The sequence below is a fragment of the Artemia franciscana genome, chromosome 5 (genome assembly GCF_032884065.1).
Source record: "Artemia franciscana chromosome 5, ASM3288406v1, whole genome shotgun sequence".
Classification (NCBI taxonomy): Eukaryota; Metazoa; Arthropoda; class Branchiopoda; order Anostraca; family Artemiidae; genus Artemia; species Artemia franciscana.
In genome coordinates, this window is record NC_088867.1 from 25,295,269 (window position 1) to 25,583,626 (window position 288,358).

Below are 288,358 nucleotides of genomic sequence, written 5' to 3' on the forward strand. Positions count from 1 at the left end.
TCAAAAAATTTGTTATTAGCTACCAAAAGATACATGCGATTTAATAATCAAGCTCAATCTGAAGTAAATATTTCTTAATTATAAGAAACCAAGGAACGTACAGCCAAACGTCTAATCTACCTTTGCTAAATACAACATTCGAATCTGGTTGCGTTATTCTGTAAAATAATTTCTGATGTTCTCTCTCGGAATCTGCAGTAATTTTCCAATAATTTCACAGCTTTTCATAGAAGAGCTCAGCCAGGCTTGTTTCATATTTTCCAAAGACCGTTGGATATACAGAAGTTTAATTTCCGAAAAAGCAGGATTCTTAAAAACAGTTTTTTGAAACTTGAATGAAACCTCGTGTTCTAAATATTATTGGTATTGTTTGAAACTGATCCAAACTTACACAGCCTCCTTGGTGCAAGCTATTAAATGTTAGTGTATTCTTCACCAAATGTATGAAAAGAAAAACTTCAAATTGTTTGCAGAAATAATTTGAATTCAAATTGTTGCAGAACATTTCAAATAACAAAGTAGTGAAAATTTAAAAAGGCGTTGCTGAATTTTGAAAGAGATTCAGAACGTGTTTCCAATTCTTTTATTTTCATTAATCTTTACTACTGATAATTTTCATTATTTTCTTTTCTAATAAATAAAAAAAATCATTAAATTTGATGCAGGAAAAATTAGCATTGTTTATGTTTATCTTAAAAGTAAAAGTTAATTACGAAATCAATTTTCCAGATATTTTGAAAAAGAACTTTAAACGCTGATATCTCCTTTTTTCTTTTTTATTTCTCTAGAACTAGAGGGGAACAGAAACATCGTTGAGAGCCGTTTAAGAGCTCACTGAGGAAGTTGATGTTTACATCTACAAGCTTTTTTTTAATTTTTCTTGAAAACGCCTTTTTTGTAAACCTGGCATGGAAAATGGGACTTTTTGTCAGGTTTATGGAGAGGAAAGGCTTGCAAGCACTAATAGTGCACCATTGAAATCTCCAAAGTCGAAAACCTTTAACCGAATGTTTACAGTCTGCCTCTTAAATAACCCCACTTCTAGTCCCCTTAGCAATGAAACATTTTGGAACGGGCTTTAAAGAAATTGTAGTGCATAAAAAAAAATTTAACTTAGCGCCTAAATGCTCTATCTAAAATAATACAATTACTTCCATTAGAGAGCTAATGCCTACATTTAGCCTAAGTGTTTTTTTTTACAAATTTATCTTGACAATGCCAACATAAAGCGCCACATGACACCACGAATGGGACTTATTGTGTCATCTCTGAAGCGAAAAGGTTGGGAAGCATAAATAAAGTTTTTCAGAAATCTCCGTAGTCAAAAACCCTTGATTCAATATTTAAAATCCTCCTCTAGAAGGCTCCCTCTCTCAGTTCCCATAAGCAAAAAAAAGTAGAAACGAGCTTTGAGAAAATTCGCTTTTAAAAACTTTTTGCAAGCGGACAATAGTCCATGTATTGCAGGTACCGATCTCCTGATCCTCTGCCTTCAGCCTGTTAGAGGAAAATCATCCAGCGCTCCCTGTGTTTTCCCCTCAGATTTTTCCAGGTAACCATTTGGAATTGGGTCAAAGAGTGGAATAGTTCCAGTTAAAACCCTTAGGGTACATTCCTCTATATCAGTTCAGCACAGCTTTGTTAACCTATGCGTATATATTTTTTGGTTTCTTAACTTTATCCAATTTGTTCTTCTTTATAGTTCGCTGAGCTTACATGCATAGAATATTACAATTTCAAGATGGTACCACATCATTTAAAATATCTTCCCATTCACGGACATAAAACAGACCGTATACAAGGTAGTACTATACCATAGGAAATTGTTAATTAATAATTATCCAAACCCATCAAGCAATAACCTCCAAAGCCTATTTAGCGGTTGTACTCGTAGTTGTCGAGAACTTAGTCAACGACCGATAAGACAGGATACCCCAATATGAATAATTACCGGTTAAAAAAATCTTCACTTGGAGTTATATTTAGAAGTCTTAAAAAGGAAGTCGGCCTAGTATCTGGGTGGTAGGCACACAGCGGGTAAAGCAATAAAAAACAGATAATTTGAATGTTTTTAATGGGCGTACTCGGAATTTCTATCGTAAACCTTATCAGCAGAGTCAATTTATCATATTTGAAAAACTAAATTAACAAAATATTCTAACGTTCAATATAAGTTGGAAACTACTTCAACAATTGTATTAACAAATCAAATTTAATTACAAAGCTAAAAAAAATATAGTTAAAAAAACAAGTTACGACAAACATAAACAGCAAGATATTATAAAGTAAAATTAACGACTCAGTGCAGCACGTAGCCATCTGAGGCAAACAGCTGCGCACCCTTCTTTTCCACCCAGTCTATTTAACACTTCAATCTTAACCCTCTCCCATGAAATTCCAATGTCCTTCAAATCCCTCGTTATGACCTCTTCCCACCCCACTCAGGATGCCCTATTTTTGCTTGTTCCGGGAAGGGCCGCATCCGGGATTCTTTTGCGGGAGGGGGGGCACAAAAACTTCAAAGAACGTACATAAAACTTGTTTCTATTCATTTTTGTGGCGTTTTTGCGAGTCGGGCAAAAATTTCGGGAGGGAGGTCAAATCCACTATGCCTCCCCCTGAATACCTTCTTGGGCCCCAGATGGTTGGCAAAAAGCATAAACTTTCGCAATATGTCTTCATTCAGCCGTAAAATGTGGCCTAGCCATCTTATAAATATGGAGGTTTTAGCGGGGGATAGTTCTTGCCCCTTTACACGTATTAAGAGAGGATGTCTGTTAGAACATAAAAGTGAATATTTAACAATATATTATCAAGAGTAAACATACACATAAATTTTATTTTCAGGCGTCTTAATGATAATGTTCGTCAAGAGTGACTTGAATGGAAAAAAAATAAAGCCAGAAAAATAACAATTCGATTTGATTTTTAAATAATTTTTGAACACCTTCGTGTGCAGGACCTTGTTTCTTGGGAAGGTACAATTTCAAAAATCGGTTGTTTGGACATCTGCTTTGTAGTGTTTTACTGTAGTAAATGACAACATCCCGTTGTTTGGCCAATTGTTTTTAAATTGATTATGGAAAGGCGGTGTAGCCAAGGCCGTATCCAGTATTTTTTTCGGGGGAGGGGGGGGGCGTACTACACAAGGATTTTTCGGACGGGGGGTACACATAAAACACGCATAAAAATTTGCTTATATCCATTTTACTACGTTTTTACGAGTCAGTTAACCCCTTTAATCCCCCTTCTTGGATAAGGCCTTGAGTGTAGCATCTAAAAGTACTTACGTTTTAAGATTTTAGTATCATGTACATAAAAGGAATACTTACATGGTTCCCTTTCTAAGTGTCATGTCAAGGGACTTGAGAACGTGACTTCTCTTCTTTCCAACTCCATAGCTTTTGACTGCATTTCGAACATATACAGCATCGACGATGGCCATATCCGAATCTGGCTCGGATACTGATGGATCTGACACAGAAACTTCGGAAACGGTTGAGCTTATCGCCTTGTCAGATAAGTCGTCAATGGACGGCAAAACAATCCCGTCGTAGTCTCCAGACTCAACTAAAACTGTTGGACTCCTGGAAAAATAAGAAATTTTGCGGTTTAGAGATAAGAATTTCCCATTTCCGACAAGGAAATACGGTGAGCTAAACACAAACTAAGTATATACAATTTGCATTGAATCTGTCTGCTTAATTGAAAGTAATTGTTAGATAAGATTGTATTCATGATGCACGAAATGTAAAATTTTGTGCAGGAGCTAAATCTACCAATTTAATTCAGAAATTGACCGTAGCTCTCAGCCAGTCATTAATTTTCATCTCTAAAAACAATCGCGTCGTTTCGGAGGGATCAAGGGGGCAGTTGTCCCTCCGATAATTTGGAAGAAATTATTATATGGCCCATGTCCATTGACTCTCTGGATGTAGACGCCTCTTGCCCCCAGATAAAAATGCTGGAACTACGACCCTGTATGTCATTACATCACGGGTACAAAATAAAGAGTTGAAATGAAAGCTCGTCACAGAAAGTACACCTTTCATTTTATCAGGTACTATTACATTACTATTAACCTTATTCTCATTCCTGTATTCACCTACCACTAGTAGCCAGAAATAAGTTGCATGGACACCCTCGGGAGAGGGGGTTAAAATCTGCCCCCTGCAAGGGCAAAAACATCCAAAAGCTCAATATTAGTAACATTCAGGAAATAAGGCACTTTTCTGCTGACAAATTCAAACCCACATACCCCACCATTTGTTCGCAGATTTACCCCCATAAAATATATGCAGCCACTCTTCTAGCCCAAAATTCGAAAAATTACGCACAAATACAAACTTTTGCTAAAGCTTCCTTATTCCAACCAATGGCCCTTTTTCATTCTTGTACCCCTGTCAAAACAGAGGCTTAAATAAGCCTTTGGAACACAAACCTGAATCCAGATCTATTAATCACCCTTTTCATCGCCATCACCAACGAATTACACCCTAAGCTGGCATGCGTTATTTCATAAGAAACAGATAGAAGCCAAAGCAGAGAAATAATAACCTATTTTGAGGGAGCAGAGAAAAATTTGACCAAAGACAAGGAACCTACAGGTTTAACGAAACTTATAGGGAATTATGAAAAGACGAAAAATTTGGGGGGGGGGAGCAAGGCTCACCTCCTATCAGGACGCATGCAAGCCCCAAGCCAATTAATTTCTTTCCAGAGGAAAAAACAAAAGCTTCTTGTCCCCCATAAAAATGGAAAGGCTATACGCCTTTTGTGGGTCCCCTTTTGCGTGTCTGGCTAAAAAGGAGATAATTTTACAGTAATAACTGCCAGGGGCGTAGCTCCAGCGTTTTTATTTGGGGATGGGGGGCACGAGGGGTCTACATCCGGAGAGTTAAGGGGAATGGGTTATATAACAATTTTTTCTCCAAATTATTGGGTGAGGGGACAGCTGCCCCACCCAACAACACCACTGAAAGCTGGCTACTTCGCACTGGTAGTTGTGAAATAAAGAAAAAGTATTCCTATTAAGTAGGCTGCCAATGAAACAGAATAGGCTGGAGTCCCACTAATGAGTGCATTAGCAATATAAAATTACTGTTTCCAGAAAAAAGTTGAAACTTAATTTGTAGCTAAAAAGAAAAAATAGCCCCTGACTAAACCAAGAAATATCATTGAAATAGCCTAAGCTAGTGAATCACTTAGCTAAATATCTGCCATCTAATATTTTCGTATTTTCGAAATTCATTGCTATATAAAAGAATCTACAATTGTTGCCTATTAAAAATGTAAATTTTTTACAGCTTTTTTTGCGAATATCAAAGCCTTTGTCAGAGCTTGGCCCTATTAGTGCTCCTACATATTAACCTAGTTTGCAAACTGTAACCAGAAGAAAACGAAGAAAAAGAAGCACTAAAGCAATTTGACATGATAAAAATAGGAGTCCTCATAACGTAATAATATGTTTTAGCATATACTAGCTGCAATGTTTCAATTTAATTTCTGTACGTCAGTAAATTATCAAATATACTTCTTTTCCCTCTAAAGCTGGATCCGAATAAAAAAATTAAATTGAGCATTTAGTGGCATCTATTTGCGGTCAAAATAATTCTTTTTAGATGACGCTGTTCAACAAAATTTTCAAACCTGATTTTTTCGCAGTTGTAAGGAAAAATGAGAGAACTCAGGGTCGCTTGGGGCCCCGAATACAAACTTCAATTTTTAAGGGAAAGAAAGATTTGTTACCCAAATCAAAATAGTATCTATAGAAATTGCGGGGGTATTTTAAATCGGAGTGTGCTGGCAAAATCGGGTAGAAGCTTTCTTGAACAAAGCACCCTGTCCGTAATTCTAAGCCCAAAGGGTGAAGGGATCTGGAAAGCATATTAATAATTTTGAAACATTATTCATTGATTTATTGCGGTAACAAGCTGAGGAAAAAATCTGGTTGTATTGGTTTGTAACGGTTGTACTGGTTGTATTGATTTTGTAGTTATCGAAATTTTACTACTTTTGTTGTATTGAAATGTAAAACGAAAAAATTAAAGGGTGCTCTAGAGGATGAATGAAAATTGATATGAATAACGGCTGAGTTCTAGGTGTTTACCCCCCCCCCATGGAAATACCCCAGTGGAAGATACTGCCTGACCCCCCCCCCTGTTTTTAGAAAATAGGGTTCTCTAATTTGAGAATTTTATTTGAGTTGTGTTTTATTTTATTTTTTAGTTTAGTTGAAAATATGTAAGGAAAATGAAAACGTGGAATTTACACACCATAGGTATCTTAAAAACTAGAAAATATAGTAAATCCATTTTTTTTGAAGGACTTCCATATGAACTTTTGCGATTTTTGGCAGTAGTGGGTGCCAAATTAAAAAAAAAAGAAGTACAAAAATATAGGCGAAAAATCATTTTGCACTTTATTGAAAAAAAATCATGGATTGTAGGTTTAATTAACATATTCCTGTATTTAGTCCTTAAAGTCTTAATATTACTTTTTTTTTATTTTAAGTAAAAAAAATTGAAAACATTTAAAAATGTATTTTGTTTCCAGTAAAGTGCAAACTATGTTCAGGTCTTGAGGTTTGAGGGTCATCAGCCATACTCATGATAATTTTTGGTTGTTTAAAGTTTAATCGGTTATTTATTAACGCACTTTTATTTGAAACAAATTTTAATTTCTCATTGTTTTAAAAATAATGCTGGTAATTCCCTCTTCCGTGGAGGTCTTCCAGCAAAGAGCAACCCCCCTCCATCCCCAGGATGAAAGTTGCTCCCGCAGAAACTTCCCTCTGGAAAGTATATCCCATGAAAAATCTCCGCCCCCTCCACATACAGAAAGACACTATGCAATTCAAACCTAGAAAAAACTTCCCTGGATGATTCCTCTCCACATCTCCACATCTAAAATTGATCGGTACGACAAATAAAAATAATTTCGTACAAGAATTCTAGCAAATTCCACGAGGTGTAAAATTTCCCCTAGAAAGTTCAGCCCCTATAAACCTCCCTCTCCACGAAGGATTCTTCGTATGGAAGATCCCCATAGCTAAAAGTTCACCCCCCCCCCCGTAAAAATGCCCATATACTTAACAATGCCCGTATACGTAAACAATGATCAAGCTTCATGACTTAAAAACCTTTCTCCAAGGGTTATGAGGGGTAATGTTTGCCCATTAACAACGATCCATCTGCCTATTCAGCAAAAAATTATGTTGCAACATTTTTGTTAATCATTTATTGTAAAAAAAAACTATTGTTGTTCGAAAAATTTGAATGTTCTAATTTTGTCCAAAATTTCAGTTACAAACCAACATCTTAATTATAAAAAGTGAAATCCACTTTAAAAGCACTCTTAATGTTAACCAATACTATAGCCAAGTGATACAAAATCGGATTCTAACTAACGAAAAAGCATTTTTAAAAACGTTACAGATCGTGTAAAATGGATTATGAAAAAAGGTGGCCGTCATTTGTTCCCCCCTTCCTCCAAGGAAAACTATCCCCCTCCCCAAGCAAAAGACCTCCCCAGAAAATAACCACTGTGGAAAATACCCCCCCTCCATGAAAAATACTCCCCATGTAAAATACAGCCCCGCGGTAAGTGCCCCCTCTCCCGTTGAAAATAAGGCTTTACAATTTGAGAATTTTATTTGAGTTTAGTTCTTTTTATTTTCCGTAGGGGGAAGGAATTTTGGTACTTGTGTATTATACGCCACTCACTCAAGTTTACGCTGCAGTGACAATTCTTACTTCATAATGTGCAGCATAATCGTACTTAACACATCTTGCATACAGACCCACTATACTTTACCCAACCCCCTAATGTGCAAATATATAGCCCAAATTTGTTTCTAAAGTAACGAACAAACTAACAAAGAAACCGGTTTGTTCTCGAGTTTTACATATCGTAAACTTGAGTGAGTGCCGTATAATACACAAGTACCGGAATTATTGATGGAAAGAAAGATGGATTTCCCGATACTATTTAAAAATAGCAGAAATTAAATATAAAAAAAATAAGTTATTTCAACTGAAAGTAAGGAGCGACTTCAAAACTTAAAACGAACAGAAATTATTACGTATATGAGGAGTGTCCCCTTCCACGAGACCTTGCTCTTTACGCTAAAGCTTTGACTTTTGTCCTGATTCTTTAGAAAGATTCCTGAAACACAGTGGCCGTTTAATTATATTGATAATATTTGTTTTTAAATTCTATAAAAAGACTTCAGCGTAAAGAGCGAGGTTCTCAAACATCTGGCAAATTACTCCTATTAGATAGGCGCTCTGAAATGATAGTGAAATTACCCCTGCTATACCGGTGATTTAGCAAGTGCTCATTTGAGCCAGTCATTGCTTCTCATGAAACCTTTCAACCAATAAAATAATTTTATGGAAAATCTGATTGGCTCAAATAAGCGCTAGCTAAATCTCGGTATCATTCAATTCCTATAGTAAATCAGCCTACACTCAGCCCTCCCATTTCATTTTGCATTTCACACATTTCCTTTTTGACTTTCAGTTTGAGTTGAAAATAGTGTTTACAGTTTTTACCTCTAGTGAATCGATTGGTAAAGCAGTTGAGGCAGTAGTTAAAGGCGGAATAATTACATCAGTATACTTTTGCTTGTGCCTCTAGTCAGGGGCGTAGATCAACCATTTTTATTGGGGGGTAAGAGGGGTCCATATCCGGATAGTCAAGGGGCATAGGCTATGTAATAGTTTTTTTCCGAAATTAATGGTGGCAAACTGCCCCTCTTGCCCCTCACAGTGAAAACGATGCCCCTGTCCCTAGTGTGGCATCAATGTCTTTGCACTCTAAAATGCTAAGAAAAAAATTCAGTGAGAATATAGATAAATTGTTAAAATCGAAACTGGTGTTTTGAAGAGAATGCTATACAAAATAGGAGATTCAATGTTGATAAAAAAAAAAGGAGTTGAAGAAAAAACAGGAATATTATCCAAGAAATGCGTTGTGAAATTTCAAAATAAGACCACTTACTCGCCAACTAGTGAAATATGAATCTCGTGGGAAATAGCTAAAATAGTTACAGCGAATTTGATGTTTTTTTTTTTTGGTAAAATTCTAGTTAATTGACTTCTTCCTATCTCGGAAAGGGTTTAGGTTAGGAAAATGAAACTTTCAGGGATGGGTCTACAGGATAAAGTATGTCCCGGCAAGGTATTTTAGAGTACCCACCACCACTCCTTCTCCCTCTAGAGGGCCCCTAAATTTGTCTACATGACAGGTCTATACCTATTGAAATTTTGACAAAACAACATTTTACCTTAATTTTCAGTTAATAGTTGCCTTTTCTCTGCCTTTAGTTCTGAAAATGCAATTCCTGTTATTTGAGTAGAATTTTGAGCCATATCCAAGTTTTTCTTTCAGAATTTGGGAAATGTATTTGCATATCTTTAAAACCTTATAAAATGGAATTGAGCAAAGTTATGAAGCTGAAAACAATTTTCTTGTACTTCAAATAAGCAGAATATCTATTTCGCAAGGTTTCACTTTTAGAACAAACATATTTTTAAAGGTCATCAAAGGTCAGGGCCCTCTAGAGGGAGAAGGAGTGGAGGTAGTTGCTTCAAAATACCTTTCTGGGACATACTTTAGTCTGTAGATTCATCCCTGAAAGTTTCATTTTCCTAACCTAAACCCTTTCTGAGATAGCAAGAAGTCAATGAACTAGAATTTACCTTTTTTTCTTATCAGAAAAATTTCCTTTTCACATTGAATTTAAAGTTGATGTAAGTTGCAAAGCAATGAAACACGGCTCTTAGTGTTCTAAACTCCAATTTTCTCTAAATTGCACAAATGTAGTAGTGCATTATCTTTTCATTTATAAGCTAAACATATAATTCTGTAGAGGTCGCTAAACGGGCTCGGAGCTAAGTTTTTTTTGAACACATTATTCATATGGAAGCTTTAGAATGCTTTACATTACACATCACTCACTCAATGCGTCTTTTTATTGATCCTGAATCAATACCCCACCCTCCTCTAATGGACAAACATATAACCAAAATTATATACATTCATTGTATTTTGAATAGCGCGACTCTTCTTCCCGGGGAGGCGCTTGCTTAGCGTCTGCCATTAAATTGATAAGAACATATACGCGCTACTGAAAGCACCATATGTGTTAATTTGAAACTACATATTTGTCTATTAGGGGTGGGGATGATTGCACCGGTAGCGATTAGTATATTCGAAAATGGCATGAAAAGTTTTATCAAATAGTGTGTTCTCCTTAATTCTAGCCAAGTAATGACGTAAAACTTTTAAAAAGTAGACATTCAACATAAAGTATGAATAAAGTTAAAACTGAATAAAAGCAACAGCTGTCTCATGAAAGTTTTACCACTTAATCTGTTTATCAGATAGATCTATCTGAGAGACGTAAAGTTGTCTGATAAATGTGACTACTTAATGATTTTGATTCAGAAAATGACAGTGCGCATGAATTATCAAATAATCAGATACATATTTAGCGAAAATAAACCTTAAATATTGCCTTAAATTAACGGCAACACTGATACTGCAAATGCAACCAATTAAACTGGAGACTTGTCCAGCTGAATCCTGATATTAAATGCAAAGCAATTTAATCGCTCAGAAATAAAGGTGGGAGATCAGAAAGAATTGAGACGCCATTTATGTTCGAATATATATGACCCCCAAGGTTTACACTCCTATGTCATGCACTTGGCCCTGCCCACCACCTCATACGCATATTTAAAATGCTCGGAACTGGGAACTGGCAATGAACCCTACCAGACGCCACCAATTTTTAGTTGCTAACTTCCCTAACATGCTCGTGAATGGGCGTTTTTTTTCAGGTCGGTAAAATCTTCTCAATGAAGACGGCCCCTAGAGCTAGATAGCCGGCTTAATTTACAATATTAAAAGGTTGATTGACTTGTCCAGATGGACCGGTATGTTCTACCCTGTGCCGATTAGATGTGTGTGCGATTAGATAAATATAAATTCAAAATAAAAATTTATGGTTCGAAGTTTTGAATTCTAGCTACCAGATTTGATTATCAACCCAGCCGTATCTAAAGATGACGTCTTAGAAACATGTGCCGTCATCTTCTATGCATCATAAACCTCAGATTCTAATTGCTTTATATTTATTTTGCACGCAGAAGCTAAATTTAGGCAGCAGTTAGAAGCTACTAGAAAACATTTTATAGTGATGTCAAAACGTGTTTACATAGTTAAACAATAAGATGAATGAGAACTGGCCACTGAATTTTGCAAGGATTTTTATTCGCAAGACAGGCTAAGATATTTCTTCGAAACAACTGTCTGAAGCAGCAAAAGTAATTTTGTATGCATTATTTAAGACGAAACCTAAGTTTAGTGCTATTTTTATTAACAATTAAAGGGAATAAGAAACTATTTTTAGTTGAAAAATAGCCAGCAATTTTTTTAACTCATCTGTTATCATTTAGAACATGAAAAAAACACATGTGAAAAGTGGCTCTAAGTAGATCAATCGATTCGACTGAAAATTTATATGTGGATAAGTCAAAGGCTTAATTTTACCAAACTAGACCTCTATTTTTAGTTGAAAATAACTATCAATTTTTTAATTAATCTGCTGTTATTTAGAACGCGAAAAAAACACATGTAAGAAGTGTCTCTAACTAGCCCGATCAATTCGACTGAAAATGTATACATGGATAATTCAAAGACTTAATTTTGCCAAACTAGACCTCAATGGTTCTTGCGTATTTGCTGGAAGAATTCCTAAGGTCTGCTGAAAAGATAGTCGAACTGAAACAAAGCTTAAAAAACATACACTGACTTCCTTTTAAGTGATGTATTCCTTTTGTGTATCCCAAACAATCACGACAAACCGGCAGACCTGGAACTAACTTAGTTTTGACGGTCGTGTACTAGAAGAAAAACTTATGTGCACGCGTTTCAACCCTGTTTCGATCTCCCGAGACTCGCACAAACCCATGCGAGACATTTCAACCCAAACGATGAATCTATTTCCGTCTTCACTTTCAGCTTATTCACTTTCAGCTTGTGGGAAAAGAAGCTACACATATACCTAAATAGTGATTTCTCCTTTGTTCCCATGAAATTTAGTGTCCAGGCACTTTAAACGAATTTCCCTTTCCCTCTTTCGGAGAGATATCAAATTTAGGGTATATTCCTAAAAGAAGCTTACGATATGTGGATTTCTCTGAATAGGCATTTGTGTTAATTTTATTCGCAGAATTATCTCCTCCCAAGGGCGTGTCCAGAAGTTGTGTTGGGGGGGGGGAATCGCTCTCAGAAGGTGTTTTGCAAAAAAAAAACTTTACAAACGCTGCACAATTTTTCTATATGCCCTTTTGTTACGTTTTTAAGAGTCGGACAAAATTCCATGGGGAAGGGTCAAATCCTGTACCTCCCTCCCAGATACGGCCTTATCTCTTCCCATAGTGCTCTGCTTCATGTTATTTCCAATCTCTCTAAAAGCATCGAAGGGTGGGGATTGTAGTTATCGCCTTCTTCATGGGCCAAGTATCGGTAAAGATCCGGCCGTCTAGTCTATTTACGCTAAATGGCTATTTTTTCCTGATTAACAAGACAAACCCTGGACCACAGACTTATTACGGGCTCGAAATATTTCAGAGCCCGGTCCGAATAATATTTTACTTGCCGTGTTTTCGCAAAAATATTATTTAAATGAAAGACAATAATACGATTATATTCTAATGTTGCACAGGAAATTAAAAAATTCCATTTTTCATACTGATTAAACGTGTTCCGTAATTAAATACGCTTAATGAAGTCAGCGATTTTAAATTTATAAACGGAGAGTATCACCACATTTTCATGCGTTATGTTACCATGTGTTGAGAGTTGGACTATTGGAATTGAAAAACACACGAATACTTAATTGTTCAAAAGGCGTTTTTAGAAGTGAGGAATAAGAAAGTGGAACTAATTGTTCTAATTACCGGTTACTTATGCCAAACTATGATGTACCAAGGATAAAGGATATTAATAACATAATTATATCGTTATGACACAAGTGAATAGTGATAAGATTTCAACTATTCATTTACTATAAAAAGTGAAGTCTGGCAAATTCCAATTATAAAAGTTTCAAGGTGTACATTATCCAGAACACACTCGAGAATTTGGATCTGCAGATCAGACAATAACCGGTTTATACCTGTCAGTATTCGAAAAAAATTAGTTTAGGCTCAGTTTAAATCTACGCTTTAGGTATTTTTTATCATATATTTAATATATTGAGATGGTATTTTGGTTGGGTTAGGTTGCCATAATTCTTTGTTGTAGTTTCCATAATTTTTTTATTAAAGTATTGTATTTTCATCATATTTTGGTATATTTCATTAGGATTAACATAGCTTCATTTCTGGAGTGCGTACTGGATAATACACAATTACCAGTTTCAAATATTCAACTAAACACAATACGTTTCATTAGCATTTTCCAATAATAGAATTTTTTCGATTTAAGCAAAAAACTTAAATCCCAAACGGTGTCTAATTTAGTATTACTATCTTAATAAAGCATTAATATGCAATAATGCCCTGAAAAGTTGCTTTGTCACAATGATTTTCATTCACAGAACAGAAAAGGGAATGTTTAATCATACTTGGCTGGTCGTCGGTATATTACCTTTCGGCATACAATTTAAACATTAACTGTCATCATATTTTAAAGTGTGTGAAAATGAATATAGAATCACCATTTTTGACAATTAGATAGACATGGTATATATTTTTATTTAATCTTGTATTATTGTTATTATTACCTGGTATTCCAGAACACACCTCAATTTGAAAATTGAAACACAAAAGATGGTTTCCTCAAATAGAATTTATGGCAATTTACCTCGAAAATTATGGTATTTAGCAAATACATAATTGTTAACAAGCTTTATTACTTCCATGAGGAACGAAGTCAGCAATTTATAGCGGCTTAAGGGGGTCCAATTTAAAACAAAACAATATTTATAGAAAAATATTAATTTTTTTAAGCGAAAAGCGTTTTATCTTAATTTTATGTTTCCAATAACAGCAGGCCCATAACAGCATTCATTTCAGGATCTTTAAGTCCGCCACTTGTGTGGATATTTGTCGGAGGACAAATTCAAAAGCAAAATGAAAAATAGACTGCCAAAATTGTTTACAAACTACAGTCTAATTTTTGGGGCAGGTTGTAAAAATCTCAAGCTTATTAGGGAACTCGATGTCAAAGCTGCCTTAAGATTGGATTTATCAAATTTCGATTTACATTTCACGGGAAAAAAAAAAAAATTAATAAATACATTTCCAGTCTTTAAACCTTTACTGGTGTGTTTTGTTCATAAGTAATTTTTTAAATAACTTGCGCGGCTTTGGGAATAAAAAAAAACTCATCGCCCCCTCCCGATACAATTCTCACACATGTGGTTGTGAAACTGTATTTTGGTTAAAATATAGTAATATGCAATTTCAAGAAATATGTTGCTTCGACATTCAAGTCCAAATAATAGGGGCTAAAGCAAGACTTGAACAAAGCTTCGTTCTTTGTTCATAGGTGGTTTTTAGTGTCATTCTTGGTTCCAAAAAAGGCTTGAATAGCGGAGCCGCAAAAGTATGCGATAGCATCTACAGGGTATAGACCCTTTCACTTTATTTATTACTTAATTTGGTAGCCTGCTTAAGAGGTAGCTATATATTAGCCTTTCTTTCATTTAATATGTAGATCTTTGGTAATCCAGAAATAATCTTATTCATCTGATTGACTGCAGGTTGTTTTTTTTTTCATTTCCATCTGATTCCATTTCTACATTGTCCAGCTCGACAGAATTTCAAAAAGACTAGATTTATACTTCAAAAGGAGATAGGAAGAGTTTGACTTAGCTATGTATTCGGAAGGGATCTCTCTAGTGGTGGATGGCGTTTACCCCCCCCCCCCCCTATGAGCAAATATATAGCCCAAACTATATATTTCCCATATATTCTGCCACTTGTCTTTGTCTTGCCTCACGCTAAGCTGAAATAAACTAAAAAAGAAACCGGTATGTTCTTGAGTTTTACACAGCGTAAACTTGAGTGAGTGGTGCATAATACACAAGTACCGAATTCCTTACCCCAACGGAAACTAAAAAAACGAAATTCTAGAATTCGAAAAGTCTCATTTTTCACGGGGAGTATTTTCTTCGGGGGGATATTTTCTGAGGCGGTATTTCCCAGGGGTTAGGGATGGTTGGTGGTATTTTTTTTTGGGGGGGGGTAAACTCCATGGGGAGTGGCACGCTTTCGTTCGGTAATTAGGGCCTTTACACGATATCAATATGCGTGTACAGCAAGGCTGTATCTAGGGGGAGATTGGGGGTTTGACCCCCTCGAATTGTTTGTCCGACTCGTAAAAACATAACAAAAACGAATATAATCAAATTTTTGAGGCCCTTTTTAAAGGCTTTTTGTATTCCCCTGAAAATGTTTTTGTATACCCCTTCCCCCCCTCTGCATAACAAAAACGATGTTTAAGAGTGATGAGTTTTGACATGCCTCTTAGTCTGCTACTGAAATCCCTGTTCTTGTCGCTTATTGGAAACATACCCAAGAAGTGAAGTTAGGTTAATCCTAATGAATTATATAAAAATAGGAGGATAAAATAATGCTTTAGAAACAAGATTATGAACACCTAAGGCACTATAACATAACCTAACCCCTCCCCCTCCCTAGTGTGCACATATATATCCTGCGCATTCTATCAAAGTCCAATGCACTGTATCAGCCGTCACTTGTTTCTGCAGCTATGAAGCCGATTTTCTGGGATGTAACCATAGCGTAATTCTTGAATGCATTTCCAATAACCGACAAGTACCGGAAGCCCTAGCATAAAATGTTTGTATCACTTATGTGCAGACAGGTGCAACATCAAGTTCATTCAGGCCCGTATTTTAACAACTTTCATAGGGAAATCTGTCTAACGAGTCTCATGGGAGGCGGGGTCTTTGTATCCACTGCATTAACGATATTATAAAAGGCTTAGTAACAGAAAAAAAACGTTCTGTACAGTTTTCCTAGTTTTATTTTTTCAGTAAGACTGTTGAGCAAATATGGATTTGTTCCACACAAATGCTGAAATGGCTATCATAGTCAACATATCAGATAAACCATCGAAAACTGCGTTTTTCAGGGTTAAGCATTCTTCCACTCCGGCCGTATAAGGTAAAAACCATTAACAAGCTGAAAATCAAAAGCCTACTGAAACCGAAAAGTATGCATTTTTTTTGAAAAGGAATCACACAAGTATTTTCGACCTATATTATACGAAGTTGTGAGTGGGTCGTGGCCCCTTCAACATCCCCTGCTTTTTTTTACAAAATATAATGTTCAGGTCCTATCCACTTCTAATAAATCTGAATTTGGTGTGATTTTATTTAATACAACATATAATCGACAGGCATTATTCTTTACACTACTTGTATAACTGAATGAATCAATAAAATGAATTATATGGATTAAATTGCCTCAATAATTTTATTCTACTTTGAACTAATTGAAATTACATTTTGTGATCAACATAGACAGTTTTGTTGTTATTTGTTATTTATAGAATTAGTCAAATTATTAGTGAAGATGACTCTGTGAATCAGATGAACCTAAAATATTTTTTATCTTTTTTATTCGCCGTGCTTTATTATCGCCCAAAAAAATAAAAGAAAAATGGGTCGATTTCAAGACCACAATAACACTTGAAGGATGTTTTATGTTACTTAGTAGCATAATTTTATCCCAATGGTGATTACAAAAGCCATTCGTCTATACGGTCAGTGATTTTAGTTTTGTCAGTGAAAAGAACTCGGATACAGTCTAAAAAACTAGTTCTAACATTTGTGAAAGTATAGAGAAAATCTTGTAACTATGCTGTACCCATTGCAACCCAAGTCACACAGCGTGTTTTCGTCTTGAGAAAGAACAGCCGTTCACTTATTGGCAGGAAATAGCCTATGTATATAGTTGGGAGAGCTAACCGGTTTGATGACTGAACTGACCCCTATTTGTGCATAAAAAAAATGAATGGAGTAAGGATGGGCATTTTAATCATCATAAAACAAATTGCCGGTTTTCAGCACTTTGCCCTCAAGCCGACAAGAAATTCTTTTGAATGAAATATGCATAATCACTAAATGTCTAAAACTGGTAGGATTTTGCATACTTGGAAGCAAATTTAAAAACATGGATTTTTTGACAGAAACTTGACTTGAAATGATAAAGCTTTGAAACGGGCTTGCCAATTTCATTTAATTTAAATGAAATTAGCAACGTACAGGCTTGATTATCACTGAATTCTAGTTGCATTTTTTTGCAGGCTGGAACCTAGAGGAAGCAAAATTCCCCACATCCCCCCTCTCTCTACTCGTGTGTGTCTGTCTATAAGTCAGGGATATAGTTTGTTGTTAGTTTATTAGTAAATTTAACAGCAGACCGAATCAAACAGTTTGTTCCTGGGGTTTTGAGATCGATTCAGATGAGGATTCTTAGGTATTAGTCTTCAATTAGGCCCAGTCAAAAGGAGACGCTATAAAATTTTGAAAACGACTTTTTAAAAATCCTGAAATACTGGCTTGTATCATTCTTAAAATCACTTCACTTTAATTTATCCCCTCCCCTAATGCGTAAATATATAGCACAAATTAAACATTTCCCATGTCTTTTTCCGTTTCTTGATTACGTCACTCTTTTGCCAAATAGATCTAACGTCAAAGAAGCAACGTCGACGAAACGAAGAACCGGAAAAATACATGGGAAATATGTTATTTGCAAATTAAGGGGAGTGGGGGTAAAGTATAAGGAAGCACTTTCAGGAATGACCCAACTAAGTATTTTAGTGATCCTTTAAGCTGTTTTCAAAAGTTTAGACTGTTTCCTTTTGTATGGGCCTAACTGTAGACTAACACCCTTTTGTATTCGTAACCTTTATCACAATTTTCGTTTCAAGTAGTCATGGACCCAATACTTGCAGTTTTTTCAAGAAGCCTACACCAAGCAAAGATGTGACTTAACTCAAACACTAGTCTTTGAGGATCATCCCTTAGCACCGAATGAAGATCGCAGTCGAATCTGATAACCCGCCAGATATTTTACCCTCCAAGTTTGGCACGCCATACTACTATTTCCTTCTATTGGTCTATAATTAGGGTTAACTATGGTGTGCCGAATTGACCATGTTTGAACAAACTTTAAAAGGCCAACTCTTTATCAAAAAGCAAATTCAGAAGCAAGTTCATACTCTTGATTGAGATTGCATCCATTAGGCTGGCATATCTGACACATGGCTTTAATGAAACTAAACTTAAGTGGAAAATAAGATGAAAATCCTACTGGCTACCGTGCCTTGAAGTCAGGATTAACTGTAACCCGTCAAATGAGCAATAACCCCAGATTCGACCACCTCAATTGCATCTTTTATAGCTTGTTTATCTAATATACCTTCTTCAAAGTAGTTCACAATAATATACATTACTAACCTAGATACATAAATGGTTGTAACAAAAGTTTTTCAATTTCATTGTCTCAATCCCTTCTTCCGTAAATAACGAGGCAAATTGATTTTATTAGTTTTATTGTACAATTAATTCTGTTATATTTAATTAATTTTATAATATTAGTTTTAGGCTCTTTCGAGAATTCTAGAAATGACATAAACAGAGAAATGACCACTGCACAAAGCTAAATGAATATTTAGGAAAGACTCAGGAGCGTTGTTCAGAGGGCCTACGCCGGTATTCCCTCCATCCAGGTCTAACAACCCAAAAAAACGTACACACGACGAGTTTCCGTAAAATCTTTTAATTTTTTATCTCCCCCCTCCTTCTGAGATTGTGGCTGTTGGTCTATGCCACCATAGGTAAATAGAAATGAATTAACTTTTCCTCTCCCCCCTCCTTCTGAGATTGAGGCAGTTGGTCTATTCCACTATAGGTAAACAGAAATGAAAGATCTGGATCGATACCAACAGAGAAAGATCCCAAGTGCGAAATTCGTCCTTTACTAGGTTGCATCTACAGCTGCAATCATGATTGTGATGTTGTTTTTCGAATACAATTTCTATTTCTTAGGCTCAATTCCCTTTTTTAATCAAAAGCTAATATGAGCAAGCAAAGCCATTCTGTGCGTTCTGTTTAATTTCAAAATTTATGTTTCATTTTTTTCCTGTTGATTAATTACAATTCAAAAGCAAGTCAATCTGATTGCCTTGAAAAGCGTTACAATAGCATCACGAGCTTATTTACAAAGTAAGGTCATCTTCTTTCTCGCCGATCCAGCCTGAATTAGCAAATGTATTGTTTGATGATGAAAATCATAGTCTTCCTGTTAATTGGAACTAATTAGTGTCAAAGCACAACAACCGGACGAAGTTTGATCCATCTTGTTAAGGTTTTCCTTGTATATGTGTATGCGTATTGCTTTGTTAAGTTAGCTAATGTTTATAGCATCCAGTAGTTAGAGCAGGGTATACCTTTCACGTTACACCTGCAAATAGGGCAGGAATAATGGGATATTTCTGGTTTAAGATAAATCTGAACGACTCCCAAAAACAGTTTGACATTTAGGAACAAAAATTTGCTTTTGGAAGATTTAGACCCAAGACTGTATCCAGGGGGAGAGGAGGTTACAGGGTTTGAACCCCCCTAAAAATGTTTGTCTGACTCGTAAAAATGTAACGAAAATAAATATAAACAAATTTTGATGCATTTTTAAGTTTTCTTTGTACCCCCCCCCCCCCGAAAAAATCCTTTTGTGAGCCCCTTACCCCCCCTCCCCCTCAAAAAACAATCCTCCCCCCTTACATCCATATCCAGATGGGTGAGGGGTAACGGGATTTCAATCCTCGTCCCAAAATTTTTGCCTAACTCGTAAAAACGTAACAAAAATGCATATAAACAAATTTTTGATATGGTCAACTTGAATTGAGAACTAGTCTTTTTTCTTCTTTTTCACAATTTAGTTCACAAATTGTTAGCATTATCTGTAAAATCAGCCGACCTCAAGTTAAGATTTATCCACGAGTTAGTAATATGAAAATGACAGTGAAAAATAAGAAATGAGCCGTATAGTAGCATAAAAACAAAGATAAAGGATACTAAAGAAAACTTATCTGTTTCTGTGGATGCTCGAATTATGTAGGCCTATCTTAGTTCGGACAAGATTTTGAAGACGCTAATATTGATCGGGGGGAATGGGGTCTAGGATCAGTTACCGCCCCCCCCCCCTGTCCCATAGCAGCTTACGCCCCTGCTTGAGACATAGATTTAAAATAGTTCTCTAATTTAAAACCTATGGGGTACATGAATTTTATCTTGACATTAATAGGTTATTAATAAATCTTTCAAAGTTTTGACTAATAGCTATATCATTTGGCTTAAGAGATAATGGCCTTAATAAGAAAAGAAGCAGCCTATTGAAGCAGTCCTTATAATTAGTGAGAATGAAAGTGGTTGCTTCATATTTCTAGGGCTAAAATTCTTGTTTGAAACAATGAGCACCAATGAGAGAAAAAGCCACGAAGCCTAACAAGGTTTCTATGCTAATCTTAAATAGCAGCTATCGAAAATTGGTCTATTTCCAGATGACTCTTTAGCTAAGAGGCATCAAAATATTAATTCAATGTCAAGATGGAGTCACTGAACGCTAAGCTGCAATTATATGGTATAGTTTATTTATGAGGTTTATTTCTGGTAATCAATAAGCCTACATAATTAGTTACTAGTATATTGATATTCTGAATATGTGGAAATTAATTGCAATCTGTAATTATCAATTGATATTCTGTTCGCAACATATTGACTTCAATAATTTTGGCAAAATCTTCTTCTATTTGTTAACACAAATCACTGAGAAACTTTTTTAATGCAAAAAAAAATATGAGACCTCATAGGCAAGACCGTACCATGTTTGACCTCCCACTGAAATTTTTGTAACCAAAATGAATAAAAAAAAATTACGCTTTTTAAAGCTTAGAAAAAATAAACAAAAATTCACCCTTTCCGAGCAAAAATCCTGGATACGGTCTTGCTCATAGGTTAATGAACTTTTAAGGAATACGGTAACAGTCTTACGTGTTAAGTATTTCAAGATCTGTAAATATTGTTTATATTAAAATTTGTGTAAGGTACTTGCACATGTCTCAGAGCTCTGGTTTTAATTTTCTAGATTACAAAACTTCAAGATTTGGAAAAAACATCCATATGCAGTAATTTACATTGAAATTTTATTCAGGGTATGTCAATTGGAAATATCGTTTATCAATAACTGAAATACTGAATCAATATTTATTTATCAAAGTTTGAGTTGGAAGAGGTTTGATAGATAAACCCTCTTTTCATAAGGTATGGTGCTATCTGGTGCACGCACCAGACTGCCTCTATTATTCATTTTTCATTTACTATTCGAGCACATACAGCGAAATGTTACGCCTGTTGATTTCATGAATTTTATTTTTTATGAGGCCAACATGCATATTTTTGTATTATGCAAAGTATATATTCAATTTATTATCTGATACTATAAAATATACAAGATGTGTAAGTTTTGAAGAAAAAGAAATCTACCTTAAGGTTTGTCTCATTTGCTGCCCCTTGGATAAGGATAAATTGCGCAATCTTATTTTATATCAGAAAATATTAATATGATTTAGAACGCTTTTCGGGTAATACACAAGCAGCTCGTAAACTCTGCTTTTTTCAACGTAATAATAAGAATTGATATATTTAGTGTATTTAGTAAAATTAAGGTGAAAATAAGTACCTGATTTCAGTTCTTGACAGAAAAATGATTACCGGGCTTGAAAAAATGTCAAGTGTCACCACATGCTAGATGCTTTGAACAGTTTTTTTGTTGATATTAGTGCCAATTCCTACGCTTAAAAGTAACCAATACTCTTTGGGTAAAACAACCAAAATAAAAAGAATGGACTCCTCACTTTAAAATAGTGGCCAGGAGTGAATGCTACGTAAAAATGTCACTTCTTAAGAAGAGACAGGAAATAAGTAATATAAATTTTAATTTAGATACTTATGCCAATTTTCATTACCATGTTCTTTTCTTAGCATATCATAATTTGCCATTTAAATTTGCTAGCCTGTATTTAGGTTTGAGTCAATCATGCAATGTTAAAGTCGCACGATACACCCACTGTCCACGGCCACAATGCGGTGAGAAATATAAAGAAGTGTTCGCCTGTCTTTAAACTTCCACGTTGAAATGAAAGATATTAGTTTGCATCTGTCAAAAGAAAAAGGTTTGAAAGAACTTCAGAGTGAAATTCTTTCAATCTTTTCTTTTCGTTTCTTTTTGCTATGCTTCTTAGAACTTGAAATACAGTCCAACTACAAAGTATTGCAAGGCTTCGGCAGGACCTTCGTTTTCAAATTACAAAAAAAAAAAAAACACTTAGAAAAGGCTTTTATATTGTCATGTAAAATGATGCCATCTATCTTATGAAAACTTTCTTACCCTATTTTTAATTATATTGTATCTTGTGTGTTTTGTTTTTAAATCTTTGAGTAACTGTGACGTCCAAACGTATATAATAGCCCTGTATTCCACCCACCTCATATCCAATAAGGAGCTGGTCCCGGGTTGTGCAGATTATCATTTTGAATACCCGTGTTCGGGTCTTTCAGAACCCGCGTTCCGCCATGTCATACTGGCTCACTTTGATTTTGAAGAACCCGTGCCCAGCACGCTTGGAACCCGTGAGACAAAATGCTTAAAATTATCGCTGGGTTGAACACAGAGAACCCGAAAATTTTTTTTTGTCGAACACACTTGAAACCAAAGTGCTTTAAAACGCGATAAATATTAAAATTTCTCTATTTTCGGTTCAGTTTGCATTTCGATAAGCAAAGGAAATGTATTCTATAAATATAAATTAGAAAGCATACTTACATTATGAGTTCCTTGAAATTTTCTTATCAGATGTAAATCACTAAAAACACACAAATGTCACACTGGTTTTTCACTGGGACAAAATGTCAAAAAAAGACAATAAATTCTTCGTATAAAAATCACTGGTACAATTTTCACCAAAACCCAAAACAGTTACTACTTCACCGGTTTGAGTGTCAACAGTTCTGAAACAGAAAATAAAACGTTATTTGGTGTTGATAGGGCTTACAATTCGTGACTTACGCTAGGAGCAATGTTCTATAAAGATAAAAATCAGAAACTGCTTTCGAACTATTTCTATCGATGAGAAAAATTATCATTAGAAAGAATAAGAAAATATAAGCTTTTAAAGGGGAAGGGTTGTATTTCCAAAGCCCTTCTCCCCAGCTTCCATTTAGCTTTATTCTCCCAAACATTTCAGGCCTAAATTGAAATTTGTCTGCATAAGCCACCATTGTTGTCATGCCAGTTAATTTCATACAAAGATTCCTGTAGAACAAAAGGACTTTTGGAAGTTTCGCCTTATATTTAGTATATAATTAAGTAAAAACAATCCCAACCATACGTACAAACATAAAGACTAGGAATGTCCTTTCATGACTGGTTAAAAGAAGATGACCGGATGCGCATATGGGACCATGGTCCTCCTTTTTCTTCCTAAAATGAGTCATGTTTTTCAGTAATCTACTGATAATGTAAGGTTTATCCTTATGTCCGATTCAGACTGCAATCGCACTTGTCAAAACATCAATTAAGCACTACTGCAATACCAATAATAAACATGCGCAGTTATGGTAAACTCGGTAAAATCCCATGCGCAGTTTGGTAAATTGGGCTACGTTCAAATTTCAAGCAAGATTTACGATTCAACGATCATTGTGAAGACTTGGCGCAGTTTCTTTTGAAATCAGAAAAGATGGAAGCTTGAAAGAACAGTTGTTTTCTTTGTATGTTAATCTGACAAAAGATAGAGACACAAGCCCCGTTTTTTTGCAAATGAATGTGCTAAGATCTTAAATCTTTCGACAGAAAACGATCTTAACGAAAATCTAAGGACCCTGATCTTACTTCATAAGCCGTTTTTTTTGCAAACGTATTTCTTCATTCTATAATCTGATCAGTAGTTTAAGGACTTTCAGATGAGGTTAGCAGCAGAGTCCTCTCTTCAATGGTCTATTTCGCAATGAGCTGGGAGATCTTAGCATTTTGATAATGCAATTTATGCAATGAACAATAATCTGATCAGAACATCTTAGCACTTTGATGAACCAAAAAATGAGTTTAGGCCTAGAGTGTCAGTAGAAAATGGTTGAGAAAAATGTGTATTAAAATAGGCTTTTCAGACCAAGTTCTTGCCATTCTAATTTGACACTTTTGTAGCCCAATTGTAACGCTAAAATGAACTAAGAACACAGATCATTCATGATTTTTTTTATCCTATAAACGGGCGCGACAATAATGTGGCTCGGATAATACCCTTTCCTTCAACTGGCGTCCCTGCAAGACACCATCTAGATTGGGTTTGTAATTCAATGCACAGAATAAAGGAAGCTGGACTTTTGATTTACTCTGGTGGTTTAATATGCCTCTAATAGAATTTAAACACACTAGTGCCGTAATACAAATAGAACTTTGGCGCTCAATTGAGTTCAATAAGAGGAAAAAGTTACGTACGCGCCTGCACTGCATTCACATATATCGTAGAAATCTAACATTTATAAGTGATCTATGGTCCTCGTTAATTTTAACGTCAAGCTAGTGCCACAGAAGCGGACAGTCTAAACTACAAAAACCGGGTTTGAGAAGCTTATGGGGACCGGCTTGCTAGTACTAATGCTACTACTAACAACTCACCGCAGCACCAAGCCACCTGAGGCCAACTCTGCTACGCACGCTCCTTCTCCATCCTAATCTATTCAAAGCCTCCGTCTTTACACCCTCCCAGGAAGCTCTCATTTCCCTTAAATCTTTCTTTACGACATTCTCCCACCCCAACGGCGGATGACCTGCTTTCCATTTAGCCCTAGACGGTTTGCCAAAAAGGACAATCTTCGGCAATTGAATCTCAATAGATAGGACCAGATTGGGTCTAAATTTGCCATTATCTTTTGTTCAACTCACCTAAAATAATACATATGTATTTTTATGGCACTTGGTATTAACCAAGTGACATATAGCAATCGCAAATTCTGTCGGTCTATCGGTCCCGGTTTTGCTACTTTACGCACTTCTAGGTAAGCTAGGACGATGAAATTTGGCAGGTGTATCAGTGACCGGACCAGATTAAATTAGAAATAGTCGTTTTCCAGATTTGACCATCTGCGGGGAGTGGGGGGCCCGTTAATTTGGAAGACATAGAAAAAATGAAGTATTTTTAACTTACGAACGGTTGATCAGATCTTAATGAAATTTGATGTTTGGAAAGATATCGTGTCTCAGAGCTGTTATTTTAAATCCCGACCGGATCTGGTGATATTGGGGGGGGGGGGGGGTTGGGGAACCTAAAATCTTGGAAAACATTTAGAGTGGAGGGATCGGGATGAAACTTAGTGGGAAAAATAAGCACAAGTCATAGATAGATATATGATTGACATAACCGGAACAGATCCGCTCTCTTTGGGGTAGTTAGGGGGGGGTTGTTTAATTCTGAAAAATAGAAAAAATGCGGTATTTTTAACTTACGAACGGGTGATCGGATCTCAATGAAATTTGTTATTTAGTAAGATATCGTTTCTCAGAGCTCTTACTTTAAATCCCGACAGGGATTTAATTCTTCATGAAACTTCATATTCAGAAGGACCTCGTAACTCAGATCTCTTATTTTAAATCTTAACCGGATCCAGCGTCATTGGGGGGGAGGGTAGTTGGCGGGGGGGGGGGCCGGAAATCTTAGATAATACTTAAAGCGGAGAGATCAGGATGAAACTGGATGGGAAGAATAAAAACCTGTCTAAGATACGTGACTGACATAACCGGACCGGATCTGCTCTCTTTGGTGGAGTTGGGGGGGGGGGGTAATGTACTTTAAAGCTCTAATTTTAAATTCCGACCAGATCCTGTGACATTGGGGGGAGTTGGAGGGGGAAACCGGAATTCTTGGAAAACGTGAAAATTGGGGTATTTTTATCTTACGAATAGTTGATTGGATCTTAATGAAATTTGGCATTTAGAAGGAATTCATGTCTCAGAGCGCTTCTTTCAAATCCCGACCAGATCTTTTGACATTGGGGGGAGTTGGAGGGGGAAATCTTGGAAAACACTTGGAGTGGAGGAACTGGGATGAAGCTTGGTGGATAGAATAAGCAAATGTCCTTGATACGTGATTGACGTAACCGTACCGGATTCGCTCTCTTTGGGGGAGCTGGGTTGAGGGGTTCAGTGATTTGACGAGTTTGGTGCTTCTGAACGTGCTAGGACGATGAAAATTGGTAGGCGTGTCAAGGAGCTGCACAAATTGACTTGATAAAGTCGTTTCTCCATATTCGACCATCTGGGGGGCTAAAGGGAGAGGAAAAATTAGAAAAAATTAGGTATTTATAACTTACGAGTGGGTGATCGGAGTTTAATGAATTTTGATATTTAGAAGGACATCGTGACTCAGAGCTCTTATTTTAAATCCTGACCGGCATTAAGTCTCTGATTTTCCATTTAAATCAATCTATTGATTCTTAGAATTTTGTTAGAGCTCATACCATATGAGCTCTTGGCTCTTCTTGCCTCGTCACAAGTGTCATATGAGCTCTTAGCTCTTGTTGTCTCTACCACGAAAAACATTTAGCTTTGCTGGATGAGATTTTCACCAAACCGTTTCAAAAAATTTCATCCTTAATACGATTCGCTTTTCAAAAAGTCTTAACTACAAAATCGGTGTTTTCCTACCTAGGCTAAACACAAAATCTATATTAGCAACAACAATAAAAAAAAATCATTCCACACTGATAAATTTACAGCTTTATCAACTATTCCTTCATCTTGACTAAATTAGGTCAATTTCTAATAGTTAATGACAAACTTGCAGATCATAAAAAAACTTGACAGTTCGAATAATTGTAAGAAACAGATTACAGATTTGAAATAACTAAAGCCCTCAAGACTTTTGACACAGATATACTTTCATAGGATGAAAGCGGTTTCTCTGTGCAATAAAACATTGTTGTTGATTTTAAAAAAAGAAATTAGGGTTTGGTTGATATTAATTCAAAGCTATTTAATTGCAAGCTCTATTTAATAATGGTTTAAAGCGAGGGATTAATCCTATTTTGGTAAAATCCTAATTTAGTTACTTTTCGCTATCTTAGAAAGGAGTTAGACAAATTTAATTTTAAAACTCTAGATCAGTTATAACATGATATTTTGTCTCCCATAACGGACGTTTCAAAGTATAGATCTTCCTTTCATAAATTTTGAAAAAAAAACATTGATATGGCTCAAAATTGTACTCAAAAAGCAGGAATTGCATTTTTAGAACTAAAGGCAGAGAAAAAGCAAATAGTAACTGAAAATTAAGGTAAAAGTAAAGGTAAGGTATGTCCCTTCCAGGGACATGCTTTAGTCTGTAGATTCATCACTGAAAGTTTCATTTTCCTAACCTAAACCATTTCCGAGATAGTAAGAAGTCAATTAACTAGAATTTTACCAGATCTTCTGTTTGGGGTAAAAATTCCATTTTCCCGCGTATCCTCGGAAAAATTTTCTCTCTCAACCTAAAATAGTTTTAAGCACCTAGTGTCCGTCAAAGTTAATTGAACAAGCCCGTCTTTACGCGCTAATCTGCAAGGTTAAATTCACACTATTGTAACTGCAAGTTTAAAGAGCCAGGGTTACAATTTTGTGTCTTATATTCATGACATCTGTTTCCGCTGAAAGAAAAATGCTGATATATGACATTGTCGAAAAACCTAATTTTAAGGGGGATCTCAGGAATATTTAAATTTAACTCGTATGAATACAAAATTAGGTTTGTGTTTCCTTTTAAATACGACTTGTTTAGTTCACTGAGTATATATAATGGGTTTATTTTAATATGGCAGTAGTGAAGAGAAAAGGAATTTATGACAGACAAATTTAACCTAGGGATTGTGACTGGGCCCATTTCTTTTGTAAAGTTATGTCTAGAAAATTGAACTCCATTCAAAATACGCTACTCAGCGCTTATGAAACGATTTTACGCTCAACTCGAACAACATCGCATTTTAGCTCAATTATAATGTTTTAATAGACCAAATAGATATTAGCCACTCTTGTACTTTACAAATCGATTTCAAGTCTACGTTTGATGGTTACTCGGGTCAAAACTATTGTTCTGCTATTTCAGAAATGGATTTAAAAATGGTAAGTCCAGAGATGAATTATTTCCAATCCCAGGCTAGCCCACATATCCCAACTTCTTACAAAATTTTCAAAAAGACCGTGTTTTTTTTTTACAAGGGTTCTTATAGCCTATTCCCCAGGTTTCTCTCCTAAGTATCTTCACAAATTATATTGAATCGTTTAAATGGCCTCATGAGAAATGCTAGATTCAAGTAGTCGTATAAATTGTAATTTAATACCTCAGTATGTCTTTTATTCCATTACTAAAAACTGTTCATCCAAGGTTTTTCTCTTGCGAGCAAAGAAAATATAAACAAGTGAGAAAAATTGCAACGTCTTTGTGGCACAATAGCTTTAACACTTGCTTCCTTGTTGAACACTTAGAACCTTTCCGCAACAAGTATGTAACAAGTCTGAAGAACTGATTAGACACGACATCATGGAAATGCAAACATGAATTCCTCGACTTCTGATTGGTGGGCTCCCTCGGGTATAGTAAAACAGACATACCCGGGTAATCAACTTTTTGGTTGAAGATGACATGTACCGCGTCATGTTGGATAACAAATTACCCAGAAAGCTCTTTCTATATATATTTACAAAATTACATGTTTGCATAGTTTTACTTGCAAAGTATCCAGAACATATCAATTGGGGGAAGGGGTACTTACCCTCACCTAGCTTTGAAAATAACCTCTTTTGGTATCTTCGTTGTAAAATGCCAGTTTATGTATTTTCATTAAAAAAAAATTGTCCCCTTCTCTCTAGACTTTGAAAAATCCTTTCGACTCCCTCTACATTTTAGTGCAGTGAGGCCACTGAAAGTACCAGAACGAAAAAAATATTTTAAATTATGTTTCATTACTGGCACGTAGAAAGGATTTTTCTCAGGGAGGAGGATGGGAAAATAAAAATAGGTAAACTACTGTAAAACATAATAGATTACGAGTAAAGCATGAGGTCCTTGAGACTGAGGGAAAGGAACGGAGCTGAAGGCCCCTCCAACCTTTTGTTGAAATGTCGTAAAAGATAGAACAAAATTTCGAAACATACTTTTACATAGTTTTTAAAAGGTTAAACCCCAAAAATGTGCAGTCAGCTGTCAAATTTGCCGCATAAAATTGAAAAACCGGCAATACACTTATATAGTTTTTCCATTCCGAAGTTTTCGAGCTGAGAAAAGGTTTGAGAAACTTTTCTTTTTCCAGAGAAGCGTAACATGTTTTTCTCAACATCGAAGATTTTTGCCATCATATGCTTTTTTTCTCGTTACTAGAAAGGTAAATTCCGGATGTGATCATCTCCCATTCCTATGGGCATCCATGCTTCAAGTTTACCCAAATCAAAGAAAAATTTCAAAGGCGCCATTTAGCAGCTTAAAACAGATTTTAAGAGGCAAATTAGCATTTTGGAATTCAGCTCATTATAAATAAAAAGTAGATATAGCCCCCTAGTCGAGGCTGAATTCAACAGAGAATCCAAAATCAAGCTTGAGAATTCAAATTTATGATTGCGACTAGTGGAATAGAAATGGTGGCAGACCTGACCTCTGGAAAATCGTCATAAATACAAACCATCGATGATCCCTTCCGAAAATTCCCCTGAAGCGAAAGACTATGTTGTCGAATGATGTAAAATGATGTCAAGTTCAAAATAATCTTTTAAAGACACATCAAAAATTAGTTTATATGCATTTTCGTTACAATTTTACGAGTCGAACAGAAATATGAGGAGGGGAGGTACAAACCAGATATCCCCTCCCTGGATATGACCTTGCATGGAACAAAATATCTAAGGTAAAATTTAACTCGCTAAAATAAGCAAAAAACTGTATATTACCTTTTTTTTGGGTTAACATTGTACAACGTTATACACATATAATGGAAAAGCAAGTAGAATCTGGCTCATCATCTTAAGGGTTTGAAGATAATACCAGGGAATAGGCCCTTCACATAGGGATGATAATACTAATTATCAGTTTACCTTTAACATTTGTCTCAAGGACAAGCTGTAGATATACTGGACCTTATAGCTAAGATTATATACGGATTGTATACCATTAAGTTGATCAACTGTCTGTGTTTATTTCGATTGCACTTCACAAGTATGAAAGTCTTGGCGTATTTTTCTTTTTTTTCGTCTTGAAAAGGTTGAATTGAATCTCTTTACAAAAACTAATTCCTTCAGATAAATACGCAGGAATTTTAATCCGGGAGGGGGATTTAAAAAATGTCAAAACTGCTAAAAACTTTTGAAAGGGATCCGAAAAGCCCCCGAAAACTTTTCTATCTCAGACATGAAAAACAAATCCACCATTATGAAAGTGGGAAGATTCTTTAAATTGGAACCTAATTTAGAGAAAACCAGGCACCAAAGTTGCTTTTTTTCTCATCGAATTCGCTGCCATGTGTGTTGCCTTGCACGAGCTTGGTCAGCAATGTGACCTTTATTATGTATATCCAATGATCAGACATGTGCAATTATAGCGGCATCGTAATGTTAACAATCAAATTAACGCTAAGGAAAGTAAAAAATTGAATGGCACCTTTGGAACAAGTATATCTTTCTTTTTATCTTCACAGGACAGTACATCTTGATTTTTGTCGATGGCAAAAATTTTCATATAATTCCGGAATTTCTTAATTTGAAATCATTTTATCAGAGGTGTTTGATTTATCTTGTTGAAAGTCTAAATTACCTTTTAAATTGTATCTCTTATTTTTTTTTCATTTAATTATTCTTTTACATAGAACAAATGTTGAACTAAATCTAATCGCCATTCAAATCTAGATGGCGCTAAACTGCAACTTTTGAAAACAGCAGATTATTCTGAAGTTTCTTTTAAATTGTTTAGATTTACATCTTTTTAGCTTTGTATTTTCGGCATTGTTCTACATTAAAGAAATTATATTGATATTGATTTGCTTAATTGAACTCATGTCTCATCCTTACAGCAGGGGATTGGTGGATTCCTATCGTCTTGGGAAGGGTGGTCAAAATAAGAAAAAACATGCATTTTATAACCATTTTTATTCCGTTTTCTGGTGCAGGAGATCCTTCAGACCATATTTTCAGCGCCACCCCAACAGCTAGTATTTTTATATTATTTTACTATATTTCATTAGGATTGAGCATCAGAGAAACATATTAGAAGAGTATTAAGTAAGGGGTGTATCATACAAGTACCAAAATAATTAATAAAAACTTCGAAAAACGGAATTTTAACTCTTATTTATCTGGTTTGACTCTAGTATTTCTGTATACCAGAAACTGCTGATAGTAGTTTCGGAAATGGGAAAGTTTTTTTTACGGAGGCATAAGGTACAAGAGGTCATAGTCTCTGTATGAATTTTGGTAGTTCAACAACCTTAGACATCACAATTGGCAAAATATTATATAAAGCCTTCATACGGAGATGAAAATGTAGAAATATGAAATGCAACCAATGTCACAAGGTGTATTCATGCTGGGAAGACACGGACCCTCGCTGCTGGATCTGAATCTACTAATGGCTTGTATCCTATCAACAACCTTTATATTTTGTTTTTTTTTCCAGGAAAAATAGTATCAAATCTGACATGTTTAATAAATACAGTTTCAATACCTATTCACTTGATTATGTGGCATATTGCAAGGCACGAAGAATAATAATTCAAAATCCCTGAGATTAAAACTTTGTTTTCTTATTCAATGATAGATTCTAAGATAGTTATTTCCTACAATATGCTTTTCTGTTGAAATAATATTTTTTCTTTTGTAAAAAAGCAATATTTTTAAGTCACTAAAATCTTTTTAGTGGTTCAAGAACTTCGGTGTAGACTTGAGAAGATATGTTGATCCCCGTCCCGCACTGGTATCTAGGATCATTGCTTTTCCCGAGGCCAAAGTAATTTCAATGGTTTAAAGAAAATGAAAATCGGACCATGGAATGTTGCGACGTTAAAAAATGACTATTCGTATCGAGATTTTGACTGACAAATTCAGATCATTCGGCATGAACTTATTAGGAGTTTCAAAAACTCATTTCCCGGGGGTAGGAAACATGAAATTAGGTGATATAGAATTTGTTTACTCAGGCAGGAAGGATGGCATAAATAGACTGGGAATAGGGCTCATGATGAATAAGGAAGCTACTAAGTTTTGTTTAGGCTGGGAAGGTATTAATAATAGAATACTAATTGCTCATTTTATAACTAAAAAGTTCAGGGTATCAGTTTTAGAAGTATATGCCCCTGTAGAGCCGACTGACGGATAAACTAGTGACTCAGATAAATTATACTTATAGTTACAAGAGCAAATAGACAGGGCCCCAGGTAGAAATATGACGTTTTTACTAGGAGATTTTAACTCCCCGGTCGGTAGAAATAGGGATAGACGGTATCCTAGCCTAGATAGATTTGTGTAGAAAAGAAAACAGTAATGGCTACAGATTTTTCAATTTTGTAGGTATAACAATCTACTTATAATCAATACAGCGTTTGGTTATAAAAAATGGCCCATAATATAAGATGGTATTCACATGATGGCAAGACAGCAAACCTTACTGATTGTGTTATAGTAAAGCGAAGATTGGCAGGATCAATACAAGATACTAGGGCATATAATAGGAGTGCTTTTATTGATGTTAAAAGTAAAGATCACCATCTAGTAGTGCCTGGGGTTAATTTAAAGCTGAAATATCGTAAGGATAATTATCTCCTTGGAAGTTATGATGTTGGTAGACACCAGGATGAGAATTTGACAGAAACTTTCCAGGAACAGTTGAATACTAAACTTGAGAATTTAAAATTTGACAATGTGGAAGATGGTTGGAATAACTTTTGAAAAACAATTTGTGAAGTTGCTTATGGTGTCTTGGAAAGAAAGTTAGGACTGCAGCTAGGAATATGAGTGAAAAAGATTTATGTTTAATAGAGAGGAGAAGGGCCTTGTACAAGAATTATTTGAGTGATAGATCATATGCAAAGAAAAGGAATATAAAGAAAGTGGAGAAAGCATTAAAATATGAACTAAAGAGGTGTGATGTGGGTGCCATGGATAAAATTGCCGAGGGCCTGGAAGGTGCAGCTAGACGGCATAATAGTAAAATATTGTACTGGCAGGTTAATAAATTGAGAGGGAGTAGTCAATCCAGACTTGTCACAGTTAAAGATAGGATCGGGACAACAATTAGCGATAAGGAAATAGCTAAAGAGAGACGGGCAGAACAGTTAGAATATGCTATTCCGAGATAGAGTTGCAGGAAAAGATATAGAGGAAATGAAAAAGATTGTGATACCTTTGATTTGAAGGAAGATTTGTTTTGTGAGGAAGAGTTAGTGACAGTACTAAAAGGATAAAAAAATAAAAAGGCTCCAGGTGCTGATAGTGAGGTAAGTGGGTTTCTTAAATATGGTGGCTCTTAGGTTAGAAATAAGCTACTGAAGATTATGAATATGATTTTTGAAAAAAAAGAAGTACCTAACGATTCTAGGAAAATTTTAATTAAACTACTTTATAAGAATGGAGATGAGAGTGAGTGTGGTAATTATCGAGGTATTAGTCTGGTCTCTGTAGATAGAAAATTACTTAGCAATGTGATACTTTTTACACTGAGAAATGATGTAGATAAAGTTTTAAGAGAAGAACAGTGCGGCTTTAGAAAAAGGTAGAGGATGTGTCGACCAAGTTTTCACTCTTAGATTAATAATTGAGAAGTACCTGAGTTGTCAAACACCTTTGGTCCTCAGTTTGTTAATTATGAGCAAGGGTCCGATTCCGTTGAAAGCAGAGCTTTAGCAAAGGTCTCATCCTTGTATGGTATATCAGACAAATACATCAAAGTTATGAACGTCCCTAAGAACCCACAATAGCCCGTGTTATAGGGGATGGGGAAAGCTAAGTTGGATTTTTCTCGGCTGCCAAGGGTGCAGTTGGGTGTCAAAGGTGCCAAGTCGGGGGGGGGGGAGGATTTGGAGGACAGGGGAAACAGCCTCCTCCACATTTGAAAGAATACCCTTTTTGGTACTTTTTAATAAGAAATCGAAAAGAACAAAATGCCCCCACCCCCTGGCGTTTGAAACAAGTAATTTTTTGTATCATCAAATAGAATATAAAATTGAGGAATATTCTTGCCCCTCCCTCAATATATTCATGAATTGGTGCCCCTGGAAAAAACAACATAAATCACTTACTTATTGATATAAAAGTAAACAGTTAGGATAGAGAAGATACAGAAAAAAAAAATTCCCCTACATACTTATTTATAACTCAGCACTATATCACCTAGGGAAGGAGACATTCTTACCAAAAGAAAACTATAATAAAAGAGGAAGAAATCAGATTGAAACAAAGAATATTTTGTTGCTATTTGTTTAAGGCACCAAATTACTGACATATTCAAGTGCAGGCTGACTGCAGGTTGCGGTTGCTCGAATTCACCAAAATGTTGGGGTGGGGAAAAAAGTATTTTTCAAAAAATCTAGGAGGGAAACAGTTTTTTGAAAAAAATGGCCTTCTTCGATGAAAATACCAAACAAGGTGCTTTTAGGAATCTAGAGGAGGGTTAAAAAATCTGATTCCCCCTTTAAATTAGTATGCTGACCGGCTGTTACAAAGAGGGCTAAATAATTATTTTGTTGTCTTTTCTATTATTCATGACTTATCCGTTTTTTTTTTCAAATAGATATAATTCATTCAACTATACATAATAAAGTAGCTTATTGATATAACCCCATTCAATCTTGATCTTCTTTATGAGGGTTCGCTGCTCCAACATAAAATAAATATATATCCTTCTGAAATATAGGCCAAAGGTCAATTCGTTGTACCTATGAATAGACGGATAATACCATACAAAATCAGAAAACACCCTCTTAAAAGGGTTGATGCTCTTGAATTGGATTCCGCAATCAAATCTAGTGAAAGTAATCTAGATCAAAGGGTTGAAGTCTGAATTTAGGTTCATTGACTTTAATGTTGCAAACAGGTATTGTATTTTTTATATAATACAATGTATACGTATAAAAAATTCGATAGTTAGGGCATTTGAACTTTTTGTCTGCACCACTGAGAAATATACGACTTTTATAGAACTAAACCTCACCTTCACGTGCTAAAAATGTTACCCTCCCTTCACAAAAAGCTCTTATTTACATACCAGGCGGATTCGATCAAAATTCAAAGTGAAGTATCAGAAGATTTTTAGAAGCGGGGGTGGTGTCTGAACCCATACAATTGTATATAATAATAGTGTGTATTAGTTTAATCCTCAAATTATCTGAATATAGCTGTGTTCATAGGGGAGGGGTATCAGAGGGGAAAGGAGGGGGAATTCGCCTGCATATACTTTGAATAATACCTTTTTTTGCATTTTCCTTGAATAACGCCGTTTTTGGTATTTTCATTGAAACACAACAAAATTATCCTCCCCCTAGAATTTAAAAGGCCTTTTGCCCCCTCTTACATTTTCATGAATTGACATCACAGTTTGGCCACCTAAACATAATAACATAAAAAAATACCCTTATTCATTTAAAAACATTCATAAAAAAAGGTCCCTCCTGGGATAGATCCTGACCAAGTGTACAAATAAGAGACAGTGTCCTTTAAATTCTGAGGCTACAGCTGATTACAGGAAAAACAAATATTCAAGTCAATAACAACAAGTATTAAGAGCTGTAATGCGTACATCTATACGACTCTGCGGGTCGTTGATCTTAAAAATATATAAATAGGCATTCAAACTGTAGAGTTTTTCACAGATCTATACTTTCAAACCCTTCCTGTAGACAAAGCAGTACTTACCTGTCCCAAAAATCTATGCGACCTTCTGGTGTAAAAAAAAAGCCTGATTTTCCAGTATCTTTTTGGTAGTGATTGGACCCAGAAAACGGCATCTAAGAATTTACGCCAATTCCTAATCCAAGAAGCATTAATACGCAAGGTCAACAGGAGATAAATTTTCGGGTGACGTATTATATGCGTAATAGTCAAGCGTGGAATGTTGCAAAAAAACGTCTTCATCAAGGGTTTTTCCTGGGAGGAGAAATAGCAAAAGTTCGTTCGGTATCATAATTCCAGCGGTGGCTGCAACCAAGTAAAGAGCGAACAACAGCCCATAGTAACCAAAATTTAAGAAACACGTTTAAAAAAAACTGCCTTGTAAAAAAAATTGTATCTGACAGTGATTCAAGAATGGTAATTATTATTTCGGTTCGTCTCAAAAGTAAAAGTCTATTTCGAAAAGAAATTTATGATGATTTTAAAAAAGCCTGGAATCCCTCGAAAACGCTGTCGGATCAAAAAGAAAAGAGTACCATTGGAATCAGCAGAGTCGAAAACCTTATACAGGGAAATTACAGCCCCCACCCTGAACAACAAGAAAAATTACTTTTTCGCATGGTTTACCAGAACATCATAGAGAGATACTTCAAAAGCTATTTTTCATAATCTACGTTTTTTTGTGAATTCCATCACCCGCAAGTGTCATGTGGCACAAAAAATGGCACTTTTATGCCATTTCTGAAGGGTTGGGGCTAACGGGCTACCAAAACATCGTAGACAGATGTTTAATAGCTCATATGAAAGCTATTTCTACAGTCTAAATTTTCCGTAAATTCCACCATTAGCAAGTGCCAAATGACACTAAAGATGGCACCGTTGGTTTCATGTCTCAAGTAGAAAATCTGGGACTAGTGGGCTACCAGAACTCTTAGAGAGACCTCTAATGGCTCATTTGAAAGCTTTTACTCATATCTACAGGCTTTTCATCAGTTCTACCATTCGTAAGTGCCATATAGCAATAAAAACAACACTTTTGGTGCCACTTCTTATCGGAAAAGCTTGGAAGTACAACACGGTAGAATTATAAAAATTATGGTCCAAAAATCTTAACCGGAGATTGACAAGAACCCATCCCGTATATTCCTCCTCCCCTTAGTAAGTCTTATTAGTCCGTTGGGAGAATTCACTATGAACTCTTTAACACGGTCAGCCGATGTTGAGGCTCGTAAAATGATTTTTAAGATATCGAATGTTCTTAAGAGGAAAAAATTCATAGAATAAAAAATAGTTGAATATCAAAATTTCAAATGACTATTCCTTGACGTAACTCCTCCCCTCCTCCTTTTCGCAAAAATTCTGCTTCGCCAAAAATAGTTTAATGCTCTCACCGTTTATAATAGAAACTTTAACTAACTCACTGTTTTGTAATAGCCAATTACCAATGTATTTTCTGAATAAGGTCCAATAACTATGCTTTTGGTGATGATACAACCCTCCATAGTCCCTGGGGAAAGGGCTGTAAGTTACACATATACTTATGTGTTATACCGCCAACATTCAAGAAGTAAAGTTAGGTTAATCCTAATGAAATATCCCTAAGTTCGATGAAAATATAATACTTTAGAAACAAATGTGGCTATATATTTGCTCATTAGGGGGGTTGGGGGTAAAGTACAGCGGGTCTGTACGCAAAATGAGTTAGGTACAATTATTCTTGATAGAGTATTTTGAAGCAAAAATTGTTTTCTAACTCCACAATGTCCAAATGCTTTACCCCCCCCCCTCATAGAAATATACTAGCCTTAATTATATGTTTCCCATCTATTCTGTCACTTGTTGATGTCTTGTCTCTCGCTAAACTGAAAGAAGAGAACAAAAGAAACCGGTTTCACAGTGCGTCAATGGATAAAGAACATGAGTGTTGGCGGTATAATACATAAGTACTGCTAAACAATTATGATCCTATTATAACCAATAGATTGTAATTTGGACATCAGCCGCCGTAGTTCAGTTACTAGCGCGTTAAACTTTGAATCAGATAAACAAGACATACCAACATTTTCCTTAGGTTTTGAAAACCTTTATTTCTTAAAAAAAAATAGTTACTTTCATAACTGCCGAGATTAACCACCTTCAAAAATCCTGTACACCATCATGTTGTAGCAGTAGCTACAATCTAGTAAAGAGCGAACCACAGCCCATTGTAACAAAAAGTTGAAAAATGCGTTTTAAAAAAAACTGCCTAGTAAAAAAAAGAAGAAAATTGCCATCTGACACTGAATCAGGAATTGTAACTATTGTTTTCGTTAACCGTGAAAATAAAAGTTTATTGTGGAAATTCATATCAAAATAATAAGTGCACCGCTGGAATCAGTATGGTCAAAAACTTTGGTAGAATCACTTTTTTTTGCATGGGTAGCATTTGTGTTTCTCCTTTTTTTTTTCATCAGGACTAGTGAATGACCAGAACATTACAGAGAGATGTTTCATAGCTCATTTGAACAGAAATTAAATTTGCTAGTGCATTTAATTTGCTAGTTTGCTAAGTGACCAAAAAGATGACCCCCCCCAAAGGCCGTCTCACCCAGAGCTATCCAATCAGAATTTTGAGATAGCCATTTTGTTGAACATAGTTCAAAGGTCCACTATCTATGGTATGGTAATAATATGACCCTCCATAGTCCCTGGGGAAAGGGCTGTATGCTGTATCGGCACTGAACGGATTGAGATTACGCGTATCAGTATGAGCGTATTATTACTTGGTGTATTGGTATCCCAGGTATCTTAGACAGATTTTAAATAGCTCATATAAAAGATATTGCTCATATCTACGTCCTTCCTGTAAATTCCACCATCAGCAAGTTGATATAGAGTAATGTATGCACAATAAGTAGGTAATATGTGACCTCCACACAAGAATTTTTGTTTTATGAAAATTCAGTCGGGAATAATGAAAGGCTGTCGCCAATTAGTTCGCGTGCTGCTATAACCTCGGGATTCTAAGATCGTTAAACTTAATTTAAATCACGCGTGTGCCATTTCAGTGTTTATATAGAAGTCTACGCCCCTGTTTGTTAATTAGTCATCCATAGTGTCAAAACAGAAATGAACAATTATTGACTTTTTCAAAAAGAAACAGTTGGTTGATAACAGACCTTAGTTGGTTGATACAAACCTAAGGTAAAATGGGAATCAATTTAAAATACTTAAGGGGACAAGGTTAAGATGAAGCTTCATCTATGAGCGTCCAGTTTCAAGATTGTGCTGCTACAGTCCGTGAAAGTTTTCCCCATACAGTCTATGTTCACTGTGCAAGTCATTCCTTAAACTTAACCCTTTATCATTCTTACAACATACCTGTTATAAGAAATTGTCTAGGAACTTTCGTATACTTTCTAAGACCGAAGTTAGAGACACGAGAGAGATGAGGGAAGCAATTTTTCATCCACTTTTTGACGAAGTAACTGAACTGTATGAAGATGCTGAAATCAGCGTTAAAGTGCCCAGGTGGACTCCAAAAAATATACAGGGACAATCACGCAACAGCTTAAGAGGATCCTGAAACGTATTACTGACTTCCTGTCTTTATCGCATTTATGAACTACTTACCGCAGCATTGTATCAGCAATTCCTTAGTTACAGGAAGCTGCTGGAGTCTCTGTAATGCCCACTTCCTTAGCACTGTATTTCCATCGACGAAGAAAAAACAAGGATACGTATACTCTGACTAATTTTTGGTATCTTGATGCAGACAGCTATAGGGGAAGCTCGCGAGCTGAGTTATCTCTGTGGACGAGAATGTGAATACAGTTGGGAAACGTGGCACCAAACTGTTTCATAATGTGCTTGAACGGATGCGATAAGAACATTTTCGCTACTCTCAGAGTGGGGAAACATATATCAAAAATCGATGGAGATTGGCATTCTACATCGATTTTTGATGATTGTTGCAACGATTCCCGTCACTACGGCTAAATACGAGCGTTCTTTCTCAACCCTGACAAGAGTAAAGTCTTATGCCAGGAGTGCGTCAGGTCATGAACAGCTTAATGGAATTTCCTTATTTACCATACACAAAGATGTTCCAGTCAATGCAGAAGACATTTTACAAAAAAGCTGCTTAAGTTTTATTTTATAATTGCATATTCACAGTTTTGTCTCATTAAAGAACATACCTTATATCCTAAAATCTTTATTTATCCTGTTTAACCAGTACCACTATCTCTCAGTCAATTTATCCATCCCCCCTCAAAAATTATCGCTGGGTTCGCCCCTGCCAATAATATATCAGGAACGGCTTAGGTTATTAGTGGAAGCTTTCAGAGCATGCTGGGGTAGATTTTGAACTAACCAAAAGGGACTGTGTGAATACCACTACTACTATGATTAGTGCAACTAGTGACGCTAATGGTATTCAAGTTTAACTTTCAGTGGATGGGTAGGGTTAGTTTCAACTAAATTAAAACCAACAATATGGATGCTGGTTTTCAAAAGGGCATAAAAGTAAATCTTAGGAACAGCTTAGGGTACTAAGTTGAAGCTTTCAGGGCATGTTGAGCGGGATGTCGAACTAAACAAAAGGCACTATATGCATGTTGCCACTGTTGCTACTATTAAGGACGCTATGGCTACTGCGCCTACTGAGGGTAACGGTAATAAGGTGAAACTTTTAAGGAATATTTAGGGGGACGTTGAACTAAACTGAAGGAACAAATAGGAACAGCTTAGAGCATTAAGTTGAAACTTTTAGGGCGTGTTGAGAGGGATGTTGAAATAACCAAAAGGCACTCTGTGCATACTAGTACTACTACTACTACTACTACTACTGCTACTTCCGCCACTATTACTATTATTACTACGACCGCTACAACTGATGCTAAGGGTAGGAAGGTTAAACTTACATGAAATGTTTTGGGGAAGTTAAACTAAACCAAAGCACACTCTGTACATACACGTTGTCAAAAGGGCTTATCAACAATATACCAGGAATGGTCTAGGATATTAAATTGAAACCTTCACGGCATGTTAAAGGGCATGCAAAATCTGCGTACTACTACTAAGACTGATGCAACTACTACTGCTGCTACTACAAGCTACTTCTACAACTGCTACTACCACTGCTACTACAACTATTTTTACTACAACTGCTGCTAAGACGACTGCTACTAGCACTAAACCTTCAATTGAAATATTAAATTATTAAATTGAAACCTTCAGGGCATGCAGAATCTGCGTACTACTACTAAGATTGATGCAACTACTACTGCTGCTACTACAAGCTACTTCTGTAACTGCTCTTACCACTGCTACTATAACTATTTTTACTACAACTGCTGCTAAGACGACTGCTACTAGCACTACTGAAGCTAATGGTTGTACGGTGAAACCTTCAGGGAATGTTGAAGAGGACAATGAACAATGCTAATTTGAGACACGCTTTGTGGAAACAGATTATCAAAAGGTGTAACAGCTGTATCTTAGGAACAGCTTAAAATATTAAGTCGAAACGTTCAGTGCATGTCGAGGGGTATGTTGAACAAACCAAAAGGTACGTTATACATACTACTGCTATTACTTCTATTACTACTACTAAGGTTAATGGTATTAAGGAGAAATTCTCAGGTGATGTTGAATTAAAGTGAAACATGCTGTGTGCATGCAGGCTGTCAAAAGTAAGTATCAGCAGTATCTCAAGAATGGCCTAGAGTTTTTAGTTGAAGCTCTCAGAGCATAATGAGGGATGTGATCTAGCAGTAAAAATACACTGTGCACATGCTACTACGGCTAATAGTAGTACTACTACTGCTGTTATCTATCTATATATATATATATATATATATATATATATATATATATATATATATATATATATATATATATATATATATATATATATATATATATATATATATATAAATAAGTTGTTTGTTTATGTGTCTGTCGACTGGCGTTATGTTTGTGCGTCGATTGACGTCATATTTGTCGACTGACATCATTATAAGGATTGAGCTGTATGTCGTCATGAAGTTGTTTGTCCAATGACGTCATGTTTGTCAACTGATGAAATTACAGACCGGGACACCGGGACACAAATGACGACCGGGACACAGAGAATATAAATGACGACCGGGACACTCAAAGAGAAATTACAGACTGGGACACCGGGACACAAATCACGACCGGGACACAGGGAATATAAATGACGACCGGGACACAGGGACACAACTACAACGGAGACGCCGGGGGCACAAGGAGGATATATAAATGACGACCGGGACACAGAGAATGTTCGAAGAGAAATTACAGACCGGGACACCGGGACACAAATGACGACCGGGACACCGGGACACAGGGAATATAAATGACGACCGGGACACTCAAAGAGAAATTACAGACTGGGACACCGGGACACAAATGACGACCGGACACAGGGAATGTAAATGACGACCGGGACACAGGGACACAACTACAACGGGGACGCCGGGGGGCACAGGGGGATATATAAATGACGATGGCGATACAGAGAATGTTCGATTAGCAATCACCATCAACAAAGCTCAAGGGCAATCATTTGAATAATGAGGTATAGATCTGAATACGGATTGTTTTTCCCATGGACAATTATATGTTGCATGTTCAAGAGTCAATAAACCTGACAATCTATTTATATGCACAGACAATGGGACAGCGAAGAATGCTGTATATTCGCAAGTTTTACGTAGTTAAAAACATATATATATCTATCTATATTCACAGGTGGGACACAGGGACACAACTACAATGGCGCGTAACTAATATGGCGCGTAACGACTTACGCGCGCGGGGAGGCTTGGGGGGGGGGGTTGCGAAGAGCCCCCAACATCTAGTTACTAATATTACTAAGGCTAATTGTATTAATGTGGAGCTTTCAAGGAATGTTAAGGGGAATGTCGGGCTAAATCAAAACACATTATGTGCATGGTAGTTATCAATGGGACATATCAGCAATATCTCAGAAACAGTTTAAAGTATTAAGTTGCAACTACCAGGACATGAGGGGGGGGGGGGTGAAACAGAGCAAAAAGGCACAATATGAAAGTAGTCACTGTTCTGGTCTCTCTTGCATCTGGAGAGAATCTTGGTTAGCATCCCCCTCCATATCTCCCCAAAAATATTGCCAGACCAAATTTGAACAAAATTTCATTTGTTTACCAAAATTTTCACTTATTAACGAAATTTTCATTTATTAACAAAATTTTCGATTTATTTGAATCTGATTTTTCTTAGTTTAGCCTCTGCAAAATTATTAATTATCTCATCCCATTTGGTTGCTTTTTCTTCTTTAATTAGGTCTAATTTCTCTAATTTTTCAAGGAATGGTGATTAAGGTATGGGAAAAACGAAAATTTTGGATTCCAATCGCGTATACTTACTGCCCACTGCACCCTATACTTCATTCTAATTAAAAATAAAAATTCGAAATTACAAAATGATGATAACTGTTAGATTAATTATTTGAAATTTTGCGCCCCTAAAATTTCTGTGCCTGGGGCAAGCACCCTCTCTGTCTCCCCCTTCCTGTGAAACTGTCACTGTGTGAATACTATTACTACTTGCGAGTAATACTACTACTGCTGTCACTAATGCTACTCCTGTTGCTCCTACTATTCTTCTGCTACTGTGTATACTACTATTACTAATGCTAAGGGAATTAGTCAAACTTTCAGAGAACGGCGAGGGCTTTGTTGTACTGAACTGCAACACACTATGTACATATGAGTTATCAACGGAACATTGTAACATTGTATTAGCAATATTTGAGTGGCAGCTTAAGGTATTAAGCTGAAACTCCCAGAGCTACTAATATTACCACAACTTCTGTTGCTACTTCTACTGCTACTACTGCTACTATTGAACGAAATTAAACAACTTAAAGTGCATCCAGGATGTCAAAGGTATCCATGTGTGGGTATAGAGTATAAACTTTCACAGAATGTTTATGTCGCTTTAAGACGTCTCAGCAATATTTCAAGTACGACTGACGATATAGAGTTGAAACTTTCAGGGCTGCTATCATTACTAGTTCTGCTCTTATAAATGAACTAAATCAAAAAAGAATAAGTGCATCCAGGTTGTCAAAATAGCATAGATACAATATTTTAAGAAGGGTATTAAGTTTTATTTTCCAGGGAAACTTGAGGAGGTGCAAAACTAAACCAAGGGACACTATGTGTGTCCAGTTTTGAAATCCGCGTATATTATTGAAAATTGTTGAACATTTTTTTCCAAAATATAAACAATATGCCGAAGTATGGTTCCTTATAGAAAAGACGAAAAGATTTTAAATATTATTTTCTTTACCAGTGAAAAAGACTCTATGAATCTAAAATGAACAGAAATTAATTTCAAAATTATTTTCCATAAAAGAAGTTCCTCAAAGAAAAGTAAAGAGCTCTGTTAAACCAAAAGTGAGTAGAAATAAAATCAAATAGCTTTCCAAGCGTAAAAATACCACAAACTACCATCAATAAATAAATGAATACCAAAACGAACAGATATTACAATAAATAGCCGAATCAAATGAGCAGAAACAAAGATGAGTAGGACTGACGCTCCCCCCATGCCTTCTAAAGACCAGAGAATTGAAATATTCAGTGAGGCAATGACATTCCACATACCAACAAGAAGGCTTAGCCTACATGCTTGTAATGCAGGACTCTATTTCATTCAAAAAATGATGGCCTACTTTTTTCATTAATCAACATAGCTAGAGCCGCACCTACATAATTGCCTTCGGAAGTTGAGTCTTTTGATGAATTAAGATTATTGAACTTTCAGAAAGATGAAATCTTTGCACTTAAATCTGATCTGACTACAAATTACTCTGTGAACAACAGGTGTCCTCGTTTTTTTTTTCTCTAAAATTAACCAAAGGCCTACTAATTCATAAAGATGACTTGTAGGTAATAAGATTTGGACTCATATTTATTGGAGTACTAATAAGATTATTAGGTTTTTTAAATTAGCTTTTCTAGGTTCCTTTTCAAGTTTTGTTTTTTCTTGTTCTCTCTTTAAATCTGGTTTCACCTGGTTGTTAAAATTTACCGTATTTGCCATAAGGATTTCAAACTCAATTACAAATTCCATAATGATGTAAAATAAATCTGTTCGTGTCGCTAAATAAAGATTATGTTAATATTATTGTATGTTTAGAAGAAAAAACATTATGCGTCATTGCAAAAATAAATCCAAACAGTTTTAGCAGAGGTCGAATAATTTGGCTCTTCTTTTTGACATACTTTCAAGGAGTAATGTCATTGGGCTAAGAATATGCGTCACAAAAGTAAATCAATGGAATTAAAGCACAATTTGAGAATTATAAGACAATAATTTCTCTTTTTGTCTTTGATTTTAGATAATGCGGCACAAGCGACCAAACAGTCCTTTTTTCAGTGGGCTGTCTAACTCGTCACAGCGCTTTCCTGGTCTACTTCTTTTGGATTAATACGAATAAATAGTTCATAAGAAATTTTTTTTGTAAAGAACAATGTTTTTTTTATAATAAACCTTAAATGCAGAAAGATTTCCAAATATTTTACACCAAATCTTCCACCAGTAGGTGCATAAAGGACAACGATGCCTCTTCACGATGGTCGTTTGAGAACTCAAAGCCATTTAAGAGATTATCTACTCAAAGCATCCAGGTATTATAAGATGCTGCGTCCTCCTGAAGAAGTGGTCAACTGTTGCCTTATAGTCTTTCATTCTGTCTTCTTATACAAGGCTAGGCCCGATATGATGCAAGGTTTGGTGGCCTATTGCCACTCAATCTCACCATGTAGTCCCAGCTTTCAAATATACAAGTTGCTACGGACACTCGAAAATAATTTTGTTTCTTCTCAAAGAATCTGATCAATACATAGCCTATTTAATAGGCATGCTTCTTGGAAATGCCAAGAATAATTATGAAGTGTATAAGTAATATTCTGAGCAAACATAAAACATATATGAACAAGCTTTGTCTCTCCTCACTCAGTCTATAAAGGCTCCCATGAGCTATGGTTCTTGGGTCGTAAAAGACGCAGTTCAGATAATTAGATTTTAAGTTACCTCTAATTAAATTATAAACTATGGGTGGTTACATTATGAAGGTCATCATAATTAAAACTTATCTGTCCTAGCACCCTCTCCCCTCTTATTTCAAGAATTTTTACGACTCTGCAGAAATCTCCGCACTAGGTCAATTATAGTACCGTCCAAGTTCAACAGGATATCTTGCCACAAAGTTAGCTATTATTATTTGTTTTGTACTATTAGTGACATAAATAAACACATTCGCGTGTTATCAGTGGAATTTACGACTTATAAGCATAACCAAACACTTATTCTAGTAATATTTCGAACAAACGATAATGAAATCAAAACAAATCTAGCTTATACTAGATTGGATAAACTAATCAAACCACTCAGTGTCAGCAATCAATCAAATATCAGGTATTTCTTGAATGTCGCAAAATCAACAAAACCAAGGTAAAGTAACGTGAAAAATCATTTCTCATTTTTCAACGCATTTTTTTTTACCAGGCCTTCAAATGCTTTGTAGGTCTTTGCACTGGGGTAACGACGTTATCTCGTCTAGGTCAAGGTTTTCCTTTCTTGAGCAAGAGAAATAGAACCACAAGTGTGAGGGAATTGGAGGAAATAGGCTGAGATTGAATTCCGATGTCTGGAGAACTTCATTGAAAAAGTTTGCAAATGTCTGGGGCTTAAAAAAACTTTAAAAAACGTTTCAAAAATTTGTTTATATTCAAAAAGTGCGGTTCAATCCTGCTTTCTAGGGCTATAACGAGAGAAAGGTTGAGATGGCTTGGGCACGTTCTGCAGATGACAGATTGCCGAAGATTGTCCTGTAAGGGCTAAACAGATAGCAGGTCGTACGCGGTTGGGATGGGATGATATTACAAAGAAAGATTTAAAGGAAAGGGGAACTTCCTGGGAGGGTGTAAAGAGGGAGGCTTTGAATAGACGGGTATGGAGGAGAAGCGTGCGTAGGTGTGTTGGCCTCAGGCGGCTTAGTGCTGCGGTGAGTGGTTAGTAGTAGCAGTAGTAGTTACTCTATGTACAAGTTTATCAGGGGGAAATGCAGAGATAATTTTAGTCCAATAAGGCGCAGGTAAATATAAGATGTTTTTGTTAGTTTCAAATTTGTTACGGGGCTTATAGTGTTGTTCACCCCCCAGACTTGGCTCTACTTCCTTCGGCCTTGTGATCAGGTATTAATAGGTAAGAGGTCTTAATTTAAATAATTAATTTTTTAATAATTAAAATATGAAATTCGGCGTAATAGCGGTTCTGGGGGAGGGCAGTGGGGGTACTTGTCCTACGTAGAGAAATTTTAGAGGATGTAAAATTTCAAATAAATAACATAACGATTATAATCATTTTGTAATTTTTAGAATTTTATTTTTATTAAAATAAAGCAGAGGGCTCAGTAGATAAATCAAAACAATTAATAAACCTTTGATTTATAACTTTGTTAATAAATAAATAAATTGTTAAAATTTGGCCTAAAATTTTTTGGGAGACGAGGGATGGGGGAAAGAGAGACTAAAACCGCTACTGGCAGGTGCAGCTATAGAATGCACGATAATATCCACTGAATAAACCTCCCTAGGCGCTGCAATATCATAGTATTGGCAGAAAGGGTTAATAAAGTAATATTTTGAGCCAGAAGGGGGGATAGATACAGATTTACCATTGATTGAAGACTACCTGCTTTAAAGGGCTCTAGAAAAATAACGATGACATATTTTCACCGAATTTTGAGTTTTTATGTTTAGCATGTGCAGTTTTTAGCGTAGCAAAATGAAGTTTTTTTTATGTTGAAATTGCCAACTTCATATAGTAAATTTATTGCTGGCAGCTTGTATTTGTCTTTTAAAACCATTATTGAGTATATCTTGATTGAACAAATCATTTGATTATAAAAGAAAATTAGGGTGTGTTCTATAATCAGCGCCAAGATGTCTAGCAAGATTCGTGAACTTTCCGAGCCCCGAAGCTTTTTTAATCAACATAGAATGCAACACAACCGGTAGAGCCACAGATAATCGAATTCAAAGTATGTTTGCTTTCAAGGGTCTGCTACTACTTCTTAACTAATTATGCTATGATATGCACATTGACTTCATGTTTCCTGGAAAATATGAGTGAATTATATCCGTTTTTCGGAGGGCTTCTCATATGGAAATTCGGATGGACTGTTCAATCAATCAAGAACAATAAGCATATGTAAGTTTAAATAAATATTTTGATCAACGGTGTCGGCAAAAAGTTTCCATTTGAGGACATACCTGAACACTAGTTTGATTTTTTTTAAAAATGTCAGCTTGTCCAAAAAAATAAACAGTTTTCTAGAGGGAAGGGGAGATCTAAATGCTTGTAGTTTGCTTATAAAAAATCCCCGAAAGGTGAAGAATTGTCTTCTTTTTATCTTTCTTATGAAGTAATACGGTTAATGGAATATATTTCGGTATTTTTATTGTTAAAAAATACGATCTTCCCTCAATTTAAATTTTCGTGAATGGTGTCGTTATAGGTAATAATGTAATATAACAATAATAATAATTTTAACATAAAGAGGATTTCAACTTGTTCGGATGGGAGAGTCAAACTCACCTTTTTGCCAATATGCTGCGAAAAACCATGGATTAAGTATAGTAAGCACAGAGTTTAATTTACAATGTAAATCATTTCGGCTCACCTCCTCCTAATACCTCGCTCTTTACGCTAAAGTATTCTTAGTAATTTCAGCTATTTATTCAACGGCTTTTGTGATTCAGGGGTCATTCTTAATAAATTGGGACAAAATTTAAGCTTTAGTGTAAAGAGCGAGGTACTGACGAGGGGTGAACCCCTCATATATGTAATAAAAACATGAGAATACAAAAGTTCGTTACGTAAGCTAATTTATAAGTTACGTATATCTTTTGCTAATAAGAACATTAGTAAAAAAATAAAAGTTCTAGTTGCCTTTTTAAGTAACCAAAAAATCGGAGGGCAACTAGGCTTCCTTTCCTGCTCCCTTTTTTCTCAAAATCATCCGATCAAAACTATGAGAAAGCCATTTAGCCAAAAAATGGATATGAAAATTTCGTTTTAATTATTCCTCTGCGGAGAGCCAAAATCAAAACATGCATTGATTCAAAAACGTTCAGAAATTAAATAAAATAAAAGTTTTTAACTGAAAGTAAGGAGCGACATTAAGACTTAAAACGAACAGAAATTACTTCGTATATGAAAGGGGCTGCTTCCTCATCAACACCCCGCTCTTTACACTAAAGTTTTTTATTGTTTTAAAAAGAAGAGTTGAGAGAAAGAGTCAAACTTTAGCGTAAAGAGCGGGGCGTCGATGAGGAAGCAGCCCCTTTCATTTAATAAGTAATTTCTGTTCGTTTTAAGTTTTAATGTCGCTCCTTACTTTCAGTTAAAAACCTTGTTTTTTAAATTTAATAATGCAAAAAAATTCTGCGTCCCTTAATGGATATTCTCTTGTTTCATGAAAAATTCCGCGATGGAAAGATCCACCCAGTAGCCCCCTTCCCCAAATCACCCCCATCCCAACGCGAAGAAGTCCCCCTGAAAACGTCTGTAATCTTCATAATAACCATTACTATATGCAAACAATGGTCAAAGTTCGTATCTTGCAGTCCCTCCCCCGGGGACGGGGGGTATTAACTCGTCCCCAAAGACATAGTTATTATGTTTTTGACTTTGATCCAGAGACTTTGTGGGAAAATGTGTGGAGGAGAGGCCTAGGTGTCCTCCATTTTTTGGTCACTTAAAAAGGGCACTAGGACTTTTAACTTCAGCTAGAATGAGCCCTCTCTCGTCATTCTAGGACCACTGGGTGGAAAAGATCACCCTTGGGAAAAAAAACAAACAAAAAACAAATAAATACGCATCCGTGATCTGTCTTCTGGGAAAAAATACAAAATTCCATATTTTTGTATATAGGAGCTTGAAATTTCTACAGTAGGGCTCGTTAAGATTCTATGACTTTTAGTGGGTGTTTGCCCCTATTTTCTAAAATAAGACAAATTTTCTCCGGCTAGTAACTTTTGATGGGTAAACTAAACTTGATGAAATTTATATACTTAAATCAGCATTACAATGCAATTCTTTTGATGTAACTATTGGCATCAAAATTCCATTTTTTAGAGTTTCGGTTACTTTTGAGCCGGGTCGCTCCTTACTACAGTTCGTTACCACGATCTGTTTGACTAAATATAGATTGTTTAAAAATTACCAATTGACGTCTTCAATTACCAATTGAAGTGAAGTTTCATTTTCCTGTCAATTTTCATGCTTCGGAAAAAAATTGGATTTCATTAAAAAATGAACAAATTTAAGTGTGTTTTAAAATAGTAAATCTTTTTGATTGTTACAAATGTCCTTAAGGAGTTCCAAATATGCACCGTTTTTGGTAAAGCATAAATGATAGTCTAGTTTTAGGGGATTGGGGGGGGGGGGGTACTTGCCAAACTTTTATTTATTGTGCTTTCTGTTCCATTTAAGAGTGACCTCATTATCAATTTTAGTTCTGGTTTGTTTTATGTTTCATTGATTTATTCATGATAGTTTTTGCTTGGTTCGAATTTTAGTGTCACTCTTTATTATTCTTTATACAGTTCTAGTTATTTTTTTTTTTTAATCGAACACGGCAAAATTGTGTAATTACCAGCGGTTGTAGCTGGAAGAGCCATAATTTATACAATTGTATAACTTCAGGGCATGTGCAGATAAATTCGATAGTTTGTCGTGTAACTCAAAAAACATTACTAGTTAACGGCGAAGAATCAACATGAGTGGCTCTTGCAGCACGTGAAATAATTAATGTCTCATCTATGCACAAAGCATGGCAATCAGCCGCATGTTTTGTGCTCACAAAACATGGTGATTAAGGATGAAGAGCTAAAATTATTGACAAGATTCTCTGATTTTTTTTATGTCTTCTGTTAAATTTTTCCAGGATCCAATCAAACATTCCAAAGTATCCCTTTCTCAGTGTTTGCTCTAAGGTTAGACTTTGTGTATAGGACTCAGGAGGCTTTTTTTTCTCTAAAATTCAAGCTCGTCAGAAAATCACTTAGAAATTGAGAGATTCGCATGCAGCGCATTGATTGACTGCTACTACTGCCAGCATCTTTCTCTTCTACGAATTCCAGATGTGTTGACGATTCGTAAATTATTAACTGAGAAAATAATCTCCAGATACATCGTATTGGGAACCAAGGGGAAAATGAAACTGGTCAGCGCGAAGCAGAATATAGTGTGTGAGTGAATGAATGAGGGAGAGATTAGAGAGCGAGTAAGATAGATGAAGAGAAAGAGAGAGAGAAAGACAAATACATGAGCAGCTGGGAGATAAAAGTTTGTCGAAAGGAAAATTGCTACAGCTGCTTGATTACTACGAGACTCACATTTTCCGTAAAAAACAATATTAAGAATGTGTAATCAGAACATAAGAAACAAATATAAGAAAGAAAACAGCTAATATCTCCTCCATATGTATTATGGATTGGCTAAAAAGGCATATTTGGTTAGTAACTAAAGAGCCGTTGAAAAAAAAACATAATCAATGAAAAATATGGCTGTTACGTGGCTCAGAGTATCATTTTCACTTTGAATATTTTACACCTATGATTCCAGAAAGCAGGTTTGACTTGATCTGCTTGAAGACATCTTTTTGAATCTCAGTTCTATCTTTTCAAGTGATACATCGAGAAAGTTTAAAACCAGACAAACAACTCAGCATTTTTCCCACAGCTGCGGCTTCAAAATAAAGGCGATTTTTATCTATGATTGTTTTTTGACTTTTTCGGGTCAGCCATGTATGTTTCAGTTTGCTATCTTACTGATTAACAGAGACAGCTGATGCCGATCCAAAAGATCCAAAAAGAGGATTTCCATCTAGCTCTAGTCAAAAAATTCAAATTTAATTACTAGGAACATTATCACTTTAGGCGAAAACAACAAAAAAGAAAGAAAAAAAGAACCCAGTTTCATCTGCAGCACAGCAAAAACTGATTAATCTGTACACAGCAAAATTCAGCAAAACTGTTTCTTGCATGAACTCATAAGCCCATGACATGTCAGTTCGGTTAAGCTCTAAGAAATAGCCTCTTGATTTTGGTGTACTGCATAAATCAAAGGAAATAGAAGGAATTATCTCACATATGTCAGTCATCCAAAACCAAAATGCTTTCTTTCTAATATGTTGGAATTGCGTAAAAATTTTGGACGGCCTCCTCGCCAAATGACTTGGACGCATGAACCTGCCAGATCCTTCCTCTAAAGACGTTTCTTTTTTATTAGAATCCTTCTCTGAGCCCTAGCTGAATCATCTAGATTCGATAAAATATAAAATCAAGATTGCTTATGTTGCATATCATACCAATCACATACAGACGAATTAGATGCAGTGAGTTTTGACAAATATCAAGCATAGGTGAACGAAACCAAATGTATAGTGGGATGTTATAAATAGTAAAACACTGAGATTTCTTGGGTCAACAAGAAGAGACCTAAGGTCCCTGAGTCATATCCAGTATTTTTCGGGGGGAGGGGTAGGTTACAAACAGATTTTTTCAGGAGGGGGGGTACAACAAATTAAAAAACACATAAAAATTTATTTCTGTTCATTTTTGTTACGTTTTTACAAATCGGCCAAATATTTCAGAGAGGGGAGTTAAACCCTCTACCCCCTCCCCTGGATACGGCCTTGTAAGGTCCCCTTCTGCGTACTTGCCTACATCAGAACCCCCCTGTCCATCGAACTATCTTTTACTTAATCTTTTTGCTGAGATTTATGATGAGGAAAAGTGGACAATATGCGATCACAATAAGACGACAGTGTACGGCAATAAGCATTTAACCACGGGTGCAGTCAGCACAGATTTTTAGAGGTATCAGTAATTTTGTTGATTACATAGAAAGTATCGTGATATTGCTAAATATCTAAAAGCTGCACTTACTTAAGACCATGCTAAAAAAGGTATACTCTGGGCTTTAGAGGATAGGGAGCACAGAGGGGGGAAGTCCCTAAATCAAAATTTTTTAGAATAGACTCCGGTAAAATACGAAATATTTGGCATTTGCAGGAAAAATGCAACATATTTTATCTTTAAAAGTAAGTAGCTTAAAAATTAGAAATTATTCAATAAAAAAAAAATGAAAGTTTAAAAGCGCCTGAAGGGTTTATTGCTCTTATTTTTACAGCCTTCCAAAGGCTTTTAAATTTCGAATGCAGTGTTTTTTCAAAAAAAGGAATTCTAAGACAAGCTACTCTTTTTCTTTAAATAAAACTTAAATATATATTTTTGTTTACAGGGATGCCCATCTGAAATTTTAGTGACTCCGATGCACCTTAGAGAGAGAACTAGTGGCCCTTTCAAATTTTTGTCCTAATTGAGCCCAAAGCTCAAATGGGATCTGAGAGAAACATTCTCTGTAAAATACATTGTTTTTAGATATTTAGCATTGTCCTGGTAGTTCCTATAGAAGCATTTGGGATTAATTGTATAGAGCATTTTAGAATTTGCGGGGTAATTTGAAAAAATTGCTTTATCAGGAGAGGGACACTTAGTGCACGCTTGAAAAAAAAACAAAACAAAAAACGAACAGTTTTATGCTTTAGCAATTTCAAAAATATTCTCTAAAAAAATGTGTTTCAAAGAAAAGAAGAGCTATATTTAAGCCTAGACAAAATAAGAAATAGCTTGACATAATAAGTCAAAATTAAAACGAACAGAAATTACTCTGAATAAATTTGAATAAATTAAACATCAAAGAATATAAAAAGAAAGACCGATCAACAGTGCTTTTGTGCAATAGTTTTATGAAAACATTTTTACTGGAAAATAAGGATGAAACAACGAGAGAGATATTTAACTATACAATATGTACTTTACATTTTTTTTTCCAGAGTCTACCATTCAAGGGCCTGAAGATATAAGGAACCAAAATAGCTGAAGTCAAAGAGAGAGAAGAAAGCAGAGTGGTAAGATAGGAAATGAAAAAAATGTATCAGGACATTAGGAGTGAAAGCCCCGGATAAATTCAGAAAACGAGAAGAGATCTTGCTTTGCATTCCGACATGAGAAAGGAGCTAGGAGCTACTTTATAATTTTTTTTCCAGAGTCTACCATTCAAGGGCCTGAAGATAGTTTCGTCTAGTTTCGTCTTGAATGCCCTTTCTTAGCTTCATACGTGCCCGGATGGACAGGCGGTCTCAAACAAAGATGATATGTCGTTGTTCCTGTCGCTGCATCTGCATTTATCTATTTAAATGAGCTGGGTATGGAAAACAAGACCGGTAAAATAGTATTGGCTCTCACTTTGAACGAAGCAATCGTCCAGAAGGGTCAGAACTAAACTATAGCTTACATCCAGAGTGGACCTCTAAGTAGTTCTTTCTATAGTATTCTTCGAAGATGGCTTTTGAGTCAATTGCATTCTTAATTATTTATGATGTGCTTCAGAAAACCAACACGTCTCTTGGCGTAATCGAAGCAATGATCTATATCCTTTGCCATGGTTATTATGACGGGGACTTTGAAATATCCGCAGCTCCAATTGGTTGGGCCAACCGAGTATGAAATTATTGAAATTTCTGAACTCATGTCAATGGATCATTGTATTACCTTCAGGACCTATTTCTAACTTTTTGATGACCAATATCAAAAAAGAAGAGGCAAGCTAATAGGCTTCAGAAGAAGAACCACTGACTGTGGCCTAAAAATGCTTGCAGACTACATCCCAAGACAGAAACTGCTCAGTAGACGAGCACATGATCCCGTTTGATGGACTTTCCTCATCGACGGAGAATATGCCTAACAAGTCTAGCCCTGTAGGTCTTAAAAAATTTAACTTTATCAGGTGGTTTAGGCCAATAATAGATTTCGAGATATATACTAGGGACAAAAAACCAACAACACCAAACTAAAAAACCTACAGTATTTAACCCTCGCCAGAGGCGCCATTTGGGCTAAATCTTGGGGTGGGCATGAACTCCATCTGCCCCCCCCCCCGATTCACTTTGTGTCGCGTAAGAAAAATCTGGGTTTTGGCAGCACATTGATCGAATATTCTAAGTAAAAATGCATTTTCAGCACCCGTGTGGTACTTGGAAATGTACTGTAACCAAATGTGGAACTCAGCCACACTGACCTCTAAGATTAATTATAACAACGAAGAATACAATCAATGAGGTTAAGTGATTAAACTGAAAGTGGAAAATTCAACCAGACTACAGGCTGGCATTCCTCAGCGAGAAACTTTCTTATTTAAGTAAACAATACGTCCGTGAAGGTGACCTTCATTGTTATGCAGAGGGTTATAACCAAAATCTCAGGGCCCCTTCAGCAGAAGTCTTCCAGATCAAATATATTTACAAAAAGGAAAAACATAACAAGAAAAAAAAAATATAACAACATTCAAGGTAACAAGGGGAACCGCCGAGCTTTCATCTTTGCAAAATCGTCAACAAGCTGGTTATAGTCCAAATTTTTTACTAAATTCTTCTCTGCAAATATCAAAAGGAGGTGACTGAGACGATAATCTCCTGTTGTAGACAGCAGGTAGTTTTTCACTATTTCTAGGCTAGAAAACAAACACTCATTGCTCGCTGTTGTCTCAGCAAGTGTGGCAGCAATACGAAGTACTTTAATTACTTCTGAGTAAGCCACTGGTAATGCCTGAAGATGGTCGACAATGTCTAGGAAGTTTTCCGAATTTTTATCCTCATTGAGCAAGAAACGCTTGGCAATACCAGCTTGAGATTCGAGAAGAATGCTGTCGATATCCAGCTCGCCGTAAAGAGAAGAGAAAAGCTTGAGCAGCTCTGTGTCCATAAACTTGGTTGAGCTCGGATCCAAGGCTTCGAGCGTACTCAGCACTGGCAAGTTATCTGTGAACCTTCTGTCAAATTCGGCATGTAGACGGTCAAAAATTTTGAAGTGTTCTTGCTTCATTTCATCCGCCAAAGTAGTAGTCCAATTTCCAGATTCGATTAAATTCTTTCCTAGCGTAAAAGTTGTCACAAATTGTTTCCGATGCTTGGTGATCTTTTGAATTCTTCAGGGTTGTCCTTTCTGACCAACAGAGGAGGGTCTAGTCGTAGGTCCATTCACAGCAGGTACTTCAATTTCGAGTTCTGTTGCAAACTCTTTAGCCTTCTTGAAGAGCGATACAAATGAAGCATCTGAACGCAGGTCGGTGAGTTTGATTCTTGTGGCCTGAATCAGGGTGCGCGATCGAGAAATAACCAAGTCGACGGCGACGACATGGAGTTGCTGAGACAGCGATTTCGTCGCTAGCGTAATTGCTTCTATGTAGTGCAATTGGAAGATAACAAGGAACGATTCCATCAAGAAATGATAGGCCAGGAACTGACCTATTTTAGTCTATCAACTTAGAGGAATTACTGCAAATATTCAGAATTTATAATATTTATATAATCATCTAGGAAACGGGAATTTGACAGAACTTGAGAATTAGATTATGTATCTAACCTGCTTTCAAAGTTTACAATGGTTAATAGCAAATAGTGTTATTATTATGGCCGGCAAAGGACTCTTTTTGGTGGAAGCTTGGGCCCCCTGGAAAATCTGGGGTGGGCATTTGACCACCCCTGCCCCCCCAAATGGCGCCTCTGACCCTCGCTGCCGCGAGGGTTAAATATTTGCTTCAATAAATTTTTCACATCGTTTACTTTGTTTGATTTGTTGATTGAGAAAGTGCTATAGGCCCTGTAACACGATAATGAAGACTACTCTTTCCATAAAAGAACTATCATACGGTTCCAAAAAGAAGAATTTTAAACACATGCCAGTGGCACTGTAACATAAAAAAGAGATTACAAAAAATAGCAGGCATAAAATAAACCATTATTGTTTGAATCTAATTGTAAAAGGGTAGAAGAAGGAACAATTTACCACGCTGGGAGAAGAACCAACAGACTTGCTTAGAAATCTAGTGTCCCGGATGCTACCCGTTTACAATCACTTAATTAGCGGGGTTTATATAAGGGATCAATTGGTCTTATATTATGGCTATATAGCCAGGCAAAAAAAAGATCAGGCATTCACTTACCTGAGTACGAGATTCTGGAAGTTCTTGCCAGGTGCTAAAATCCGGGTTGCAATAAGAGGACCCAGTGATATCGTGTACAATTCGAAGTGTTTACATTAGTGGCAGAAACTGCATTGAGCCGTTTCTTTGTAAACTTTGTTTAACTCATTGTTTTTATAAGTTTTTTCCTAATTAAGTGAGTTCTCTCAAGGATTGAGACCTGATGCTCCCCCACACCCCTGTATGTTCGCTACGGGGAAGGGAGGGCAGTTTTGGACACTAAATTTGAAATTCAAGAATATTTTCAATAAAAATCAGATTTTGATATTTCTGAGTCGCATAATCAAATATCGGATCTTAGCAGGATAAATAAGATTTTCAATAAGATTTATAAATAAGATTTTCAATAAGAAAATAAGGGAAATGCAGCTTCAATAATGGTAATCATGGCAAAATTTTCAAGCTCCTCGAAAGGGAGTAATCAGATTAATATTTATCCCGTAGGAGGCCCTACTCCTTCCATCAGAGTGCAGATAAGCACGTGAACTTACTTTTCACATTCAAAGTAAACAGTAATTCTTACTGGTTCATACAACCTGAATTGGCGGATATCTTTGTAAAATACCTACGTTTTCCCTAATTTATTTAAATGCAGAGAATTTCCAGAGCTTTTGCTCTATTTTATCGTTGTAGTTTCTAATATTTATGAATTCTTTAGCAAACGCAAGCCATATCCTACATACAATGTTTTGAATTTAATGAAGTTAAGGATATATTCAGTGTTTCGCTATGAAAATATTGTAAAATTAAGCCATTAAATTCAAATAAAATTTAAAAACAATGCTGTACAAATCACGACTAATAAATTGTAAAAATAAATACTAATCACGAAGTCTACGAGGCCCTGGTTCTGGGAGACTCGTGACTTCAGAACTAGAATTTCACTATTTACCTTACACTAGAACTTGATTTCTTAGGAAGTTTAAAGATTTTAACTATTTAACTTGTTCCCTTGAAATTAAAACATTTTGTACCCTGGCGATGTCTAACAATTTTGACGAAGTTCAAAGCTACGTGAGCCTGTGATTTCCCAAAACTTCTCATCCTGTTAAGATCAACAATATTACACAACACTCTAGTGCTATTGTCACACAGTTCGTGGTAACAAACTTACGGAGCGACCTGGCTCAATAGTAAACGAAACCCAAAAACAGAATTTTGATACCAATAGATATAGCAAAAGAATTGAATTTTTAAGCTGATTTTAAATATTGTTTACTTAAAGTATTTGTATAGTATTAATATTGTGGGAAGTATGCATGCATTTTTCAGTTAAGGAGGGGAGAACAAATTTTTGGTGGGGGGACTTCGCATTGGGAGAATTTTCCATGGACAAGGAATTTTCCAGGGGGTGAAACTTTTCAGAGGAAATTGCATACTGGGGGAAATGCCAGAGTTTCTATAGGAAATTTCTTTATATGTCTTGCTTTATCTTTACTGACTCAATTTTACGCATGGAGGTAGTAAGGGTAATTTTTCAAGGTAAATTTTCACCAGGATTGAATTGTCCAGAGAAAATTTCTGTGGGGAGGGGGATTTTTCCGCGGACGTGGGGCCAGATTTTCTGGCGTTTTTGAAAAACGACCAGAAATTAAATAGAAAAAAACCAGTTTTTTTAAGAGTAATAGTAAAACTTAAAACGAAAAGAAATGATTAGATATACGAGGGGGTTTCCCCCTCCTTAACACTTCGCTCTTTACGCTAAAGTTTAAATTTTGTCCCAATTCTTTAAAAACGACTCGTGAAACACGAGTCGTTTAATTAAAACAATAAGTGACTTTCTTTTAAATGCCGAAAAACTTTAGCGGGAAGAGCGAGGTGTTGAGGAGGGGGCAACCCCATTCGTTTACCTAATAATTTCTGTTCGTTTTAAGTTTTACTATTGCTCCTTACTTTCAGTTGAAAAAACTTGTTTTTTTTATTTAATCAAACAGTTCGTGGTAACGAACTGTTTGATTATGCGATTCAAAAGAATCGCATTTTAATGCTGGTTTCAAATATATAAGTTTCATCAAGTTTAGTCCTACCCATCAGAAGTTACGAGCCTGAGAAAATTTGCCCTATTTTAGAAAATAGGGGGAAACACCCCCTAAAAGTCATAGAATCTTAACTAATCACACCATCAGATTCAGCGTATCAGAGAACCCTCCTGTACAAGTTCCAAGCTCCTACCTACAAAATTGTGGAATTTTGTATTTTTTGCCAGAAGACAAATCACGGATACGTGTTTATTTGTTTGTTTGTTTTTTGTTTTTTTTTCCAGGGGTAATCGTATCGACCCAGTGGTCCTAGAATTTTGCGAGAGGGTTCATTCGAACGGAAATGAAAACTTCTAGTGCCCTTTTTAAGTGACCGAAAAAATTGGAGGGCACCTAGGCCCCCTCGCACGCTCATTTTTCATTGAACGCTCATTTTTCACGCTCATTTGGATCAAAATTCTGAGACAGCCATTTTATTCAGCATAGTCGAAAAACCTTAAATAGAAAAAAACCAGTTTTTTTAAGAGTAATAGTAAAACTTAAAACGAAAAGAAATGATTAGATATACGAGGGGGTTTCCCCCTCCTTAACACTTCGCTCTTTACGCTAAAGTTTAAATTTTGTCCCAATTCTTTAAAAACGACTCGTGAAACACGAGTCGTTTAATTAAAACAATAAGTGACTTTCTTTTAAATGCCGAAAAACTTTAGCGGGAAGAGCGAGGTGTTGAGGAGGGGGCAACCCCATTCGTTTACCTAATAATTTCTGTTCGTTTTAAGTTTTACTATTGCTCCTTACTTTCAGTTGAAAAAACTTGTTTTTTTTTTATTTAATCAAACAGTTCGTGGTAACGAACTGTTTGATTATGCGATTCAAAAGAATCGCATTTTAATGCTGGTTTCAAATATATAAGTTTCATCAAGTTTAGTCCTACCCATCAGAAGTTACGAGCCTGAGAAAATTTGCCCTATTTTAGAAAATAGGGGGAAACACCCCCTAAAAGTCATAGAATCTTAACTAATCACACCATCAGATTCAGCGTATCAGAGAACCCTCCTGTACAAGTTCCAAGCTCCTACCTACAAAATTGTGGAATTTTGTATTTTTTGCCAGAAGACAAATCACGGATACGTGTTTATTTGTTTGTTTGTTTTTTGTTTTTTTTTCCAGGGGTAATCGTATCGACCCAGTGGTCCTAGAATTTTGCGAGAGGGTTCATTCGAACGGAAATGAAAACTTCTAGTGCCCTTTTTAAGTGACCGAAAAAATTGGAGGGCACCTAGGCCCCCTCGCACGCTCATTTTTCATTGAACGCTCATTTTTCACGCTCATTTGGATCAAAATTCTGAGACAGCCATTTTATTCAGCATAGTCGAAAAACCTTATAACTATGTCTTTGGGGACGACTTACTCCCCCACAGTCCCCATAGGAGGGGCTGCAAGTTATAAATTTTGACCAGTGTTTGCATATAGTAATGGTTTTTGGGGAGTGTACAGACGTTTTCAGGGGTAGTTTTTGGTTGGGAGGGGGGTTGAGAAGAGTGGATATGTTGGGGGAGTTTTCCATGGAGGAATTTATCATGGGGAAAGAAGATTTCCATAAAGGGGTCGCAGTATTTTCTAGCATTATTAAAAAAAAACAATGAAAAAATAAATATGCAAAAGTATTTTCATAAAGGTTCACCTCCTCCTAATACCTCACTCTTTACGCTAAAGCATTTTTAGTAATTTCAACTATTTATTCTACGGCCTTTGTGATTCAGGGGACAGAATTTAAGTTTAGCGTAAAGAGCGAGGTATTGACGAGTGGGTGAACCCTCTCATATACATAATAAAAACGTACGAATATAGAAGTTTTTTACGTAAGCTAATTGGTAAGTTACATATATCTTTTACTAATGAAAACGTTCGTAAAAAAACTAAAAGTTCTAGTTGCCTTTTAAAGTACCCCAAAAATTGGAGGGCAACTGGGCCTCCTCCCCCTCATTTTTTCTCAAAATCATTCGATCAAAACTATGGGAAAGCCATTGAGCCAAATAAATAAATATGCAAATTTTGCCTTAGTTATTCATCTGCGGAGAGCCGAAATCAAAACATGGATTAACTAAAAAACGTTAAGAAATTAAATAAAAAAAATAAGTTTTTTTAACTGAAAGTAAGGAGCGACATTAAAACTTAAAACGAACAGAAATTACTTCGTATATGAAAGAGGCTGCTTCCTCATCAACGCCCCGCTCTTTACGCTAAAGTTCGACTCTTTCTCTCAACTCTTCTTTTTAAAACAGTAAAAAACCTTAGCGTAAAGAGCGGGGCGTTGATGAGGAAGCAGCCCCTTTCATATACGAAGCAATTTCTGTTCGTTTTAAGTTTTAATGTCGCTCCTTACTTTAAGTTAAAAAAAAATGTTTTTTTTTTTAAATTTAATTTAACCATAAAACAATGTGTTCTACACTTACTTGAGTTAATTGTACATCTAGCTGACATTGAGCTCATTGTGAGGTTCAAGATTGTCCAGCATGCAGCTTTCATGGTTTCAACTTCCTTCCTTCAAACAACTTCCTTCACATGACAGCACTGTGCCTCAGATTTCCCACTCTTTGGGCACTTCTGCTTATGCTTGCAGTCAGATTCTCAATTTTTCTTTGAGTTGTGATGTGATTGGACTCTGTCGAGAGGGACAAATTTATTACTCATTATGCAAGTAGTAGCAGGCTAAAAATACCAATGGATTATTTAATTGATGAGTCAGAAAGTATTGAGCCTCGTTTTTTGTATTTACTGATGTCATAGAGCAAGGGACCTTATATTGCGTTATTCCGTTGAATGCCTACTATAGCAATTTTCTACATCAGTTTAAATGCCTACTATAGCAAGTTGTCTTTTCATTGTCCGATTCATACAGCTATTTCTTTATGCTTCTGCTTAGTCATGATTGTTCAGTTAGGTGAACAAAAAATCTTTCATCTCCTTGCATGGCGCACAGAACGTAAATTAGCAGTAAAAACAAGCTACGACAGAAGGGTATTTTAGTAAAAAGATATAAGGAAAATAAGTAAAAGATATATAAAAAGAAACCGAAGGTTATTTGTCACTACTCGTTCAGAGGAGGTACATGATCATAAATCCGATTGATTGGATTTGCAAAAGAGGGGCATTCTTCTATTGACTGTAGTTGCATAATTACCCTATCCTTGTTCATGGTGACTCAGAAGGGAGGGTTGTATCTTTCATCTAGAAACTTGGTAGCGAGAATAGCGAGGGGGTGTTAAAGGGGTCTAGGGTCTTGTGCCGACATACATAGTGGAAATTACGTTACTCAGTTTCAAGCAAGATGCAACATGCTGGTCGGAGAGGAGGGTGGGAGGTCTGAGGGGCTACCGACCCGTTTTATTTTTGCAGTCCTATAAATTGACAATCCTGTCATTACTCTGGCTTAAACAAGATGTGACACCTATTTCTTGAGAAAGTAGGCAGTGGGATTGGCAGGATGGCATTGGAAGGCTTTTGGCTCTCGGTACTCCTTGAAAGTGGTGTCACTTTTCCAAACAGTCAAGCTGTAATAATTGTACTTCTCCGCTAGGAATTTGGAGATGGGAGAGTCGGAAGTAGCAATGGGTCTCTACGTACTAGCACAGACACAGTCACTATTATTTTCTTCCTTACTGGCTCAATGTCACGAAGAAGGCTTAACGGAGATTCCCTATGAGAGTGAAAATCCCTTCGCATCTAGGCTACACTTACCGTGATTCTATGTGTCTTTCTATTTCTACGACACTTATAGGGATCTATTCCGATGACACACATACCCCTCTTTTCTAATGACACACATACCCTTCTAGTCCCAGTGGCTATGTGTGTGCTAGTACGTAGAGACCCATTACCACTCTCGGAGAGATGTTGAAGGGGCCGCAAGCCTACTTTGAGTCTCGAACAGGCCCGCTTTTAATGAAAACTTTCGCTTGATTCCACTTCAAAAAAGATGCAACATGACTGCCTTTCTGCCCCCCTCCTCCCTAAAAATGGTGGGGAGAATTGGGACCCACTTCATGTCTTCAGTAACACCGACTGAGCGTAACTGTATGATTCAATTATAAAAAGGCACTGCAATTCTAATTTCTTAGTAAAAGGTTTCCAATACGGGGGGGGGGTTGAGCATTAGAAAAGCCATACACAAAAATTCGTCTTCCAGTCCAACAGGTCAAAAATGACCTTTGTGCAAACAAGGTGTAACATGTCTGCATTCTTGTTAAAAAATTTGAAGTTCGATGCGCACGGGGGGGGGGGAGGAAACTTTGAGGGGATACTAGCCCGTTTTGGTTCACTACTTATAGCGATCAAAATTCTTGGGAGATTTCGATTCAAACAAGCTGTATAATGTCTACGTTTCTACAAATATTGGTAGTGGGAGGGACAAAAGAGGATGGGAGGGCCTGGATTGTGGAAGGGGCTGTAGACCCATTTTATGTCTCCAACAGTATACACGGTAATGCTTGTGTTATTCAATTTTCAGCAAGGCTTAACATGCGTACTGGCTACGGGTAGGAGGGAGATACGGAGGGGTCTTTTGTCCACTATTGACTTCCTTCTGTCTTTTGCAACGGAACAGATCAGGTTTATGTCATTTTTGAACCTTATCATGAATTGGTTCGTTTTGCGCAAAAGTTGTTTTTTTCTTGTCGTGGGGAACTTTCTAATATGCCTACTACGCAAAGGATATGCCCGCATATCTTTAGCAATTAGCAACTCAAAGTAAGAAGCGACATCAAAACTTAGAATTCACAGAAATTATCCCGTATATGAGGGAGGCTGCTCCTTCTTCAATCCTTTCTCTTTAAGCCATGGGCGCCAACAAAGCACGCCTGACTTCAGGGGGGGGGGTCAACACCAGAATAGCAGCGGTGGGTGGGGGACAAGGGGATATATTTTAGGACACATTTTCTTAGGAATAAGTTTTTTTGAGATACATTTAGAAAAAAATCTCAAATAAAAATACTAACTAATTTTAAATGCTAAATGAAAAAAAAGTCAGCAAAATTTTAAACGATGAGGATACCAGGCAGAAGAATCAATCCATTTATTTCATTATACAATTAATTATTATGTATTGCTAGGTATTTAATCTTGATCCGTTATGTTCAAAACTCAAGCCGAAATTACGGGGATTTTTTGGTTTCCCAAGACTAAAACAGGCGTAGACTTGTCTTTATACAATTTCCTTAGTCTTAGAATAGGCTGCAAAAAATGTAGGGATGGAAAATCAAAAACGTCTTCCAAGGGGCTATTTTAGACTTCATTCCCTTGATTTCATCCCTGGAAGCTTCATTTATCTTTCCTAAATAAATAACTTTCCATGGTCTCATAAAGCCCCTAAAGTAGGGTTTTGCCAAGACCCTGACTTTTCTAAGGGCCCATGCTCAAAACTCCTCCTCCTTGCATAGATACCATCTTGATTTTATAATCGTTATGTAAAATATACCTTTATTCTAGCAGGAAATTTTTTCCCCTCGAAATGAAATCCCCTATATCTTCAGACATAAAAAAACGGAATTGAAAAAGAAAAAATAAATTTAAACTTACAATCCAGGTGTCAAATTGATCCTCTTTCTGTCAATTCTCAAATTCAAATGAACAAATTGAACACGTTCAAATCAAGCTATTTATCACAAGAAAATCTTATTAAATAATTCGTGGTAACAAACTGTGAGTAAGGAGTGACTAGGGTCAATATTCACCAAAACTCTAAAACCGAAATTTTGACATCAATTGATTCATTGAAAAATTTGACTTTCTATAAAAATTCTAAATATATAAAATTCTATAAGTTCATTGTTACCCACCAAATGCTACGAGCCTGATAAAATTTGCCACATTTTTGAAAAAAGGGGGAAACGCCTCAAAAAGGGCAAGAGATCTTAGCGAAAATTATATTATTAGATTAGTAATATTAGAGAACCGTGACGTAGAGGTTTCAACCTCTTATTTTATCTTCCCCCAAAAATGGGGGATTTTACATTGTTTCTTAGTAGAAATATACTTAATGAATGTTTATTTGATTTCGTTTTTTTTTTGTTCCCAAGGGTAACCGTATTAAATCATTGGTCTTAGTCAGGAGAGAGCTCACTTGAACGTAGATTAAAAGTTTTCGGGCCCTTTTTTAGGTGACCATAAGGATTGTGCAACGGGAAACTGTCGTCTACCGAGAAAGTTATATTCATGCTTAATTTAACTAAGTGGATGTAGTTGCTTTTTCATAAAAAAAAACTAGTTTTTTTTAAATGAAAGTAAAGAGCAACATTAAAACTTAAAACGAACAGAAATTACTCCATATATGAAAGGGCCTTAAAAAAGGCACTAGAACTTTTCATTTCCGTTAGAATGAGCCCTCTTGCGACATTCTAGGACCACTTCGTCGATACGATGACCCCTCGGAAAAAAACTACAAAAAAACAAATAAACACGCACCCGTGATCTGTCTTCTGGCAAAAAATACGAAATTCCACATTTTTGTAGATAGGAGCTTGAAATTTTTTCATTAAGGTTCTCTGATACGCTGAATGCGATGGTGTGATTTTCGTTAAGATCGTATGACTTTTAGGGGGTGTTTTCCCCTATTTTCTAAAATGATGCAAATTTTCTCAGGCTCGTAACTTTTGATGACAAAGACTAAATTTGATGAAACTTATATATTTAAAATCAGCATGAAAATCTAATTCTTTTGATGTATCTTTTAGTATCAAAATTCCGTTTTTTAGAGTTTCGTTTACTATTGAGCCGGGTCGCTCCTTACTACAGTTCGTTACCACGAACTGTTTGACAGTTCGTTAGCACGAACTGTTTGATTTTGTTTAGTGATATATAATTACGTATCAGCTATTATGAAGGAGGGGTGGTGAGTCATTGTGCAGACAAGGGGGTAGATGCCTAAAATATCACATTCAAATACCCAAACTGCTAACTCTCCCTGAGCCTTCAGATAAATATAGAAAGGAGTAGGTATGGGAATTAATCTCTAATCTTAGTTTCATTTAGACTAAACCTGAATACTTATTCTGTGGGTTGATATCTCGCTTCTTATTGATTCTTGGAATTTACCCCTCCTCCAGAAAAACACCCCAATCTCAAAAAATATTCCACCTAAAAATCCCCCGTGGAAAATATATCCCCGCGGCTGGTTGATCTCCAATCACTTTCGACTTGAACTCTCAATTTCTGATCAAATTAGTATCCTCCGAAGTTTTTACGACCATGAGGTGGAAGCGGAAATGCGGTTTAATGTTACTAATAAATCCCGCCCGTTTTGAGGTTTAATGTTACTCTTTACTTTCACAATAACAGCGTAGACCAGAAATATTCCCAGAAATTAAGAGGGATTAAAACGTCAATTTCAAATTTTTGATAAGTTTTAAAAAAATTTACTCCCCCCTTAAGAAAATACCCCCCCCCAAAAAAAAGTCCTTTATACGATACAGGGGATTATATATCAATTTCTACCTGGAGTTCTCGGATTTTTTTTTGTGGTTAGGGAGGGAGGGAGATACCTCAAAGGGTGCATTTTAACGCCAAAAAATCCCAACTTTCGTCAAACCTTAAGATAAATACAGAATTAGTTCTAAGGATGAAACGAGGGGGGAGTGGAGGTAGAAATTGATATATAATCCCGAGGGCCATATCCAGGAGTTAAAATCTGGGAATCAACTTCAAAGAACATATAAAAAATGTGAGATTAATATTTAATCACTATCTTTTATTTTTCACGTGAGACTATTTACCAGGGGGAGAGGTGGGGTAAACGCCGGCTCCCCTTCTTATTACAGGAAAATGTTACTGACACTTATTTCAAAGTTCCGTTTAGGTAAACTAATTTGCTTAGTATCTCAAAAAATTATGTAGAGGGATTTGTAAGAGCGCATCAGCTATTATGAAAGAGGCTCGATGCATCATTTTGTGCCAAGGGTAGTGAGGGGCCAGATGCTTCAAACAGTGCATTCCAATGCCAAATACCTTAACTCTCATTAAACTTCTAGATAGATCAGTTCGTTTTAAGATTTAAAGTTACTCATTATTTTCACTTGAAAAGCTTTTTTTATTAATTGCATTCCATGAAACGGTATAGTTTTATACGTGGCCGGCATTCCCCCATACCTTCCCCAGGAAATACCTCCCTGAAAAATACCCCCTGTGTAAAATACCCCCACAGAAAATACTCCGCGGAAATTAAAAGATATAATTTTTCTTTTATGAAAAAGACCATGCCAATAAAAAACGAAAAAAAAAATAATTTAAAAAACTTTTCCCACAAAACAAGTTTGTCAAGGGATAGTAAAAGAGCTCCATTAAGTCAAAAATGAGTAGAAATAAATCCAAATGATTCTCCAAGCGTAAAACTACCACAAATCACCATCAATAAATGAATTAAACCAAAAACGAACAGAAAGTACAATAAATAACCGAGTCAAACTCAAAACCAGCAAAAATTAACATGGGTAGGGCTGACAACCCTCACACCTTCTAAATACCAGAACATAATTTGCACTTTACTGAAAACGAAATTCATTTTAAATATTTTACTTTTTTGATTTTAATAAATATTATTAAATAAAGATTATAAGGAATAAATATCAGAATATATATGTATTAAATTGACAATAAAAGGTTATTACTAGTTTTTTTTAGTAAAGTGCAAATTATGTTCTGGTGTTGAGAAAACATGGGGGTTGTCAGCCCTACTGCTTTTAATTTTGGTTCGTTTTGAGTTTGATTAGGTTATCTATTGTAATTTCTGTTCGTTTTAGGTTTCATTTATTAGGTATTAATGGAAATTTGTGGTAATTTTACACTTGGATGATAAGAAAAACGAACTCGTAGAATTTGACAACACTTTCGCCCATAAAACAATACGAATTTGTTGGTTCCCAAAGCCAACTACCTATTCAAACAGTTCGTGGTAACGAACCGTAGATAGGAGCGACCCGGCTCGATAGTAAATGAAACTCTAAAAAACGGAATTTTGATACTAAAAGATACATCAAAAGAATCCGATTTTCATGCTGATTTTAAATATAAAAGTTTCATCAAATTTAGTCTTTGTCATCAAAAGTTACGAGCCAGAGAAAATTTGCCTTATTTTGGAAAATAGAGGAAAACACACCGTAAATGTAATAAAATCTTAACGAAAATCACACCATCGCATTCAGCGTATCAGAGAACCTTATAGCATTTCAAGCTCTTATCTACAAAAATGTGGAATTTCGCATTTTTTGCCAGAAGACAAATCACGCGTGCGTATTAATTTGTTTTTTTTTCCCTAGGTGTCATCGTATCGACCAAGTAGTCCTAAAATGTCGCAAGAGGGCTCATTCTAACGGAAATGAAAAGTTTTAGTGCCCTTTTTAAGTGACCAAAAAATTGGAGGGCACCTTGGCCCCCTCCCACACTAATTTTTTCCCAAAGTCAACGGATCAAAATTTTGAGATAGCCTTTTTGTTCAGCATAGTCAAAAACCCTAATAACTATGTCTATGGTGATGACATACTCCCCCACAGTCCCCAGGGGAGGGGCTGCAAGTTACAAACTTTGACCAGTGTTTACATACAGTAATGGTTATTAGGAAGTGTACAGACGTTTTCAGGGGGATTTTTTTTGGTTTGGAGGGGGGTTGAAGGGAGGGGGCTATGTGGGAGGATCTTTCCTTGGAGTAACATGTCATCGGGGAAGAGAAATTCAATGAAAAGGACGCAGAATTTTCTAGCATTACTATAAAAAAATTAAAAAATAAACATGAAAAAGTTTTTTCAATTGAAAGTAAGGAGTAGCATTCAATCTTAAAACGAACAGAGATTATTACGCATACGAGGGGTTCCTCGCCTTCTAAATACATCGCTCTTTATGCTAAAGTATTTTTAGTAATTTCAATTATTTATTCTACGGCCTTTCTGATTCAGAGGTCATTTTTAAAGAATTGGGACAAAACTTAAGCTTTAGTGTAAAGAACGAGGTATTAACGACGGGACAAACCCCCTCATATACATAATAAAAAAAATATTAGAATATAGAAGTTCGTTACGTAAGTTAATTCTCAAGTTACGTATATTTTTTACTAATAAAAATGTTCGTTATTAATTAAAAGTTCTAGTTGCCTTTTTAAGTAACCGAAAAACAGGAGGGCAAGTAGGCCTCCTTCCCCACCCCTTATTTCTCAGAATCGTGTGATCAAAACTAAGAGAAAGCCATTTAGCCAAAAAAAGGATTAATATGCAAATTTCATTTTAGGTATGTGCGGAGAGCCAAAATCTAACATGCATTAATTCAAAAACGTTCAGAAATTAAATATAAAAAAAACTAATTTTTTTATCTGAAAGTAAGGAGCGACATTAAAACTTAAAACGAACAGAAATTTTTACTGGAATTTTACAGTTTTTCACTGTTTAATAAAGTAGAATTGAGAGAAAGAGTCAAACTTTAGCGTAAAGAGCGGGGCGTTGAGAAGGGAACAGCCCCTTTAACACACGGATTAATTTCTGTTCGTTTTAAGTTTTAATGTCGCTCCTTACTTTCAGTAAAAAAAACTAGTTGTTTTTGTTTAATTTCAAAGGAAAACTAAACCATCTTAAACCTGTCGGTGCCATATGTTTTAGCTTAATATTGATGATTGTTCACCTATATTTTTTTTTCTTTTTTAATCTGGCACCCGCTACTGCCAAAACTGCAGAATTTCCTATGGAAGTGTTTTCTACAAAAATGGATTTGCGGTTTTTTTTTCTAAGTTTTTAAGATGATTATGGTGTGTAAATTCCTCTTTTTCCCTTTCCTTAGCACTTTTAAACGAAAAAAACTCAAATAAAATGCTCAAATTTGGAAACCTTATTTTCCCCGGGGGGGGGGTATTGTCTGGGAGGTTTTTTCCGGGTGGTATTTCCCGTGGGGTATTTTCTGTGGGGGATATAGGGTATTTTGTGTGGGGTGTTTTCTGCAGGGGTATTTTTCGGGGGGAGGGGGGTAATTTCCACGGGAGGGGAAGGGGGTACTTTCCGGGGGATTAAACACCTAGAACCGGTTTTAAGAACAGATACTTTGTTCAAACGCAGAAAAAACAGTGTATATTTAAACGCTCTCTGTCTGGTTTTTGATGGGTAGCAAGGCATTGAGGCAAAATCTTTTTGAAACATAATGAAAAAGATATTTCGATTAAAGTAAAAGAATATAAAAATGAAAAAGTAAAGTAACTCAGAAAAATACACATAGTGTATACACTAAAAATATACTAGCCTGCTTATGAACAATAACATAGGAACTCTTAGAGTTCAGTTTTATTGAGCATGCTGAATGTGATGGCGTGTTTTATCGGATTACCAGGTTATTTTCCTTCTTTGTCTATAACAATGCGAACTTCTTTATGTACTAATAGCTTTTGATGTTTAACTTCAAACACGAAAAAAATACATATTTGGAATCACCATAAAAAGCTTATTCTTTGATTTAATGTTATTAAAATTTTGGTTTTAATGCTTTCGTTCTTGATAAGGATCGCTCTTTACTTATAATTCACTACCATGAACAATTTTGATTTTTATTACTCTAACCGAATCATATAGAAAAAGTTTGTGGAAAACTGGAAAGAGGTCATTCAGTCACAAATTAGAACTTATATTGCCTCTATTAAGGGTCAAAACTTAATGATAGGCAGTCAACCATGGGCCCACACGCATTTTTCCTCTTTCAATCTACTGTTATGCTTCCATAGTTTTTCCCTACTCTGATCTCTTTTCTTTGGTTTCTTCATATTTAATTTACAATCCCCGATTTCCAGGGGGTTCACCCCCCCCCCTCTGTGCGTGTCGATGCTTTAGGTAAAGTATTGAAGTTTTTGTTAAAAATGGTCATGATTCAATTTCAACAACCCTTATGTCTGAGCAGTATTTCTTAAAGCCTTGTTACTAAAGGCCACACTTCAGCGACAAAAGCAAGAGTTGAGGAAGGAGCAGCCCTAACCCTCATATACGGAAAAATTCCTGTTCGTTTTAAGTTTTAACGTTGTTCCTTAATTTCGGTTGGAAAAATAAATTTTCATTCAATTTTTGGTCGTTTTTTAAATCATGCTAGGAAATTCCCCTCTCCCTCTGGGAAAAATCCTCCCATAAAAAATTCTTCCTGTGTAAAATTTCCCCGATATTTTTCCCCGAACAATCTCCCGATATATCAAATTTAGCTGCGAAAAAGAAGGTAAGACAAAGAAAAAGCATTTCTTACAAAAGAAGACTTTTGATTTCCTTTCGAATGGACCCTCTCCTGATCTTCTAGGACCATTGGTTCATTACGATCACCCCCGAGAAAAATAAATAAATTAAACACACATCTTTGATCTTTCTTATAGAAAAAAAATTCGACGTTTTTGTAGATAGGAGCTTGAAGCCTCTTCAGGAGGGCTCTCTGATGCGCTAAGTCTAATAGTCTGGTTTTCTTTAAGATGGCTGGACTCTTTAGGAGTGTTCCCCCTTTTCATCAATCATGAAAACTTTTTTCAGGCTCGTGGCTTTTGATGGGTGGCATTTGACTTAATGAATTTTATATAATTGAAACCAACATTAAAAGTTAATTCTTTTGATGCATTAATTTTTATCAAAATCTATCTATTTATAGTTGCCGTTACTGTTGGGGCAAGTCACTCCTCATTTGCAGTTCGATACCACGCACCGTTTTATGAGAGAACTATTGCCATCAGAGGATATGCAACACCATTCCTCTGCCTCGGTTCCAAGCGTAAAAAATAAAATAACAAACTCAACAAATGAAAAATATAAATTGCATGTACAGTTAGATGGCATCCCTTTCGGATCAGTGTAAACTTACTTCTTTTTTAGACACCTTAATTTTTCAGTTAATAATCAGGGAAAGTAGTACAGCAAAGAGGTCAGGGAACCGTCCCACATCTCAAACACTTGTAGATTTCAGTCTGGCTTCAGTCAGCCTACTTTAATGGAGGTTTCCTTTTGAAAGTAGGGACGACTGGGCTTGAAGAAACGAAGATTGGTAGAACAACTTCAAATACAAGAAAGAATAAGAATATTCGTAAAATATAAAACTTTCTAGAATCGGTGCAGGGCTAAAGGCCTTTCAGAATACATGCCTGCCTCCACCTAGTTTATGCGGTTTCACATAAAACCTCCGAAGGAAAACAAAATGAAGAGCATACATTTGAATCAATTAGACAATACGCACTAATCACTATTTTAAGTCGCCGGCTGGTGTCAAGTAAAGCGAACAGAATCCCCAGCTCATAAAAATCTTTACTAAGTTCCACAAAATCGATACAACACACTCACACTCCTCCACCTAGCGACTCGTCCAGCAAAGAAAATATGAAAACAGCAAGGTGAAGTTCGAATCTTTTTAATGGACCTTAGGTCACTTTTCAAAACTTGGCCCGAGGCTGTGCTACTCAAGGCCATTCCAAGGTTGGAATTTTTGGAAGTGACAGATTTTACCTCAGGCGATTTTTCAAAAATTTAATGGACTCGGCTGGTGGGCAACAAGCAGATGAGTGCATGAGGTTCAGGTGGAGCAATATCTATATATTGTGCTTTTTTTTTAAGAAGCCTATATTGCAATTTTAGCCTCCTAGTTGTAATCACTGACCTAAAAACACTTGAAAACCAACTTTGATGGAAATTAACCATTATTTGTAAAACATGTACTTACTGTGTTTTACTTGAGGTCAGTCTTACTGGAGTCTTGCCCAGAGATCTCAAAACAGTGAATATTGACTTTGGTTCAAATTCTATGATCTTCACAAATTTAAAATTGTGTTTGATGTTGAGCGAGAACCTTTTCACCTACCGAAATTCACATATAAACGCCATATTAGCTTATCTAACTCTTTCCAAAGAGAGTTTACGGACCTTATGCAAATACCTAGGATTCCGCAGGGCACTAGTTCAGTAAATCCAACTGAAGGAATTCGATTTAGTAGAGGAGAAATACGGTTTGACCTCGGGAAAATTGTCAGAAAATTTATTTGCGCCAAATTGCTCATAAAAATCAGCTTAATTACACATAAAAATCTACCCGAACACCCCCCTCCCTCTAGTACAAGAGTCTCAAATTTCCCCTTGAAGCAGGTAAATGAAGGAGAAAATTGATTTTTGTGTCTATAAATATTTTGGAGTTTAAATAGTCGTTTCCTATCAAATCAACCATGACGAACCGGAATCCAGTTTCCCGTACCCTAGTATCAATTTTCAGTGTTTTAAAACTGTTTAGTATCAATGTTTTTTTTTTACTGTTTTAAAAAGTGGAGTTGAGAGAAAGAGTCAAACTTTAGCGTAAAGAGCTTGGCGCTAGTGAGGGAGCAGCCCCTTTCATATACGAAGTAATTTCTGTTCGTTTTAAGTTTAATGTCGCTTCTTACGTTCAGTTAAAAAAAAAACTTGTTGTTTTTATTTAATTCTAAATAAAATTAGAAGTGCTATACATATTTTATCGGAGTTTCGAGCTATTTACCTTAGCCAAAATTATTAAACCCATTGGATTTATTGACCGACAAAACGCCGTCAAATCAGTAAACGAGCCTAAGATTCAATAACAGGCGAGTCAAATTAGCCTAATTATTCACATAGTGAGAGGGAGAGAGGTCAGCCCAGGCATTGTTTTTTTTACGTTTTAAAATTTCAGTGTAATCGTTCATCGTATATAAAAGTAGTCAAACCCAATGGGACTCGTAGTCCTTTTCTTTGGAGAGTGGTTATCATAAAAGGATGATAAATATTGTATTATAGGCAACTAGTTTTTAAATTCTCAGAGAGGAAAAAAGATTCTTTGTGCACACTGTTGGGGTAATTCCCCCTCTTCAGTTTTTCTGCCGGTATGTTTTAACACTTTCATAACTCCAGATTGTGAAAAAAAGCATCCAATTCAAAATTAGGACACTTCCTGGATTCACTTTTCTTATAGATTTTCTTCTATTTCGTTTTTCCTATATATTATTTGCAGATTGCAATGATTTGAAGCGTATATCGATGAAGCAACTAATTCGATTCTCGTTTATTCTCCTTGAAAAACCCGGGCAACTTATTGAGAATCAACGGTCAGTGCACTTAGCCAAGGTTCACATTAAAGAATCCGTTTGTGCTCTTCTTAGCCAACAACCCATGCCAGTCTGAGCAATTTATGCTCTAGTTTATAGGGCCTATATTAAGTTAACAAAACCAACAAGTTGCTCTACAGCATAGTTCAGCCTAAGGTCAGCTTTCAGTAATTGATTAGTATAGACTGAATGACCATCTCCCCCTTTTTTAATATTTTACGAGTCTACCTATCCTTGGGGAAATTCAAAGATTTAAGGGTTTCCAAGAAATTCTGACCCTAAATAAGCTTTTACTTGGCATTTATATTTGGCAAATATGCTTTTATGATTATTTATTTTAACTTCCGTCCTTTTTAGGGTTCAATTTATTCTTTGACAGTAGTTTTGTTGGTTGCGCATTCTAACTATTGATAAAAGGCTTCATTTCTGATCGTGTTAAGTTTTAATATAGCTCTTTACTTTTCTTTGAATAACTACTTTTGGAAATAACAAAAAACAATTAATTTTTATTCGTTGTTGATTGCCTAAGTTTAGTATCAATTAATATTATGGATATTCCTCCAATTCTTCTGGTTGTCTGCATAAGAATTTAAATATCAGAATTTAATTTAAATTCTCAAGTTGCAGAAGGGGATTTGAGGGTTGGCTTTGGTTGTATTTAATGTCCATTCTTGCGTAAATTCATTCAATTTCAATTCATTCAATTCCAATGCAAGGCTTGGAACGGTTCTTGAATCAAGATCTTGATTCAACAAAAATTTCTAGATGATATGCACGTTTTAACTATTAAAAGGCTTCATTTCTGTTTGTCTCAAGGTTTAATACAGCTCTTTACATTTCTTCGAAAAACTTTTCAAAAAAAATGTTCGCTGTTGATTGCCAAAGTTTCCCGTTGTCTGCTTAAGAATCAAAATATCAGAATTTAATTTGAATTCTCAAGTTGCATAAGGGGATCTGAGTTTAAGCTTTGATTGCATTTAATGTCCATTCTTGCATAAATTCGTTCAATTCGAATTTAAAGTTTGGAACGGTTCTTGAATTAAGATTTTGATTCAACAAAATTTTCTAGATAATCAACTTGACAGATTTTTCTTGAGGGTGTTCAAAAGATTACATATGAATGACAATAGAATAAGACAATAAATGTATATCAGAGGCATTGCTCAGCTCTGTTTATTCCTGAATCTTTAACCTCTTTCAATTTGACTTTGAGATGAGTGCATGGATAAGATGTAATTCTAGCAACGTAGATGCACACAATGCCTTTTGATTGACTTTGACAGCCCTGTAAAAATCCCCTGAAACTTCAAACTTAATACCCTAGCCATTCTTGAGATATTTCACATACGACCTTTTAATAGCCAAGATGCACATAATGTACATTAATTTATTTCAACATCCCCATTAACATTCCCTGAAGATCTCCATTTAATACTCCTACTGTTATTGAGATATTGCACGCCTGATTCCTGATATACTGTATATACGCCCTTTTGACAACAGGGATGCAAACAGTGCCTTTGATTAAGCCCAAAATTCCTCTCAAAATTCCCAACTCAATACCCTTAATTATTCCTGATATATTGCAGATATAGAAATTTTACAGAATGGATGCAAATGGTGTCTTTTGATTTAGTACAGCATCCCAATCGACATTTCCTAAAAGTTTGAACTGAATAACCTTAGCCGTTCCTGAGATATTACAGATGCGCACTTTTGGCAACCGGGATGCACATAGCATCCCCCTCAATATTCACTGAAAGTTTCAACTTGATACTCTTGGCTATTCTTGAGATATTGCAGATATGCAGTTTTGACAACCTGGACGCATATAGTGCCTTTTGAATCGGTATAACACCTCCTTTGGGGGAAATTTCAACTTTCAACTCAGCCATTTCTGAGATCAATACAGATGCATCTTTTTGACAAATTGGATGCAACCTAGTGTCTTTTGATTTAGTGCAACATCCACCTCACCATTTTCTGAAAGTTTCAAAGTAACACCATTAGTATTTTCTGAGATTTTGAAGATTGCAAGCACATCATTTTGAGCCGGATCCATATACTGTCTTTTGATTTAGTTCAACATCCCCTTAACGTTTCCTGAAAATTTCACCTCAATACCCTACCTATAAACAGTGGGCAACTTACATAACTTACATCTTTTGCCCCAGAGGTTGTTAGGGGGGTCATGTCATCCCCAGAGGAAAAGTGATTAGATCTTTAGGCTATTTTGAACAAAATAGCTAATTAGAAATTTCGATCGGATGTCTCTGGAGGGAGGGCAGTTACATAAGGCATGGTAGGGGGTTGTATACGCGCCAGTCACTTTTAATTCTTAAAAAGAACACTAAGACTTTCAATTTCTCCCTAAAACAGAATGAATTGGCCTAACAAAATGTCACAATTCGACCACCCCCATCTCTGATTAGTTGGAAGGTCGAGAGGATCATCTTGACAATTGAATTCACGAAAAATCAAACTAACGCCGTTTTACCGCGTATCATTCTAATAATAAACAAACAGTTCATAAAGTCTTATTGGTCAACATATTGTTCTTGACGTTACAAAAAAATGCAAATATTAGTTAAATTACTACGCAAAAAGAAGAATAAAACTAGACAGCTCATCTTATTTGCACGTAAGAAGGGTTCAGCAGTAAAATAAATCAGTCCAGAACAAAATTTCCGTGATATTAATTTCCCGGGCTGAGTGACTAAAGAGGAGCGCAAATCAACGGATATCCTTTTGTAAGAACAGATAGCAACTGTACTGGTACGCCCTGAGGGGGCTTGGTGCACCCCGAAATCCTAAATTTCCTTGAATTTATGGGGACTTACTACCCCAAACATCAAATAAAATTGGTTCTTTTTATATTAGTTCCCGCCCGTTTTATCCTTTTATCATTGGTAAAAAAAAAAAAAAAAAAAAAAAAAAAAAAAAAAAAAAAAAAATCCAGCATAGGTGCTCAACTGTGAGACCAACTTGATATGAAAAACAAAAAGAAGTGAATTTGATTCCCTGTAATTCTGGAAGGAAAATCAAATTTTTCAGCTCAGAAATCTTAGGTTCAAGCGTTAGCCAGAATATACTTTGGAGAATTAAGAGAAACAAGTTGGGTTTATCATTTACCCCAGGTAAAAAGCAAAGAAATAACTTAAAATCACTTATAGAAAAACACGAGGGACTTGGTCCACTTGAACTTTACCCTCCTTAACGTAGCTAAAAACAAGACAATAACTGTAGAAGAAAATCTTGTTTAAGTGAGCACAAAACTTAACCATATTTGAGCTAGCATTGAATACTTGAGCTATTGGTCTAATGTGTTAAGAATGTTCAGATCCTTTCTCAAGTTGAAAATATAAGTAGAACAATGTGAAGAATTTATTTAGCAAAAGCTGCTGCACCTATTATTAAAAATGTATCTCTCTAAAACAGAATGAATCGGCAAAACAAAATGTCAGAATTTCGGTCACCACCTTCACTATTTAGTTGGAAGGTCGAGAGGATCACTTTGACAAACGAATTCAACAAAAATCAAACTAACGCCCTGTTTTACCGCCCAATTATTCTAATAAAATGCGAAATTCATAAAATCCTATTGTTCAAAGTATTGATCTTGACAGTGCTAAAATATGCAAATGTCAGTCAAATTACTAAGCAAAAAATGCGAATAAAACAGGATAACTCATCTTTTTTGCATAAAAGGAGGTTTATTTAAATAAATCGGTCCAGAATATCACTTTTGTGATAAAAAATCCTAGAGCTCAGTGACTAGAGGAGCGCAATTTAGCGGATACGATTTTGTAAGAAATTAAAAAAAAAAAAAAGTTTTTTTTTAAATGAAAGTAAGGAGCGAGATTAAAACTTAAAACGAACAGAAATTACTCCGTATATGAAAGGGGCTTTTCCTCCTCAAAGCCCCGCTCTTTAAGCTAAAGTATCTCTTAACTCTACATTTTAAAACAGTAAAAAACTCTAGCGTAAAGAGCGGGGCGTTGAGGAGGAAAAGCCCCTTTCATATACGAAGTAATTTCTGTTCGTTTTAATTTTTAATCTCGCTCTTTACTTTCATTTAAATAAACTTGTTTTTTTGTTTAATTTCTGGACATTTTTGAATTAATGCATGTTTTGATCTTGGCTCTCTGCAAATAAATAATTGAAACGAAATTTGCACATTAATTTTTGGGGGCTAAATGGCTTTTTCATAGTTTTAATCGGAAGATTTTGAGAAAAAAGGAGCGAGGGAGGAGGCCTAGTTGTCCTCCAATTTTTGATTACTTAAAAAGGCAACTATAACTTTTAATTTTTTACGAACGTTTTCATAAGTAAAAAATACACGTAACTTACGTAACGAACTTCTATATTCGTATGTTTTTATTGCGTATATGAGGGGGCTCACCCCTCGTCGATACCTCGCTCTTTACACTAAAGCTTAAATTTTGTCCCAATTCCTTAAGAATGACCCCTTAATCACAAAGGCCGTAGAATAAATAGTTGAAATTACTAAAAATACTTTAGCGTAAAGAGCGAGGTATTACGAGGAGGTCAACGCCTCATATGCGTAATAGTTTCTGTTCGTTTTAAGTTTTAATACTGCTCCTCACTTTCAGTAGAAAAAAACTTTTCATATTTATTTTGCATTGTTTTTATAAAATAATGCTAGAAAATCCTGCGCCGCCTCCATTGAAAGTCTCTTCCCCCATGAGAAGTTCCTCCATAGAAAGATCCTCACACGTAACCCCCCTTCAACTCTCCCCCCAAACCAACAAAAATCCCCCTGAAAACGTCTGTACACTTCCCAGTAACCATTACTATATGTAAAAACAGGTCAAAGTTTGTAACTTGCAGCCCCTGCCACGGGGACTGAGAGGGAGTAAGTCGACCCCAAAGACATAGTTATTGGGTTTTTCGACTATGGTGAATAAAATGGCTATCTCAGAATTTTGATCCGGTGACTTTGGGATAAAAATGAGCGTGGGAGGGGGCGTAGGTGCCCTCCATTTTTTTGGTCACTTAAAAAGGGCACTAGAACTTTTAATTCCCGTTAGAATGAGCCCTTTCGCGAAATTCTAGGACCACTGAGTCGATACGATCACCCCTGGGAAAAAAAAACAAACAAAAAAACAAATAAACACGCATCCGTGATTTGTCTTCTGGGAAAAAATGCGAAATTCCACATTTTTGTAGATAGGGGCTGGAAACTTCTTCAAAAGGGTTCTCTGATACGCTGAATCTGATGGTGTGATTTTCGTTAAAATCGTATGACTTTTAGGTGGTGTTTTCCCCCTATTTTCTAAAATGATGCAAATCTTCTCAGGCTCGTAACTTTTGATGGGTATGACTAATCTTGATGAAACTTATATATTTAAAATCAGCATTAAAATGCGATTCTTTTGATGTAATTATCCAAATTATCAAACAGTTTATTGTTTATTTCTGGATCCACTAGATTTTTTTTTATTATTAACCCCTACAAAAAAAAAAAAAAAAAAAAAAAAAAAAAAAAAAAAAAAAAAAAAAAAAAAAAAAAATCTCGCGTACGTTCCTGAATTGTGAGGCCAATTCACTCTCAAAAACAAAAAACCAAGTGAATGTGGTTGCCTGTTACGCTGAAAGAAAGTCAAAGATTTTTATAGCACCACAGCTCCAATAGAAACTAAAAAATCTCTAGGTTTGAGCGTGAGTCTGAATATACTTTAATGCACTGAAACATGTTGGGTTTATTCTAAACCAAACATGTTGGTTAGGCTCAGGTAAAATGAAAAGGACCAACAACAAATGGCTAAGGAAAAACGAGAATGAACTAATACTGTACCTTCCCTAAACACCTTTTCTTTATTTTTGAGAAATACCTACATTTATTAATAGGTATCAAATTTCCAATGGGATATTTTTATACCATGTAACCAAGTTTTTGAATGGTCATTTATAGGTAATGATTTCGACTAACATGACTGGCTTATTTATCAGTAATGAGCTTTAGTTCAGGCTGAGGACTATTCACCCCCCTCTCTTGGCAGCATAAGGCACACATGGTTACACTATCAGACTTTCCAAATTCAGTTTCTTGTCTCTTGTTACAAAATCTACCTATACTGCTCTCAATGTACATTTTAATTTATCCACACTTTAAATAATGAACTCCCGAAGTGCAATGTCTCTAAGACGATTTCGAAATTTAGGGGGCACTATGGGAAAGAGGCACTTAGTACCTCTCAAAAGGATGAGGTGTATTTTACTTTCCTTATCTTATAGATTTTGAGAATTGGTGTTTACAAGAGCGTAACTTTGCTCAAGAAACTAAAAAGCTTGAGAATATTTGATATTAATTGTAGAATTGTAGGAAGGGAGTAGAATGTTCAAGTTAGGAGACCACTGCTTTAATGTATATTTTCCGATCCAGAAACGACAGCCACGGAAGCGACCAGTTTTTTTTTCGGACATAAAAAAACAGAACTGAACCAAAAGCTTGCCAAAGCATTGACTCTGGCAGTTGAGTGTCACTTAATCTGAACAGAGCTGGACTGCATAAGCTTTTAATATTTCTGTTAAAACCCTTTTTTATAGTTTTAACACAACTGAACACTTCTAATCCTTCATAAAGAATTGTCCAGTTAAGAAAATACCCTTAAATTTTCTATTTTTACATATAGTAATGGTTACTGGGAAGTGTACAGACGTTTTCAGGGGGATTTTTGTTGGTTTGGGGGGAGAGTTGAAGGGGGATTACGTGTGAGGATCTTTCTATGGAGGAACTTCTCATGGGGGAAGAGACTTTCAATGGAGGCGGCGCAGGATTTTCTAGCATTATTTTATAAAAACAATGCAAAATAAATATGAAAAGTTTTTTCTACTGAAAGTGAGGAGCAGTATTAAAACTTAAAACGAACAGAAACTATTACGCATATGAGGGGTTGACCTCCTCGTAATACCTCGCTCTTTACGCTAAAGTATTTTTTGTAATTTCAACTATTTATTCTACGGCCTTTGTGATATTAGAACTAGAATACAAATTGTCTCTAAGCCCAAAACTCATGGGTTGTTCATAAAATTGAATATCAAAAGTCTAATTTAAAATTTAATCAACACCAAGAATAAAATTTCAAGTAAGAATAATTATCTAAAAACAACGAAAATAAATGTCAAAAGAGTATCCAAATCGATTAGAAATTGAAGATTTAAACAAAGGTAAATAGTAGATTCGACAAATTTGTAAGCGATTCCTTGCTAGAAAAAAGAAGCCCACATACTAGTAGCACTCTTAGTAATAATAGCCTGCAAGAAGTATTGACAACAAGATTGCTGCTATAATATTTGGAGGTAATACAAAATTGAGAAGTCACTTTAACAATGTACAAAATTTTAAAATACAGAATTGAATATTTAAGTACATTGGAACATTTCGGGTTGGTAAATATGACTGAAGCATTGGGAAAAGACAATAACTTTACCACAAACAGGGATTTTAAAATCAGAATTTCTAGTCAATGAGGGACTGAATGTGATTCTTAGAAAATTTGGACAATTCTTAGGGTACCGTCTTTGGGTGTGGCAACCATGACAGAGTGGCTGCCAGGTGTGATTATCAGTGAATATTGATGCTGGTAGAGTTACGAAGATTCCTCAGGACAAGTATAAAGAAGCACACAGCGGTGTCAATTTCCCTTAATTTAGAAGAGGGACTCTAGATTTTTCAAAATCCAGAGGCTATGGGAAGAAAATTCGTCTTTTTTCCAATGTAAATATCAAAAAGGTACTTCCAATGAAAACACCCTCCTCCCAAAGGTTATTTTTCAAGATCTTGGGGATATATGCCCTCTCCCCACCCCAATCGAGACTGATGTAAATACAGAATAAGTATATTCCCCAGGCACGTTGAAAATCACAGGCGGATGTTTATGGGTTATTGGCTTATTTTTCCGTATACCCATTTATACTAATAAAACTCTCATTTATTTATTGTTTGTCGTAATTTTGTTTGTTGCCATGTCCTAGTGACTTCCTTTTTTTTACAAGAAATATCAAACCACAATAGCCATTGTAACCTGTTGCGCCCATTCACAAGAATGTTGGTAAGTGGGAGCACACAAAACAGTTTTCCAAATCTAAAGGGAGCAATTAAGTTTTTGATTTTTTTTTAAATGCCAAACACAACGCATTCCTTAGAGATCTAGGGAGAAGGGAGGAGATGTAGCGAATTTGACCCCCCCCCCAATTTTTGTGCAATTCGTATAAATGAATTATTTTTATATGTTTTATTATATGATGACATAATGAAACTCGGAGGTTGTATCCATTAGGGATGTCCCTTCTTTACCAACCAGGGATGAACTCATAAATAAGATTCTAAATAATGTAACATTTGATCTATTCTTTGATGCTTGACATCAAAGAATATTTGACAGAATGCTTGGCATATCCCGATGGTGCACGTATAACCTTTAGACTACCCTGTAGTTGAGCTATTTTTGTCATAACTAAAAACGTTATACATCGGCAAATACCGAAATGTCGTCTGTTATACAATGGGAACAATAGAAAAACAACAACAACATATTACTGGTTCAACCGAAAAAAATAAGAAACTGAAAAGAAACAATGTTCGAGGCTTCAAAATGGGTGGCACAGCAATTGAAAACTAATTGATCCGAAGAGAGTTAAGCGTTATTAAAGCAGAATTAAAGAAAAGAAGTAAAAAACGCCTGTAAAAGCAACAATGCTTAGGGAACGATAGTTGATACTGACACTATGGAGGAGAAAAGGATCTGACAGCTGACAAAGTACTTGACAAGGGTGGGAGGGATCAAATTAATTTTGGGGAGTGGAGGCAAAAAGCCTCTGAGGCCTGAGCCATGACCGCGATGTTTTAAGGGTTCATCCCGAAACAAAGGGCACTGATTCTTTTCGTTAGAAACGAAAATGACTCAACTCCTGCCACTTTCCCATATCCATTGCTATCAACCACAAATTGAGATAAACTTTCGATTAAAATTCCAAACTTCTGAGCCTTGTATCAATTCCAGGGTATTCACTGTAACTAAGGAATATTCACTACAAATTCTAGGGAATATATCAACTACAATTTCACTCTTGTTATAAGCTGTAAAACTTCTGCTTAAAGTGTTGATATACTAAACACAAAAAGTTATTTGCAGCTCTTTATTGATGGAATCTTGTTCTCCCGTATTTAAACAACTAAACTAAGAAGGTTGATATTTTCTTGCAGGAATCCTTGAGAGCTTCGAGAAAGGAGAGAGGAAATTGTTTCAACTAACACTAAAAGAGTTAAACATAAGTCTCCTTAAAAATGCCTTCCAAAATATGTAGTATTCTCTGTATCTAAGCCAGATATTTCATTAAAACCAAGACGACAATAAAACTCTATGGCCGGCAAGTCACTTTTTTTAAGCTCAACGTAACATCCAGAGGAGCCTGCAAATGTAAAACGTAGTATTATAATATGCTACATGATAACTCAAAATCAATCAAATAGACGACATAAAAATACTCTAGAGACTTTTAATCCCGTAATGTATATAAAAGAAGTAGCATTTACAATTGAAAGTGCCCATTTCTGGCTAAAGAAATCAAATATAAATAATTAGGCCAATTAGCAGAAAACTGTTTATATTGGCTGTGCACTGTTTGTACAGACAGCTCATTAGCCTGTGCTGAACAAATTTTTGCTTTTTCTTTGCAGGATGAGATCAAAATTACAGTCGAAAGCTAAAAAAACATTAGCACTGAGCCCTGAAACATGATTTCTTCAAATTTATTATTTTTCGGGGAAGGAAGCATTAATATGAATGGTTATGCTAAAGCTCAATTAATTTCTAAAATCTCAAAAGGGAATTAACCTTAAACTGGTTAAGCTGTACTGAGGTTGACAAACTCTTCAGTGCACGTTATACAGGATGGGCCAAAAGTCACAGACCCGTTTCAATTTCAAATAACTTTTTTATTTTAACAGTTATATGCATGAAATTTTAGTATCATAAAGTAAAGGCGATGGAAATTGATTTTCTATCAAGTACGTATACCTTACGCTGTACGTATACCGTACGTATACGTGTATAAACCTATAGGAAACTATTTACCAACGCTATAAAATGGTTCAAAATACAGGTAAAAAGTCGTAAAACCACAATTTCATGATGAAATTACGATGATGATGACGGTGTGAAACCAGATTTGATAAGAAACATTTACCTTGAAAACAGGGGTGTATCTAAGGTATCCTTTGGGGGTTTGAATCCTATACATTTTTGGGCGGGGAGGTATTTAATAGCTACTGTTACCTTTACAATATGACAATGTACATATTCAGCTTTCCATTTTTAAATTACGTAAGATGAAGTCCCCAGGTCGACTAATAATGTTTTGACGTTTCAATGAATGACAATGATCGAACCCATAATACGGTTTCTCAATTTGTTTCTATAAAATTTCTAGAGCAATATTTTTTCAACATTGCAGTGCAGTAAAATTATTTCAAAGAATGCAACCTTCTTTCTCAGCGGGTAGCAACTAGTAACTTCAATTCAGTGGCGTCCATTCCCAAAAAGCTGGGGGAGGGAGAGGGGGAGGCAGTTTAGAAAACTGTGTTTTCAGAACCTGGCAGGGGGGTTGAAATTTGTCGTTTGTTTCAATTGTTGAGCGACAATACAAAAAAAGCCACTTTTTAATGAAAATATGGCAAATAGGGGATTTTTTCAAAACCCAGAGGGAGGGGGGGAATCAGGAGATGAGAACATTACACCTTTCGAGTTGACGCTACCGCTTCTATTTTTTATAGCATACGATGCTTTCTTATTTCACACTGAAACTCAGAATTGCATATGCATGTATCCTCACGCAATTTAGTTTCCCGCTAAAGTAAAAACATTTTTTTTGACATATTGATTTTTTTCAGTATTTTTCTTGACAGATTAATTAAATAGTAAAGACAAATAATTTGTTTTTCGTTTGTGTGTTACACAAAGGGTGTTACTGTCAAACGAAGATAAAAACGAATACAGAACACACATGATGTTCTATGCTTCAACTGCATCCCTTTTATAAAAATAAAAACAAAGTAAATATATTTACTTTCCATACTGGTTTGTAGATTTTATTGTTGTACAAGGCCGTATCCTAGTAGGATGGTTGCAGGGTTTAGCCCCCCCCCCCAATGTCTGTCTGACTCGTAAAAACGTGCCAAAAACAAATAAACAAATTTTGATGCATTTTTTAAGTTGATTGTACCCTCCCCCCAACACACACACACAAATTCCGAATGCAGCCTAGTTGTGGCCCCTATTCTTCTTTCACTCAGGTACCATTTGTTTACACTATAACTTTTGACAGATGTAGAATACTAAGCTTTAAAAATTTTCTTTCTTTGGTCTTTCACTAGGTAGAAAGCTAATTGCCTAATACACATGAACCAGGAACTGAAAAAATAGATATAACAAAGCAATTAGAGAAATCAAATGTAGAATAAAAATCATTTTCGGGATCGATTTTTCCTAATACAATAGTTTAAATAAAGTAGTAGAGCCAGGTAAACAGAACTTCCAGGAATCAGTTCAGATATCAATTCCTGAGAATCTCTGGGAGAAATGGGAATTTGGTGGGTGTAGAGAGGGAGGCTTTGGATTGATTGTGACGAAGGAGGAGCGAACGTAGCTGGATTAGTCTCAGACGACTTGGTGATGGAGTTAAGATAGACTTAAAGAGTCTTTCGGCAGAATTTAAGGTTAATAAAGGAAAGAAAATAAAGTATTGGCTATTCATTACATAAATACGTCTGATAACACAAAGGATGTTCAGAAAATAACAAGAGTTTTAGAATAAAATAAAAACTAGTTAAATGAAGCGTTTTCCATATATGGGTGGCTGACGTTTACCCCCGGAAAAATACTCCACCCCCACGGAAATTGCCCCCCCTGGAAAATAAGACTTTCCAAATTAGTGAATTTTATCGAGTTTTTTTTTCCGTAGGGGGAAGGAATTTTAGTACTTTTAAACAATGCACCTCTCACTCAAGTTCACGCCGTGTAAAACTCAAGAACAAATTGGGTTATTCGTTAGTTTTTTCGTTACTTTAGAAACAAATTTGGGCTATAGATTTGCACATTAGGGGGTGATGGGGGGGGAGGGGTTTGTAAAGCACAGCGGGTCTGGATGCAAAATGTGTTTGGTACAATTATTGTGAATATTATGAAGTAAGAAATGTTTTCTGACTTCAAACTGTCCAAATACTTTGCACACACCCATTATGTGTAAATATATAGCCCAAATTATATATTTCCCATATATGCTGTCACTTGTCTTTGTCTTGTCTCGCGCTAATCTGAAAGAAGCTGACGAAGAAACCGGTTTATTATCGAGTTTTACACAGCGTAAACTTGAGTGAGTGGCGCATAATACATAAGTACCAAAATTCCTTCCCCTATAGAAATTAAAAAAAAAAGAAAAAACTCAAATGGAATTCTCAAATTTGGAAAGCCTTATTTTCCACGGGGAGGGGGGGGGGGTAATTACCGCGGGATAAACGCCTAGAATCATATATATGACAGCATTGGTCTTAATCTGCAATGCATAATATTCCCTGACAGCGTTAAACCATGTACGTGACACCTACTTCATAGTTTTCTTTTTACCACCTGAGATTTGAATTACTTTGCTCTGGCATGGAGGCGGGGTGCCTGGGATTCTCTCTGCGTTTTAGTGTTAGGCACTCCCTCTAAATGGGCATCCAGTTGGGGTAGTAACACGTTCATTTTGTTCATCATTTATATAAGAACATAAAACAGTCTATCGAATGGTGGAATAAAATACTACCTAAAATTTAGTTTTGTATACAACTTGGTTGTTTTACAAATTTTTTTTAGGATGAAATTGACCTTTTTGAGGAAATTCTTAAAAATCACGAGGCAAGAGTTAAGATGGACAGGATTTTATTCGTATTTCTTCCTGTTGTTCAGTGGTTTGACTTTGACTGGCTCAAATTCTTATGAGTTGAATCGGTGGAATAATGCTTTTTTTTTTACTGTTGGGCTGCGAATTAGGCCAAATATTTACTCTCTTTATCTACTTATAATTACATATCTATCTCTTAAATTATTTGTCACGTTTTCAAATATACATTTATGTCTTAACTCATACTAAAATAGAATCGCCCATCGATCGTTCGAACTATGAAAATAAAAAAGATATTGCACATACCGTGACCTCTAAGAGCTGCTATTACACAGGTAACAAGTCTTTTGGGCACAGATTGATCACAAACGCTATTTAATAAGCTAACGTGAATTGGAGAAGAAAAAGAACCTCTCATCTCAACGGGACTTGTTTGTTGTGGCTGGTGCATTTCCTTGATAATATCCTAGAATTAAAAAAAGTGCTTTCTTAAGATATTGACTTTTAATCACACACTTCCCAAGCATCCAAATCATAACATATTCACAGAAAAAAAAAATTTTGGGCAATCCTAAAACATTGTTTTTACCAAAACAAACAGAAAGGGAAACATCTAATTACTTCTACGACATACTCAATCTATACAGAAGGAGCAGTAGCCACATATTGTGCATATAACCAGGAATTGTGAAGTCTAAACGTACTGTCTTTGAGTTTGAATAAAATATTCCTGGACTAGATTAAGGAAAAAACGAAAGCTCGTTTCAGGACTGATAACATCTTTAAGGATAAAAACACAAGCTAAATCAACATGCATTTCCTATTTTTGTTTGTGCGCTAGAAAACAAGCATTGCATGTTTATATAATGCTACTGAATGTCGGATACTGTGGGTAGAAACGCTCAAAACCAACAATACTTCCGTGGGAAACACGCACAAAAATGCGTACGATAGATAAAACCACGATTATGAAGAACAACATTCCACGATTCTTGCATCACACTTCTTTTTTAAACAAGTGCAGTATCTTCCATGACAAAAGACAAATGCTTGGTGTTCTTAGTACTTATTCAGATTTTAAACAAATAAAGAACAGATACACATTTTTGAACTGTTCAGAAACGAAATTGATTAAGTCCATAAAAAAACACAACAGAAACATTTGAAATATAAGAGACATTCCCGATTTCGACTTCAACGGATCGAACACTAAATGTGAAAAAATCCTTGTATTTGGTCGTTAAAAACAGTCCCTATTTCTTAAATATAAAGGTTGTCACATAAGAACCTCATCCACTTCTACCCCTTCCCCTGTTGTACAACAAAAATTGGCTGTCCGTGCTAACAGCTTCAGGTGTCAGTTCAAAAAAAAAATTAGCTTGATTTTGTCTCAATTCGCCCATTTTTCAATACAACATTGCACTGACTGGATTTGAATATAAGTGATATCACTTTGCAAAAAAAGAGAAATTAAAACCTCTGATATTAGGTAACTAAACGTCTGAAATGTCTGTGACAAGGCAACAGGTCTAAACAAAGACACACTCAGATGGTTGCAGCGAAAGCTGTAGGCTATTAAAAAGCAAGACCTACAGTGACCGAAAGTTTAAAAAAGTATTTTATAAAAAAAAGTGTCAAGTTAGAAAAATTGTCATTCGACGACGATTCAGGAAAAGTAACTATTATTTTGGTTAATCTTAATAGGAAGTTTATTGTGAAAACAAAGTCACTGGGAATTCTAAAACAGAATTTGAAACCAATCAAAAATGGCTGTGGATCGAGACAAAAAATGTATCCTTGGAATCACCAAAGTCGCAGACCCTATGAGGAGAATTATAATCCACCACCTTGAACAACAAGAAAACCCAATTTCATGCATGGGTAGCATCGACGTGTCTCCTTTTTTTTTCTTTTCTACCAAGACTAGTAAGCTACTGCAACGTCGCAGAGTGGTTTTTAGTTGCTTATTTCAAAGCTACTATCCATATCTAGGTGATTTTTATAACTTCCATTTAAAAAAGCCATCTGTAAGCGCAATATGTCACTAAGAATGCATTTTTGGCACCCTTTCTCGACCAAAAAGGCTGGTAAGCGTAACAAAGGGTACCAACATAATCTCGTAACTTTTTGCGAGACAGGGGGGAGACTCTACTGAAGATTTTTCCCCAGACGCAAGAGTCCAGAACCGCCACTGATTTTAATTAACTTAAAATCAAACAGTTCGTGATAACGAACTGTAGTAAGGAGCGACCCGGCTTAATAGTAACCAAAACTCTAAAAAATGGAATTTTGATACCAATAGTTACATCAAAAGAATCGCATTTTTATCCTAATTTTAAATATATAAGTTTCTTCAAGTTTAGTCTTACTCATCAAAAGCTATGAGCCAAAGAAAGTTCGCCTTAAATAGGGGGAAACACCCCCTAAAAGTCATAGAATCTTAACGAAAATCACCAAAGTCAGATTCAGTGTATCCTGTTGATGAAGTTTCATGCTCCTATCTACAAAATATGAAATTTTGTAATTTTCATGGATTCGTGTTTATTTATTTATCATTTTTTTCCCAGGGGTGATCGTATTGACCCAGTGATCCTAGAATGTCGCAAGAGGGCTCACTCTAACGGAAATTAAAGGTTCTAGTGCCCTTTTTAAGTGACTAGAAAATTGGAGGGCACCTAGGCCCCCTCCCACGCTCATTTTCTTCCAAAGTTACTGGGTCAAAATTTGGAGATAGCCATTTTGTTCAGCACAGTCGAAAACCTAATAATTATGTCTTTCGGGACGACTTAAACCCCCACAGTCCCCGGGGGAGGGGCTGCAAGTCACAAACTTTGACCATTGATTACATATAGTAATGGTTATTGGGAAGTGTACAGACGTTTTCAGGAGGACGTTTTCGCGTTGGGGGGAGGGTCGGGGGAAGGGGTTGCGTAGGAGGAACTTTCCATGGAGGAATTTAACATGAGGGAGGAGAATTTCCATGAAGGTGGCGCAAAATTTTCTAGCATTATTTAAAAAACAATGAGAAAATAAATAAAAACAGTTTTTTTCAGTTGGAAGTAAGGAGCAGCATTAAAACATAAAACGAACAGAAATTATAACGCATATAAGGGGGTCCGTCTCCTCCACAATACCTAGCTCTTTACGCTAAAGTATTTTTAGTAATTTCAACTATGTATTCTACGACCTTCATTCTTAAAGAATTGGGACAAAATTCAAGCTTTAGTGTAAAGAGGGAGGTATTGACGAGAGGGCGAACTCCCTCTAATACGTAATAGAAACATAAGAATATAGAAGATCGTTACGTAAGTTAATTTGTAAGTTACGTACATTTATTACTAATAAAAACGTTCGTGAAAAAAAATTAAAAAATTCTAGTTGCCTTTTCAAGTAACCAAAAATTGGAAGGCAATTTTACCCCTCCCCCGCCACCTTTTTTTTTTTAAATTCCGATCAAAACTATGAGAAAGTCATTTAGCCAAAAAAAATTAATATGCAAATTTCGTTTTAATTATTCATGTGCGGTGAGCCAAAGTCAAAACATGCATTAATTCAAAAACGTTCAGAAATTAAATAAAAAAAAACCATTTTTTTAACTGCAAGTAAGGAGCGACATTAAAACTTAAAAAGAACAGAAATTATTCCCTACATGAAGGGGGTTGTCCCCTCCTCAACGCCTCGCTTTTTACGCTAAAGTTTTTTTTATTGTTTTAAAAAGTAGAGTTGTGAGAGAGAGTCATACTTTAGCGTAAAACATTAGCGGAATTTAATCTCTAATAAGTTTAGTTTTTAGTAAAGCATTAATTTTTATCAGAATTCTACGAATTTTCAACAAAGGGAATATCAGGAATCAGTTTATTTGAGCCAGCTTTACTCAATCATATTGCATATAATGCCAAGCAATAACTTTTATCTATTTTAAACTTCCAACTTCGCTTTTTACTTCATCAGAAAAACTTGTTTCTTTTAAAATAATTCCTACTAATGATTATGAATTTTGAACTTCAAATTTCCACGGGTAGCACAAGAAACTAATTACTTTCAGGGCATATTTCATAGTTAATTAAGAAACTGTTCACAAGTCCGACAGAGGAAAGGCTGTGTCATAAGTAACAATTTGTTCACTAAGGAAGCATCTAAATTGAAGAAAGCCAACAATGACTATAATAAAAGGTATAATTCAATGTGAGAAACAGATTCGTGACGGTCAAGTTACATGGCATAATGATAGACGACATTACGCTAATGATATTTTTTCTTCTTTGAAGTCTTGAACATATAATATAAAATAATATAAGAAATATAAAGATAAAATACATATTTTTCTTTCACCAATCATATATTAAGTGTGTTTAAAAAAGAGCGAAGGATTTGAAATGCCAGTTATTTCTATTTATTATTGTTGGCAACATTGTTTTTGCATGTTTTGTCATCAATGAGGTTATGCTTTGATGCTGCGACTTTTTTCTGTGAGGGTACACTAAGTCATGAGTTCAAAAAATAAATTTTCAGTAGTATGAATAGATGTAGTAGCAGTAGCAGTAGTGTGCACATTGTGCCTTTTGACAACCTAGATTGTTTTTGACAACCTGCGTGCATCAACGTGTTTTGATTTAGTTCAACATTCCCTGAAATTTTCACCTCAACACCCTTAACCTTAGTAGTAGAAGGTGTATTACCAGTAGTAGTAGCAGAAGTATGCACACAGTGCCTTTTGGTTAGTTCAATATCACCCACATCATACCCTTTGAGTTTCAACTAGACACTCTAAGCCGTTCCTGGGATATTGCTGATACGCCCTTTTTACAACCTGCAAGCACAAAACGTGCTTTGACTCACGATTCAACATTCCCATAAAGTTTCGCCCCAATACCCTTAGCCTTAGTAGTAGTAGTCGTAGTAATGGTATTAGTAGCAACAGCATTTACATATTGCCTTTTGGTCAGTTGAACATCCCCTCATCATGGTTGAAAACTGTCATCATAAATTGAAATTTTCAACTTAACACCCTAATCCATTCCTGAGACACTGCTGACAGGCCTTTTTGACAACCTACCTGCAAATAATGGGTTCTGATTTAAATCAACATTCCCTGAAAGCTTCACCTTAATATCCTTAGCCTTTTTGGAGACCCATGATCAAACATGCCCCTTTTTTCCAAATACAAATCCTATACGTAAATTATAGTAAAAAAAAAACAAACTAGATTTTGAACTAAAAGTATGGAACAACATTTAAGCTTAAAACGAACAGAAATTATTCCGTATATGAGGAGGGCTCCTCCTGCCTCAATCCTCGTCCTTTACGCTGAAGTTTTAAAGTTTTTTTTTTTATTTCAAAAATACTCCTCATTCAAATTCAACGGCCCTTGTGTTTGAACAGTCTTCTTGAAGAATTATAACAAAAAGTCATACTTCAGCGTAAAGAGCGAGGGTTAAGGAAGGGGCAGCCCTCTGATATACGGAATAATTTCTGTTCGTTAGAGTTTTTCCTCTCCATGCAAAATTCTCCCCATAAAAAATCCCCCTCCCGCTAAAAATTCCCCAAAAAATTTTTCCTTTATTTTGCATAGCAAATACTATATGTGAAAAATGGGAAAATTGCGCAGCTTACAACCCTATCCCAAGCTACATAAGGGGATCATGTCATGCCCAGAGACATAGTTATTAGACCTTTCAACCATGCCGACTCAAATGACTGCCTCAAAATTTGTGATCAGGTATTTTTTGGAAAAGAGAGGCGTGGAAATGGAGTTCGTCGCTCTCCAATCTTTTTGGCCACTTAAAAAGGGGACTAGAATCTTTGATTTCCATTCAAATGAGCCCGATCTTCTAAGACCATTGGTTTCGCACGATCACCCCTGAAAAAAAAAACCATCCATCCGTGATCTTTCTTCTGGCAAGAAAAAAATACAAAATTTCACGGCTTTGTAGATAGGAGCTTGAAACCTCTACAATCGGGCTCTCTGACATGCTGAATCTGATGGTCTGATTTTCATTAAGACACCTTAAATTTTTATTTTTTGGGGGGAGGGGCCCTTTTTGAAAGTCAGGCAAATTATCTCAGGATAGTAGCTTTTGATGGATAAGGTTAAAATTAATGAATTCTATATTTTTGGAATCAGCGTAAAAAACCAATTCCTTTGATACATCAATTGTTACCAAAACTTCGTTTTCTAGAGTTTAGGTTACTAATGGGGCAAGTTGCTCCATACTTAGAGTTCGTTACCACAAAGTGTTTAACAATGGGCAAATTGCATAGCTTGCAGCCCTTACTCCAAGGGTTGTGGGGAGGGGTAGGGGGTCACGTTATCACCAGAGGCATAGTTATTCGCTCTTTAATTAGCGCGCTGCCTATGACAGTAACGACGAATAACTTTGCTGCTCCCAATTTTCGGTTTCTTTTCTACAAAAAACTAATCTAGAGGGCCAACTTTTCTTTTATTATTAACTACGGAGTTATATGTCTTGTACACTTCATCAACGTCCGCACTATAGAACAAATCATCGTCGGTATCATTTTGACACGCGATAATGAGAGAGTAAACCACCCTTGTGCGATGATTGTGCGATGCGATGATTTTCAGCTACAGATACCCTGGTCAAGGCTCTATCCAGTGGGGAGGTAGAGGTTTTGAACCCCCCCCCCCCGAAATGTTTGTTTGACTCGTAAAAACGTTACAAAAGTGAACATACATAAATTTTTTAAGCGTCTTTTTAAGTTTTTGTAACCCCCTCCTCCTCCCGAAAAATCCTTTTGTACCCCCCCCCTCGAGAAAAATCCTGCATACGATCCTGCCTAGAGTGTATCCCTTCGGGAATTGGTCTTTCTTCAGTTCAGCTCTCATTCTTCATTTTTCAGCACATGCCTTTTTCTTTATTTTTGAGGAGCTATTCTCATACAATTATGAAGTTGCATGTGTTGGCTTCATGGCTTCATTAAGTTTACAAACTTACTGAAATATTTGCTTCTGACAATCTGAACTACAAAGAAAAAATCCATGTATTTGTTCCTCTGAGCAATCTTGCGTATTTACGATTTTTGCCGTGTTTACCAATTCTTCCAAATCTAAGTGTGCTATACCACCCTGCATATCCCTTCGAGGGATATGCAAGGGAGTGTATCCCTTCGGGAATTGGTCTTTCTTCAGTTCAACTCTCATTCTTCATTTTTCAGCACATGCCTTTTTCTTTATTTTTGAGGAGCTATTCTTATACAATTATGAAGTTGCATGTGTTGGCTTCATGGCTTCATTAAGTTTACAAACTTACTGAAATAATTGCTTCTGACAATCTGAACTACAAAGAAAAAATCCATGTATTTGTTCCTGTGAGCAATCTTGCGTATTTACGATTTTTGCCGTGTTTACCAATTCTTCCAAATCTAAGTGTGCTATACCACCCTGCATATCCCTTCGAGGGATATGCAAGGGAGTGTATCCCTTCGGGAATTGGTCTTTCTTCAGTTCAGCTCTCATTCTTCATTTTTCAGCACATGCCTTTTTCTTTATTTTTGAGGAGCTATTCTCATACAATTATGAAGTTGCATGTGTTGGCTTCATGGCTTCATTAAGTTTACAAACTTACTGAAATATTTGCTTCTGATAATCTGAACTACAAAGAAAAAATCCATGTATTTGTTCCTGTGAGCAATCTTGCGTATTTACGATTTTTGCCGTGTTTACCAATTCTTCCAAATCCAAGTGTGCTATACCACCCTGCATATGAAAAAAAAAAATAAAAGAAAAATATTATAATCCAACCACTTTAGACTATTTAAAGGGCATTAGAATTTTTAATTTTGAATCACGATCCCCTTCCTAACTTTCTACGACAATTCATTCATATATAAAATTAACGATGAAAACAAAAACAAAAACAAATACATGGAATACACAGCCCAAATAGGGACGCATGGCTCTAGTTTCTTCACGACGGACTCGCATCCTTGAATGATTAAATTTGAGATAAGTACCATCAACTCCTTAAAGGATATTATAATTCAAAACAGACACTGACACGGAATATATATATATATATATATATATATATATATATATATATATATATATATATATATATATATATATATATATATATATATATATATATATATATATATATATATATATATATATATATATATATATATATATATATATATATATATATATATATATATATATATATATATATATATATATATATATATATATATATATATCATACAAGTACCCATGTTTAAAAAAAAAAAAAAAAAAAAAACACATTCTTACTTCATAATATGCAGAATAATCATAGTTAACACACCTTGCATGCAGCCCCGCTATAATTTACCCCCAATACCATTATGTACAAATTTATGAGCCAAATTATATATTTCCGATCTATTCTCCCAGTGCGTCTCAGTTGTTTCAATCCGTATACATGTAAATTGAATAAACTGTGACGAAACAAAAACTGAAAAAAACAAGCTACGGATGGCAGAATGCATTGAAAAATATATAATTTTGGCTACATATTTGCACATTAAGGGGGGAGATTGAGGATAGCGAGGTTATGTGCGAAATGTGTTAACTATGATTATTCTGCATACTATGAAGTAAGGATTGTTTTCTTAACATGGTTACTAGCTGTAGTCGGGATATCATATAAGTACCATATATCATATTATTTTGGCATGTCACAATTCAAACACTGCTTCAAGCAATACATGTACCAAATAAATTGGATATTACGACCACGAAAGTAGGTTAAAATTTGGAGTAAAATCCAGATTGACGGGTTTAATTATGTGGATAAAATTCGCATTGAGTAAGCCCTCCTTCTGCGTTTTCTGATACACTGAATAAGGATTAATAAAGATATCAAATATCACTCCCTCCTCACCCCCCCCAAATAAAAGCAACTTATTTGTCAAATCTATGTCCTATAAACGAACCCTCAGATCAAAATCTGACCAAGTGCACACTTTACATTTTTTAAGTTTAGTGCCTAAACACCTGCTTTATACAGTCACATGGTTTTGTGTTGAGCTAAAAATAAGCATTAATACAAAATAAAAAGACAAAAAAAAAACTTGCTTGCTATCTAACAGCAGATAACTTTGTTTTAGAAGTAAATGTGACTTTTTTATATCCTAAACGTTTTGGAAAACATTCTCTAAACTCATTTACATGAATAAACACTAAAACATTTCGGACTTTTTTTTCCACCAGATAACGGGTTAGATTAAAATCAAAATAAGAAATGAATTTCCACCAGTAGGCTATTTGTTTTGTTCTACAGCGTTGGTCGAATTGGTCTCAGAACGATTGCTATTCAAAGTCATTTAAAGCAAGAGGTTTCATTACAAAGCAAAGGCGAGGATATTTCCTCGGAACCTTCATTCATCATGATTTCCTTCATCGGATAACAAGTTGGAAAGTATCTTAATCAAAAAGCTTCACCCGACGATCAATTCCCGAGTGAAACGGCCTCTCAACGGAGGTAATTGTCCACCAAATAAAGCAAACGTTAAAGTTCTTTAAATGATGATCAAACGTCTTATACAAACAAATGGAAAATAAATAAGACAGGGAAATCATCATATATTTTATACCTCCCCCGCACAAACTGAGAGGAGAGTAGGACTGATTCTTCCACACACGTCCATCTTCCACTGGGAATGCATTTTTGGTGATTAGGAAGAATTTTAAATAGCTCCATATACCATTTTCGATGACCAAAATTTATAAGAACTAAGGAGGTTCAAACATTACGACCAAAAAACCACTCCTTCTAAACCAACCATTAATTCAGAATTTACACAATTTTAAACATCAATAATAGTGACTGTATGTCTCTCTGAAAAATGTTACTATACAACAGACACAAACAACTTACCTCAATTCGAAACATGAGAAGAAAATAATATGAAAAGTGACAAGATAAGAACAACAATTTAGTCTCGAGAGTACGGTCAAGGTGTCACCTTTGACGGGTCAAATTTTGTGGTTCAATATCCAAGAACAATAAACACTTTCATACGTAATGAATGTCGTTAAGATCCAGTATCACGTAAAAAGCGTCAATGGCACAGAGTATTTAGTAACATGATATCACAATCGTAAACATTTCCGGAAAGAAAAACCAAGTACAGAATAAGTTTCAAGGATTCTTTTTAGTAACAAAAATCCTTTCCAGTCATACGAATAATAAAATTAGTGGGAAAGAAGCCAAGTCAATTTCCTCCATAAAGCAGAGAGAAGAGAAAATGACCAAAGAGATAATATTACTGATTGTGCCCACAATGTAGGTAACTTTAAATAAATATATGTGTTTTAAGTATGTTTTACTAGATAGTTTGTCAAAATGGTTTCTAAAAACATTATTTAGTATCTATGACGTTCTTTTACTACATCTAAAGATTTCGATCTTTAATTTTAGGGAGTTATCTTGTGATTAAACAAGAAATACAAGTTTTTTCAAATGAAAGTAAGGAGCAATATTAAAATTTAAAACGGCCAGAAATTATTCTGTATTTGAGCCTCTTGTGTTTCAGTAGTTGTTCTTAGGACAAAAAGTCAAACTATGGCGTAAAGACCAAGGAGTTAAGGGGGGGGGATCCCTTTTCTCACACACACAATAATTTATGTACGTCTCAATTTTTAACATTGCTCTTTACTTTCAGTTGAAACTTTTTTATTTTATTTAATTTCTGATCGTTTTACAAATCATGTCCAGGCCTAATCAAGATTTGACTTGGGGTACTAGCCCCATAAATACTCGATTTCCTGCTGATAAACGGTATATATCATTCGTTGTAAATTGATTGGTAGTGCCCCGCGATTTAAATTTTTCTGCTTAAGAATTAAAATGTTAGATTATAATTAAATTTCGGAAAAAATTGAATATTTAGTCAATATTTTCGTTGAAAGGTAGTTGTGTTGATTAAGTCCTAAATAGTATTTTTACTACAGAATTTCAGGTGGACCTCTACGCGGCTGAAGCCATCGCAAACTCTACAATAAGGTTCTCTCTGATTGTATCTGAAATCAAAAAGCTCAATATACGTGAACTGAATAGTTTTAAATTGATTGACTATCTCAGAGTTTTCAACCCATAACAATTTTCTCACTTTCGGGGATATACTTGTTGTTTAGTGCCGCTAATTGGTAGAAATCGTCACCATACTGTGGCACGATCTTTTTTTGTTACTAGAATTCTTTATTTTCGTTACAATGAGCATTCCCTTTATTTCAAAGGCATTGTTTAGACAAGATCACCCCTTGGAAAAAAAAGAAGCAAAAAGCAAACAAATGAACACACATCCCTGACCATTCTTCTAAAATAATACAAAATTTCGTATTTTCTGTAGATAGGGGCTTGAAACCTATACAGCAGCATTTCCTGATATGCTGAATTTGATGCAGTAATATTCGCCAAAATTACATGTCATTTTACAGATGCTTTGCCCCCTTTTCAAAAGCAAGGACATTCTCAGGCTCGTAACTTTTGTAGATAGCTTTCAATTAAACAAAAATTTGCATACTTAAAATCACCATAAAAAACCGTTTCTTTAAATGTTTATTTTTTTTTAAAAAACTTCTTCTTTTAGAGTTACTATTAGCACAAGTCGCTTCGTCTTAGAGTTACTCCAAACTGTTTGAAAACCCGAAGACCCACCAAAACAAAGACTATCCAACCTCTTACAACAAAAAGAAAAAGACGACTGGATCAAAACAAAAATGAAATACACTTTCTCAGAATGGAGAAAGGAAAAGGAGACACCTCGGAAAGGAGTCTCCCGTCCTAACAATTACGGGAAGAAAAATAAATAAAAGACTACCACCCTCCCCTTCAAAAAAGAGAAAATAGAAGAAGAGTCTAATAAAACAAAGGGAAATTTAGAAATGAAAACTTTATACCCTAAAATCACGGAAATATGTGTTGCAATTTTTTTAATGCAGGAATATTTAAAAATTAAAACTGTCGTTTATATTCCACATGTATTCACCTACATTATTTATTTTGTTGTGTTTGCGCAAAAGAAAAAAAAAAAAACGGATATTCAATACTTCGGATGCAGTACTTCAACATGTTTCAAATAACTTGAGATTCATTCCATGAATTCCATGGGTGAATCCCAGGTCTATTCCTGGACCAATTGGGTTGTTCAAAAGTCAAACTGATGGAGTAAAAAAAGAAAAAAACAATATCGTAGAAAATATAATGAAGATCAAAACATATACAGTTTGTTCTGATTTTATTGAAGGTTAAATTTACTAAATTTTTTAAGAATTTGTTTGGAAAAATGTCATGGAATTTTTGGCATTTGCTAGTGTGTTTCAATAAGAAGGTATATTTTGGTCTGGACTTTGTCAAATGCTAATCTAGCATTTGCAGGGAATATTTTCAGGGAAGGACAAAGCTAAGGTACAAAAGACACTAATAAAACTGTTCTAATGAAAAAAAAAAAAAAAAATGTGAAATTAAATTTACACCTTTTACACAAAAGATACACCTTTTTGGTGCCATTTATTAAAGATTGTTCTTAGTCGATTTTTTATTCGAATTTTGTTTTTTTTTATTATGCCCCGTTGCAACCAAAAACTGCAAACTGCATATGGAGGTCTTTTTCACTGAAAACTGAATTTCCGACTTTTCGAGCAGATTTCATTTCAACTTTTTTTTTTATAAGGCTGAAGTGAGTGCTTTGCAAAAAAGAACGAGAAAAAAACGTAGATTTATACACTTAGCTACAGAAGGATTCAACTGAATTTCAGCAACAAATAAAAAAGACTGTTTATCCAAGATTCAAAAACTTTCGAATTTCGACGGGTAAAACGAAATTCCAAACATAGTAAGCTATTTCACAGAAAAAAAAAAAAAAGAAAAAAAAAGAGACAAGCCAAGAACAAATTCAAATATATTGCTATAAGGTTCGGAATGACGTCAATAAAGTAACGGACTACATTTGAGTTTGCTTTGTGGTTTGCAAGTTATATTTACTCAAATTTTCCCCTGACGCAAAACAAAAGGCGTTGCTAGTATTTAGAATAAAAAAAAATCCTAACAAAAAAAAAAATGACTAAAAATACTACTATAGATTTTTTCTGTATAATTGTTTTGGTAGTACATACAAAGATGTAGTTTCAGTTCATGATATGCATATTTGAAACTTTGTTTTTTTCTCTTTTTATTCAGCTTGAGGTACCATATGGATTTATGCTTAACATAAGTAACTATAATGTCGAATATACAAGTGAAACCTGGTGGGATTTTCCTGAAAAAAATACTGAGCACCTTATTTTAGAACCTTTTATTCTGGGCTTTAATTTCCTAGAGTTTTTCTCTAATTTGAAATCAATTTTTTTCTTCTTTTTTTTTCTTTTTCTTTTTTTTTCGTTCAACCCCAGTACTTTTTTGTCGAAGCAACGTAGCCTTAGAAAGATTATTAAGATGATCCTGCTGATTTAGGTCCAAATATTTGTCAGTAGACTAATACAATTTCCTTTATAAAGCATAAATAATATTCTAATACTATTTACTGCGGAGCATATCCTAGCATATTGACCTAGGTGACTTTGCTTCACTTATTAATTTAAGAAAAGCTTTCTGATGGACCTAAACTTCATTCACGTTTGAAGTTAAAACGTCAAACGTTTTATGCTTCGTAGCTATGCAACATATATCTGCAAAACTGGTTGAAACAAACAGAATTTCGATGTTTTCCTATATTTTTAAAATTCTAAAAAACAAGCGCTTTATTGCGCTTGTTTTTTGCAAAAAAAAAAAAATGACACCGAAAAATAAGATGTTCTCTTAGAAACAGAAAAGTGCTTAAGTAACCAGTAGACAATGAAAGACCAACTTACAAAACTACCAATAGTCTTTTCCCGGCCATGAAATCAATAAACTTTAGTATACATTTAAATTCTTTATAAAACTTAAGCAAGCTCATTTTCAGTAAAACGCTAATTATTTAAAATTCTAAAAACATAGGAAAATATCACCAGTCAGTTTATTTATACGAATTTTGCAAATTTATGTTGCATAACATTGTCCTTTATGAGCTCTAAGTAGTCCCCACAAGTCAAAAATCTGTAATCTACTTGATCCCCCTTCATATCAGAGGCATTTTTCGGGGAAGGGGGAACATGTACCCCCTCTAGATTTTGAAAAAAAAAACATTTTCATTTTTAATGATTTGAAAAACATTCCCCCTCCCATAGACTTCGAAAAACACATTTTAACCCCCTTTTCTATATTTCCGTGAATTGATACTACTGTGCCCAATATTCCCTCTCAGTTTCGGCTGGCTCCGTTAAGCCATTAATTTGCAGATATACTTTTTTGACAACCTGGACGTGCACAGTGTCTTTTTATTTAGTTCGACATCCTTATGAACATTCCCTGAAAGAATCAAGTTAGTACTGTAAGTCGTTCGAGTGATAATGCAGATACACCCTTTTCACCACCTGAATTCACATATTGTCTTTGAATTCAGTTCTGAATTCAGTGAATATGATCTGAATTCAGTGAATTCAGATTTCCATCAAAAAGCCCTGGAAGCTTCAACTTGGTGCCCTTGGATATTCCTAAGGAATAGAAGCTGCATCTTTTTGATCATCTGGCTGCGTGTAGTATCTTTTGATTTAGTTCAACCTATGCCTCAACATTCACTGGAAGTTTCACTTTATTATCCTTAGCCGTTCCCGAGGTACTGAACATACCTCCTTTTGACAACCTTAATACAAACATTGTTTTTCGGCTTAGTTTAACCCCCCCCCTCTAAACTCACTGAAAGTTTTATTTTAATACCCTTAGCCGTTCCTGGGATATTGTAGTTACCTCCTTTTGACAACCTGAATTAGCACTGTGTCTTTTGATTTAGTTCAATATCCCCCACAAATTCCCTAAAATTTTCAACTTGATACCTTAGCCGTAGCTCAGATATATCATATGTGACGTTTTGACAACCTTGGTGCACATGAGGCAGCGCTTCTCGAGGAGTCCGCCGCGGCACCTTGGGGCTCCGTGCAACCTTGACTGGGCCGCCATGGGCCGCAGATGATATCATGGTACAAAATGTTACAACTAGTAGAGGAAAATAAATATTAAATCAGGGAGTTTATGAATTTATTTTTCACGCTATTTGTACAGCCATAATGCACTAGTAACTAGCGAAAGGTAACTATTTCTGCTCAATAATTGAATGATAAAATATCCTACGATGTCTTTTGTGTAATATTATGAAACAAATAAGGACAACAATACGTGGCAAAGATGACCAGTAATGTGCAACATCGCCAAATACATAGTCTAGTCTTTACGTTCCGGGCGCCGTGATAACCTCCAAGAAACATAAGAGAGCGGTGAATTCAAAAATTTTAAGAAACACTGGCAAAATGTCTTTTGATTAAAGTTCAACATCACCCCTTTAATATTCCCTGAAAATTTCAACTTAATACCCTCAGTCATTCATAAGATACTGTCTATATGCCTTTTTGACAACTTGGATGCATATGCTGTCTTTTGATTTAGTTCAACATCCCTCAACATGCCTTACAAGCTTCAACTTCATACCCGAAGCTGTTCCTAAGAAATTGCAGGAAAGTCGTTTTGACAACCTGAATGCACGTAGTGCCTTTTGATTTAGTTTAACAAGCCTTGGAAGTTTCATCTTAATACACTTAGCCAATCTTTAGATACCGAATTGCAGATAAAGCGTTTGTGACAATCTAGATAAAAATAGTGCATTTTTGTTTTAGTTCAACACCCCTCCCTCAAAATGCCCTGCAAATTATAACTTAATACCTTTAGCAGTTCCTGAGCTATTGTACATACACCTTTTAGACATCCTGGATTCACATAGCGTTTTTTGATTTAGTTTAGCATCCCCTTAAACATTCTTTAAAAGCTTCCATCTTAATACCCTTAGCCTTTTCGGACACTCACGATCAAATATGATTCTCTTCCCAATAATAAACCTATTTGTAAACAATGAGCAACTAGCCAAACTTACAGCCCTTATCTCAGGGGCTGTGGGGGTTGTTGAATCTCATAGTTACTGATCTTCTCGATTTGTAAACAAAACAGCTATCTCAAATTCCCGGTCAGATGTCTTTTGGGGTTGAGGGAGGGAGAGAAGGCAGGTGGCTAAAAAGGGAGTTCGAGAGGGTTTGATGGGGGTGCAGTGCCCTCCCCTTTCCCCGAATGCTGGACCTGTAGTAACATCAAACCCGTGACCAGTTCACCGCAGGTCTTGGCGGGATAGGATAAATAAAAAAACACAAACCTAATTATGAAAACTGCACTTGATTGCTCGTTTCAGCGTTCCTACGATGTCCCAATACCCCAACACCAATGGAAGAAACAAAAAAATTGAGACTAGGGTTATAAGCTCTCAAAATTCTCGAAAATATGTTTTCGTAACTTAGTTTTGCTGTTAAAATAAACATGATTCAAATGAGCTCTTAGACAGCTTTTGACGATGTTTAGGTGCTCCGCTAGTACCAAAGAAATAAAAAGAAAAAATAGACACCTCAGCGTTTCGCGTTCTTTTTTGATTAAATATAAAAAAGTTTTTCAACTTAAATTAAGGAGCAACATTAAAACTTAAAACGAACAGAAATTATTAAATATATGAGGGAGATTGCCCCCTCCTCAATACATATCTCCTCACGCATAACTTTGGTGGTACTTTAAAAAAAGCTGCTTATTGTTCTTATTAAACAACCCTTGTGTTTCAGGAGTAGTTATTAAAGAATTGGGACAAATTCTAACTAAGCGTAAAGAGCCCTCTTCAATATAGACAACACAATTTCCCTTCTACTCATTTTGCACAATTTAGACTGTAGTAAAAAGTAAGATGAAACTATACATTACAACCCCAGCCAAGAGTTATATGTGGCTTTCCAAAATGTGTAATATTCAACCATCTGGGCTGAGGTCCACATTTTCTGGGAAAAACACAGAGGTTAAATCCTCTCCTTCTTCTTTCTTTCTGGTACATATAAAAAATGCAGACAAGAAGACATAACTCTTGGATTGGAATTTTCTGAATATGTTATCTAAATTTGTCAGAACTATGTCACCTCCAGCTGGGGATGAAGAAAAAATCAACAAGACAAGAGCTAAGAGCTCATATGGCACTTGTGACGAGGCAAGAAGAGCTAAGAGCCAAGAGATCATATGATATGAGCTCTAACAAAATTCTATGAATCAATAGATTGATTTAAAAGGAAAATAAGAGGCTTAATGCCGGTCAGGATTTAAAATAAGAGCTCGACTTTATCAAGTCAATTTGTGCAGGTCCCTGACACGCCTACCGATTTTCATCGTCCTAGCACGTCAAGAAGCACCTGACTCGCCAAATCACTGAACCCCTGCCCCCAACTCCCCCAAAGAGAGCGAATTCAGTACGGTTCCGTCAATCACGTATCAAGGACATTTGCTTATTCTATCCACCAAGCTTCATCCTGATTCTTCCACTCAAAGTGTTTCCCAAGATTTCCCCCTCCAACTCCCCCCAATGTCAAAGATCTGGTCGGGATTTGAAATAAGAGCTCTGAGACATGAATTCCTCCTAAATATCAAATTTCATTAAGATCCGATCACCTATTCGTAAGATAAAAATACCCCAATTTTCCCGTTTTCCAGGAATTCCGGTTTCCCCCTCCAACTCCCCCCAATGTCACGGGATCTGGTCAGAATTAAAAATTAGAGCTTTAAAGCACAAGATCCTTCTAAATATCAAATTTCATTAAGATCTGGTCACCCTTTCGTAAGTTACAAATACCTCAATTTTCAAAATTACCCCCCCAACTCCAACAAAGAGAGCAGATCCGGTCCATTTATATTAGTCACGTATCTTAGACAGGTTTTTATTCTTCCCATCTAGTTTCATTCTGATCTCACCGCTTTAAGTATTTTCTAAGATTTCCGGTCCCCCAACTGCCCCCCCCCAATTACGCTGGATCCGGTTGAGATTTAAAATAAGAGACCTGAGTTACGAGGTCCTTCTAAATAAGAAGTTTCATGAAGATCCGATCACTCCTTCGTAAGTTAAAAACATGTCATTTTTTCTGATTTTTCAGAATTAACCCCTCCCCCAATAGAGCGGATCCATTCCAATTATGTAAATCACGTATCTAAGACTTCTGCTTATTTTTCCCTCCAATCTAAGCCTTTTCCATGATTTTAGGTTCCCCCACCCCAAACTCCCCCCAATGTCACCAGATCCGGTCGGGATTTAAAATAAGAGCTTTGAGACACGATATCCTTCTAAATATCAAATTTCATTGAGATCCGATCACTCGTTCGTAAGTCAAAAATACAAAATTTTTTCTAATTTTTCAGAATTAACCCCCCCCCCAACTACCCCAAAGAGATCCGATCCGTTCCGGTTATGTCAATCATGTATCTAGGACTTGTGCTTATTTTCCCACCAAGTTTCATCCCGATCCCTCTACTCTAAGTGTTTTCCAACTTTTAGGTTTCCCCCTCCCAACTCCCCCCCCCAATGTCACCAGATCCAGTTGGGATTTAAAATAAGAGCTCTGAGACACGATATCCTTCTAAATGTCAAATTTCATTGAGATCTGATCACCCCCGTTCGTAAGTTAAAAATACCTCATTTTTTCTAATTTTTCAGAATTACCCCCCCCCCCCAACTACCCCAAAGAGACCGGATCCATTCCGGTTATGTCAATGATGTATCTCGGACTTGTGCTTATTTTCCCCACCAAGTTTCATCCCGATCCCTCCACTCTAAGTGTTTTCCAAGTTTCAGGTTTCCCCCTCCCAACTTCCCCCCCCCCAATGTCACCAGATCCGGTCGGGATTTAAAATAAGAGCTCTGAGACATGATTTCCTTCTAAATATCAAATTTCATTGAGACCCGATCACCCGTTCGTAAGTTAAAAATACCGCATTTTTTCTAATTTTTCAGAATTACCCCCCCCCCCTAACTACCCCAAAGAGAGCAGATTTGTTCTGGTTATGTCAATCATGTATCTCGGACTTGTGCTTATTTTCCCCACTAAGTTTCATCCCGATCCCTCCACTCTAAGTGTTTTCCAAGTTTTAGGTTCCCCCTCCCACCCCCCCCCCCCCCAATGTCACCAGATCCGATCGGGATTTAAAGTAAGAGCTCTGACAAACGATATCCTTCTAAATATCAAATTTCATTGAGATCCGATCACCCGATCGTAAGTTAAAAATACCGCATTTTTTTCTAATTTTTCAGAATTAACCCCCTCCTAACTACCCCAAAGAGAGCAGATCCGTTCTGGTTATGTCAATCATTTATCTAGGACTTGTGCTTATTTTTCCCACTAGGTTTCATCCCGATCCCTCCACTCTAAATGTTTTCCTAGATTTAAGGTTTCCCCTCCCCCCCCCCAATGTCACCAGATCCGGTCGGGATTTAAAATAACAGCTCTGAGACACGATATTCTTCCAAACATAAAATTTCATTAAGATCTGATCAACCGTTCGTAAGTTAAAAATACTTCTATTTTTCTATTTTTTCCGAATTAACGGGCCCCCACTCCCCCCCCCCAGATGGTCAAATCGGGAAAACGACTATTTCTAATTTAATCTGGTCCGGTCCCTGATAGGTCTAACAAATTTCATCGTCCTAGCTTACCTGGAAGTGCCCAAAGTAGCAAAACCGGGACCGACAGACCGACAGAATTTGCGATTGCTATATGTCACTTGGTTAATACCAAGTGCCATAAAAATGTAAAGAGCCTTAGTTTGAAGTTTCTTGTCCATATCATTTTTTACTGGAAACTTCGGTTGTTTTTAATTAGTATACGAAAAGTGTAAAAACAAAATGATATTCTCCAAATGCTCTTGAAAAGCTAAAAAATACTCTTGAAATTAATAAAAATACTTATCTTTTTACGAACAAATAAACGCTCAAATGGGGGTAAGCCCATTTGTTAGATAGTGAAAACAGATACAAAAGTCTGTATATTTTGGCCACATAATACAGCATTATAAAACAGCATAATACACATAATACAGCATTCGTCAGCAGCAGAAACACTAAAGCATAAAATTTAAAACTAACATATCTATACAGAACAAAATAATATCTTCCGGTTAATTCACTAGATTTGTCTGAGAGTGTTCAATAGCTGGGTTCATTCAAAGTCTCCAGTTGTAAATTTCTTCTTTAAATCTCTTATTTCTGCTAATGACGATCGCTGTATATGTAATCCAAATATCCAGACTTTTGTATCTGTTTTCACTGTCTAATAAATAGAATTATCCCCATCTGAACATTTGTTTGTTCGTCATAGAAAGGCAGTGTGGTCTTCGGAAAAAAAGACTAATATATATATATATATATATATATATATATATATATATATATATATATATATATATATATATATATATATATATATATATATATATATATATATATATATACACACATATATATATATATATATATATATATACACACACACATATATATATATATATATATATATATATATATATATATATATATATATATATATATATATATATATATATATATATATATATATATATATATATATGTATATATATATATATATATATATATTACAAGACTGCTGTCTTGTTCAACGGTTTTATTGCAAAATATGTCATTGGTAAATAGTTTTTTGTTCAAACTGTTCATTATTGTCTACCCTTGAACGTGAAAAAATAAGTTGAGTGGAATGTTTAGCCTATATATTGACACTATTTTGCTTAGGTTCATCAGCAGCGTGACTTGGACACCATGCAAGAGCCATGTGGTTTAATAAAATAATAGCAACTGAGTCACAGTGTTCTTCTTAAAGCCATATTCATATCAGGTTTTCTTTTTAAAGTCCACGACCAGACTAAGAAGGTGCATTATCAGTTATAGTTATAGTATAGAAAAATGCAGCTTGACTATTGACCTGAGACAGGTGCCAATTCTTTTTTTCTCATTTTCTTATTCATACCTACAAGTAAGAGCAAACCTGTTGGCTCACTTAAAAATATGATGAATGCAAAGGTTAAGTAAGGATAAAACAGGCAAAATAGGCAACAATTTGCACAAAAATATTCAACTTACTTTCTTTCTCATTTAGAAACAAAATCAATTAGCAATGTAAACCCAAAATAAGATCAGTACACAGATTGCGATAGTCGCTAGGGCAAGAATTCTTGTCCAACCTATTTTTTTGAATGGTCTTTCATTTGTTGTTTGTTCAATCATTTCTGTTTTTGAATAGTTTGTTTCAAAAGGTTAGTTTTTCTTTTATTTATACGCTTTTTTCCTTCGCTTTCTTGAGCGCCGAGGACGGCCTGCCGGATGTTTTCGTCAAAATATCCGCTTTGGCTTTTCGTTATTTTTTTTTCCCACTGACTGAATTCACCATCGTTTTCTTTCTTAATTATTTTTAAATATTTTTCTTCTTGTGTTTCGTTTTTTTTTGTGCATAACGTTGTCAGTTTATATATATATATATATATATATATATATATATATATATATATATATATATATATATATATATATATATATATATATATATATATATATATATATATATAGGGCCTATATATTGATATGTTATCGTGAATGTCCGCCGATCAGCGAATGTCGACATTCATTTGTGAATGTCCGAAATATCTTTTTTTTTTCTCCTTGGATTTAGTCAGCGATGCCAGTCAACTTTTTCAATTTAATGTAAGGTTTGATAATAACAGGTCAGGTTTATTATGTTTGGTTAGGTTGTGTTAGGTTAGCTTAGGTTTTTAACCCATTTCTGATGTTTAGAATAAAATTTAACCTAATCTAACCCAACCTAAATTAACGTAATCTAACCTAACTTTAACTTTTACCATCATGGCTTGCGTAAGACAGAATAAGGTGACTCAAAAGCTAATCGAATCCAAGCAGAGAAAAAGGAATTCTGGACATTCACGGTAACAAATATATATATATATATATATATATATATATATATATATACTACAAACGAAGTAAAATTAGACAAGTAAAGGCGATTTTTCATATTATATCAGTTGAATATTAACAGTAGAAATACGATACTCTTTTACATTTATCGCAGCGTTCTACCTCCTAAGAAAAAGCTTGGAGAATCAAAGAAGGCCTGAAGACCGTATGCCGTGTATAGATAGAATCCTATTTTATACACGATTCCTTTCAATTAATTTTTCAAAACTTTCCTGGCTCATTTAATGGAAATTTCTACGGAAAATTTTCAACTACAAATACAAATCTTTTTCACAGTTTTAGGGTTGATAAGCAGGCTTTCTTTTTACGAACTGAAACCCGGACAGGCCATTCACACTAATATTTAAAATACCAAAGGCTCAAAACGATTAGCAATTTTCTCGTGCGGGCAGAAGGAAGTCTACACAATCATCGCAGCATCGATTAAAATTCAACCGATTTAATGAGATATTTTCTTTACAATATTCACTTTTTGAGACACTTACTCACTTTTACAGTATTCACTTTTTGAATTTTTGTTGAGAAAGAAAAGAAAATAAAAAGTAAAAAAAAAACTTTCGGCATTCCACAAGGAATTGCTTCGCCCCCAGCAATGAAAAAGACAAAAATCAATTACAAATGCCTTAGAGCTTAGATCAAAGTCGCATTTGCCTATTCAGTGTGGATATAAACATGTAAACAACGATTATTCGACACTGATGAATGGTACTACTCCTCCTCCCGAGAAACAATAATTATTTTTTTTTTTTACTGAAATAATTTATAATAGAGAACTATTTATTAAGTTTCCAACAAGTCTGGCCAGGCATTTGCAGAGCGATCTCGAGCGATTCCAGGCGGAGAGGAGGGCGGGGGGGGGGAGGGTCACTCGTAAAAAATATGCAAAACGAAATTTTAAAAATTAACTTTTTTTTATGTGACGCGTCATAATCTGTTTCAGTTAATCAATATATATATATATATATATATATATATATATATATATATATATATATATATATATATATATATATATATATATATATATATATATATATATCATAACAGTCAGTCACATGATTGAATGGTGGTGAAGTGCACGAGCTTAAGGATTTTCAGGTTTGTAGCCGTCACACCTGAGAACCAGAACTGAGCATAGTAAGCGACATAAGATCCTTGGTCATGTTATCAATCATTATTTCGTATCATCATATCACTGTTTAGAACTTATAACTTGGTTGTCAAAAAGAAAGAATAAATAAAACCAAAATTTGTAACAAGCCTGATAATGGCACAGCAAAGTGGCGTCAATTGAAGGTCAACGGGGGAGGGGGTAATTCCCTCTTGATTTTGAAAAAATACATCTCCCTCCCCTGGTACAAAGGCACCTTATGCAAGATGCCTTTCTAACACCCAGTTTAGATTGAATTACGCTGACAAAATACCTCCACGTTCAAGGGCGCATTAAGGAATTTTGTTCTGTAGGGGGGGGGGGGGGTACAATAAAAATTTTCAAAACGCATAAAAAATTGTTGAAATGTATTCTGTTATGTTTTTACGTCTCGAACAAAAATTTCGGGGAGGAGGGAAGGTAAACCCCTTAGCCCCTCCCCCTGGATACTGCCTTGTCCACGTGTAATAAAAATTTGTAAACATCTTAGAATAATATTTAGTGAGTATCAAGTTGCAGCGACTTTATATTTAACAATCATAAGTTCCGTTTTGATTTTTCCAAGCTCAGGTCTATCCAAATCCTGTGATTCTGGCGGTTCCCAATAACTCTCATATCATTCGCTTTTTTCACTTTGTTGATAGAGTTCAACTCAATTACCTGAAATCAGTGTCAGCAAAATGGCTGAGGGTTAGTTTACCAGGTTTCAGTTTCTCTATAAACATAAATAAATGCTTCTTTACCATATAAACTCTTATCTCTCCGCCAGATGGCAAGCCTGTTAAGTCAAGTCCGAACGTGCTACTGTGGAAAGGAAACAAATCATCCTTATTATCATCTCCAATCCTGATAGTCACCGCTATAAGAACAAATTTGCACCAAGTTAGACAGGACACACGTCTAACTGAGCAATTTTTCGGCGACCGATAAATTTGATGCATGTGCTCGTCTGTAGTATAATTTTCTAGCATTATTAAAAAAAAAAACAATTAGAAATAAATATTTTTTTTTCAACAGGAACCAATGAGCAGCATTAAAACTCAAAACGAACAGAAATTGTTCCGTATATGAAAGGGGTTGTCCCCTCCTCAACGCCTCGCTCTTTACGCTAAAGTTTCTTATTGTTTTAAAAAGTACGATTTGTGACAAAGAGTCAAACTTTAGCGTAAAGAGCGAGGCTTTGAGGAGGGGACAATCCATTTCATATACGGATCAATTTCTGTTCGTTTTAAGTTTTAATGTCACTCCTTACTTGCAGTTAAAAAAATCTTTTTATTTTATTTAATAGCTTCAAGGTACGCCTACTACTTAACCATTTTTTTTTCATATCATTGCAGGATATACCAGTTGAATATCTGTGTTATCTTTTGTCTGTGACCAAATTCCAGTTCAATACACTTGGTGCTTACCTTTTCTTTCTTTCATGATTTTTGGTAATAATTTTTTTTGTTGTTCAGATTTTGCTATATTTCCGGTCGATTGTGTCTACGAACGACGGTTACGTAAAACAGTGAGTCACTCGGTGGGGTATTAGGTTTAATTCTTTTTTTTGCCACGTAGTTGTCAATTATAAAACTTATCTTAAAATAAAATATATTATCTTATTTCAAAGAAGCTTCATAAAAAAGGGACATACCTCTATAATCGTTTTATGTTCTACTTCGGATACAGGAAGATTATACTTTCTTTGCATTTCTGGCGCCCAGGCTATCATTGACTTCTTCCATAGGTTGGCTCCGTCCAGGGCTGCAACAGCATAGCCGACAATTGAAGAATTGTCTTCAACCACAAAACAAAATTCTGGGGATAACGTCACAAAAGGACCAATCATTCTAAAAAAGAAAAAAAAACTCAAAATTATGGGCGTATTCCAGTTCAGCACCGTCACACGAGTCAAATCCTAGCAGTCCCTCTTTTCCTCACATCCAATCGATTATACACTTTATAGGCCCTTTTCCAACATGATTCTCGTTCTGGTTCACGCACTGTTGACAATGCAAGAAAATAGCATTTTATACATCCAGAGCAGGCAGGGATAGAGACATTTAAGACCCATGTAAGGTAGCAGGGAGGTCCAATTGAAAAAAAAAAATCGGAAAACGGGGAGGCTGTGGAAATATAGACAGTCTAAAGGTAAAGTCGTAAGAATTTGAGATTTAAGGGGACGAGCTCAAAAATCTTTTTGAAGGTATATATACCGAGCGAGGGTCTCCCACTTTGCTAGAAATAAAGCTCAGGCTCTAAGGAGACATAAACTGTTAAAATATGAGCACATTTTTTTTTAGATATCCTGGATATGCAACGTTAAAGTAATTCCTATTGATGCTACAGCTAACATACACAAAGAAAGATTTACGAAATAAACCAATCAAGCTTTTATTAAATGCTTGGCCATATATAATCGGAAGTTAAGAAACATGGTTAATAAAGACAAGAGGCATTAATAACAATCGTATTGTATTCGGCGATTTCTAATTCGACTCTGTGGTGTTGCTGGAATCTTTGAGAGACCTGTTTTCACCTAAAGAGGCAGACACAACTTTTTGAATTATTATAAGAACTTAGGTTAGATTATTGCTAGGCTTGTGGATATAGGTTTCAAGGAACATGTCGCAAAGTTTGGATCCAAACTATCTAGAAATTTGGAAAATTACACAAATACTCTGATTGTCGTACGAACAGCGTATGTCTTATTTATGTACCCATATAAGCTTCATTTTTGAAGCAATTGGATGGATATTTTCCACACAACAATGAAACTAAAAAAAGCATGTCAAGATAATATGATTCGTCATATTAATTGTAAAACAGCACGTGAATTAAATAGTGACGAATGGTGAGTCATCCAGGGGGAATTCACCTTGCTTGATCCCTTCCCCTCATAAAAAATCTCCGAAACGGAAAGTAGTTCCAAAATACAGGTAAAAGACCCTTAATCCCACCCTCTCCCAAACAAAAGTCCTGGATACGGCCCTGACTTCTGGTTTACTTAATCTTTACATTAGTACACCAGTGTATTTGCGTTAAACTTTTTGACTTATTCATTAAAAGATTTTCTCTTTAGTCTTATTACAGAGGTAGTAGATCATGGATATGGTTTATAATGATTGTAGGAGTATAGATATATTTTCTTAAGAATATTAAAAGAAATTACTCAATTGTCATTAAATGTAGCTATTATTTGAGTCTTGGAAGGTAAATGACGAATTTGCATAATAGTTTGATCTTTGTTGTGTGGCGTTAACCGGCACCCCCGTTTCTTTTTTTCTTATTTTTATAAACCTTACTTTGTTCATTATTACATTCCTTTCAATTCTGCGTAAAACCTTAATCTATTTATTTTACGGTCATGGGCTCCTCAGACAGGCGAAAACTTCTAGAGCCTACGGCATTTTATGCTTGTTTTTTTTGTACCTTAAGATTCAATGGCGCCAATTTGAGAATGTACGGTTGTGGAGGGGGGGGGGAGGGCAAGGATTATTTTGTAATTTTTTTAGCAAGGTGCAAAGGTGACAAAGGCATATCTCAAAATTATTTTGATTTTGGATTTTTTCGAGGGCATTTTTTTCGATTTTTCAAATTAAATGTTCGATTTTTTTTTTCAAAATCAATCTTTTAGAATTTAAAATTTAAACCTATCTTAAAGATAAGCATTCAAACTTAGCCTCCAAAAGAAACATTGCTCTCCTATTGAGAGAAATGACTTCGACTTCTTTAGGCTTTAAATTTCTTTGCATAATCGATATTGACGAAGTAGATCACTTGATAATAACTTAGCAGTTGTGCTGTAAGAATAAGAGTTTGAGAAAGGTTAGACTCCACTCCTGGAATGTGAAGTTAAAAATATTAAACATGCACTCTCTGATCGTGAAATGATTAACCTTGAAATTCACCTCTTTCTGTCTTCATTGTTAAAAGTAAATAAAATCCTTGTTCTTCATCAAAACAATCGTATTTAATTTCCCTGGACCTATTTATATTTGTTCGAGGCTTTCTTTTCATTGTACAAAGTTACCCTAACTTTGTTCGTTGGCTAAATCACTTTAAACAATATCAGCCTGAGAGTTATACTTTGGCAATTGTTGCACAAACAGACTATAACATTTTGTTTCAGAAATAAACCAATTCATTTTTACAATCAAGATTCCTACTTTCAAGCAAAGGACCGGTCACCATTTCTTCTTTAAAGTCACTGTTACACTGAAACTCTGGGCAGACTTTATTTCTGTGCACAAATACCCAGACACAGAAATTCGGGGCAAAACTGGCTAAAAAAAAAATCTAAGGCTGAACTTAGGCAAGTAAACTAAAGGTGACCAAAAAATCATAGAAATTTTACAAAAGCAGGCTACAACTCCCTATATTCAAACCTCCAGGGGACACAAATGGAGTCTAACGAAAAAATAATATATGGCAGAGAAGGGCAGAGACAACTTCGATGTCCCTGGACCATCACGGTCCCCTTTCAACCCTACCAGATGATTAATTAAAAAAAATCTTACTTATCTCCTAGAAGTTCAGGGTATTGCTCAGTAATATCAGGATTTCCCGAGTCTTTCCACATTTTATTGCAGAGGTTGTAAACTGCCTGTTCTTCAGAAGGAAGATAAGGACGAATTGTGTAAACTTGACGAGTCACAACGTCCGGACTTTTGTGTAAAAACAAGTCACTGTTTGATTCAATCGGAAGGAGTCGCTATAAGAAGAAGAAAATAAGATAAATTTGGACAAAAATAATCAATGAATAAAGAAATTAATTAATAATTAATTAATGAATAATTAATTAATAAACAAAAATAATTAATGCTCGACTACGACCTGCTTAACAAACCACAGCACATTGGCAGAAAAAACATTTTCAAGGGATTTCAAGTTGACCCAAATCTAATTAGAATATTTGCATATTTCTGTGTTAATAGAAGACTAGTCATTAAATACCACAATATATATTCTGATTTCCTCCCAGTTTACAATGGTGTACCCCAAAGAACCTTCTTAGGTCCAATTTTATTTCTCAAAATGAAAAGAGCCTTGGTGTCGATGTCTCGCATGATTGGAAATATCTTGATGATCTAACAGTCTTAGAGATTTGTAAAAGAAATTGATAAGGTAGCCCAATAAATATCCTGGAACAGATATCAGATGAAACCGTTACTAAGAATATGACAACGAAAATCTTAACAATCGATTTTCTTAAGACTTCCCCTTCTTTCACTTGCCCAATCTCCCTGAAATGTCAGTTAGTACTATAAAATTACTGGGTATCACTATCTCTAGTGACTTAAAACGGGATTTCCGTATTAATCATATAATTAAAAGTGCAAATACCATATTTTCCCGCCTCAAAGCTTAAAAAATCTTAATGTCCCAAATCTCATTGTTTATTTTTTTTTTCTCATTTCATGCCTAATCCTCGATTACAAATGTTCTGTTTGGTATCCTAGGGTTTCTGATAAATTGACGGATAGACTAGAAACAGTCAAAAGAAGGTGCTTAAGAATTATCTTCAATGAGGAAAAGTCTCTTATATCGCTCTTCTTCGGAAAACGAATCTGGTTACCCTCAAAGAAAGGAGGGTAAAACATTGCGTACATTTTGCCAAAATAACCTACGAACAATTTTTTTTTCTTTAACCAGTCCCCTCCTCCGCCCTCGCCTTCCTCCGTGCACTTTAACAAAAATCCTCCTCCTTAAACCAATAGAATTTTCCGTAGAAAGATATAGAAGAACTTTTTAACGGGTGTTTTCTCCTTTTTTGGAAATAATGTAAATTTTCTCAGGGTCTCAGCTTTCGGTGTGTAATATTAAACTTAATTAATTCTATATATTTATGGAATTTTTCTTACGGAAGTTAAGAGCAAAGTTAAAATTTCAAATGATCAAAAATCATTGACTCTCAGATTACAAAAAATATATCTAGAAAATTAGCTCACATAAATCGGCTCGTGATATTTTCCAGCAACGTGAAGAATTCTAATTTCAAGCGCTTTCCCGAAAACAGAGGTTGCTTGAGTATCTTTTTTTTTTAGAATTACAATCATATACTAAAAATCACCAATATCATGGCTAATGAAAGACTATTGAGATCTTTGTGAACTAGTGTTTTGTTTATCTGAAGTTTAAACTTCGATCTTTGTTCTCGTGAGAAAACTTAGCAAAAAAAGCCTATAAAAAGATAAACGTAATTTTTTGTCAGATGTAATTCTTGGACCCCAGCAATTGTCTTCTAATTTTATTTGGTAATCTAGATGCAAATAACATTTTCCGAGGAGCGAATGATGCATCATCATGCGTCATTCGGTAATTGTTTACCATCTGACAGAAAATAACCGAATAGCTTTCCCAACTCACTCCTTTAAATTAAAGTTATGCCTATTTGCATTGTCAAGTGAGTGTAAATATTTCAATGTATCTCTTTGCACAAAACTCTAATTTTCGCTTTAAGCAATTGTAATTTGATGACGGAAATGGCGCTACACAGACATATATACAAGGAAAGGGTTAGGGACTTCCGGTCCGCACCTTCGTCAAAGTGTCAAAGTTTTCACATTTTTCCTATAGTTCAATATATTCCCCCCCTCTCTAGAAAGAGTTTCCAAGTAAGAGCTTGACATAACAAAATTGACTTTAAATATCTAATGGGTTTTCAAACATCAACCGATAAAGCAGGGACGATAACGATAAGCATATTGCCTTGGCCAAAACGAAAAAGTAAATTTGGCATTTTCATGATTGTACAAAAGGAACAATTTAGGATGAACAAATTGTTTTTCAAGAATTTAAATAAGAAAAATTATAAAAATTACGGCCTCAAGCAGAATAGCAGGGTTCAAATCTACCAGACAATGCTTAAAATTGTGTTATGAAGTCTTCGGCCAGCCAAACTTCACCCATACAAACTAAATCCGGCAAACCACAATACATCAAAACCCCCAAATCCACTTACCCCCCCCCCCCCCTTCGCGGCTAGTTGGTCTCCAATCACCTTTGACTTATAAAAAAGGACCAGAACTCTCAATTTCTGATCGAATGAGTACCCTCCGAAGTTTCTGCGACCAGGAGGTGGGGCTGTGTATGAATGGAGCTGTGGTTCCGCACAGGAGGGGGACTTACCCCTCCTATATGGAACAAGTTCTGCTCATTTTTGTGTTTTATGTTACTCTTTACTTTCATAATAACAACGTAGACCAGAAATATTCCCAGAAATCAAGAAGGATTAAATTTCAATTTCGCATTTTTGATGTTTAAAAAAAAAAGTTACATCCCCGCCTGAATAAAATAACCCCCCGAACAGAAGTCCTGCATACGGCCCTGGGGGTTAAATATCAATTTCTACCTCCACCCTCCCCTATCTCCCCCTTATAACTAATTCTGTGTTTTTCTGAAGGCTCAATAAGAGTTGGGATATTTTGGAATTAAATTGTACCCTTTGAGGCATCTTTCTCCCACCTTATGGTCGCAAAATTTCGGAAAAACTTGGCTGGGCAAAACCAAAAATGTTTTGAAGCCGGCAGAACTCAATCTACAACAGACTTAACACAGCAAAGTGATCTGATCAGCAGCAGGAAATCAACCACTGAAGCCACAAAGATAATTTTTTTCAAACTCAATACAGAGAACTCAATATCTCAAACTAAAGAGACGAAAATACACAGCTTCACACAAGACTCAGGCTAGTTTTGAATCATACCTCTTTATAGGAGTATATGAATCATACCTGTTTATGTTGAACCCCAAGTATTTACTTGAGGGACCCCAATCCTCTTGGAGAGCCTAAAAATGTTATTCCTAAAAAGGATTGCTTAAAAAAATGCTTTGACTCGTTTTTTATTTAACAATATTAGGCTATTCAGGTCTCTTTTGTTTAGAAACTCAAGGCCCAGAGGCGTAAACGTGTCCCCAATTTCTGTTCGGGGGTGGGGGTAAAAGAAAGTTTACAAAAAACATCAAGAATTTGTTTATATGCATTTTGTTTACATTTTTATCAATTAGACTTTTTTTGGAGGGGGGGGGGGGGTTGAAACCCGGTACCTCCCCCATACGGCCTTGCTCGGAGGATTTCCCTCAGGGAAAACAGTTCGTATAGAAATAAAACATTACGAAAAAACCAAAATTCATATATCACGACCGTAAAAGAAGAGTTTTTAAGGTATTATTATTGAATAACAAAACTAAAACTGTCGGGGAAAAACCAGAGAAAATACCAGCTTTCTGCTCAAGTTCATTAACACTTGCACATAAACTATTCCAAGTCATTTATCCCAACAAAAAAGAGAAAGTTTTTAAGATAATCAATAAGGTATTTTCCAATCAATAATCAAGCACAACATAATTTTCATCAAACAAACAACGTCATTCTAAAATCATTATTCGGATATTATGTGCTAGATTGTAGTTTAGGCATAACAAATAGATTGCAACAAGTTTAACTAAAAAAAGCTCATGGTAAATGAAGACGAAAAACTAAACATTTTAGAAGATGTACTTTTCCGCAATTGAATAGAAATATTTAAAAAACTTCTATTTTTAAGTCATTGCCACACAATTATTGCAAAGAAACTACCCGAACAAATTCTAGGTGAATCAATGATAAGTTCTAGGCAATACTAACCACCCAATTCTAAAGCCACTATTTAAGAATTCGTAACGAATCAAGACCTATTTAAAATGCACAGTCACTTGATTGCAGTGGTTGGCTTTTACTAAAAGTTCATTTTGACCTGACACAACTTTTGAGGAGCTTCAGGCCGTTTTGAATTTGTTTTCACTACAAACTTTTTTCATTAAGATTAATCGAAATGATAGTTACCAGCCTTAAATCAACTTCAAATAGCGATTATTTCCTGACTAGGCAATTTCTTTAAACGTGTTTTAAAAATTTCAGTTACTAAAGGCTAGGGTTTGTTATTTACTAGGTCACCTCTAAGGGGGCAATCATTATTACCAAGAATGGGGATTTCTTTAGATACACCTTATCTTTTTAGGACAGAGTACCCTCTTAGTGAAACAAGCAATTGCGACAAAGACCTTATTTAACGACACAAATCTGGATTTGATTTTGTTTACAAATACAACTCCATTACGCAATAATTCGAAAATAGAGATTAAATCGGTCAGAAGCTAATACAAAGGGTATTACCCTTAAATATGGGATTTCAAAAACTTTTCACAAGTGAAAGTGTCACAACGCAGAACACTTGTCTGAAAAACAGTATATGGTATAAACATGTAGAGTACACAGTTATGATTTTATAAAACTTTGACAATAAAACAAATAATGGACAATTCCTAATTTCGATGATGACGAATCAAGTCGTCTCAAACAAGGCTCCCTCCCCCAAACTGAAGCTAATTCATTTGGTTTCTATAAACAGCTCAAACGGGATCTTAAAAATATATCTCCAAATCAAAATCTGGCATAAATCAAGTTGTTGCATTGCTTCGTGCTCATAACTAAACCTTCTTACTTAGCCATGTGCCTAACATGGAATGATGAGGGGGAGGGAGGAATAAAACACAGGAAATAGGCAAACTATATAGAGAATTCAAGAAAATGTGAAAACAGTCTTGAAAAGCTCAGGATTTCGGCGTAAAGTGATGTCACAGGCCTGGAGCCCTATCAACCTGCGTAAATGCTTGGCATGCAATCTTAGCCACCATCTAAGCACGGACACAGTAGTTTGGTGCGGAGGGGGGATTGGAAAAGATACAAAACTAGGCGAATTGTACAGACAATTTAAAAGAAAGTGAGGAGTGAGGTGGGGGCACAGGTCTATAGCCTCTCCCCACCTGCACACGCATGAAAAATAGACACAAGAAACAAGGTAGAAAATGAGGTTAGTAGCTGGTTTAGTATTACATCAGGAGTTAAGCAGAGTTCTGCTCAATCCCCATTTATATGAACCATTTTTATGGACTTTGACCTGAAGAGAACAGCATAGGCAATGGGAGAACACTAAATCAAATGGGGAGGTAAAACTCTCCTAAGCTGATGATTTACAAACTTTTAGAGATTTTGCGAGTTCAGGGTGCAAGAAATTAATGTTAAGAGGACTAAGTCACTAAGACTAGGAATATGTGAACGTAAATAGGTGATTTGTGGTAACAATAAGATCGATAAAGTGTACAGCTTCACTTACCTAAGTAGTAAAATTAGTAAAGACGGTGGGTGCAGTGAAGACGTGAAAAGCAGAATAGTCAAGGCCCAGGGTGTTTTTTCACAGTTGAAAAAAGTTGGAAAAATATTAAAATAAGTCTTCTAACCAAGATTAGAATATTAGAAGCTATAGTGATGATAGTGGTCAAATATGGTTCTGAAGCGTGGGCGCTCAGGAAAACGGAGGAGTTGCTGGATGCTCTCCAGAGAAATTGCCCACAGATTGTTTTGAAACCCGACTGACTGACCATATCTGAAATAGTGAGCTGTAAGAAAAATGCGGTTCAGTCTCCAGGGCTATAATGAGAGAAAGGATGAAATGCCTAGGACACATTCTGCGGATGAAGGATGACAGATTCCCAAAGATTCTCCTTGTCGGCCAACCGTCTAGCGCTAAACGAAAAGCGGTTGTCCCCGAACGGAGTGAGAAGACGTCGTAAGGAAAGAAGCAAAGGAAATGGGAACTTCTTGAGAGGGTGTAAAGAGGGAGATTTTGAGCAGACTGGGATGGAGGAGGAGCATACGCAATTGTGTTGGCCTCAGGCGCCTTGGTGCCATATGACGTAGTATTAGTAGTGTAAATATTTTGACAGCTAAAAATCAAACCACATTCTTTCAAAATCAATTTTGGAGAGTTACAGTTGAGAGCTACTAGACTGCAAAGGAAAGTAAATGTTGCGTTCCGAACAAGAACAAAGTAAAAATTGGACACCTAGGGATTCTGAAGACCTAAGCAATCAATTTTGAGGATCAATACAAAACATTGTATATCTACCAACAGAACATGGTTTGATCTTGGGAGGCGGACTTCCACGAAAAAGAGAAAATGAAATGAAAATAGGTAATGAATTATGGGGAAGGGAAAAATCCCCAAGCGAGATTCAAATGATTCAGAGGAAAACGGAATGAACTATTGAAGTCAGCGTACTTATCTTAGTGAGGGGAGGAAGTTAGACTCAAAGTTTGTCAAAACTGTCACGTTACATCTTCTGAATTACCACAGTCTAAGCGTATACTCGGCTTTACAGTTCATTTAAGGATAAAATAAAACATAATTTGATAATTAAAATATAATAAATATGTCACTAATAAGCGCCGATCCAGACACCGTACAGCAACCTATGCCAGGCCAACATCTCTAATGCTAAAGATGGGTGTACGGTGCTTCAGATTTACACCATAAAAGTCTCAGATTGGACTAACATATCGCAAACAATTTACTGCTTGCACCCAAAACTGCGAAGACTGACCCTTAATGTACAGAGTCTCAGATAAAGGTTTGACCAGTACCTTCATTTAGTTACAAATGTAGAGCCGACCATAATGGGCATTACAGGGACTCAGCTCAAACTAGAGATATGGAGTAGCTAGGTTACCGTACATGGGTGCACAACCTTCACGTGATATTAGAACCACTGAGATGATGCTTCTATGGTAGAGAGGGCGCCGCTGTTAATCTACAGAGCAATATTCCATATGCTCGATTAAATGTCCCAGATTCGTAAGACAGGTCGAAGGTCCTGGAGAGGCTGTGAAGAGTCAGACTCAACGGCGCAAGTCAGATTCTATCAAAAATCATATACCCTCCAAGTGGGGACAAATATCAACTAAAGATGAATTTTGGTTTAACATCAATTTCAAGAAGAGTATTAGAACAAAGAAGAGAGAACACAAATTCAGGCTTTTTTCTAAGAGTAAAGAAGACAGAGTACGATTCATGATAGCGCATAGCGACGCCCTTTGTGTGATCCTACAATCTCAGCTACAATAAAAGGAAAAATTTGCCATCAAGCTCTAAAATGCTTCCGCAAAATATCAATGGAGTGTTGCCCAATAAGTATTGCAGTCGTCAAAAGGGCCATTTATTCCCTTCCTTCAGACTGACACAGTTACGATCTGAGACTCCCAGGCATCTACTCTCAGACGTTCGATAATAGCCGCCATCAATGCCCATGATCAGGAGTGAGTCAAACCTCTGGCCCAGGGGTACAATATTAGGCTACTTTTTTATGCTGCAAAAGTTTTCGACAGAATCACGCAAAAGAGTCAGTTTTTTTTTAAACAGGCTTCACGGCTCTGTCACAAGCGTTGATATGCCGCTAGTCCTGGTGATTACAACGCTAATTACTTTTAAGGTGTACCTTCTCTTGGACGTCTCAAGAGAAGACTTTTTCGGAATTGCCCCTACTGGGAGACCATTCCATATGGCGACGGATTGTCAATTGAAACTTGTCTTCAAGCATTCTTGAGGGGGGGGGGGAGGGGTGGCACAAGGTAATCCTATCGACATTTGGCAAAATTATCGAAGTCTTTATCCTATCTGGAACAAGTTTGCTACTGGTTATGTTTACACCAGTGGTTTTCGCGTCTGTTCGTTATGGAAAGGGGGGAGGGGAGACTACTGCGTTATCAAGTTGAGAGATCTTTTCAAAAGCTTTTGGAAAAGCACCCACCTTTTCATGGCCAGAAAGCATCACCCCTTCAAACTGAAGTAATGGAATTGAAATAGGTTTGGATGAGGGTAGGGATTCTTTGACAATCCTCCACCATTGCTTTGCAGGGGTACGTTTTAGCTTTACTTCCAACTTGCGTTTGTAATCAATTCTAGCTTGGCACGCGGCTTTAACAGACTCGTTCCGAGGTCAACTTAAAGCATCCCAATCCTTGTCCCATTTAGTCGAGCGCCATATCCTTTGGGCCTTCTTTCTGTCCTTAGTTGCCTTTCTACAAGCAGTATTGAACCACAGTTTGTCTCAAGAAGAGGCTGCTTTAACGGGGTACCCTTGTACTTTACTCAATGGCAATGCCGAGAAGCAGTTTTACAATTCATCCCAGTCTCCTCGGTGATACCTTATGATCCGATCGTTCTTTGCAGGTTCAGGTATTTTCAGATTTTCACGAGCTGTGACTGCCACATAGTCGCTGACAAAGGAAAAGCCTTCGACAATAAACGTATCCGAATTATCAGTCAAGAAAAGATCAAACCGCGATCATCCATGAGGGCTAATGTAAGTGTCGAATTATGGTATATATAGTCTATGATTATGACATAGATCGTCCTAAATCTGTGTTCATTCATAAATCGTCAGCTCACAATGTTATGAATGCTATGGGGGAGGGGACTAAGCGTAGAACGATATAATCTCAAAGCATTTTTTTCAACTTTTTTTTCTTCCAACCAACTTCGTATAGAAGGGGTGATGGGAGGAATTTAAGAAAGGGCTTATTAAATTGTAAACTCAAAGTTCTTGTGCCATTTCTAATAAGAATAAACAACATATCTGAACTATCAACTGCACTCTCGCGACAAATAACTAAAAGTTGATTTGAAGTTGAACTACAGTCAAAGCCCATTCAGGCTCAGTAAAAGAAATATCGAACACAGGATCAAACACAGAAACAAAAATAGGAAAAACAAGTTAGTTTGAGACCGAAGTGATCGAAGTGACCGAAAAGAACAAAGGAGCAAAGAAAAAAAACACGAGAAATTATCAATAAGCAACGGAACTGTACTTTTCACAACAAAACAGTTAACAGTTTGACAGTCACCTACTGAATTTGAACTAAGAAAAGAAGAACAAACATGGGAACAAGAACAGGTGAGAAATAGGAGCATGAGAAAGAAACAACACGGGAAGGAAGGAGCAAGGGAACGAGCCCAGGATCAATCACAGGAAAAGATACGGGATGAATAAGCGAAAGAATACAGTAGAAAGACAGGCATATCTCATTGGAGGGTGTAGTGGTAACAACCTTCTAGTGGTTCCCCTGAGATTAATGGTAAAAAACAGGGGGTTACCATCAGGGGACTTCAATCACCATCTAACCACTGGCTGTACTGCCCAATGTCTGACCTTAAGGCAGGATATTTATGAAACACGCTGCCGAGTTTGGATAGACTGAAGCCAGTGATGGTTGTCAGAACCATTCACGAGAGGGGGAAAGGTTGTTACTACCCCTGAAAATTTGAAGTGCCAGCCGGAGCACAAAAAGAATCCATCTAGGAGAAAACAGAGGTGGAATAAAAAAAATTCCTTAGTAGCGCCGGTTATGAGGACCAAGTGCCGCTTATCACTGATGGCTGGCGAATGCTAAGTGACTCTCATTGAGGGACAAATTTTGCCTACCAAAGCTGGTCTGAAGGCTGCGGATAATATTCTCTGGATGGAGAAAAAAAAATCTACAAGCCCTATCCAAAGCCCGAAAGAGTATCAATAGCACAGTGTATATTCTGTTCTACATTATTTTTAGTTTTTTTTGTGCGTTTATCAATAGTGCCAATGGAAGGTTACCCTATATTTAGTAAAGAGCCCTCTGCGTCGTTTTTCTGATGATACAACGGCCCGTGGAGCTGTCCACAAACATGTAGAGCCTGTCTCACCGTACCTGTCCTGAACATCAGATCTCATAGAGATCTATCGTCGCTCTCGAATTCATCTAAAATTCATCTTCAAGGGTGGAAGCTATCAAGACAGTTGACATGCTTTTTCTTTTAGGAATACATTTCTCCCCAGACTTCTCATGGGGACCCCTCTTGGATTAGGCCCTATCCTCCTACACGAGAAAGCTGGGCGGGATTCTTTATTATAAGAACCATCTAGCCCAGTTTTCCCTCTGTACATGCTTTGGATTACACCTATAGGAATATGGATGCTCGCTTTTTGAAAGTGCCTGTAAAACACTATCGGCGCCACTAAAGAAGATTCAAAGTATGACCCCAATAACAACGTATAACATGATTGGGTACCATTGCAACCTGTCAGAGAGAGAGAGAGAGAGAGTAGAAATAGCACAATGGTACCACCTACTACCACCATTTGCCAAGACAATACGCACAAAAGCAAAAATAAAGTTTGGCCGGAATACGTATAATAAGAGACACTCGGCCCAGAATGCTTGAAGAAGAGGTTGGTAAGACGCCGCATCTCCATTTGCAACGGCCTGTCGAGGGAGATTAACTCTGACAACCCGTCTCATTTTTCCTTCAAAGGAAGTCTAACAGGCAAAACTCTAGAAACCGACCTAAATAAAAGCTGTTCCCTAGGGAGGTTAACTCTGACAATCGTCTCGTTTTCCCTTTGAAAGAAGTTTTAGAGGCCAGGCACCATGAAATATGCCATTACAAAAGAAAAAAAAAACTGATTTCCCCAAAATCTAACTACAAGAAAAAGCAATGAACACAAATGTTGAAAAGCAACTTCAATACCGTTTCTACTAACACTGGTACCAAAGACTTTCACCAAATTTGTGTTTGCATAGACACCGTTTTAGGAATGTTTAGGCAAATATACTCTAACTATACTGGAAAACAGATGAACAAACCTCTGAAGAACAGAGGAATATAAGGGAAGAATGTCTACAGTCTCCCTCACTATTCAGTTCTAAGCCTTTGTATCCCCCCTCCCCCCAGCTTAAATAATAAATCTAGACTCGAAGATAATCTCAACTTATATCAAATCAACAATATAGCCTGAAAGATAGGATTTCAAACACGTTGATATCGCGCGAAATAAAACCAATCTTCATTCTTTTCAGGAAGTTTTTGTTTAGAGGAGACATTTTCCATCAAAACATTTTACTTGACAACTAAAAAAATTGTGGTGAATGTGGGCGTGCACTTGAAAATTCTCCGAATCTAATACAACAAGAAACGTTAGTTCTGTGTCCTGAGGCAAAACATTAATATGTACAAAAATACCCTAAATAATTAATACATGAATTCGTCCACCGTTAAATTTCGTGACAGTTATAATGATAGAAAATAGTATGCTGCCAAACAGCTCATACTTTTTGTTGCAATCTGCTGTTCAATGACATTTTGGACATGGACGAGAATTAAGAACAAATACTACCTTGCTAGTATCATTAAAAATACTGTTAGTTTGCAAGGAGAGCAAAGTAAAGAGCGGCTTTCAAAACTAGACAGATTTTAGCTTCAATGAATTAGCCTTTGTATGACGTTAAATAACAAAAAAAAGTTTTTCAACCAAAAGTAAGGAACGCCATTAAAACTTAAAACGAACGGAAATTATTCCATACATGAGAGGGACTACCCCCTCCTCAATCCCTCGCTCTTCACGCTAAAGTTTTCTAGCACCTTTAAAAATCCTCTTATTCTAATTAACGGCCTTTGTATTCAGACTTTAGCGTAAAGAGCAAGGTATTGAGGAGGGCTCACCCTTGCTCAGATAGGGAAACATTTCTGAATTTCTGACTGTTTTTCAAATAATACCGGGAAATCCGGGAAATCACTTCTCTCCGTGTAAAATTCTTCCCCACAAAAAATTCCTCTAAAGAAAGTTCCTCCCACGTAAAACCCCACCGGTCAAGTCCTTCATCGCTGAAAATTCTTCCCGGAAAATTTCTTGCGGACGATTCTGTTTTAAAAATCCCCTTAGCATACTTTCATATGAAAAAAAACTTGCTTCTTTAATTCAACTTCTGATCGTTTTTCAAATCTACCCCCCCCCCTCCGTGGATATTTTCCCCGGAAATCCCCCCGTCAACGGGGAGTTTCCCCCAGGGACCCCCCGCCCTCTATGAAAAATAACGTGCTTCTTAATTTAACTTCAGATCGTTCTTCAAATTTGCCGAAAATATCCCCTCCGAGGAAATTTTTCTCGGAAATCCCCCCGTCAACGGGGAGTCCCCCCTCTCCCAATGGAAAACTCCTACAGACAATTCTTTTAAAACATCTCCGCATGTAAAATTGAGTGACAGATATAAAATTTTCGCATAGGAATTCTGGCAAATTCCCCTGGAAAGCTTCCCTCTCCATGAAAACTTCTTCCCTGGGAATCCCCCCCCCCCCGAAAAAATTTCGGCACACTTCAGAATAAAAAATATTAAATTTAAACAATTTGTAGAATTCATAGCTTACAGCCCTTTCTCCAGGGACTGTAGGGGGTCATGTTATCTCCAAACGCATAGTCCTTGGACCTTTAAACTACGTCAGACGATTTTAGGGGGAAAAGGGTGCATTGGAGGGAGGCTAGTTACCCTTCAAACTTTTTCGATCACTTAAAAGAGGCACTGGAACCTTTAATTTCCGTCCGGATAAGCCCTCTCCCGATCTTCTAAGACCATTGATTCAATATGAACACCCCTGGAAAAAAAAAAAAAAAAAAAAAAAAAACACGGATCGATGACCTTTCTTCTGGCAAAAATATATACAAATTCCACATTTTTGTTAATAGGAGCTGGAAACCTCAACGACAGAGTTCTCTTATCCGCTGAATCTGATGGGACAATTTTTATTAAGATTCCTTGACTTTTCGGGTGTTCCCCCCCTTTTGAAAATCAGGCAACTTTTCATGGATAATATTAAATTTATATTAAACTAATATTAAACGTTCAATAGTAACCAAAACTCTAAAAAAAAAAGTCTTACCCATCAGCCTGAGAAAATCTTATTTTCCAAAAAAAGGGGAAATAATCCCTAAGAGCAATAGAATCTTAATGAAAATCACGTGGGAGGTTCTTTCCATGGAGGAAGTTTTCATCAGGGAAGGGACATTTCTATGAAGGGTTCTGAGCATTATTTAAAAAAGATCAGAAATTAGAAAAAAACAAAGATGTTTTTACAACTGAAAGTAAGGAGCAACATTAAAACTTGAAATAAACAGAAATTATTACGTATATGAGGGGGTTCGCCCCGTAGTCAATACCTCGCTCTTTACGCTAAAGTTTTTTTTAGTACTTTCAAAAGAGCTATTTTTTATAATTGGATGGCCTTTGTGATTCAGGGGTCTTTCTTAAAAAATTGGAACAAAAAAGTTTAGCGTAAAGAAAGAGGTATTGACTAGGGGGCTAACCCCCTCATATAAATAATAATTTCTGTTCGTTTTATGCTTTAATGTTGCTCCTTATTTCAGTTGAAAAAACTTGTTTTTTTTTATTTAATCAGCTTAAAAAGCCAATTCTTTTGATGTATTTATTGTTGTCAAAATTCGAACAGAATTTTCGTTTACTATTAGGCCGAGTCGCCCCTTATTTTCAGTTCATTACCGTGAACTGTTTGATAAGACTTGAACCGAATAGAAATTACTATGAATAAAAAAGCCTAAAACGAAATGCAAAGAGGTGCAACATTACTTGCCAATTACACTTAATAGTTTGTGAATTGACATTCGAATAAAATTAGGACCTTCATTCAATAAAAGTCAACAAGCCTTAATCTTAGGTTGGGGTAGGGATTTTTGAAACCACATTGTCTCTCCGTGACATATAAAAAAAGTTCAACAGGGAAAATCCTTTTATTTGAAAGATAAACGCAAAAAAAATACCTCCAGATATTTCGGTGACCGATATATCCAGAGATATTTTTGTTTTATTTAACTGTCAAATGAAAGGATTTCCTCTATTGAACCGTTATTTATACGCTAAGGTTGGGTTCCTCCCCGTGTTCCTCCCATAATCTTAATATTTTTTTTTACCATTTTTGTGTAGTTTCAATATGACTCGCTTGTCTTGAAGAATTTGGGCTACCTTAAATACCCCCCCCCCAAGAGCACTGTCAAGAAATGCCCCAAGAGACCAAGTGCAACCAGGATATTGGTTTTTACCAAGATTCAAATATCTCTTATTTTTCTATTTATATAAACTTTTTAACGTCTTCTTATTTCCCAAAGGTGGTCATTACCTTTCTCTTCTGGCGTTCATGCCCCCTCCCCTTCCCCACCTAAGACTCCATCGTATATGACTGAACGAAGAAATACTACTTGTCTTGGTAATTATCTTTGTTGGCCTTTGTTTTGCAAAGTATTTTTTTGATTGTCCTTTGTTCTTCAATCAAATTCTTCGGATAAAATTTTTCTCTATGTTGATATATCAGGTAAAACTTTTAATTAAGACAATTAAAAAAGAATTAAGAAAGTTTTTACCACTTTCTTAATATTCTTAGTAATCTGATATTCATATATTTTCTTCCATTTTACTTACAAATGGAGAGTCAGTGTGGCCTAAGAAATTTCTAAAACTCAAAACAACTGTAAAAAACGTTTGTATAAAATAAGCGGCTGCGATGGGTAATAAATAGGGAGATAAACTTAACCAAAATATATAAACTAGATAAATATTTTGATCTTATAAACATTCAAAGTTCCCAGCCTGGATCCCAAAGAGATCCCCGACCAAAAAAATATCAGACGCAGACGAACAAAAACTGCACACCGTTTTTAAACTTGTTACGGAGCCTATTTATGATAGTGCTTCGGAGCAACACTGAGCTCGTATTATGTTGCGGAGCAACACTACTGCTTTTGTTGTCTTTGCTTTCACCATGATCAACGGTCTACAGCTTCACGTTTTTTTTCCCCAACAAGGCCAAGAAATAAAGAACTTTTGTCCTCTGAAATTTGAACAATGTACAGAAATTTTAAGAAAACAAGCAGAAATCCCTGTTTTCAAGCTTATTTATAAACTAGAATCAGAACGACACCAACTCAGTAAAGAGAACTTCTTACAGACCATGTAATGTCGACTTCTAGGAGAACATAGAATTATGTTTTCGAGACACAAGAGAATTTGTATCTCTTCTACATTTCTAGGATACAATATTGCGGAAAAGTCAATCTGGAGATTCAATTTTTTATTTTTTATTTTATGATATATTCAAGTTCGATAAAATTTGCTAAAGATTTATACGCGTGTAAAGTTTGAGGATAGAAGTTGACTCAAAAAGCTCAGCTTCGATACGACTCATAAGAGAGAAAAGGGGTGGGGCGGAGGTTTCCGGACTCTTTTCATTTACGCATATACCAGTGAGCTGTCAGAAATGAACCCAATCTAATAACTAGTAAAAACTACTGTCCCAATTGTGCCTTTGGGGCGTCCTAGCACAGTCTAACTTCTGCGGGCACAGGATACCTACATTCTCATCATTAAGACATGAACCAAATGAAATTTTTACGCATCACACAAACTTTGTAGGGCCTAAGCTCTAGTGTCCTAGCTACGCCTTTTGGATGGTGGGACCCAAACCTACTTCTGTGGGGGATGAAAATGGGGAAGAGAACACTAAATTTTTACCTTCATGACATCTAATAGAAGAAGTTGTCCGATATCAACCAAATTTGGTGTAAAGTATGAGTAAATATCTTAGTAAGCACTTCCTAGGGTCATACCTGATCCGACCGCTGATCCATTTGACCTTTATACAGGATGAGGAAGGTATATTTTAATACTTTCCATAAATACTAATTGATGACAAAGTCAGACCCAAACCAAACTTCGTCAGAAGAAAGATCTATAATCATAGTCGTCCCTATTTATAGTCTGCAGTCTGACCCAAGCTCTGTGGGAGGAAGAGAGGTCTACGTAGAGATATCAAAACATTTTTTGAGCATCCTATTAGTAGGTGGACTAGCAAAATCCATTCAATTAAACCCTACATACATAAACACAGTTTTAAAAAGCTACATCTTTGGAAACTTTGGAAGCTACAGCTTTGGAAAAAAGCGTAAATGTCAAACTTCTGATCTCTTGAACAAAATAAATCTATGTAGATTTGGTTCTTCCACCGATAAATTTTTTGAAAACTTCAGCAATTCATTCTGTTCAGTCTCCGGAAACCATGATATCTATTGAAAACAAATTAGGTAGCAAGCTATGAACTAAGGTGCTTCTGTTCTTACACTCGGGCATTCAATTTGAAATTCATAAAACATAATCCAGAGGAAAAGTGTAAGTTTTTTTTCAGTATTAGGCAGACAAATACATGGAGATTTATTTCGACCGGTCCGTAATCCAAGGGTACGGGAGCAAAATTTGTCAAATAATAAAAGAGAGAGAAAAGAAGGGCGTATTACTCAAAAGGTATAGAAAAAATAGACAAATCACTTGAAAAATACGAGATTTATGAAGAGGGAGAATTCAGGCATTCCTGCGTCCATGTCTGGTGCAATATATATATATAATATATATATATATATAAAAGAAAATAATAATTTTTTTTAAATGCTTCAAAAAATTTCAATATTTCAAGATGAGAAAAAAATAAGAAATTTATTTGATCGTGAGAGACAACCAATGTATACGAGCGTGTAAACATTTTTTCTTGTTAGGGATTCTTATTTAAATAAGCCCAAATAGGCAGTCTCTCATTGACAATGACTGTGTAAAACTATATTTCAAGATCTTTTACGATTAGATTAATTATGAAGGTACATAGTAAGTGTTGTTAACATGTAAACAAAAGTGACTCCTCCATAATACCGAATCCTTTTCATAAGATGCACAAAATTAAATACTATAGAAGAGCATCTAATCAAGAACAGTGGCTCCCTATCTTTCAAAAAGATTACACACGTCGTAATTCCTTGCAGCTACATTATTAAGCTTGTTAGATTAGATAGGACCAGCTTTGACTTCTCCAAATATTTGCAGTTATCAGCCGTTTCCACGAGTCAACCAGGCAAACTTACAATTGAGGATAAATAGCGTTAAAAACAGACGTTAAGTGCAACTTAAGCTGGTATTAAATACACCAGTATTCATAAAATACAACTCTTTCTATTGAAGAAAAAACGCACCCTGAATATAAATCCAGACGGGTTCCAGTGAAAGCACAATAAAATGGATATAGGCCTGGATCCATAAATTTAGAGATAGTTACACAAGCGGATTTAATCCGAGGCTTAAGGGAAAATATTTCCCCTTTTGTCCGCCTACCTATAGGGCTGTGTACAACAACATCATGTTTATTAGCAACTACGAAGAATAACTATTTACTTAGATAAGCCACGTATGAAGTGAAAACCAATTCACCAAAATACAGGCTTTTTCGATTTTTTTTTTTCAAGATCTATGAGGGTAGGGAGGGGGTATCTGTTTTTTATATATTTTTTTTTATGCACTCGAAAAAAAAATAAACTTTCCTAAATCCTCCAGCCAATTGTCGTCCGTACATGCATGATCTTTGACTAAAGAAGAAGGTAGGTCAACGTAATTTGGAAAAAGCCATACCTATGTGCGATCTTTAGGCAGGATATGTTTCGAAAAAGGAAAACTATAGCGCGCTCTGTATAGCTTACCTGCAGATCTGTTGCCAAACCACCACGGAAAACCCAGGGCTCTTCCTCTCCAGTAACAAATGATTCGTTTGATGATTTATTGAAACCTGCCATAAAACAATAACAAAATCAGAGAACAAAAAAAGTCAAAACAAATTCATTCAACATAGATGTAAATTCAAGGATTTGAAAAAAAAGACCAAATTACACTTAATACAATTTAATAAGCGCAAAATCAATCTTATTCTATTCAAAAATAATACTTTTCCAATAATATGCACGAAAAAAAATAAACATAAAAACATAAGAACAAGTAAGGAAAGATGCAACAGAAAAAGGTGTCTTTTTTACTTGATTTTTTTTTGCATTTACTTCTTTACTTGGAACAGTTTTTTTTATATATATTTGTTGGCCATTTGGCGAATCTTTGTGACATATACTCTAGGTGCCCCCCCCCCCCTTCATGGGAGCACAAGAGTCAGCGTCAAAATTTCAAAGGAATTATTAAATAAACCTGTACATACTCGCAGAAAAATGATGCACACTTAAACATTTTTTTTCTAAAAACGTTCCCATACATATGATGGGGAAAACTTTGATCATTACTGTCGTCATTCATGCTCAAGTACCAATAAAAAAGTTTAGACATAAACTTTCTTCAATCCATAGTAATTAACTTGATCAAAATTAGAGAATAGCCAACTCCACCTAGTTTTCAGTTTCTGTAAAAAAAAAAAAAAAAATCCCCTTTTCCTTTCGACATATATTTATATTGTGTCGAAAGTTGTAGAGACAATTAATGAAAATGATAAATAGTTGGCTATAAATCACTAATTAGAATACTGGCTATAAGTCAGCTATTACTAAGTCATTATTCTTTGACCAGGAAAAATGAAAAGGTTTAAATGTCACAAATATGGAGGAATATAAATTTCTTCAGAAAATCAAGGCCTAGGACAAGGTTGAAATCCCAATGACACATTCGCATCACTCTTAACACAAATAAATTACAGTTTATTTGGTCAATATACCTCTACAAAGGAAAACACTCAAAGTATGTAAACATATATAGAGACCAAATAGTGTGTGCTAAATTCCACACATTGTTAAAGAAGTAAAAGATAAACAAAGTTAATTATGAAAAACACATTGAGAAATTGCGTAGATCTCCGATTATGCAATTCTTAATCCCAGATGAGAGAATAAAAACTTTTATACAATAAATATATGTGGATTAAAACATATTTTCTCTAAGTTAATATTCAGGATTAACGAAAGTCTAATTGGGATTAACTAAAATTGAAATAACGAAACTCTAAAAATGAAAAGTTTGACAACATACATATCAAAGGAATAACATACTTACTTTTCTCTATTATATATTGAAAAATCATTGCCTGTCTACAGTTTAAACAAGATGCAACATGCCTACCTTTGTGCTAAAAAGTTAGAGGCAGGAGGGATAGAGCATTGGAGGACCAACAGATCCTGGTCCTCTAATAAAAAAAAAACAACTAATTTTTGTCAGATTTTGTTTCAAATAAGGCGCAAGCTTCTACTTTTAAGACAAAAACTGGCACGTATTGGAGGCAGGGGCGTCACAAACCATAATAATTGGGGGGGGGGTAATAAATTTTTCAGACCGGCTGGTCACTTTTACAGACTGGTTTCGGTAATTTTGCTTTCAAAATTATTCCATTTTTTTACCGATAGAGGATGATCTTTTTTCATTTATTTTACGTCATTATTTCCATCAATCCGTTTACCTGATAACAAAAATCGATCCAGTAAAGCAGCGGTCCTTTGCGCCCGCTATTGGAGGGCCCTTTATTCTACTTTAGTCCTCCGAACATACCGATTGAAACTTTTTGTGTGATTCGGGGTAAAACCAGGAGCAACATGTCCACCTTTCTGCAAAAAATTGGCAAGAGGAGCGAATAGAGCCCACTGGCCCGCTTCCTATCTTCAAGAAAACTGATCAAAAATAACTGTATTATTCAGGTCTAAACTATATCCGAAGTACCTGCATTTTTACAAAAACTTGGCTGTGAAGAAACAAGGTGGGGGCTGGAAAGGCCATGGTCTGATTCGGGTCCTTTATCACAGAGTTAAAAGATCCTTGCATGGTTTTGGCCCAAACAAGTTGCAGCATACGGTATTTCAGCTATAGAGTGGGCAGCAGGACGAGGAGGAGGGAGGGAGGTTGTTACAAGGGCTATTCACTTTGGTTCTCTTAACATGTAGATTAAAAAAAATTGTAATGCTGTTTCAAAAAAAAATTCACCATTATCGTCTTTCTACAAAAAAAAATTGTCGGTAATGAGAGGAGCGGTGACATTAGAGGGATATAGTGCATCAAGCTCATGTTTGCACAAAAAAAAGTTTGGCTCGTTTTAGCACAGAACCCTTATCCGATTTTTTTTTGGGGGGTGGCATGTTCCACATCAATGAAATCATCACCTCTTAGAGTTCTCAAAATGTGCATCTCATGGACGAATTTTACACACACATAAAAACTAATCTAATATGCTTAATCAGCTCTTCAAGGATCAGTGTTAAAAAATTGTGTCTCTTGATCCAGAAGTCGATTATTTTTTGCCATGGACCAACTTTCTAAGATTACTTCTAAGAAAGGAGCAAAAAGGAAGCTCAAGTTTCTTTGGCAATTAGAGAAGTATTTGATTTTAAGAGGCACTTGAAATGCCATTCCCCTGCCTCCGTTCCAAACCAGAAAATGTAATAATAAACTAAACCGAAATCAAAACTAGAAATGGTTCGTTACCGGAGCCGGCCAATTTTGAAACCTTGAAAAAAAATCCTTTTGGATCCCTAAATTTTTGTATTTATCATTAAAAAATATGTTGGCAGTTAGACCAGGGAACGGACGTAAATTTTAAATACTTTAAGATTTTAGTTTAATTTCAATTTAAAACTGGTGCCATTTTGCTTAACTGCTTCAACAGATCTTTTCGTTCAAAAGAAGAAAACTGGCTCAAAGAAACAAAGCTCAGAGGAACACATTCAGATAATTTCAATGACATTCATTATAAAACCCCATATCAGCTCAAATGTAGAATCCGGCTCAAGAGCAAGCAAAAACTATTCTTGACCAAGGCAAAAAGCTTTCCAAAACACAATTTCATATTCATCAGTCCAGACTAAGGTCCACACATCCCATAAAAACTACAAAGGTTAAAGCCTTATCACTTCCTTGCAATAAAAAGTGGAATCAGCAGCAAAAAAGAAAAGAAAAAACGAAAAAATGATAGAACCAAAATGTTATTCTAACAATACGTATGTATATCAGGGGTGTTGCCAAACACCTCAGTCCACCCCTATCTTCTCCACAGTGACTGGAAAAAAATTAGAAGCTTAGTTTAAAGGGATTCGGTACCTTATATAATCACCCTGTCTCGTCCATTATAAACTTTTTTAGTTTCTATGGCCAAATTATTTAGAATTCATTTGGCGGTCTTGCCATAAGCTTGGACAAGCGATCGAATAAACGGCAGAAAACAAAGCTGATACCTACTTTCCCTGACATATTGGGAAAACCTTATAACTTCTATTGTTTTGTGCCAGAGATAGAAATATTTTGTTTTAGGGGAAACCAATATCATTAGGAATTGTAAATTTGGTTTTTTCGATTAAACGGAGCAGAATTTTCTTTTTAAAATTCAGGAAAGGCTTGTCCCTAAAAATATTCAAGTACACATGCTAGGAAAATGCCAAAAAATACCTCAAAAAGAAATGTCATTTGATCAATTTGACAGCTCTTCCAATTTTTCTGTGGTGCCTGAGAAATGGCTCCTCACACAATTCCATTGTATTTTCAGTTAAATTTCATAATCAAATCGCAAATTCTAAATAAGTTTCTATGATAAGCACTCCTCTGGAAGAATTCACTAATGGACCCTTGCCTTTGAGACACTAAGCCAATGTTGTGACTCGCAAAATGATGTTTAAGGTATCGAATCCTCTTAAATGTTTTGAAAGACAATTTGTAAATAAAACACTATTAATCACCAACTGGCTATAATTTTAGCATTCTTAAATGCAATTGGTTTAGCATTAGCTAAATTTTAGCGTAAAGAGCAGGATGTTGACGTGGGAGGCAAAACAATCTATCCTCCCCCATACACAAAAACCATGTTGCGGCCGAGATGTGGCACAGAAAGACTCCATTAATATTAAAGATCCCAGAGCCTTCTTGCTGTCGCTGTTCTAAGCCGGCTTAAGCACTTCGTGTAGACTTGAGAGGACGTGTTGGTTTCCGTCCAGCACTGGTTCGGGATCCAATGCTTTTCCTGTGGCCATAACAATTTCAATGATCCAAATAATATGAAAATTACAATTTGAAATGTTACAACGTTAAAAAATACTATAGTATTGACGACTGAAGAATTAAAACGTTTTAAATTGGACTTGAAAGAAGCTTTAAAAATCCATTTCACAAGGATAGGAAGCATGAAATTAGGCAATATAAAATTTATATACTCATGCAGGAAGGGTGGTATATAGACAGGGAGTAGACCTCATGATGAACAAGGAAGCTGCTAAGTCTTACTTACGTTAGGAATGTGGTAATGATAGAAAGCTAGTTGCTCATTTTATGACTAAAAAGTACCGACTGATAGAGAAAGTAGCAACTCGGATGGATTTTACTTTAGGCTACAAGAGCAAATAGACAGGATCCCAGATAGAATGATGGTGTTTTTAATACGAAATCTTAATGCACAGGTTGATAGAAACAGGGATAGACGATGTCACTAGTCTAAGGAAATTTTTGTAGGCAAAGGAAATAGTAAAAGTTATATACTGCTGCAATTTTATAGACATAACAATAGAGTTAGAGCCAATACAGTATTTCGTCATAAAATAGCCCGTAATTAATGCGGCCAGCCGTATTGATTATGTTATTGTAAATGTTATTTGTAATGTATGTTATTGCTACAAGAGCAAATAGACAGGATCCCAGATAGAATGATGGTGTTTTTAATACGAAATCTTAATGCACAGGTTGATAGAAACAGGGATAGACGATGTCACTAGTCTAAGGAAATTTTTGTTGGCAAAGGAAATAGTAAAAGTTATATACTGCTGCAATTTTATAGACATAACAATAGAGTTAGAGCCAATACAGTATTTCGTCATAAAATAGCCCGTAATTAATGCGGCCAGCCGTATTGATTATGTTATTGTAAACCGACGACTGGGAGGATCAATACAAGATACTAGGGTATATAGGCGTGGTGTTACTGACGTTAAAAACAAAGATCACCATCAAGTAGTGTCAAGGGTAAAACTATAACTGAAATTTAGAAAGGGCAACTACCTTCCGAGAAGTTATGACATTGGTGGACTCCAGGATGGGAGTTTTAGAGAAACTTTCCAGGAACACTCGAATATTAAACTAGATAGTCTAGAATTTAACAATGAAGAAGATGAATAGAAAAATTTTAGAAGATATAGTTTGTGAAATAACAGATGGTGCCTTAGGGAGAAATGTTAGAAACGCTAGGAATGTTAGTGAAAATGCTTTAGGTCTAGTAAAGATGAAGAGATGCTTGTACAAGAAGTATTTGAGTGATAAATCATATCAAAACAAGAGAGATGTAAGGAAAGTGGAGAAAGCATTAAAATATGAATTTAGGAGATGTGAAGCGGAGGCCATGGACAAAAATACTGAAGATCTGGAAGATGCAGCCACGCGGCATAAAAGCAAAATATTTTATTTGCATGTTAGAAAATTGAGAGGGAGTAGCCAATCTGGACTTGTCCGCGTTAAAGATAGGAACGAGGCTACAATTAGTGACAAGTAAATATCTAAAGAGAGATGAGAGGGGGGGGGGCATTTTTAGAATGCGCTAAACCGTACTAAATTTACAGGAAATGATTCAGAAAAGGAAGAAAAATGCTTGTATCACTTTGAAACTGAAGGAAGGTTTATTTTGGGAGGAAAAATCAGAGACAGTACCAAAAACATTAAAAAGTAATAATGACACAGGCGCTGATAGTGTGGTAAATGAGCTTTAGTTATGGTAGATGTGCAGTTTGAGATAAAATACTGCAGATTATCAATATTGGTTTTGAAAAAGAGGAAGTACCTACCAATTTTAGGAAAACTCTAATTAAACCCCTCTATAAGAGAGGTAATAAGAGTGAGTGTCGTAATTATAGAGGCATTAGTTTGCTTTCTGTAGGAAGCAAATCACTTTAGAGGTGGAGACTTAAAGTTTTAAGAAAACAAAAGTATGGTTTTAGGAAGGGGGGTGGGGAGAAAGCATCGGCTAAATTTTTACTTTTAGATTAATAATTAAGAAGTGCCTGAGCTATAAGACCCCTCTCGTCTTCAGTTTTATAGATTATGAGCAAGCATTTAATTCAATCGATATAAGAGCTTTAAAGAAGGTTCTATCCTTGCATGGTATACCAGATAAATACACTAAAGTGATTAATACTATGGACAAAAATTACATTGCAGCAGTTAAGGTAGTAAACGAGGTTAGTAGCTAGTTTCGTACTGAATCAGGACTTAAGCAGCGCTGCTTTCTAACCCCATCAATATGGTTCAATTGATGGAATTTGTCCTAAGGAGACCGACATAGGCAATAGGAGAGAATAGAATCAAAAGCGAAAGCAAAACTCTCCTACACTTAAATTATCAACCAGGATTTGATTGTTCTAGATGAAAACATTAGCAAAATGAATGATTGTTTGGAGGTTTTGAGAGTTCAGAGCGGAAGAATATGTTTGAAGATTTAATATTTAAGAAGGCAAAGTGACTTAGACTGGGAACAAGTTAAGGTGAAGAAGTGATGTTAGGTAAGGAGAAGACCGATCGCACAGGATAGCTTCACTTACCTAGGTAGTATTATCAGCAAATACGATGGATGCAGCGGAGATGCTAAATATAGAATAGCCAAGGGATAGTTTCACAGTAAAAAAAAGGTTGGAAGAAGACTTAGATAAGTTATTGAACCGAGATTAGAATATTAGAAGCTACAGCGATGACAGTATTCAAATATGGTTCTGAAAATTGGGCGCTCAGACAAACAGAAAATTTGTTACATTTTTTTTCCTTAGGAACTACCTCCGGATTCTTTTGGGTACCCGTCTGACCGACCATATTTCAAACAGTAAGCTGTAAAGGGGTGCGAGGAGGCTGTAAGGGAGCAGTTAATTGAAATTGGAACTTCTTTTGAGGTTGTAAAGAGAGGCTTTGAATAGATTGAGATGGAAGAGGAGCATGCGTAGCTCTGTTGGCCTCAAGCGGCTAGTAGCAGTAGTGGATCGATGTTGTTTTTTACTTTAATTTAAAATAAATTGTTCAAAAAAGTATGCTTGAAACTGTTTACTATTTTCATTGAAGCGCAATTTAAATTTATGCTCCTGAGGCTTGAGAGTGGGGGGAGGCTAACTCTTGCCCTTCATATTTACGGTGGATCCAGTTTATTTTAAGCTTAAAAATCAGTCTCTACTTTTAAGTAATTTTTTTTATCTAATCATAAACAGAAAGCTCGATATTCCACCCTCCTCACTCTCTCCACGAAATGCCTTTGGAACCCTAAAGGATTCCAAAGAGCTCAATCATCTTTTAAAATGACCATCATCTTAAAAAAGTACCCTTCAACATACATAGATAAACTTTTCATACTAGCCAACATTAGGAACATCATTCTACAAAGAGATATTTCAGTGAATAAAAAAAGGAGAATACAATCAGGATGGTTTAATCGGGAAACTCTTGTAATTGGACCGTTATAAAAAAAAGTTCCAATGCACGGTTTTGACAAATTAATAAAGACTTGCACGAAACTCATGAGGCCTAGGGTTCCAGGTAAAAATTACTCTTTACTAAATAAGATAATCAAAAGACAATAGTTGTAATCGTACCTAAGTATTTCTTGTAACGTAACAGCATGGATGAGGGCCAGGATTACTCAAAGTCCGTAGCCTTGGAAAAAGGACCATCAGCGAACACAGTCCTATGCCATATTGTTTTCGATTGGCAACTATACTACCCTAGCTATACTACCTTCAGCCGTTTGAGCGTGAACTCAAGTTTTACTGATGGATTTTATCCAGAAAATGAATGAGTGATAAGTAGCCCTTTCTAAACACAAACATACTCTTAGTGTCTCAACTTACAGTGCAATCTCCATGAATCAATCCAAAACCATGATCTAAGAAGCTATTATTTACAGTTCAACTATTTACACTTAATGACTGCACATACTCGGCTGATGTTGTTTTTTCTTGGGACTACTTCCAAGAAATTTAAGCCTAGTCGGATAAGTAGACCTTTCTAGACCCAAATACACATCGAGTGTCTTATCTTACCGTTCCATCTCCATGAATCCATCCCAATCCATAATCCATGACCTATGAGGCCCTTACCTCCCAAACACTTACCAAGCCACTTGACGTAGGCGTTAAGGAGGGAAACTACTCCTCGCATGTCCCACACATACGGATAAAGATCATAAAGTAGTTCTCTATTATTAATATAGGTCAATCTTGTGAAAAGCCTATTTAACGCCCGAGACATTTCATCAAATCTGGATGCTCTGTCGTGCCATTCGCGGACCTGCAAGTAAAAAACACAAAATATAATTAGATTTATTTAAAAAATAGATGTCGCTAATGAGTATAAAGAGGCTGCGAAAAAAAGCGTGCTGGCAATGTTATTATACAAACACAGCAATAATAATAAATTCCTAATCACTGGAATTTTAGGGCTCAGTGATTTTAACCGAGCCCGGGATTTTACGACGTCAAGTTGCTTTAAACCTGTGGCTAGAGATCCAAGATTAGGATGGGACATGATTTTTTTTATTCATAATACATTTATTCATATTATATTTAGATTTAACTGTGTTCATAAATTTAGAGAGTCATGCTAATATCTTCGTCGCAAAAGAATCTATTAAGTAGCCTTTTCCCTTACTACTCAGATGTTTAATAAGGTTGAGAGGCAACCAAAATCAAACATTTCTATTGATTTTTAACATAAACAGCTGAATATTGCATCAAAGCAGGGAAATAGACTCAAAGACCACTCATCTATTCTTTTAAACACAATTTTCCCAAACGAAGCGACAATCAAACAACCACATAACAAGTAAACAATTTCACAACGAACACAACATATTTCTGGTAAAGTCTGGGAGCAGAAATCAAGAATACATCTGCTTACCGTCTACTTTAATCTAATAATTCGAATTAAGCCCATGAATACAGGAAAACATGCGTTTTACACATATTGGGATGTTGAGTAAAGGGCTAAAGGTAAAATACCAAAACATCGATTTGGTTCTCATTAATGCTAAACCTTTCCTTTTTCTTGACATTTTTTTTTTTTTTTTACTCTGCACAATGAATTATAAAAGATTTTTACCCTGTTTACCTCTCAGCCTCTCTTAATTACCTTTTGCCACAGTCTTCTCAAATTCAGGATTTTCACCCCTACACATTCCTCAGGGTTTCTGGAGTTTTCTTTAACAAAGAGAAATAAAAGAAGTTCCCTTGAAAAAAAAACACGATATTCCTATGATTATCATTGAGGATCACAATTAGGATTTAACGATAACAACTACGATTAATATAAACAAATTTTTAAATAATAATTTCAACAAAGAAGGACTATATTAGTCACCATCGATTGAAGGTGAAGTTTTTGACCCTCAATAAAGGATAGGAAAAACTGAACGAATTAACCCTAATGAAGATATAACAAAGATTCATGTACATTGGGGGAGCAGAAATAAAACCTTCTAATAAATTTCAGCGATGACATTTCTAACGGTAACATTTCCATTTTAATATTGGTGGCATTTCCATGGCGCTTCAAAAATTCAACTCAGGTGTTCCACAGTAGCAGTTCAAATAAGGCATCAAAAAAATATAATTCCATCCAAACTACGAAAACACACATGGTACAGGAAGTTAACTCAATCAATTTCCTACATCCATCATCCTAAGTCTTTCTCCAAATGCCCAGGAAAAATGAAAGAAAAAAGAAGAAAAACAGGAAAAGGCTAATAAAAACAGATTAGTTTTGGCACGAGGGAAAAAATTCAACCTATTTCAAATATCGAGAAATTCCGACTTAACCTCCTCCCTCTCCCGGACTTCTTCCCTTAGAGAAGCGAAAGTATTATGTTAAACGGGCGAATTTGTCAAAGATTTTGCTTACCTCAAGAAAAAGGAAAGTAAAAGAACGTTAAAAGGAACTAATTTCTGTCAGATCAGAATTCTGCCTAACTTGAGCGCCAAAGCCTTATTGACCAATAGCACGTCAAATGAAAACAAGCAACATGGGAATATAACAAAAATTCAAACAAACGAAAGAAATTGAAATAATAGCAGTAATAGTGAAAAGATGCAGATAGGGCAAGTTATAGATCATACCTCACGACTAGGAGAAGAGGCACCTTTTCCTTTATGTCCTTCATTTAATAAATGACTATTTTGTTTAAGCCAAGAGAACTCTTGCAAAAGTTTTAATCCTTCAGTTCCGTGTTCAAATGGTAAATAAAATAAGTCACACAACAAAAAAATATCTTCAACGGTAATTTCAAACTCAGAATTGGAAGGAGGTAAATCCGTAATCATCTGGTTGGATATATAAGGAGGACTAGGGATACTCCTGGTTGAGTCGACAGGTCCTGTATCAACTTCTGGTATAGATTTTAGTCGACTGAAAAAGGAAATTTTAAGTTAAAAAAGAGTTGAAACTGGAAAAGGAAGAAGAAGAAGATGCAAATAATGGATTAGTAAGTGATCTAGTCTTCTAGAGATTTTGGCAGCCTCTATAGCTTTTCAGACCTAACCACAGACAAAAAAATATCTACATTATAATATTTCGTTATTCGTAAGTCTAAAAATTTTCAAAAATAATTTTACGGGGATCTAAAGTAGTCTTTACAATTTTTTGGGAAATAAAAATTAGAAGCATTGGCATTAAATATCATTTCGTTTCGTTTCCAAGTGCATTAAAAGAAGATTTTGAACAATAATATAAATTGAAGCTTGATTGACGTTCAGATTGGGTTACATAAGCATGGAGTTTGCTACTACAACTACAAACACTTCACCACAGCAAAAGCCAACACCCCATCCCACCTCATTCAGAGCTTCATTCTCTGCTCCCTCCCAACCCATTGCAGAAAGTTAGCTAACACCAGCTGGATTGCCAAAAAAGTGCGAATAGAACACAAAAACGCACCAAAGATTATCATCAGTAAAATGTGATGTAAATATCTTAATTTTTTCATCATTAAAACTTTGAAAGCGGAATTGAGCCGATTTTTGGTAGAGCTACTCTTTTGACATTCAGTTGCTCAGAGCACCATAAACTATTGCAAGGAAATTCCTTTGTAAAACACCTATAATGTTTTCATTCAATTGTTCTAGGCATATATTTTTCAGAGTCTGCCTAACGACAGTCATTACCGAGGCTTCTTGTGTCCTTTTCTCAGTTTTAGACTTATCATCTAATTCTTACGAACATTTTTAATTGCAAATTGGAATGAAGAAAACCTTGGCTAAACTGCACCTTAATTATCCTATTTTTTAGATGTTCATTGCCTCCACCATCATTATCAATTAGACAGTCTAGGAAATGTAATCATATCATTACCAAATATCATCTCTTACCCCCATTTATTACCATAATGTAAGCAAATCAGTCGTCTTAGCATTGATTTTCAAACCTACTGAACTCAATAAACTTTCAAGAATCATTTTATTTCACTAGCAGCTTTAGTTAGAACACACAAGTCAAGAGTATACTCAACATCAAGAGTTTTGCCTTCCATCTAATACCAGTTCTCTCATAGCATATTCTGCATTTCCTGAGGAAATGCAGAATTCTGTATTGAAATTTATCAAAACAATCCATATCAAAAATAACAATCAAACACCCCCTACTCAACTCCTTCATCTACACTGAGCCAGCTACTGGTAATCCTTGTTACCTTAGCCGTAATTCCTTGCTTAATATAGGACTAATCAATTAAAGAAACTTATATTATCTGAGTGATGAGTATCCTAGTATTATTTGTCTTTCCGCCCTCACTTAATTGAATAGACGGTTGTAAAACTAATAGAAAGGCGGATTCAATTACAAAGTATAAATTCTAGTGCTTTTTCTAATTGCAAAAACCGACCAGAACGCAACTTGGTAATCCTTAAATGCTCCACCTGCCCCTGTTGCCCATTACAACAGTCGATCAATGTTTCAAAATTGCTAATTTAATCAGAACACTGCAAAGATAGAAAGAAAAAAACGCGAGGACGATAAGATCCGTGCAACCCCAGGGAAGAGCTGCACATTATGCGTTATGTGCCTACTACACGATTTTTAGGTTTGCCGTTTCGTCACATTTGAAAAGAACTCGTGATGCGCTTCTTGAACATTTTAGTTCTAAGACACCAGCGCTTATGGACCGCTTATGAGAGCTAAGACTCTCTATAACAGTACTGTGATGGCCCCCTTTATAACGCGTTTATGGTCGCACATATACTGTCTTTAGCGCCTTTTTGCAGGCTATTTACGGATAAGAATAAAGAAGTGATTCATAGTATTTTTTAAGTATGGGAAGTTTTTGCTGGGAATTCTAATTTGGGCCCGTGATCGAATGATTACTCGTAGATATTCAACGGGCTGACCCGAGTCTCACCTCATCGGGACTGTCGGTAGCTTTCCACAATTAACTTGATCCGAATCACATTTTTTTTTAATGCAATTGAGTGACTTGTTGTGTATACCTAGGCTAGTGAGATTATTCTGTTGTTTCTTTTTCTTTGTACTCTGCAAAGTAATATTTTTATGTTTTTAGTAGGTAATGAAAACGATTATTATTACTATACACATACAACCTGTTGAAAAAAAGATGCTTCAGAAATATATTTTTAATAGAAAGACGAACATGTTACCTTGAAATCAACCATAGCAGTATATTCAATCCCTGCGAATAAAGGGGGTTTGAAGTGAGGCTCTTAAGCCCATTTTCCCACAAATTTCCTTGTCCCCAAATTCGCACAAACAGACGCGTTACAGCTTTTGCAAGTCATGATCATTCCGATTTTTTTTTTTTTTTTAGCAAACGGTCCAAAATTATTAGATTTTGACAACTGACAAATCATTGAAAAATACGTATATGATCAAATTAGGACTGCAGAAAATGAAAACACGTTGAGAAAATATTTTACAGATAGTGTTTAACTTTCATCGAAGCTGTTAATAAGGGTTTATATGGTTTTTGATTAAAAATATAAGGCAGATTCTGCAACAGAGTAATAACGAAATCACAAGGATTCTCATAGCGAGGATTGAACAATAGGACCACCCCCACCCCTTTTACGAATGGGTTATGAAAACACCCAAAAAGAGGTTACCTTTCCTTTGCCGTTTCCTCTTCAACAGCCATAAAAGAAACGACATCAGGCTCTTGCATTGGTTCATCTTTCTGTGCTGGGGATACAGGTCCAGAATTTACATCCATGCCTTCCAATGAACCTTGACTGACTAGCGACAGAGGAGTCGCTGGTCCCAGGATTCCGGAGCTTTTTGAACTGGGAAGCTCTTCAGCTGAGTGCGGCGAATCAGCAGGTGATCGGAAATGTACTTCAACAGTATCAGATGAATCTATTGGTTTTAACTCCATAGCAGGTGGCTGAAAATCGATATAATTGATAACAATTTTTTTAGTTCAGTTCAGTTTCTATTTATTACAAATTTAAAATAAAATTTAAAAACATCATACTGTCGGTGCACTCACAATCAAACTAACAAAAAAATAAACACAGCTTAAACCTAATAAATACGATGTAATTTATCTATTTATAACCCATATAAAAAAAGCAAAAAGAGGGAGTAATAACAAATAAAAAGAAGAAAAAAACATTCAATCAGCGAAATCAACAAAAATCAGATAAGACGATGCTGCAGGGACTAATGCGACAAATACACATTACCCAAGTAATTTTTCGTAGTCTTTTGATTTTTTACTTGTGACTTACCTTATTTCATTTACACATATTAGAAAAAGCATTAAGGTAAAACTAAGCGTCTTTTGATTATATCAAAACATCTCCAAATCCATAATGCACACAATTTCCAAATGATAGCTACTGGATGTTCCAAAACCAGAAAGTAAGGAGCAGCATCAAAACTTAAAACAGAGATTACCTCCCCTCCCCCTTTGGAAAATTTCCCCCGGAAACTTTTGTCCCCATGCTGCATTAAGATCAACGTCGACTTGGACTGTCTTTACAACAAGTCAGGACTAAGCTCATTTTTGCACAGAAGAGAGTCGTTTTCGGATTTATTTTTTAATTTATTTATTTTTTTCTTACTGATACGTACCACAACAATAAAGCTGTCAATTTTCAGATGTTTCAAAATACAGTACTGTATTTCCTGAGCCAATATTTATATTCAATGGCTGATGTCATATAACTTATTTAGCTAATGAAGAATCACTATTCAGTATTTGAAAAAAAAAGTGTATCTCCCTTAGTTTCAAAGCTGATTTTCTTTTGCCGAGCACCAACTTTCTAATATCACTAATATGTACACCGTAAGCTTTAATTTCATTAGCAACAAGTAAACTGTTAGGGTTTAGAAGACAATTGTGATACTGTTCTGAGATGGTCGCACTTTTGGACCTACAAAAAAATATTCCTAGTTTGGACCTCTAAATTGTTCTATTTATTATCTTAAGAATATATCTCGACGATTGGTCCAAAGAACCTCTATACATTTTAGGTCCCTTTAGTATTTAGTCTAACTTCAATATAGAATGCCAGCTCGCTGAGTAGGCCAGATCTTTCTATTCTAAACAAGAGATAAAAGTACACAGCAAAAGTTTTGCTCTCGCAATATAATTAAATCGTTTATATTCTTCTAATCCTCAAGTATGAGGAGACATAAGTATCTTTAAGTTTTGATTAAACAAAATATACTAATGCTTTGATGGTATATAAATTTCCGGAAACCAAGCTAGACGAACAGGGTATGATTTACCAACTTGACGTTTACGAATACTCAAATAGATGAACAAACAAATCATAAAACGAGCAGAAATTCAAACGAATAATCAAGTCAAACTTAAACGAACAGAAATTACAACAAAGAAGGGTTTTGCTACATCAATTCGGGTAATCTTGACAGCAAAAAAAAAAACAAAAAAAAAGAAAACAAATTGTATAGGTACAGCATAGCAATAAGGAAACCACAGATTTCAGGGGCAATTCCGTTTCCTCCCATAATTGTCCCTCTCGTGGACCCAATTTGAATTTTGCGACCTCTTAGACCTCTAAACCAGTCTCAGTAATGAGCTCCAAGTCTAAAAATTGTTCCTGGCCCTTCTCACAAGTCACAATCAAATAATCTGTTTTCCTAAGCCTCTACATACCCAAGAACAAGGGGCATGAAAAAAGTCAAGTAAGTCAGAGATCCGACAATATAAATTAGCTTATTGGCTCAGAAGGGGCACAGGAACCGTACTTACGCATCCATCCCCATTACAATTCTTTTTATCCCTATTTGCACAAATTTAATAATTGTCCAGCAGGACCATGAAAGACCTTACCGACTTATATGACAGTTCATCCTGATTTTGGCCTTCTTTGGTTTGATTGGGAGTAAATGATGATAGAGAAATAGGTGACATTCCAGAAGGCTAAAATGAAAAAAGAATTTCAATTCTTGTAAGATTAGTTTTCTATTTTATTGTACCAAGGTCTTTATGCATTTTTCTTCTAACGGCATTGTTGTAACGAATTACTAATGATAAAGTAGGGGGGGGGATATCCACGGAAGTTCAGTTCACTTTTCCAAGCATATTGAATCAAAGAACCATGCAACAAAATGGTCATTGCGAGTAAAAACAAATAAAAAAATTTCCTTGTTTGCCTCAATTAGGGTGATGTTGTAAGATCTGCTAGTCGTTTATTATCACATATATGGATCCCAAACCCTGTGCAATCTCGGAGCACAAATCTCGGAGCACAATAGTAACTACAACCCAAGCTGTCTACTATGGTTAGTTGGTATAACCATAAATAGATTGACATGTAATACAAAATAGTTAGTTCAGACAGTTTACTATAATAAACAGCGACTTTCATGAACTGGCAACGTTTTCTGTTTGTGAATTATAAGAGAAGTTTAGAAAAGCAAATAATTTTGAAGCGAAAGGAATGCAGTTTCTTTTTAGAGCATATATGTTTTATCAAAGCGTTTTCCCTACAAAAAAGGGTATTTACAACGTTAAAAATAAAAGAAGGCAGATTATACCACTATATCATAACTCTCCCGATAGATTTCCGATAAGCCATAAACAGATTTAAATTGTCACCAGTTGGTTAGCCCTTATTTTCAACCCTTCCTATTTCCTAACAGACCAAAATCATAGAAAAGTAGTAGATTTTTAAAACTTCGATTAATGTGACGTTTTTTTAAAAAACATTATTTTCCAGCTTACGGCATCTCTTGAATTTTTTTTTAAAGTCTTTTCCCGCTCTCCCATGCTTGTACTAAAAGCTGCTGAAAAGCAGATTCACAATGAAATTTTGTGAGGCTGGAACCATTATAAAAAACAGATCCTTTGTTATGAAAATTCCTTTTTTATAGTTTTGGTTTCTACTGATACGGATCGTTCTCTGCTTTTAAGTTTGTTACCACGAGCTGTTTCATCTAACTGACCTTGATAGGACCCAAACACAGGTACGACGATTACTTGATTCTTAACTAGTATTTACCTATTCTATATCAGCACTTATTTAGAAGTTTAAACTACTAGGGGGAATTTTCTTGCCAGAATTAACGAAGTCGGCAATCTTCATTTAGATTATCTGCATAAAAAAAGGAAAAAAAAAGAAAAAAAAAATGATCAATACCCAAACTTAGTAGTTGAAAGACATTGAACCCTCGTGTGGTAACGTTATATATGGACTTACTGAAGATGAGATGATATTGCTACGCCTTTGAAGAGATACAAGTAATTTTATAGCACTAATATGCTAATCCGATTGGCAAGATATCAGTTGTGTTTAAGCCGGTTGCATCATTTTCATTTTGGCACTTCATTTATTTTCTCTATAGAAAGATCAAAAGCATCATAAATTATCTAATCAAAGACTGGCATGAAATGAGGGCTTTTAAAGACCGTTGGGTTTATTCATAGTTCGGGGGAATATTAGAAATAAACCTTACGAATCAATAGCAAGAACAACTTTGGGAGCTACTGAAGTTCGGGACAACATCTAACGTAAATGTTAAGACACCTGCCCCTCCCCCTCTGCACAAAATTTTTAGGTGTTGTTTTAGGATTAGAACAATTACATTTTTTATACGCACATTTTTTACTTTATATATGCAGGTCGGGATTTAAAATAAGAGCTCTGAGACACGAGGTCCTTCTAAATATCAACATTCATTAAGATCCGATCACCCACTCATAGCTTAAAAACACCTCGTTTTTTCTGATTTTTTCTCTCCCTTCAGCCCCCAGATGGTCGAATCGGGGAAAACAACTTTATCAAGTCAATTTGTGTAGGTCCCTGACACGCCTACCAATTTTCATCGTCCTGGCACGTCCAGAAGCACCAAACACGCCAAAGCACTGGAACCCCTCCCCCTAGCTCCCCCAAAGAGAGCAGATCGTATCTACGACAGTTGCTTATTCTAACCATCAAGTTTCATCCCGATTTCTCCACTCTAAGCGTTTTCCAATATTTCTGGTTTTCCCCTCCAACTCCACCCAATGTCACCAGATCAGGTCGGGATTCAAAATAAGAGCTCTGAGACATGAGTTCCTTCTAAATATCAAATTTCATTAAGATCAGGTCACCCGTTCTTAAGTTAAAAATACCTCAATTTTTCTAATTTTTCCAAATTAACACCACCCCCCCAAACTGAGCGGATACAGTCCAGTTATGTCAATCATGTATCTAGGACTTGTGATTATTCTTCCCACCAAGTTTCATCGCGATCTCTCCACCCTAAGCGTTTTCCAAGATTTCCTGTTTCCCCCTCCAACTCCCCAAATATCACCGAATACAGCCAGGATCCAAATAAGAGCTCTGAGACAGGAGGTCCTTCTAAATATCGAATTTCATTAAGATCCGACCACCCATTCGTAAGTTAAAAATACCTCTAGTTTTTTTTAAATTTTTCCTCTCCCTCCAGCCCCCCAGATGGTCGAATCGGGGAAAAGACTCTTATCAAGCCAACTTGTGCATGTTCCTGACACGCCTACCAATTTTCATCGTCCTAGCACATCCAGAAGCACCGAACTCGCCAAAGCACATGGAATCCCCCCCCCAACTCCCCAAAAGAGAGCGGATCTGTTCCAATTATGTCAATCACGTATCTATAACTTGTGATTATACTTTCCATGCAGTTTTATCCCGATCTCTCCACTCTAAGCGTTTTCCAAGATTTCCGGTTTCCATGATTTCTGTTTCCCCATCTAACCCCTATGTCCCCGGATCCAATTTATATTGAAAATGGCGAATCTGAGACATAAGATCTTTCTATACATCAAGTTTCATTAAGAGCTGATCACCCATTCGTAAGACAAAGATACCTCAATTTTCACGTTTTCCAAGATTTCCGGTTTCCCCTCTAACTCCCCCCAATGTCACCAGATTTGGTCGGGATTTCAAATGAGAGCTCTAAAGCACAAGATCCTTCGAAATATCTAATTTCATAAAGATCTGATTACCTGTTCGTAAATAAAAATACCTCATTTTTTCTAATTTTTCGAATAAATCTCCCCCCCCCCAGCTCTCCTAAAGAGAGCGGATCCGGTCCATTTATGTCAATCACGTATCTTGGACTTGTGCTTATTCTTCCCACCAAGTTTCATCCTGATCCCACCGCTTCAAGCGTTTTCCAAGATTTCCCGCCCCCGCCCCCCAACTCCCTCCAATGACATTGGATCCGGTCGGGACTTAAAATAAGAGATCTGACTTACGAGGTCCTTCTAAATATGAAATTTCATTAAGATCCGACCACTCCTTCGTAAGTTAAAAATATCTCAGTTTTTCTAACTTTACAGAACTAACCCTCCCCCCCAACTCTCCCAAAGAGAGCGGATCCGTTCCAGTTAAGTCAATCACGTATCTAGGACTTGTGCTTATTTTTCCCACCAAGTTTCATCCCAATCCCTCCACTCTAAGCGTTTTCCAAGATTTTAGGTTTCCCCCTCCAATCCCCCCAATGTCACCGGATCCGATCGGGCTTTGTAAATAAGAGCTCTGAGACACGATATCAATCTAAATATCAAATTTCATTAAGATCCGATCACCCGTTCGTAAGTCAAAAATACTTCATTTTTTCTAGTTTTTCCAAATTACGCATTACCCATAACCCAATGGGGTTACGCAAATTACCCATAACCCAATGGGGACATTAATTTCGAATCTTCACAATCATGAGAAAGGATTTAATGCACAGAGAATGGCCTATTACAATACTCAAATCAATTCCAGAAAACAAGCGAAAGAAATAAAAAGAAATAATAATTAATAAATAATAATATTATTTAATAATAAAAATAATAATAATTTAATAATAAAAATTTTGTGAAGAAAATCAAAATTTCGCAATAGGGATTATAGTGACGCGTAAGTATGAATCAGTCGTGCTCTTTGACCAGTTTGACTGGTTTTTCCCAGTAAAGGATAATGGATAACAGCGAGTGTGTGCATTGCCCGGTAATGAACTTTTTGCAAAACAACTGGGAAGAAGGTATTGAAGACGCTACTATTATTCAACACGCAATAGACTTTTTTGAATGCGGTGTTATTGCTGATGCGAAAAGCGAATTTTGGGCGAAGGTTGCGCCTAATGATAATTGCCCCCGGCGCATCGGTGCGAAAGCTTCTGCGAACAATGTGAAAGATATTCTTGATTTTATTAAGAAACTGGACTCTGAGGAGGTATCAACTCCGATTTATGTGATCAAGTCTCCAACCGAGGTCCCGGTTTTGCCCGCAGTCGCGTATTCTAGGCTGTCAACAAAGGTGAATCGTGTGGAACAACTACTCAAGGTTGTTGCCACCAAGCTGGATGCTTATGAACTGAATTACCCGCAACTGCCGAAACCTGCAATTCCCGACTCGCATGCTACTATTGTTGTGTCGAACCTTCCATCTACCCTTTCGGACCCAATAAAACGAAAAGATCTGATAGATCAGATTGATGGACACGAATCAATCACTAGCATTCGCCCCGTTCGTGACAAACTGTTTATCAATATAGATAAGTCAGTTGCTGAAGATTTCCGCTTATCGGTGACTGGTGCGTTTACTGGCTCTTCTGCGAAAGTTCTAACCAAGAAGTTTTACGGACTCCTGAAGGGAATCCCGCCTGATTTTGAACTGTCCCACCTGATATCGTGCCCTGGTGTTTCTGGTGCCTCTAGGCTAGGGAAATCGCTTGCAGTAAAACTTGAATTCTCCGATGCAACATCAAGAGTCGAAGCATTTAGATATGGTCTCAAAGTTGGATACGAAATCCTAAGTGTTTATGAGTTCAAAGCGATTCCCCGGTGCTGTAACAATTACCGATCCCCTGACCATCTCCAGTCGTCTTGTCCCAGTGTTACACCAAAATATGCGCGATGTGCCGGTCCTCTTGTTTCAGATAGAGACTCGCCTTGTTTCAGATAGAGAGTCGCAAGTTACCGAAAACAAACTAATGTCTGAATCAGTATCACTCGTGTCCTTCAATATTAATGGGACGAAAAACAAGGACCTGACCATTGATGAACTGTACAGTAAGTTTGACATTGTATGCTTTCAGGAACACCTTTTGACCGCAACGAGTGTTAATTTCCTGCGCCGCAGTTCCGCCCACTTTGTTTTCACAACAAATGCTAAATCTACTTTTGGAAGGCCTTCGGGGGGGTTTAGCATGTATTATAAAACAAAAGCTCAGCTTTCTGTCCCCGTCATGCTATTTCTCTGATGAACATTTATTGGCTATAAGACTTGGTAAAACCGTATTGATAAACACTTACCTGCCTCACGATGGGAAGAATATGACATCGCTTAATAAATTCTCCAAAGCATGCTCTAGTTTGAAAACTCTCTTTCAAAGTATAAGCAAAAATGGGTACGAATTTATTATTATTGGAGATATGAACACTGATGTAAAACGTGATTCTGCTCGTACTGTGAACCTACTTGATTGTCTCCCTGATTACAGAATAATTGCGAAGGATCTACCTTTCTCGTATGTGCATAATTCCGGCAGCTTATCGGATATTGATCACGTGATTTGTTCCCCGTTCATTACATCTTCAACAGTGCATGTCCACGAAGATGAGCAAGATATTGATCACCTTCCTTTATCGCTATGCTTTTCGATTAGAAAAGATAGTACTGACCAGGCTTGTGCTCCTGCCTCTAAATGGTTTGTGCGGAGTAATTGGAAAAATGTTAATATGCCATTATATATTTCAACCCTGGCCATTCTCCTTGGTTCTTTACGTGTACCTTTTCATCTACTCCAGCTGAGTGTTAGTCCTACTAAAAGTAATTACGATCTGAATCATTATTACAACCAAATCGTGTGGTGTTTAAAACGCGCTGAGGAGGTTGCTGTCCCTCAGGAGCGAGTGAGGAAAAATACAAGGAAACCAATCTGGTTGTGTGACCCTGAGCTGAAAAGTGTGAAAAATAAAGCCAAATTGTGGCTGCGTATATGGGTTGCTAACGGTCGACCATTAGCTGGGAATGTGTTTGAAATAAAACAAAAAACTAAGCGTGAGTTTAAGAAATGTCTGCGATCGAGCCGTTACAAAGGGTTAGACTATCCTACCAATAAGAAAGAATGGGACAAAGTGATTAATTCAGCTAATTTAAATAACTCGGCAAATCCTAATTGCCCCATTACGCCTTCCGCATGGTCTGACCACTATTCAGTTATATTTTCCAAAGTGAATTATGCAGTGCACGCGCTTTATTTGAAACTGCTTGATTCGGTTCTCCCGCCTTCCGTGACTCAGGCACAAATTATTCCCGTTTCAGTTGACGCTGTAATTGCATCTGTTAAGAAATTGAAATCAAGTTCTCTTGATATTGATGGTATCAGTGCTTGTCATCTAAAAATAAATTGCCCGTCTTTGTTTTTCCATTTACAGTTGTTTTTCCAAATGTGCCTTTGTTGTTCCCTCGTTCCTGACAGCTTTTTGTGTGGAACTGTCACTTCTGTACTTAAACGAGGTAAGACTCCTTTGGATTGTTCTTCTTACAGGCCTATCACGGTTGCTTGTAATTTTAGTAAAATCCTTGAACACATCCTACTTCCTTTCATAAGTATGAATGCTAATTTCGGGGAGAATCAGTTTGGTTTTCGGTCTGGCATCGGGTGCCAGTACGCTCACCGTGCTCTTGCTTTCCTTCTTAAAGATGCTTCGGCTAAAGGGTATGGTCTTCATATTTGTGCTCTTGATCTTTCTAGGGCTTTTGATAGTGTTGTACATAGTCAGGCTCTTTACTCTCTTTATAGTCACGGTATTAACCTTTCAGTTATTTTTCTTCTAAAGTTTTGGTATAGTAATTCTTATCTTCGAATTAAAACTAATGGTGCCCTTTCATCTTCTAATGTTCTTGTTCGTCGGGGCGTACGGCAGGGTGGAGTGTTATCTCCTAGTATTTTCAAATTTCGTATCTCTGGTATTCTTGAGAATATTTCTTCTATGTGTTTTGTTGGTTTGAGTGATATTTCTTACCTTGCTTATGCTGATGACATTCTTCTAATTAGCCGGTCTAAACTCAGTCTATCGCAGATGGTTCATAAAGTTTCTTCTTCTTTTACTAAAATCGGTCTTTCGCTTAATGTTGATAAATGTGAGTATCTTTCTTTCAATGTTCCCTCTTCTCCTAGGCCTCTAATTTTTCAAAATTTTTCTATCCCTCATGTAGATTCGATCCGGTGGTTGGATATTACACTAACAAAAAATCTTAAAACTCTTCGGGAGCGTGCTGTCTGGGATGCTAGAGTGAAAATCCAGATTGGTTACTCTAAAATTGTAGCAAATCGAGGGAAATACAATCGTATTGCCCTTGGTAAGCTTTATTCTACTTTTTCCGATCATTCTGTTCTTTACCTTTCTGGGCTTTACCCTATATTTAAGAAAAAAGATATTAGCGATATTCGATCCTCTTATTTCCGTTTCTGTAAATTTCTTCCCTATCTTCCTCTGTGGTATAGGAATCGAAAGATAATCAAAAAGTTCCATCTTCCGAACATTACTGAGAAGCCGACTGATCTACACAAAAAGCTCTCAGAAACGGCGTATCGGCGTTTGTCGCCTCACCACGGTCTGATCCGTTTGTATGATTAATGTCTATTGTTGACTCTCGTTTTTTTTTTTTTTTTTTTTTTTTTTTTTTTTTTTTTTTTTTTTTTTTTTTTTTTTTTTTTTTTTTTTTTTTTTTTTTTTTTTTGTATCACATTTTTTTTTTTTCCGTTTTTCTTCAAGTTTTTACTCCACTATTTATCTTTTTGATGTAAGTGGGTTAGAAATAAATATTATATTATTATTATATTACTTATAGCAGCATGTATTTGTTTGTTTTTTTTTCCCTAGCTATACGAATATATTATTTACATCCTTTTTTTGTTCACTGTTCATATTTTTGAAAATTAGGTTTGCTTTAACCTTTTAGGCTTTTCGTCTTTAACGTACTGATTTATTTGAAATTATTTATGGTCCAGTGGCATCATTTGTAGTGGTGTCTTTCTCTGACTTTTAATTTTATTCGTGTGATTTCTTAATTTTTATAGATTGGATTTATAAACTAAAACAAAACTGTACTGGCATATTGAAATTTGTTGCCAAGGACCTATATTCGACGACTAGTTCCCTTGTAAAAAGTGTACAAAAAGCTACGTGCTATTCTGTTAGCGAATTTACATTGAAATTCCTACTTTACCTGAGGCTTCGTAATGGGTCCCCACATGCTTTTTGACCTCCGAAATTCAGACAGCCATTCAATAACAGATCGCTTCAGGGCTCGTCTTGGAATATAGACTTCATCACGATCATCAGCACCTTCATCCCCGTAAAGGGTTATAGTACTTGTGGCCCGAGAAGAAGCTACGTCTTTTTCAAGGCGAATGTCTGCCGACTCAGATTCAGCTAAAAAGAATGCAATATTTAGTTATTTTAGGTCTTGTCCTCAAAGCCGGATTATACCAAAGAGGTTTTGAAATAGAATTTTATGCTGCTTCACTTGGTTTTTTTCTTATTTTTTTTCCAGTGTGTCTATGTGAGTGTGCGTATAAACTTAGGTAATGCAGCACAACATGAAACCTATCATTTGTATTCTGTTAAACTATGGGATTTAAAAGCAAATTTAGATGGATACGATTTGCAAAAAAAAACAAAAAAAAAACACCTAAAACATAATTTGCTTTATCTATCCATAGGATTTGGTAAAAAGCAGATAAAAAACAATATTTACCAGCATAGGTTGTACGTAGGTTGCTTTGAAAACCTAAATTTATTTGCGCTTTTTCAATATTATGCTCAAGGGGTACGGGGAATTTATATAAGAAGAAACTGAAGTTCGATCTTGAAAAAAAAAAAAAAAACAACAACCAAAACCATCTAGATCTACACAACATGACCTACTCATTTAGGTCTCCCTATAAATTTTACAGCTTGGAATTATAATATCTCAGAATTATATTTTTAAGTATAAGCAATCAGGGTACTGTCCTTAAGAACCTTAAAAATTTAGACACACAATCATCTTCTCGTAATTACACATTTTTTGTTCGGCCTTGATTGGAATACACATAAATCCCGTTTCGCATTATGACCCAACTGAGGGAAATGAACATAAAACGAATTAATTAAAGATGGAACTCTTATGCATCTAGTGCCAAATAACTTACAAGACATTTTGAATTGACCAATATGACAGACGCGAGGCCCTTTGCATCACCTTTGGATGAAAGACTCAATTAATTCCCGGACCTTGAGACTATATTCCTTACTCAATCTCGCGGTTTTTTCAATTTTCATTGGTTTGTCGGTTTTAAGCTACTTCGTGAAAAACAAACACCCTGCCCCTCCCCTAAAAACTACTATATAAAAGACTAGGGATAGCCATTCATATAAAAGTTCTGATTTTCAAAATATGCGGATTAACAGGATATGTAACAGATTGCGCTGTATCTCACACTAGGCCCTATAAAAATATTTTACTTTTTTTTTAATTTCGTTCTTATTTTTTTGTCCCAGTTTTTCGTCTAACAAAAACACTTGCCTTCTAAAAGCTATACAAAAGAATCAAGGCTATATTCAAAATGATAAGATTGCTAGGTCTTTTTTATTACTTGAATATATATTTTTAGACGTTTAGAATAAAAAATATCAGTGGTTTTAATTCAATACAAGAAATACAAAGACAAAGATGCAACAATTATAAATTAAAATACCATCAAGGAATTTCTTTCCGTCAATCTTGCAACGACTCCATTGAGCAAGGGAATGAATGGCAACAAAATTGGCTCCATATTCACAATTGGGGTTGGTTATGACTCCTCGTAGTTTTGGTATCAGCTCTGGAACTCGACCCGAATATGGCCCGAGAAACAATCTTTTTTGGTCATAATCGTTGGCATGTAAATTGTCCCAAATTACCGGTGGTCGATGTAATACCTCTGATATCTCTTCAATTGATTCCACTGATATTATTCTAGAAATAACCTTGGGTCCTGAAACAGAAAGAATGAAATATAAAAGCTACTAAAACTGTAAGCAAGGTTTGTAAGGCTCTCCGCGGCTTTAGCTTTAAATTATAAACGCAAAGCAGACCTCCGTACTCTTTGTCAAACCATTATTCCCTGAATACTCTCTGTCACAAAAATACTTTCAATGCTTTTTGTTAAAAGTATTACTTTTTGCCAGAAAAGGACAATTTCGTAAGAGTAGTGTATACCGTTTTCTGTTTACTTGGATGTTTTTTTCTTCCTGAGATTATATTTTTACTTAATTTATAAAAACTGAAGGATCTCTCATATCCTGTAGAACAAACTTATACAGTGTTTTTTTTTTACCTGGAATTAAAATCCCCTAATTGAGCTTTTAGGGCAACGCCTTAACCTACTGGAAAATTGACAGCCATTAAAACTAAACACGTAAAAATGATTCAAACAATTTTGGTCACATCTCAAAAGATAGATCGAGTTTACAGCCTGTATAAAAATCAGTGCAAGCGAAGAAATACTTGTGTGTTGTTTAGCTAAGCTAAAGGTGAAAAATACATGCTAGTCTACAAGGGCAGCGATTCCGCGGGAGAGGAGCAGGCTGCCCCTTGATTTAGAAAAATATGTTTTGAATCTTCGTTACAAAAATTCTCACCCTCCTTCCATTTTTATGAATTGGTTCCACTGCTGGTAACCCATGCCGAGGAAAGGCAATCAAGGGAAAGTTAATCTATATATATATACTAGCTGTTGGGGTAGCGCTTCGCGCCACCCCAACACCTAGCTGGTGGGGGCGCTTCGCCCCCCCCCCAAGCCCCCCCGCGCGCGTAAGTCGTTACGCGCCATATTAGTTACGCGCCATTGTAGTTGTGTCCCTATGTCCCACCTGTGAATATAGATATATATATATATATATATATATATATATATATATATATATATATATATATATATATATATATATATATATATATATATATATATATATATATATGTTTTTAACTACGTAAAACTTGCGAATATACAACATTCTTTGCTGTCCCATTGTCTGTGCATATAAATAGATTGTCAGGTTTACCGACTCTTGAACATGCAACATATAATGGTCCATGGGAAAACAATCCGTATTCAGATCTATACCTCATGATTCTAATGATTGCCCTTGAGCTTTGTTGATGGTGATTGCTAATCGACCATTCCCTGAGTCGCCATCGTCATTTATATATCCCCCTGTGCACCCCGGCGTCCCCTTTGTAGTTATGTCCCTGTGTCCCGGTCGTCATTTATATTCCCTGTGTCCCGGTGTTCCAGTCTGTGATTTCTCTTTGAGTGTCCCGGGCGTCATTTATATTCCTTGTGTCCCGGTGTCCCGGTCGTCATTTATATCCCCCTGTGCCCCCCGGCGTCCCCATTGTAGTTGTGTCCCTGTGTCCCGGTCGTCATTTATATTCCCTGTGTCCCGGTCGTCATTTGTATCCCGGTGTCCCGGTCTGTATATACATTCGTTTTTTAGTTTTGTTTTTCTCCTTTATTTTTTTCCTTTTTTCTTTTTTTTTCTTTTTTAGTTTATTTAGATTTTTAGATTTTTTAGTTTTTTTATTAGTTTTTAGTTTTTTTGTAGTTTTTACCATTTTTTTAGTTTTTTTTAGTTTTTTTTTTACTTATGTCCTGGTCGTCATTTATACACCCTGTGTCCCGGTCGTCATTTGTGTCTCGGTGCTTTGTTGATTGATAATTTATATTATATTTATATTTATATTTTTTATATTTATTAATATTTTTTTTAGTTTTCTTTTTCTCTTATTTTTCAGTTTTTTCCTTTTTTTTAGTTTTTTCTTTTTTAGTTTTTAGTTTTTTTTTGTTTTTTACCTTTTTTTTAGTTTTTTTAGTTTTTTTAGTTTTTTAGCTTTTTTAGTTTTTTTATTAGTTTTTAGTTTTTTTTTAGTTTTTGCCTTTTTTTAGTTTTTTCAGTTTTTTTTAGTTTTTAGTTTTTTACCTTTTTTTAGTTTTTTTTAGTTTTTTAGCTTTTTTAGTTTTTTTTCTTTTTATTTTTTTTTGTAGTTTTTACCTTTTTTAGTTTTTTTTCTTCTTTTGTATTAGTGTGAAATAATTCAGACGTCATATGCGGACAAACACGACGTCACTCGACACAGACATAACCCACAAACAACTTATTTTTATATATATTTATTCATATTTTTTTAGTTTTCTTTTTCTCTTTTATTTTTCAGTTTTTTCCTTTTTTTTAGTTTTTTTCTTTTTTAGTTTTTAGTTTTTTTTAGTTTTTTACCTTTTTTTAGTTTTTTTTAGTTTTTTTAGTTTTTTAGCTTTTTTAGTTTTTTTATTAGTTTTTATTTTTTTGTAGTTTTTGCCTTTTTTTATTTTTTTCAGTTTTTTTTAGTTATTAGATTTTTACCCTTTTTTAGTTTTTTTTTAGTTTTTTAGCTTTTTTAGTTTTTTTTTCTTTTTAGTTTTTTTTGTAGTTTTTACCTTTTTTAGTTTTTTTCTTCTTTTGTATTAGTGTGAAATAATTCAGACGTCATATGCGGACAAACATGACGTCACCTGATCCACACACAGATCCACACACAGACAACTTATTTTTATATTTTTAGCTTTTTTAGTTTTTTTATTAGTTTTTAGTTTTTTTTTAGTTTTTGCCTTTTTTTAGTTTTTTCAGTTTTTTTTAGTTTTTAGTTTTTTACCTTTTTTTAGTTTTTTTTAGTTTTTTAGCTTTTTTAGTTTTTTTTCTTTTTAGTTTTTTTTTGTAGTTTTTACCTTTTTTAGTTTTTTTCTTCTTTTGTATTAGTGTGAAATAATTCAGACGTCATATGCGGACAAACACGACGTCACTCGACAGACAGACAGATATGCGGACAAACACGACGTCACTCGACAGACAGACAGATATGCGGACAAACACGACGTCACTCGACAGACAGACAGACAGACATAACCCACAAACAACTTATTTTTATATATATTTATTCATATTTTTTTAGTTTTCTTTTTCTCTTTTATTTTTCAGTTTTTTCCTTTTTTTTAGTTTTTTTCTTTTTTAGTTTTTAGTTTTTTTTAGTTTTTTACCTTTTTTTAGTTTTTTTTAGTTTTTTTAGTTTTTTAGCTTTTTTAGTTTTTTTATTAGTTTTTATTTTTTTTGTAGTTTTTGCCTTTTTTTATTTTTTTCAGTTTTTTTTTAGTTATTAGATTTTTACCTTTTTTTAGTTTTTTTTTAGTTTTTTAGCTTTTTTAGTTTTTTTTTCTTTTTAGTTTTTTTTGTAGTTTTTACCTTTTTTAGTTTTTTTCTTCTTTTGTATTAGTGTGAAATAATTCAGACGTCATATGCGGACAAACATGACGTCACCTGATCCACACACAGATCCACACACAGACAACTTATTTTTATATTTTTAGCTTTTTTAGTTTTTTTATTAGTTTTTAGTTTTTTTTTAGTTTTTGCCTTTTTTTAGTTTTTTCAGTTTTTTTTAGTTTTTAGTTTTTTACCTTTTTTTAGTTTTTTTTAGTTTTTTAGCTTTTTTAGTTTTTTTTCTTTTTAGTTTTTTTTTGTAGTTTTTACCTTTTTTAGTTTTTTTCTTCTTTTGTATTAGTGTGAAATAATTCAGACGTCATATGCGGACAAACACGACGTCACTCGACAGACAGACAGATATGCGGACAAACACGACGTCACTCGACAGACAGACAGATATGCGGACAAACACGACGTCACTCGACAGACAGACAGACAGACATAACCCACAAACAACTTATTTTTATATATATTTATTCATATTTTTTTAGTTTTCTTTTTCTCTTTTATTTTTCAGTTTTTTCCTTTTTTTTAGTTTTTTTCTTTTTTAGTTTTTAGTTTTTTTTAGTTTTTTACCTTTTTTTAGTTTTTTTTAGTTTTTTTAGTTTTTTAGCTTTTTTAGTTTTTTTATTAGTTTTTATTTTTTTTGTAGTTTTTGCCTTTTTTTATTTTTTTCAGTTTTTTTTTAGTTATTAGATTTTTACCTTTTTTTAGTTTTTTTTTAGTTTTTTAGCTTTTTTAGTTTTTTTTTCTTTTTAGTTTTTTTTGTAGTTTTTACCTTTTTTAGTTTTTTTCTTCTTTTGTATTAGTGTGAAATAATTCAGACGTCATATGCGGACAAACATGACGTCACCTGATCCACACACAGATTCACACACAGACAACTTATTTTTATATATATAGATAAATAAGTTGTCTGTCTGTTATGTCTGTTAAACTATGTCTGTTACGCCAGATCATATCTTCTATATATATAAAAGAAAACAAACTAAAATGTAAAAACTGAAAATTGCATAAATATTTCGAAATATTTTGACAAAAAGAAAAATGGTAAAAAACTAAAAAAAAAATAAAAAAAAAAATAAAAAATAAAAAAAAGAAAAAAAAGAAAAAACCTAAAAAGAAAAACCTAAAAAAATAAAAAAGATAAAAAACTAAAAAGAAAAAAAAACTAAAAAAAGCTAAGAAACTAAAAAAAGAACAAACTAAAAAAAAACTGGGAATTGCACAAATATTTCAATATATTTTGACAATAGATTAAAGTAATTCGAAAACCTTAAAACAGATACCCCAAATTTTGAGGTTTAATATAAATTGTTGGAGCTTTAGCATGCTTGGCACGTAAATATTTTTCCAAGTGTCAATGTTAAAATGAACATTGACAAATTGAAGAAAACAAATCAATAAAAAGAAGAAACTAAAAAAAAAGAAAAAACTAAAAAAGAAAAAAAACTAAAGAAGTTGTATATATGCATGTTTGTTTGTGGGTTAGCATTTGACGTCATTAGGAGTATATAAGGCTTTGTATATGACGTCATTATAAGATGACACTACAGACCGGGACACCGGGACACAGGGAATATAAATGACGACCGGGATACTCAAAGAGAAATTACAGACCGGGACACCGGGACACAAACATGACGCCGGTCGACACACAAACATGACGTCACTCGACACACACACACACACACACACACACACAGACAACTTATTTTTATATATATAGATAGATAAGTTGTCTGTGTGTTATGTCTGTTACACTTTGTCAGTTACGCCAGATTATATCTTCTATATATATAAAAGAAAACAAACTAAAATGTAAAAACTGGAAATTGCATAAAAATTTCGAAATATTTTGACAATAGATTAAAGTAATTCGAAAAAAGAAAAATGGTAAAAAACTAAAAAAAAAAAACTAAAAAGAAAAAACTAAAAAAAAAATAAAAAATTAAAAAAAGAAAAAACCTAAAAAGAAAAAACGTAAAAAAATAAAAAAGACAAAAAACTAAAAAGAAAAAAACCTTAAAAAATCTAAAAAACTAAAAAAAAGAAAAAACTAAAAAAAAACTGGGAATTGCACAAATATTTCAATATATTTTGACAATAGATTAAAGTAATTCGAAAACCTTAAAACAGATACCCCAAATTTTGAGGTTTAATATAAATTCTTGGAGCTTTAGCATGCTTGGCACGTAAAGATTTTTCCAAGTGTCAATGTTAGAATGAACATTGACAAATTGAAGAAAACAAATCAATAAAAAGAAGAAACTAAAAAAAAGAAAAAACTAAAAAAGAAAAAAAAACTAAAGAAGAAACTGTATCTATATATATAAAAATAAGTTGTATATATGCATGTTTGTTTGTTTGTGGGTTTGCATTTGACGTCATTATAAGTATATAAGGCTTTGTATATGACGTCATTATAAGATGACACTACAGACCGGGACACCGGGACACAAATGACGACCGGGACACCCGGACACAAATGACGACCGGGACACCGGGACAGAGGGAATATAAATGACGACCGGGACACTCAAAGAGAGATTACAGACTGGGATACCGGGACACAAATGACGACCGGGACACAGGGAATATAAATGACGACCAGGACACAGGGACACAACCACAACGGGGACGCCGGGGGATATATAAATGACGACGGGGACACAGGGAATGTTCGATTAGCAATCACGATCAACAAAGCTCAAGGGCAATCATTAGTAATAGATAATTATGAGGTAGTCTAACCCTTCTTATGGGATCCTTCCTCCTCAGGAGCATCCTGCAGCATTGCTTGTAGTCAAGGTTGTGGTTAGGTAAACTTGCTAAGTATCCACTCTGACGTCACGCCAGCATGGTTCCCCCTTCCGGGGATAGGGACGGAGGAAAGAACACAGCAGAGACCACAAGCCACCTCACCACACCGAAACAACTCCAGAGACGACAAGCTACCTCGCGACACTGAAACAACTCCAACCTACTGTGGCGAATAAACAAAACCAGGCATTTTAAGCAGCTGCTGCAATATCTTGTTCAATACACGAATTTGAACGGCAGGCTGGCCATGTTCAAAGATATAGAGAACACACCATCTAAGACTAGGATAAACCAACCAGTTATAGGAAAAGAAAAATCTACACAAAAGAAGCTTTTTTTTAGATTTAATGACAAGTAAGATGGGGAAAATCCTCTTACAAAGCGTTGCAAATTTGAACAGATTTGGTTCATCAATACATACAGGAAATGAATATGGTAAATACAGAAACTATACAGCTTTTTTTCTGCTATTCACTGTGTTTGAATTTAAATATCAGTACTAATTTTTTCATTTTGTAGAAAAAAGCACAGATGCTCGTTACATACACAAATTTTGTCGATATTTAAAAAAATTGACCCCGACGTGATTTGAACACGCAACCTTCTGATCTGGAGTCAGACGCGCTACCGTTGCGCCACGAGGTCTTATTATTCAACTTGAAGAAAAGAATATTACATTAATAATGTGGCTTTTTAAATACAATTTTATTCTTCTCATATTTCTTACCCCATTTGTTCTTTTGGTATCAACAAAACGCCGATTTAAGAGTATTCGAGTTGGCTTAGATAAACTTTTTTTTTTATCAACCTCTTTTGATAAACCTGGCCCTACGCAAGGGCCTACCGAGGGGAGAGGTGGGATTAAGGCTAAACCTCTCCCCAATTGTACATTTTTTACTAAATTTATAGTAAAGTTTTTTTTTATCAACCTCTTTTGATAAGCCTGGCCCTACGCAAGGGCCTACCGAGGGGAGAGGTGGCATTAAAGCTAGACCTCTCCCCAATTGTACATTTTTTACTAAATTTATAGATGACAACATAATTTAGGTAGGATGAAAATAAAAACATGAATTGATGGCTTTTTTTATCCTCGTTCATAATTCAATAATTGCCTATCAGCAGGGGCCTAACTTGCTATGGGGCAGGGGGCAACTACCCTTACAGAACCAGGTTTGCCCCTCCCCCATCTGAAATTCAGTTTCCGCAAAAAATCTTGTCAAAACTAAGATAAACCTGCATAATTCAAGCATCCAGAGAAAGTGGTCAATTTTCTTTAACTACTTTTTTTCGTTAGGTTAGGTTATCTTTCTCTTTATGGCAATTTATTGATCTTTTTTCAGTTTTCACTGTCATTTTTACTTGATTTGTGAAAATTGGCTCCAACTTTGTCTCCCCAGGATCTTGACGAAGTTACACCACTACTTATCGGAGAAATTACATCTTGATCCCTTAATGGGGCCCCAAAAGGTAAAGCAGTGTATAGTAACCAAAAGTTTAAAATATGTTTCTAAAAGAAACTATCTAGTGGGAAAAATTGCCATTCGTAGCTGATTCAGGAATTGTAATTATTATTTTCCCTAGTGTCAAAAGTAAAATATTATTAAATGTATAATAATAACCATTCCTGAATCAACTACAAATGGCAATTGTTTCTCACTAGCCTGATCTCTTTAGTAACCTATTCACTTTTATCATAGCTAATTATGTTGTCACCTACAAATTTTCCCATTTTTCCGGGCATTTCTAATCTAAATTGTCAAAAAAAGAATGTGTTCCATCACTGGCCCCACTTACTACTATATCTACTCCTATTTACAACTCATTACAGCACCAAGCCCCCTGAAGCCAACATAGCTGCGCACGCTCCGTCTCCATCCCATTTTATGCACAGCTCCACTTTTTAACCTCCTCGCAAGAAGTTTTAATTTCTTTTAAACCCCTTTAATTTCCTTTCTCTTTGCTCATCCCTTAGTTCCTGGGTTCCCCAGCAGCCCAGGAGTTGGGTTCCTTAGTTCGACCAACCAGAGGGCATTGATGAGGATCTTGGGGATATTTCATCATACACCATGCTTTTCAAATCAGAAGAGAAGAAATTCGACGATAGCAAAAAAACATCTATGATAGCCAACAAATTCTTAAAACCTCTTTCTGGCATCAGAGAAGAAAGGCTCAAGTAAAGTTATGTTAATCTGCTGTCATTTTAGTCACATCAGAAGAGGCTGTCTTTTAGTTTATATAATTTTCTAACAATATGAACTAACTAACTCCATAATTGTAGCAAAGCAAAAACCAATTGTTATCTCCTAAGAATTTTCAAAAACCAGTCCGGGAACGGCGTCGCAATTAGTAGTAAAATAAACTATTGGGAAATATATGAATCATGGAAACCAAAAACTTGAACATGGAATTTTAACACTTTCGCTGCTGTATTTTGTGGAAGATCGGCTATTATACGCCCATATTAACATTTAAACACAAAAAATGAATGAACCATTATGAACCATCAGGTTTTGTGTAATATCATCGTGGTTGCGACGCAAAGGAACAAACACTAGCCTAATAGAAGCTGACAATTTAAAAGCGCATTAAAAAAAACTGTCAAGATTAATCATATTGGTGAAAGTTTCAGGGACTGTTTCAATGGTTTGCTGGAAGCTGAAGTTCTAAACAGCAGCTACTTGTCCTATAAAAAGAACTAAGGGAAGTGAAAATATCAGTTTTGGAATTTAGAACTCAATGTTCGCCCTCCAGGAAGGTATTGGAAACTACTTTTCAGGAGCTGTTGAAGAGAGTAAAGAAGTGGAAAATTTTCGGTACTGTCTTTTGTGGAAAACCAATCATTACAGGGCCACATGGGCGTTTAAACACAAAAAAAATAAAAAAAAATAAAAATGAACGAATCATTATGATGACTTGCCTTTTTAGATTTTGTATAAAATTATCGTAAATAACAACTCTAGCCGCATAGCAACGGACAACAGACAATTTAAAAACATATTTTGAAAAATAAAAACATTCAGGACTAATCCTATTGGTAAAAGTTTATAGTGAAAATAGACTTATGGGATTCTAAAAATGGCCTGAAACCGTTTGAAAATAGCGTCGGATCAAAATTGAAAATGGAGTTACAATAGCCGAAAACACCATATAGGAGAATTACAGTTCCCAAGGAAAAAAGCTTTTTGGCATGGGAAGCACTGATGTGTTCCTTTTCTTTTTGTTTCTTCTTTTTTTTTTTGTCGCAACTAGCAGGGAATTGCAAAATCATACAGATGTTTAAAGGCTCATTTAGTAGCTAATTTCTACACTTACTTACTTTTTATAAGCGACGAAAATTAATATTAAAACAACATGCAATTCTTGACAAAAACTGCATTTTCATATACACGATGATATAAAGCACATATCCTATGAAAACCTGCTATTCAGGGGTATGATGTCATAATTGAATGACTCCATTTCATTGGCTCTGTTTGGAAGCAAATTACCGTTTTTACCGTTCGCTTCTTTCTTTACTAAACTATAGCTAGAAAGAAACCAAAGGCTTTTCCCTACGCGTAATATATACATTAAAAAAAGACGAGCAGACAATACACGAAGTATAATGAAAGGACCAAGTGGAGTAGAGTGAGATTTCATGACGGATGTCTAATGAAATTTCTTATTACATATGATGAGACAATATTTTCTAGTCAAAATTCATAAATACCAAAATATTTGATAGCTTGAGGCTATATTAGCTTAAAAGACAAGATGCCTTCAATAATACGAGAGGACCGAAGGACTGAGCTGCTTACGATTGATCGAAAAGCCCGCAAAGTACACTTTTTCTAGACAAAGACTTACTCTTTCATCTAGTTTTGTAAATACAAGCCTTTTCTACCATGGTACATTACAAATTGATTATCTAATGAAAAGAAAATTCTTATATAGAGAAATTTCGAGACTCAACCTCATTTATTATACTTTTAAATTTATTCGTATTTCAGGTTGTGTAGCAATGATACACATACACGATAATGTATCGAGCCCCTACGAATGAGCTAGTAGGAAGCGTGGCCCCAGAACGTTCAAAGAGGATGTTCAGGACCTAAGCAAGTAACTTAACCTTACATTTTTTCTTTTAAACACCCAAAGGTAGTCACAACAAGCCAAGGGGATTACAAAATTTGTCCTTACAAAGCAATTATTACGAAATGTAGGAGTAAAGCTTACCCGTCCAGAAAATATCTATTCCAGGAGCTAGCTTCTCCCCAATGGTATTCAAATATTCCGAGTTCCTCACATCCGGTATAGCTCTTGATGCACAATACTGAGTTGGACAGAACAGAAAACACTCAGGCTGGGAAAGATGTTCGTAAATCTGATTGCTGACCGATACCTTGCAAAAACAAAGGATTTACAAAGGACAAACAATTTTGGGAAGTACAAGGATAAAATATATAAAGAAGAAAAGCAAGAGACACTAAACATTTGATAAAAGCTTTTTTTTCTAATTTAGGGTCAGTTCTATGCTGGCCCCAAGGCATAAAACGCATGTGAAAACAACCTCTGAGTTTTGGCAATGGGCATTGTAGTTCAGCCATCTAGCGCAATTTGAAAACATAAAAAAGATAGGTCTGGCAATAAGACGACAGGACGAAAGATTGGACACTACTGGCAATACCTGCATAAAAAAAGAAAAGAAAACTGCACTTCTACCTCGTAGGTCGCGACGGAAAAAAATTATTTGTCTAAATTACATTCTTTTTGTATCTGCAGTCCGCTTTTCTTCTGGCAAAAAGAATTTTTTTTAGTGCAAAAGTTGTGCGGCTTCATAAACGTTCAAGTACTGATGGCGTGTCCTAAAATATGGATTTGGCTACAATTAGCACGATAATGACTGTGCCACCAATTTTTTTTTGGTAACAAATTGACCCAAGTTCAAAAATCTCGTTAATACAGGTGGTAAAGATCGCTAGCAAAGGCGGTTTGACCAGTGAGATGCAAAGCATGACATATAAAAACAAAAACTAGCAACAAAACTTTTAACATCTTAACAATCTGTCAAAAAAATTTTCTGGAAAGACAAGTTTCCCTCTGCAAAATGTAAAAAAAAACTCAAAACGTTAGGGTAAACTACCGCTTTCCGGACAAAACTTCTTCAAGATTTTAAAATAAGTAGTAGCGCCCAGCGAACAAAAATTTCTGATCAGTTCAAATATCATTTATGAAAAATTTCTCACAGTTCCATTCCCCTACTTGAACTGCTTTTTTTTCTAAATTAAAAAAAAAATGCTCGGAAAATAATACTTTGCCATATTGTATTATATTGTCTTAACAATTTTCTAGAAAACAAGTAACTTTGAAAGAAATTAACTTTTACAGATATTCTTCAAGAAAGAATTCAAAGTTCAGTATGAAACAAAGCTGCACGGCTATTATTCTTGATTTTTAACCAAAATCCCCGCTTTCGGATTGTTCCCTACTGATATAACATCTGCACAAAACAACCAAAAAAAGGAACAAAAAACTCAGCTCTTTCTGTAACACTTAATTTTGCTCCCATGTTTTCTTTGAACATAAGCTACGTGATCATAGTCTCAAGAAAAAGATAAAAATCAACATACAATTTCAAACCTATTTATAAACACACTAGCTGTTGGGGGCGCTTCGCACCCCCCCAAGCCCCCCCGCGCGCGTAAGTCGTTACGCGCCATTGTAGTTGTGTCCCTGTGTCCCACCTGTGAATGTAGAAAGATGTATATATATATATATATATATATATATATATATATATATATATATATATATATATATATATATATATATATATATATATATATATATATATATATATATATATATATATATATATATATGTTTTTAACTACGTAAAACTTGCGAATATACAATATTCTTCGATGTCCCATTGTCTGTGCATATAAATAGCTTGTCAGGTTTACCGACTCTTGAACATGCAACATGAAATTGTCCATGGGAAAAACAATCCGTATTCCGATCTATACCTGATTATTCTAATGATTGCCCTTGAGCTGTGTTGATGGTGATTGCTAATCGAACATTCCCTGTGTCCCCGTCGTCATTTATATATCCCCCTGTGCCCCCGGCATCCCCCTTGAAGTTGTGTCCCTGTGTCCCAGTCGTCATTTATATTCCCAGTATCCCGGTCTTCATTTGTGTCCCAGTGTCCCAGTCTGTAATTTCTCTTTGAGCGTCCCAGTCGTCATTTATATTCCCTGTGTCCCGGTCGTCATTTGTGTCCCGATCTGTAATTTATCTTTGAGTGTGCCGGTCGTCATTTATGTCTCCCGGTCGTTATTTGTGTCCCAGTCTGTAATTTCTCTTTTGAGTGTCCCGGTCGTCATTTATATTCCCTGTGTCCCGGTTTTTAGTTTTCTTTTTCTCCTTTATTTTTCAGTTTTTTTCTTTTTTTTAGTTTTTTTTTCTTTTTCAGTATTTAGTTTTTTTAGTTTTTTTTTATTAGTTTTAGTTTTTTTTTGTAGTTTTTACCTTTTTTTACTTTTTTTTCTTTTTTAGTTTTTTACCTTTTTTTTAGTTTTTTTATTATTTTCTTTTTAGTTTTTTTTTGTAGTTTTTACCTTGTTTAGTTTTTTTCTTCTTTTGTATTAATGCTAAAGCCAAGGTTCGAACCTGGAACCTCTCGGACCTGGAACATAACGCTTTACCAACTCAGCTACTTCGGCTTCATGATGACATGACGTCACTCGACAGACATAACCCACAGACAACTTATTTTTATATATATAGATTAAAAGAAGACATTTTCCTATTAGACTTATAGAAATCCCCAACAGTTCGAGTTCTTTTACTTTACAATAAAATTTACATAAAAAAAAAATCAACAGTCTCCCTCGTAAAGCTCCATGACCAGGAAAAAACATTGGAGAAAAAAATACCAACAAAAAGTATGAGCAAAATAAAACAATAATAAGGTTGCCCACCTAAAAAAGCATTCTAAATCACAAACTAAGCAGGAAAATTGCATAGCATGTGCTTCAGATTTTTAAAATAAAAATCGTATAGTAATTTAATGTTTTATTTACTACTCTCTTTAAAAGAAAAATACAGTTGATATTTTCATGAATTCGTTAGATGATTTTCGAATTTAACAAACAATTGACGGGACAAAACCAAGCTGGCTTATGAAGCGCTTCTCTGAAGCTTGACAATGTGGATTTTCGTTCTAATAACTATTCCTTTGTGAGAGGCGGAAGACTAAGCTGAATAGAAATAATAATCAATTATTCTATCAACTTGCAGATAAAATTGTTGATAAATTTAATCTAACTGGTATTAAAGCCATACGCATCCTTTCAGTTTTACTACCTATTCTTTACAAATTAAAAATTCAATAGAAAAACTAATTCACGGGTCTCCTGGGTAGCAAGAAGTCCGCTTTGAGGGCTCTTGGTCACCTCATTTCGCTCACTTATCACGACGGTTGGCTTTCAGCCCTCATACATTTTTTTATATTGTATTTTGCACATCGGTAACTTCTAAATGGAGGTCATTTTTTAATAAAATTTCATCTCCATCCAAACTTCAAACCCCCTTTCCCCGATTCAAATTCTACGTGACCCAAGGAACATAGCTCCAAAATATTCAAGTTGAACAGTCTAGTCGCTAAGGACACATACATTTCCTGCGCCATAAACCGTTTTGATCATAGGGTATCAAAGCAAAAATGTGGCCATGTCGCTCCCTTTATCCTATCAGACACCGTACGAATTTTGGTAATTGATTATTTTTTCACTTTTTATGGCTTATTTTGTCCCTATCTTTACATTTTCTTCATATTTATTTTGAGAATTGGTATATAGAGGCTTTTTTCAACTAGACTTCTGACAACGTTCCCCACGACGCACATTCCAGTCTCCATTACCCAAGGAGAATTCCAAACAGTTCGCAGTAACAATTTCCAAGGAAGAAGTGACCAGGGCTAATAACAACCGTAACCCTAGAAAAGAATTTTTGATAACACTGTATTTATAAATGAATTGCTTTTTGATGATGAAAATAAATAAAATTCATCAAGTTTAAAATTACCCATCAAAAACCTACGAGCCTCAAAAGATCTATCCAATTTTCCAAAAAGGGATAAACACCTTCCAAAGAGCATATGATCCTGATAAAAACTTCACCATCAGATATATCCGAGAGTCCTAGTGTAGACGTTCCAAATCTACAAAAATGTGGAATTCTGGATATTTTTGTTTCGAGAAGGAAGATCGTGTTATTTGTTGAGGATGCGTATCTTTTTTTTTCCATGGGTGATCGTATCAAACCAATAGTCGTATTAAATCAAATAAGGCTAACAAAAACGGAAACCAAAAGTTCTAGCGTCCTTTTTAAGTAGCAAAAAACATTGGGCCATATCAAAGTGGCGTTTTCTACCATTTTATGGTACAAGATTATAATTCCCTCCCCCCCCCAGCATCCAAGTTACAACCGACGGAAATTCTAAGATGTCCAATGGATTAAAAAATGTCGAATAACTACGTACTGAGCTTCCAAATTTAAGAGGCAGCAATACAACCCGCCCCGTGGCACATTTATTCTTAAAAAGTCATATAATCTATGCAAAATAAATGGTTAGTACAGACGTTTATTTGAAAGCTTCATTTAACTAAGTTTAATCACTTGATTTTGGATTCACTCAATTTTTGAAAAGAGTGAGACGGGTCATTGTGAAGGTAGGGAGGGTGGGGGGAGGAATGGAAAGTAAATTTCATAAACAAATTTTACCGACTCTGTGCAAACCTTCAGATAAATATAGAAGGACAAATGTTACCAAGATCTCTTTTTTATCGACTATTAAATGAAAATGTTGGGTAACACCATGTGGTGTTACTGTCTCTGAAACTTGAACTTTCAAATTTCAGAGGCAGTAACAACGCGCGGTGGTGCATAGCTAAACTTCCTTACTCTTTATTAGCTATCACATAAATATAGAACAAGGTGTAAGGGCGGAGGAGGGTAAAAACTAACCTCCAATCCCCCTTGATTTTCAGAAAGATTTTGGACTACAACTAAAACATTGGATGTGGAAGTGATATCCCCCCCCTTAACCCTCTTATTGAAAAATTTGTTATATAACATAAAAGATTACATTCATTTGCCTCCTAAAAACCCTGTGGCACAAAAATCTAAGCTGCTGTAAAAAACTGCAAAATTTAGGCTTGATGCCATTAAATCTAAGAACTTACAAGCTAACGAAATTCTATATTGGTTTGCTGAATTGTATTTTGTCCCTTTTTTATTCATTTTCTATCTTTTCATGACAGAAATAAATAAATAATAACACTACGAGCTAAAAGTGAAGTCAATCTAGCGCTTCAAAACAGAAATATCAGATAGTTAAAGTAGTGAGACCTAAAAAGTATGAATGAAAGTACGAAAAAGTATGAAAGAACACAATTTATAGAGACTCTAAGGGAGGAACAGTCATTTTTTTTTTTAAATAGCAGTGTTAGTACCGAGGCTACCTATTATTTCTTTGTTCTGAGGAAGTAGGAAAGGAAATTTCCAAGTCTCAAATATGGTATGATACAAGTCACTCTATCTCGTCTCAAATCAATTTATAATATCTCATTAGCAAATAAACCAAACAAAGTTATTCTCTTACCCATGCTTCCCTTCTACCTTCAGAAGCTTTTAGATACTTACAAAATTACTTCCTACTTCCATAAAACATAGAATCAAAAGGAATCCGTAGTAATAATACTGTTGTTTCCAAACAAACTAACCGAAAATAATACAACTTTCACAATACAAATTGTAGTATTAACTGGATTATCTATATAAAATATTACTGAAGCATAAAGTTTAGGCGCTTTCGTACGTCAAGATAATTTCTGATATTATCAATTTTTGGTCTGCTCCTTTCTCCAGCCTAGTCACATAGAATAGATGATGTATCCATTGACCCTCCTCCAATAAGGGTCAAAGCTGTCTGCACTAATTCACCTTTGTAGGTTAATGCTTAATAGTTATATAAAAGGAAACATGGACTTACCTGAGCAAAAGCAAATGACTTAAACATTTCTTTATCTTGTTCATTCATCTCTGATTCAATATCATCAAACAGTAATGCAAACGCTTCGCAACCAAACTGAACAATCTAAAAAAAATCGCTGTGTTAAAAACAAAATGTACGTGAAAAAAAGCAACTATAAATTGGGCGAATAGATAAATTGGGCGAATAGAGCAGATTCACCCTCCCAAGAATAGTCTTAAAATTTCCTCGCCCTAATATTTAGAAACCCACCATAAAACGATATAGTGTCTCAAAGCAAGCTTCTCCTAGACATCAGAGCTCCAACCCCTCGAAAATAATGTGATATTAAGAATCAATCAATCAATTTTTCAATCAATTTTTTTCAAATAATCCCAAATATGTCGATAACAATTTTTATAGGCAAAAAAGGGAGTATAAAAGAGAGTAAAATCCAGGACAAAGGCCCTTACAGCATTGACACAGACGGTAGCATAAAAGAATCAGCATTTAAACACATTATACAGACAGGCAACTGGGTATACAGACAGGCAACCGAAAATTGAAGTGTTGAGCATATTACTATCCTGGTTCTTATAGCCTCTAATAGATCTTGACGTTTCTTGGCTTCGTCTATTTTTTTTTTTTTTTTTTTTAACAGCCGACATACAGAAATATAAACAATATAGAACGTTGCCCACATGAGAATTGGGGGTTTTCACATTGGAGAGCCAATTAGCAATAATCAACAGAAACAACTAACAAGATAATGGTTTATACGGAGAAAACAAACACGATCTTGTACCTTTTTTTACAAGGTTTATGGTACCACCAATTGCTTGGTGATAGAATACTAGTTTGCGAAATTAGCGGTTCGATTAACAATCATTTCAGGCAATTTTAATCCATTATTTTATGGGAGTCTGTGGATCGTTCGGGGGGGGGGGGGGGAGGAGAGTCAGGTATATGAGATACTGAAGATTATGAATATCACAAAGGGCAGCCTGGTAATTTTTTTTGTATGAGAGGGAGAAATATCTAGTAGCTTCTGACTAACCTAGTTACTCCATTTGAGCATTGCCTTCATTTCAGAAAAAATCAGCAGTGTGATACTGATTGGCTATGGCATATATTGAAGAAAAAAATTATCAGAATTGAGATTGTTTTCATGGATGTTTACCACACCTAGGGGAAAATTTAATGAAATAGACTTGTGGGGCCCAGGATTACGGGGGATACTACAACTAAAAAAGAAGCTTTTTTTTGTCTAAAACATATATTCGAAAATAGCCGAGCCTGAGGCTACAACCATTTGGAATTTCAAGTAGAAGCAAACTTTTTTTTGCTTGTCATTCCTGCAGGTAAACTTCAAATGGATGTAACTTTTGATTAGAATAGTTAAGAGAAATAATTAAAGTGCCAAAAGTTTCGTTTTTCGAACAAAATCAAAACATATGGTGCTTGATTAGAGGCGAGTATTTGAAATTTTAAGGATGGCTCTATACGCCCTCAAGGGGCCACCAGAAAAGGCTCGTCATTAAATTCTATTTGTATATATAAGTATTCATATGTATATAGCCAATATATACATATTATAAATGGAAAACTTAGAAAACTGCAGGTCTCCCTATTCGCCTGTGAGCCCAGGGGACTTTTCGGTCATGTGTCAATCCTAAAACACGGTAGTCCACCTGAGACTACAAGCGTCCAAGCCTGTTAAGGCTTAGGCCACTTGTTTGCCTGTGAGTCCAAGAAAATTCAGTCCCCCGTTTTGCATACAAGTCTAGCAGACATTGTCTCTGATGAGTCAACCCAAAATAATTTCGATCATTCATCTCTTAGTTCCATGACTATCTACCTTAGTTCTGCCCTAGGATGGATGGATGATATATCTATGAACAAGTAAAATGACATCATTTTTATACATTCCTGACAAAGACTTATGCCAGATTTCTCTCTTACACGGACTATTTGTCTCGGCTTTTTCTCCAATTAGCCATGGATTGACGGCAACTTCATTTTAATTCTCTTATCTTGAATATATATATATATATATACATATATATATATATATATATATATATATATATATATATATATATATATATATATATATATACGCATTTTTCATAGCATGGTACAGGTTTCTGCACAGCCTATTCATGGACTGTTACCTCTTATGTAACCAACAATTAGGGAGAATGTTTTTTCAGCTCGTTATTAGCGTTGCATCGCTGAACGCAAAGACTGCAGATGGAGAAATAAATCAAAGTCACTAGGAGCCAAATTTAGGCCATATAGAGGATGGTCAAAAACGCCCTGGCCAAAGTCCTATAGGAGTTTTTTTTCTCACATTTGTATTGCTTAGTTGGGCACTGTCATGAATTAAAACAAAGCCTTTTGTAAGCATTCCTTAGCATTGGTTCTGTATTTTGTCGCGTAGTTTCATCAGAGTATCGGAATACACTTTTTATTGACTGTTTGATCTCATAGCAAAAACAGATGTCAGGAAAATGTTTTTATTTCCATCCCAAAACATTTTGCACAAGAATTCTTAAAGCGTCAAGTTTTGTGCGGGTCTAGCTTTTGGCAGGGAAAGTGTACCTCTAGTCCAGTTCTCCAAAAATTTCAAAGATTTGTTATAGGACAATAATCGATTTAATGTGGCACGTATTTTGAAATTAAATCTCCGATCAAATTTCACATGCGACAGGATTTTCAATTAGCTCAGTCATTACGAACAAGCCCCACGACGTACACACAACCAACAACAAACTCGAAATGGCTTCTTTTCGTTCTGCTTGACAGAGAATGACTGCTACTCATGCACAAAACTGCGATCGTAGTCAGCTGCAGAAAATAAAATAAAGGAACATACTTTTCAAACATGTATCACATACATTTTTATACATTTTTAGGCAGCATGTTTTAGTTATTTGACCAATTTGCTTTTCATCCTTCCAAATTAAAGAATACCTACAAAGGTAGAACCCTACAGGAAAAACATAAACAAACCTGGTCCAATTTTTTCTTTAGTAAGTTAACTTCTTTTGCAGAAGAATAGCACATATCTAAACCAGGTGATAAGGCATAAACAAACTTGATTCCTTCACTTTTGGCAGCAGTTATCAGTGCAGTCAAGTGATCTCCCTCTTCAACAGTGTACATCTCTCTCCAATAGGCCCGGTGTTTGTAATCATCTTTTGGAGCATATACATAGGTATCCATTCCAAACCTGGCCAATCTGTGAGTGATAGATACACAAATTAATATGAGCTTTAAATTATCTTGGTTTATACTTAAACGATCAAAATAATCTTATAAATAATTTTAAAGACCCTAACCATATAATTTTAGATAGTCTGAATCCGACTATTTGGTAACTGAAATAAGAATAACTATGATCATGCATTATAGGTCATCAGTGAAATTCTTGCATGCTAGTCAGGCTCTCAGTTCCTGGCCTAAAATGATATATTCATAGAACATGATATCTAGCCTAGCACTCCAGGTTCTTACCAGCATAGACTTCCTGTAGCTTTCCACTTTTAATACAACTCTGATAATTTCAAGATTTTCTTTTTTATTTGATTATTTACAATACAAAACAATATAACTAACAAATTTTTTTTAACAAATAACTTATTTGAGTTTTAAGAAAGTTCCATAATTGGCATACACAAAACACTGACACTATCCTATGTATACAGTAAAGTAAAGAGCACTGAGTCTCCAATGTTTTTCCCCAGCCTCACCACACAATGCGGACGATCGTTCGAAGGGCTCATTTTGTTGCATATTCTAAGATTAGTGTCCTTTTAGGTTTAAAAAGACATCAGAAAGCATAAAACTATCATTAGGAGATTTGTATGATATTGGACTAACATTTAAAGAGAACCGTTTTAATCAGAATTATCGAAAAGCCTCAAAATGAGCTTAAAGAGGTGAAATAATGATTGGGTTGCACTCAGTAGACTGATTCAAATAGAAAAACCCTATTGACGTTTCTCATCGTTAAATATGCTAGGAAACATAGAATATAAAAAAAAACAAAACATGCAATTATAACCAGTGGTGATCATTACAATAAAAATTTGATTATAAAACCTTTGAATGAATAGCAGACCACCTTTTTTGATTATCAATATTGCAAGACATAAAAAGGACAAAAATTTGGTTCTTTTACCTGCTAAATATTTTAAATTACCTATATATATATATATATATATATATATATATATATATATATATATATATATATATATATATATATATATATATATATACTAGCTGTTGGGGTGGCGCTTCGCGCCACCCCAACACCTAGTTGGTGGGGGCGCTTCGCGCCCCCCCCAAGCCCCCCCGCGCGCGTAAGTCGTTACGCGCCATAATAGTTACGCGCCATTGTAGTTGTGTCCCTATGTCCCACCTGTGAATATAGATATATATATATATATATGGTTTTAACTACGTAAAACTTGCGAATATACAACATTCTTTGCTGTCCCATTGTCTTTGCATATAAATAGATTGTCAGGTTATCCCCCTGTTTCCCCCGGTGTCCCCGTTGTAGTTGTGTCCCTGTGTCCCGGTCGTCATTTATATTCCCTGTGTCCCGCGTCCCGGTCATCATTTGTATCCCGGTGTCCCGGTCTGTATATACATTCGTTTTTTAGTTTTGTTTTTCTCCTTTATTTTTTTCCTTTTTTTTTCTTTTTTAGCTTATTTAGATTTTTAGATTTTTTAGTTTTTTTTATTAGTTTTTAGTTTTTATTTCTTTTTAGTTTTTTTGTCCCGGTCGTCATTTATATCCCCCTGTTTCCCCCGGTGTCCCCGTTGTAGTTGTGTCCCTGTGTCCCGGTCGTTATTTATATTCCCTGTGTCCCGGTCGTCATTTGTATCCCGGTGTACCGGTCTGTATATACATTCGTTTTTTAGTTTTGTTTTTCTCCTTTATTTTTTTCCTTTTTTTTTCTTTTTTAGTTTATTTAGATTTTTAGATTTTTTAGTTTTTTTATTAGTTTTTAGTTTTTTTTTCTTTTTAGTTTTTTTGTAGTTTTTACCTTCTTTTTAGTTTTGTTAATTTTTTTTTTTACTTGTGTCCTGGTCGTCATTTATACTCCCTGTGTCCCGGTGCTTTGTTGATTGCTAATCGAACATTCCTTTTGTCCTGGTCGCTTTCTCTTTGAATGTCGTCATTTATTTTTTTCTTTTTTAGTTCTTTTAGTTTTTACCTTTTTTAGTTTTTTTTTAGTTTTTAGTTTTTTTAGTTTTTTACCTTTTTTTAGTTTTTTTAGTTTTTTAGCTTTTTTATTTTTTTTATTAGTTTTTAGTTTTTTGTAGTTTTTGCCTTTTTTTTTAGTTTTTTGTCCTGGTCGCTTTCTCTTTGAGTGTCGTCATTTATTAGTTTTTTCCTTTTTTTTTTTAGTTTTTTATTGGTTTTTACCTTTATTTTAGCTTATTTTTCAGTTTTTTCCTTTTTTTTAGTTTTTTTTTATTTTTTATTTTTTTTAGTTTTTTACCTTTTTTTAGTTTTTTTAGTTTTTTTAGTTTTTTAGCTTTTTTACTTTTTTTATTAGTTTTTAGTTTTTTTTTGTAGTTTTTGCCTTTTTTTAGTTTTTTCAGTTTTTTTTTTAGTTTTTTATTGGTTTTTACCTTTATAGTTTTTTTAGTTTTTTAGCTTTTTTATTTTTTTTATTAGTTTTTAGTTTTTTTTTGTAGTTTTTGCCTTTTTTTAGTTTTTTCAGTTTTGACGTCACCTAATCCAGTTTTTTCAGGTGACGTCACCTGACACATCCATCCACACATCCATCCATCCATCCATCCACAGACAACTTATTTTTATATATATAGATATATATATATATATATTAGACTCAAAAGCCATATTTCACATAGAAACGTTCTAAAATTAGCGTACTAACACAACAAATAATATACAATGACAAAACTGCAGAAAAAATAGTTATGATGGATGTCTTCGCCTAGAATTACGGCCTCTGAAACTCGGAAGCTGAATATATAGCCCAGATTTTCAACAATTTCAATCGACTGACTATCTCAAAATTTCTGTACAACTGTATTTTGGCCTTCTACAGACCCAAATGTCTTCTATTTTGGTACAGACCAAAAAGACTTCTGGCCCAAAACGGCACTTTAGTATGGCACAATTTTCTACTGTTATTATGCTAGAACTCACAATGTCCGTTCGAATACCAAAAGCTAGCTGATTTAGATGTTTTAATCACATTGACAGTAACTTACTTTGTATACAAGTCTTTTCGCTGATCAAGGGTCCAAGGACGACCATAAAAACCTAGAAAAGGTACACACTATTTCAGTCCCATATATTGAATAAGAGAAAAGATTATGCAAAAACCTAAGCTAAAAAAACAAAAAACAAAGCATTTGATATTAGAGAAAAAGAAAACAGAGAGAGAGAAAGGAAGAGAGAAAGAGAGAGAGAGAGAGAGAGAAAGGGAGAGAGAAAAACAAAACTTTTAAAAGAAGTAGAAATTGATGACTATTTTAAAATATAACATGAAAACTGCGCTGAAGATATAATTACGTTTAACAAAATTCTAAAATAGTCTTGTCAAAAATAAATAGCACCCTTTATTGTTGTTTAATTTTACTAGAACAGTTGTTTTTTATTTACTCTACATAATTGTCTTCTTCTCCTAAACAAGTATCATCAAACAAATTAAAAAAGCAAAAGGATGTTAATGAACCATGGCAAAGTAACACTTTAAATAAGAAAGGTTACCTACAACTCGGCAAAACCAAAAATTCAGTAAATGAAAGATATGCAACTTGGTAGACTAGAAACTTCTACCCAGTTTAAATATCATTATTTTGGAACTGCACTAAAGGTAAACCTAGACCAGAAAAAAAAAATATTTCCCAGATCTGAAGACTTGTCCCTTCACAAGATGTCAGTTCCAAAATAAAAAATAGAAAAACTCAAGGCAAACATTTGCAGCATCAGAGAGAGAAAAGTACAAAAAGATAAAAAATTACCTTCAATGACTCCACAAATAAACCTCTGGTTTGTATTGCCTCTATTTCCACTTCGCCTTTCAGTCATCTTTTAGGTTTTTAAGAACTTGCAAACAAAATCAGCTAGAAGCAACCACCTCAATAGAATGCCACTAAAAGAATAACTATTTGTTAAAGTGCAGTGAGGTAAAATTAATAATATATCACAAAAATGTAAGCATAAATATCAAATACGTATCTTTTACATTCATAGCTATAAATAAGAAACAATCAATGAGATAAGAAAAAAATTGGCTCAAATAGAGAATCTGAAAACCTTTTGGACAAGTGAGTGAAAAAAAAAACATAGCAGTAGAACATTGAGAGCTTACCCCATTTCAAAGGACTGAATTTAGCGATTGCTAATTTTGCAAGAGGAAGTTAAAGACAGCACTAAAGGATTAAAAACAATGAGGTCTCCGGTGCTGATACTGTGATAGACGAACTTTTGAAATATAGTCATTACAAAATGGGAGATAAATTAATGAGGATTAAGAATATGACATTTGAAAAAAAAAGAATTACCAAGGGATATATTAGGAAAACTTTAAGGAAACAATTCGTAAGAAAAATGACGAGGATGAGTTTGACTATTGAAGAGACTTTATCTTGATTTAAGAGGCGTATTATTCAACAAAATCATACTAACTAGACTTAGACATGCTTTAGATAAGGCTTTAGGAGAAGAACAGAGTGGCTTTAGGAAGGTATTAAATTAAAAAAATACGATTTTTTTTACTGAAAGTAAGGAGCAACATTAAAACTTAAAACGAGCAGAAATTATTCCGTATATGAAAGGGGCTGTCCCCTCCTCAACGACCCGCTGTTTACGCTAAAGTTTCACTCTCTTTCACAACTCTACTTAAAACAATACGAAACTTTATTGCAAAGAGCGGGGCGTTGAGAAGGAAACAGCCTCTTTCATATACAGAACAATTTCTGTTCGTTTTAAGTTTTAATGTCGCTCCTTACTTTCAGTCATTTGGCTCACTAAATATAAATAATTAAAGCAAAATTTGCATATTAATTTTACTTTTTTTAACTAATAATAACCTTATGCCTGCTTAATTGCAAAGGCTGTTTAATTAGACTAATAACCTCTTTTAAAAGTTAAAAATTAAACTTTAGCGTAAGAGCGAGCTATTGAGGAGAGGCAACCCATCTCTTATAGGTAATATTGTCTGTTCGTTTTAAGGTTGCTTCTTACTTTCAGCTGAAAAAACTTGTTTCTTATTTAATTGTTGATAATTTTTTATATAATGTCGGAAATCAAGCTCTACGTACATGAAAAATTCCTTTCCCCATGAGAAAATTTCTCCATGGAAACATTCTCCCACGTAACTTAAATTTGTGATATTTACGGAACTAATTTTGTACAGTATAGTAACAAAACAGCCAAAGAGGTCGGAACTATTTTTAAGAAAATGAAAGTTACACGTTGAGTAATTCTCAAATGACAGAAATGAATGACAGAAAAAATCTTTAAAAGATACACGTGATAATATATGTTCGTTTTAAGTTTTAATGCTATTCCTTACTTTCAGTTGTAAAAAACTCGTTTTTTTTTATTTAATAACAACCACATTTAATAACGAGCCGAAGACATACAATATCTTTGGTTTATTAACACATAAAAATTATAAATGCTAAGATTGGCTGGTAATAAAACAAATAAATTATTGCTTATATCGGCCATCATTTAACAAAACTCGAAGTTTAGTGTAAAGAGCAAGGTATTGACGAGCAGGCGAATTTCCTAATATATGTAATATGAGGGGGTCTGCCCCCTCGTCAATACCTCGTTCTTTACGCTAAAGTCCAAATTTTTTCCTAATTATTTAAGAATGACCCCTGAATCACAAAGGTCGTTTAATTAAAATAGAAAGCTCTTTTGAAATTACTAAAATACTCTTGCGTCAAGAGCGAGGCATTGATAAGGGGACAAACCCCTCATACATGTAATAATTTATGTTCGTTTTGAGTTTTAAGTGTTACTCCTTACTTTCAGTTGAAAAAACTTGTTTTTAAAAATAATTTCTGATTTTTTTTTAAATAATGCTGAGAAATCCAGCAACCCAATCATGAAAATTCTCTTCCGTCATGAAAAATTCCTCCAGATCCTCCTAAGTAACAAAGTCCAAATATTTTCCTAATTCTTTAAGAATGACCCCTGGATCACAAAGGTCGTTTAATTAAAATAGAAAGCTCTTTTGAAATTACTAAAATACTCTTACGTCAAGAGGGAGGCATTGATAAGGGGACAAACCCCTCATACATATAATAATTTATGTTCGTTTTGAGTTTTAAGTGTTACTCCTTACTTTCAGTTGAAAAAACTTGTTTTTTAAAATAATTTCTGATTTTTTTTTAAATAATGCTGAGAAATCCAGCAACCCAATCATGAAAATTCTCTTCCGTCATGAAAAATTCCTCCAGATCCTCCCAAGTAACCCTCTCCCCCTGACCCTCCACCAGCAAAAAATCCCCCTGAAAACGTCTGTATATTTCTCAATAACCAATTCTAGGCTATATGTAAACAATGGGCAAAGTTAATAACTTAAAGCCCTTCCCCCAAGGACTGTGGGGGATTAAGTCGCCCTCAAAGACACAGTTATTACATATTTCGACCATGCTGAACAAAATAGCTATCTCAAAATTTTGATTCAGTGACTTTGGGAAAAAATGAGCGTGGCAGAGGACTAGTTGTCCTCTAATTTTTGGGTCACTTAGAAAGGGCACTAAAACTTTTAATTTCCGTTCGAATGAACCCTCTCGCGAAATCTAGGACCACTGGTCAATAAGATCACCCCTGAAAAACAAATAAAGACACATCTGTGATCTTTCTTCTGTCAAAAAGTAAAAATTCCACATTTGTGCAAAAAGCAAATTGAAGCCTCTACAGTGGGGTTCTCTGATATGCTGACTCTGATGGTGTGATTTTCATTAAGATTCTATTTCTTTTAGGGAGTATTTCCGGCTTTTTTCAAAAATAAGGCAAATTTTCACAGGCTTGTAACTTTTGATGGGTATATAAAAATCCAATTCTTTTGATGCATCTATTGGTATCAAAATTCAGTTTTTCAGAGTTTCGGTTACTATTGAACTGGGTTGCTCCTTACTTACAGTTCTTAGCCACAAACCATTTGAAAAGGATGTGTAGACCAAACTTTAACTTTTAGATTAATAACTGAAAAGTGTATAGCTCATCAAACCCCTTTAGTCCTCAGTTTTACAGATTCTGGACATGTAATAAGACATGTTCATAATCCAGCTGATAGCATGATTCTGGTGATACAAAAGTTTTAATGAAGGTCTTTGTATTGTATTCTAGAGAAGTATACTTGAAGTGACTATGTATGAGAATAATGTTTCTACATTTAAGGTAGGAAGTGAGGACAAGGGAGTATATAAAATCAAATGAGATGGTAAAGTTCTCCCAGACTTAAATTATACATATGGTTTCATCATTTTGGTTAATTTTTATAGCCAAACGAATGCATTTTGAAGATTTTGAGGGTTCTGAATGCAGGGATAATTTTGAAAATAAATTTTAAGAAGACTAATTTGCTTGGATTGACAACAAATGACGATGAAGAGATGATGCGAGGTATTGGACAAATCAATCATCTGGATAAGGTGTAGGGTGCTCTTTTACAGTTGAAAAGAAAAAGAAAAAAAAATATAAGTCTGCAAACCAAGACTAGATAACTGGAAGCTATGATAACAATAGGGGTTCAGTTGGTCTCTGAATTGTGGTGCTTTAAAAGTCCAAGGAATTTTTAAAATGTTTTGAGGGCCATTGTATAAGGACAAGCTCAGTTACTTATTTGAATGACTGTATTTCAAACAATAAGCTACAAGAAATTCTGATTTGATCCCACTTTCTTGGCTACAATAAGAGAAAAAAGGATATTAGCTATAATGAAAAAAGTAAAAAAGTATATTGACTATAATGAAAAAAGTAAAAAAGGATAATTCATAGAAAAAAGATAACAGATTGCAAAAGTTTATGCTTTTTAGCGATCCATATGGGGCCTTATAAAAATCAGGTTGTCCCCAAATGGGGTGCGAAGTGGTTATATGGAAAGATTTAAAAGAAACTGAAGCCTTGTGGGAGGTAGTAAAGAATGAATCTTTGAGTAGATTGGGGGGAAAAACAGCATGTACAGCTGAGCTGGTCCCAGGAAGGTTGATGTTACAGTAAGTTTGTAGCAGTAGTTGCATCCAGGAGTCTGGGAATTTACTGAAGTTAATGTTTTGTACTGCAAACTGATATTGCTAACAATGCATTCGTAACTGCAGGAAAATAGACATAAAATATAAGCACAATTAAAATTACATCAAAAGTATAGACTAGTGTTGTAACTGGAAGAATTGGTCATGGTAAAATTTAGTATTTTACCGTAGTTTTACCGACCCCCCCCCCCACGTAATTTGGCATTTAACCTATTTGACAAAATTTACCTATTTTTACGTAATTCAAGAATATTACCAGTATTTTACGTGTTTAACCAATATCTTACATGTTTTATGTGCACAGCTTACAATTTTTACAGCACAAAAGCGCAAACAGGCAGGATTAAATAGGTTTGGATATGATTCCAAACATTAAATTTCATTAAGATCCCATCATCCGTTTGTAAGTTAAAAATACTTCATTTTTCTATTTTTTCCAAATTAATTGGCCCCCCACTCCCCCCTTTCAGATGGTCAAATCGGGAAAACGACTATTTCTAATTTAATCTGGTCTAGTCCCTGATACGCCTGCCAAATTTCATCGTCCTAGCTTACCTGGAAGTGCCTAAAGTAGCAAAACCAGGGCAGACAGACAGACAGACCGACAGAATTTGCGATCGCTATATGTCACTTGGTTAATACCAAGCGCCATAAAAACCACTAGGAGTGGCAACCCTGAGCAGAAGACACACTGATTCAAACAAAACAAACCATTATAAATGAGAATATTCACCAGTTAGATCTGGCAAGAATTCTCTGCTTAATGATTGCTTTAGATTGTCTACTGACCTAATTGTTTTGTGAGAGCAACATTGTAGTCTTGTCCTTTTTTTCCTTTTGTTTTTGCTAGCACCCTGATTTCAGCTTATTCCCAGAAAGTGGTAAGGGTCTAACCTCTGCAGCTTTTACGAAAAGTGTGGCCCTTAGGCAGGTTGATGAATATGACTTTGCATTTTGGAAAGCTTCATAAAACTCTTGCCTGGGGCCAAAAATCTATTGTTTCTACCCATTTCTGTTCGTGATTTCAGCTGAGTTTAGTTTTTCGCACTTGGGATTGCGGTAGAAAAATGGTATCAGATGTGCCTCTTAAACTTTAAAAGTTCTCTCATTGCTAAAGAAATTGGAGTTTATCCTTTGCTCCTTTCTAAGTGATGATGTTAGAAACTTCGCCTACAGCAAAAAAGTCAACTTTTGAACTAAGACAAATAAATTTTTTTCGACTGCAGTTAATAGCTCTTGATAGCTGATCAAAGTATATGTCATCCATTTTTTGATAGAAAAATTCCTTCATGAGATATACCAGTTTGAAAGTTTAAAGGGGTTGACAACTTCAGTAGTAAGGTACACACCGAAACCAAAAATAGGCCCATACCAATTGTGAGACATATAGGGGAGTTTTAAGTAACATTCAGCTGTTAGCTCATAATCATCTTCGACAATAAGGGGTTCGAAACTTTTGCTAGTTAGTTTACCTATCATTTGTTTCCAGTGTATTTGATGGTAAGACCAATTTGGTTCCAGTTGTAAGACATGTAGGGGACATGTAAGCAATAGTCGGCTGTTAAGCTACAATCATCTTCAGCAATGAAAGGTTTGCAACATTTACGAGTTGTTGTACCTGGTATTTATTTTAAGATCTTTACAGATGAACAATTTCGGCTTTTAATCAAAGCAAGGAAAAAAAACCAAAGTGTTGCTCTTGCAGCACTTTACCTGGTGAAGCTGAACACAGGTTACCACAACACCTCATGTTGCCCATGCACCATAGATCTAATTCTAATTAAAAGTGTGGTCAGAAGAGCTTGATATAAACTGAAGAAAATGTTATTTAAATCCTTTAATTTTATGTTGTTGTAAATGGGGTTTATAGGAATGTCTCCAATATCTCTATTTATGTTGTTTTTTTTTTAATATCATTTGCCTTCCTAAAAGATTGTGGGAAGCCATTTGCTTCAGATACCAAAGCTGCCTAAACAAAAAGAACTAAATGATTTGGATCTTGATTGATGTGGAGAGTCAAAGCAGGATCAGTATCCTCATTTTTATTTCAAAATTGCACACCTCAGGAAAATCTTGTGTTCATGCAGTCTTTTATCCCCCTACCCCCAGAGAATTCCTCCTCTCTGCAAAAAATACCCCCATTTCACCCTGGATGATTCCGGATCTTCATTAGAAGGGAAATCAATATTTCTACTCTCCTGTTTAAGTCAAAGACAATTGCATAGCATTGCCTATACTAATGACCCATAAGGGCTCAATGTATTAATATTGGTTTGGTTATTTTTTCCCAGAGATTTTTTCCTCATGTGGAAAGGGTGGTAGAATAAATTTTGGAAGGGGCTCAGTCAACTGGATGTTGAAAGTTCTAGTTTGCTTTTCTAAGATTTAGCCAGCTTTTTGCCCAGTTGTTACTGACCACAGTTTCTTTAAGACATTTTTATTCTAGTTGAACAACCCTTGTGTTTCAGCAGTTGTTTTGAATCAAAACTAGTTCTAAGGGAGAGACAAGGGGAGGATGGAGGCAGAAATGAATATATTATTCTCAGGACACTAAGCAGGAATTTTGTTTGGGTGGGGGAGGGGTTATTTTTTAGGGAGGCTTTAGAATAGGCACAGTTACCTGAATCAAAATCTGAGTCTGATGGAGAGGAGCTAGATTTCCCTGCAGATTATGTTGAAGATGGTCGCAATGACTGTGAAAGTGTCTAAATGTTGTGCTATTATGACCCAGTGCTTAGTTAACCCAAGTCATCAAAGCATTAGAAACCAATTTTTAACTTTTATTTGGTGCTTTTATACATAAATGAAAAATGAAATGTATATTTATTTATTTATTATTATGAACAGCAGTAAGCATCAATGCTTGTCGCAAAAACACAAAATCATAATACTAATCTAAAGTAAATTGGCAACAACAAACTAAACAGCAAAAACTTCTAAATAACACGACACTGCACAACAAAAGCATCTAAATAAAAAGGCGTGTTTACTAATGCACTCTTAAAAATTCAAACACTCCGTGCCTTGATAACCTCCAAAGGCAAACCATTCCATGGTCCAGCAGCTCTACTAACAAAAGATAATTGACCAATTTTTTTCCGTGGTTTTTGGGGATATAATTTATAATCATGCTGACGAGTAGAGTGATAATGGCTAAATTTAAAAAATAAATTTGGATCAACATCATCCAGTCCTTTAATTATACAAAAAACATTTACAAGGTCATTGCAACACCTACAAAACTTCAGCAACGGGAGTTGAAGCCTAGAAAGTCTCTGCAGATAGGAAAGGCACTGAAGGTATGGGACCAATCTAGTGGCCCTTCTCTGAACCTTTTCTATCCTATGCTCATCTGTTAGACTTAATGGAAACCAAACAGAAATATTATACTCAAGAAGAGGGTGGACCATTGATTTGTATAGTAGTAAGAAATTACAAAGGTTAAACCTACTAAAGCTTCTCCTTATAGACAATAAACGATAATTTGCATTCTTTACAATTTCCAAAACATGCTGATCAAATTTCAATTGGGTATCAAAGTAAACGCCAAGGTGCAATTTTTTTGCAATTTTTCTCCATAACTCTACCATTCTAATAGTGACAACAGTGCACGCATGCTAAGTTTGAAACCAAGCATACACGGGGGCTAATTACAACAACGTCAAACAAAAAAGTCCTTAAATAACAAGATTGACCTTAAAAATGCAAGTTAGGGTAATACACCACTCTATAGGGTCACTTATTAGCAAAGCAGGTAAGCAGATTGATATTTATTTCCTCTGATTTTTGAAGATTTTTGGATTACACTTAGTTAAGATAAGAAAACAGCATTGCCAATCACTGTTTTCTTATCTTAGGAGAACAATTGTATCATATATCTATATATATAAAAATAAGTTGTCTGTCCGTTACGCCAGATTATATCTTCTATATATATAAAAGAAAAGAAACTAGAATGTAAAAACTGGAAATTGCATAAATATTTCGAAATATTTTGACAATAGATTAAAGTAATTCGAAAAAAGAAAAATGGTAAAAACTTAAAAAAAAACTAAAAAGAAAAAACTAAAAAAACAAAATTAAAAATGAAAAAAATTAAAAAAGAAAAAACCTAAAAAGAAAAAACGTAAAAAAATAAAAAAGCTAAAAAACTAAAAAAAAACTAAAAAAGCTAAAAAACTAAAAAAAAGAAAAAAACTAAAAAAACTGGGAATTTCACAAATATTTCAATATATTTTGACAATAGATTAAAGTAATTCGAAAACCTTAAAACAGATACCTCAAATTTTGAGGTTTAATATAAATTGTTGGAGCTTTAGCATGCTTGGCACGTAAAGATTTTTCCAAGTGTCAATGTTAGAATGAACATTGACAAATTGAAGAAAACAAATCAATAAAAAGAAGAAACTAAAAAAAAAGAAAAAAACTAAAAAAGAAAAAAACTAAAGAAGAAACTGTATCTATATATATAAAAATCTATATGTATAAAAATAAGTTTTCTGTCTTTTATGTCTGTTACATTATGTCTGTTACGCCAGATTATATCTTATCTATTATAAAAATAAATTGTATGTATTTTTGTATTGAGGTTTGCATATGACGTCTGAAAAATAAAGAAGAAAAAGAAAACTGAAAAAAGAAAAATGGTAAAAAACAAAAAAAAAACTAAAAAGAAAAAACTAAAAAAAAATAAAAAAATAAAAAAAAATTAAAAAAAGAAAAACTTAAAAAGAAAAAATGTAAGAAAATAAAAAAATAAAAAGGTAAAAGACTAAAAAGAAAAAAACTAAAAAAAGCTAAACTACTAAAAAAAGAAAAAACTAAAAAAAACTGGGAATTGCACAAATATTTCAATATATTTTGACAAAAGATTAAGGTAATTCGAAAACCTTAAAACAGATACCCAAAACTTGAGGTTTATTATAAATTGTTGGAGTTTTAGCTTGCTTGGCACGAAAAGATTTTTCCAAGTGTCAATGTTAGAATGAACATTGACAAATTGAAGAAAACAAATCAATAAAAAGAAGAAACTCAAAAAAGAAAAACTAAAAAAGAAAAAAACTAAGAAAAGAAAAAACTAAAAAAGAAAAAAAAACTGAAATGAAACTGTATCTATATATCTATATAAATGACGACCGGGACACTCAAAGAGAAATTACAGACTGGTATACCGGGACACAAAGACAACCGGGACACAGGGAATATAAATGACAACCTGGACACAGGGACACAACTACAACGGGGACACCGGGGGCACAGGGGGATATATAAATGACGACGGGGACACAGGGAATGTTCGATTAGCAATCACCATCAACAAAGCTCAAGGGCAATCGTTAGAAAAATTCGGTATAGATATGAATACAGATTGTTTTCCCATTGACAGTTATTATGTTGCATGTTCAAGAGTTGGTAAACCTGACAATCTATTTATATGGACAGACAATAGGACAGCAAAAAATGTTGTATACTCGCAAGTTTCTGTGTCGGCTGACGTCATGAAATTGTCGGCTGAGTCGTCATTTTTGCTTTGATGGTGACGTCATTAACGGTATTTAAGACATTTGTTCACGGAAAAATGTTTAATTGTAGCTGCTCAAAGAGTTTATGCCAAAAAACTTGCTGCTGATAGAGAAAGTAAGAAAAGAAAGCGTTCCGAGGAATCACAAGAACAGCAAGAAAACCGGCTTGCGGCTAAAGAACGCAAAACCGCGCAGTTAGATGAAAATCCACCTGGACAGCGAGAGTCAAAACATATCAAAACTGAAAATGATAGCGATGATGATTGGGTTTGGGATTTTGACTTGGATAAGGTCATCAATGCCTACCAGATTTAAGTTAAAAAAACAAAGGTTCGTCGATATGTACTTCATAGTGACGCTGAAAAATAAAGAAGAAAAAGAAAACTGAAAAAAGAAAAAAGGTAAAAAACTAAAAAAAAAACTAAAAAGAAAAAACACTCAAAGAGAAATTACAGACCGGGACACAAATGACGACCGAGACAGAGGGAATATAAGTGACGACCGGGAACCTCAAAGAGAAATTAGAGACTGGGACACCCGGACACAAATCACGACCGGGACACAGGGAATATAAATGACGACCGGGACACAGGGACACAACTACAACGGGGACGCCGGGGCACAGGCGGAATATATAAATGACGACCGGGACACAGGGATTGTTCGAATAGAAATTACAGACCGGGACACAAATGACGACCGGGACACAGGGAATATAAATGACGACCGGGACACTCAAAGAGAAATTACAAACTGGGGCACCGGGACACATATGACGACCGGGACACAGGGAATATAAATGACGACCGGGACACAGGGACACATCATTAGAATAATGAGGTATAGATCTGAATACGGATTGTTTTTCCCATGGACAATTATATGTTGCATGTTCAAGAGTCAGTAAACCTGACAATCTATTTATATGCACAGACAATGGGACAGCGAAGAATGTTGTATATTCGCATGTTTTACGTAGTTAAAAACATATATTTATATCTATCTCTATTCACAGGTGGGACACAGGGACACAACTACAATGGCGCGTAACTAATATGGCGCGTAACGACTTACGCGCGCAGGGGGGCTTGGGGGGGCGCGAAGCGCCCCACCAACTAGGTGTTGGGGTGGCGCGAAGCGCCACCCCAACAGCTAGTATATATATATATGTCATATCTTAAGATAAAATCATAATATCTATCTATATAAAAATAAGTTGTCTGTGTGTGGATCTGTGGATCAGGTGACGTCACCTGAAAAAACTGGATCAGGTGACGTCAAAACTGAAAAAACTAAAAAAAGGCAAAAACTACAAAAAAAACTAAAAACTAATAAAAAAAATAAAAAAGCTAAAAAACTAAAAAAAGGCAAAAACTACAAAAAAAACTAAAAACTAATAAAAAAGCTAAAAAACTAAAAAAACTAAAAAAAGGCAAAAACTACAAAAAAAACTAAAAACTAAAAAAAAAATAAAAAAGCTAAAAAACTAAAAAAACTAAAAAAACTAAAAAATGGTAAAAAACTAAAAAAAACTAACTACAAAAAAAACTAAAAACTAATAAAAAAAATAAAAAAGCTAAAAAACTAAAAAAACTAAAAAAAGGCAAAAACTACAAAAAAAACTAAAAACTAATAAAAAAGCTAAAAAACTAAAAAAACTAAAAAAAGGCAAAAACTACAAAAAAACTAAAAACTAATAAAAAAAATAAAAAAGCTAAAAAACTAAAAAAACTAAAAAAACTAAAAAAAGGTAAAAAAGGTAAAAAACTAAAAAAACTAAAAACTAAAAAAAAGTAAAAAACTGAAAAATAAGCTAAAATAAAGGTAAAAACCAATAAAAAACTAAAAAAAACTGAAAAAACTAAAAAAAGGCAAAAACTACAAAAAAAACTAAAAACTAATAAAAAAAGTAAAAAAGCTAAAAAACTAAAAAAAAACTAAAAAAAACTAAAAAAAGGTAAAAAACTAAAAAAAAATAAAAAATAAAAAAAAAATAAAAAAAAGGAAAAAACTGAAAAATAAGCTAAAATAAAGGTAAAAACCAATAAAAAACTAAAAAGAAAAAAAGGAAAAAACTAAAAAAAATTTTCATCTAAAAATCTAAAAAAAACTAAAAAAGGTAAAAACTAACAGAACTAAAAAAGAAAAAAATAAATGACGACACTCAAAGAGAAAGCGACCAGGACAAAAGGAATGTTCGATTAGCAATCAACAAAGCACCGGGACACAGGGAGTATAAATGACGACCAGGACATAAGTAAAAAAAAAACTAACAAAACTAAAAAGAAGGTAAAAACTACAAAAAAACTAAAAAGAAAAAAAAAACTAAAAACTAATAAAACAACTAAAAAATCTAAAAATCTAAATAAACTAAAAAAGAAAAAAAAGGAAAAAAATAAAGGAGAAAAACAAAACTAAAAAACGAATGTATATACAGACCGGGACACCGGGATACAAATGACGACCGGGACACAGGGAATATAAATGACGACCGGGACACAGCTACAACGGGGATACCAGGGGAAACAGGGGGATATAAATGACGACCGGGACACCGGGGCAGGGAATGGTCGATTAGCAATCACCATCAACAAAGCTCAAGGGCAATCATTAGAATCATGAGGTATAGATCTGAATACAGATTGTTTTCCCATGGACCATTATATGTTGCATGTTCAAGATTCGGTAAACCTGACAATCTATTTATATGCAAAGACAATTTCTGGACAGCAAAGAATGTTGTATATTCGCAAGTTTTACGTAGTTAAAACCATATATATATATATATATATATATATATATATATATATATATATATATATATATCTATATTCACAGGTGGGACATAGGGACACAACTACAATGGCACGTAACGACTTACGCGCGCGGGGGGGCTTGGGGGGGGGGCGCGAAGCGCCCCCACCAACTAGGTGTTGGGGTGGCGCGAAGCGCCACCCCAACAGCTAGTATGATATATAATATTTATATATCATATATATCTTAAGATAAAATCATATCATATATATGATATGAGAAATGTGGGTGAATACAGTTATTTAAATATGCATGGCTGTTAGGATAACTTTTCTGGCTGTTAGGTTTACATGTAGAAAAAATTGCTAATGTGATTTTAATCCCAAATAATGGTGTATCTGATTTATTATTATTTTTTTTTTACAAAATGAATGTACAACATCAGGCACTGTCCAAGTGCTGAGGTATTACCCTAGGCACAAGATTATCAAAGGAATAAACTAAACTGTTAATTAAATTGATGAAACTCCAGACAAAGGGGCATTACCTTTTTAAAACCCAGGAAAATCAGAATCACTAAAAAATCATAGGCAATGCAATGACAGTGCCCAAGTAAAGAACAATATGGGCACATGTATTATTTATTTTTTTTAGCCCAGGGCACTTTGTACCAAAGTTGTCATAGAAACTTCAAAAAGGGGCCATTCAGTTGGAAACTGATCCAAAACACATTTCCTAAACACATCCAATTAAAATTTTTAGATAGCCATTTTATTAAGTCTATTAGAAAGGTCCAGAAATCATTGAGGATGATGACCCCTCCCCACAGCCCTTAGGGCAAGAGTTTGTAACTTATGCCATGGGGTATATAATGTTTCCATAGAATAGGTGGTCATATACACTTCAAAGGGGCTCATTGGATTGATAATCAGAAGTACTAGTGCACTTTTTAGGATTCAAAGTGTTTGGAGGGTGGATGCCCCCCCCACAAACTCACCTTGTATTTTCCTCAAAACTTAAAAACTTCAAAAAAACTTAGCCATTGTAAATTGAAAGAGCTAGTGCCATTTTTAATAGTCAAAAGTGATTGGATGGCAAGAAGCCTCCCCCTTCACCCATCAATTCCCAAAACACATCTAATCAAAATATTGAGATAGCCTTTTTGTTAAGCCTAGGTGAAAGTTCTGGAAATTAAGTCTTTTAGGATGACTACCCCCCCTCCACAGCCCTCTGCGCAAGGGTTGTAAGTTATGCCTTGGGGTATATAAGATTTTTATGAAAAGGGTGGGTGTATAAACTCTGGAGAGGGCTCATTAGATTAAAAATCAGTTCTTCTAGAGCACTTTTAAAGACTCAAACTGATTGACAGCTGCCAACTCCCCCCCCCACTTTGTTTTTTCCCAAATATATACAATTCAAATTTTGAGATACCTATTTGTTCAAAAATGGTCCATAGATCATACAATAACACCTCTGGGGTTGACAGAATCCTTTGGAGTCTAGGGGTAATGGTTGTAAGTTATGCACTAGGGGTATACAAGCTTTGTTGGAAGGGATGGCCTTGTGAAAATTAAGAGGCTTATTTGATTGGAAATGTAAAGTTTTAGTTCCTTTTTAAGACTCAAACATGATGGAGAACAACTAACCACCCCCTTAACAACCTCTTTTCTTGAAATGTATTCAATTGAAATTGTAAGATAGCCATTTTGTTACCAATAGTCAAAAATCATTAAATAATGTCTTTAGGGTGGGCACAATCCCCCAGAGTCAATGAGCAAGGGTTCAAAGTTATGCCTAGGGCATATAGGGTTTTTATGGAACAGATGGTTGCATGAAAATGGACATGAAGTGACATGTTTACTTTATTTGTAGGTCTATTACATGAACTGCTCTGTACTTACTATAATATCACATGAGACACCACCAACCCAAGGAGCAGCTCTGTATTCTACAAACATTTATTAAGATGAGGCTTTTAGGCTGTAAAAATTGCTTGACTTAATAGAATTTGCATTCCCCTGTAGGCTACTTTTAGCCTCCTTGGGCAAAGTTTATATTTTGTGGCAAAAACAGCCACTTTGCAGTCATTTTGTAAAGATTGGAGCTCAAAACCTCCTAATGAAGGTCTTAGATGATGAAAATTAGGTTGGCTGCTTAGATAATGTAAAAGAAATTCCCTATCTTATCCCATAAGATTTCATAGCAGCACTATTATAGACCCATTTATTCGGCAACAAATTAAAGGTAATTAACCTAGCCGAGCAAAGAACAATCGATCAGACCAGTTGAACCTACACTTATAAGAAAGCTAATATGATTACCAAAGAGAACCAAAATATGAGATTATTTGTCAATACCTTACTAAATTTCAATTTGCTATACGAATTGGAGATTCTAAGCGTTTTAACAGATGGCGTAATATAGAAATATTTTGAAGGTAGGTAGTGTTAATGTATGGGAGTTAAAAATAGGTTCTTATTATAAAAGTTAACATATAAAAAAAAGTAGTTTACAGTGTGCAGGGTTTCAAGAATAAGGCAGTAATACTGAAAAGAATATCAGAGGTTCAAAAGACCAGTTCAAAAGTGACAGTTCACGTCCTTTTTTAAATAACCCCAACCTGCCCTTGGGATTCACAAACCTCACAAATTATGAAGAAAAACGATAAAAGTTATTTTGAAGAAAATTATTTTAGCTATTAAAATCTGCAAAGCGAGATTAACCTAGAAAAGAAGCTTTTTTTAAACAAAATATATATTTTGTATGCAATATTATTTTCTTTTCCTGAAAACCCTACATAGTATAAGTTATTCTTTAGTTGGTTAGCTTTCATAATAATAAACTTCTTTTGCCGATTCATGCATTAATACCACCTAAATAAAAAATGTTTTGGTTAACGACTAGGGGTTATAACTGATTTTTTTTACTTCCAAAACAAATACCAAAAACTATTTAAATAATATGAACTTTCGTTACCATTAAGGCTAAACTCTATATCTGACGAGTGTTGTAAAGTTACCATAAAATAAAAACTCGGTCAGTAAAATTGGTAGAAAAAAGGTAAAACAGGAAAAAAAATATTTACTCCCTAGGAAATATAGGGTAAAATAGATGTTTTATAATTATCCTGCAGATTTAAGACCAGTTGAGCATTTCTTTTTGAGCATCACTTTCAGATTTTAATGAAATATTTTGAAGATTTTGACTTTCCTGGGCTTAAAAAAGGTAATGCTCCTTCATCTATCTAATAGATAGTCTAGTTTATCCCTTTAGTAATCCTGTGCCTAGGTTATAAATACTGGTAGAGGGAGCAAGGGGCCATGGCCCTCTGGAAATTTGGGACTATAAAATAATTATAAGAAAAGCAAAGGAAAGAGAGCAGAATAGGGGAAAACCATGGAAAAAATGTGTGTTGCCCCATTGTTGGCTGTCTGCCTATAGATTGTATTTGAGACTGAGTGAACCCTTTTCAGTTTTCCACAAACATTTTTTTATTAGGTAGAGTAAAAATAAAATCAATTTCTTCAAAGTAATGAATGGTAAGTAAATAACGATCCTTGCCGATAACGAAATTATAAGAGCCTAGCTATTGATAACATTCAATAAAAGAATCAGCTTTTTATGGTGATCCTAAATATGTATTTTTTTATGAATAATTCGTGCAGTTATTAGTACACAAGAAAGTTCGTATAATTTTTTATAGTTATGAAGTATAAAGGTGTCAAATACATTGGTTTTTGGGTATTCAAAATAATGCGTTACTTTTTATAAGCACTGAGTCTAAAGGCATTAAATATTTTGGTGGTTGATAACCAAGTTCAAAACTGTCGATATTGTTAAAAAATATCCGTCCAACACTTCACCATTGCTCAACAGAACTGAATACTGGGATTTTACATCTTAGTTTTTGTAAGAAGGCTATTACTACTTTATGGATTTTTTTTTGTAATTACTTACTTTTTTCATTTTTTCATACTTTCACATTAATTGACATACTTTTTTCATTGCCTTTAGAAAAATATTTGTCTCTAAGCTTCATTCAGTAAAAAAAAAAAAAAAAAAACAAGTTCTTTCAACTGAAAGTAAGGAGCAACACTAAAACTTGAACGAACAGAAATTATTACGTATATGAGGGGGGTTGCTCCTTTCTCTTGACGCTACAGTTTTTTGACACTTTAAATAAAGTTATTTGTTGTTCTAATTAAACGGTCTTGTCCTTCAGGAGTCTTTTTCAAAGAATTGGGACAAAATTTAAACATTAGCGTAAAGACGGAGGCGGGAAGGAGTGACCCCCCTCATATACGTAATATTTTCTGCTCGTTTTAAGTTTTAATGTTGCTCCTTACTTTCAGTTTAAAAAAAACTTGTTTTTTTTATTCAATTTAAATTCGGTTAGAATGGGCTCCCAACGTTCTAGGCCCACTGGATCGATACGATCACCCTTAGAAAAAAAAAAATAATAATAAACACGCAACCGTGATCTTAATTCTGGCTACAAATTACAAAATTCCACATTTTTGCAGATATGAGTTTGAAACCTATACAGTAAGATTCTTTAATACGCTGAATCTGATGGCGTGATTTTCATTAAAATTCTATTACTTCAAGGGGATGTTTCCTCCTTTTTTTCAAAAATCAGACAAATTTTCTCAGACTCGTAACTTTTGAAGGGAAGACTAAACTTAATTGAATCAGCAAAATAAACCAATTCTTTTGATATATCTATTGGTATCGAAGCTCCTTTTTCATTATTATTGAGCCGGGTCGCTCCTTCCTTACATTTCGTTACCACGAACTGTTTGATTACCCATCAAAATCCAAAGAGAGATAAAGGAAATATTGATGGTATTTTCTACGTTACTAAAAGTATTGTATTCGTAAAGTTTTCATAAATTGTAATTAAACAAACAGAAAAGGTTTTTCAACTAAAGTAAGGAACAAGTTTAAAACTTAAAAATATAAATTACTCTTTATATAAGGGGGGCTACTCCCTTCTCAACACCTTGCTCATTAAGCAAAAGTTTATAGTGCTTTGAAATTTATTTTTTAAAATTGCAAATTTTCTTAAAAATTTGGACAAAAGCCAAACTGCAGTAAAGAGTAATGAGCGAAGGAGGAGACAGTCCCCTTCATATAAGGAACAATCTGATTAAATAGGTTTCAAATCTGCTCCTTGATTTCAGTTGAAAAGCTCTTTTTTTAATTAACTTCTGATTCTTTTCCAAATCATACCCAGGCCTAACCAAAATATAATTTGAGGCATCGGTCGCCTGAATCTCTGATTAATTGCTTTTAAAATGTGTAAATCAATAATTGTGCGTTGATTAGAGCCGCCCTACGTCTAAACTTGCAATTACAATTTTGGACGAAATTTGAATGTACTTAAAATATTGGTTATGAATAGTGATTTTGGTAAAAAGTCTTTGTTAATATTACTACTAATTTTGGTTGAATGAAAAGGAGTAGCATTGTTTGTATGGATGGAAATTCTGTGAGACTTTTGATCTTCTACATAGCTGAAGGCATCACAACCTCTGCAATAGGATTTTCGTATCAATAAATTTCTGTGCGGGGCTGATGATGGCCTGCCGTGATTTTTCCACCTCTGAGCTTGTAGATATGGGAATGTAACATTTTAGGTGTATAGTGAAACATTTTAATTAATTCATCCCTCCCTACCTCTTTCAACATTTATCTGAAGCCTCATGAAGAGCAAGCTGTTTGTCCATTAAATTTTAGTATTTTAAGAGTCTACTCTACCCCCACCTTAACAATAACTCACCCTCACTATAGCTGATACGCAGTTACAGATCACCAAACGCAGTCTAATTTCATTACAAATAAAGCGAATTAACTTGATTGAATTCAAATTTATACCACCATGTGGCATAACTTCTTTTGCAACTCGGAATCCTAAAATATAGTTATTGATCCTTTTAAATCAATTGGCTTCTCAGAATTTTAAATTGACTGCAAATGAGTAAAGTTGTAGTTCGGTGCCCTAAAATGGCGATAAAAAAGACTTTCGCCTGGCCCAATCTGCATGGTCACTTAAAATAGAGCTTTAAATTTACATTCGAATGAGCTCCCTCCCAATTATCATGTACCTTTGGCTTGATACAGTCACCCCATAGAAAAAAAAATAATAAAGAAACATACATCGACGATGTTTCTTCTGAAAAGGAAAGTTAAATTCCACATTTTGAAGATTGGAGCTTGAAACCTCTACGGTTGGGTCCTCTTACACAATGTACATAATAAAGGGACTTTCAATAAGATCGCTTGCTTTTTTTGGGGCGTTTCCTCTTTTTTCGAAAATCAGGCAAATTTTCTCACTAATAACAATTCAAATTGATCAATAAAAAAAACAAACTAATATCACATGACAGATTTTCGTAAATCAATCCCAAAACCAAATATTTTCCCCCTTCATTTTTTATTTCGATGAAAAGGGTTTTGATCATAGCTTCGAGCCACAGGGAGAGGTCATCCCTAATCCAACGTTGGGTACCTTCATTAATCAAAAGGCATAGACTACCCCGGTCCAAGGTTGTCCGTTCTCTTCGCTCTCAAACATATCCCGGAAAAGAAAAATCCCACGGCAGTGATTTGCTAGAACCAAATGTCTCACACAGGCCTATAATGCACGGCTTCTTATCTAGTAAACTTCAAATCTCAAATAAAGAAGAATATGCCGTTCTTAGACCTTGACAATTCCAGAAAATGATCGCTCTTTCATCTGCACTCACATAATTTTTCGTCGAATTGTCGCCAAGTAATTATGTGAATCCCAATAATCTTTATGAGTATTCAAATGCTGATTGATCAAAAATGTCCTGCTGGTTTCCTGAAACTAAATCATAGTTATAGCTAAACCATGCATTATCAAACGCGCAAAATATATATAAAAAAAAACATAACGTGAACAATTATCATTTTTTTATTATTTTCCACGATTGAAAATATATTATCTAATGCATCTATTGTTGATTTATTCTTTACAAAGCCAAATTGCGAATCCAAGATCCAATTGCTAGTGTAACTTGGAATAAATTGTATTCGAAATTAATCGTTCAAAATTTTTTCCAATGTTAGACAACAAGCTAATAGGTTAGTAGGATAAAAAATCAGAACCATCTTTTTTTTTTTTTTTTTTTTTTTTTTTTTTTTTTTTTTTTTTTTTACTAATGACAAGAATATTTGCTACTTTCCATTCCTTAGGGCAATATGACAACTTCAGACAAACATTAATAATTTTAAACATTAATAGGTGATAACACATTAATTTCTTTTTCAAAACTAAATTTAGGATCCCGTCCGGATCAACTGCTTTCATTGAGCTTGTATTCCTTATAGTTTCCTGTAGTTCGTCTAGAGTAACTTCATTTAAACCGTTTTCACTATTATTTAATACAACTGAAACGTCTTATCTAAGATTACGATGATAATCCCTGTCACAGGATTTTTCATCGGGAGGAAACTGTTTAGAGAAAAGTTCTTCTCCTGCTTCATTCACTGACGTAGAGCATGTTTCATCATATTTCTTATTACGGGTGGGCTGTTCAACACCATCATTGGACCTGCATATTTTATGTATTGTGTGCCAGGATCAGAGCTGCCTTTGGCTGATAAGAAACTTTTCACTCTGATTTGGCTTTTAGGATTGCAGATTTGCATTTTTTTTTTCTTTAGTACTTTCACATTATTTACACTGTCATTTCACGGATACTGTCTACTTAATTGTTGAAGGTGGATGTATTCTCTTCTAAGAGGACTTAGCTCCTGAGTCCAAAACCTAACACACCTCTTGGAATTCGCAGAGTAAACAGGGGTAGATTCAGACGTAGCTTTAAGGATTAAACTTGTCATACATTTTATAGCTTGGTCTATTTCTGGCTGAGATGACAGGGTCATAGCATAAATATCATCAACACCATCCAACAAAATAGCACTGAAAGCACCCCAGTTGGTTTTGTTAAAATTAGAATCAGCGATATGGGCATGTTTACTAGGACAAAATGACAGCTTAAATGTAATATACTTATGGTCTGATAGAGACAACTGCATACCAATTTTTCAGATATATTCTGTCTTACACTTGTTAGAGACAAATCAGGACTGGAGATCAATCCATCATAAGTTGGTCAATCCATGTCATTTAATACTATTAGAAAGCAACTTGAGGTGAAGTCCTCTAGTTCTTTATCTATTGGGTCAATAGGAGCGGTAGGAAGCCAAAGCCTTTGCATTAAAGTCACCACCGATGACACAGTTTGGGTAAAATTTTAAGCAGTCTATAATAGAAAGCTGATTATTTAAAGTAGTTTAAGAATGGGGTGGGGTAACAAAATGAAGCTGCTGTTAGACGACGGTTTTTTAAATAGACTGAGACGAAAACACATTCATTTGCTGATTGTTTGTAATGTAAATCACTTCAGAGTTATTTATTTTTTTTTACAAGTACTGCTGAACTGTACAATTTCCTTTCTTCTTCAAAATTGGAGAAAGCTCTAAACTGATCCGTAACACCCGAAATTTTTCCAAATTTACTAATAGACGGCTATTGAAATAAAACAATGTCTGGATTTAATCCTACTAGAAATTTCTTTAACGGTTTAGATGCCTCAAAATAATATTGGAGGTTACTTTGCAGGAATTTTACAGAGTTAGAGACATGAATGTTAGCTATAACTTGAGAGAAGAGTATATTTTTAGACAGCTTCTCTTTAATTTGACGGGTGACAGGGCATTTAAACAGTTCAAAGGAGGCATGCGGCTCGCATTTAATATTCTTTTTATAACAAGATACACAAGATAGACGACTGGAATAAGGCTTGCGACAATTTTCATAAATATGATTTCCCATGCAACAGGAACAACCTTGAGAACCTGTACAATTGGATGTTGTACGACCATACATGCAACACCTTATACAGCGAGTCAAGTTAATATATTTTCACAGCGGACCATCAATAAGCCTTTTTGATACCACGTTGATTCAAAATTTGAGACGGAACCTTTGGACTGATTTCCAATATTACACTGACTGCCTTCTCATAAAAACGGCAATTATATTTAACGTTTCACCATCTTTGATTGGATCTGTAATTGATCGGTTTGATTCTACAATGTGCTTAACATAATCGTTGGCTTCGCCAAGATCAGAAAGATCAAGTAACATCATTCGGGGTAATCATTTTTTAGTTCTTTAGTATATTTTGTGGTCTCAGAATCACTGGAAAAAACCGACAAGGCAGTTTCAAGGTCTCACCGGGATTCCATTTCCAGGATTATTTTACCGTTTCGGCCTGACGACACGTTCTTAGCACATTTTTTTCCGAATCCTCACAAATGACTTTTGTAATATTGTGCATTATAGAATTCCCTCTTTGACGTGATTTGGACCAAGCCGTATTTTCAGCATTATGGGCTTTTTCAGTGGGCTCTAAAACAAGGCAATAAGTTTCGTTGCCCATCACAGTACTAGAAAATCAGATTTCATTGGATTGTTTGGTGGGACAGTCAGAGGAGTTCGAGATTTCTTGGTTATTTCCATTTGTAGGGAATCCATTGTTTTCAAATATCCATTTTCTCTCCTTAGCAAACTAGCATTTTCTTTACTGATTGAGTGCCACAAACATTGTAGACGGTCACAGATTTGAATAGTGTCCATTTTTCCACCAGACATTTTTTTTCTCTAAAGCATCTTTAATGGGTGGCTAATAAATTGGCAATATGACAATATTGCAAATTGCCATCTGTCTTAGCTTTGAATCTACTCTAACCGCCAGGGTTCGATTTCAGACAAAAGAGAAAAATTAAATGTTTATTACCTTAAATCGCATTGTCCAGCGAAATAAGGATTAAATCCTGTAGAATCGCTGGTTAGTGATGATGATGGTTGGACGTCTCAACGGCATCCCACTCAGTTTGCCATGGCTTTGATGACCATTCTCCATCAATGGCTCTTTTAAAGGCAGTAGTACTGGGGATAGTGACTGCTTTTTCGGTTAGAGAATTCCACAAACTCACTATTCTGTAAGTGAAGAAGTTATTGCGTTGTCTAGTGGCAGCTCTCTTCTGATATAGTTTCCGACTATGCCCCCTAGTTCTGACAGACTGGTCAAGTTGAAATAGCTTATTTAATGGAGAGTTATAATTCAGGAGCTTATGCTTCATAATAATATCACCCCTTTTACGTCTGTAGACGAGACCGGGGAGTTTCAGCCTCTTCAGACGGGATGAGTAGTTTAAGTATTTGCATCCCTCAATTGCTTTCGTAGCCCGTCTCTGAACTGTTTCTAACTTCTGCTGGTCACCTTTGTTGAGGGGGCTAGCAACACACATGCCAAACTCCAAATTAGGCCTGACCAATGCCTTCTATAATTTAGTCATCACCATAGGTGACCAACTAGTAATTGTTCTTTTTATAATGCCCAGGGTTTGGAGTGCTTTGGCTACAGCTGTCTGTGTGTGTATAGTGAATTTTAATTCTTTATCGACTATGAATATATCCATAGTCGACTACGACTATGAATATATTTTGTATCCAATAAAAGTTTCTTAATTTGACTGCTGGAAAATAACAGGGGTATGATCCATCAGAGGAATATGATAAAAAGTCTGGTTATACCTATACAACTACTAACTAACACAAAGTAGAAACAATAGGGAAAATCTTTTCAAGACAGTGGAAATCAATGTAGTGGAAATTTCGGCCCTATGTCCAAGGGCCGTCTTCAGCACATTACGAGAAAGAAAAAAATATATATATAAACTTACATTAAATGTCAATATTAAAACTAATAATGATTTTTAAAAACTTTTTTTTTTAATCCACTGAAATATCCAATGAATTGATTTCCACTGTCTTGAAAAGATTTTCCCTATTGTTTCTACTTTGTATTTGTTTGTTATGGAAAGGCAGAAGGGTCTTCGCCGCTATTTTTTATACAACTGATGAAGCACACTTTTTAACACAATCAAATATCATTATTTATCACAGTCTACACAGAGATGTTTCCAGTTTGAAGTCTAAACTGATACTATGAGGTCCTAACTTTTCTAAATCAAAGCAAAAAATACATATTTCACTAATGATCAATTATTATACATCAACTTGCTACGTAATACCTACATCTTGCGTATGTCTATTCTTCAAAGAATTTTTACAACAAAAATGAGAGCCTAGTATTGTTCTTTTTGCCTATTCTTCAACATTAATCAATTATTTTTTAGCACAAGGATTTATTTTTATTTTGAAACAAATTTAGATTAACCATATATATATAAAGTACCTGCAACGAAATTGACTAAACACTACTTGATTTTCCCAATTAGCTCTGCACGCTTAGTTGTTCTCTGGAACAACGATCGGATCATGTGCTTCACCTGAAAAAAAAAGTGATTCACAGTATTAGAAAAAACCACGTCATATCGCAAAAGTTTCACAGCATCACAAGGAAATGTAGAATAAATAAGAAACTGAAAAAATGAAAATTGGTGAAGTTAGGCAATTATACCGTTCTGAGTTACTACCGTCCTGAGTAAGAGACCCTTTTGTCGGGAATGTAGACTTCTCATTTTTTCAGTTAAAAAAAAAATAAAAAACGAAAATAAAACAATGGCTCCTTTGACAAAGAGCAAGAGGTTTTAATCAAAAACAATAACATGGAGTAAGAAAATGCGGTTCCAGGAAATTCAGTCATGCAAAACTAAGTCCATATAAACTCAAAGCATTCAAAATTCAACCCGCCAGAACTTGTATATTTTATTTAAAGAGGTAACATATTCAAAGATTTAAAAGGTTTGAGACTTATGCTTGTATTATAGAAAATATTTTTTATTAAATCAAAAATTCTAATAAGCTTCTATTATAATTATATAAAGTATATAAGTAAAATAAACTTAATAAACATAAATATTAATAAACTATATTATAATAAATATAGCTATCTCCTTACTTGCTCAGCAGTGAAATACAAAGCTAAGGGTCCACTTCCGTTTCCCCATCTCTCTTCAATATCCTTAAGTGAGGCATTGAGTAGTTTGAGCAGCTCTGAGAATTGTTCGTATCGTGAAATGTGCTTCCGCATTCGTCCAGTTGCTTCAGTGTTGTTGTCGTCATTCTCAAAAAAAAAGAAGAAAAAAATCTTACAGTCAGACATAAATATTACTGGTGATTTATCTAGTGGCAAAGCAATTGCAATCGTGCACAGGTACACATTACTAGAATATAGGGAGTATAAAAGGGTTCATGGATGGGAGGAGGCCTACGCTGCAAAAGAAGTCCACTTACATGCCAAAGCTTTTCCCAAAAGAGGAATGCCTCAGCCTTTTCGGGCACATTCAGGAGCAAATATTCCTCTTTTCCGAATGATAAATCCTGCATGCGAAAAATGACCAAATTGCATTCTTTACATTCCCTGAACCGGGGACTGTGGGAGGCATAACATGCCCGGAGGCATAATTGTTAGACTTTTGACTATTTCAAACAAAATGGCTTTTCAGAATTTCTGTCAAGTGTTGATAGGAGGGTCATCTATACAGTTGAGGGGGAGTTGATTGTCCTCCGATTGGGGGAGTTGATTGTCTTCCGATCACTCCAACATCCCTGTCAACATGCCGTGAAAGTTTCAACTTAATTTCATCAGTACTTAAGATATGTGGCACCTTAGTACCCGAAGCCTTTTAGGAGAATCACGATCAGACATGCCTCTTTAGCCAATAATAACCTTAGAAATAAACAATGGGTAACTGGCATAACTTACAGCTCTTGCTCCACGGGCTTCCGGTGGTTATGTCATTCCCGGATGCATACTTATTGGATTTTTAGCCAATCTTGAACAAGATGGCTGTTTCAAAATTTTGATCGGATGTCTTTGGAAGGAAGTCATCTAAAAACGGCATGGGCCGGTAGCCCTTTGACCACTTTTCAACATCTACCTCAAAATGCCCTGAAACTGGAAGCACATAGTGTCTTGTGATTTAGTTCACCATACCCCTTAACATTCCAAGAAGTTTCACCTTAACACCCTTAGCCTTTTCTGACACACCCAGAATCAAACATTCGCCCCTTTCCCAATAATAAATCCAGCTTGTAAAGAATAGGCCAATTGCGCAATTTATTACCATCTTATAGGAGAACATGGGAACTTACAGGGAAATATAGGATTATAGGCGAACAAGGCATCTCTGGAGGCATAATTATCAAGGTATTTTGACTATTTGAACAAAACGGCTTTTTTCGAAATTTCGATCAGTGTTGATGAGATGTGGCATCTAAAAAGGTCAACGGGGATGGAATTGACTGTCCTTCGGTTCCTTTCCAATATTATCCTCAAAATACCCTGAAAGTTTCAACTTAATACCCTCAGCTGTTCCTAGATATTACTGATACGCCCTTTTAACAACAAGCATGAACATAGTGTGTTATGATTTTGTTCAACATCCCTCTCAACATTTCCTTAAGTTTCTCTCTTTAATGCCCTAAGCCTTTTGGAAAACCAAGATCGAAATTGCGCCTTCTCCAATAAAATAAATAGTATATGTTGACAATGGACAACTTGGATAACTAATGGCCCTTGCCCTGGGGTACATGGATCGTTATATCAAACACAAATTTAGTTATTTGACCTCTGGGCTATTTAGCTAATGGTTATCTCAAAAGTTTTCATCAGATGTCTTTTGTTGGGGGGGGCGGCTTTAGAGAAGGGTAGGTTGACCTCCGATCACTTTAGACTTTTAAAACAGCACTAGGACTTTTAATTTCCAATCGAACGACCCCCCTAATGTTTTACGACAACTCCTTCCATACTAAGTGGTTTGGAAGTAACACTAAATTGTTGTCTTTGATTTCATGTGTGCTTTTGACGGCTTAGCACAATAAGTTCCCTTCAAGGGACGTCCATGTATACAAATTAAAAATATTTTCCTCGTCGAAATGAAATTCGATGTTGACTATTATTTGGCTTGGGGCGAGGGTTTGTGGCGTTTCCCTTAAGACGAAACAAAAGGGTACGAAGCATCAAATAGGTACTAGAGGTACTCCCAAACATGCATAGCACTCTCGGCTAAGGACAGAGTATCAGGGGATCGGCACCTGTGCTACACAGACTTCATTGGTCCGTATGCGAAATTTTTTTTTGCTCTTTTGTATTGGATTTATTGTCTTTGACATAGTAAGAAGGAATTTGTCTCTAATGTATTAGGCGCTATAAACTTTTTGACTCCATTACTATCTTCCAGAGGCGCCAATTGGAGGAGTGGTGGGGTGGGGGAATTTCACCCTAGATTTTATTTCCACTCCCAAAGATTTTGAAAAGAAAACTAATGTTCATTTAAAGTAAAGTTCAAAAATATACTTGCTCCCTTATATTTTTGTGATTGGCAGCCTGCTGTCCTCTTTGTTCTAGTTTATCACAAATCTCAAACAATTGTAGTTCTACCAAATAAACGCCAAGTATTGATTGTTCTCAGTTTTGATTTTGGTATCTTCTATTACGTGTAGACCGACAAAATCATTCTCAACTCAAAAAAAAATTTTCAGCATAATTATTTTCCATAGTATATTTTTCATGGTGTAAAGATACAAGATTCAAATTATAAACAGATTTGAAATACAAACTCATACCAGCTGTTGGAGATGTTAAAATCAAAACTAAAAATTATAAAATCGATGAATTACTATGCTACTTAAATATTATACAACAGTAAGTTTTATTTTATTTTTGGATTTTTTGAATATAAGCATGGATGTCGTTATATGTTGGTGGGCCCAATCTAAAATTACAAAGACAAATCTTTGTACGTCCATCATCATGAAGAGTTTGATTTTTACGTCCTCCTCCCCACAGGGGCTTCAAATGGGGGGAAAGTTGGGATGCATACACCCCAGATTTCCCTTCACGTAGATTAAAAAAAAATTTATTGAAAAATGCGCTTTTATCGTTTTCACTAAAATAATCAAAGAAACACACAAAACAATTGATCTCAAAAATTTTGAAAATATATTTTGCCCTCTTCTCCCCAAGTTTTGTTAACTGACACAAATACCCCTTTTTTGTTTAGATATATTTTAACTTTAATGAAAACTTAATTAAAGGGGATATAATTAAAAAAGATAAATAGATACAAGCAGACATAGTATCAAACACCAAAATCTAGGGGGAGTGAGCCAAAGGATTTCATTCAAGGATATCTGATACGCCAAAAGTTTTTTTTTTTATTCACAATGCTGCAGAGCATTCGTAGAGGGAGTCTTTCAATTAATTTTAGGTAGGATTCAATTACCTGAATTTATAATCTCCAAATTTGGCGACAAAATTTTAAATCCAATTAGATCTAAAATTCAGCGTTATCTTATATGTATAGGGTGAAGTTTCTGTTCACACTCAAAGAGGATCAAACTGGTCGTTAATCACAAATATTGGAAACTTTCAGCCCAAGATACCTTTGTTAAAACGTCAAACACCCCTTGCCTATCAAAACTTTCCAAGGCCTTCCAAATTTTTTATTTTTATTTTCGCTTTAAAAATCTTATTTGGTTTTGGAAATCCCTCGCAAAGAAAGAACTTTCAAAAACTATGTGATACATTCAGGACCAAGCAAAACGAGGACAATGTTTTAGTGCTTAAACAGCGATATAAGTGGAATTATTTGTAGGCTACTAATATAATTACGCTGCTTAGGACAGAATGTTACTAGTATCAATTTCTTTTAAATTTGACCTCTTGAACACTCCAATATTTCCTGGTATTCCTTGGCACATTAAAAAAGTTGCCTTTAGTCTTTTGATTACATTTCCACTCCTATATCTTTTTAAAAGAAATGTCTAAATACCTTTTTATTCAACTAAATTTCGTTCAACCTTATTTATTATCTGTATGAGCATGTTTAAGTAAACGTATTGAGTTAAACATAGTTTTTTATTGATGCCAAGAGTATATTGCGACTCTATATCAGTTTTTTTTTTGCTTTTTTCTCCTTTAAGTATGCTCGGTTATTTTACTTAAGATAATCAGTTTTAGATTCAACTTCAGCTTATGTTATTCTACTTACCACAGCTGTAGAAAACAAGCTAGGTAGTGAATCTAATAGAAATGAGCCTTGTGCAGCAATCAAAAAGCTCTGTTGTTTTGCTTAATGTATTCAGTTTTAGATTCAACTCCAGCTTATACTATTCTACTTACCACAGCTGTAGAAAACAACTTAGGTAGTGAATCTAATAGAAATGAACCTTGTGAAGCAAGCAAAAAGCTCTGTTATTTTGCTTAATATAGCCAGTTTTAGATTCAACTTCAGCTTATATTACTCTACTTACCACAGCTGTAGAAAACAAGGTAGGTATTGAATCTAATAGAAATGAACCCTGTGCAGCAAGCAAAATGCTCTGTTATTTTGCTGAAGATAGCCAGTTTTAGATTCAACTTCAGCTTATATTATTCTACTTACTACAGCTGTAGAAAACAAGGTAGGTAGTGAATCTAAGAGAAATGAGCCTTGTGCAGCAAGCAAAATCGCCGTATCGTAGGAGATGTCTTCAATTGCCATCGTGCGGCCGATAATGTCTTCTAGCATCGCATTTGTTAGGATACCTTGAAAAAAAGCTCTATTTTGACGAGAACCCTAGAGACTGCTGAGAGGACAACAGAAAAGAAGGAGCCATGAATAGGTGAAGAAGAAGGGAAGAAGAAATGAAAGAATTGGGCGTAGGGACAATAGATAGGAAAAATTAAGCAGATTAAAATAACGCCTTTATTCTCCTACCTAAAAGGGGTACATTTATTAATTTAGGAAAACCAAGAATCTAATAACTACCTGGGTGAACCTTCTTAAGCCTACCTGGGAGCCTTCCAACAGATTCGCCTCGTTTTTCAAAACTAAAAATTAAAGAATAGAAAAAACTTAAGAAATGATACTACACTGTTTTCTATTTCGACTAAAAGTCTTAATAATAAGTTGTTCGTCAAGTCGCTATGTCCGACAGAATTTTGTCATCTAGCTCGGGCTATAAAGCGTGGGGTGAGACAAGTCAGTTGGTTCTTTTAGATAAACACCTGGCAAGTTAGATTTTCCAAAAATCACTTGTGTTGATAAGCAAAATAGAGACCACAGAGGAAAGGTTCTAAAGACTTCTTACTAATTTCTCTTTCCGGCCAGAAATATAATATGACATAATTATTCTTCTCAGAAGAATAATTATTTCATTTTATTTCATTATTTTGATTTATTTTTCGCTCATAAGTTCTCGGAACTATTAGTGTTACTAGAACACTCCCTGACAATTCATCCTGTGACTAGCTTATAGGGTCTGTCGTCATAATAGGGCCTAAAAGATAACACCTTGCATGTCAAGATTTATACGTTACATGAAAAGAGATTGAATTCCCCATAGACAAGGAACTTTCTGTAGTAACAAGATTTATCTTATAAAAGCCTCTATCGCCCCAAACCTGATGAAAACTTTTCAATATGAATGTCACATCATTTTGGCATTTGTATAGAAATTATCCGATATATGAAGGGGCATTGCTCAATCCCTTTCCTAAACTTCCAATCATTTTGCTAAAGTTTTAAAAAATACAGATATTGTTCCAATAAAGCACAAGTTAGACTTCAGCGCAAATAGCGATGGCTTTTGGGAGTAGAGGGCAGTAGCCCTCCTCATAGGATTGTTTATGGCCGTTTTACGGTTTAACGTCATCCTTTTCTCTCATTAGATGATAATTGGGTTCTTTAAACATTAATCTTAGTTAAATAACAAGGTATCTTGTGCAAACCATTTGATTTGATTAAACCAAAGATAGACACGAAAATAGTCAAAAATGAAAGAAACGAAAAACAATTCTATCAGCTGAAACTATAGTACCTAAACATCAAAACTGATATTTTTTAATATCAAAGACCAATGTGTGATTGAAAAACGCAAAATTCACCTTCGACAAAATTTCCAACAGATAGCAAATATACGTCAGCGACAAAACCTATTTTAAAAGGTTTATAACTGGCACAACCTTAAGATTACTTTCTTTTTGAAGATTGGCAAATTAGGTCGCAATTCCGTGTGACATTGGTTCCAGCACTATCGCAGAAATTCACTTTTTTGGAGAGTTGGGGAGGAGTACTCTCCTTTCCTCTACTTGAGTCTCCCTCCTTCCATTTATTTCATTTTTTTTTTATGTCGAAACATTCAACGTTTGAATTCTCGAAAACACCACAAATATCTAAAACCGGAAATAATTTGTGAAAAGCAGATACTTTAAAAAAAACCCCGCCATGCAAAAGATAACTGTTCTCTTTCCTCTAAAGGCCGAGATTTTAAGAGGTATATATTTTGACATGTTCAAAGTTATGCCTAATATACATTTGACCTAAAAAAAACATACCAATTGCTTTGTAATAGACGGTCGTTGGTAAGACTTTCTGCCAAGCATCTTGAAGAAACTTGAGACGAAGAAGACATCTCTGAAAAGAATCTTCCACAGTTGGGACGGTTACCGTCTGACTTTCAAAATCTGCAAAAGAAATTATAACATGTCAATACTGAAGCTGTATTTGAGATTATGTAGATCATTCCTTCCTCAATCTTTTAAAGAGGCAATTGAGATAAAAAAAAACAACATATAAATAGAAATTTGACTATAAATAGAGACACGGGAGATATTTCCTTAAGCCCAATTTATAACAACTTAATATTAAAAGACTCTATGAATATTTTCGCCCAGTCTAATTTAAGACAGCCTGTCCGCATATCTAATGAAAACCGAAATTGTAGACAGGCAAAATCTGTTGCAAGGCAAAGGATACTTATTCAATCTAGTTGGTAACTTCTCTTTAACTGATTACAAGTTGGTTTTTGTTGTTTGATTCAGTGTCTTTTCTCCTCTCGTAGAGTTCACTTAAGAAGGTTAGATTTTTTTGTTGTTTTTTCTTTGCTTTTTTTTCCTCTTTCTTATTTTTTTTTTGAGGACTGAGGACGACTTGGCGGAGGTCCTTGTCGGAAAATTTGCTTGATTTTCATTTTCATATTTTACTACTGCTTGACAAAATCCAGGTTTTTCACCTATTTGATATTTCTCCAAAATGGGGTCCGATTGAAAGAAAAAGTACGCCATTGGAATCGCCTTGCCCAAAAACCTCATACAGGAGACTTACAGTCACTTGGCTCGAACAACAAGGAAAATCACTTTTTCAGATTGGAAGCAGGAAATTGCTTACTCTAGCTTCTTTTTTAATTTAAGAGAAAATGTGCTCTAAGGCGGAGTCTGCAGATACCAAAAACAATGCTTACGCCTGTAAGAGTCGTTGCTTGGCCTGGAAAACCCTAATTATAATTCAACCATGGTAAGCACAGAAACGGTATAAAAATGATTTTTCAGTCCTTTGGCAATGGGGGCTCAGCTTCAAAAAACACTAATATATCAATTCTTTTTCTTTCATGGTTAGTGGAAGCAGACTATTAGAAGAGTATCTCAATCTGTATAGACGGTTACATATATGCGATGAAGCGTTTACATCTGTTTACATTTGTTTACATCATATTGTCTAATAGTACGACAGTTTATTCTCTTGTCATTGATAGAAGTCATCTTGCATGTGATACTATTTTTTTATTCTATAAACCCCTTCCTTTTCAAACACATCTGTGCTGTCACTTGCTTGATCCGCTTTTTTGTGGGGAGACTTTCTCTAAAAAAATGTTAAATGTTGGATCATGATGAATGTGACCATCTTTTTAATGCACTTTCTTCTTCTGGGCTACTGCCTTGAATTTTGTTCCTTCTCGTTTTGACCCTACAAGAAATTCTGCAAGAATAATAGATAATATTTTCATTTATCATCCTCTTAATTTGAAGTTTACTTCTGGTCTTGTTTTTACTGATCTTTCTAATCACTTCCCTATTTATCTATCACTATTTGTGCCTAAAACCGAGATTGCTGTGGATGAGCAATGTGAGTCTTCTTTTAGAATTTTTACAGACACAGAAATTTCTAACTTAATACATAGTCTCCAGAGAAATGATTAATCTAGTGTTCTTGAAGCACTCGAAGCATGTTCAAGTGCTCATATTCATGTTCAAGCATGTTCATATTCAAGCATTGTTCTTGAAGCATGATGTCTAATGTGCAACGAGTTTGTTAAAGTGCTGTATGGAAACTCGGCATTTTCCTCTTAGAAAGAGGCCAAGGAATTCAGCACACAAATGTCCATGGATCTAGAGGTCTGGTCAATGCTACACATAGAAAGGCGTCTCTGTTCACTTCTAATGTAAAATTAAGACATCGGATGATCTTTTCAAGTATTAACAATATAAAAATTTGCTTACTTCTTCAGTACGTGTAGCCAAAAAGCTGTATTTTTCGCGTCAAATTGATGAGTGTAAGGGGAATTTGCGCAAGGTTTGGGCAATAGATAATGAAGCTCTTTCCCGCAAGAAACTCAAACAGTCTTCCCCATTTCTTTATAGGAAAGCTGACGGATCCATTGTGGAAAAAAATTCTACAGCGAGCGCCTTCAATTCGTACCTCACCATACTTCCTTCGGTTCTCATTCCACAGAGTGGAGTAAGTAATACTCCCTTAGCACAACAGTCCTCTTTCCTTTCCACATCCAAGTGATACTAAAACTTATTGTATTATTTCTCAGCTTCCTAGCAGTCGTACAGTTGATGGTTTGGGTTTGAGAAATGATGTCCTTAAAATAAAAACGGCTCAGGGATGGTCAAAACATAGAAGAGTCCGAATTCGTGATCTACGTACCAGATTTTCCTATCAACGACATTTTAAAAGACGAAAAAACGTTAATTCCACCTTGATCGATTTTGTATATGTTGTACAGATTTTTTTTTTCCTGTTCACATGATACCAAAATTAAAACTTTTGCAATTTCTCTGAGGTAACCCCTAAAATAAATTTGGATTGACTCTACTGGATCTTTCCATCCACCAACAATCAAAAACAAATTAAAATTTTGTCTTCGTCATCGAGGATCCAAAGCTAACTAAACAACACCCAAGAAATATATAAATTCCTTGAACTACTAAAACTTATTTAATATTAACTCTTAATAAAACTTTTCATCTGTTTCTAAAAGGAATTAAATAAAACAAGAGCTAAGAGCTCATATGGCACTTGTGACGAGGTCGGAAGAGCTAAGAGCCAAGAGCTCATACGGCATGAGCTCTAGTAAAGTTCTAAGAATCAATAGATTGATATAAAAGAAAAATCAGAGCCTTAACGCCGGTCAGGATTCAAAATAAGAGCTCTGAGACATGAGGTCCCTCTAAATATCAAAATTCATTAAGATCCGATCACCCACTCGTAAGATAAAAATGCCTTTTTTTCTAATAACCTCTCCCCTCTAAGCGTTTTCCAAGATTTCCAGTTTCCTCATCCAACTCCCCTCAATGCAACCAGATCTGGTCGGGATTTACAGTAAGAGCTCTGAGACACGAGTTCCTTCTCAATATCAAATTTCATTAAGATCCGGTAACCCGTTCGTAAGTTAATAATAACTCAATTTTTCTAATTTTTTTCTAATTAATACCCCCCCCCCAACTGCACCAAAGAGAGCGGATTCAGTCCGGTTATGTCAATCACGTGTATATAACTTGTGTTTATACTTCCCATCAAGTTTCATCCCGATCTCACCGCTTAAAGCGTTTTCCAAGATTTCCCATTTCCCCCTCCAAATCTAAATATGAAATTTCACAAAGATCCGATAACTCCTTCGTAAGTTAAAAATACCTCATTTTTTCTAATTTTTCAGGATTAACCCTTCCCCCAAATCCCCCGAAGATAGTGGATCCGTGTCAATCAAGTATCTAGGACTTGTGCTTATTTTTCCCACCAAGTTTCATCCCGATCCCTCCACTCTAAGCGTTTTCTAAGATTTTAGGTTTCCCCCTCCAACTCCCCCCAATGTCACCGGATCCGATTTTGTCACCGGATTTTGAAATAAGAGCTCTGAGGCGTGATATCCTTCTAAATATCAAATTTCATTAAGATCAGATCAGCCGTTCGTAATTTAAAAATACCTAATTTTTTCAAAATTTTCCGAAATAACCGTCCTCCACTCCCCTACCCCAGATGGTCGAATCGGGGAAACGACTATTTCTAATTTAATCTGCTCTGGTCCCTGATACGCCTGCCAAATTTCATTCTCCTAGCTTACCTGAAAGTGACTAAACTACCAAAACCGGGACCGACAGACTGACAGATTTGCGATCGCTATATGTCACTTGGTAAATACTAAGTGCCGTAAAAACACATTTTTTAACTGGAAGTAAGAAGCGACATTAAAACTTAAAACGAACAGAAATTATTCCGTATATGAAAGAGGCTGTCACCTCCTCAACGCCCAATTCTTTACGTTACAGTTTTTATTGTAGAGTTGCGACAATTAGAGTTGTGACAAAGAATCAAATTATAGTGTAAAGAGCAAGGCGTTCAGGGGGGGGGGGCAACCTTTATTGAAAGTTTGTATTGTTTAAAAAAGTAGAGTTATGAAAGAGTCAAACTTTAGCGTAAAGAGCGAGGCGTTGAGGAGGGGATAGCCGCTTTTATATACCGAATAACTTCTGTCCGTTTTAAGTTTTAATGTCGCTCCTTACTCGCAGTAAACAAAACTTGTGTTTATTTTGATTAAATTTCTAAACGATTTTTAACTAATACAGGTTCGAATTTGGCTCACCATGCATGAAAAACTAAAGCGACAATTTTTCTACAAGTTTTGGCAGATTTATTCTGTATGTGAAGGGTTGCCCCCTCCTCAATACCTTGGTCTTTACGCTAAAGTTGTTAGCACTTTAAAATAGGTTTCCTATTCTAATTAAATGAACCCCGTATTTCAGTAGCCACTCTTAAAAACCGGTACCAACATTCAAACTTTAGCGTAAAGAGCAAGGTGTTGAGGAAGGGGCAACTCTTCATATATGGAATAATTTTTGTTCGTTTTTCAAAAATCTGGCTATGAAGTATACCCCTCCCCCACACGGAAAACTTCTCCATGGAAATTTCATCCAACGTAATGTGTACCCCCCTTCCAATTCCCTCCAGACAGTTTCATCCTTGCTGAGAATACCCCTCCCTGTAAAATTGCTTGCCGAAGATTCAGCATGAAAAATTTTCCTTAGCATTCTTTCATTTGAATAAGACTTTAATCTCTAACCGGTTTCTTGATCAATCCAGAAATGTCGCCTTCCGTGGAAATTATTGTTCGGAAACCAAAACACGCGGAAAATGGCCCCAGATAATTCTCCCGGAATATCTCCACATAAAAAATTTGGCAAAGAGAATGTAAGACAATTATAAAGAATTTCGTATAGTAATTTTGCAAAACCCCCCACTGACATTTCCCCAGGAAAAGTCACCCACCCCCCCAGAAATTTCTCTCCCCAAGGAAGATTCTCCAAAAAATCTACCCCAAGAACCCCCCCCCCCCCCCGAAAAATGTCTGTATACTTCTCAATAACAAACGCCATACGTAAACAATGGACAAATTTCACAACTTACAGGCCCCTCTCCACTGACTATGGGGGGTTATTTTACACCCAAAGACATAGTTATTTGATCTTTCAACTATACTGCACAGAATGGCTATCTCAAAATTTTGATCACATAACTTTGGGGAAAAATGGGCAAGGGAGGGGGCTCAGTTTCCCTCCATTTTTTTGTCACTTGAAAAGCGCACTAGCACTTTTAATTTCCGTTGGATTGCACCCTCTCCCGGTCTTCAAGGACCATTATTTCAATACGATCACCAATGGAAAAAAAAACAACGACAAAAAACAAATAAACAAGCATCCGTGATCTGTCTTCAGGCAAAAATGACAAAATTCCATATTTTTCCAGATAGGAGCTTGAAACTACACTAGGGTTCTCTGGTACACTGAATATGATGGCGTTATTCAGGGGGCGTTGAATCTGGAATTTTAGGGAGTGTTTTCCCCCTATTAAAAAAAAACAGGAAAATTTCTCAGGCTCGTAAATTCTGACGGGTAGCACCGAACTTGATGAATCTTATATATTTGGAATCAGCCTAATAAGCTAATTAATTCTTTTGATGTATCTATTAATATTAAAATTCCGTTTTTATTTTTTTTTAATTGCGGTTACTATTGAGCCGATTCGATCCTTACTTAGAGTTCATTATTACGAACTGTTTGATCAAGTCTTCGTGACTGCCGGATCTCAGCAGGAATCAAATTCCAAGCACACCCCACAGTCAAGACCAGACCGAAGTCTGAGCGAACCGAGGAAGTAGCCACAATCACTAAATCCTCCCAGTTACAAACTCTGTACAGAATTACTCTCCTTACTAGTTTAAGTAGTCCAGAAAAACAACATGGGAACTCTCCATGGAAGTATTGATATGCCAGCAAAGATAGGGATACAAAATAAATATCCATCAACTTCAGCTAAATCAACAGAAGTCTGTGTGTCTGTACGATTTGTTCATTTTAAGGTTTAAACGTTGCCCATTCCCTCCAGTTGAAGAAATTTGTGTTTTTTATTTGATCAAACAAGAAGTCAAACAAAGGTCAATAAAAATTAAACACAAATTAGTAAAATATAACATTGAAAAATTCCTGACCAAAAACTAAAATTTGTATACTTCGTACAACGAATGGCAAAAAATCAGAGGGGGTCGAAAGTAGAGAAATAAAGTAACACTTATAAGATGAAACTTTGTGAAAGACAGCTATCACAAACTTTAAAAAAGTAGCTGCATTCGCAATTCAAGTGCTTTGCATCAATACACGGCTTTTATAAAATATAATTTCCCGTAAGGACGTACACAGTGGGAGGGGCTACTCATCCCTCCCACTGATATCGTAAGTTTTTCCAAATGTCCAAGTGCTTTTTATTCAAGTTATGAAATAAATGTGTGCTTTATAAATGCAATAACAAAAATAATATAAAACTAAATAATTCTGAAAAAATACCATAAAAATAAAGAGCAATTGGAACCGAAAAGTCAAAATGATTAAGAATAAAAGAAGAATCAGGAATATTGACAATTAAAAACAACATCTAAGAGCTCGTATGGCACTTGTGACGAGATCGGAAGAGCCAAGAGCCAAGAGCTCATATGGCACTTGTGACGAGGTAGGAACCTAAAATTAGACTCGGTGCTAGAGTTACCGATTTTACTGTTCTTTGTTTAATGGTAATTATTACAAAGATAAACTTGCAAATACAGTGTTCATGTCATCTCTTCTTGTTTGGTATTGTAACGGTTGTCCCACCTAGTTTCATCCTGATCTCCCCGCTCTAAGCGTTTTCCAAGATTTCCGGTTTCTCCCTCCAACTCCCCCCAATGTCACCAGATCCGGTCAGGATTTAAAATAAGCACTCTGAGACACGACGTTCTTCTAAATATCTAATTTCATTAAGATCCAATAACCCGTTCGTAAGTTAAAAAATACCTCATTTTTTTCTAATTTTTCCGAATTAAACGTCCTTCCACTCCCCCCCCCCAATGTTCGAATCGAGGAAGCGACTATTTCTAATTTAATCTGATCCGGTCCCTGATACGCCTGACAACTTTCAACGATCGCTATGTTGATCACGTATCTAGTTTCGGATCTTCTTCATGTACAAATTGGGGTGGAAAGGATTCGAACCTGACACAACCTGGCAATTCTAGACAACAATTGCTCAAAACTAGTTTTTTGCACGAAAGAGATATCATTTGAGAATAAAAACCACCAATTCAGGCCACATTGTTATGTATACACAAAAAAGACAAGCACACACGAGTTTACTAAATTATTTTTAAATATTTTGTGGACTACATTATTAGGGTACATTGAAGTTTCAGCATTCACTCAGCATGAAGTTTCAGCAAGAGATAAAGGTTATATATTCCTGATCTTAGCTTCCTTTTCTAAAACTATGGGGATCTAGTTCTACATACAAAAAAAATGAAAAGAAAAACAAAAAGCTCACCAGCTTCTTTAATAATGTTTGTAAGATATGTTCTTTGTAATTTCATTTGCTCCAAAAAAAGATTCGCACCAAGTTGACGCAGATTTTGGGCATCCAAAACAAAAAACAGTTTACTGCTATTTACAGTCAGCACTTCCAGAGTCAGCAAAACATGACCTAGGTACATACAATTATTATAAGCCAGTGCCGAGTGCCGGGGAATATTTTCTAAAGCATTTCTGTGAGCTGTAGGAAGAACAGACATATAGAGGTCAATGATAGAACGACAAGCGTGATGTAAACGAGCTTGAATATCTTCTCCATTTTGTTCGGCTTCAGATAATGTTCTTTTCATAAGTGCAAGCAGCTCTATTACAGACTCACTAAAAGTAGAAACAGCAATTAGAAGTGAACACCATACGAGGATGTAGCTGCAGTCAAAAATATTTTTTACATTTATCTTCAAGTAGAAAAAGAAAGACTAATTAGGGTTTGAACGCTCATCCCACCAAGAAAGATGTCTAAACGAAAATTGCACAATCTGATTGAGCGTGTCAGAGAACCCTACTGTAGAGGTTGAGTGCAAAATGAGGAATTTTGTATTTTTTGCAAGAAAAAAGATCAGGAATATAGGTTTATTTTTTTTCCAGTGGTGATCATACCAAACAATGGTCTTAGAAGATCGAGAGAGGACTTATTTGAATGGAAACTACACGTTTTAGTGCCCCTTTTAAGTGACCAAAAGGTTGCAGGGCTACCAGCCCCCCTTCTTTCTCCAAAGTCATCCGATAAAATTTTGAGATAGCACTTTTGTTCAGTATAATTGTAAGGTCCAATAACTATACCTCTGAAAATTACAAGACCCCCCTCCCCCTCCTCACAGCCCCATGAGGAAAGGGCTGTAGGTTATGAAAGTTTGCCCGTTGTTGGCATATAGTATTTGTTATTTGAAAGTATTTCGGGGGAGGGGGAAGCGGGGAAAATTTACACAGGGAGAATTTTGCGAAGAGAGGCAAGTTTCCAGGGATGAATTTTGAAGGGAAAATTTAAACGGGGGAATAATCCAGAATTCCAATATGAAATTCGTTTCGTTTCTCTTACTTTCACTTTGATGACTCAATTTTACATGTGGAGATGTTCTGGAGGAAATTTTCAGCGGGGTTGGAGTGGCCTAGATGATTTCTCTGTGGGGGGATGAGAGGTTCTGCGGAAAAAATCCTCCATAGGGATTTTTGGATTTCCGGCATTGTTTAAAAGACGATCAGAAATTAAATAAAAAACAAGTCTTTTTTTTCAAATGAAAATAGGCTAAGGAGAATTGTTCAGTCGGAATTTCCGGCAGAAAATTTTCCGGGGGAATTTTCATCGAGGATAGCATTGTCCAGGAATATCCCTTTTTGGAAAGGGGGGTACGTGTGAGGAATTTTCCCCGAAAGAATTTTCTATGGGGGGGGGATTTTCATGGAAGGAGAGGTGGATTTCCCGCCTTTGCTTGAAAAACAATCAGAAATTAAATAAACAAAAAACTGTTTTCAACTGAAAGTAAGGAGCAACATTAGAAGTTAAAACGAACAGAAACTATTCGTTAAATGAGAGGATTGCCCTCTCCTCAGTACCTCGTTCTTTACACTAAAATTTGACTTTCTGTCCTAGTTCTTTAAGAACGAATCCTGAAACACAAGGGCCGTTTAATTACAACAAGAATTTTTTTTACGAACTAAACAACTTAATCGTGAAGAGCAAGGGAATGAGAGGGGAAAGCAGTCCCCTAGTATACGGAATAATTTCAGTTCGTTTTGAGTTTCAAAGTTGCTCCTTACTTTTACAGGAAAAAATTTGCTTTTTATAAAATTGATTTTCATGAAAAAAGGGTCATAAAGTAACATTAGAGATTCGGCGAAAAGATCCTGTAAACTGTTATGGTAACTGTGACCGGCTTCATCCCCTCATTCTTAAGGTAGAATAAAGGTCACTCCTGCAAATTTCATACATACCGTGATTGAGATCAATTATGGATTGAGGATAACATGAATGTAGCCCTTCCCTTACACATTCTCGGTTAAGCCCGTTGCTCTAAACCATTACCATTGCTGCTGAGAAGACTTTCTTTTTGAATTCCACCACCTCGCATAATAGTTCAGCTGACGGCGAAATCATGAAATGACTTTTAGGATACTTGAGAAGTGGCAGTCCAACTATAATTAGTGGCAATTCCTGTCCGTTGTAAACATATCTTTAAGTTCAACTTTAGCTTTGTTTGACTTTAATAAACTCCCCGGCTACTAACCTAATATTGAATTTTAACTAAGTCAGGAGCAACATTAAAATTCCAAAAGAAACAAAATTATTTTGTATAGAAAGGGGTTACTCCCTCCTCAATACCTTGCTCTTCATGCTAGAGTTTTTATTACTTAAAAAAAATTGGACAAACAGTCAAACTTTAGCGTAAAGAGTAATGTATTAAGGAGAGGGCAACCCCTTCATATATGGAATAATTTAAGTTTATTTTGAGTTTTAATGTTGTTCTTTACTTTCACTGGAAAAAAAATTGGTTTTCTATGTTTATTATCTTTTTTTTTCAAAAAATGCCAATAAATCTGGCTCACCCTCCATGAAAAATTCCCTCCCCTCAAGGTAAACTCCTCCTTGAGAAGTTCCCCCCACGTAAAATACACTCCCCCTATAAAATATCTTCAGCACAATTCCACCCTCTCTGAAAATATATGAAAATCTGAAAATCCTCCTTAACATCTCTAGCAGAAAATTTAGCCTGAAAAATTCTCCTAATCATGCTTTTATTTGAAAAATACTTTAAGTTCAAAGCGTTTGCCGATCACTCAAGAAATCCTCGTTCCGTGGAAATTATTTCCTGGGTATCCAAAAAAAAAAACAACAAAAAATTTCCCTGTGACAATTCCCCCAGAACATCTCCACATGCAAAAGTGAATAGGAGAAGACAAAGACAAAACAAGAGCTAAGAGCTCATATGGCACTTGTGACGAGGCAAGAAGAGCTAAGAGCCAAGAGCTCATATGGTATGAGCTCTAACAAAATTCTAAGAATTAACAGATTGATTTAAAAGGAAAATCAGAGGCTTAATTCCGGTCAGGATTTAAAATAAGAGCTCTGAGTCACGATGTCCTTCTAAATATCAAAATTCATTAAGATGCGATCACCCACTCATAAGTTATAAATACCTCATATTTTCTAATTTTTCCTCTCCCTTTAGCCCCCCAGATGGTCGAATCTGGGAAAACGACTTTATCAAATCAATTTGTGCAGCTCCCTGACACTCCTACCAATTTTCATCGTCCTAGCACGTCCAGAAGCACCAAACTCGCCAAATCACTGAACCCCTCCCCCAACTCCCCCAAAGAGAGCGAATCCAGTACGGTTACGTCAATCATGTATCAATGACATTTGCTTATTCTATCCACCAAGCTTCATCCCGATTCCTCCACTCAAAGCGTTTTCTAAGATTTCCCCCTCCAACTCCCCCCAATGTCAACAGATCTGGTCGGAGTTTGAAATAAGAGCTCTGACACATGAATTCCTTCTAAATAAAAGAATTCATTAAGATCCGGTCACCCGTTTTTAAGTTAAAAATACCTCAATTTTTCTAATTTTTACAAATTAACACCCCCTAGCTCCTCCAAAGAGAACGGATCCGTTCCAATTATATCAATCACGTATCTACAACTTGTGCTTATTCTTCCCATCAAGTTTCATCCCGATTTCTCCACTATAAGCGTTTTCCAAGATTTCTGTTTCCCTCCTCCAACCCCTATGTCCCCTGATCGAATCGAAAATAGAGCATCTGAGACATAAGATCCTTTTATATATATATCAAGTTTCATTAAGATCCGATCACCTATTCGTAAGATAAAATACCCCAATTTTCACGTTTTCCAAGAATTCCGGTTTCCCCCTCCAACTCCCCCCAATGTCACCGGATCTGTTTGGAATTTAAAATTAGAGCTTCAAAGCACAAGATCCTTCGAAATATCAAATTTCATTAAGATCTGGTCACCCGTTAGTAAGTTACAAATGCTTCGTTTTTCCGAATTACCCCGCCCCCTCCCAACTCCACCAAAGAGAGCAGATCCGGTCCGGTTATGTCAGTCACGTATCTTAGACAGGTTTTTATTCTATCCCATCCAGTTTCATCCTGATCTCTCCGCTTTAAGCATTTTCTAAGATTTCTGGTCCCCCAAATTGCCCCCCCCCCAATGACGCTGGATCCGGTTAAGATTTAAAATAAGAGATCTGAGTTACGAGGACCTTCTAAATATGAAGTTTCATGAAGATCCGATAACTCCTTCGAAAGTTAAAAATTCGTCATTTTTTTCTAATTCTTCAGAATTAGCCCCCCACCCCCAATAGAGCATATCCGTTCCAATTATGTAAATCACGTATCTAAGACTTCTACTTATTTTTCCCACCAAGTTTCATCCCGATCCCTCCAATCTAAGCGTTTTCCATGATTTTAGGTTCCCCCCCAAAATTCCCCCAATGTCACCAGATCCGGTCGGGATTTAAAATAAGAGCTTTAAGACACGATATCCTTCTAAATATCAAATTTCATTGAGATCAGATCACCCGTTCGTAAGTTAAAAATACCTCATTGTTTCTAATTTTTCAGAATTACCCCCCCCCCCCCTCCAAATACCCCAAAGAGAGAGGATCCGTTCCAGTTATGTCAATCATGTATCTAGGACTTGTGCTTGTTTTTCCCACCAAGTTTCATCCCGATCCCTCCACTCTAAGTGTTTCCCAAGATTTTAGGTTTCCCTCTCCCAACTCCCCCCCCCAATGTCACCAGATCTTCTCGGGATTTAAAATAGCAGCTCTGAGACATGATATCTTTCCAAATATCGAATTTCATTAAGATCTGATCAACCGTTCGTAAGTTATAAATACTTCATTTTTTCTTTTTTTCGAATTAACGGGCCCCTCACTCCCCCCAGATAGTCAATTCGAGAAAACGACTATTTCTAATTTAATCTGGTCCGGTCCCTGATACGCCTGCTAAATTTCATCGTCCTAGCTTACCTGGAAGTGCCTATAGTAGCAAAACCGGGACCGACAGACCAACAGACAGACCGACAGAATTTGCGATTGCTATATGTCACTTGGTTAATACCAAGTGCCATAAAAAAGAATTTCGTATAGGAATTCTACCAAATCTCCCCGGTGCAAAATTTCCCCTGGAAAGCTTATCCCCAGAAATTTCCATATCCCCATTGAAACCCATCCCAAGCACAAAATCCTCCATTCCTCCGTAAAATGTCTGCATGCTTCCCAATAACAAATACTATATGTAAACAATGGGCAAATTTTATAACCTAAAGACTTATCCCCAGGGGTTGAATAGGAGGGGGGTATATTATCTCCAAAAAAATTATTCTTCAGACTTTTCGACTATAATAAACAAAATGGCCATCTCAAAATTTTGATCGGACGATTTTGGGAAAAAATGGGTATGGGAGGGCGGTTAGTTGTCCTCCGAGCTTTTTGGTCAATGAAAAAGGGCAATGAAACTTTTAATTTCGTTCATATGAGCCCTGTCCCGATTTTCTAGGACCATTGATTCAATACAATCACCCCTGAAAATAAAAATAATAATGAACACGCATCCGTAACCATTTTTCTTAGAAAAATACAAAATCCTACATTTCCGCAGATAGGAGCTTGAAATCTCTACAGTAGAGTTTTCTGATACGCTGAATCTGATAGTGTACTTTTCATTAAGTTTCATTGACTTTAGGGGTGTTTTTCCCCTTATAATAAAATCGGGCAAATTTTCTCAGACTCGTAGCCTTTTATGAGTAACACTAAGCTTATCTTATATATTTGAAATCAGCACCATGAGCCGATTACTTTGTTATGACTATTGATATAAAAATTTCTTTCTTAGAGTTTCGGTTACCATTGAGCCGTGTCGATCCTTATTTATAGTTCGTTACAACAAATTCTTTGGTCATAGGGATTCCATTTCGAAAACTGAAAGCTAAAAGACGCTAAAATCTAGAATATTAAAAGAGTAGACTTACTCGAATTTGTTTATGTGCAGCAGATATGGAGTCACAAATGTGCAATATGGCCTTCATTGAAAACAAAGCAATAGCTCCACAATTTACCCTGCACTTAATTGAGTCTGTGGATAAAGGCATTAAGCTTATGATTATTGTCCTGCTTAAACTTTAAATGTTCAACAGCAATTAAGGGTCCGTAGTTTTGAAACTTCAAATTAAACAGCTATTTAAAATCGATGGTAAGAAATTAGGGGCGTATTGAAATACCGTTTCTGCGTTTGCTTAGCTAAACACCAACTTTTAACCATTATCACTTTGGAGTAATCAGGGCTACTTACAAAAGAAGCTGTAAATTATAGCTGGTGGACATTAGTCACATTTAGCCATTAATTGTCTAGCAAGGCACAGTTATTGACTATGTTATAGTAATCTGAAGATAAGGCAGGATCAATACAAGATACTACGGTATACAGGAGAGCTATTATTGACGTTAGAAGTAAGGATCACTATCTAGTACTATCTAGGGTTAATCTAAAGCTGAAATTTAGAAAGGGTAACTACCTTCCGAGAAGTCATGACGTAGGTAAACTCCAGGATGCAAATTTGAGAGAAGCTTTTAAGTACATTTGAATATTAAACTAGAGAGCTTGAAATTTCACAACATAGAAGATAGATGGGATAATTTTACGGAAATAGTTCGTGAAATGGCAGATGGTGTCTCTGGGAGGAAAGCCAGGAGGAAAGGAGGGGCTTCCTGGGAGGAATGTAAGCCCAGGAAGCCTCCTGGCTTCCTGGGAGGTAGCCAGGAGGAAAAATTTCTGGGAGGAAAGTCAGGAAAGTCTCTGGGAGGAATGTAAGTGAAAATACTTTTAGTTTAGTAGAGAAGAGGAGGGGCTTACACAAGAAGCGTTTGAGTGATAAATCAAGAAAATAAGAGGAATGTAAGGAGAGTAAAGAAAGCATTAAAATATGAATTAAGGAGATGAGAAGTGGAGGCCATGGATAAAATTACTGAACATCTAGAAGATACAGCCAGACAGCTTATTAGTAAAATGTTATTTTAGCATGTTAAAAAATTGAGAGAAAATAATCAGTCTGGAGTTTTCACAGTTAAAAACAGGGACGGGGCCATGATAAGTGATAAGGAAAGAGTTAAAGAGAGAAGGGAAAAAGATTTTGAGAGAATGTCCTAAGCCGCAAAGTTACAGGAAATGATTCTATAAGAAAGATGATAAGCGTGAAAGTGGTAATTATAGAGGCATTCGCTTGGTTTCTGTTAGAAGTAAATTAGTTAATGTATGACACTTTGTATACTTGGAGATGCTGCAGAAAAAGAATGTGGTTTTATCTAAAAAGAAAAAGAGGGTGGTTTTATAAGGAGGGGGAGGAGGAGGATGCGCTCACACAATTTTCATTCTTAGATTAATAGCTGAGAGGTGCCTAAGTCGTTGGAGCCCTTGAGTAATCAATTTTACAGATTATGAGCTGACAAAAAATAGATTATAAGCTGATAGATGTTGATTCAGCTAACAGAACAGCTTTAGCAAAGAATCCTATCCTTGTCTTGTATAGGCTACCAGATAAATAAATTAAAGTAATTAGTGATATATATGAGAACAACATTGCTGTGGTTAAGGTTGGAAATGAGGTTAGTAGCTGGCTTCGTATTGAATTAGGAGTTAAGCAGAATTATTTTCTATCTCCATTTAAATAGATAATAAATCCATTTAAATAGAAAGTAAAACTCTCTACAGACTTAGATTATGCTGATGATTTGAGTGTCACAGATGAAATTGTTTGCAAAAAGGACGATTTTGGGGAGGTTTTGAGAGCTCAGAGGGGGGGGGGGCAGCCTTGAAAATAAGTGTTAAGAAGGCTAAGTCACTTAGACTTGGAATAAATGAAGGCGAAGAGGTGATGTTGGGTGACAAGGAGACAGATCAAGTGAATAACATCACTTACCTAGGTAGAACTATTAGTAAAGACGGTAGATGCAGTGAAGATGTCAAAAGCATAATAGTCAAGACCCAGGGTGTTTTTCACAGTTGAAAAAAAGTATGGAAGGACTGACATATAAGTAATCGAACCAAGATTAGCATATTGGAAGGTAAAGTGATGACAGCGTAGAAGTATGGTTGTGAAATATTGGTGATCCAAAAGACAAAGGTGTTTTTATTAGATGGTTTCCAGAGGAATTTGCTGCAGATCGTCTTGGGTACACGTCTGAATGACCGTATTTCAAACAGTAACCTATACGAAAAATGTGGCTCTATCTCGCTTTGTAGAGCTTTAATAAGAGAAAGGTTGAGAAGGTTAGAACACGTACTGAGAATGAAGGGTGATATATTGCCAAAGATCGTCCTTTTCAGCCAACCATCTAAGGCCAAACGAAAAGCTATACTTCCTAAATTTGACTATACAATTGGCAACTGATCTTCAAAATTTCCACCATTTACAGCTATATAAACAGTTTTTGGAGGGAGGAAGATTGGTAGGATAAGGAAAGACAAGACTGATAAGTCAGGTATGTATGGCAGAACCGTAGCCAGGATATGTTGGGGGGGGGGGCAATTTTAATGCATAAAAAGATTGTTTATATGCATTTTTGTCCCCGAATTGGTTGGGAAGAGGTCGTAAGGAAGGACTGAAGTGAAACTGGAAATTCTTGGGAGGGTGTAATAGGGGGGCTTTAAAAATGTTGGAATGGAAGAGAAGTGTCCGTAGCTGTTCTGCTCTTTGATTGTTTGATGTTACAGTGAGTTGTTATTTATAGCAATAATAGTAAGTATAATTACGAATGGGGCTTTATAGAAGCAAAAACATGTTGCTTATACTGATTTTAATCCGTATTTGAGAGCAGCTCTCTAAGTCACAAACAAACTATTTTTCTACTCATTTGTTGAAATGGTGAAAGCTACAATGCAAATAATGACACTCCTTTGCCCTTGGAAAGTATCCCCTATTTACTGTGTTTAAATGTAATCACATGACTTACCTAACAACACATTCCGGAAAAACAAAAGGACTTTTGTTAGCGTCGATTCCAATTTCAGCAAGACGACTCATTTCTTCTGGTGCTCTTGCTTGATATGTGGATTCTATCATACCAATATCCTACAAGTATATAGCAACAACACATTAAAAGTAAAAGAAAGACGTCGTCTTAGACAAAAAAAGGGGTCAACAAAGATACATAATGTAAAACTCGAATAACAGTTGCAGTTATTGAACATTTAAAAAAATGATTTAAGAAGATTAATATGATATAGTATTTATTAACGCTAAAAATCTTTTCGGGTAATGGTTAATACAAAAATCATAACACTATACAAATCATAAACATATACACACCCTTAAATCCAAATTAAAGGATAACTAAATTACAGGAAATGTTCCCTATAAATCATTTCTGTAAATCATTCACAAGCTTACCCAACTTCTTAATCTCCATAAAACTTCTATCACTTAATATTATATCCACCCATTCCTCCCTAGTATTCCACCCCGTAAAATTTCTTTTCAGTTTCTGATACTATCGTTTATCTGGAGCCACCTTCAGCTCGAGATTGGATTTCAATACTAATTTTAAATATTCAAGAAAAATTACAAAGGCAATTCGACGTATAATACGGCTACGTGATATCTATCGCCATAACAGTTTTTATTCCGTTTTTAAGTTCTCTATCCTTACCATCTTTTTTGAGACTTAAAACTTGCAATTTTCATCAATTCGCGTTTGCTATTCTAAATATTGTAAATTTGTACTTCTTATTCTATTTGGTTTTAGAAATACTAAATTAGTTTTGAGATTTAAAATTGAAGAACCGTTGGATTAAGCTAAGATTAAAATCAATAACGCTTACCGTAAGTCTAAAAATATTCTCTCTGTGCAGAACCTTTTCCGTTTTACGCATAATTTAAAAAGGTTTGAGACATTAATTATGTCTGTTTTTATGTATTTTTTTCTGTTATGCTTCTAAGCTTATTGTAAATAATTGCTTTGATCTTTTTTTATATATTTTTGCAATTCAATCTATGCATTCTATATGCTCCTTAGGGAAATAAATAAGTAATAATAATAAGGATAGGCGTTGTTACTACGGTTAATTACATAACTTTGAATATCATTAAAAATATTACCACTATTAACACATTATAAAACAATTAAGAAATAAACAGAAAACGAACAGCAATTTTTGTTGGTTTTGGGTTCGAATTCTTCATTCCAAGTAATTTTTTATCAATTTAAGTTTAACTCCTTCAAATGTGCTATTTTTCACTCGTTTTGATTTTTAATATCATTGTTTACTTTTCGCTGAAAAGTTTTTATGTTAATTAAAAATTAAAACCCTTCATTTCATCAAAACTGGCCCAGATGATTTCCCACTACCTCATAGTTTTCAGGCTATTTTGAGGCTTTAGCGAAAATTGCATTATGAACACATGTAGCAAAAAGCACATGAATCAGATGAGAAAATAGCATGTGAAGTAGAGTGGTAAAAGTGCTCTTCAAAAGTGACAAGATTCACTTTTTTTATGGAAGCATTTGAGAATAGAGGGAGGTTACAATACCAAGATTAATTAACTACAATTAAAGTAACTACAATTAACTACAGTTGATTTGAATTAACTAAAGGATATATTTGAAATACGATTGTGAAACGTGTCCAACACTGCGTCAAAAGTCGTTGAAAATACTGATCATTAACTGATTCTTGTTGACGGAGTAAGTGTACAGTTTAGAAAAAACTCACTGATTAACCACGTTTTGTAAATTCAAGATTTAGAAATCATGACTTCAAACTAGAAATTTTGGTCTATCAAATTATTTTGTGTCCAAAACCAGTTGTTTGGTTTTCTTGTTCCATTTGTTTCCCAAAACCGTATTTTGTCGGGATTCCAGGGATGGCTGAGATGTAACGATGACCTTTATGAGGTTGTGTTTCTACTAACTAACGTACAACATAAAAACAATTCTTTAGTTTAAGAAACCAGTCATGTCCATGCTTTCAATTCATCTACCCTAAAATATTTATGATATTTATAAATAATATTTATAAATATCTTATAAAATATTAGATAATAATAATCTAAAATATTATGTCTTCTCCAGTAGATACAGACGAAGCGTACACATTCATAGAACCACTTGAATCAATTTATATCAGTCATGGGTTGGAGTAAAGCATCCCGATTGGGGTTGCCATATTCTTTCAGAATTTAACATCACAGTGAAAAATTATATAAAGGTTGGTAAGACCACCTGACCTATTCAATAGTTCCAAAATCAAAGCGCGATCTAAAACCCTAACAACATCTATTTTATGCAGGATTGAAGTGCGGCAGATGCATCATGCAGACGATATTTTTTTTTTATTAATAGAACCCTACAAGGGGCGAAAAGGTTTTATAGCGCATCCAGGTAGAATAGGCCGGCGTCGGCCATACATTTGTCTCACAGTATATCTCAATTATATTACTTGTTCCTTTATCTATTTATTGATTAAAAAATTCCGAAAAAGAAGTTTTTCAAAGAAAAGTAAAGGTCATTTTAGACTTAAGATCAGCAGATACAAATACCTGCTAAAATTCAAACTCAAAAAGAGCAGAAATTATTATTAAAGCATAAACGAAACCCAAAACGAACAGAAATTAAATAAACAATCAATGCAAACAAACATACAACACATACTAATATAAATGTAAAATAAATCCTAAAACAAGTGAAACTTAAATTAAATATTCAAATCAACCTTGAAACGAACAAAAATCACTACAAACAAGAGTTCGGGTGTCGCCTCCTTCTCTCACTGTAAAAGTCTAAAACCTACTGCAACATTATCACTTTACTGAACACTAAACGTTTCTCAAACAGTCTTGGAAATTATAAACAAAATAAATTGAATATTTGATATATCATGATATTAATTTATGAAAGATCCGTCAGTTCGAGATTTTATTTCACTGTAATTTTATTTTCATTATAAATGTTGTAAGAACTGGAAAAGAAAATATCTGTAACATAATTTGTTTTCAGTGAAGCGCGAATGACGGAGTAGGCGATATGTTTTTACAGTTAAGGGATGGGCAGTATCCAAACTCTTGTTTGTAGTGAAACTATATTCGTCTTGAATAATTTTAGAAAGAACTAATAAATGAAACATGCATATTTGATGTATAATGATATTAATTGCTGAAAGTTCATCAGTTCAAAATTTTACCGTAATTTTAATGTTTATTTTCAATATTAAGTACGAAAGAACATATTTGTAATATAATTCATTTTCAATAAAGCGCTAATGACGCATTAGGTTTTAAACTTTTACAGTGAGAGAAGGAGGTATTTGCATCTGCTGATCTTAAGTTTAAAATGGCCTTTACTATTCTTTGAAAAACTTCTTTTTCAGAAAGTTTTTTTTTTCCAATTAACTTTTGCTCGTTTTTGAATGCAAAAAGCATCAAGTTTTTAGAAATTCTTCATTTCAAAATCGAGCTTTTTTCAACATCGAATATTCATCAAAGTATCAAAACTAGTATCAAAATAACAATATCGAAGTAAAAAAAAAATTAAAGAAAGCACCAAAGCAAACAAGGTATCAAAGTAATAATAAGCAACTAGCGCAAATTACAGCCCTTGTACCGTAAATAGAAGTTGCCACATAAGTCACTAAATCAAGTATCAAAGTATTCAAGTATCGAAAGTATCAAAGTCAACAATAACCCACTTCCGTAACTCACAGCCATTTCACCGATGTTGGGGGTTCTTCACAAGGAGCGTAGTTATTTGGCCTTTGAAATTTGAACAAAATGCCAATCTCAAAATTTCGATCGGATACCCTTTGAAAATTTGGTCTGGTCCGTTTGTTACAAAAAGGGTAGGGGGGGGGAGTACCCACTCATAAATCTTGACTCTTAAAAGGGAACGAGATTACTAGTCAAATGAGCTGTTTTTAGAAAATGAGGAGTATTTAGAAAAAAGACAAAATCAAACATCAAAGCCTTATGGTCTTTATGATCTTTAGTTTACTGTTGTCTAAAACTTAGTAAAAGATAAAAATCAATTAAAAAAACTAAAATAACTTTGCATAAGAGATATTCATTCACAAGCAGTATACAAAGCTATCCTCCTTTTTTTGCGGCGCAAATGGGAGGATATTAGGGGGTCGGGTTTGATACTAAGGGATGGGAGGGGCTGGCTGTGCACAACCTTTCCGTGGTGGCCCTGTTTTCAATAATCTTAGTGCACAACTAAAAAACAAAACAAAACAATAAAACATTGATACCTTATTGCCTTTATGACCTTTTATTTTCTATTGTCTAAAACATACTAACAGAAAAAAAAAATAATTAAAAAACCTAAAATAACTTTACACAAGAGATAATCATTCACAAGCAGTATATAGAGCTATCCTTCTATCTTCGCTGCAAATGGGAAGACATTAGGAGGTCCGGTTTAATGCTAGAAGGTGGACGGGACTGGTTGTGCATAACCTTCCCGTGATGAGCCTGTTTTCACTAATCTAAGTGCACAGCTAAAAAAAACAAAAAACAATAGAACATCAAAACCTTTTTGCTTTTATGACCATTAGTTTTCTATTGTTTAAAACTTAGTAACAGAAAAAATAAGTTGCAAAAAACTAAAATAACTTTACATAAGAGAAAGCCACTCACAAGCAGTAGGCTATATAGAGCTATCCTCCCATTCGCACTGCAAATATGAGGAAATTAGGGGGTCAGATTTAATGCTAGGGGGTGTGTCATTTGAGTCCCCTCCGAAGCTTATACAACAACTTCTCCCATAAAAACTGTATATGCATCGCAGAATAAGTTGCAGTCCTTCTCCGGACTCTAAGGAGGGGGGTGGGGCTGGTATATTGACCCCAAGGTTTTGTTATCTGATCGATGGACTAATTAAAACGAAATAGCAATCTCAAAATTTTGATCAGATGCATTTGGGGAAAAATGGTGCGTGTGTTTGGTGGGGGGGGGGGGGGTAGATGTCCTCTGATACCTTTTTACTCACAAACAGGTAATTAGAAATTTCAATTTCTAATCATATGAGCAACTTTTGAAGTTTATACAAGCCCTCCTTACATAAAAATCTTAAATAGCTCCTTGTGGGGTCCCACAGGGGTCTACCTTGTGACCACTATTGTTTGCAATATATGTAAATTACCTATATATAGCACTTGGTGGGCTGTTTGTTGAAGTTGGAAGGGCCCAAACAAAAGGGACCCTAATCAAGCATTATTGCTGTTTGCGGATGATACATGTCTTTTGGTGGCAGCAAGGACAGAAAGTGAATTATTAACTATGACAAGAGATAGTATGTTAAGGATAGAAAAGTGGATGAAGGTTAATCACCTATATATATATATATATATATATATATATATATATATATATATATATATATATATATATATATATATATATATATATATATATATATATATAGAAATTTCATAGAGTATTTTCTTTCTAGATGCCCGATTATTATCTTACGCAACAGCTAGTATATATATATATATATATATATATATATATATATATATATATATATATATATATATATATATATATATATATATATATATATATATATATATATATATATATATATATATATATATATATATATATATATATATATATATATATATATATATATATATATATATATGTCCCGGGGCATAACTTAAAACACTTACCCGCGGTATCTGGGGGTTTGTCTCAACCCCAGAGTTTTTATTATCTGATGTTTAAACTATTTTTAACAAAATCGCAATCAAACAGTTCGTGGTAACGAATCAAACAGTTCGTGGTAATGAACTGTAGTAAGGAGCGACCCGGCTCAATAGTAAACAAAACTCTAAAAAACGGAATGCTAAAAGATACATCAAAAGATTTGGGTTTTCATGCTGATTCTAAATATATAAGTTTAATCAAATTTAGTTATTGTGATCAAAAGTTACGAGCCAGAGAAAATTTGCCTTATTTTGAAAAATAGGCGGAAACACCCCCTAAAAGTCATAGAATCTTAACGAAAATCATACCATTGTATTCGGCGTATCAGAGAACCCTCTAGCAAAAATTTCAAGCTCCTTCCTACAAAAATGTGGAATTCGTATTTTTTGCCAGAAGACCAATCAAGGGTGCGTGTTTATTTTTATTTTTTTTATGTTTTTTCCCAGGGGTCTTCGTATCAACCAAGTGGTCCTAGAATGTCGCAAGAGGGCTCATTCTAAAAGAAATGAAAATTTCTAGTGGAGGACAAAAAATTGGAGGGAATCTAGGCCCCCTCCCACGCTCATTTTTTCCCCAAAGTCAACGGATCAAAATTTTAAGATAACCATTTTGTTCCACATAGTCAAAAATCATATTATCTATGTCTTTAGGAATGACTTACTCCCCCACAGTCCCTGGGGGGGCTGCAAGTTACAAGCTTTGACCAGTGTTTACATACAGTAATGGTTATTGGGAAGTGTACAGACGTTTTCAGAAGGATTTTTTTTGTTTTGGGGGGTGGTGTTGGGGGGAGGGGGCTACGTGGGAGGATCTTTCCTTGGAGGAATATGTCATGGGGGAAAGAAAACTCAATGAAAAGGGCGCAGGATTTTCTAGCATTACTATAAAAAAAAACAATGAAAAAATAAACATGAAAACTTTTTTTCAATTGAAATTAAGGAGTAGCATTGAAACTTGAAACGAACAGAGATTATTATGCATATGAGGGGTTCTAAAAATACTTTAGCACGAAGAGTGAGGTATTTAGGAGATAAATACCTCGCTCTTTATGCTAAAGTATTTTTAGTAGTTTCTACTATTTATTCTACGGCCTTTCTGATTCAGGGGTCATTCTTCAAGAATTGGGACAAAACTACGATTTAGTGTAAAGAGCGAGGTATTAACGAGGGTACAAACCCCCTCGTATACATAATAAAAATATAAGATTATAAAAGTTTGTTACGTAAGTTAATTCTTAAGTTACGTATATTTTTTACTAATAAAAACGTTCGTTAAAAATTAAAAGCTCTAGTTGCCTTTTTAAGTAACCGAAAAATTGGAGGGCAACTAGGCCCTCCAAAAGAATTAATATACAAATTTCATTTTAATAATTTATGTGCGGAGAGCCAAAATCAAAGATACATTATTTCAAAAACGTTCAGAAATTAAATAAAAACAAAAACTAGTTTTTTTTAACTGAAAGTAAGGAGCGACATTAAAATTTGAAACGAACAGAAATTACTCCGTATACGAAATGGGTTGTCCCCTCCGCAATCCCTCGCTCTTTACGCTAAAGTTTGACTTTTTGCCACAATTCTACTTTTTGAAAAAATTAAAAGCTTTAGCGTAAAGAGCGAGGGAGTAAAGAGCAACCCATTTCATATACGGAGTAATTTCTGTTCGTTTTAAGTTTTAATGTCGCTCCTTACTTTCAGTTGAAAAAACTAGTTTTTTTATATTTAATCTCAAAAAGGGCGTGGGGAGGCGCTAATTCCCCTTCGATATCTTTTGACTCTTTAAAAGTGAACTAAAACTTTCAACTTGCAATCAAATAAGCCCTCTCTGAAGTTTATACGGTCATCCCTTCATTAAGAACCGTAGCTGTCCCCAGAGCATGACATACAACGCCTGCCCCCGGGCCCTAGTGGGTTGTGTCGACACCAGATTTTTCATTATCTGACCTTTGAAATATTTTTGACAAAATTATTATCTCAAATTTTTTTATCTGGTGCATTTGGAAAAAAAGGGCATGGGGGAGGAGGCTAACTGCCCTCCGATGCTTTTTGACTCTTAAAAAGTGAACCTGAACTTTCAATTTCCAATCAAATGAACCCTCTCCTAATTTTACGAGCATCATTTCTATAAGAACGATATATGCCACCAGGGCATGCCTTACAACACCTGCCCCAGGACCCTGGGGTTGTGCCGACTCCGGAGTTTTGGTATCTGGTGTTTGAACTATGTTTTAAAAATGGCCACTAAAAATTTTTATCGGATGGATTTGGGGAAAAAGGGCATGGAGGAGGGCCCTTGGATCTCTTTTGACTCTTAAACAGTGAACTAAAGCTTTACATTTCCGATCAAACGAGCCCTCTCTGAAGTTTATATGAGCCTCCCTTCCATAAGAACCATATATGCCCCCAGGGCATACCTTACAATGACTGTCCCCGGGCCCTGGGGGGTTGTGTCGTAACAACAGTTTTTTTTTATCTGACCTTTAACTATTTTTACCAAAAATAGCTATTTTATCATATGCATTTGGGGGGAAAGGGTGTGGGGGGGATATTTGCCCTCCGATCTCTTTTGATTCTTAAAAAGTGAACAAGAACTTTCATTTTCGAACAAATTAGCCACCTCTAATGTAGATACGATCATCCCTTCCATAAGAACCATTTAGGCCCCAGAGCATAACTTGCAACGCATAGCTTATGGTGAGCTCGTTTGGTGACGAAGGTTTTATTATCTAGCCTTTTAACTATGTTTAACAAAATGCAGATCTCCGATCCCTTTTGGCTCTATAACTTTCAATTTCCAATCAAATGAACCGTCTCTGAAATTTATACGAACATCCCTTCCATGAGAACCTTATATGTCCCAAGAGAATAAATTACACCTGCCCCCAGGCCCTGGGGGGTTTTGACGACACAGGAAATTTTGTTATCTCACATTTGAACTATTTTTTTAATAGCTATCTCAAAATTTTTCTCTGATGCATTTGGGGTGAAATTGGCATGGGGGGGAGAAGCTAGCTGCCCTCCAATCACTTTTGGCTCTTAAAAACTGAACTACAGCTTTCAATTTCCAATTAAATAACCCCTCTCTAAAGTTTATACGAGCATCCCTTCCATAAAAAACAGATATACCCCCAGGGCATGTCTTACGTCTGCCCCAGGCCCTGGGCGGTTGTGTCGACACCAGAGTTTTGTTATTTGATTTGAGAGATTTTTTAAAAGAATGTATCTCAAAATTTTAATCTAATGCCTTTGGGGTAAAAAGGCCGGGGGGGAGGGACTAGCTGCCTCCCGATCACTTTTGGCTCTTGAAAAGTGAACTAGAACTTTCATTTTCTAATCAAATGAGCCCTCTCTGAGGTTTATACGAGCATCTCTTCCATAAGAACCTTATATACCCCCAGGGCATAAATTACAACACCCGCCCTGGGCCCTGGGGGGTCGTGTAGAAACCAGAATTTTTTTTTATCTGACCTATTAACTATTTTCAACAAAATAGTTGTCTCAAAATTTTTATCTGAACCATTGGGGGGAAAGGGCACGGGGGGGGGAGAGTTGCCCCCCGATCTCTTTTGAATCTTAAAAAGTGAACAAGAACTTTCACTTTCCAAACAAATTAGCCCTCTGTGATGTATATACGAGCATCCCTTCCATAAGAACGATATATGCCCCAGATCCTAACTTACGACGTCTGTCCCCAAGCCCTGGGGGGTTGTGTTGACACCACGGTTTAATTATCTAACCTTTAACTATGTTTAACAAAATGGGTATCTCAAATGGGTTTTTATCTGATGCATTTGGGGAAAAAGAGCTAAGAGAGGGGGGGGGCTAGTTGCCCTCCCATCTCTTTTGACTCTGCAAATTTGAACTAGAACTTTCACTTTCCAAACAAATGAACCATCTCTGAAGTTTATAGGAGCATCCACTCCATAAGAAACATATGTATAAGGGTCTAGTCGCCCTCCAATCTCTTTTGACTCTAAAAAAGTGAATCAAAACTTTAATTTCCAATCAAATGAGCCCTCTGTGAAGTTTATACGAGCATCCCTTCTATAAAAACCATATTTGCTCCAGGGGTTGTGTCGACCCCGGAGATTTTGTTATACGATCGCTAAACTATTTTTATCAAAATGGCTACCTCAAAATGTTTGTTGGATGTATTTGGGAAAAAGGGGCATGGGGAGGGGGGCTAGTTGCCCTCCAGTCACTTTTGACTCTTAAAAAGGGAACTAGAGCTTTCTATTTCCAATCGAAAGAGACCCCTTTGAAGTTTATACGACGACCCCTTTCATACGAAGTGTCTCAAAAAAAAAAAATAATAATAAAAATAAATATATAAAATATTGGAGCAATATGGCCTTTACTAGAGGCAACGCTATAGCGTTGCCTCTGATAAGTTTCAAGTTATGCTTTTTTTTTCAATACCCCAACTTTATGCTCGAAGTTTCTTTTTTTACTTACAAGAATGCTTAGAAAACGAAAACGTTTCATAGCAGTGCCGTCTCAACCGTATCTCGGATGCCTACAAGCCTTTCTTGAGCAAAAAATTCATTACTAACATCACCCTGAAAAAAATGGATTTTTTCTTTTAAACTCTGTATCATGTAATAACAGATTATCATGTAATTACAGATTATACAGATTATTATATTACAACTTACATAAGAAAAACGGCAGGCTTAATAAATTTCTTGATGACCTGAGAAATCTAAAAATTAACACAAAAAACCAGATTAAGTCGATTAATAGCAAAGCCCAGCTTGAGCTTATGAACCCATTATGTAGCACCTAGCGAATGCACCTCTGCATAAGACAAGTAGTCTTTAAGAAACTTGAATCAAAGGAGTGCAAAAACAAAATCCCTGCAAAAACGTCTATGACTTTTTCTTGGCAATCAGTCTTGTCCCGTTGAATTTTTTAGCCAGTTTTTTAATGTTCTAAGTATAGAGAAGCTTCTTCCCAGAGTAGCAGTACTAACAGGCAACGCTGCAAGGACGTCAAAAGAAGAGAAATATTTGGAAAAGAAGAAACTTCGGACTTTCTGTTCCCAGATATTGAAAAATTATAGGGAATATCTGGAGTCCAAGGAATTTTTAGCAGATGAAGTTTGGACGCTGTGTCAAGTGAGGACGATGTTTGGACAAACCGTCTGATGTAATTTGGAACTAAATAAGATTGGGTAATAGCGTGCTGCAAAGTGACTGTTTCAAGTGGATTGGAATGTGAATCAAGTTTGTGTCCTTAAGTTGACTAGACACTCATTGCACTGAAACTGCAGCAACTAGAATCTCAAGAGGACTCGAACAAAAGCTTTGATTAGTCATCTAATTTTATTTTTCAAGTTTCTATGGAATAATCAAGTTAGAAACACATTCTCAAAGGTTAAAAATATTGGTGAAAATTTAAGTTCTAAACAGAGTTCCCTTTAATTTAAAATGCTATTGCATAAAGCAATAAAATTGCTTAAGAAGAGATTAAGATATACCTCATCCTTACCTCAAGTCCTAGTCGAACAGTCTTGCTCAAGTCCTTAAGAATCAGATTTCTGGCACTGCTAAGGACTTCTTGACAAAGTTTGTTAGCATACAGGAAATTTATGTTTTTTACATAATTTGAAAGGCTCGAATCTTCTTCACCGAAAAAACCTGCCGAAAAAGAAATATATTATTCGTTTGGTCGATAAATAATTTATCAATTCTTGAAAAATAGCATTGAAAGGATGAAAAATTCCAGTGGAAGAAAAAAAATTCCAGTGGAATCGCCTTACTCTTCTTATCCTTGAGCATAGTAGGGGAGTGGGAGGGGGTGTCGGATATGCCCATATTTTTCTAAGGGTTCTCCAAAATGACCTTGACAGTAATCCTTCTTCTTCCTCTCCAAAGCACGTTAGTGAATATTATAAGTTATATTAGAAATTTTGTGCTTGCTTACCAACATTTGTCTTTTTTGCTGTACTTTATAATACCTTTTAGACTCTATCCTTCACAATATAAGGACAAAAAAAAGTATTCATCATCCTTTATCCTTTACATACATCTTTAAGTAACTTGGCCCAAGGCCAGGCCCTACAAATCTTTCCGTGTTTCAAATCTCCAGCGAGGAAATCTAGGAAGCACTATAGAGCGAATTACTGTTGAGGGACAGAGGATATCAAATCAAACAAAACAAGTCTAAAGCACTTTTAGTTGGTCAAAGTTGATCAGCAACCATATACACGCATTTTTGCCAACATGAGAGGGGATGGGGACGGATATAAAAGAGCCCGTTCATTTAATATTCTTTATGGCAATTTTAGGCCTGAAAACACATTTATAAAGCCTTCAGAATCCAACCCTCCAACCAACATAAATATTCACAATGTATAGACTCAAAAAGATATGTATTCCGCATGCACTCGAAAAGCCTTTTTCTGGCGAGGAAGGACGTGGAGGGGGATAAATTCCTTAGGTTAACCCTTGATGATACACCCCTACCCCTTAGGCCGAACTTTGGTCCTCCCTTAGGGCAAGTGCTAGGTTAAAAATTGATTCTTAAATCATAACTGTTACCAGTAGCAAATCTACTGCAAATAATTGTAATACGGCATTAAAATCTAAGACCTTTTATTCCACTTCACCCCCACCCAACTTGTTCCAAAGGTGATGGCTGTATACGACAGTTTCTATCCTTTAATCTTATTGCACTCAGTTGATAACTCATGTAAATATAATCTAAATTATAATTTCATTTTTGTACAAATGCTGAATACTATCCCTTATTCGACCTCTCTTTTATTTGATGATTAGCAAGAAAATTGTATCTTTAGCATCACTATCTATTAACACGAAAATACTCCTAATTCATGTTAAAAATCCTACCAAAGCTAAGCTAGCAGAGACCTCTGTCTCACCTGGTTACCGAATGGACAATGCGTTGGTTTGGACATCTTTTGCGAATGACTGCAATGAATGCTGAGCCAACAAATAGTGCCTGGAAGCGGTGGTGTTGTAGTCTCGGAAATTTCTGAACCAAGTTGGAATTTTGCTGTCTGATGCAGAGACCCTGGCTGCAGACCACCCCACGTGGAGAGGGCTGACGATGCTCTTAACGCCACCCCGGCAAGAGGATTAAGTAAGTAATTATTACCCTTCACTAAATTTGGAAAAACACTAATTTTAAAATTTTAGAAATTGGTTTTTTAGTTAGACCTATGTGTCCAAGTTCAAACAACGTTGCGTTTCGACTAGTTTTGCTTCATTCTAACAATCAAGTATTATGCCAGCATCTTAACACTCTTGAATCTCTTTTTTTTTTTGCTTGGATACTTACTTTATTTTTGGCGGGAACCAGAGGATGATCCATCCTACCCGGCACCAATGGACAGTGGGATGACTGACGTAGTCCAACACGATTTGTCAGCAGCAGCCTCTACAGCAATCTTCAGCCAGTCCTTATCCTGATGACGTCCGTGTCGGCGGAAGCCACCCCAAAGATCCAGGTCATTCTTTGCCAGAGATTCTTTCTTTGGCCGCGTGGTGTCCATTTCCAAGTTGGAAGGGGAAAACAGGTAAGGACATCGCGGGAAATGGCTCCAGCTGGCCGTCTTAATGTATATTCCAGGAATTTCTGTCGTCGTTGTTTTATGATCATCGAGAGGGGGACCTTCTGGGCACAATGACTTCGAACCTCAGCGTTCGAGATATGAGACCATCGGCTGACTCGTAGTATGTGTCTCAAGTAGCGATGGTCAAATACTTCTAGTGAACGTGTTTCTTCGGCCTTTAAAGGTCAATTTTCACAGGCATACAGCAGGATCGATCGAATTGCCTTGTAGACGTTCGTCTTTGTTTTGATGCTAATTTCATGTCTATTCCAAAGCGACTCTTCATGCTTGTGAAGACACCCCATGCCTTTCTTATTCGAGCTCTAACGTCAGCTACTGCACCTCCCTTCGGTATTAGGATAGAACCAAGGTAGCAGAACTCTTTAAGAGTCTCGATGGTTTCGCCCTCTAGTTGGATACCTGGGTGGTTTTGGGGTGTTTCCTTTCATGACTTTTGTTTTTGACTTACTGATTACGAGGCCAGATTTCTTTGATGCACAGGAGACATCGTTGACCATCTTTTGGAGCTCAGCCGACGAGCTACTCAAGAGACTCACATCGTCTGCGAAATCAAGGCCTGTCAGGGCGATTGGGTTCTCTTCTCTCGGACCGACGATAAACCTTTCGTGGGTTTTTGCTTGGATTACTTCCAATTTTTTAATTATTTTTCATATCCTTATTTTTAATCATAATTCGCAGGGCCCAAGATATATTATTTCACTGACACCCCACTAGCCCTTTACTTAATTCAACCACTTTAGGTTTGACAAATTAGCTCGTCGATCTTGATTTGACGAGATAAGTACATACTAGTAGATTGTTGGAAATAGGAAGGTGTATGCGATTTCATACTATTAAGACAAAACCAACTTATAAGTAGTAGCGTGGACAGAATGCTTCTCATCAGGTAACCAGCTGAAGACGAACAAACTAAGCCATTCGAAAGTGTGAAACAAACATCTTCATCTTTGAGTATCCTTAAGAAAAATCGCGCTAAAACAAAATAAACGAATAAAAAGGATAAGAAAACGACAGAGCTAAAATGAATGGATAATAAAAATAAAATGAGAACATGTTTGCCTAATCGTAGAGTCATAATAAAAAAAGTTTTGCCAACAATGAATAGAATACCACAAGAACAGCACTTAAGATGCGCAAGATGTGCCCTTAAATAGAGGAACATTCTCCTATTTAAGCACTAGCCGAAGAGGTATTGGACGTGCTCAAGAACTCAACTATCACTAGTAGTCTCTAACTACTTGCTGTTACCTTGAGCTTAAAATGGCAGGTAAAAACAAGTAGTTTTATGCATAAGCAGTTTTAATGCATAAAGGTGGTTAAAATTGTAGTCCATTCTACAACCATAGTAAAAAAAATCGCCTGTATATTTTTGCTATCTGTCGTCTTGGATTGAGCAAATATCAAGGAGATATTCATCATTAATGCTAATTTAGCTCCGGAAAATACCCATTCACTAAAGGAGATGTTACACCAGGAGGGACACTGCCTTTTCTGTCCCTGTTCAATGGTTCAGTGTTTCCTTGGCAGTCTTTCTATTTTATCTTACATACTTGTTATTGTTACTTTTTTATACATATAATTTATTTTTTCTCCATTTTTAACGGATCATCAAAAGAGTACATAAATTTTACGATAATCTACGTTTATGACCATAAGTTCTGTAATTACGTGTTTTTAAATCTGGCAGTCGGCCTAGTGAGTCCCAGGTAGCTGATTTATACCTGTTTTTTTTCTATTCAAGCAACAAAAGTGAACTGAACATATGCACGCACATATATAATGAATAAACATTGGTACCTGCTTCTTTGAATAAATATTCTAAAGAGACGACTTTAGAAATAAAACTTTCGAAAGCTTCCAGATCATTAGCTGATGATGGGATAGCAGGGGCAATGTATTTCTCGATTAAAAAATCACTTATTCTTTTCTTCCAAGCATCACCAATAATTTGAACAGTAGAATGGCCAAAGATTTCTTTCAGAGAGGTCAGGACAAAGATTATATTTCTGGCAACTTCTTCGACTGCTGCAACTGACTCCTAACGATTGAAACATAATTTATACCATATAATATATATATATATATATATATATATATATATATATATATATATATATATATATATATATATATATATATATATATATATATATAAAAACGGTTAGTGAAAACAAGCTGTAAATAAGGAGCGACCCGACTCAGTAGTAACCGATGTTCTAAAATACAGCATTTTGTTATCAATAGGTACATCAAAGAATTGGCCTTTTGTACTGATTTCAAATATATAACATTTATTAATTTTATTGCTGTCCATCAAAAGCTACGAGCCTGAAAAAATTTGCTCAAGAAAGGGGTGGAACACCATCAAAACGCCAAGAAGTATTAATGAAAAAGATCCGTTTCAGTTATGTCACTCCCGTATCTAGGACTTGTGCTAATTTTTCCCACCAAGTTTCATCCCGATCCCTCCACTCTAAGCATCTTCAAAGATTTTAGGTTCCCCCCCCCTCAACTTCCCCTTCACTGGATCCGGTCAAAATTTAAAATAAGAGCTCTGAGACATGATATCTTTCCAAACATTAAATTTCATTAAGATCCGATCACTCCTTCTTCAGTTAAAAATACCTCATTTTTCTAATTTTCCAGAATTAACCCTCCCCCCCATTGCCCAAAGAGAGCGAATACGTTCCGGTAATGTCAATCACGTATCTAGGACTTTTGCTTATTTTTCCCACCAAGTTTCATCCCGATCCCTACACTCTAAGCGTTTTCCAAAACTTTAGGTTCCACCCCTCAATTCCCCCCAATGTCACCGGATCCAGTCGGGATATAAAATAAGAGCTCTGACACACGACACCCTTCAAAACTTCAAATTTCATTAAGATTCGAAAATTCTTTCGTAAGTTAAGAATACCTCATTTTTTTTAATTTTTCAGAATTAACCCTCACCCCAACTCCCCCAAACAGAGCAGATCCATTCTGGTTATGTAAATAACGTATCTAGGACTTCTGCTTATTTTCCCAACCAAGTTTCATCCCGATCCCTCACTCTAAGCATTCTCCAAGATTTTAGGTTCCCCCTTCCAATTCCCTCCATGTCACGGGATCTGGTCGGAATTTGAAATAAGAGCTCTGAGACACGATATATTTTCAAAAATCAAATTTCATTAAGATCCCATCACCCGTTCGAAAGTTAGAAATACTTCATTTTTTCTATTTTTCCGAATTAACCGGCCCCCACTCCCCCCCCCCCCCCCAGACGGTCAAATCAAGAAAACGACTATTTCTAATTTAATCTGATCTGGTCCTTGACACGCCTGCCAAATTTCATCGTCCAAATTTCATTACCTGGAAGTGCCTAAAGTAGCAAAACTGGGACAGACCGACAGACCAACAGAATTTGCGATCGCTATATGTCACTTGGTTAATACCACGTGCCATAAAAAAGGTGGTAAAGAGAGCACCAAAAAAAAAACCATAGCCATCTCGTGTAGCATTTCAAAACTAGGTTAACGACAGTACATTACCTGAAACAAAGTTCACCAGGATATTATGATTCTCAAGCTCAAAGCTAACACACAATGATTACTACTACCACAACTACTACTAACAACTCAACGCAACACTAAGCCACCTGAGGCCAACACAGTTACGCAAGCTCCTCCTCCATCCCAATTTATTCAAGGCCTCCCTCTTTACATCCCCCATAAAGTTTCCATTTCCTTTAAATCTGCCTTTATGACATCCTCCCATCCCAGACGAGGACGACCTGCTTTCCGTTTCGCCCTAGACAGTTGGCCAAAAGGACAATCTTCGGCAATCTGTCATCCTTCATCCACAGAAGGTGCCCTAACCATCTCAACGTTTCTTTCATTATAGCCCTAGAAAGAGGGATTAAACCTCATTTTTCGTACAACCTACAGTTTGAAATACGGTCAGTCAGACGGGTACCCAGAACAATCGGTAGGCAGTTTATCTGGAAAACATCTAGTAAATCTTCATCCGCTTTTCGGATTGCCCATGCTTCAGAGCCATATTTGACTGCTGTCATCACTGTACCTTCCAATATTCTAATCTTGGTTGGCAGAATTATATTCCTATTCTTCCAAACTTTTTTTAACTGTGAAAAAACACACTGAGCCTTAGCTGTTCTACTTATAACATCTTCACTGCTTCCAACATCCTTACTAATAATACTACCAAGGTAAGTGAAGCTGCCCACCTGATCAATCTTTTCGTTACCCAATGTCACCTTTTCATCTTCACTTATTCCTAGCCTTAGAAACTTAGTATTCTTAACATTAATTTTCAAGCCCATTCTAGCACCCTGAATTCACAAAACCTCTAAAAGTTCATTCATTTTGCTCACATTTTCATCAAAGATTCTTAAATCTTCAGCATAATCTAGGTCCAGGAGAGTTTTTCCTCCCCATTTCATTCCATGGTCTCCCATTGTCTTTCCTGTGCTCCTTAAGACAAAGTCCATCAAGATGATCCACATAAAGGAGGATAGAGCACAACACTGCTGAACTCCTGACTTCGATTTAATACAATATTTAATACAATTTAATTAATACAATTATTATAATTTAATAACAAATTTAATAACAATTTAATTAATAAAATAACTTAATACAATTTGATTATATATGTATGCATGTATATATATATATATATATATATATATATATATATATATATATATATATATATATATATATATATATATATATATATATATATATATATATATATATATATGCTTAAAAAAACTTGGATATTGGGCGCAAAAGATAACTTTTTCCTAAAATGTATACTTCTTTTGAAAAGTCTTTTAGTCCTGAACACTAATGGCTTGATCTATATGCAGCTGTTCTTCGAATCTATGCCTTTTCACTCATAAGCAGTTGTCATTAAGAATTTATTCCCATTTAAGCATAAATGGCTCTCAAACAGCTCTAGAACGTTCAAGAATCTAAACTTGACTCAAGAGTAACAGTTGAAAGTCACTAGAGACAAGCTGTCACTGACATTCTTTACTATTCGGGATACTTGGCCCAAAATAGCGGCTTGTTTACACAAAATAGCCCAAAATAGCGGCGGCCATCAAAAGCCTACTCGATTGAATGAAATTAGTCTCCTTTAAATAGAACACAAAATGAAAACTAAGAAAAATATATATTAATTGCCCTAAAGCAATACTTGGATTATACACATTTACTTCGACTATACACATTAATTCTTGGAGTTAAACACATTTGTGCCCTGGTCATGCTTTTTATTATTGCATATTTTCTAATTAAAGAAATATATTCGTGCTATTGTTACTCTCAATTGAATATGTTTATTAATTTGGATTAATTAACTCAATCAGAAGTATTAAAGCTCCAACTAACTCAGGTTAGCTCTAGAATCGTCTAATCAATAGCGGTCTACAGAGTAGTCATTTGCCAAGAATCACACGAGAGTTAGGAAGTTATTCAGACTGAACACGCAAACACATATTAAATAAATCTTACCTTGATTTTACAAATTCTCAGAACCATAGTTTCACCAATTTTCTTCACCAGAATCTCACAGCTTTTAGCCGGATATATTTTCAAAATACACTCAAACAAGCTCCGGGACAGTTGATGAACTAGGAGTTTATAGTCACCCATTTCTTCAAGAATAGACGCCAAAAAGTGAAGACTTTCAGGTTTATGGCAAGTCAATTCCAGATCACCAGCTTCGTAAATTTGCCAAGACACCCTTTCTTGCCATTGATGGTCCAAGTTTGCCAATAGTTGTGATTTTAGTTTGGATATTTCAACTTCTAAAACGGGAAGGATCTCTAGTTCTTGATGCACTGATAACGACTCAAGTAGGCTCTCAGCCTCGGATATTAAATCCGCTTTACATTTCAAATCCTTCAAATCCTTCTGGTTCAAGCTTTCTATCTGATTGAGCATTGAATCTATTCGTAGAAGCGGTCTGATAACATCCGCTTCACGTTTTAAGACATTCAAATCATTTTCAAGGGCTTTCTTCTTAGTTGATGCTGAGCTTATTTCCTCCAGCAACTGCAAAACAAACACATTAATAGGAATTGGATGCAGTAGCTTAAAAGGCTAACAAAACTGAAGTTCGCAGCTCAAGAGTTGCCCCTTGCTCAGCTTGTTAATATCACACTACAGAAAGTTCAAGATGCGTAAATCTTGTTAATTTCAAATCGGTAATTTCAAGTGTACAGATTTTACTGCAGAAATTTGAGGAAAATACGCTACAATTTCTAGCCCTTTGCAGAGGCTTTTACATCCCAGTTCTGTTTTATAGCTCACGAAGAGAATTAAAGAGGGGAAAAAGAGAAAATCCTGACAATATATCTGTTATAGGTCTTATGAAAAGCCCCCCCCCCCATAAAAAAAAATTAAAAAAACGACAAATGCTCAAATTCTAAAGTACAAAAAGAATAGTATCACCCCAAAAATTACTCTAAATTGAATGGAAAAACCCTGCTATAGGCTTAGTTAGTTTCAGCTTATAGGTGGGTCAGGGCAGTGTCTCCGCTTAGATTGATATTTTTTTGAGTTGTTCAATTTCTGAGCTTTACAATGTTACAACTATTATACCTGATCACCTAAGTTGCTCCTGAAAATGTTCTCGATAACAACCTTGTCAGATATTTTGAATTTTTTTCCGAATTTTTTGCTTACTGAGCCTTGAATGTCTTATTTATCGCAAATCTTATGATACCTAAGATTTGTAATTTCCTCAACTAAAAGATTCCTAGAGTCAACACTGCCAAGTAAGACTAGATCATAGTCGAAATCTTGTTTCTATCATCCCATTGTCAGTTCTTACACTAATTCGTCTCCTTAAAAAAGGCAAAGCTCTTGGTTCCGACAGACTCTAACCTGAAAATTTGATTTATGGTACCGCAAAACTAGTTCAGCATATGGCGTTATTATCCAAGCTTCTATTGCACAGCAATTCGTAACGACTGCACTATATGAGGGCATCATGACGTGTGTCCCAAAAAAGAATAAGGACCATCAGTTTTGTGACTCTTACAGTCCAATTACAGTTTATTAAGTTATTGCAAATTATTTCAAAAGATTATTCATTTCAAAATCTCGAATAGGTATGATCATGGAGATCATCAGTTTGGTTTTCGTGCGGGTCTTGGTGTTTCGTGTAGTTGTTTTCGTGGAGGAACATGCAGTTTTCGTGTCCATTCTGGAGAGGTATGAGAGAATGAAGAAACCTTTATATGTTTATGCAATAAATATTTCTAAAGCATTTGATTCGGTCCTACACTCCCAAGCTGGTCTGGCACTTTTGAGGAGTGGAGTAAACCCATTCATTTATGACTCCCTTGGCAATGGTATCAAAACTCTTCTATACGTGTCTGCGTGAAAATCTTTATAGCAGCCAAATTTCTGTGCGTCGCGGAGTAAAACAGGGCTATGTGTTTTGCCCTGCAATATATTGCCCTGCAATATTTAAAAATGCCATCCGCTGTGCAAACCGCAGAATACCGCATCTTGTTATCGAGCCATTTATTGACGCAAGTCACCTTTCGCACCCGGATGACATTTTTTCGCTGTCTGATCATTTAAATTAACTGCAGTTTTCTGACATCGGGCTGTCATTCACCTACTAAAACTGGATTTCTCGTTTTTGCTTGTCATCACCCTCCCGATTCAAAAATTCAGGTTGGCCAAGACTCAACTTTTGCCACTGCGTCTCTCAAGTATCTCAGACTTGCATTCGGTACCTCAACTTGAGCAACAAGGTCACTAATAATAAATGTCTTGAAAGAGAAGTTGAGAAAGACCTATGGATTTATTTCCAGAGTTAAAGGCCGATTTGACAGAAAAAAAAAAAAAAAAAAAAAAAAAAACACTTCGTCGGCCTTATAACTCGTTTTCTGCTCCCCAAGTGTTTTTTTCTGGTGCCATTACGGAAGTTTTTTTTTACCACGTCAGAACGTCAACAAATTCGGTCTGTCTTTTTCAAATTTTTGCAAGTATTTTGTTCGTGTTCCTATTTGGTCTCGTAACAATTGTATCTCCAAACGTTACGGAGTTTTTTAGATAGGTGACAAGATGGATGTTGTAGAAGGCAGGTTCAGACAGCGATCTGAGTCAGTCGTAGATTTTCCGTTGGGTTGTATTAATCGTTTGTGAATCATTGTTAGTGTACTTTCGTGTTTGCGATAATAAGCGTTTTTATTAAGTATATTTCTTTTTCCATACTCCTTAAATTCAGGTTGATTCGGTCCTACACTCCCAAGCTGTTCTAGCACTTTTGAGGAGTGGAGTAAACCCATTCATTTATGACTCCCTTGGCAATGGTATCAAAACTCTTCTATACGTGTCTGCGTGAAAATATAGCAGTTGAAAAGTGCATTTTTGCATGTATAGAAGGTTCAAATAAATTATTATTACAATTTTTATTATCCATTTATAACCTGTCATCTTTTTTCAAGATAAATAAAAATTTCAGAAAAAAAAACAAAACAAATCTTCAAGATAAATTATAAATATGCCCGATTTACTAAATTTTCATGACCATACCAAAACACGAGTATAGAACTATAATAGCCGGGTACACCCTGGATACAGCCTTACAGATTGGGAGTCTCATCCTTTCCTGTTTCTTTTCTATTTTTCTCAGAACAAGACATTCTGACAAGAAATAGCAAAAGTTTAAGGTAAAGCACAACATCCCTGAACAAAAGGGTTTCAACGTAAAGCAGGAAAGCTCTGTTATGACTATTTTCTAGCACAAATCCTCTCCTCCTTCCGGGACGAAGAATTGTCGTTAATTTAGTAAACAAAGTTTCAAATGAAACTCTTACTGTACAGTGGTTTGAAACAGTTACATAGCAACAACCACTCGAAAAAAAAACAACCAAAAACCTCCCCCCCCCCAAAAAAAAAAAAAACAATGGACCCACCTTACAATAAGATTCTGGCTACATTCCTATATTCAGAAAACAGCCTTTATATTTCATAGCCAATATTTTTCTTAGATATACATCTAAAATAGTATTTGAGTAACTATCGCGTTTGTTTTTTTCCTTTTCTTATACTTCATTTCTAAGTGATTAACAAGATATATCGGTATATTGTACCAATCAATACTAACACGAGCTAAGAGCTCATATGGCACTTGTGACGAGGCGAGAAGAGCTAAGAGCCAAGAGATCATATGGTATGAGCTCTAACAAAATTCTATGAATCAATAAATTGATTTAAAAAGGAAAATAAGAGGCTTAATGCCGGTCAAGATTTAAAATAAGAGCTCTGAGTCACAAAGTCCTTCTAAATATCAAAATTCATTAAGATCCGATCACCCACTCGTAAGTTATAAATACCTATTTTTTTCTAATTTTTCCTCTCCCTTTTGCCCTCCAGATGGTCGAATCTGGGAAAACGACTTTATCAAGTAAAATTGTACAGCTCCCTGACATGCCTACCAATTTTCATCGCCCTAGCACGTCCAGAAGCACCGAACTCGCCAAATCACTGAACCCCTCCCCCCAACTCCCCCAAAGAGAGCGAATCCAGTACGATTCTGTCAATCACGTATCAAGGACATTTCTTCATTCTATCCACCAAGCTTCATCCCGATTCCTCCACTCCAAGTGTTTTTTCCAAGATTTCCCCCTCCAACTCCCCCCAATGTCAAAAGATCTGGTCGGGATTTGAAATAAGAGCTCTGAGACATGAATTCCTTCTAAAAATCAAATTTCATTACGATCCGATCATCTTTTCGTAAGATAAAAATATCCCAATTTTCATGCTTTCCAAGAATTCCGGTTTCCCCCTCCAACTCAACCGAATGTCACAGGATCTGGTCGGAATTTGAAATTAGAACTCTAGAGCACAAGATCCTTCTAAATATAAAATTTCATTAAGATCTGGTCACCCTTTCGTAAGTTACAAATACTTCAATTTTCAAAATTACCCCCCCCCCCAATTCCACCAAAGAGAGCAGATCCGGTCCAGTTATGTCAGTCACGTATCTTAGACAGGTTTCTATTCTTCCCATCCAGTTTCATCCTGATCTCACCGCTTTAAGTATTTTCTAAGATTCCCGGTCCCCCCAAATCCCCCCCCAATTACGCTTGATCCGGTTGAGATTTAAAATAAGATATCTGAGTTACGAGGTCCTTCTAAATATGAAGTTTCATGAAGATCTGACCACTCCTTCGTAAGTTAAAAATACGTCATTTTTCTTATTTTTCAGAATTACCCCCCCCCCAAATTGAGCAGATCCGTTCCAATTATGTAAATCACGTATGCAAGACTTCTGCTTATTTTTCCAACCAAGTTTCATCAAAATCCCTCCAATCTAAGCGTTTTCCATCATTTTAGCTTTCCCCACCCCAAACTTCCCCCAATGTCACCAGATCCGGTCAGGATTTAAAATAACAGCTTTGAGACACGATATCCTTCTAAATATCAAATTTCATGGAGATCCGATCACCCGTTCGTAAGTTAAAAATACCTCATTTTTTTTCAATTTTTCAGAAATACCCCCCCCCCCCAACTACCCCAAAGAGAGCGGATCCGTTCCGTTTATGTCAATCATCTATCTAGGACTTTTGTTTATTTTTCCCACCATGTTTCATCCTGATTCCTCCACTCTAAGTGTTTTCCAAGTTTTAGGTTTCCCCCTCCCAACTCCCCGCCCCCGTCACCAGATCCGGTCGGGATTTAAAATAAGAGCTCTAAGACACGATATCCTTCTAAACATCAAATTTCATTGAGATCTGATCACCCGTTTGTAAGTTGAAAATACCTCATTTTTTCTAATTTTTAAGAATTACTCCCCCGCCCAACTACCCCAAAGAGAGCGAATCATTTCCGATTATGTCAATCATGGATCTGGGACTTGCGCTTATTTTTCCCATCAAGTTTCATCCCGATCAGACAGACCGACAGACCGACAGAATTGGCGATTGCTATATGTCACTTGGTTAATACCAAGTGCCATAAAAAGGTTATATTTTGTATCTTTTACTTGAAAATATAATTATGCCAAAATATACCCTGCTTGGTCTTGCCGAAAGAGTAGCTGAAAGATAGAGTTTCACAAAAGGAAGAATTAAAGCAACAACTGAATGTAAAAATAACCTATTTAAATGAACATAACTGTTTTCTTATAGAAAACATGACAACGCTTCAAGAAAAAAAACATTAAGCACAATGTGTTTTTTTATTTTCTTCTCTCTGACTAATAGTCTCTGATTCGTGGCTGGTTATCGTTGGTTTGGTTGCACACATCGGATGTAGCTGGTTTGAAGAAGGTTTTTAGGGAAATCAATGGTGCTGATCCCGCATATCGGAGCCCACCGATCTGCCTCCATGATGGGAAGGTCCAATATAGCCAGTAAACACCAAATAGCATACAAAAAAATGCTTTTCGTTTTTATGGCACTTAGTATTTACCTAGTGACATATAGCGATCGCAAATTCTGTCGGTCAGTCTGTCTATCCCGGTTTTACTAGTTTAGGCACTTCCAGATAATCTAGGACGATGAAATTTGGTAGGCGTATCAGAGACCAGACCAGATTAAATTAGAATTAGTCGTTTCCGCGATTCGACCATCTGGGGGGGGGACTGGGAGACGTTTATTTGGGAAAAATTGGGAAAAACAAAGTATTTTTAACTTAAGAACGAGTGATCAGATCTAAATGAAATTTTATACTTAGAAGGATATCGTGTCTCAAAGCTCTTATTTTAAAGCCCGATTGGATCCGGTGACATTTGGGGGGAGTTGGAGGCGGAAATCTAAAATATTGGAAAACGCTTAGAGCGGAGGGATCGGAATGAAACGTGGTGGAAAAAATAAGCACAAGTCCTAGATACATGATTGGCATAACCGCTCTATTTGGGGGAGTTCGGGGGAGGGTTAATTCTGAAAAATTAGAAAAAATGAGGTATTTTTAACTTAAGAAGGACTGATCGGATATTAATGAATTTCATATTTAGATGGACCTCGTAACTCAAATCTCTTATTTTAAATCCTGACCTGATCCAGTGTCATTGGGGGGGGGGGGAACTGGAAATCTTGGAAAACGCTTAGAGTGGAGAGATCAGGATGAAACTTGGTGGGAAGAATAAGCACAAGTCGAAAATACGTGACTGACATAACTGGACCGGATCCACTCTCTTTGGAAGAGTTTGGAAGGGGGGGGGGGGGTAATTTCGATAAATTTAAAAATGAGGTATTTGTAACTTATGGACGGGTGATCAGATCTTAATGACATTTGATATTTAGAAGGATCTTGTGCTTCAGAGCTCTTATTTTAAATCCCAACCTGATCCGGTGTCATTGGGGGAAGTTGAAGGGGGAAATTGGACATCTTGGAAAACGTGAAAATTGAGGTATCTTTATCTTACGAATGGGTGATCGGATCTTAATGAAACTTGATATATAGAAAGATCGTATGTCTCAGATTCTCAATTTTCAATCCGAATCGGATCTGGGGACATGGAGGACAAGGGGGAGGATATGGAGGACAAAGGGGACAAGGGGGTTGGAGGAGGGAAACAGAAATCTTGGAAATCCGGAAATCTTGGAAAACGCTTAGAATGGGGAGATAGGGATGAAACTTGATGGGAAGAATAAGCACAAGTTCTAGATACGTGATTGACATAAATAGAACGAATCCGCTCTCTTTGAGGGAGTTGGGGGAATTTCCAGTGCTTTTGCGAGTTTGGTGCTTCTGGACGTGCTAGGACGATGAAAATTCGTAGACGTGTCAGGGACCTGCACAAATTGACTCGATAACAGTCGTTTCCCCGATTCCACCATCTGAGGGGCTGGAGGGAGAGGTAAAGTTGAAAAAATGAGGTATTTTTACTTAAGAATGGGTAATCGGATCTCAATCAAATTTGATATTTAGAGGGACTTCGTGTCTCAGACCTCTTATTTTAAATCTCGACCTTATCCGGTGATATTGGGCGAGTTGGAGGGGGAAACAGAAAATCTTGGAAAACACTTAGAGTGGAGAGATCGGAATGAAACTTGGTGGGAAGAATAAGCACAAGTCCTAGATACGTGATTGACATAACCGGACTGAATCCGCTCTGTTTGAGGGAGTTGAATGGGGGGGGGGTATTAATTCGGAAAATTAGAAAAACTTAGGCATTTTTAACTTAAGAACGAGTGACCGGATCTTAATGAAATCTGATATTTAGAAGGATCTCGTGTCTCAGAGCTTTTATTTTATATCCCGACCGGCGTTAAACTTCTGATTTTCCTTTTAAATCAATCTATTGGTTCTTAGAATTTTGCTAGAGCTCATGCGCGAAAATGAGCTCTTGGCTCTTCCAACCTCGTCACAAGTGCCATATGAGCTCTTAGCTCTAGTTTATTTCGCTTTCAATTTTGGAGCTTCAGAAAATAAATTGTGCAACAATGCCTTTATAGGCCAATTTCAGATTTAGGCAAAAAACCCGCCGTTCTACATGGTTGCGAACCGGTGCGCCCCAATATTCAGAGTTAGCACCATTCAATATCCTTGAAACCACCGTCAAACCAATTGCAGGATATATGCACCACCCCTTGAAAGATAAATGTATCTGGATCAAAGAAGCCATATTAAGCGAGAACTAACTTAAATCACTTTAAAATGAAGCATTTCTGCTACGACTGTTCCTGCCCTAAATATTGGCTTTGAAAGTGTTGACATTCCCAGTTTCTTCTTCTTCTTTATGCAATGAAATCCGGGTATTTTAACAAATTTCGGAATACTAGAATAAGACATTTATGTGGGACCCATAACAAAGTTCGTAAACTGAATACTTTTCAGTATCTCGAAAACTAAATAATTTACTCAAAAACAACCAGACTAGTAGATAGAACATGCTGTTTTTAAGTTGGTGATCTATAAGGCATTCTGATAAAAGTGTCACAAAACAACTTTTGAACTAGACTCAGGAGAAACGTTTCCCAATACTAATCATACCATATATAAGATTCTTCGGTGATATAAGCAACAAAGTTTGAGTTTTATTAGGATTAAAGTATTTCTTGGCATTTTTAAATTTTATTATTTTTGTCGAAAGTAAGTTATTTTTTTTCACTGGACAAAGAAAGTGTTTCATGTAAACAATCAGCGTAGCTCCAAGTGCAGAAGTGTAAAAAAACATTATGGAGGGGGAGCAGGGTTCTCTTTGGGAACAGCAAGAGGGGGGGTTACAGAGTAGGGGGATATTCACTCATGGGAGGGGGTGCAAGTCTATCAGTACTTCCATGACTGGGTATGCTATACAAACTTATAGAAGAAATGCAAAAAACAAGACATTTTGAAGGAAAGGTTAGAGCCAAATGACCCATTCTCTTCCCTGGATACATGCTCATACTAGCCAATGTGGGTTTCAGCACTTTGATTGAAAGAAAATACCTCGTTTTCAACTGTGCTTGTAACTTCTTCCACTTGAAGCATTAAGTTACTAATCCTAGCTGAAAGCTGGCTGGCAGTTTCAAAGGCAGGGATTAGCTTGTCATAGGAGCTATCAAGATATTCCAGTAAATCTCTCTTGTTTTCTTCAAGTTGCTTTGACAAGTGCAATATTGGTGAGTCATCTTCTTCTTCTTTGAAGGTAGCACCTAAAATTTCACATAAAATAAGCAGATAGTGATAGCAGTATTTACAAAGATTCACATTCTTTTCATTGTCCTTAAAAAAGAGATAAAATTGATGCATAGCTGCAGTTATGTAGTTATTGCTTTTGAAAAGAAACAAATAAGAGACAATGCAGATGTTCTTGGGGTGACAGATTTTGGATACACAGTTTTTCTTCACCAACAGAACTGTCTTTTGCGAATAAAAGTGCTAAGATCAGAATTCTCTGACTTCTCGTTTCTCTTTTCATGTCTACTCTGATTGTGGGTTGTGTTATTTAGTCACAGTTTTCAGACAATAAAAAAAAGATAAAAAAAATATAAATCTATGAGTGTAGTTACAGATCAGCCAATGGAAATATAAATCATGCATATACACACGTCTTGCCCTTAAGAAGGAGGGTTAGAAGATTTATTTTAGTGAGTTTTGCCAGGAAAACAGGCCATTTTTAGAAACTAATTTATTCAATCTGCTCAAGGGATTCTTTTATCAAACTTTAAGAAGTGGAAGAACTAAACTGTGTGTGCAGTTCTAACTGTCAATATTTGAATGACATAATAAATCATCCAGTGAATGAATAAAGGTCAGCTCACAAATATTTAGACATAATACTGCCTTAATAAATTTATTTTGGTGATAGTTCAAAACTCCCAACAATCTATATAGTCTTTTTGAGGGGAATTTATTATCTTGTTAGTCATTGTTATTCATAAACATCTGCAGTTATGCAGTTATGTCTGCAGGAGAGGAAAACTTGTCTGTCATAAAGCGGGTGGGCCTTTTTATTGTTTTGGTGAATTTTTTTTGTAAATATTTCTACACCCAACCCGATGAAATCTAGGTGGAATACAATCCTGTTTGCAAGATCCATTCACCAAGTACCTATTATCTGACAGCCAAATACTTTCTGCAGTCAACCTGGTCCACAAAGACAGTTTTCAGCACAAGAAACTACTTAATTTTTAGAATCCCCATTATCTTTTTTTGTATAAAGTATGTTAACCTTAGATTGCAACAATTTCGCCAAATAACATTCTTATTGCGTTTTTACCCTTTAGAAATAGAGAACATACCATATAAGTTGAAAAGATATAGTTAATTGCTACCGTTTGATTAGTACAAGCGTCTTGATTATATAGCCTACAATCCAGCATTTGCAATGGCACCAGCTGATCAAAAAGACTTGCCAAATGAATTCCATTGCATCAAACGATGCGCAAAATTTATAAAGAAAAGAGAACAAAGTGTAGATTAAAAGCCAGTTGAGAGTGAAGTGTATTTTTTTTAGTTTTTGGCGATGCTCAACATCGATATTAATATACCGATATATAGGAGCAAAAATCAATATCGAATATCGAAATATAAATATCGATATCGAAAACGATATTTGCATTTTTTTTATTATTTTCTCCTTTTACTTTTGTTTACTGGTGAACATCCTGCAGAAAAGATCCAACATAGAATACTGTTTCGGGAATGGCCAAAAAGAAGAACAACGAACTACGATACATTGACTCATACATGCTGATACACAGCATAGATACCTCTATCCATAAGTTGTCATAGCTTATCCCAAATTAAAAATACGTTTTTGAGAGAGATATGGATGTGGTCTTTCTGGCTACTAAATCTTTATCAATACATGCAACTGCCGTGACAGTCCCTGTGATTCAGCCACAACAGATCAAGCTAGTTTGTGGGGAGTACATAGTAAAGTTTCAATAGTCAGTGCAAGGCATGCTTTCGCCAGCAGCCAAATCTATAAGGGCTCTGCAGATGTTCAATAGGGAGTCTTTAGTTCCAAGAAATACTGATACATTCAATTCATGGAAGTCTTGCAATACGAATCTCAGAAACATGCGTGCGAGGTGATCAGTTCCAAGGCTGTTAAGTCAATCAAACAGTTGGGTGTAACGACCTGTAAGTTAGGAGCAACTCGCCAACAGTAACCAAACTCTAAAAATGGGATTTTGATGACAATATATACATCAAAAGAATAACTTTTTATGCTGATTCCAAATATGTAGACTTCATTAAGTTTAATGTACCCATCAAAAGCTACAAACCTGAGAAAATTTGCGTGGTTTTCGAAAAAGGGGAGAAACACCATCTAGAAGGCAAAAAATTTTACTGAAAGGCGAACCATCAGATTCAGCATATTATGGAACTTTACTGTAAAGGTTCCAACCTCCAATCTGCAGAAACGAAGAATTTTATATTTTGTCAGAAGAAAGGTCACGGATACGTATTTATTTATTTTTTTTTTTTACTGGGTGACCATATCAAACAACAGTCCAAGAATACCGGGAGAGGGATAGATCAAACAAAAACTGAAAGTTCTAGTGCCCCTTAAAAGTTACCAAAAAACTGTAGAGCAAATAACCCCCACACCCTTTTCCCCCGAAGTCATTCGATCAACATTTTGAGATATCCATTTTGTTCACCACGTCTGAAAGATCAAATAACTCTGTCTCTAGAGATGACATGACCCCCCACAGCCTGGGGGAAAAGGCTGTAAGTTATCAATTTTGCCTGCTGTCTACGTATAGTATTTTTTATTTAAAGACATTTTTCGGGGAGGGAGAATTTCTGGGAGGAATTTTCTACGGGAGCATTTGCCATGGGCAGGGAAGTTTCCGAGCATGAACTTACAAGGGAGAATTTGGCAGAAAAGTAAAAAAAAATTCCTACTTTCTCTTTGCCAATTCAATTTTTTATCTAGAAATGTCCCGGTCAAATTTTTCAGACATCTTCCAAAGTACCTGGGGGAAGAGCTATTACATTATGGATTTTGCCTATTGCTTACATATAGTATTTGTTATTTGGAAGAAAACACACATTTTTTGTGGAGGGGGAACACGGGGAGAATTTTCCATGAACAAAGAAGCCTCCAGGGATGAATTTATAAGGTGAAATTTTACATGGAAAAATTTTCCAGGGCTCCTCTACGATATTTATCTTACTTTCTCCTTCCTGATTCAATTTTACATCTACATATGTTCCGGAGAAATTGCCCGGGGAAATTTTCCGTAAATTTAAAATTACCTGGGATATTTTTTTCTGGGAGGGAGGGATATTCCGCAGAAGAAATCCTCCATGTGGGAATTTACGTGGGAGAAATTCTTCATGGAAGAATTTTGTTGCGAGAGAAACTTTCCATTGGGAGGACGGAATTTCCAAGAAATATTTCCTACCGAGGGGTTTTTCCAGCATGAGTGGAAAATAGAATAGAAATTAAATGAAAAACAAGTCTTTTTTTTCAAACGAAAGTAGGCTAAAGAGAATTTTCTAGGCAAAATTGTCCGGAAGAAAAATTTCTGGCGGAATTTTCATCAGGGATGGATTTATCGTGGAAAGGGGGGGGATTTTTCCATGGAGGCATTTTCATGGGGATGGGATTTGCCAAAGAGGAGAGAGGTAGATTCCCCGTCATTATTGAAAAAAAAAACTTTTTTTGTTTTTATCACTGAAAGATAGAACCAATTCTCAGAGGAAAATGTCGACATGTTGCTGATTTTGAATAGCCAAAAATAGCCCAGTAGACTAACTTTCTTTATTCTGGGTCCGAGTAATGTCAAGTCTGAATTTCTTAATTATTAATTCATGCAATCGAAGTTTGTTTTTATTTTTTGATTTTATATTACTCAAAATTTAAAAACAATTGTGCAAAATAAGCTTTCATCATAATTTTTTTACTAAACTTTTGCAAAGCCAAGAACTAATCTGAAAAAAAGAGCTGATCAGAAATATCAAAATCGATACACCGATTATCGAAAGTAAAAATATTGATATATCGATATATTTTTTAATCAAGTTATCCCCCAACACTAGTATTTTTTATTGCAGGAAAAATAAATATTTCCCAAAGGACTGTTGTTTTGCAAAAACAGGAATATCACAATTGCAAAACGCAAGACACGTACCAAAAGTTTGCTGCAGAGAAGAACATGATAGAATGCACAAAACAAAGCCCAAGTTAAAATCTCATAAATCCAACAATTATCTCAATTTAAAGTGAATGAAACACACCTAAAAATGTAATTAAACCCCTTTTCTGTAGTGTCACTAGATTCTAGAATATGGATTTATATATTTCCACCATATTTTTCTATTTCCACCACATAGACTTGCAAAGCGTTAAAGCTAATTTTGAGCATAGATTGACCATGAGACTTCAGTAGGTGGAAATGCTGAAGTAAAGATCAGAATCAGAACAATAGCATTGGCTTACTAAAGAACAATAAATCTCCCATATACTTTTTTCTCCTACCAGTTTGTATAGAATGGTTAATTGAGGAAACTTGGAAGGTGTTATACTTTCATCTGATCACTTCTTATAGAATAGCCAGCCATAGAAACTTGAGAGGGGAGCATTCGATCAGAAATAGTATCGAATGTATAAAAGGGGGCAATTAAAAGTGTCCTTTTTCACCGGTCAAAACAATCAAAGGGCAACCAGCCCCTCTTCAATACCTTTTTTTTATTCTGGGAACCCATCATAATTCCAAATGGTATCAAATTAAGAATTTTGAAGCACCCGTTTCATTAAAAATTGCCAAAAAGCCTGAAAAATGTACCTTCAAGGAGTTACTGACCCCAGCAGGCCCAGGGGCAATGTCTCCAGGTTACAAAAGTAACCCTTTATTCACAGACATATTTCAGTAGAAAACTACACATGGTAAACCTTTTTTAGAACTAGAACCACGTGATGGACTTAGATCTACATGATTGCAGGTACACTTTCAGCCTACAACTCCTCGACATCCTCCCTTTCCTGTCCAAATTTGCTAGTATTTTAGTAGAAAAGTAGGCATGTGCACCTATTCAGACCCTCCTCCCATGGATCATTTAGACCCCTCTCATTAACTGTAAATAGTGCAGATAGTAGGCTAATGTTGGTGTGTGTGAGACTAAAGATAGCTCAGTGAGTCCGATTTTCTTCTCAGTTTTGGACTCTTAATTCCTTTTCAGATACTGATCACGTTACTGCTAGTCCTGGTGCAAACAAAACATCACAGCCCGTTGGTAATTTAGGAGTTAATATAGATAAAAACCCAGCATACAGTGATAGGACAAACGCCCGCTTCCAGAAAAAGAACACGAGTAAAAATAACGTTTCCATCTGTTTTCAAAGATTGTGGATACACTGGTGCCTAAACCTGCCCAGCTTATAATTTTGTAATGTAAGAATGATGTGGATGTTTTTGTGTCTGTGAATTATGTACCATTAGTGCTTCAGCTAAGCTTGAAGATACTCGTGTCCAAATACTAGGATTTGTCCTGTGGAGTAATCTGAATAGTAACAAGTGCTGCCAAGCAGTTGGAATCTACACCAGACATGGACTAAAGGTAGAAATGTTAAACCATTCTATTCTCCACCTTAATTAAATAAAATAAAAAAACAAGTTTTTTTAACTGAAAGTAAGGAGCAACAATAAAAATTTAAAACAAACAGAAATTACTCTGTATATGAAAGGGGCTGTTCCCTCCTCAACGCCTCACTCTTTACGCTAGTTTGACTATTTCTCTCAACTCTACTTTTTAAAACAGTAAAAAACAGCTTCTATAAGAAAAACTCTGTTTTCAAAATAATATTTATTTTTGTAACTCTTATTTGTTTGTTTTAACATGTACAATAGATCTCACAAATATATCTTACTCTGACTCTGGGGATGATGCAAAAATGGTCAAAACGAGCTTTTGTAACAGAGAAAAACATTGAATGTACATTACATTCCTACTTCTATCAAATTATCCAGCAAAATATATGTTATTTTGTCATATTTATAAAAATACAAAAGCGTATATTAGTGCTGGTTTGTTTGAAAAAGTGCAGATATTATAGAAAATCCAAATGTTTATGAAACATCCCGCTGAAGTTGAAGTGTATTTTTAATGCAACGCGATGTTTACTCACTTGGTTAATAGTACTAGGAAAACTTAGATAAAAAGTGCTGCTCATACTCCTGTTTGTGTTCCTAAATTTGCAATATAGACTTTCACCAAAATCATGGAATCTAGCTTTTCCAGGAAAAGGTCTAGTTCTGACCTTTGCGGCTGAGTTAAATTCCGTATGAGTCACATACTTTCGGGAGGGAGGGGGGCAAACTTTGCAAGGCAGAAAAAAGAATACTTAGTTTACAAAAACAGCAAAAGAGAAAAAAATCTTTCAGTAATCATATGTGAAGTATATGTGCAGCAATAATGAGAGTTCAGAAGAACCTTCTGGAATCAGCTCAAATATCAAGTCCTGATAACCTATAAAAGTTTCATTCACCTATATCAACTAAGTGAATTTTCATCTATTCTATCATATGGGATTATTTGTCAGACTGAACCATAAATATTCACAACAGATATTGCTATTATATCTAGATAGAGCATCAAAGAGTGAATCCAATAGTATGTTCGTTTCCTGCTCATTTTTTAGATCAATACTTCAGAAGATTAAAATGTTGGTTGAGCAGCATTAACTGAAATGCACATCAGAGAACAAATGATAGGAAAACAATAAATAAAACTTGAGATTTAAGAGGATGAATTGGGGTTCAACATACAAATTTTTAATAGATTTCAATTGATTGACGACTTCAGAATTTTGAATCAATTTCACTAGCCCCACTTGACCAAAATTGATGATTTGCAGCAGGAAATACCAGAAAACAGCACTCGACTATATTACATTCAAATAAACCTTTCTCTGATATGCTATGACCCCAAGTTTTATGTGACTACCTCTCTTGGGAAAAACAAAAAAACGAGATAAATCAGTGCTACCTATACAAACACATGATTTTTCTTGCTGTTCAAGGTAGGAAACTGTGCACTTTAGATTCAGAGTTTTGAACAATGGCAATTGAACAAGTATTTGATTTGTTTTACACAATTTTTGGGGAATTTTTGGCTCTAACAAAAGTTTCTTATCTCAAATGCAAATTGCTGTTCATGAGGAGATAAATTTCAAGATATTTGTTAAATTTGTTCAAAACTTTAACCATAACCATCCATGGAGGCAATGGGCGTTGATCCAGTCTGATGGGCCTGCCCTGACAGTAAAAAAAAAAGACATTGTCCACATTTAGTCAATAATCAAGGAGTGTCTATTCAGATAGTACACGACCCAAAGGTCATAAAATAAAACTAATAGCAGACATCATGGATATGCTTGAATAATCAACTACTAGTACCATTCCACTTTGTTTTGCATTTTTCAATTAAATTATTTTAGTTACTTTTTGTAGCTTAGTGATGGTAGTGCGAAGTGTCATCAATGGTATCCCAAGAAATGAACCATGGTTTGATCAGCCACCTCCTTTCCACCAATAACTTGAACACATTCACGCTGGTATGAGTCACCATTCTTTAACTAAGAGAATTCTACGGACAACTCTAGGCTACTAGAGGAGAACTTGCTCCTCAGCTTGATGTTTGATCATTTCTTGAAAAACTTTTGAAACGGACCAGTTGAATTTTTCAATTTTTCTTCAACTTGCCAGTCGCTCATTAGTTGTCAGATAAGCTAGTCAGACAGCTAATTATCACTTAAATAGTTTAATCACTGTAACATATCAATTATACAATTTAGAAATTGAACTGTTTTGCCATTGTACTTGTCCAGCTTTTCTTAATAGGGATGTTATTAACTCAAATATCTAACCCATAAAATATGCTAAATAACTTGAATGTGTTGATAGTCAATCATAGAGCCTAATCTTGGACACACAATTAAAACTTGAATCTAGCCATAGAAATGCTGTCTATTCTTGGACACAGGATCTTGGAATTGCAACAAACTATCTAAACCATAGACAAACTAGATCTTGGACAAAGTTAGTCCAAGACAAGTCTTGCAAAGCAGGATAATTGTATTTAAATAGGATAGGCTCTAGGGGTGACTTCTGTCTAAATTTTAATGTAAAATAGGTTAATTTTACTTTAGGAGCAGAAATCACACCCAAATTAGGTCTGTAAATGGTCATTTGAAGCTCATAAGTCTCTTACTTGTCCTGCTTTAGGAACTCTGTAAATACAGGCCATTCCTTTTGTCAAAAATTGTGTATGGCTAAATACCACTTTATCCTTACAACTGCATTTTTGTGCTAAATTCTACATTACCTTAAATCACAGCTTGGAGCGATATAAGGATTTTCCATCCTTGTGATCCTCCAATAATGAAAAAAAAAAAATTTCTACATAAGGGACTTTTTTCATTATCTTCAAAAATATTTAAATTAGGAGATTGAAGCTTCAGCAATGTTATAAGAGCAAAAATTATGTCTTGGTAAGGTGTCTTCAAGCTTATATCTTTACTTCTTCACTATTTCCAAGGCTTAGAAATTTTGCAAACATTCCAGTTTAAAGGAATTACTATAATAACTTAAGATTTAACTTTGTAATATAATTTTAAATATGAAGCTAAAGTGATGTGTTTAATAGTTATTTTCAGCTTATTACAAAGTAAGAATTTTTTTTTATTGTAAACTTTTGCATGTGACCAAGGGCTACATCTGATGCACTGTGGATAGAGTACAATTTTCAGAGCAACAGCAATTAATTTTTGGGAACAGGTATAAAAGTGGTACTATTGTTATGTCACTATAGTGTTTCCTGCAACCTAGAAATGACTGCACAGAATTACCAAAGTTAGCCAAGCAAAAAACAATAAATGGCAGTTATTACATGTGTGGGTTTACAGTTGCCTAGCTTAAAAACACAATACAAATACATGCAGTAATGCAAGTTCTTAATAGGCCATGGCTGAAATAATGCAACCCGCTAGTTGAATGTGTATACTATCTCAACATGCAGTGTACAATAAAAGCATATAGTCATCAATATCTTATCTATTGAAAGTTTTTGAGTTACACCAAGGCTAATAACTTTGCTCTGCCTTGTCAGTACAATCTAATTATTGGCTTCAGTAACTTTTTAAAGCAATTTCACTTTAATCATGACCATTTTTTAATTCAAAGTACAATAAAATTTCAATTCAAAGGGGTGAAAATATACCCAAAAAAGTAAAAGATCTAAAGCAGAACTGGCCAGCCATGACAAAACAAAGAAAAGAATCTGAAAGAGACAAAGCAGTCTATGGCCAGTAAAGGAAAACAAAGAGAACAAAAATCAAACAAATATTTGAAGGAAAAAGACTTTGCAATCAAGCACAGACTAACCTATACACATCTGTGTGTTTTAGATCTGTTTTTGAAAGAAAACTTGCAAGTGAGAAATCCTTTGAATTTGCAAGATATTTGGAATAGGAAGTGGTGTAATTCCTGGCTATGATGAGGTTGAGTTCTAGCAGGATGGATGAGTTTTCACTGAAAACTCATAAAAGCTGTAAAAACAAGTATTTTACTTGTACTGATCAACCTTTCTCTGGATCTTGGAGTCTTCCCAGAAGCACTAAATATTGCAAGAGTGGATCCTCTTCATAAAGGAGGAGAAGAAGATAACCCATTGAATCAAAGACCTATATCTATTCTTCCATTTTTCTACAAGTTATATGAGAAAGCAGTACATGCCCAGTAAAGCTATTATATTGAAGAGAATAAAATTCTAATGGAAATCCAACTTGGGTTTGAAAAAGGGCTATCTATGGATATGGCAGTTCTGAAATTGGTTGATTGGATTAATGATGTATTTGAAGCTGGTCTTATACCTGTAGCTGTGTTTTTGGATATGAGAAAAGCATTTGACATGGTGGACACTCAGAGCTTATTCAAGCTCTTGACTTGATTGAAGCAAAGTGTGTGCCTAGAGTGGTTTTCATCATATCTACAAATTGGTATCAGATAATACAGAATGGATCATTTTTATTTTCAAAAAAGAAAATCGAGTACAGGGCCCCACAAGGTTCAGTCCTGGGATCTCTCCTTTTCATCATCTTTATTGACCAAGTGAAGCATTACCTATCAGATCCTGGTGTCATCCTGTTTCCAGATGACAATTTGTTCTTTCTAGCTGCATCTTCACTTGATGTTTGTATAGTAAAATTCATAATGCTGTCTCTGAATATCTAACTTTTTCTCAACAAAATTTGTTAACCCTAAATTTTTCTATATTTTCTAGACTTTCACCAAGTGCTGGAAATGATCAAATCATGATTCAAGGAAATGTGATAAAAAGAGTAGCAATAAAAAAGTATTTGGGTTTCTTTATTGATGAAAAGCTGTCATGAAAAAAACATTTAAGTGCAATAGCTGAAAAATTAAGCAGAGGTCTTGGGGTGATGTGAAGAATTAAAAATCTAGTCCCAACAAAGATTCTAAAAATGATTCATTTTTCATATTTTGTAATATTTATCAAAAGAGTATAGAAACTTCAGAATAGAGCTGAAAAATTGTTATTGGAATTTTATGATTCTGATGAGATTCATGCTCATGAGCATTTTAAAAAGAATAAGTTAATGGATGTACCCCAAATTCAAGATTACCAAGTTGCAATTTATTTGTATGAATATTTGAATTGCCTGCCCACCCCTGCTTTTGAAAGTCTTTTTACTTTTAATAGAGACTATCATGATCATAATACAAGAAAAGCTGATAGCTTGACTCATGAATTTAGGAGTACCACTTGGGCATCTCTTGTGATTTGGCAATATGGTCCCCATGTTTGGAATATATTGCCAGAGTGTGTAAAAAATGCAACTAGTCTTCCATCCTTCAATTCACTGGCAAAGAAATTTCTTTTATCTTCTGAGTGATTTTGATGTGAACCCTGCTCCAGGTTGTCATTTTATTCAAGGCATTTCCCTGATTTATCTTGCTGTTAATTTTTTTTCTGTCTTCTTGTCTTTTCCTTTCTTCCTTCATCAGTTGTCTTTCTTTTGTGTAGAGTAGCATGATATGAATGTGGTTTTAATTAGCTGGGGGTGATAACCTTGCTTGCCCTTCCAAGCTTATTGCTTTTCTGGGCAGATGAATGGTGTTTATTTTCTTTTTTTGCATTGAAACCTATAGCAACTAATTATTTGCCTTATGTGCTCCATAAACTACAGTTAGAAGGCAGCATGAGAAGAGCTATTGAGAGAGAAACACATTAAGATAATAATTCTTACTTCATAATATGCAGAAAAATTGTGGTTCACACATTTGGAAGGCACTTCCACTAAACTGTATCTCTAATGTGCAAATATATAGAAAAATTAGGCTACATAGGCTATTTCCCATGGATTTTGTCATGCATCACTTTTGTTTCAATCTGTGTACCTTTAAACTGATTTGATGCTGACAAAATCATGCAACAGAAAAAAAACATGAAAAAATATAGTTTTGGCTACAAATTTGAGTATTAGATGAGGGGGGCAAAGTATTGTGGAGATGGCTCCATAGTGTGTTAACTATAATTATTCTGCCTATTATGAGGTAAAAATTGTTTTCTTAACATGTTTCCTTCTTAATAGCTGTAACTCCAGGCTTAGTCTAATCAATTCTTTTCAATATAGATAACTTTTGAAATATTGACCTGTTAGTAGACTATTGATTTTTATCCTGTATCTTTTCTAAGATATTCATCTAGATTCTCAAAATATGCCCAATAGGGTAAAATAATTAGCTTATTAAGTAGGTTATTGGTAAAATTCTAGTTGAGTGACTTCTTGCTATCTCAGAAAGGGCTTAGGTTAGGAAAGCCCTACTTAATTACTTAAGCTTCATGGCTAATCCTAAAAAATACCCTACTAGAGATCCTAGCCAAACATACCAGCATGACATGGAAAAAGAAACCAAAAACTCTACCTATCCTCACCCCAAAAATCAAGAAATTATGCAGTAGGAAGAAAAAACTTTGGGAGAACTTTTTGGGAGAACTGAACCATATCAATGCTTTTTTCTCAAAATTTAGGATAGGCTATCTATTTGCAGATCTTTAAAACCTTATAAATTGGGATTAAGCAAAGATGTGAAGCTGAAAACAATTTTGTTGTACTTCATTCAACCAGAAAATGTATTTTGCAAGATTTCACTTTTATAATACACATACTTTGAGGGTCATCAAAGGTCAAAGCCCTGTAGAGGGAGAAGGAGTAGAGGTAGGTACTTCAAAATACCTTCCCGGGACATACTTTAGCCTGTAGACCCATCCCTGAAAGTTTTATTTTCCTAACCTAACCCCTTTCTGAGATAGCAAGAAGCCAATCGACTAGAATTTTACCAATTACTCTTCTGAATTCTCTGTAATTACTACAAAAACCTACTTGAGAATATGTTTTCCTTAAATATGGGCATTTTTAAGCCCAAAATTAGCCTAGTCAAACTAGTCCAGAGTCGATTAATTCAGCACGTTTAAAAGACGTTTCGAAATTTTGAATTTTGGGTTTAATTTTCTATTCCCTAATTTTTTAAGGGAAATCTGTTTGGTCGGTAACTATAACGACAGAGACAAAGAAAATAAAAACAATGAGTGATCCGATTATTCTGATTACTATGCTTGAATGCAAAGAAATTCTTAAACTTGATGAGAGCCTCAGAAATACGCTTCATAGGTGAGAATTCCTAATTTTCAGTTACCATGGACTGTGTTTTGGTTTGCCACCGAAGACAAATAAAATACCATTTTCTTTTAGAAAAAATCATCAAAAGACAAATTGGCAGTGAAAAAATTTAATATACTCAATCTTCCATATATGTCAAGTATAGCAATTACAATAATGACATTACGTCTAGTAACTGGTAGCAAATTACAATGTACCAGGCACTATCACTTTTACCTTCATTATCTAGCACTCACGTAGCAAGGTTTATTTGAATTGAATGAGCATTTTCACTTGAAAATACAAAAGAAAACTTTTTAAAAAGTAGAACTTGCCTGTTGTCATGTATATACAAAGTAAGACATCACATCAGTCATTTCAAAGTTCTGACAGCTGACTAAGAAGTGCTTAAACGTGGAACTTTTTTCGCGTAAGGCTATACGCCTTTTTACTATAGTTAATCAAATCCAAGGGTAAAATTGCAAAAGTGGGAAATGTATATGGTACTGTCCCGTGGATTCATTTTTGAATCTGTTTTTTGGTGAATTTAGGCTAGCTATTGGTATTTGCATGTTTAAGTGAATTCATACGAATTCTGGATCTCTACTGGTCTCCAGAACAAAAAGGAGAATTTTTATACCAAAAATCTTAAAATACCACATTTCCATATGTTTTGTCCACAGCGATAATTACATTCCCCATTTTAAGTGTTCATTTCTAGATTTTGTGGACTCTCAGACATCAAAGACAAAGAGGGAGCCGGTTTAGCAGGAAAATCCTTGCCTATGTGTATTTTATTCTGTTTTGTATCCAATCTCAAAAAAATTCCCAAAATTTTGCCTATAGCATCAATTACAATCCATATTTTAAATATACATTTCCTGTTACTACAAAATTTTAGGTGACAGGTGCAGGGGTGGCTCAAACCACTCAGGCCAGGGAGAAGTTGAGATTCCTTCATATAAGAGACTCCTAGATCATATAATATGACTTGTGAAAATATATTGTAAATTGATCTTTTGTCATTTATGCTCATCTAAGAAGACAGACAAGAAGCTGAAATGGAATACCACATGTGTAAATGTACAACTAAAAATAGCTAAATTTGTATTCACCTCTTCTTCAAAGTGATTTGTCACTGTAAAATCTTGATTAAGTCAATGACAAATTTGAGATCCTTTTCATTCGCCAACAGCATTAGGGGATCTCTTCAAGAATCAACCATGACTGTTCTCAGTAAATTTTTTAACAACCTTAGCCTGTTAAATGTTCTTTTAGTAGCATCAACTGCAATAGGTGCTGTCGCAACCGATTTGAAGAGACGATTAGCTTGCTTAAAATGATGTTACCGGTAAGGTCCTTTACTTGCACTTCTCTGAAGCAAGTGGTGCCTTGGCAAAACTGCATCAGAAATTCTAGTTTTTCTTGAAGAACAGTAAAATCTGGAGCTCTTTCCTAGTTTGGAAAGAAAACTTGTTGCTACCTCAATATCTGCAGTTGAAACCCTTTTCTTAAAGGAGGTTTGAAGTAAGGACCGAAATGGTTAAAAGTTGACAGGTTAAGCTTTGAGATTGTCCCCCATCATTTTAGTCAATGTATCAAGCAGGACTCTAAAATGTTGTCTAGAGAACTGAATCATTGAGATCTCAGCTTGACTTTGAGATCGTCTGTCAAAATGAGATGCCCAAGTCATCGACGATGATGTCGGGTCAAATCTATCTCTGAATCGACTTCCACCCTTCAGGCAAACAGTACTCCACTGTCAATTAAATTGTTTAAGAGTTTTTTTGGAGCTTCAAACATCTTGATTGTGTCGATGATGCTGATTTCCTTTTCTTCAAGTTTTCCTGTAGCGATTCAAACCTTGTACATGATATTTTTTATAAATATGAGGATTTCAATACAGTCAAAATTTAAGATCCTTTTCCGAATGCTGTTAGCTTGTGCCTTCACACTGGCGTTTTTCTCTATTTGTTATATTTTGTCAAGGGCTGAAACTCTTGCTTCGAAACGAATTAACTACACCTTGTGTGGTTTCAGCCCTTGCAGTCCACCAAGTTTGTTATAATTTGCAGAGATTAAGGCTTTATTTATTCGAACAAAGTTTTTCTTAAAGGGTGACAAGACGCTTTGTAGATGACAAGAAGTACACGTATATTTTTCCAAGGATTTTGAAAAACTCGCCTATCAAAACAGATTGCAACTATGTTCTGTGAATACTATAGTCTGTGGGGATATAAGACACACGAAGACCGAGAAGTTCAAATATTTCTGCTGGGCCCCATTAAATGGACCAGAATTCACACTTGCATAGTCATTAAACTGGAAAGCTAGTTTATCCAGTGTTACTTTTTCAGTTATCCTATTACCTCTCTTTGACAGTGTCGTAGTACACTACGCACATCCAGTATGTCAAAACGGCAGATTTCGAAAATCTCGGGAACAACTAAGAGTATTAAGTTGAATCTTTCAGACAATATTGAGGGGATGCTTAACTAAATTAGAGGGCATTGTCTATATACAGATCGTCAAAAGGGTGTTTTGCAATATATTAGGAACGGCTAAATTGAAACTATCTCGGAAGACTGTGGGGGATTTTGCATGCAGTGGGACGAAAATCACCTTGGGTTCTTTCAGGACCTAAACTATTTGATTCATCAATACTCTCTCAGCGGTATCGGCTCTATTTGCTGCTTCAAATTGTCATTCCATAACGCAAGAATGTAAAATGGTCTATGATTGATCGGCTACAAATAATCCAACAATCAGAATTATGTTTAAATTCTTACAAATTTAAGTAAGCTAATGGAATAGGCCTTTTAAGATAACATGAATCCGACACAGCAAATTCATAGAAAAAAAATCTGTCTTACGATACTTTTAACTATTTGTCATAGTGATTTAAATTTTCCAAAGACTAATCATAAGGGAAGCCAAAACTACAAAAATCAGATCGCAGCCAAGGTTACCACTGCTGGTGATTTATCACAAAATTCAGTAATTTCTTCTGTTTTGTGATTTGGTGATTTTTACCAGAAAAACATTTGATTTTACCACGAAATTGATGATTTTACTATGTTTTTGCTACAACTGTTTATTTTTGTGCAGCATTGATGTCTCTTCCCCACTCTGGTGCGTCACCAAAGAGACCATTTTCTCTACTCAGGCTCATCACTACCCTCTAAGAAACAAGTTGTACTCCAGAACCATTTCTTGTCTCATGCATGTGCATAGGTTCGTGACATATTTATCATGGTACGCACAAGTTGCCTAAAAAGTTAGTATAGTTTTTTTCTTTCAATTCGAGAAGAAGTTGAAAATCCATATTTGACTCATAATCATTTCATGAAGATTTACGAAAGCTATAGATTTAAATCGCTCTTAATGACGTCTGGGTGATGATCGATGGATCCTTCTTTTAGATCTTCAATAATTTTATGTATATATATATATATATATATATATATATATATATATATATATATATATATATATATATATATATATATATATATACAAAAGGATAGGAAAGGCTGAAAGAAATTTGAAGTAGAAAATTGTAATTTTATATATAATCTCATTTGGATATCCATTTTTTTGGCCAAAAAAGAATATTCTTGGCAAAAAATAAATGAATAATTATTGGTAATTTGTATATGCGTAACGTGGTAATGTGTAATGTGTATATTAATAAATAATCAGGTAAATGCCGAATATTGTAAAGATATCTCTTCTAAGTTTTAAGCTGAATCTTTGCAAGACTGTACTTATTTGGGATATTTTTCCAACTTACTTCTTTGCAGTAATACAGCTAATAAATAATTATTGGTAAGATAACATTTATTTTCTTTTTAATTTTCTAAACAGGGGGGAGTTTAGTCGATAAAAAAGGCTTCAAGGTGAGATAATATATCAATTTAGATGAAATACAAACTTTTTCAAGCACATAAATAAAAGCAAGTTTCATACCCCCTTCAAGACTCTATAACGGAAGAAGCTGACAGAAATAAAAATACTTTAAAGAGGAAAAGAAAATGACAGGCGACCACAGCTGCTTTGAGCTAAGATGAGTTAAGGTAGTTGATGCAGTATGGGTCTTCTGTTGGTATACTCCTAATCTTAAGCATTAATATGGCTTAAAACAAAAGACTGGCGCTTGTCCAGGGGTTGCTCGACGGGGGATAAAAGGTAAAGATTATTCATCCTCCATGGTTTTTTGAAGCTGTTTTCTTGGCCTCATTGAGGTCTCAGGTGTTCAATTCAGAGACAATCTAAGTCGTAATTTCTTTTTCCCAGAAAGACTTTTGCATTTCCAAACTTCTTGGTAAAAAGACTGGATTGGTAGTAACTCACGCCTTAAAAATCTGCCTATGCTTGCATATGATTTTTTTGTGTGTCTAATCGTTCTGATCTAGCCCCAAATTTTTAGTATGGTCATTTATTTTTGCCTTATCCAGTTCCCAGGTGCTCAATTCAGTCAGTGAAAGTCTACATTGTATTTTCCTTCTCCTGAAAACACATTGGGAATTTCAAACTTCTCAATAGAGAAATGGGTGATTTTAGCACTACTTAGCCTCAGTCGTAGACACCGAAACCGAACTTGTATGTAAACAGAATCCAGGTTTAAAAAGACTTGACTGGCAACCTTGCAGCTTGCTTTAAAAACCTGTATATGCAAGGTTACGTTCATGGAGTGTGGTACAAACTTTGACAACGAGAAAGAGAAAAAATTTAAAATTTCTAAACACAATGGAAAAGTAATCAGAATTCAAAGAAAAGGGGCCTCACGAGACCAACGGTAAAGTACAAGAATGGAGTACTTAAGAATACAAGATGGAGTACCTGAAATATATATATATATATATATATATATATATATATATATATATATATATATATATATATATATATATATATATATATATGGCTATGGGTACCAAGATCAGACTTTCAAGAGCATTGAGAGGAATAATGAACTAAATCAAAGAATATTATGTGCGTCAAGTTTGTCAATAGCTTGTGGGAAAGATTTCAAGAGCGGCTAAGGGTATAAAACTTAAACATCCACGGAATGCTGAGCTGGCCCAGAAGATGTTGCAACACGTATCGTAAATTCAAAGTCCTTAGTCAATAAAGAAAATGTGAAATGTGAATGATGAATTTTAACGATTTTTACGTTTTTGCAGCTTTTAAATTTGTGTGAAAAATCTCAGGAACGGCTAAGGGTTTAAAACTGAAACCTCCACGGAATGCTGAGACGGCCCAGGAGGTGTTGCTACACGTATCTAATTTTCAAAGTCCTTGGTCTATAAAGAAAATGCAAAACGTGAATCTTGGAAGTTTCTGATCATTTTGGCAAAGTCTTTAATTCTCTTGAACAATCTAGTTCATGTAAAAATAGTTGGGAAAAAATAGTTCTTGGGAAAACAATCTAGTTCTAGTTTTTGGGAAAAAATGAGCGTGGGAGGGGGCCTAGGTGCCCTCCAGTTTTTTCAGTCACTTAAAAAGGGCACTAGAACTTTTCATTCCCGTTAGAATGGGCCCTTTTGCGACATTCTAGGACCACTTGGTCGATACGATGACCCCTGGGGAAAAGAAAAAAAAAAAAAAAATTAAACACGCACCCGTGATTTGCCTTCTGGCAAAAAATACGAAATTCCAGATTTTTGTAGATAGGAGCTTGAAATTTTGTTTATGGGTTCTCTGATACGCCGAATGCGATGGTGTGATTTTCGTTAAGATTCTATGACTTTTAAGGGTTTTTTTCCCCTATTTTCTAAAATAAGGCATTTTTTCAGGCTCGTAACTTTTGATGACAAAGACTAAATTTGAACTAAACTTATTTATTTAGAATCAGCATGAAAATTCGATTCTTTTGATGTATCTTTTAGCATCAAAATTCCGTTTTTTAGCGTTTTGTTTACTTTTGAGCCGGGTCGCCCCTTACTACAGTTCGTTACCACGAACTGTTTGATAGAGTCAATACATAGTCACTTAAGATAATCTTGATTGTATAGTGGTGTTTTGCAAAAGTAGTGTAAAAAAGTAGTGTAAAGGCTGCAAAAGTAAGTTCCTCTGAAAACTGTATAGCAAATGACTTACTGAAAAAAAGCAAGCTTTTGAGTTTCGAGCCTTGTAAGAACTACTGCTGACCTGACTATAGTCTAATCAAATGCCAAGGTTTGGGGTTCAAAAGTGTGTTCAGCTAAACTTGTTGTAAAAGTTGAGTCTAATAAAAATGTGGTTTAACCCAGCCTTTAAGGGCTACATTGATAAAAATGTTTTGATGGCCAGGCCAAGTTACAAAAATGATTTAATCATCGTAGTAAGAGCGCCTTATTATTACGCTTATTAAATTTATTTTCCTCGAACAAATAAATTTCGGTAAAAGATGAAATCCTCTTTGGTCCAATAAATCAGACACAAACGGGTCTTTTCATCTGAGATGAGGTTTACCCCTCCCATCTCATTCTTTTACCTACCCAATCCTTTCTTTGCTGTGTATAGAGGTAGGCTAGCCGTTCTGCCTGTAGAGAGGGGTTAGGGAACTAAAGTGTTATTAGTTGAGCTAGGGATAGGTTGGGAATCAGGAATTCCATCTACAGACTAGCGGAATTCATTTAATGACATTTTGCTTGTTCAAGTTATACTTTACCCAAGATCCAAGGGGCGTTTACTCTTGCTAAGCAAAATAATTAGTAAAGTTCTTGTTTCGAGTTGCATCGATAAATTTGAGTCTAATCACATTGGTTATTCCAAGTTCTCTTAGCTCCCTTTGGAAACTCTTTATTCTTCTTTCTCTCATCCTATTCGAAGAAATAGTAGTACTCCAATTCCCCAAATAATTGGCAGAATTTATCTTACCAGATAATTTGGATTAAAGGATTCGAGCACCTTCGAACTCGGGCCTTAAATAAATAGTCAAGTGTATTCTAGTAAAAAAATTCAGTAATTTCGGTTCTTCTCGAGCTCTCTCGGACGCGTCCGACTTCTCTCGCGTACCAAAGGCATGCCATGCCAATGGCATTTACATGCCATGCCAAATTCCCTCGCACATATTTTCGTTCTCCCCCCCCCCCTCAGTGTCTACCCAAACCACTTCCTCCACCTTGGTCTCGTTTACAACACCAAACAGCACTCCCACTGAACAAGATCTGAACACAGAACCCTAGAGTCAGTTGAGTATAGTTCAGATGATTTTATTTTACGAACTTTTCTTTACAGTAACGCAGAAAGTATGAGTATGGATAAAGTGTGTGAGTTGGAGAGTTTGATTAATATAGTTAAAGCTTCAATCGTAGCAGTCGTAGTCGTAGTGACCTTCATTTGTAAAGTTTTTAATGTTACTGCTAGTAAGCAAGAATAGCTACAGCTTTATTGTGCATTGATTTTTATTGGACTTGGTATTTATTTCAAATTATTTCATCTATGTTGACTATGGATTGTACATTTATTTGGGTGTTGACGACGATAACGAATATTTCGATTTTCCGCTACTTTAGTTCGTTAGTTGTATCTTATTATATTTTGACTAGTAAGTTATTGTGTACTGATTTTAAGCGAATGATTAGAAATTATTTTAAATTATTTCAGAAGTGTTGACTACAGATTATGTATATATATATATATATATATATATATATATATATATATATATATATATATATATATATATATATATATATATATATATATCTATATCTATATCTATATATATATATATATATATATATATATATGTATATATATATATATATATATATATATATATATATATATATATATATATATATATATATATATATATATATATATATTATATATATATATATATATATATATATATATATATATATATATATATACATATATATATTTATATATGTATACATATATATAAATATACATATATATATATATATATATATATATATATATATATATAATATATATATATATATATATATATACATTTATATATATATATATATATATATATATATATATATATATATATATATATATATATATATACATTTATATATATATATATATATATATATGTATATTTATATATATTTACGTTTTGACGACTAAACGAATATTCGGTTTGTCTGCTGCCCGTTTTGGAAATAACTTGAATTTAATTGAATAGTTCTAAACTTTACCATAATCCTTTTTTTCTTGATGAAGACAACTGGCTAATGGAAACAATCTCTTTGGATAATTGTTGTAGACAGACACACCCAATGACTTCGAAAAATACCACTGGAAAAAATTTATCACCGCGAAATTTGGCATCTTTTTCTTTACTTTTTATGGCACTTCGTACTAAACAAGTGACATACAGCGATCGCAAATTCTGTTGGTCTATCTGTCGGTCTGTTGGTCTGTCCCAGTTTTGCTACTTTAGGCACTTTCAGGTAAGCTAGGACGATGAAATTTGGCAGGCGTATGAGGGACCGGACCAGATTAAATTAGAAATAGTCTTTTATCTGATTGGACCATCTGGGGGGAGGGGGAGAGTGGGGGCCCTGTTAATTCAGAAAAAATAGAAAAAATGAAGTATTTTAAACTTTCGAACGGGTAATGGGATCTTAATGAAATTTGATGTTTGGAAGGATATCGTGTCTCAGAGCTCTTATTTTAAATCCCGACCAGATCCAGTGACATTGGGGGGAGTTGGAAGGGGGGAACCTAATATCTTGGAAAACGCTTGAGTGGAGGGATCGGGACGAAATTTGGTGGGAAAAACAAGCAGAAGTCATAGATACGTTATTGACATAACCGAAACAGAGCTGGTCTATTTGGGGGAGTTAGGGGGGCGGGAGCTGGTTAATTCTGAAAAATTAGAAAAAATCAGGTATTTTTAACTTATGAAGGAGTGATTGGATCTTAATGAAATTTGAAATTTGGAAGGATACTGTGTCTCAGAGCTCTCATTTTAAATCTCGACTAGATCCGGTGACATTAGAGGAATTGAGGGGGAGCCTAAAATCTTGCAAAACATTTAGAGTGGAGGGATCGGGATGAAACTTGGTGAGAAAAATAAGCGCAAGTCCTAGATACGTGATTGGCATAAGTGGAGTATATCCGCTCTCTTCGGGGGAGTTCGGAGGTGGGCTGGACGTGCTAGGACGATGGAAATTGGAAGGTGTGTCAAGGTGCTGGACAACTTGACTTGACAAAGTCGTTTTCCCCGATTTGACTATCTCGGGGGCTGAAGGGAGAGGAAAAATTAGAAATTATTTTTAACTTACGAGTTGGTGATGGGATCTTAATGAATTTTGATGCTTAGAAGGACCTCGTGACTCAGAGCTCTTATTTTAAATCCTGACCGGCATTAAGCCTCTGATTTTCCTTATAAAGCAATCTAATGATTCTTAGAACTTTGCTAGTGTTCATCCCCTATGAGCTCTTGGCTCTTCCGGCCTCGTCACAAGTGCCATATGAGCTCTTAGCTCTTGTTATTTACCAAGTTTAACATTAAAGCCAAGTTATCACCGGATTTGAGTACAGAGTACAGAACTACATCACCTAAATTACGTGCCAAAAGTTTTGATTGTTCCTTAGAGCGTTTAAGTAAGTAATTTTATAGGCTAAAATTGATACGTTAAGGAAGAGATTTTAGTAACGCAAGTTACTTAAAGTCTACTTAATGCAACAACAATGCGTCAGTAAGAGTGAAGGAGCAAGTTTGTGTTCCTGGTCCTGAAAAGAGGGTGACCTTACAACTGGTGACAGTGGTATTCAAGCTCGCTATGCTTCCCTTACAGTGGGGGAGGATGAATAGTTTAATAATTTGTGGTCAAATTTAGTTCTTTTTCTCTCCCAAGATGGTGTGTGTTCAAGTGGCCGCCGTTTGTTTCTGGCCTGGCAGTGGGGAAAAGGTTTGAAACAGTTGAATTTGAGTTCAGTAGTAATTTTGACAGTGTTCACTATTTTAGGAATTTTTCTTTTATTATAAGTTCCATGATGCATATCGTATGTGGCTTTAATACTTATGGCACTTGGTATTAATCAAGAGACAAATCGCGATCGCAAATTCTTTCGGTCTGTCTGTCGGTCTGTCTGTTTGTCGGTCTGTCTGTCCCGGTTTTGCTACTTTACGCACTTCCAGGTAAGCTAGGACGATGAAATTTGGCTGGCGTATCATGGACCCGACAAGATTCAATTAGAAATAGTCGTTTTCGCGATTTTAACATCTGGGGGAGGGAGGGGAGTGGGGGATCGGTTAATTCGGAAAAAATAGAAAAAATGAAGTATTTTCAACTTACGAACGGATGATGGGATCCTAATGAAATTTGATGTTCGGAAGGATACCGTATCTCATAGCTTTTATTCTTAATCCCTACCAGATCCGGTAATATTGGGGGGAGTTGGGGGGACCTAAAATCTTGGAAAACGCTTAGAATGGAGGGATCGGGATGAAACTTGGTGGGAAAAATAAGCACATGTCCTAGATACGCGATTGACATAACTGGAGCGAATCTGCTCTGTTTGGTGGAGTTGGGGAGGGGTTAATTCTGAAAATTAGAAAAAAATGAGGTATTTTTAACTTACGCAGGAGTGTTCGGATCTTAATGAAATTTAATTTTTTGAAGGATATCGTGTCTCAGAGCTCTTATTTTCAATCCCAACCGGATCCGGCTACTTTGGGGGGAGTTGGTGGGGGAACCTAAAATCTTGGAAAACGCTTAGAGTAGAGGGATCGGGATGAAACTTGGTGGGAAAAATAAGCACAAGTCCTAGATACGGGATTGACATAACCGGAACGGATATTCTCTCTTTGGGGGAGTTGGGAGGGGGGGTAATTCTAAGAATTAGAAAAAATGAGGTATTTTTGACTTACGAAAGAGTGATCGTATCTTAATGAAAATTCATATTTAGAAGGACCTCGAACTCAGATATCTTATTTTAAATCCCGACCGGATCCTGTGTCATTAGGGGGAGAAAACCGAAAATCTTGGAAAACGCTCAAAGCGGGGAGATCAGGATGAAACTTGGTGGAAAGAATAAGCACAAGTCCAAGATAGGTGATTGACATAACCGGCTCGGATCCACTCTCTTTGGTGGAGTTGGGGGGGGGGAGAGTATTTCTGAAAAATTAGAAAAATGAGGTATTTGTAACTTATGAACGGGTGATCAGATCATAATGAAATTTGATATCTAGAAGAATCTTGTGCTTTAAAAATTTAATTTTGAATCATGACTAGATCCGGTGACATTGAAGGGAGTTGGGGGGGGGGAAAAACCAGAATTCTTAGGAAACGTGAAAATCGAGATATCTTACGAATGGTTGATCGGATCTTAATGAAACTTGATATATAGAAGGATTTTATGTCTCAGATGCTCCATTTTTAATTTGAATCGGATTTGGAGACATAGGGGGTTGGAGGGGGGAAACATAAATCTTGCAAACCGGAAATCTTGGAAAACCCTTAGGGTGAAGAGATCGGGATGAAACTTGATGGGAAGAATAAGCACAAGTTATAGTTACGAGATTGACATAATTGGTACGGATCCGTTCTCTTTGAGGGAGCTGGGGGTTGTTAATTTGGAGAAAATCAGAAAAATTGAGGTATTTCTAACTTAAGAACGGGTCACCGGATCTTAATTTCAAATTAATGTAAATTCATTTAAGCTCTTATTTCAAATCCCGATCAGATCTTTTGACATTGGGGGGAGTTGGAGGGGGAAACCGGAAATCTTGGAAAACGCTTATAAATGTCGTAGATACGTGATTGACGTAACCGGACTGGATCCACTCTCTTTGGTGGAATTAGGTGGTGGGTTTCAGTGCTTTGGCGAGTTTGGTGCTTCGGGGCGTGCTAGGACGATGAAAATTGGCTGGTGTGTCAGGGAGCTGCACAAAGTGACTTGATAAAGTTGTTTTCCTCGATTCGACCATCTGGGGGGCTGAAGGGAGAGGAAAAATTATAAAAATTGAGGTGTTTTTAACTTACGAGTGGGTGATCGGATCTTAATGAATGTTGATATTTAGAAAGACCTCGTGACTCAGAGCTCTTACTTTAAATCCCGACCGGCCTTAACCCTCTGATTTTCCTTTTAAAGTAATTTATTGATTCTTAGAATTTTGCTAGAACTCATTCCATATGAGCTCTTGGGTCTTGGCTCTTTCGACCTCGTCACAAGTGCCACATGAGCTCTTAGCTATTGTGTTTTTAGTACTAGTACCCTAGGCTTATTATATTTGATAGTTTGTGCTCTTATTACCTGCTTGTAGGGTTAATTTAAATTGAAATCAAAACATTTCTAGGCATATCTCTGTATTATGCTAATTCTTTTAAACGCGATTTAAAAATCGATTCGCTTTAGTAGCTTCAAAATCCTTGAAATTCAAAATGTTTTCTAGAAACTAGAAACTTATAAGAAATATACCATTATGAAAACTGTTCTAATGAAAACCAGATAAGAAAATCAGAAATAGCCTTAGAAAAGGCTTAAGAAGAAAAAATAAGAACAATTAAATTGTGCAATTTAGGAATTTCAAAATTGAGTAATTTAGCTACATCCTTATAGGCAGTAGACTTCAAAATCTGTTCGTAGAACAAGTGTTCCCCATCTTGTTACTAACATCACCCAAATGATATTCACTCATGGATTACAACTCATTCAACAGAGGTTAGAGAAATGTGATCACGCTATGATAAAGCTGGGCAACTGCTATACAACGGGAGAAACTTAAAGATATGTCACAAATTTAGATATTTCTAGAATCATGGATCTGGATCTTTTAGGAAAACTTCTAAAAGAAGCATTTTTACATGAAAAACCCTCAGTACAAAAACTACAGCAACTTTTATCGGAAAAAAAGACATTCTGAATTAGTCCATCTATTTTTCTCCAAAAATAGGGGAAATGTATTTGACTATGCCATAACTGTTGCCGTCTTGGTGTACGGGCGGATACCATAACTGTTGGAGTTTTAAAGTGGTTTGGTACTTTCGATTGGAAGGAGAGTCTTGGAAGAAGATGGACCGAGAGATGACAAAGATGAACTGCTGGGTCTGGCAAAAAGATTTAAATCCATTGAACTAATGCACCGGGACTTCTCGGACACCTCCCTAAGAAAAGTCCCGGTATATATATATATATATATATATATATATATATATATATATATATATATATATATATATATATATATATATATATATATATATATCTGTAGTCAACACTTATGAAACCATTTAAAATAATTCTAATCCTTCACTTAAAATCAGTTCACAATAACTGACTAGTCAAAATATAATAAGATATAACTAACGAACTAAAGAAACGGACAATCCAAAAATTCGTTATTGTCGTCAAAACCCAAATACATGTACAATCCATAGTCAACACTTTTGAGATAATTCGAAATAAATCCAAACGTCCACTAAAAATCAATCACAATAACTGAGTAGTCAAGATAGAATATAATATAACTAACGAACTAAAGCTGTAGTTATTCTTGCTTACTAGCAGTAACATTAAAAAACTTTACAAACGAATGACACTACGACTACGACTACAACTACGACTGAAGCTTTAACTATATTAATCAAACTCTCCAACTCACACACTATATCCATACTAATACGTTCTGTGTTGTTGAAAAGAAAAGTTGGGAAAATAAAATCATCTGAACAATACTCTTTCAGCTTTGTCCCACAGTCTACAATAGCAGTGAGAGAATCTGTTTTTGAAACTTGAAGGGGGTTCCGAAAAGGGCATGTGACTGAAAAGGCTGCTGTGAGCTGGTGTTGATCAGTGGGAGTGCTGTTTGGTGCTGTAAACGAGACCAAGGTTGAGGAAGTGGGTTGGGTAGACACTGAGGGGGGGGGAGAACGAAAATGTGTGCGAGGGAATTTGGCATGGCATGTAAAACTCCGGCTTTTGGTACGCGAGAGAAGTCGGACGCGTCCGAGAGAGCTCCAGAAGAACCAAAATTACTGAATATTTTTATTAGAATACACTTGACTATTTAGTTAAGGCCCGAGTTTGAAAGTATTTGAATCCTTTAATCCAAATTATCTGGTAAGGTAAATTCTGCCAATTCGTTGAGGAATTGGGGTACTACTATTTCTTCGAATAGTATGAGAGAAAGAAGAATAAAGAGTTTCCAAAGGGAGCTAAGAGAATTTGGAATGACCAATACGATTAGACTCAAATATATCGATACAACTCGAAACAAGAACTTTACTAATTATTTTGCTTAACAAGAGCAAACGCCCCTTGGATCTTGGATAAAGTACAACTTCAACAAGCAAAATGTCATTGAATGAATTCTGCTAGTCTGTAGATGGAATTTCAGATTCCCAGCCTACCCCTAGCTCAACTAATAACACTTCTAGTTTCGTAGCCCCTCTGTAAAGGCGTCCACCTCTATACACAGCAAAGAAAGGATTGGGTAGGTACAAGAATGAGATGGGAGGGGTAAACCTCATCATATGATTCAAACTCTACTGTATAGACACCAGAGAACGAATCTAGGTGGCAAACAAAAACCTTTGTCTAGGAAATTTTAATTATATGTAATTTTAATTTTAAATTACATTAATAATTTAAATTTTAATTTTAATTATATGTATGAGATTAATTATAAAAACTGAGCTTAATTTCGAAGAGACACCAAGCTAAGGGGGGCAGGCGAAATTCAGTTAGCTTCCGTTCCTACGTTAGCAACTGGTTATTCCAAACTAATCTTTACTATGGCACAACTAACAGTTATTTTGAGTTTGGGGAGAGGACCCTCTGGGGTCCTTGATAAAGGGAGAAATCTTAGTATTAATTCATTTTCCGATGGAGTTATCTTTGAATAATGCTGTAGACCTGACTGACTCGGCCTTAACTAAAGGAGATAAGATAAAATTATAAGACGCGCAACCAAATCAAAGTAAAATCTAAGAAGGACATTGAGCTATTTAAAGGGTAATCACAGCTTTGCTTAATAAAATACATTAGTCAAAGGAATTAAGTCAGAGTAAATCCGAAAGTGACTTTAAATTATCTGAGGGATTTTATGCTTTAATAAAACAAAGGATTAGGTCCTCAAAGGGGATGATACGGTTCTAATTAAATGTAGGGCTAAAATCCAAAAAGGAATTCAAACGGCTTTAACTGACAGCTCAGCTCAAAACACAAAAATATGATATATCGGTTTAACAAAATGACAAAAAGGCTCTATGATATTATTTTAACTTTAAATTCAAAAAATTGAGAGAAGACAGGTGGTTGCCACAGATACTTAAAGAAAAGTTACTTACCAAAAGTTCCTCTCCTGCCTAACTTAATCTAGACACAAGACAATCTTTATTTCTCTCAGATCCGTATCTTGTGTTTGTTTCGCTACTTAATTTTGATTCGTTTAGTGACGTTTTGTTCCGTCGCTTCTATAAATTCTGGCCAATCCCTAGCCTTTAATTAAAAGAGCAGTTTTTTTCATATATCAGGGCTAGCTCTAAAAACAAGTAATGTTGCAATACCTCGCAACATTGTCTTTTTTTTGTCCACTAAAAGTAAACTAAATTGGGTCTTCAGTTATTTACTGGATTTTCCAATGTCACTCAATGCTGTTTATTCCTTGAAATAAAGGGGTGACCATACAATTTTGTGACTTGACATTTCATTACAGCTGTTATAAAAAGGCGAAGGTATTCTTAAGTTAAGTGATATGAAAAGAACCGTTTGTGTCTGATTTATTGGACAAAAGAGGATTTCATCTTTTACCGAACTTTATTTGTTCGAAGAAAGTAAATTTAATAAGCGTAATAATAAGGTGCTCTTACAAAGAAGATTAAATCGTTCTTGTAACGTGGCCTGGCCATCAAAACATTTTTATCAATGTAGCCCTTAAAGGCTGGGTTAAACAACATTTTTATTAGACTCAACTTTTAATTTCCACCAAGTTTAGCTGAATACACTTTTGAACTCCAAACCTCGGTATTTGATTAGACTATAGTCAGGTCAACAGTAGTCAAACAGTTCGTGGTAACGAACTGTAGTAAGGAGCGACCCGGCTCAATAGTAACCAAAACTCTAAAAAAAAATGATATTTTGATGCCAATCAAAAGAATCGCATTTTAATGCTGATTTTAAATATATAAGTTTCATCAAGATCAGTCTTACCTGTCAAAAATTACGAGCCTGAGAAGATTTGCCTCATTTTAGAAAATAAGGGTAAATACACCACTTCATCTTATCCCTTTAAATCTTTTAAGACACGCCATCAGTACTTGAATGTTTACGAAGCCGTACAACTTTTGCACTAAAAAAACTTCTTTTCAAACAGTTCGTGGTAACGAACTGTAGTTAGGAGCGACCCGGCTCAATAGTAAACGAAACTCTAAAAACGGAATTTTGATACCAATAGATATATCAAAAGAATTGGATTTCTATGCTGATTTTAAATATATAAGTTTCATCAAATTTAGTCTTACTCATCAAAAGTTAAGAGCCTGAGAAAATTTGCCGGGATTTGGAAAATAGGGAGAAACAACCCCTAAAAGTAATACGATTTTAACGAAAATCACACCATCAGATTCAGCGTATCAGAGAACCTTACTGTAGAAGTTTCAAGCCCCTATATACAAAAATGTGGAATTTAGCATTTGTTGCCAGAAGACAAATCACGGATGCATGTTTATTTGTTTTTTTGTTGTTTTTTTTTCCCCAGGGTGATCGTATCGACTCAGGGGTCCTAGGATGTCGCAAAAGAGCTCATTCTAACGGAATTTAAAAGTTCAAGTGCCATTTTTAAGTGACCCAAAAAATTGGAGGGCACCTCGGCCCCCTCCCACGCTCATTTCCCACCAAAGTCACCGGAACAAAATTCTGAGATAGCCATTTTATTCACCATAGTCGAATAACCTAATAACTATGTTTTTGGGGACGACTTACTCCCCCGCAGTCGCCGTGGGAGGGGCTGCAAGTTACAAACTTTGACCTGTGCTTACATATAGTAATGGTTACTAGGATGTGTACAGACGTTTTCAGGGGGATTTTTTTGGTTTGGGGGGAGAGTTGAAGGGGGGTCACGTGGGAGGATCTTTCAATGGAGGAGAGGAACGTTTTATTGGGGAAGAGACTTTCAATGGAGAGGGCGCAGGATTTTCTAGTATTATTTAAAAAGAACAATGAAAAACTAAATATGAAAAGTTTTTTCTACTGAAACTGAGGAGCAGCATTAAAACTTAAAACGAACAGAAGTTATTACGCATATGAGGGGTTTACCTCCTCGTAATACCTCGCTCTTTACGCTAAAGTATTTTTAGTAATTTCAACTATTTATTCTACGGCCTTTGTGATTCAGGGGCCATTCTTAAGGAATTGGGACAAAATTTAAGCTTTAGTGTAAAGAGCGAGGTATCGACGAGGGGTGAGCCCCCTCATATACGCAATAAAAACATACGAATATAGAAATTCGCTACGTAAGTTAATTCGTAAGTTACGTATATTTTTTACTTATGAAAACGTTCGTAAAAAATTAAAAGTCATAGTTACCTTTTTAAGTAATCAAAAAATTGGAGGGCAACTAGGCCTCCTCCTCTCTCGCTCTTTTTTTTCAAAATCTTCCGATTAAAACTATGAAAAAGCCATTTAGCCCAAGGAAAATTAATATGCAAATTTCGTTTTAATTATTTATGGGTGGAGAGCCAAGATGAAAAAAATCCATTAATTAAAAAACGTCCAGAAATTAAACAAAAAAAAACAAGTTTTTTTAAATGAAAATAAGGAGCGACATTATAACTTAAAACGAACAAAAATTACACCGTGTAATTTCTTTGAAAAATATAGCCTTTTTCACTGTTTAATTGGTTTAATTGCAGGAATTATTTCAAGTATTCTAATAATCCTGGAGAACAGTATAAAATGTTCCTCAGGGTTTTCCAACATTTAATCGAAGCTATCAGTGGGTCTATAATAGAACTGGATGACGATCCTAATATTTCGGCAATGCAAGTTATTGAAAACTTTAAAACCCTGGTAAGTAACCATTTATTAGTCTTATCCGTGCCATATTAATTAGATCTTAGTAAGATAAGGCATGATTTACAATCACTACGCTTAGACTGGAAAAAAATGACGAATAAGCGTTTTCTAGAGTTCAAAAAAATTAGAAAAGATACCTGAAAACAGTGAGCTCCTAAATGAGAGCAAAAAATTAACAAAGAGTTTATTAAACCTTTAATGCAGAGGCAACCTAAAGTGCTACAGCAACGAAGTAAATCCAGTGACAAAATCAACCCCCTAAAAGCAGAAACAAAATCCCGGCTTTTCATCCCAGCCAAATTTAATCGAGCTTCAAATGGTCATTTTCGATCATTGGAATAGTGGTCCAACCGACTTAGCTAACAAGTATTAGATAATAATTTGACTTTAACGGACCATCTAAAACCAGGGAAAATACGTGTAGTACCTATTTAGTAGCTTTAATAAAAATTTCATCTACCCTTAGGAAAAATCTATTTGCAACAATAACGTTTTGCAACTATAACTCTCTTACCGAAAAGCGTTTGGTAGTTTACAATGAAATGCGTTTATCTTTAAAAAGAAAATTCCTCGACAGAAAAAAAAAATAGTTACTTCAAAGTTTCCTATATTCACTGATTTTCTAAAGAAAATTTTTCGAACACTAAAATCTAAGTTTTTATATATTAATTTCGAAAAAGTGTTATTGCAATTTAAAGAAAACCTTTTTGGACCCTGTTTCATATTAAATAAAAAAACTAGTTTTTTAAACTGAAAGTAAGGAGCAATATTAAAACTTAAAACGGACAGAAATTACTCCGTATATGAAATGGGTTGTCCCCTCCGCAATCCCTCGCTCTTTACGCTAAAGTTTTTAATTGTTTTAAAAAGTAGAATTGTGGCAAAGAATCAAACTTTAGCGTAAAGAGCAAGGGATTGCGGAGGGGACAACCCCTTTCATATACGGAGTAATTTCTGTCCGTTTTAAGTTTTAATATCGCTCCTTACTTTTAGTTTAAAAAACTAGTTTTTTTTATTTAATTTCTGAACGTTTTTGAATTA

At 35.4% G+C, this 288,358-nt stretch overlaps 4 protein-coding genes and 1 non-coding gene across 16 annotated transcripts in view; 1 reads left to right on the forward strand and 4 right to left on the reverse strand.

Moving 5' to 3' along the window:
• LOC136027155 (ABC transporter G family member 20-like) overlaps positions 1-28,668 on the reverse strand; it is an 89,238-nt gene extending 60,570 nt beyond the window's left edge. The window contains exons 1-3 of one of the 4 annotated variants that reach the window (XM_065704139.1): positions 28,484-28,668; positions 22,935-23,119; positions 3,333-3,587 (exon numbers count right to left, since the gene is read on the reverse strand). In XM_065704139.1, coding sequence (XP_065560211.1) covers positions 3,333-3,587; positions 22,935-22,936 — 257 coding nt within the window. In that variant the 5' untranslated portion in view covers positions 22,937-23,119; positions 28,484-28,668. The other 3 variants (XM_065704138.1, XM_065704137.1, XM_065704140.1) reach the window with 3 other exon arrangements.
• Positions 28,669-81,305: 52,637 nt separating this feature from the next.
• Positions 81,306-196,298, reverse strand: LOC136027158 (protein O-GlcNAcase-like). 7 transcript variants are annotated; one of them, XM_065704143.1, is made up of 17 exons: positions 196,268-196,298; positions 181,381-181,511; positions 180,625-180,676; positions 177,376-177,604; positions 174,382-174,486; positions 168,558-168,723; positions 157,940-158,218; positions 156,427-156,632; positions 148,065-148,154; positions 145,867-146,144; positions 142,876-143,164; positions 140,806-141,052; positions 132,484-132,569; positions 114,798-114,991; positions 111,932-112,127; positions 87,450-87,609; positions 81,306-83,672 (listed from the first exon to the last, which is right to left on the reverse strand). In XM_065704143.1, the coding sequence occupies exons 2-17, from the start codon at positions 181,445-181,447 to the stop codon at positions 83,542-83,544; spliced, it is 2,775 nt and encodes a 924-aa protein (XP_065560215.1). In that variant the 5' UTR covers positions 181,448-181,511; positions 196,268-196,298; the 3' UTR covers positions 81,306-83,541. The 7 variants fall into 7 exon arrangements, with proteins under 7 accessions (XP_065560215.1, XP_065560219.1, XP_065560217.1 ...); XM_065704147.1 differs by having other exon boundaries at positions 140,878-141,052; positions 196,268-196,296; XM_065704145.1 differs by having other exon boundaries at positions 140,878-141,052; positions 196,232-196,280.
• Positions 164,916-164,987, reverse strand: Trnaw-cca (transfer RNA tryptophan (anticodon CCA)). Its single transcript has one exon. It is a non-coding gene; the product is annotated as a tRNA-Trp (tRNA).
• Positions 196,299-205,137: 8,839 nt separating the features above from the next.
• On the reverse strand, positions 205,138-269,169 carry LOC136027161 (centromere/kinetochore protein zw10 homolog). The gene is made up of 11 exons (XM_065704157.1): positions 269,045-269,169; positions 256,627-256,832; positions 247,738-248,280; positions 244,016-244,256; positions 240,112-240,260; positions 228,873-228,991; positions 219,864-220,225; positions 212,297-212,425; positions 210,363-210,505; positions 205,874-206,038; positions 205,138-205,301 (listed from the first exon to the last, which is right to left on the reverse strand). Exons 1-11 carry the CDS (start codon positions 269,073-269,075, stop codon positions 205,230-205,232), a joined length of 2,160 nt encoding a protein of 719 aa, XP_065560229.1. The 5' UTR covers positions 269,076-269,169; the 3' UTR covers positions 205,138-205,229.
• Positions 261,754-288,358, forward strand: part of LOC136027162 (intraflagellar transport protein 57 homolog) — a 67,861-nt gene continuing 41,256 nt past the window's right edge. The window contains exons 1-2 of one of the 3 annotated variants that reach the window (XM_065704159.1): positions 261,754-262,197; positions 287,155-287,311. In XM_065704159.1, coding sequence (XP_065560231.1) covers positions 287,198-287,311 — 114 coding nt within the window. In that variant the 5' untranslated portion in view covers positions 261,754-262,197; positions 287,155-287,197. Of the gene's footprint in view, positions 262,198-269,245; positions 269,333-272,438; positions 272,598-287,154; positions 287,312-288,358 lie in introns of those variants that run through there. The other 2 variants (XM_065704158.1, XM_065704160.1) reach the window with 2 other exon arrangements.

Excerpts from the sequence above, each read along its gene's own strand:
- LOC136027158 (XM_065704143.1), bottom strand. The coding sequence starts at position 181,447 with ATGACTGAAAGGCGAAGTGGAAATAGAGGCAATACAAACCAGAGGTTT. Across the intron at positions 158,219-168,557 it reads AATAGATATTTTCTGGACGG|GACCCAAGGTTATTTCTAGA; the intron begins GTAAGCTTTACT and ends TTTCTGTTTCAG. Across the intron at positions 148,155-156,426 it reads GACCCATTACGAAGCCTCAG|CCTTCTGGAATGTCACCTAT; the intron begins GTAAAGTAGGAA and ends TTTTCATTTTAG.
- LOC136027161 (XM_065704157.1), bottom strand. The coding sequence starts at position 269,075 with ATGCCCATATTTAAGGAAAACATATTCTCAA. Across the intron at positions 220,226-228,872 it reads TTTCCGGAATGTGTTGTTAG|TGAGTCTGTAATAGAGCTGC; the intron begins GTAAGTCATGTG and ends TTCTACTTTTAG. Across the intron at positions 205,302-205,873 it reads TGTATTTCACTGCTGAGCAA|GTGAAGCACATGATCCGATC; the intron begins GTAAGGAGATAG and ends TTTTTTTTTCAG.